Raw genomic sequence first — 288,358 nt, 5'->3', positions numbered from 1 at the left:
CACCCCAATCACCAAAGAGTGCCTCCTGGCTTGTACTTTGCCAATGTTTTGGTGTCAAGGCAAAACATATTTGTTTCCTTGGGCATTTTAATCTGCTGTGATGTTCCATCTTGTCTAAGTAGTGATCCCCAACCTGGATGGCTTTATTTTCTCTATCCCTTTTTCCCCATTGCAAGGTATCCAAGGTAGTGTACGTGTTCTTCCTCCTGTCCCCTTTGCACTTACAACAACCCTGTGAAGTAGGCTAGACTTACAGACCTTAACTGGCCCAAAGGCACCCTTTGTGGCTGAGCCGGGAGTAGAACCCAGCTCTCTGCAACACCACACTAGCTCTCGGTACCCTCTAGGAGGAGTGAAACAGATCCATGGAGGTGAAGGCTATTGATGGCTACTGGTCCTGGTGGCTCTCTGCTACTTCTAGCAGCAGAAGCAGAATGCTGCTGCACACCGACTCCTGGGGAACATGGGCGGGAGGGAGCTGTGGTGCTGCTGTCCTGCTGGTCAGCTTCCCATGGCAGCTGGTTGGCCCCTGCAGGAGCAGAACTCTGGACTGGACGGACTCCTGGTCAGATCCAGCAGGGCTCTTCTTATGTTCCCAGTGCAATCTTCTGAGGGTTTACTCAGAAGCAGGTCCCATTGCATTCAGTGGAACAAACCCCCAAGTCAACATACATAGGAGTCCACCCCAAAGGTACAAGTGCTGGTTTATTACTATTTCATGGTGAAATCATTTTGAGTGATATGCTGCCCGGAGACCCAGGCTGGGGAAGGGCATCACAGCATGTCTGACGGGGATAAACAGACCTAGTGGGCACCCCAGCACAGCATCCCTGTTTCCTGCTGCATCTGCATGCGGAGCATGAAGCGGAGGCATGCCCCAGGCAGCTGTAAAAGCTCCTTCAGCTGAGCTGCTCCAGCAAAGCTTGAGCCCCCATGGCCTGGGGACTCGTCGGTTGTAGCCATTCAGCCTTAGGACAGAGACTTCTCCTACTCAAGCCACTGCGGCTCAAGGGCTGCTGTGTGAGGCAGTGACCCACCTCCTAGCCAGCCAGCAGGCCTTCTGTGGGCCAGAGAAGGTCACGGAGTGGAGTCAGTCCCTGAAATGGGCCGTGCTGTAAGTATGGCCCCAGAGACACCATTCGGAACCTAGCTCGAGGTGGATCACTCCCACCCAGCGCTTCAGTTTGGGCTGGCCTTCTCCTGACCTGTGCCTTGACCCAGTGGGGACAACCCACCATGGGCAAAGCCCCAGACCAAGGTGTTGGCTGGAGGAGAGCTGCTCCACTCACTGCTCTCGTGGGGGATCAGGCTTCACCGTGCCTGAGCTTTTCCCAGCCAGAGAAAACTCTGGCACAGCAAAGCCAGAACAGTGCTGTGGCAGGTGAAGCTCATTGCATGGGCTTGGCTCTCCCAGCATCCAAAAGGAATCCCTGCTGGTATCTCCAATTAATGATGGGAAGCCATAGTGGATAGTCTTCTTGCCATGTGACTAGTCCTCCCTACCGGGAAGGGGAATGGAAAGGAGGGACCAAAGCAGTAGGGGTCTGCAGCCAGGCTGGTGGAACAGATTTGGCCTACAGCCACAGATTCCTCACCCCTGATATTTTGTGCTTGCTTATCACATTTGGAATAATTGACTTCTGCTCTTAACCTGGGCATTCATCAGCATCTAAGCCCAAACAAGCCCGGGTGCATTGTCAATTTATTTTCCTGTGGAGTAACATTTAACATTTGAAGTTAAGCTGCAGACAAAGGGGGTGGGTGGGAGAACACTTGCAACACTTCATTAATTCTCTACTTGGTGCTGAACCGTTCACATTTGAAAACATGTTTTTCCTCTTACCAGTTTCCTCTGGTTTAAATTCCTATGGAGACTTGGGGATTTTTAGTCATGTAATGAGAAAAATATTAACTATTTCTTCAAATTAAATTTTGATTAAAGCGCTGCTATGTCTTGTCCATCTTGCCTACAGTCCCAAATTTCTTCATTCATATATTCCCTTATGTTTTCAAAAACCAGAGATTGAGAAAAATGAGAAAACACAAGATGCAGGGAAGGAAGAGAGGAGATGCAAAGCCCTATTAGGAGAACAGAAAGTGAAATGGGGGGATGGCTGTACCATCTGTTTCCGCTAGTGACATTTTATCCTCATACACATTTTCTATAATTAACTCTGTTTAGTGCTGATTTAGTACCATTATAACACAAACAAAGAACATTTGATCCATTGCCAACCTCTTCACTGAAGTGCCTCAAACCAGATTACTTGCGGCTTTAATGTCTCTAAAAAGAAAAGGGAGGAAATTATGCTCTTTAAACATCTCTATCAATAAGATTTTGTGAAACTCATGTGTCTCTTATTTGCAGCCCCTGAGCTGAGGGCTCTGTCTCTGCAAACAACTGAACTCCATTGACAATTGCATTGTTCTGTAGGTGTAGCTGGACTTCAGCCAACCCATATGTTGCTTGAATTCAACATTAGTCCTGAGAGCTCTTTCTCCAGGAGGCTCGGAACAGTTGGCATATTTTATGGGTGAGCGAAGGAATTATATTTAAGATTTTCAGGATGCATCTCATCCCTGATTCCTGTTCATGTTTCCAATTACTGTGAGCACAAACAAGCCACTATCAAATGCTAGATTTGTGCAAATCCTTCAGCCTACTGGAGGAGCTTGTGCAAATAGGAGATGTCCGCAATTTGTGCAAGTCATATGAGACTTGGGAATGGGACAAATGTGAACCTGTATTCAGCAATTGACTTTTTTTTTCTCAGAAGATGCATGTTCGCCCTCAAAGCACATGCACATGGTTTGTGAACAAAAATGCAACACTCATATATCCTTAGCTTAGCTTCTGTGACTGCCATCTAGAGCTTAGCATGCTAGACATCTCGCCATAAGAGGCTTTGCCTGTAAAGCAAAATGCCTGGAAGCCAGAAGCTTGCTCTAAACCAGAGATATGGAACTGTAGCCACCCACTGGGTTTCGGTTCTCATAATTCTTTCCTGTTAGCCATGCTTGTTGCGGCTGATGAGAGCTGGAGCCTGAGAACATCCGGAGACTTTCTGCACTAAAGGCACTTTGGCACAAATGGAAAAGCTTTGCACATTGCACAAAGTGTATGTGTGAATGCATCTACATGCACTGACAGAGAAACATGTATAGCATATCTCAGGAGAGTTTGCTTGCCTGAACATGAACATGTGTCATTGAGCATGCAAACCATCTCTCCTGTGTTCATCATATATGGACAAGTTGCCATGTGTAAGAATTTTGCTTCTGTTTGCAAAACATGCAAGCATGCCCCTGTGAGGGCAGGACTGTGGGAGGCAGCAAGGAGGGGCAGAACACCGGGTGCAGGGCACAAGCTTGAGCTGAGTCCAGAGATCACTACAGGCCAGAGGCTTGGGGCAAGTCAGTGGGTCCAGGTCAAAGGCACCGATGAAAGCGGTCCAAGTTTGGCATGCACAGAGAGAGACAGAGAGTCACAGCACAGTCCCAAAGTCAGTTTACTGGAGAGACATTGATGCCAGGGTTGTAGCAGGCTGGAGCAAGGCAGGGTCTACTTGGAGGAAAGACGGGAAGAGCAGGAAGGGTGCTGGCTGGAGCAAGGCGGGAACAGACTTGCACGAGGCAGGAACAAACTGGAGCAGGGCCTGAGCAAGGCAAGAGCAAACTGGAACAACACATAGCGAAGCAGGGACCGGAGCACAAGACGTCACCAGGACCCTTGCATTGCAAGGGAAGCCTTTCATGCTGGGCTTCAGGGTCTCCAGCTGCACTGCGTAATTGCTCCACAGGTGCTCCTTGCAAGTGCCGGAAAAGGTGCTCCTGGTTCCGCGAGCACACGCAGAGTTATTCAGGCCCTGATCCTGGCAGCCCCATTTCAAATTCCAACTGAAAGAGCACAAGTGCATGTCCCCCAAAAGTATTTCCAGTTTCCTTACATGGCCTCAGTCCCTGATTCCCAAATCAATCTGTACACATTTCTCAGTCTGCATAAATTTCCTGCCTGGACTTTGCCCTGTGTGTTCTGGCTGGTGTTCTCCCCATCCTTTCAGTCTGATCAGAACAAAGTTTTCCAGCTAAAACTCTTTATTGCATTAAAGTTGTCCAGCTAGACTGGCTTTTACAGAAAGCAGTAACAAAATAAGCAAGTTAGAATATTAACCATTAGGGAGATGTGGCTTAATGATATGACGTGGATTCCAAACTGAAAATGTCTTCTTCCAGACTAAAAAGAGACAATTGCTCCGTCGAGGTGGATCATGCTGCTTAAGAGCCAGTTCCATGGAGCATCTGACACTTCCTGCTCCTTCCGCTCTCTTAACCTAATGCCACATCTCAATTTGCTTTCTAAACTTTCCCACAGAATGTGAAACTGATTACCATAATTTTCCAGGACTATCTCTGCATCTGCTGGCCTTGGCAATTCATCTCTGGATTCTGGCTCCTCCTCCTCTTCTTCTGAATCAGACTCTGGGAAGAACAGGGCCAGTTGGGTAGATGGAAGGCATCTGTCCAATCCATTTGCACAGATCTGTTCAATTGCTGCTTTATTTGCATAGGTTTCCTGTTTGTGAAAACATCAAACCATCACAAATGTGAACCGGGCATGGGACAAGTGGCAAGACAATGTTCTAAACATCCTGTCAATCTTGAGCATGGCTTATTTGCCCATCTCTGCAGGGTGCATTTCATGCAGCCCCACCCAGGCAATCCACGGACAGAGGCAAAGACAGACAGGCTAATGGAAGAGTGTGTGAAAGGCCGAGTGAGTGTGTTGAGTGGGGGGGGGGGGGAACGAAGGGAAGAGTCTTGGAATCCTGAGATGCAAGAGCCAAATCAACCCACAGTGCTTATGTGTGTTCTCTCTGAGAAGGATGAAGCAGGTTCCTTGCAGCTCTTCCTTCTCCAGACCACATAAAGAACCAGGATGGTCTCCTCTTTGTTGCAGTGCTTCTGCTGGGAAGCAAGGAGTGCAACCCCTTAGTGGCTCTCAGTCCCCCCTTCAAAGGATGAGGCCAGGGTGTGCTGCCCCGGTTGTCCTGCTCACAGTCAAAGAAATTTAGTTTGAGGCAGGGGTGGGGTCTTCCAGGCAGACAGAGTTCAGGGGTAATGGGTTGATCAGGTGTCAATTCACAATTAAAGGGCTAGATTCTGTTCAGAAGGTTCTCCTCCTGAATGCCTGTATGATTTATTCTATGGACTGTGGTTTATCCTGGTATATCTAATTGCCCCATGAGAAAAGACAGTTCTTACCGGCCACTGAGAATTTAGCCCTGGGAAGTTGCCAGCTGTTTTAAGGATACAGACTCGCTGAGCTGTGGAAGAGCTACATTATGCAAAGTTGCTTTTAAGTATAGCATGCTACAAAATCCTATCGTTTGCCTCCTCCCAATTTCAGGTTTTCAAGTAACAATCGCAAGGTTTAAAATAAAATGTTCCTTGGCTTGCTCTGGGCTGTGATGGTAAGATATTTTTGATGCATTATTAAACAAGAGATCAAACTTGATGCCAACTTGCTTAAAGCTTTGGCAGGACTTAACTAAGGGGATTACTAAAAATGGAAGCCATCTCCCCCCCCCCACCCCCCAGCAGAAGCAGAGATCGTTCTGATTTGAGCTGAGCTGAAGCAATATGCACAAATTTGGGGATGCAGTGATGGGTGGAGATGTGAAATGCCTCCCTTCTCTCTCCAAAACCCTTACTACTAATGGGAGGTGATGGAGGAATAGTTTCTGCATTAGCACTACCATCAATGTGACAACCCCCCCCCCCTCCGTTTGCATACAAACTTGAAGATGGAGCATTTTGGAGAGGGTGAAAACCTGCATATTTTTTGTGGAAGGTGCTGCTTGGTCTCAAGAAAGTTATTGCCTACCTGTAGCTCATTGAACAAGATGGCTACCTTTGTTTTTGTTTTTTGAAGGCTCTCCATAAATACAAAGAAAAAGCTATCCGTTTAAAACTTTTCTATACCCATTTTAAGAAATGGATATTAGTTCAGGCTGATTAAAGGGAGCCTGTGTTTGTAGGGTGCCTAGTGGTGCAGAGAGGTAGAAATAATTTTCCAGCACTGAGCCACTGGCATGGCTTCTCCTTCTGTAGATTAGAAACAAAACCACAAGAAGTCACATGAGCCTGTGCATGTACTACTCTATACACCAGCGTAGTGTGGCCACAGGTTAGTCCTGCCACATGTTGCAGCATAGAGCGGGACTGTTCAGTGTTCCAGGGAGCCAGGCATGCTTGGTGCTCCATTCCACCTCCCGTCCCCTGGTTTTCCGTCCCTGCTCACCACCCACTGCCTCCTACACTCATCCAGCGTTTGGTGTCCATGTAGCCTATTCAGTTCTCACTTGCCCCAGCCACCGGGCTGCCGCTGCCCCAGCAGTTCCAGCTCTCCCGTTTCTTTATCATTGCCTTTCCCAACGGAAGTGTGTGAGATGGGCAAAGCGTGCAAAGTTGAGAGATGGCACCTCAAGCAGCCTTGAGGAATTCTGGTTCCTTCCCTCTGAAGCAAAGGCAAAAAGCTTCAAGGGCGTGTGTGTGAATGGTTGGATGGAGTGAAGGATTTGTGTGTATGAGAAAAAGAAAAAAGAGTGTCTCTTAACCAAGATCTTGTCACCATCCCTCACTTTCAAGATTTCCTTAAGAGTGATAGCATCCTCTGGAATTATCTTAAGATCTTCTTTCTCCCTTAAGACTGCATGTCTAGGGTGGTTCATGCAGTCCCCTTTGAGGACATTCTGCCCTGAATGGATAAAAGGTTCCCCATTCCTGATGTAAAGCCGGGATCCCCACAGCCAGGCTGCGCCGGTGCCTTCCCTCCCTGCACTACGAAGGCCACCCTGCTGGATGACCTTCTTCCAGGGTGCCATCTGGTGTGATCAGACAGCTTATCGTGGGCCTAAAGCTCAGTCAGCAGACTCCAAGGACCAGGTTACGGAGCCTATGACCACCAAATCCAAACTCTGGTTAGCTCTTGTGGCTAGTAACAGAAATCAGAAACATGATCTCTTTGATTCATTTCTTAATTAGGAATTTCACCAAAGCAAAACAAAATCTAAATTTAAAAAGCAGGAATAGTTGCCACTATGTAAAAACCCATGTTCACAGGAGAAGATAATAATGGTAGGGAAAGTCAAAGGCAGAAGAAGAAAAGGGAGACCAACTAGGAGAAGGATGGATCCCATAAAGGAAGCCACGGCCTTGAGTTCACAAGAGCTTAGCAGGGCTGTGAAGGACAAGACATTTTGGAGGACTTTCTTTCATAAGGTCATCATAATTTAGAGACAACTTGACAGCACATAATAATAACAATATTCATATAACAGCCTGACATATTAATGTTACATAAGCTTTAACCAAGGTAGACCAAATATCTATAAATATGTCCATTTAAGAGTGGCATCTGAATGTCATCTGCTCAGATAGTGAAAGCGTGGTTAGATCTTCGATCTGCTGCATTATAGGAGCTGAGCTTTTATCTTTCAAGTGTTGTTGCAGCTGTCTTTTAGCTTTCAAAAGGGCACAGAAAATCCATTTGAATTGACCATGCTTTAGCTTCCAAGAAATGAGGAGATAATTTAAAAGAACCTGTACATCAGAAAATACTGTTATTCCTAGCCTGAAATCCCAGTCTGTAGGTCCCAGTTAAATCCTAGGATGCAATGGACTGGAGTGACCAAAGGTATCAACACTTTTTTACATGCCAAGGAAGGTTCCCTTAACAAATCTGTGTGATCAAAAGTTCAAATCAATGTATTTCGATGAAATACTAGTTGGAAAAGTTTTTCCCAATTAAAAGACATTGCAGATGTAAGAATAGTTATTCCCCCCTATTAATGGAATGTAAGACATTCATTTGAAATCTGCCTGTGGGTGTGTTGAAGGCACTTTTACATGTAAAGCTGAAAGCAGCTTGTTCTTAAATATAATTTTATAATGCATCTGAAAAATCCAACACGACTGGAGCCTGTCTTTGATTTTCCTTCTGCATCCTGTCCTACATTAACGACATTCTCATCACACAGGCAAAATGGAAAGGCTCAGATATACTGTTCAGTCCAAGATATAACATAAATTTCATGTTCCTCCCTTTGTGAAGCATCCTGTGATGTTAGAAAGTCATTGAAGCAAACATAGTAGGGGATGTTGGAGAAATCTAGAGTTAAAAAAAGAAAGGCAAGTCGCTTGAGTTGGAAAAGACCTCAGTCTAAGCTCCTGGAAAGCTGCTGAGAGTGAGAATAGGCTCTACCAGGCATCAACAACTATTTTATCTTCCGTCCAACCACACAGTAGCCACTTAGGTATCATCAGAAAGAGGATTCGTATTTGCATAAAGTGTGTGTATGCTAACTGAAATGTATAGAGGCAAACCTAGAAAACATTATGTAGCAATACAGCTCATCTTGCCATAGGATGGAAGATTGTGATCGGTTTAGCCGGCTCTCCCTCCTGATGGTTGCTTACCTTTACTTGGATTTGGACTGGGCAGGTCTTCAGAAAGGGGGCACCTTCAACACAGAGGACAGTCCTCTGGCAGCTTTTCATGGAGAGAACTGCCTTTTGTAAAAGAGGGCACTTGGCCACCTTACCCTTGCAAGCCCCCCAAGCTTACTATGGACTTCCCACATGCCCCCTATCCAGAAGGCATTCTCAGGGGCTGCTTCTCCTTAGGTCTGTTTCTGGCCAAACTATTCTGATCGGGTGTGAGGCAGATTGGATGTTCCAGTGAATCTGCCCCACCCTAAGAGAAGTGGGAGCTCCTCTCTGAATTTTCTCCATTACCATACTTAGCTTTAGCAACAGAGTATTGCAAAATCCAGCCCAAGGCTATTCATTACAATCCTAAGCAGGAATGTCAGACAGCTTTACAGGAGATTGCAGTGTTTGGAATTACAAAGTCACATTTGACAGATGTTTAACATCTGCATCAATCATCTCGATGATGTTGTTAGAGGGCTTTCTTGCAAGGGATTGCAAAGTGCTTGACGATGGAGCAGCATCAACCTTTAGTGCAAACCCAATTGCAGATAAGGAGCTTCAGCAGAACCCTTGTCATGATCTGACTTCATTGCTGAGATTCAAAGTTATTGGAGTTGTGAGTTCACTATACCTATCCTATCTCAGTCCTGAAACTTTTCAGAGAATCTGCTATGCATGTAATAATAAAATGTCTTTGAGAAATTGGGATACCAAATGTGGCAAGAGTATTACAGATCTTAAGGTGCACTTGATTTTACGTGCCACATTTATATCCCACATTTCTTCTGCAGAATTCAAGCAGAATCCATGTAATGCCTTATATGAGTAATGAGATATTAGAATGGACTGTACCACTTCAGATGCCAGTTGGAGGGGGGATCACTATTTGAACAGCTCTTATGAAGTAGCAGGGGAAATTTGTAAGTGGGAACCTAGCACAGCATGTCCTATCCTTTTAGAGAATAAAAGGAATATTGTATTTATTTGTTTGTTTATTGAACCAAGAGTACTCAAAAATTATATTCCTCCACCTACTGTCTGAGGTTATGCCCCTTTCATGACTCTATCACCTCCTTCTCCTGCTTGTTCAATCTGGCCAGTCCAAGGAGACGGAAGGTAGACATGATTCCTGAGGATTCTAAAGGTTCAACAAGGGGCCATTTTGCCGGTGCTGACCAATATCGCCTCACTTTATTGCGTGGTTTGAACACTGGCTAGACCAAAGATGGGTAGAAGGTAGGATTGGATCTCCCAGTAGATTTCAAGCCTTGCCAGTCACTGTCCAGCCACCTAACAATCCATGGAGCTGGCCCTACTAGCAGGCCCTTAAAATGCCCCTTATGTCTGGGGTCTCCAGTGTGATGCCCATGAACTCCTCTCTTAATGCCCACCAGGTCTTCTGCCCCTCCTATATATGTGTATACTCATACTCTCTCTCTCTGTGTGTGTGTGTGTGTGTGTGTGTGTGTGTGAAAGATAGGCTAATTTCAACAGTAATTTCAAAATATATTTGGAGCTAGACATGTGAGCTTCAGTGGAAACCAAGAGTGGCTGTTTGGAAAGCTGGGAGAGGAACATTCCTAGGGAGAAAAATTAAAAAGAAGCATGACTGGTACAAAGCACTTGAATTGTCCAGCTCTCTTAAAGCCATTGCTACAACATGTGACAGCAAATGCCACAGTTTAGCCATGTGCTGTGTGAGGAAGCACTTCCTTTTTCTGTCCCGAATCTCCCCCTATTCAGTTCCGTTGCGCAGACCTAGGTTCTAGGGAGGGAATGTGACATGGAGGGAACCCACTCCATCTGTTTCCACCAGAACGATATTATGGCCCCATTCAGTCCTCTTCTCAAGGCTGAACATGCCCAGTTCTCTCAGTCTCTCCTCACAGGGCAGTGTTTCCAAACCATGGATCATTTTTGTTGCCCTCCTCTGGACCCTTTCTAATTTCCCTGCATCTTGCAGGAATAAGATGTCCAGAGAGGGAAGCCTGATGAACTAAAGATCAGACAATGCCAGAAAAATAGAGAACACAATCTCTATTCATGAGCATTAGAATTATAATTTAGCACAGGCTGAATGTGTAATGGGCTAATAACAGACAAAATAGATTCATTGTTACATTCCAGCATTCTCTATAAATGGAATTTTTGGGCATAACTAAATCAGAGCTGGGCAAAAGTGGAGACCACCGTCTTCTGCTGCAAGAATCCTGTGAGCTTTCCCATTAGGATTTCTAGAGAAGAGGCTGCCGGTGGGCTGCTTGGTTTAGCTCTGCCTTTTTGTGCGTGCTTCGAGCAAGCAAGATGAACAAACAAAGATCCTCTTCCACTTCTGATTTATTTATTTGCTGTATGATTAAACTGCCCAATAACTGAAGTTCTCTAAGCACTGTTCAATACATTTAAGACATAAAATGCAGGCATTAAAAACAAAGCAATAAAACTAAGATGAAACCAGGAGCAAAGAATAAAACAACTTCAGCACATCAACCCAAATTAAACCCAGCAGCAGAATAACGTACAGAAAGCAGCTCTCAAATTGCCTGAAGAGTAAAAGGTGCTAGAAAGACCATAATGTAGCTTCCATGTGCCACCACTTGGCTTCTACCGGCCTCAGCTCATCTGGTGGAAGCCCTTGGAGGTGGGTCTCAGACCAGGAAGGTAAATATGGGAAGAAGCTCGTTCATCCAGAGCTTCATCTACTTAACCCTAATAAGTCACCTGGCCCCACAGAATCCCCCCATGTATAGAATTCTTCTTCCTCAGCAGATGTGCCTAAAAATTCCCTCCTTCCACCTTTATAGAAGCAAATAGATTGGCAACTCTCTAGATGGTCACTGTAGGTATAAGGCTGCCACCCAAAGGACAGCTCGCCTTTCCTCTTCCTCCCCTTTGCCCTGGTAACTTTACTCTTCCCAAACGCACATCATGTAACATCTGCACGGTCCGCACATGCAGCAAAATGCAGGGCTGGAGTGGATTGTGCTTGAGAAGAACGCCATGCCTGAATGCTTCCCTCCATAGAAAACCGAACACACAAGCTGCTGGCCTGTGAAATCCAGCAAAACAAGAGGAGCAATTCTAGCTCGAACGTTTCCCCACTATGGGCCTCTCTACCTACAGCTGGACTTTCGTGTTGCTGAGCATTCAGAATCGTGAGCCCTGCAATCTAGAATGAACCATCCATCACATGGTTCACTTAGTGTCTGCAGCTGGGCTGGAGGAAAGAAAGGAGGAGGAGATGCAGTGGAAGGACTGATCCTGGCAGCAGCTATGCACTTGCTATAATGTCCAGTCCTGTTCCAAATGATGTGCCCAATTATTGGTTTCCCTTTTGGGAAAGTAGCCTCGCTTTGTTGTGTGGCAAGTATCCAATTCTCCCTGCACCTTGAGTTACCAGCCTCAGGATATTTCAGTCGCTAGGTGGCCTGATGGCCGTGGTAAACCAAAAGAAAGAAAAAAAAGCTGTGGAAATGCCCTTTGTTTTCTTTAGGCGATGCTGGGGAAGTTGTTGAAGTATTCTTCATTAGCAGTGGCAGAAATCCTCTACCAAAGCAATAAAACAGTGTATTTCTTTATGAGTGAAGCTAGAAAGCTATTAAGATGATGGATGGACTAGTCCATTTTATTATTTCACTCTGACCCACCAGTATTCCCACAACCCTTTTCAAAGGCTTTTATGGAAGGCGAGGCAAGCGGATGCATTAAAATGCGCAGTCCTGATTCAAACCTTCACAAAACATTCATGCTTTGATGGGCATAGCATAGGAGATGCCATCTGAGAAGGTGAGTTAATTTTTCACTGCAGCCCTCTCTCGTGCGTTAGCGCACGGTTTGGGAATCTTGCCTTAGCCAGGAAGAGAATTCGGCATTACCTCATTGTGTCAGTCCCGTGTTTTCTCACTTTCTGTCCCTCAAAAGCAGACTGGACATGCATGAGGCCATCTCCTACAAAGCCACCTTTGGTCTGCCTAGCCCAGTGTTGTCAACACCGAATGGAGCAGTGGCTCCCCAGATTCAAGGCTGAATTTTTTCTTGTCCTACTGCCAGCCATGGGGCTTGAGACCTTCTGCAAAGCAGGGCTAGGCCCTTCCCTCTGCAGCTGAGCTACAGTTTCATCCCCTTTTCATCCCCTCATGCCTCCACCCCATCCCTCCTCCTCTCCATTGGCTGTTGGAGGAGCCAGTAGAAAGGCAGAGAAATGTGATGCTACCTGTCACTACATCTGGTGGAGAACAGAAGGAGAAAGTCGAGGTGGGCTGGTTGTTTGGTGGCATGCTCAGCAGAGCCTCATTCCTGCCAGAAAGTGCACAGCACATAAAGCCAAAAGAACCCCGACGCACACACCCTGTGATCAAAGCGTTAGAGAGTTCAAATAGATCTGAATTATGCAATCCAGCCTAGTTGTGCGACAGCACCTATGGGAATATTTTTCCAGGTAGTTGGCGGTTTTATTATTTATTTTTTTAAGGATCATCTTTATAAGCCTCAAAGCAAAGGTAGCTAGATTTCCATAGGTTTAATCTTAGCCCAGCAAATCCCTCTAGATTCCAAAAAGGAACAATAATGTTGAGATCAAAAGCATTCTGGTGAAATAGTCTAATTAAGAGATACATGAAATCAGCATAGTAGCATTTTTCCCCAACAACAGGATGAAAGAAAACTTTCCTTCTTTGATGGAATTGAGGATAAATATTTACTTCCAGTGTCATTGCCTATGAAGTACTTCCCACTAATTAGTTTCTATAAAACTAGATCCTCTTTTAACATAGTACTGTATGATACAGTGAGCTGGCCAGCAGCGTGGGGGAAAGGACTATTAAAAGCAGAATAAATCTGAATATATTGGTAGGAGCAGAAAGATATTACTGAAGGATTTCACACTGAAAATCCAATGCAAGAAGTAACTGAATTGCCTGGTTACAGGCTGCAGAATGTGTAATAGATCTTTGGGCTATGACCTGGCATATACCTTTCTCTCCCCTGCCCAGCCTATACATTCCCCAGTCTTGCCTGTACTGACTGTACTGTACTGAAACATATATGCACTGTTATTTATTATGTTTCGATCCCCCCTTTCTTCCTGCAAAGGTCCAAGGTGGTGCTTTGGGGCTTCTTCCCTCCAGACCAACATGGACGTGTGCTTCTGATTTACAGGTTTTATTAAGTTAAGGCTGAACTGCAAGCCAGCTTTGTAATACAAGAGAAGGGCACCGCATGGTCTTTAACAGATGCAAGAAGACTGGTTAGAATTGTAGCTGTTAAGAAAATGTGGCTTCATAAATAGACATTGATCCTAAACTGGCTAGCTCTACCCTTTTCAGCAAGCGGAACAGAGTTCAGCCCACCTTCAAGCTGGATCCTGCTGCTTAACAGCCAGTTGCATGGAGCATCTAGTGTCATGCTGAGAATGTTGGATTGCGATCCAGGAGATCCAGGTTCTAGTCCCCACTTGGCCACAGAACTCACTGGGTTTCTTGTCTCTCACTGACTCTCAGCCTCTTGTACCTCACAGGGTCCTTGTGAGGATAAGATTTTGAAGATGAGGAGAATTAGGTAAGCCACCTTGAGTTCCTTGAAGGAAAAAGGGTGGGATATAAATGTCATAATGGGGCCTTCCTCTAACGGCCTCCTCCAAGGGAGACGCAGAGGGTGGCAACAAGGAGAAGGGCCTTTTCAGTGGTGGCTTCCCAGTTAGAGAATGAGCTTCCCACTGAGACCCACCTGTCACCAACTTTACTATTTTTTCAGCATCAGGTGAAGCAAGACTGTCCTCTACTGCAGGGCGTTTAGTTTGTTATTGGGGCCCTCAAGTTGCCATACAAGATTTAACAAGGGTTTTTCTCAATTTATTATATTTTTTCTGTTTTAAGTTTGCTTTTAAATTTTGTATTGTTAAGTTGTATGATGTTTTAATGCTATATATATATATATATATATATATATATATATATATATATATATCTGTCATGAACCACTCAGAATGCTTTGGCTGTTAGGCAGTATAGAAAATACATTTATTTATCATGTATTTACTTACATTTTTTGTATCATGCCCTTTACAGTGTCTCAGGGTGGCAATAACATAAATAAATAAGACACAGCTTCACAATAATATATAAAATCAACATTAAAAAGTGTCTGTGCCAAGCACACCTCTGGGGAGCCCATTCCATTCCATAGCTGGGATGCCACCACAGAGAAGATCCTTCTCTGGGTAGCCACTCTCCTGATTGCCTTCAAAGAGGGCTCCCAAAGAAGGACCTCTGCTCCAGATCTTAGACTGGGCAGGTATATATGAAAGGAGGCACTTCCTTCAAATGCATAATAAACAAAAAAGACAAATAAATAACTGTCAGTGGAGGAAGGAAGTCAGATTCCCCCCACCCATGTCCTCTTGCTCACTCAGCTTGCCTACAGAGTTGGAAACTGTCTGTTTCCCACGGTCTGCCTCTGTTATCCCTGACGCCTCCAATCTGGCAGTTCCACTGCAGATTTGGCGCCCTGCTGCTCCAAGTCAAAATCCAGTCCAACCATGAATGAAGGGTAAGGAGGAGAGGACCCATCGCCACAGGCAATGCACACAATCCTTCTTTCCAATTTTATCCTCACAACAGGATAAAATTGTTGATTGGCAATTGTGATGTTGATTGGCTCAAGAGTGAGTGATTGGCCCAAGGCAACCCAGCAAATTTCAATGTTCTTCAATGTTCGTAGCTGAAACAGGACTAGAAGTTGGATATCCCAAGTTCAGGGCCAACGTGACCTGTTCTGACATGGTGCTTTTAATAACTGTCCCTGCAAAGTTCTTTCTTTGTTCTGGCATGTGAGCTCCTTTGAACTCGGATTAATATTCAGACCTGGAGTTTTGTGGCAGCAGTCTATGATTGACTAAGGCCTCTCTTCATCTTACCTGCATCCTGCTTTCCCCTCCCTTTCTGCCGTACTGAGCAGGGCTCCAGGCGTGTCCCACAGCCAAAGGAGGTTGGGAGGGCGAGCAAGTGCCATCTCCAGTAAAGGAATAAATGAGAGCAGCAGGACCTGCTCAGCACTGCACTGCACCTGCGCCCTGCTTTGCAGGCCGCCGCTCTGCAGAAGCTGCCTGAGGTGTTCCCTCAGCACAAGCAAGTTGGGCAGCCTCTCATCCCCTTTGGTCCATGGGTGGTAAAATTCTGGTACTCGTGTCCAGAACTGGTGTCGAGGAGGAGAGATGCAGCCATGTTCCTGCTGTGGGTTTACGTCCCAGGGAGGCCCGCTTGAAGGAATTCCGTGCCTCCTCTTCAACATTGCAGCTGCTTTCTCTCCCACTGCTTGCTCTGGCCCAGGTGGGCCGGAGGTGGTGGCAGGGAGGTGGGGAGAGATGCCACGGCCTGCTCACACGCTGGTCCTCGTGTCTGCCAGGCAAGGAAGTGGTAGCCATGAGGAGGGTGGACTGGGCAGAAGGGAGGAGGCCTGCTGAGCACCCTCAAGGAAATGGAAGCTGGAAGTGCCTAACAGCCTGCGGCCCGGTCCACACCCATATACACCTGCCTGGCCCTTAATATCAACTCAGGAGGCCCTTCTACAAGAGCTGTCCCTGAGGGAAATAAGAGAGGTGGCAACTAAGCAAAGAGCCTTTTCACCAGGGGAATTCACCTGGTGCCATCTTTGTGTTTTTACGGCACCAGGCAAAGATATATCTTTGCTTAAATAAATATTTAAGCCCTCCCAGGAATGCTGAAGGGCCTTTTTATATTGTTTTATGTTGTAGCTGTATCATTCATCATGTTTTTATGAATTTATTCTTTTCACTGTTTTAAATGCTTCAAGGCGTTGTTTTATGGTGTGAGCCACCTAGGCAGGCCACGTCGGCAGTTATAGGCAGCATATAAATATGCAGATGGATGAGTATCATTGTGGCATGTTGGCAATTATGAACCTGTTGATGCAGCCGTATTGCTGTGAGCTACCCCCACCGCTTCAGCTTTTGGGTGGTACACAAATAAATACAGAGATGGTGGTGGTATCGAGGAGGAGGATAGTTTCTTGTTGCTACCTCTGTGACACATTGGCCTGGCATGAGGGCATTTCCATGAGCTCGTTCGCCCATTTCGCTTTGCACAATGTACCGCAGGATTGCTTAGGCCGCAAGTCTTTTGGCAAAGTTGTAGTTTTCAGACAACAAGCACATTGTCATGAAAGCCATGGAATCCCTGGATTTTGTAGAAGGCCCTGGAAAATGTTCTCCCATGACTTTCCGTAGTCTGCTGTCCTCCCGATGGTTTGGACTACAACTTCCAGCATTCTCGACCGATTCTCATTTTGGCCAGAGCTGTTGGCAATTGTCATTCTAGAGGGCACCTGATTTGTATTGTGTTTTAACTCACTTTTAGAGCTCTTGCAGTTGCAAAGAAGCATATATATCAAGCCTGGGAAACCAAACATCCACCACCAGTTGTTCAATAGACTGAACACCTTCTCCTCCTAAATTTGAATGGATATGCTGATGTCACCAATGCTGCTTGGATGCTTATTTGGATAGATGGGTTTCTTGGAGTTTGCATTCAAAATAGAAGTGTTGGGATTTTTTTTAGTGGATGCTGCAGTGAACTGAAGTTTTTGCATTGCTGGTTTTGTTCTCATTTTCTTTTCTGTTAGATTTGCTAATAATAAAAATAATCTCCCAGCATGCCTGTTAAGGGGTCATGCTGACAAAGACTTCTGGGAATGAGGTGAGCCTGAAGAATTTGGTACCAAATTTGGTACTCTCAAACAAGTGGCGCCAAACACAAACACTGGCAGTAATCAGGATGGTACTTCTGTTCATGCCCTCATCATTAAAAAGCTTCCTTCAGTCTTGTAGCTTTTGTACCAAACAAGTGCACATGAAGATGGGTTCTGATTAGGAAGAGGGGAATATATCTGTTCCAAGATTAAATGTCCAGTCACTGGCAAGCTCTCTACCCCAAGCACAAGCATTTTGTAAAATCCCCTACCCACCCTGATTTTTGCATGGAAGCTTTGGAGCAGATCAAGATCTTTGGGTATTTATTACCACAGAAAACTAAGAGCAAGAGGGATTTGAGGCAGGGTTGATAACTTAAACCGCATTCTCAATATTCTGGCTGATATCAGATTTAGAGATCAATTAGTGTCTAATTACATACAGCCTTGGTTGTCTGACAGGAGTGGAGAGAAGGAAACATTGAGCATATTTTTAGTATTTCTGAAATGGCCTCAAAAAAGAAGCAAAATAAAGTAGAAGCTACTTGCACCCATCTCCTGACTATGCCAGTTTTAGCTGACCCTCTGGTATCTAGCCTGGACTCGCTGGGCTTGGATGCTCTTCCCAAATGGATTGTGTTGGGCTCCTGCAACACTAAAATAGATCATGTCCCCCCTCCATTCGTGGCAGCCAGAGAGCTGTGGCATCTATTTTTACATCAGTTGCAGTCTGACTTATTTTCACATACAAAATTAACTTTATAAAGAAATCCGGATTTAAAGATTGGCAGGACAATGTTTGTTTGGCAGACTTGGTAGATGGGCAGATTCTTATCTTGGCTCAGCTTGTCAGTCCTGATGATAGCTGATTGCCATTTTCCACTTTGCATGCTAATATAGAATTGCCACGTACAGCTGCATGGGAATATATGCAACTGAAACGTTTGGTAGAACCTAGGTTTGGCCCCACAGCTTTTGCAGCTTTAGAGGTGCCAGTGTTCTTGGAAGTAGCGATCGAGGCTGAACAGCTCTATCGGCCTACAACTCATGTGTATCAATATCTATTAACAGGGTCTCAACAAGAATGGAACTGGAGCCCATTTTGCCCAATCACATAGAGTGCTTTGTTGCTGTCCATTATGGAAGTAGTCATGGATCTTAGGCTATATTTAATTCTGCAAAAAACAATGTTTCCAATATACAGGATGCCACCACCTCTCTTGATAAGGGTTTAATTAGATTGGCCAAGTGTTATTGGAGTGGAGGTAATAATTCAGATAATCTTGCAATGGAAAGAGAGGCAATAAGCTTAGGTACACCAGTTGCAGAACAACATGGACATAAAGGTGCTGTAGTCTCCAGAATGCTGGACTAGGAGGCCCTTGGTCTGATCCAGTATGGCTTTTCTTATGACCACCACTCCAGCTTTTCCTTGGAGGCACAAGAGGGCGCAAGTCACAATTAGGGCTGTTTCACACCATGTACCAGTCTCGTCTTGTCTCGTCAGAATCTTTGCTCTGACTTTGGAACAAACCCTGTGCTGGAGTATATATGGAAAAATTGCCAGCATCACGGCCCTATCTGCTACAGGAAGACGAGCAAGGGCTGGAGGGTTAGGGAGATAAATTATTGTCTAAATTATAGTTATTATTGTTGTTTTGTGTGATGATAGATAGAATCCATATGCCAAATATTAGGTCTTAGGTCGAAAGAATAGCCGAGGCAAAGTGCTTGCAATTTTGATAATACAGAGCTCAATGTGTGCATATTAAAGTGTTACTAATGGCTGTAATAACACACTGCAGCACATAAAAACAGGTGGCAGAAGGCGTCAAAGTGAAGGGAGAAGTCCCTCGGCAAGAGAGATGTTCCTGTGGGAGCAACAGAACTGTCACCTCTTCCCACCAGAAGGTCCAGTGGTGGACTGCTACAACGAGGTGACCATCCTCTATGCACTTACCCCAGAGTAAGGCCCTTTGAATTCGAAAGGGCACATTTCTGAGTAGGCATGTAGGACTAGGCACACGCGCCACTGAATTCGCTGGGATTCACTTCTGAACAGAATGCAGAGCACTGCCTGGTTAACCTGAGATCCTGTGCACACCTACCCGAGAGTAAGGCTACTGAATTCCCCGGTGCTTCCTTGTGAGTAGACATGCAGAGGGTGGCACTATTAGGCCGCACTCCTGTGCACACTTACTTGAAGGTAAGGGCATTGAATTTGGCAGGACTTACTTCTGAGTAGACACTAAGAAGACCATATGGTTAAGGTGTAATTCTGTGCACATGTATCTGACAGCAGGCATGCATAGAATGGCACTGTTCTTCTCCTTTGGATGAGAGAGCACACTACAAACTCTAGCATCCTCCTGTTGTGATTGCTTATGTGGTGCCATCGTGCGTGGTGCTTTTTACTGGGTGGTGCTCAACGGGACGCAGAACCCTGCCCTGGCCCACTTCCAAGTTAATATTAAAGGTAGGGGAAACAACATAGAAAGGGAGAAAGAAAATCAGAGGAAAACACTTAAGCAATACAAGGTTGCTTCGGTTATACATGCAGAGGACGTAGCTACAGGTGAAATTGTTTTGTCAGCAAAGAAGATGGTCATGAAGGCAAACAGCATTTCCTACAGGAACTGAAGGTCTGGCAGGGGGAGCTGGTTCATCAGAGGGCCAGTGGTACCCAGCCTCTTGGGTCCGGCTACTCTGAACTGGAAACACCTTTCTTGCTAAACACTGGCTAGTCCCAGGGACTCTGTATCCCCTCCACTGCCCAGGATGGAATGCCTCTTATTCCTTTCACTGAGGGACAACCGCTGCACTTGGGCCTGCTTGTGGGTTTCCCATGAACAGCTGCTTGGCTTGGGAAAACAGATTCCTGGACTAGATGCACCATTTTTCTGATCCAGCAAGGTTCTTCTTTTCCTCTTTATGGCTATAAATATATAAATAACAGAAACAAACTAGCAGAGGGTTAATCACAATAACAAGACATTAAAGCATTAAAATAAAACTCAGTAACACAAGACAAAAATGAATCAAAGGTGAAGAATACAAGCCTTGCTTTGCAGATCAAACCAGAATCCATTTACGGCACAATGCTATGCACAGGTGGGCAGAAGAAAGCCTACAAGTCCCAGCATGCCTCAGCAACCTTAGTCATGGTGTCTGTTACCAACAGCTGCTAGATGGGTGGTTCTGGAAGGTTCTTCAGCAGGGTATGAAGGCAGCAGCCGTCACTCGCAGTTGGTCCTCAGCACCCGTTGTGGGAAGACATGCTGCCACTGAACATGGGAGCACTGATTCGCTCTCGTGGTCAATTGCCCTTGAAAGATCTTTCCTGTGCACATTTGACTTGCCCTTTCAAAGGCTACCAAAGCAAAGGGTCATCAGTGCATCGCGACCCACACCATTTTGCCACCATTGCAACACACCGCATGATTCTGGTAGCACATTTTGGCAGCAGACCATGGCCAAGAGCACCTGGCAGGATCCAGGGGAGGGGCATGAGTGGGAGGGCAAAATGGCGCCGGACATCTTGCTTGGGCCAGTCCATTGTTGTCCCCCAGCTGCCACAGCCATGACTTTTGTCAGGAATGACAGAAGTGGCTTGATGGTGCTCGTGGCCGTTTGTGTCTCTCCTTGCACTAGTCCAAGCTGATTGTCCGGTGCACAGCTTCACTCTTCCGCACTGCTCCTAATCCAGATCCATTCCAAAGCACTCTCTCTTTCTCCCTCTGAATGCTCAGCTGCCTCTTCTCCCCTCACAGCTGGCTGGCAGGCACCAGGAGGCAGTGAAATGGCCACGGTGAGCCTGCACACATTTACAAACAAGGCACGAATATGACCCGTGCACGGAATCAGCCTTGAGGCAAAGATGAAGAGCAAGAGCACATTGGCGCAGCTCTCCGGCAGACACCTCCGTGTCCAGCCATGCAACAGGCTCATAAACAAGCAAGCCCAGTTCTGCTCTGCAGTGGCATAAGGCAGGCTGCAAGGGACACAGTTCTGTAATTACTCTATTCCTTGGCTGATGATTAACTCGGCAGTGAAGACTGAAAGTTATTTAAGAGCACTAGGAGGTGCACACAGGAGAGATCATGAACAAGGAAGAGTCACGTGGAAGCAAGACCGGAGGCCGGCCTGGCTAGTCCAGCAGTCTCACGCAGTGCCCGGTCAGTTGCTTGAGGAAGGCCCACACACCAGTTTGCCCCCAGCCACTCATGTTCCCCAGACATGTTGGCATCAGGGCTAGCAACCACGGGTATCTTCTTCCTCCATGAATTTATTGAATCTTCTTTTAAAACCAAGTGGTCATCACTCCATCCTGTGCAAGTAACTTGCATAGTTAACTATGCATTGTGTAAAAAAAAGTACCTCCTTCTGTCTGCAGCCATCAGCATCATGGAATGACATTCTCATACACTGGGAATGGGAGGTAAGCACCTCACTAGCCCTGCTCTCCAGGCATAATTTTGTACACCTGACCCCACTATGGCATAAAAGAACACCAGATTTCCAGTTTCTCTGTGCATTCAGAGGGCAGCTAGATCATTTTAGTCTCTGGACGTAATGGTCTTTTGTGTGGGGCAGCCCTCTTTAGATGGTAACAGGTGTTATCTCACTTTCAAATGTGGAAAGCCAGCTCTGCACTATCTTCCCTCTTGCCAAAGCCCTGGATTCCTGCCCAACATCTTGCCATGATGGCTTCCATCCCTTATCTCGAGCTTCTGGTATTCAGACTGCACAACCTTTGCATACGATGATGCTGTTTAGATGTAACAGCTGGTAGCTTTGGAGGGATCCATCAACAGTTCGAGGCTGGTGCAGCTACTTGTGCTGCTGGGAGGGGAATCACAGAGTAAACATGCCGTCCTGGATTTTATGAATGCGTCCCCTGCCTTCATTACATGTCATTCAGTCCTAGCATATAAGTAGAAACCAAGCCTAGTCATTTGTGAGGGATGCCAAATGAGAACTTTTTCCAATTCAGCTCTTGGAGTTCTCTCAGTGGCACCCCCTTTAGAAGAAAAATAAATGCATTTCATGTTATTTAGAAGTTTGTGCAGGCGTTCCATTAAGGAAGGCATTTACCAGCTTATACTATTAAAGCAAGCCCTCAGCATACCTCGAGAGGAGATTTTCCTAAACCTTGCAGGCCAAGGCAGATGGGAGTACCTTTATGCCCTGCCTGGCCCTTTTTTGATACCCTGGGGGAGAGGGCATTGAGTCAGATTACTTCTTGGGTTCAGAAGTGGAATGTTCTCGTTTTCAGCTGGCAGATGTTTTACCCCCATGTTAGCCCTCCAGTGGCCATTTTGACCTTGGCCAATTTTAAAATCAGAATATTTTATCTACTATCCCCATTAAATATGCAGCCAAATAACATTTTAGGTTACATGTTTCTGTATATCATATATTTATTGGATCTTTGATTGTTTTAGCTACTTGGTGTTTATAGCTTGGTTGTATTTTGTGCGTATGGCTGGGACTTGATTTTTGCTATGACCTGCAATTACAGCGATAAATCTACTACCTCCTCAGGCAGCTGGAAAGGTCAAGCACCTCAAACCAATGTTGCCGGTATCTTCCTGTTGGCAAATATGTATACTGACTGTGAAATGTGCGTAATTCCCTCTGTCCAGATTACGCGCACCTCTCCCATGTGCACAGTGAGTGTGCGCAATGCATAGTTGTGACGCACATCAATATTCCAAAAATATATTCACAATAAAATGCAGTATTTGAAATATATGTTGTGTTTCAGTTGCAATGAGGTTTTGTTATGACAGTAAATGATCAAATCTAGCGTTTGTGCCATGCGGATAATTTTTTATTTCTCTTCTTTCCTTCATGCATAATCCACGACGTTTGTGATGCATGCCTGACTCTCTTGGTTTTGTCTGTGGAGGGGCTGAATGCAATTGCATGGCACTGGGGGGAGAGGTGTTGGCTCCCCCACCCCTTCCCAATGTAAACCGCCATCACCCCCATTGTTGCTGCTGCTATATGCTGCTGCTGATGATGATCTAAGTGGTGCCACAGGTGTGCCTGGAAAGAAAAGTTTTAGTCAGGCACCTAAAACTCAGCAAAGTAGGTGCCTGATGAATCTCTAATGATAATGCATTCCATACTTGAGGTGCCACCACAGAAAAGGCCTTCCTCCTTGCAAACTCCCCCTAACGTACTTAGGGGAACAAACTTGTAGGAGGGCCTCCACTGATGACCTTAAACAACAGACAGGAATATATGGAGATGGGCAGGAATATATGGAGACGGGCAGCAATATATGGAGTAATGTACTCCCTAAAATTATTGCAGTCATTATCTGAGCATTTGCCTCTGTACCTATAAATTCGCATCTGTAAGCTGGGAGGTGGGGGCAGCATGAATTGCCCCAGGGGCCACAGAGTTGCAGCTTTGCTGTTCATGAAAGGCACCCTGCCAGGATCTTAATCGAGCGGTTTGCCTTTTTCCAGTTTACTAACCATTAGTACGCACCATCCTGGGAGACTGATTACAAGCGACTGGCATCCTAGGAGCATATAAAACAGATATGGAAGCCAAATCTTCTTTTTTCCCAGCTAGCAATTTACATAATGGCCTATTCTCTTTTTAAAGCTTCTATTTTCCATATAAGTTATTTAATATAGTTATTAAACTCAGCTACAAAGGTTTGAATTGACACATTGGCGTTAAAGAGCTATTCAAATTAAAAGGTTAGTGGGGAGGGTGTGATGAAGCAATTCATTATGAATTTTTCGCTTTTTCTTCCTTATGAGGAGTGGAATGTTTGTGGAATTATTATTTTTTCTCTGTATCCTAGGAAGCACAGAGTGGTTGGGGAAACAATCTTAAATAGTATTATCTGAATACAAGCGCTTCAAAAAAGAATAATGAAGGTTTTTGTTATTATTTTTATAAGGCCAAAGAAGATTATTTACATATGAGAGAGAAACACATGGGAACTGGAGATACAGCTTATACCAAAAGCGGCTTGGGGTGGGAATGCACACGAAGACTTGAAACCAAACTGCTGGAATGCTAAAGCAAATCAGAAAGCATTTTATGCTTCTAGCAGTAAAGATCTTTAAGACCCATTCAGGAGGGGTGAGGCATCACATAGATCTTTAAAACCCAAGGATGCGACCCTGTGCATGTTTGAACAGAAAAACGTCCTATGATTCCCAGCATTCCCTAACTACATTTTGGGTTTCCCTTCTTCACTTTTTTATTTTATTTATTTAATTTATTTTTCGATTTATATCCTGCCTTTTTCCTACAAAGGGCTCAAGGCAGCTTACATCATTCTCCTCCTCCATCTTATCCCCACAGCAACCACCCTGTGAGGTGGGCTGGGCTGAGAGTCTGGGACTGGCCCAAAGTCACCCAGTTGGCTCCATGGCTGAGCAGGGACTAGAACCCAGATCGTCTGAGTCCCAGTCCCATGCTCTTAACCACTACACCACATTAGCTTTTATTATTGATCTCATCCCGCCATGTTTTCATCTTGCAAGGCACCCAAGGCAGCAAATAGGATCTTCCTTCTCTGCATTTTATCCCCACAACAGGAGAGTTTAACACTCAGAGATCCTGCAGCAAACAATCCTATGTTTGACTATACTGCTTTCATGTCATTCAAAGGGGAAGGAATGCACGTCTTCGAAGAAAGTGCATCCAAATGCAATTCTCCAGGACAGGGGGTGGGGTTCACATTTTTCAAAGAGCGCACTTTCAAAGTTTTGCATGTTTTACAAACATGAATAGAAGCTCGGGGGGTGGGGGATGCTCATCTGGGTTGCAAACAGGATGGGTTCACATGATTTGCAACCTTAACAAGTTCATGTGTTAGATGCTGCTATCTTTCCTTCCAAAGAACGTATCTAGGTCAAAACTGGGGACATTCTGAAGAACAAAGGTGGCAGGTGGTTGAAGGCCAACACATCCCCCCGAAGTGTCCCAGCAGACCAATTTTATGTATAAATAAAATGTATCACCCACAGGTATCAACAGGGGGAAGATGTCCACCAGCATTATACTCCCTACTCCCTAGTCCTTAAAAAAAATAAAGGTAAAGATAATAGAGAACATTAAGCAAACAGCAGAGAGGATAAAAAGACATGAGAAACACCAATATATCCCCTGAAAAACTAGCCTTGGCTCACAGGCACCCTCCAGAAGAAACCAGTCTTAATGGCCCAAAGACCAGTGCTTGGGAGGCTGGTGGGTCTTCCAGGAATAGAGCATCCCAGAGCCAGAGTGAGATCTCTAAGGACCTCCATGTGCCAGAAATGTTCATCATAATCCGACTGGAAGCCAGTCCATCCTGACTGTCTTTTCTGTTGGCTTTCTAGGAGGTATAAATAACCCAAAGGATGCAGCTATAACAAATGACTGCCATTTTTCACAGTTTAACCTTGGATGCATCTACAAGCTGCTCTTTGGACCTCACTGAATTCCATTCCTCTTCCTACTCAAATGGCACCCCTGATAATGAGGACTAATGAGATTCAAAAATAGTTCACTGAAAAGCACTGCAGATATTATTAATCATAATGACTGAAGGCCTCAACCACTTTAGATGCAGAAGTGCACTTGAGTGAGTTTCCAATGTAGCCCAAATCAACCAGCAGACATCAAAACGTGATAAAATGAATTCTATATATTAATAACAAGAGCAATCAAAGGATAAAGCTAGGGGGAGGGGTGAGAAAATTGAGTTCCTCTGTGTTGATGATAATGCATATGAATCAGCAGGATAATTGTGTGCATTGTCACAAGAAAAAGCAAACAAAACAGGAAAAGACAGACTAAACCAAAGACCCCAACAATTGTTCTGTTTGAGGGAGGGCAAAGCATCAATAGACACCATGACCTCTGGATTAGAGAGTATCCACTATAGATCTGGTTCATCCCAAGGACTTGAGGCAAGTCAGATTCAGCTGGATTTTGACCACACAGAAGTCAGTTTTCCCCAAAAGGCAAGAACGGGAATAGAACAGCCCCATGGAGGGTTCCAAGTTTGCCTATGTGTTGCACCAACAAGCAGCAGATTGTGACTGGGCCTTAAGTCTTCTTTCAAGCTGGTTCATCTCTATAGCTTTAGGCCTCCCTCCTTACAAGAGAAGTTCTATTTCAGCAAGATGCAACCTGAAAGTGGGTAGAGCATGATGTCCTCATAGCCAGAGTCCGCAGAATCTGAGGGTGACCTCCTCGAGAAACAAGAGAGCAAGCCCCCAGAGACTCACTGGAGCAGGAGATACTAAGGATGCGGAACCCTCACGGAACCAAGTCCTCTCTCTGAGTTCACAACCCTAGGCCATGCCACTAATCCAGGATCCTGTTTCCTACAGGGGCTGACGATGCTTTTGGAAAGCCTGCTACCAAAACATTAAAAGAGTTGCCCTCCCATGCTGTTCCTCCCCAACCAACAATATTGAGTTGGTTGGCACTTACAGAATCTGGAGGGTGAATACAGGAATCACAGCTCATGGGCCTTGATGGGCCTATTGATTAATTTGCTTCTGCATCTGCTTCTTCTTACTTGGTTTAATCTAGGTCATCTCCCCCATCGTAGTGACCTCTAAATGTGTTAGGCAAAAGCTCTCAGCCCCTCCAGGCAGCACTGGAGCTGAACTCTGCTACACATAGGAAGTTTCACCTCACCTTTCCACTCAGCTGTGGCTCCAGGTGGCTACTCCTTAATGAATCTTTTGAACCCCCTTTAAAATGAATGGCCGTAACCACACTTGGAGTCAGTCACGTGTTGTGCAGAGAAGCACTGTGTCTTCTTTTGCTGGAAACATCCAACAATGAATTTGCCATTCACTGAGTGCTTTGAGTGTCTTTTTTCTTGATGGAGTGACAGGAGGATGCAAATAAGATATAATAATTGGCTGGCCTATTCCAGTATTGTAAGTGGGAGAAAAGCTTCCGGTTATCTACTGTCTTCATACCATGCTTAGGGAAGGGTGGAAATTTTATTCAATTCCTCTTTGTGATAAGAACCAAATTCAAGAGAAATCGAAACGGACAAATTCGGGTCCAGGCTTGTGAGCCATGTGTTCTTAAAGCTCTGGATCTGAATCCATGTGCATTCGGCCATATATGTTGCACTGAATTAACAGTCTTTTTTCTGACAGTCTTTTAGCAGCTATGTAACTAGCAAATACAAAATTATCTTCTCCCTGCCAGGAATACCTGATTTGGCTAATGCAGATAGGTGGACATTTTTGTTTTAGTTCTTTTGATAAGAATTTACCAAAATTCACACATTTTTTTCATACACAACATGGAAAGAAGTTATTTTTTTAAAAAAATGAAAATAGGAAAAAGCAAAGCTGAAAGATTTGTTGTGTGTGTCCCCCACACACATTCTTTTCTAAATTAAGAAAAAATGCTTTTGCCTTTCTTCTTAGAGAAGACATTTCAAATGTTCTTAATCCTTCAGTTGCACCTTTCAGCTTCTCTCTAGCTCTACAAAACGCTTTTGAAATGAGGTGAACAGGAGTATGCCTGGTGTTCTAAACAGGGTTGCAACATCGATTTGTAAACTTGATTTGCATTATGATGTGAGCGGTTTCCATTCCCTTCTCTCGCATAAAATTTGCTGGTGCACAGCTGCCCCACACCGGCTTGAGGTTTTCATTGCACCAAGAGCTCTTTCCTGGTTGGTCGCTGCCAAGCCAGACCCCACCGGCATATAGTATGTGGAGCTGAGGAAACAAATCCTCCCACCCTACAAGTGTCAATGACAGACGCAATGGCTGCATGCATTGCCCAGTAACTATGCATAATGCCCACTGGAACAGCATGTAATGGCTGGCAGCCCATGAAGTGCTGCTCCTCTTACCAGGTTGCCTACATTCACCCATTTCGTGGGGGGCTATGCAAAGTGGCCAGGCATTGCTAGAACTTAACAAGAGGCAAGCTGGAATGGCCCAAAGGACCTTCTGCTCCAGCTTTCTGTTCCCACAGTGGTCAACCCTTCCTGAGGGAGGCCCACAAGAAACACATCACCTTCTTTTTGCCCTTATTCCCAACAACTGGTACTGATGGCTCACTTTCGCTGATGCCAGAATTTCTACATGGCATCATGATGAATGGCCATGGATTACCTTGTCCTCTAAGAATTTCTCTACCCAAGTTGTTGGCCACCCCCATTTCTTGTGGAAAGGAATTCCATAGTTTAAGCAAGCACCGTCATAAGAGGTACTTCCTTTTATCTTCATGGAATCTAGTGACACAAAGAGAAGCTTTTCTCATTATCCACTTTCTCCACACTGTGTATAATTTTATGTACCTCTGTCATGTTCTCCCCACCTTTATGTGCCATTTTCCTAACCTAAGCATCTCAGAGGTTGTAACCTTCCCCGTAAAGGAGTTGCTTCAGCCCCTTAATCACTCTGGTTGCCCCTTTCTGCATTATATGTAGCGTACTTGGTTCATGACTTTCCTTCGGGCACATTATTGGTGACTGCGCCCAATGGCGGGAGTTGATGCATGTTCTCTGTTCAACACATATTGAAGTAAAAACCTACCTAAGGATCTCACCTGGATTATGTGTCAATGTATTGCTTTTGCAGAGGAAAATGTGTTCTGGAGCAGTCTCCAGCATCTTAGCCACGTGCATTCCCCTGCTTCATGCTTTTGCTTTCTCTCTTCGTGTTGAAGATGCTGGCTTGAAGTACCAATCCACCACAGATTTTTTCTTTTTCCCTTTCAAAGACAGACCCTAAGAAAATAACAAAAATCTTTCTGCCACTTAGAAAACCATCCAACCAAGCAACCTTATTTTCAGATAGCAATTATCCAAGTGTATTTCTTTTCATCTGCCCAGCTCTATTTTTTAAACTCTTTTCTATAAAATGTCAAAAGGTGTCTTAAAAACAGCACACAAAAATCTCACAGTTAATATAGTGAAATGGTTTTTAAAAAAAGAAACAGTTCGGCTCGCAAGTTACATTTATCAAATTAAGAGGGGTTGGGTGTTTATTGTTGAGAATCATAGTTATATATAACCAACAAAATCCAACCCATAGTTAATTAAAAAGGGAAGTTAAGCATTAGAGATTCCACAGAGCTCCATAAGAGAAATCAAAACAAACAGGGGTCAAAATGCAAAAATATAACAGAATTAATTCATGTTATTGCTTGCATTCCCCTTTTCCCTTTGCCAAAACAATTTCCATTCTTTTCTTTCCTTACGAAGCCACCAGAGACAGGGGTGTTTATTGATGTCTTTGCACCATGCATTTGGTGAGAGACAACCTCTGGCCCTGGCCGCATGTCTACAGCCAACTGCAAGTGATCGCTTCTGTCCAGAGGCAAGAGCAGTCTGTCCAGTGCCTGGGGAGGGAGAAGGGAGGAAGCAGGGAGAGAAGGTGCAAGAAAGAGAAAGAGGGGACTGGCTCTGAGAACATGAGAGGAGCCCTGCTGGATCACACAGTGGCCGACCAGCAGGAGATGAGTGCAACGCGATCCTCCCACCCATGTTCTCCAGCAACTGGTGTGCATAGGCATAATCCCCCTGATACTGGGGACAGGACAGAGCCCTCAGGGCTAGTGGCCTGGAAGGGGTTCAGTCCACTTATAAAGCGGTCCAGATTGGTGGCCATCACCATGCCTTGTGGAAGTGAATTCCACGGTTTAACTATGTGACATGAAAAGAAGCACTTCATTTTTTCTGTCCTGAATCTCCCACCAGTAAGATTCATGGGATGATCCTGTGTCCCAGGATTAGAAGAGATAGAGAAAATTACTCCCTATCCACTTTCTCCACCATCATCTCACCTTATACACCTTTTTTTCTAAGCTAAACAATTCCAGATGTTGTAAGCTTTTTTCACAGAGGAATTGATCTGCCCTTGACCCTTTTGGTTGCCCTTTTCAGCACTTTTTCCAATTCTATGATACCATGTTAAGCACTGGAATGAGAACGGTGCACAGCATTCTATTGTGAGAGAAGTATAATGGGTCATCTGACCAGCCTTAGCTCTGTCTGGCCCTCTTCCTGCTGGTGCCACGCCCTGCACCCCATGAGTGCCCAGCCCATCTCCTGGCAAGAGGAAGCCCTCCTTTCCTGTGCTAATCATATCGCATCAACCAGGGCTTCTCTGAGCCTGGCTTCACACTAGCTCATTCTGTCCCCCAAAGAAATTTGGGCTTCCAGAATCCAAAACAAAGAGGGATGTCGGAGGCAAGATTATCAAAATCCATCCAACTATTTTCAGAGCTGTATCAGGTGTCTCCACCTCATTTTCTGAATTACAGATTAAAGAGAAAGCCTTTTTCCCACATAGCAGCTAGCTGTGCCTCCATAAAGCAGATCTATTTGGGAAAACCAGTTTCAAGCAGCGTATTACCACAGGAACATCGATATCTATATGCATTTTTCCAGTAGTTGTCGGAGGAATAAAACTGCCAGCACTGTACTTGTCATACAGGTAGTCCCCAGGTTACAGACAAGTTCCATTTCTGAGAAAGTTCTTAATTTGCATGTAAGTTCGATCATGTATATAAAAACATATAAAACACTGAAGAAACACTTCCATGCATACTAAAACATCTTAAACACAGCACAACATTTGAATAATGATAATGCCATAATGACAGGTACTGAAGAGAGAGAGAGATCTGTATGTGTGTCTGCGGGTATACAATGCAGTTCTTAAAACAGTTTATGCAGAGAGAAAGATGGAAAAAGTAGTTAAATGATTATTGAAGATTAACACTTCTTGAGCTAACATTAAGCCTAACATTAACTGGATGATGATGGAGATGGAACTGGAGTTGGAGAGGATGGACCTGATACTGGAGAGTCAAGGTTTGATTGTGCTGTGTGTGTGTGGGGGGGGGTACACTGGAGTAGCTTTCTAGTTCTGACTTTGCCACTTGCCAGTGCCAGTTTTCCCTCCCCTCCCCTCCCCTCCTTGCTGCCAGGTGCTTTCTCCTTGCCATCCAGCTCACACAGTAACTCACTTGCTGGTCAAGGACGAGGCAGGACTTCCTGGTTTGTTCATTTGTAAGTGCAGGTTGTTCACCTGACTGTTCATAACCCAGAGACGACCTGTACTATGTTTCTGCAAGACCTTCACTCAGATTTGAGGAAGAGAGTCTATAATAAAAATCTAGCCAAGCTGTCTCTCCTTTCTGGTGATTCATCCCCCCCCCCCGTCCCCCAAGAAACAGCTCTCTATTGCAGATGAGCATCCCAAGGTAGCTATAAACATGCAGATCATTCACTTCTTTTCCCTGCTGACTGAGCCAAAATCCGTGTGTTGTGCATTGTGTGTGTTAGCATATTTAATGTTGCAAAATTACTTCTCTGGGCTACAGTCTTGCCTCAGGCTCTGACACAACAAAACTGTAAACCTCTTTAAAGCATATAGTAATCCTTCTTGAAAGAAATGGCATGCATCACTAATGATCCTTGATCAGAACTGTTCCTAAAACCTGGTCAAAATCAAAATGATGAAAACATGCTCAGAACAGGAGGGCTCGAATGCAGCAGATGATTGAAGCAGCAAAACACCAGGGCAAAATTTACAACCAGATAATAGTTTGTTTATAGACTTAGTCATAGTTCACTGTAGCTCTGTTGACTGTGGGCAGTATCCGGCATCACTGGGAGAAACTGGGAGAAACGAGTGCAGTGCATCTGGAAGCGAGCTCCTATCAGAGTTCTCAGAAGGGAGTTCCCTGCTTGTCCCATTCCAGAAGCACTAATTGCGTCTAGTTGCTGGAGTAGTCCTAGCTACATACTATGCCCATACACCTTCCAGCATGTGTGACAGGTTTGGTGTTGCTGGTCTGCCACCACAAGGTTACTTATAACTAGGTTCAGTCCCGCTGCATTTAAGGGATCTTCTCTGAGTTTGACCAACTCTGTCTCCGACCGAATCTGTTTCCTTGTTTTGTGTGAGCTGGGTGAAGCTGACACTTCTCTGTTTGCACTGTTTGGATGTGTTGTAAGGCCACTGAGGGTGGTACAGCTACGTCTAAACCATGTCGATTCCAAAATGCCTGTTCTGAGCAGGGAGCTGCGCTGTGAAATTTGGAGATGTACAAAATTCAGGGACATCCATGTGCCAATCTGCACATGCACCTGGGAGGCAAATTCAGTCCACCATACAGAAAAGTCAAATTCCCCAAGCATCTTTTGCAGTTAGGTTTCCTCCTTCCTTGTGCTTAATTCTCTTCTGGAAACTGAGGAATCGCTTATGCCAGTGTGGTACCCTCCTTATGTGTTGGATATAATCTCTAGCCAGCATGGTTACTGTGTTAGACAACTGGGATTTATGGGTGTTTCAGGAGAACACCAGGTTGAGGAAGGCTGCTGTACCATTCCAGCTAGAAAGGAAACAAATACTTTTGAAGCTTCTACCCTGTATTTCTGTTGTAGGGAAACTTTCTCAGGAATATGCGGCCTCCATCTCCCCATGGCCAAATGTCTGATGAGACCACATGCTGAAAAATGAACCAAATTCATCTTCTTTGCCCGCAGAGCCGCAGCAGGGCTATGGGAGATGGCTAGGTATGCAGCACTGTGATGTCTGTAGCACAGGATTCCTTTTCTCCTTTGCTTTTATCACGGGACTGTTAGAAAACTTTTACAAGTTATAAGTATGGTGCTGATAAATGTGTCTCAAGAGTGATTCCTACATTCGGTGTCACAGCAGTTAATTTTCCAGAGTTATTTAGCCTACTGTATAATGCTAGCAATTTGCTTGCTTTTATTTATCTGTTTCTGCCTTTATATCTCACCTTTCTATTAAAATAATTAATGAAGCATACCATATAAGCAATCATACAGCATGGTAAAACCTTAGAAATAAAATTAAAACAGACTGCCCCAGATTATAGAGCGCACCCCCCCCCAAAAAAAGCCTGTTGGAAAAATTATGTCTTAGGGACCAGTTGAAAATACCTGGAGTGAGCATTCCACTGTCTCCATGCAGCCCTTCACAGGCTGGCCTCCATGTGCAGGCAAGCTTGTTCAGGTTAGCATGTTTTGAGATAGTTTGGTCCCCAAGTGTTTAACAATGAAAATTCATCTTCTTTGCACAGAGCGAGTCAGAAGGGGTCTCCCGAGCCATCTAGTCTGACCCCCAGCTCCAGCCGGCTCTGCTCACAACATGCCCACCATGTGCATGTCCAGCCTATCTTTGAACACCCTCAACGACCTCTCGTGGAAGCCCATTCCACACCCTTAGGGTCCTAACTGTCAGGAAGTGCTTCCTGGCATCTCTGAGCTTTGCTCCATTGGAGCACGTCCTGCCTTCTTTTGCAGGGGAGAACAGTTCTGTACCCATCTCCATGTGACATCCCCTCACATACCTGTATGTCACCAACATATCCCCTCCGAGTCTCCTCTTCTCCAGGCTGAAGAGACCCAGTTCCCTCAGTCTCTCCTCATACCCCATCCCCTGCAAACTGGCCACCAACCTTGTGGCCCTATGCTGCACTGACTCTAACCTGGCTATATCCTTTCTGTAGTGAGGGGCCCAAAACTGAGCACAATACTCCAGTTGCGGGCACACCAGAGTCGTATAGAGTGGTAGTAATACCTCTCTTGATCTAGAAGCCACACTTCTGGCTATGCAACCAAGGGTGGCATTCGCCCTCTTGGCCACCGCATCACACTGCTGACTCATGTTTAGCCTGCAGTCAACCAGCACCCCGAGGTCCCTTTCACAAGTGCTGCTGTCCAGCCACTTGTCCCCTAACCTGTACTTATGACACCTATTCCTATGCCCCAAGTGCAAGACCTTGCACTTATCCACATTGAACGCCATTCTGTTGTCTCTTGCCCACTTCCATAGTCTGTCCAGATCCTTTTGGATCTGGAGTACCTGCTCCTCAGTTGTGGCCACTGCTGCAGTTTTAGTATCGTCTGCGAATTTGATCAGGAGACTGTTCACCCCTTCTTCCATGTCATTGATGAAAAGATTAAACAGGATTGGCCCCAGGACAGAGCCCTGGGGGACCCCGCTTGTCACTGGCCACCATCCTGATGATTCCCCACTAATGGTTACCCTCTGCTTTCGGTCAGTCAACCATGCCCTAATCCATCAGACAGTGCATTGGTCGATCCCAAAACTCCTCAGTTTCTCCACCAGGATATCATGGGGCACTTGGCCAAAGGCCTTGCTGAAATCCAGGTATACCACATCCACTGCATCCCCTACATCTAGCCATCTCGAAACCTCGTCATAAAATTCCACAAGGTTTGTCTGGCAGGACCTGTTTTGCAGAAGTCATGGTGTGTGGCTGCCATCCAAAAAGCATCCAAACCCACAAACAGGGGAGCTGACCCAATCATTCCAATCACAAGGTTGTCCAGAAAGTTCAGCTGGAGCCTAAGAGGCCAGACGGGCTTTGCATTTCCAGGCTCATTTCAAGATCCTTACTGGTGAAGTACCACCTGGCTCAAACCTGGGTACGTGGGCTGTGCCCAGAGGATGGGGTTCTGCCCCACATGCCCTTGCCGGCTGAAGGGCAGTGGAACTCCATCAGGAGCAGGATATTTTGGGTGGTGGCATTTTGTATCTCAGCTCTCTTAACTTCATTCATCACTGACTAATGTACAGAGATGCACACAGCTTGGAATAGCCCTTCTTCTTTGAAGACACTGAAGCCTTCAAGTAGAGTTACCCAGTGGGCAAGCAGGACTCATTTAAGCAATGCCATGGTGCATTGCTATAGATTCCTGAAGGGAGATCTATTGGAAGGATCCCCTAACCCTCTCTCCCCCTCATGCCCCTGAAGTGGGACTGCCATATTACTCTCGTTCAGACAATGCCTTCTTAAGCTTCAAACTATATTGCCTGCAAAGCTATAAAGTGAATAAGGAAATCTGTCTCCTTGCACCTAAAGCTGGTGGTGCAGGCATTAAACACAGACACATATTTAAATTAATGTAAAATAATCAATGCATTTTAAAATCCAAATAATTCTGAGTTGCACATTCTCTGTTGTTATTACAAAGAAGAAAAGTGGGGTGTCACTCTTTACATGTATAGGGTTGGATCTCAATTTAGTCATGCTTAGAGTAAACCTGTTGAAATTAATGGGTCCTAAGTTAGTCGTGAGACTAAGTATGACTGAGTTTGAAGCTAATCCATAATCAATAGTTTTAACTAAGCAACCCTATATCTCTGCATGCAAAAAGAGCTCTGTCTGCCAAATATTCAGAAACAGCTGTCTTGTTTTTGGCTAGACGTATTTTGCTTTTGAACTGATAGACACATGACTTACCTGCGTTTGCTATTAGAGACAACCACGGAATAGTAGAATTGGAACAAGCCTAGAAGGCCATCAAGTCCAACCCCCTGTTCAATGTGGGGCTCTTAGCATCCCTCAGCTGCATCATGAATGCCTCCAACATGGGAGAGCCCACAACCTCCCTAGCTTATTGGTTTCGTTGCTGATCTGCTTGAACCACCAGGAAGTTTTTTCGTAAACTGATGAATTTCCATGGGAAGAGTTCACTGTTCAGTTTTCCCTTTTCTGTGGCATCTGATTGGAGCTGAAGAAGGGGATTGGCCATCATTATAGTATTCTTTTGTTGGGCTTTTCTGCAGACCAGATGACTCACTGAGAGTATTTAGAAGAATGTTATGCATATTTGTTCTACATGCTGAAAAGGCTGCCCTGGGAGAGCTCAGTGGCTAGCAGTGTATTTTGGTGATTCATGCTGTGCCGTTGTTCAGCGCAGAGAAAGAGCTCTCTTCCTAAGTGAGGTGTGGGTTGTGGGACAATGCTCACAAATGAATGGCCCATCAGTGAGCTGGCAGCGATCATCAGGCACCTGGAGAAGATGCTGAATCAAACCTACCCCGTGGGGCATTGAAACTGGTTTGCACAGGCTCAGTCTGGCAAAGCGTGTGGCTGCAGACTTCCAAAGGAAGCAGTGTGTGTTTGGCTTGGGCTTCAGTCAGGATTTGTGATGCTTCTCTGGCGGTCCCTAGCAATATCTGGGTGTGCACCTCAGCAGCTGTTCAAGCCGTCTCTGCGTAAACAGAGGAGAAGTGACACCCAAAGGAAAGTAATGCTATCAGATTAGCCTTTTTCCTGGCCCCAAGGCTGGGAGAATGGAAAGGGCTTATCCCCCATCTGCTGCAGGGAGAAGATGCCGCACGTGGAGAAGGATGCAGCCAAATTAAAACAAGTTCTGAGAAGAGCAACAAAACTGATCAGGAGACTAAAAATAAGTCAAGGATATGTTGAAGGAAATGGATATCTTTAGCATCAATCAGAGAAAATGGAGAGGGATATGATGGCACTTTTTAAATACTTAAAGAGTTGTCACATAGAGGGCCACAACCTCTTCCCTATAATCCAGGAGAAGAGGATTCTAAAATAATGGGTGTAAATTAGAGGAGGGAAGATTTTAGCTGAACTTCAGGAAAAGCTTCCAGATGGCCAGAGCAATCAGACAATGGAACCAACTGCCTAGGGAAATGATGGATTTTCTATCCCTGGAAGTATTCAGAAAGAAACTGGACAGCCGCCTGTCAGGGTTGCTTTAACCTGAATTCCTGCTCGGAGCAGAGTATTGAAATCAAAGGACAAAATGCCTCCTTCCAGCTCTGTGGTTCATCTCTGTGCAGAGACTTGGCAGCAACCTTTGAGGATGTCCTTGTCCTGGCTTTTCCATGTGGCCTTAAACCCTGGGATTCTGGGATTCTATTTGCATGTAGTGAACAGATCCAAGGGGATATTCTCTGTCTCTGGTAAAAGATTTTTAGAGTGCCATTAAAGGGCAGCAAACCACCAATTATTTAGTTTACTGTTATGTTGTGCCTTGAGCCACCCCTGGAATGGATTCGTGTCAAATTGTCTTCAGAATCCTTCTGGCTCAACCATCCTATGCTGTCTTTGACATGTGAAAGCAAAAAGGCAAGACAGAATTGGAATCCAGGGTTAAACTGTGGAAGCTGAGTCCCAGATTGACCCCAATCAATAAAGGTAAAGTCAGGACATCTTACGAAAGAATATTGCTTCAAAACATGAAGCAAGGAAAAATATCAAAAGACACACACATCAGCTCTAAAGCTTTGATGAAAGAAGTGGGCAGTGGTGAACTCTCAAAGCAGGTGTGCTGTTATGTTAATGAGAATAAAAATTCAGGTTGCTTCTATCTGCCAATCAGCTGAGATCACAGCAGTGGAAAGATGTATAGAAAGTCATGGGATCCTTCAGCTGATCTCTGAACATTTGCTTTTTTTGCCAAAGTGGATGTTGGCAGTCTCGTTTCCTTTGTCTCCAGAAATAATGAGCTTATCCTGACAGACATCTCACCTTTGAGTCTCTAACTGAGAGTCCAGTTGCAGTTAGGAACAGGCAGTTCTGCCTTGCACCGAGTCAGGCCCCTAGACAACCTACCACAGTGTTGTCTACCCAAAGTCACAGGAGAACTTGAAGAAACTTTGGAGGCCCTCTGGAGTGTGGAGTCCAGCTCCTTCTTCACTGCCTCCCACCACCTGCAGAGGCAATCTGCTGTCCTACTGTCAAACTACAAGGAAGTTTCTCCAAATGTTCACCCAGAATCTGCTTTCCTGCCATTTCTATCCACTGGTCCTAGCCCTGCCCTCTGGAACAACAAAGGGCAAGTCTGAATGACAGTCCCTCAGATATTTGAAGACCTTTTTCAAGGATCCCCGTGGTCCATTCTTTCCATCATTCTGCCAAGGTCCTGGTTTCCAGACACACAACCATTCTGGAAGCTCTTCTCCAGACACATTCCAGCTTGTTGGTGTCTTAAACTGGGGCACTGCCTGGCAGCAGCTCTCAACCACTTCCCAGCCATGGGTGTAGCATCCAGAGCCCTCTCTGTGCAGAACACGTTCCACGGAGCTAGAGGTCTTCTCCAAGACGATGCCATCACCAAGCTACAGCTCTTCCTTGCCAATCTTTCCACTGTTTCCCTGACCATGATTTTTACAGGACATATTATAGATAGATCTAAACTTTCTACAGATAGATCACAAAACATTTTAAAAAGCCCAAAGCTTGATTAATAATGTCCAGAGTTGGATTAATGGAACACCTTCAAACCAGACTGGTTCTGGCACCTCCTTGAAGTCGCTGCTGCTGGAGGCTTCAGCCCCTGATGGCTCCCTCCCTGGCCCATGATGGGCAGGTGTTGTGCAGTGACAGGGAGCCCAGGTGGGTAGCCTGGATGTTGCTGGTGCCACTGAGCTGCACTTGCACAAATAGAAGGGAACGTGGGATGTAAACGTAGAAGGTGGGATCCAGTGCTGGCCACTGGCAGGAGAGATTTCCCCCTCCCCAAAGTGTCAGACACATCCCCCACATCTGCCTGGGAAGGATGGGGAACCCTTTGGGGCAGAGGTGGGACACGGAAGAGCAAAGCCAGAGGCAGTTCCGCTGCTGAGCAGAAGTCCACTTGTGCGAGGTTGGACTTCAGTAAGTAAGTAAATAAATTCATGGAAATCAGGGGCATCTAATCTGCTCTGTGAGACAAGGAATAACAAAAGCATTCAGCTTAGGGAGAGGAATCAATAGCCTTGCTTTGCCCAAAGAGATTTTTTTAAAGCCGCCGGCACTCTGCGTTATACCTGAGTCTTTCTTCATTGCTTCTCCAGTCTCTCCATGAGCTTTTGCTTAAACCATTACCATGGAAGCAGCGATTGCCAAAAGCCGCTGGATTCGTTGCAATCATCAGAGCAGTCAGGAAGCACGCAGTGCTCTCCATCATTTTGCCAAACTGAAAATAGAGCTCCTTCTATTGAATTAAAAATACAAAAATAGTCACCATTCATTGGAGAAGCTATTTTAGTTGCTATAATCAACTGGGCTCCAATAGAGTGGAGAGGGAAATCATATGATTCCCCCAAGGGTATAAGCACGACTGCCTCTGCCGCATACATAGCTGCTAATTTGCAAGCTATCTTCACAGAGTTTGATCTTGCAACATGTTTTCCAGCTGTATGTGGAGGGGCCCAGAGCTCCCTGGTTAAGACAGGGGGGAAAGACTGGAATCCTTTCTACTTTCCCACGTGGGAGTAAGATCCATTGAACTCAGTTTGCAGCTCACACTCAGAAAGGGTGTGGCTTTGCAGCTCACACTCAGAAAGGGTGTGCCTTTCCATTGATTTTAATGGAACTTTCTTCCAAACAAACTTGAACAAATGTGAGCTGCAAACCATTTTAAATGTGTCAGTTAAAGCACTGTATACCAAGATACACTCACTAGAATCCAGAATATTCATTTTCAAAAAGTCCTTTTACCTCTGAAGCACATCCAAATGCCAGTAGGGAAGCAATGATCAAGTGTTCCCCAACTTTCAAGGTTTTTTTTTCTGTGCAGAGATGGAAGAGTTGGGGAAGAGCTAAAATGTAAGATAAAAGAACATGAGATTTCTCACCTGAAATTATACAGTTCCAAAGGGACGTTTTCTGAACATATAGATCAATGGATGCGTAAAGCGAGCCATGCTGAATTAGACCAAAGGCCTAGCTGAGCCCCCATTGCATTCTCACGGTGGCCAGCCATCTTCCCATGGGAAGTCCACGACAGCAGCTTCCTACATATGTTCAGAGTGACCAGAATTGAATGGCAGACAACCTCTGATTTTAGTTGATACTGAACAGAGTAGTCATCAACAGCCTTATTCTCCATGTATTTGCTTAATCCCTTTTTAAAGCCATCCAGGTTTTATTATTGGTGAGTAAGTGTAATAAGGTCTTTAGCAGGAAGGGAGTAAGAAACTGGCTCGTACCATCAATGGATCCTCACCCTGACATCTGTATCTGATCCATGAATGGTCCGCAAGTTGCACCTTATCCAGTGAAATCTTTGATTTTGCATCAGTTGGACACCACAGTAGCTCTTTCAAATGGCTTGTCTAATTAATGGTGGTGCCATGCGCTAATGCTTCTTTTCAGCAGGTCTTGACAATGTCCAGTAGCTGCCCCTTTTTGCAAGGAGGTCATTATACAGATAGAATGTGCATTAAAATGCTCCTTAATATTTACTGATACACATGCACTTATAAATTGTGTACCTGCTTCTGGGAAATGAATGCACAACAGGTGTGAGTATATTTGAAGGAGCATCTCCTTTCATATATATACCTGCCCACCACCGAACGTCTGGGCCAGAGGTCCTTCCTCGGGAGCCCTCTTTGAAGGAGATCAGAACAGTGTCTACCTGGAGAAGGGCCTTCTCTGTGGTGGTGCCCCAGCCTTAGAACATGATCCCCAGAGAGGTGCACTGGCACCAACACTTGATTCATTTCAGCACCAGGCCAAAACCTTTTTATTTTCTCAATATTTTAAGATCTGATGATTGCTTCAAAAATGGGTTTTTATTTGTTGTTTGATGCTGTGTTTTATTGTTGTACTACCAGGTGAAACTCAGGTGAAGGACAGAATAGAAATGCATTTAATAAATAAAATATAAGAAATAAATAAATGGATTCTCCAGGCCCTTCTGACAATTCAAAAACTGGTATCAGAAGGAGGAAAGATAAGTGCTCACCTCCTTTAATGCAATGGACTGGAGATCTTCCAAAGCTTTCAACATCTGAATGGGTGCTTTATACACACCACCGGACAACGGATGCTTACTTAGATATTCAGTTTGCCCCACACACACACCATATGTATTGAAATCAATATATTCAAATCTACATTTTCCTTGTTTTTTCTGTCTTTTGTATAATCAAATTCATAATAATTTATAATAAAGTATAAGCTACCCAGATAACGAAGCTGTCCAGGTTGGTGGCTTTCACTGCATAGTGTGGATCATGTGGAAATACTCATCCTTGAGTAAAATTGCTGTACTTTTAGATGGGCAACTGGGAAAGCCAGTGTGATGTAGGTGCACATGAAAAGATGTCAGCCATGCATTATTTCCTGGAAAAGGAAAATACCCTGGAAGATATTTTAGCAGGGGATTCTTTGTGATGGAGGGGAAAGCAAGGTAAAAGAGAGGCATGATGCAACCTTGTACATGGCCACCCAAAATCAGGATTGTGGCCACCATGTTTCTGGTTATGGAAGATCTCTATTATTCTTCTTGAGGATGAAAGACAATTCATGCTGGAGAGTTGAACTGTTGGATTCCTGGATGACATGTTTGATACTGCAGAGGTGCAGTGGTAGCCAGTAAGTTGCTTTTCTGAATCAAGGCTGTTAAAGAGCAGTCTGCAATACAACTCGAAGGAGCCACCGTTCAGGAAGGGGTGTGGGTGTGCTGTGTGTTGCTTTGTGCATGCTGTTGTCTGGATTGCAGCGGAAATATTTTAGGATGTTACACTATGCAAAATAAGCCCCACCAGACTCCGTGGCCTTCCATCTGGGGAAACATCCTTAGGCATGGGCTGCTGATCTGGTGTGTGAGTACTCGGACCTTTCAGCTAGAGGGAAGGTTAAGAAATAAAATAAAGACCATCATCATGATATTTAGGATTATACTTTTAAACACCCTACTTGTTTAAAAATAATACATTAATAAGGAAATTGCATATTCTTATCAGGGCATAAGATGGGCAGAAATGATGCCATTTCATACCCGCTCCTAGCCTTTTGTGACCTCTTTGTTTCGCTGAAAAATAGATGGTCATTTTTCTGCCTCTGTCACGGGTGCTGGGAATTTGGGAGGCATTGCTCAGGGTGCAAGGCTTACCTTTCGGTAAGGAGGTGGCTGAGGTGTTAAACCAAACTCCGTAATACTTTTATCCTTGCAGCTTCCCTAACTTCTTGTGCTTTCTAGAAGTCTCCCGTCTTTCAGAATTCACAGTCATATTTGGGGGCTTGCAAGACCACTGTAGGAACCTGTGGACTGGCACTTGGGCAGTCTCCTGTTATGTAATGAAGTACTTTATTGAGTGAAAAGTTTTGTTTCATGTCTATTGGCCAGTGGAACATCTCTTTAATAAGGAATTGTCTAATTTGCTGGCAATGCAAAAGAGCCCATGGTTCTTTTAAACAAATATTTAGGCAGTGCGCAGTAGTTGCCTCTTTTAGGGATGAGGTTATTACACCAATAAATTTTGTACTGGAACAGGCTTTAATATTCATTGATGTACGCAAACTTGTAAGTTATTTACCTGCTTCATGGAAATTAACAGATGGAAGGGAGGATGGATTCTCTGCCCTTTTGACAGCTAAAAGACTGATATTGCCAACAGTGGAATCTTATCAATTTTATAATATTGCTAGGCTTATTATTCTGTACGATTATAAGATAATCCTACCAATCTGGTAACACTAGAATTCCTACCACTCTTATAAGGTAGGCCAGCATGCAACATTCTTATAAAGTAGTCCATTGTAATTTTCTCTATAGTTGCAAATGGTTGAAAAAGATAGGGAATTATTTTCCTAGTAAGTTTGTTATTGAGGCAACAGGATGGAAAAGGAAATATCTGCAATTAGTGCTTAGTTTTGTGTCAAGGAACCACAAGGAAAGGAAGTAGATCTGCCCTCCTATTCTGTTGCTACCTTTCGCAACTCTGTGCTGGGTTTATCTGGGAGTAATCCTTATTGAATCAGTGGGACTTACTTTGCAGTAGACAAGTGCAGAATTGCAGAATAAAAGGCTCTACAACACTGGCAGCCCTGATTAAAGATAAAAAGTGAAAACATTGCTCTTGTTGATTTGTTCTATTTGCTAACATAAATTAATGTGATTAGGGTTTGTTCGGCAATCTCCAATTATTTTACAAAAGTTATGCAAATATTTATGAGGATGTCTTTAAATAGCATGAGCAAATGGAAGAAAACCATTATTCTGCAAATTTGAAATTAGCCATTTAACCTTCTAGTTTATTATGACTACCAGAGCAAATAATGGATCAAACCAAGATTTGAGCACTGCTGGCACTACATAATTGCATTGCCAGATCCAGATGGGTCCAGAAAACCTCCTCATGCTTCCTAACAAGACATTGGCTGAGTTTAGACAACACAACAAGCCATGGTGGGGGGTTTTTTACCATAGTTGGTCTGTTGTGTTGTCTGAACGCAATGGTAGTATTTCACCATGGTAAGTTTAGTTTTTAGAAACCATGTTCATGGTTGTTCTGTGGTTTCTCTGTACCACCATAGCTTGTTGTGGCTGATCATGATTTCCTTGGTTCTGGTATGCACTCACCAGTGTCCTCTGGAAAGAGTGGCAGCTGCAGGAGCACTCGAGTCATCCAGCCCCATATGTGTATACCAATAAGGAAGAGGCAGGAAACATAGACAGGCAGTGATATACCTTGGGACTGAATTTCAGACCCAGTGGCTGATGGGATATGTGCCAACAGTGGGAGGACTGAGGATGGAAACCATGATAAAGTAGAAACCACTTGATTGCCCATCAGGTAAGAGCATTGTAAAAAAAATGCAAACCATGGTAACCATGCAAGATTGCTTGTCACGTGTGAATGCCACCATGGTCTTCCAAGAAAGGAACTATATACCTGCAATAGATAACATGCGTTCATTTTTGGCAGCAGTGTGGAGCCAAAAATGTCCCCTCCTGGTTCATCACAATATTAGTGGTGATTCTGGGGGGAGGAGGAGGAGGAGGAGGAGATCTTGAGTGACACAAATGTCTTAAAAGGTTTGTCCGAAATTCGTGGGGGTTACGTTCCTAAAGCCCCCGTGAATTGTGAAAAACCACAAATTTGGTGCCGGCGAAGGGCGCCAGCTGCCAAGGGGGTGCGGGTGGGAGGCGTGGGCCGGGCCGGGATGGGGGGCAGGGGGACGCACATGGCAAGGCAGGGGCAGGGGCGAGCTCTCTCAGAGATCATTTTCTCTGAGCGAGTCCAAACTCGGAGGAAATGATCTCCTTGCGAGTAAGCCGCCACACGGTGAGGCACCGGCTTACTCACAAGGAGATCAGCTTGGACTCGCTTGGAGAAAAATCCCGCGAAAGATTGAAGCCGCAAACACTGAACCGTGACTTCACAGGGGTATACCATACATCAACAAAAAGTGGTCTGCATAAAATGTGTATATGCTAACTTATAGGTGTATGTGCAGATTTAGAAATAACTATGATATAACTAGTTACGATTATTTTTTTATGTTATCGCCACCCTGAGACACTATAAAGGGCAGGATACAAAAAGTTTTAAATAAATAACTAGACATCCAGTACATCTCACCATAGCAGGGAAGGCTCTGATGCCTCTCCTTTCTGATAGACTGAACGAACCTTCAGAGGATACCGTCAAACAGAGGACTGTCCCCTGCCCAGTGAGATACATGGCCACCCCACAAGAATGCTTTTGGGCTCAGTATCCTTCTGGGGCACAGCTGGTATGGAGGAATGATAGTCACTCTCATGCAAATATAGACACCATACTTACCATTCAACATGCACAGGTCAAGATGCAGTCTCTCCCAAGATCTTAGCTCTTTCTGTGTATGGCCTAGCAAAGTGTCATCCAATCCAGCTTAGTAGAGATGCCTCGTCTATGCCAGGGTGGCCAAGCTGAGGCTCAGCAGCCACAGGCGGCCCTTTTGCAGCTCGCCACCCCTGGGCACTCACGGGACACCCACTTGCTCCTTGCCACCCACAGCCACTGTCCGGAGCTCTCCAACAACTGACATTGACCATACGTGGCTCTTCAGCTGAGCAAGCTGGGCCACCCTGGTCTAAGCCCTGCCCTCTCTCCATCATACCTCTTCTCTGCCCTCCAACTTCGTTGTTATGTTTACCCTTTTCGACATAAAGCTAAAATTGCACCCGTACTGCAGTCTACCAGACAGCTTCACTTACTGGACAGTATAGAAATTAATTAATTAAATTCCTTCATTCAAGCCATGGCCTTTGGGTCCTAACCCACAAGTTGCAGGCAGATGCTTTGAGGCAGAGCTGGGCAGCAGCCCTGTTGGGGTCTCCTGAGGGATTCCTGGGTGCTTCAGAGTAGTTTGTTGAGAATTTCTGTTTCTCAATTCATCACCACAACATTATTTTTCTTTTTCACGTATTAGGCTGCTGAAATGAAGAGAGCTTGAGGGGAAAACCAGTGTCGACTTTTCTTTCAAAGAGCTAGCCTGGTTCCCTGATCACAATGACCCAGGGGTCTAAAGGGAAACATGGCTTTTTTCATGAACAAATCCACGTCGGATTACCTCTCCTGCACGTGGGCATGACTCAAGTCCCATAGTTAGGTCAACCCTGGCTTCCAACTCTGGCTCGTCTCTCCCCATTCACATGACCTGCTGAGCAGAGTCCCTCCAGGTTGCTCAGCTGATTCACTTGGAACTCATCAGCATGCTGCTCCATTCACCAAAACCCAAAAGCCCTCTGCCGCTTGGGTTGTGTTTCTTCAAAATCCCTGTTTTTTTTTTTTTTTTGTTTTTAACCCATGAAAACTGGGCCACTATGAGGTCAATTCTAGTAATGCAAACAAATTTCTGGGATAAAATCCTTCCTTCCTTCCTTCCTTCCTTCCTTCCTTCCTTCCTTCCTTCCTTCCTTCCTTCATTACTTTTAGATCCACACATGTTTTCTCCTCCAAGGAGCCAAAGTTGAATTTCATGATCTTTTCCCCCTCCATTTTATCCTCAGAATAATCCTGTGAGGTAGGTTAGGCTGGGAGTCAGTGACTGGCACAAAGTCACCTAATGACCTTCATGGCTAAGTGGGGAATAAAACCCAGATCCCCAAGTCCTAGTCCAGCACTCTAACCACTATACCGCACTGCCCTCAGAAGTGCCCTGTCCCTTAATTCTAAGTGCATGCCCACCTTCTTTTTAAGCCACAGTTTTGCATTTGGCTCCAGCTGGTTGATTTCCAGGCTCTAGGACAAGGTGCCACAAATGCAACTTTCACCCAGCTCTTCCTTCCCTGCAAACAAGCCACTAAAACAATTTTGTATTACTATCTGGGTCAGTTACTCAGCTCTTGTTAAAGTATACATTGCTGTTTTATTTCTCCTTTGCAGGCTCACTTGTGGCATCCTGTTCTTATAACCTTTTAAAGGCATCTCTGGGGAAGCATTGGGAAGCACTGTTTACTTACCCTGGCCTTTCTACCCTGGACCTGACCTGTTTCAACACCCGCTTCCTTCTAGGCAGAAAATCTCCTGAGCCAGTTTGTCTGTCTAATGTGCTCTCCCCATTTCCCCATGGAACTGAATCACCTGAAACAAGGCAGGGGTGTCTTTTCACGGGGATGAAGTCGAGGCAACCAAACACCCTGCTGTTTTCAACTCGTGCACCTTCAGCTTGTTTGCAAAGAGGAGCAACTTCCTCTGGCACTCCCATAATTGCCCTTCTTCAGTTAATAAGTGCAACATACATTAAATCTGTGCCGAAGGTGTGTACAGCCCCCACTTCTGAGAGCAAAGCATAAACCTGTTTTGTGTATTTTCTCCTGCACTGTAAAATCTTCTATATTTTAAAATCACCCAAGAGCTGCGCAGTGGGAGCTGTTCACCACTTTTCAGTTTTAATAATGCTTTTCTCATTGCCTTTGCTCCGTGCAGGGGGATAATTAACCTTTATATTTGTTCAAGGCCCGCAGGACAAATAGCTCCCAGTGCTGTCAGGTATAAATGATGCAGACTGCACTAATGAAAGACTACACAGTATGGGTGCATGCAAGACCCTGGGAAGAGTGAAGTATGGCCAGCAGATCTCAGAGGTTGGACTCCAGCACCCAGCATCCCTGACCAAAGTCTGGCAAAGTCTCCCGGGAATCTGAGTTCCAAACATCTGCCCTCTTCTGCTGTCCTAAATCCTACAAGTTTCATTTTCATAGCATAGGGTCACTCGGACGACTGCCAGAGATTTGATTCCTGTAGTCACGATGATGTTCTGATTTCAAGATGCAGTCCAGTCCCAGCCATGGCAAATGCTTGGAAGCCTCTGACACCAGGGGCTGAGCCTCCGAGCATCCGGTGGCATGAGCCAGGCAGTGCAGCAGCAATTCCCAGCACCGCCGTGTCTCACACACTGCATTTTATCTAGATGGCCGTTTTCAGCCATCCAGATAAAGCACTGCAAAGGGAGAGAGGGAGGCTGGCCCTCTGCCCCAGTCTTTTCCACCCCCAACCTCCTGGTTTTTGCTTTCTCCAAGGCTCTGCTGCAACGAGGGGGGCAGCCTGCATGGTACTTTCCACAGCAGCTGCAAGAGGCTGGGAGGAATCCAGCCTTCTGAGTCCCATCTCCAAGCGCATAGGGTCACAGAACTGGCTCTCCAAAGAATCCTATGGCTTCCCAGGCAAGATTAGGAGGCCATAGGATTGTGCCTAAGTGTGTTTGAAATGAAAAACAACTCATGCTCAGAGATTTTTCCCCACCCTCTAATTTGGGGTTGACAGAGATAATTTTTATTTGTTTATTAATTTAACATCTAATAGCCAAAACTCTCTGGGCAGTTCACAACAATTAAAGCCATAAAATAACAACACAATGAAATACAAAATAGGCATTTAAAGGTTCAGAACTACTGTATCAAATAAAAATAATAACCCAAGAGATCCTAGCAGCAGTGCAAACATTTTAAAACCAGTTCCAGCTCTAACATGGAAAATGAAGCTTAAGGGCTTCTCCTGGTCCCAAAAAAAGACCACAGTGTAAACAAGCCTCTCTGGGTTGTTCATTTCACAACTGCAGAAGGGTGCAGGGATGTACAAGGAATCCTCTTTGGGTGAAAAATCTGCTGCATTCCCTGGTTTGGGCTTCCCAGACTCCTCCAGAGTCCAAGTTCCTGGCCAGTGTGCCCAGGGTTTGAGCGGGGCTCAGCAGGAACCAAGCCCCACATGCGGTGCATTCTTCTGCATCCACCGCTGCCACTGGCAACAGCAACTTGGAAGGAGGTTGGCCGCCAGAGATGGCAGCTGGTGTGTCCCTTTCCCCTCACGCCACCACCACCATCAGCAGCCAGTGGGGGAGACGATTGGCTGCCAGGAATGGCTGCTGGGGGAGGTTGCTGGGCATCTGAAAATGCTTGCAGGCTTCCTTTGGGCTCAGCTCATTTTCTTAGAGAGCAACAAGCACCGGAAGACGTCCAACGGGTAGGTGCAAACTGGATTCTTGAGAGGCTCAGTACAATGCATCCCTCCTCCTCAGTTGCCACCCACCTTTGGTGAGGGGTGTGCAGAAGGGCTGCTGCAGGCCACCTCAGATTTGGGCAGGTGCTCTCAGGCTCACCTGTCAAGAATGTTGAAGCCCTTTTAAGGAATGGAAGGAGGGAGAAATAGTAGCGGTATGCCTCAGAACTGATTTAATGCAGCTGACACCCTAAAGGAGACCCCCATAAGAATATAGAACTCGCTTGAAAATGGCTTCACTGTACCACTGCCCTTAGCTTTGCTTATCAAAGAGAACACGGACAAAATACATTTCCACAAAGGCAAATATTCATGTCCATTCCAGACAGCTCTCAAAACGCAAGCAAAGCTTCCCGAAAGGGAGACCGGAGTTGCTGCTTGTGGGAGCGCACATTCGGATGAAACAGAAGAGAAAGTGGCAAAACCAACATGCCTGCAGGGAAAGAGCAGGAAAGGCAGAAGGTTTCAGTTCTGATTTTGGAAGGCAGAGGCCTGTGCATTAAAACTAGTTCACCAAAACAACCAGTGCCAGGAGCACTGCCTTTGGGGAAGTGCATTTTACTTTATTGTGCACCTTCCAGTAGGGAATTCTTCATTTGTGGGAAAATGAAAGTAGCTCCTCAGTCCAAATTCTTTAATGTCATTTCATTCCAAAGATTTTTATTAGTCATTGTGTACGTATGTGAAAGAAACAGAGGTTTGCCACCTATGTTCATTTGTGGAATGTAACCCATAGGATATAGCCGGGGCCACTCAGTTGGCTGCTACCAAGGCAAGGTATGGTTGGGCTCCTGCCAAGGGTCTACGCCCCAGCAGGGGTCCACAGGCAGGAAGTCCCTGGACCTGCCCCTCTCCTTCTCCACTGCAGTCTGCTGGATCCCCTGCCTCTCCTTCTGGCCCGGAGAAGGAGATGGGAAACCACTGCCCTCTTGCTCTCAGTCTTCCTGCAAGCAGGTGACTGACAGGATGCAGAGCAATAGGAGCTGGTGGCCAAGGCAGTGAGGAGGTTGCCTTGCTGGAAGAGGGGAGCCATGAAGGTGCCTCACCCAAGGGCCTTCAGGCCCCTGGAGTTCCATGACTTCTTGGCCAGCAAAAACTTGCACATTGGTTGGAACCTGGAACAGACAGAGATGGCTAGCGGGATGTAAGCCACTGGCAGGCAGGGCAGGCAGGCCCCTTTCAGTGGTGGCTCCGTGTTTGTGGAACTCCTTTCACAAGAGACACGCCTTTGGCCCCTACTGAGCTGGCTGTTAAGAAAACCGTGATCATTTTGTTAGTTCAAATGGCTTTTAACAGCTGAAGATCTGTACTGTTCAGACTTCTCCTGTTTTAATGATATGTCTTCATTCTAGAAAGTGGTTTTATGGATGTTTGATATATGATGGAGCACTCTTGAGAAGTCAGCTACCTCGGGGAAGTACAATCAATAAATAAGCAAGGACACCAAGCTGACTTGGTGTGGTGAACAGTGGGCAGCAAATATTTCTGAAGACGAGATGAGGAATTGCACTCCAGGTCTCAAAAGCAAAGGGTTGGAGGGCCTAAACTGGAAAATGGGGTCTTACCCACTGTCCCCACTGTTCTAGATTATAGGTTTATCTATAATATGCACATGCCATTCTCAGGTCTGCTTACACTCACACGCCATAGTCAACTTTTGCTTCAGAAAAGGGGGTGTTATCTGGCATCATTACCATGTCACAGCCATTGAGAGGCATGCAAGTATATAGCATGGTAAACAACCTTAAGGTATACTTCTTGTTGCTATTTAACTATGAATAACTAAGAGCAGGAATTTGGTCCTTGCCGAATGTTGCATGCCCCCTTACTGAAATATTTATTCCTGCCTGCCAAGAAATCTGAAAAATATGCTCTGGACAATTGTGGGGGTGGGGGACACGCAGTGAGGATATTTCTGATCCCAAGACCTTTCAAGATACACAGCCTGTTTTGCAGATGTAGCAAATCCACCCATCCTGAAAGTGATGAGTGGGCTGAATGGATAACCTAATTCGGTCTTTGCAAGCACCCCACATGTGGCAAAACTCTAGCTAGAGAAATCGAGACCAGTCTGCTTTCACTGGCTGAATGCAGATTTAGTCTAACTTCAAGTAGACCCAGTGAAATCATAGCTAACATGACACCCACTAATTTCATTTGGTCTGCTCAAAGTATAGCTAAATTTGTATCTAGCTCAATAAAACTTGCTCCCGCTTTTTAATGGGGGGTGTTATTTGACTGGAAAACAAATTATATTGAAGGGACCCTTAAGCAGTGGACATTTGATCTACATACTCCAACCCAATGCCATCAACTGATAACGGATCACCAAGGCAAATGTTATTAATTCCCAGCCAGTCACGTACCACCAATAGTCCTGCTTCAGTGTAGGAGAGGAGTTGATTTGCACGCATGGATTGGTTTGGTGAGGACTGTGGCCAGACACCCACCTGGCAGCTCCACCAGTGCCTTTCCTTTTGGGTTCTTTGCATAGCAAATTATGATGTCCAGAAGAAGGTGAGCCTCAAAACCCCTTTTTATACAGGAAATGCAGATATAGGTAGATGAAGAGCAGTTCCTTCACATACAGTCTGAACGGAACAGCTGAACTGAGCAAAGGCAGGCTTCCTCTGGTACCTGCTCCAAGGTTATTGGCAGAGACCTTTCTCACCTGTCCTCTATTAAGGGCAGCTGGACTGTTGAGGCCCAAAGGTGGCTCCACACCTTTGGAAGCAGCTTCTCTCCAGGATGCATCAGGCTCCTTATCTGCAAGCCTTCAGGATGTCTCTGAAGCCCCACCTGGTTCTGCTGGCCTTGGCAGTGTCTGCGGACTGCAGATTTTATAGGTCGTATCTATTTTATAGCATTGCATTGAATGTGGACCAATTGATTTTCTATTGTATTTGCTTTGCATCATTTTCATCTTGTATACTGCCTACCCTTAAAAACAGCCAAAGCATCATCCTAAATGAACAAATAAAAAACACCATGTGTTTCTGCAATCATGTGGCTCAGTTCTTTGAGCTTTTCCAGAAAACACCTGTTCCAAGAGTCTTGAATACATCAATCCAGATGTGGCAGGTGTTTCAGAACCATGTTGTATGCTGATAGTTTAGGAAGAAAGGCCCTGTGTCAGTTAAGCAAGCTCCACAGTTGGTTTCCTGCATAGATACTCTCCATGTATCCATCATCCCCAGAGACACTTCCTTTGTTCAACTTGTGCAGTATAATTAGACACTAAAGAAGTCTTGGGGAAAATAACAAAAACCATGTTTGTACATAAACAAGTACTGGAAGTTGTGTAATTGGCTCCCAGATTTCTTTGTAGTCAAGTTGCATTTCTCTACATTTATGGAAACTGCAAACAAGCAAACTTTGCCTCAGGTTACAGACAGTATCCTCTTGCAGTAAAAAGAGACCAAAGTTCCAGAGAGACTTTGCAGAGCACAGTACCTCAGTTCTCTGAGCTGGAACTTCATGACAGAGAGTGGCCACAGAAAGAGCACTGTCTCCTATGGTCCAACCTTCTCACATGGAGCCACCAAGTCCCACCTGAAAGGGGGTCTCTCCACACAGTCAGCTGCTCTGGCTGCAAGTCTCTGTGAGTGCCTTTTGACCCTGCATTGGCCCATTTTCCATCGGACTCCAAACTGCTGGGTCACATCTCCCCATCTTTGTTAGGAGCCTGCATTCACACAGCTTCAGAAGTCACAGCTTAGCTATGCTTTGTAAGAATAGAAGACGGCCTGGTTTTCTCCTCTCTGTCTTTGTTATTCTCACTGGTCAGCTGGTCCCACTTAACAACACCTCCCCCTTCCCCATACGGCTCAGAATCAGTTCCCACAATTTCTTGGGATCTGTCTGCAACATTATTGGGCCCAATCCCTACACTGGGTACCCATAGCCCTGGGGAAAAGATTAGACAGAGTGACAGCATGCACAAGCTGGTGGGAGAAAAGGAAGAGCGAGAAGAGGACCGAATTCTCAGTAGCTTTGAAATCAGTAGTCTGTCTTTCCAAACAGTTCAGCTGGCAATTCTATTCAAAAGCTACTTTCAGATTGGAAACTTAAATATGACCTGCTATATGAATGCCAAGTATGGCCTGAATGAATGAGTGACAAAAGAAGGAAGGAAGGACGGAAGGAAGGAAGGAAAACTGAATATACTTCCCTGCCAGTGAAGGAGAAAGATACATCAGCAAATAGTCCAGGCCAATTTCACATGTCCAACTCTGGAATCTGAATGAACCAATATGTAAAAATAACCCAGACCAAGTCAAGGTTTCCACCTTTTGTAGCATGGGTTTTTTAGTTCTTCAGCATATGTTATTTAATTAGAAAGTGACCCTAATAGAAGAAAGGGAATATTAGGTAGGGAAGAAATGTCATTTCTTATCATTCTTCTTTAGCCTGGAAAAGAACAATCTACAACAGGGTTTGCTTGGAAAAATGGAGGGAAAAGAATGCTCATTGAATTGTTTTTGTACACAGGGTCAACATTATGAAGAAGAAAAAAGAGCTTTAAGCCACGAAATAATAGCCCTCAATAACCATTTGATAGAAGCCAAGGTGACAATCGATAAGTTGTCAGAAGATAATGTAAGTACTTTGAATAGTGTCTGTTACTTGTGATTGTGTATCAAGATAAAAATACGGATTGAGTGATCAGAAAGACTGCAAAGCCAATAGTTGCTCTTCTCCTGTGATTGATTAATTACTCTATTTTTTACTATTCCACTGATCTCTGTTATTTAAAAACCTGTTTCTTCTAATTATGAATGTGTGTCAGATTTGGTGGAAGTCCAAGCAGATTTGGAGCATCTCTGCGGCTTTCTCTGAGGCTAAGTGGAGTTCCACAAGGAGTACAGCAGGACAAGGGTGCATCTGTGAAATACCTGCAAAATGCCAAAGCTGTTTTTGCCCAAAAACTTCTGCACCTTTTCAGTGGAAACTTGTCAGACTCAGTCTTCTGTGGAGGGGCAACTATCCCTGCAAACATCAGCCAGTTCTGCCAAGAAACAAAAAAGGAATTGACTGTTTGCTTTCCTTTTTATCAAAATATAAAGATGCTTATTTGAAACACCACTGCACCTATTGTTCCTATATTTAGCAAGCAAAATGCATGCCTAAGGGGGTGCTATGCCAGCAAAATTCATCTCCTTCCACAGTGTTAGAGCCATTTCTTGAGAGCCACTGGGAGTTCAGAGACCTCACCTTTCCAATTCTTGACCCAGGTTCAGTACCTGAATGAAGTGAACTCAGTCTTTGAACCAGTCTAAAACAAAACACCGTTGGTTTATTTTTGAACCAGTATGGGGAACTCTCCCGGACTCCACTTGGAATTGAAGAATTGCAATTAACGTTGGATAGCTCTTAAGAAAAGAGCTTGTCATTTCCAATTAACCCCTTTGAGCAATCAAACTTTCTTCTCCCTGGCTAATAGGGCATTTCTGCAAATGACCAGGGCCAGTTTCACCACCCCTACCTTACCCATCTCAAGTGATTTAGGGGTACCATCAGAGTTGATGTCTTTCTTCATTGTTACGTGTATAGCCTGCCTGCCTGCCGGCCTTCCTCCTGCGAGGAACCTGGACTGTTTTGCACAGTCTTCCTCCTCTCCAGCTTATCCTCGCAACAAACCTGCGAAGTAGATCAGGCTAAGCATCAGGGACTGGCCCAGCCAATGGCCAAGTGGAGACTGTAACCTGGATCTCCTCAGTCCAGTGCTCCAACCTCTAAACTGGACTTTCTCTAGTTTATCTTTAATATAATACCAGCATGACTAACACTGTTTGGATTGCCTTTCCCACGCACCAAAATGTCTTGGTCTGTTCCTGTAGGACCTTTTGTATCTGCTACTGGGCCAAAAGTACATGTAACCTGCAAGTGTATGGCATGGGAGCTGTTTTGGGGTGGAGGGATCTGGAATGGAGAAATGGCAAGAGAGAGGGAGAGATTCCCACCATATACTAAACACCCAGAAACAATGGCTTTTACACTCCCCAACCACACACACAGAGAGTAAGGCTCATAACATACAGCCATGATGGCAAGCAGATATTTAAATCCATTGAATAAGAGCCAGTGGGATGGCATTGCGTGCCGTGGAGTAGAATGTGTTGCTTAGCCCTGAGTCTGTTCACATCTCCTCCAACTTTTGACCTCCGAATTTAACCGCCTTCTCTCCGACCTTCTGCTGAAAAGTGCTTCTGCAGTCAATGGCTCTTTGGTGCCTTTTGTCCTGGACCGAGTAAATGAACAGTTCAGGGTGTGCTTCTGCTCGAAGATGAAGGTGTTTATGCACAAGGGCAAAGCCACAAGGTCTTGAGTCACGCATGTGACCAAAAATGGGTGGGGCACGGACTATGAATTGCAAGGATGTGGCAGCTTTTCCACCTGGCCAGGCATGTGTATGGATGGTGTGGTGTGGGAACTTGGACTGGGAATCAGGAGATCCAGGTTCTAGGCCCTGCTCAGCCATGGAACTCACTGGGTGTCATCGGCCCAGCTGCAGATTCTCAGCCCAACCTACCTCACAGGTTGTTGTGAGGATAAGATGGAGAGGAGAAGGAGACTTATATAAGCTGCCTTCAGTTCTTGGGAGGAAAAAGAATGGGGTATAATATTATCAATAAATAAAAATTAAACTTCTAGCTGTGAAAGAACACCATTCAAGGGTGAGGTTTTCCATGACAGCCAAGAAAAGAGACTAACCCTGCAGCTGCATTTTCAAGGAGTGATTGCAGTGCTGTTTACATGTGTGAATCAGGCCTGAAGTAATTCTTGATAATAATGATAAACAACAGTCTACTGACTTGAAGAACACAGGTGCCCACGGCACATTCAGCTCAAAATAATCTTTTTTGTTGTCATTCAAGAACACTTCCCGCAAGCTACACTGGTTGAGGTAAACAGCACCCATCTGTCCTTTGCGGGCCCCACAGAACATATTTGATCCTGAGCTTAAGGCTTCCTTTGATTTCTGCTCAACATTCCCTTGGCCTTTTGGCTTGAATCTCAGCTTATGATGCAATCTGACACATATCAACTCTGTAAATCCCATTGTACTGAATGAGGCTTGCTTGCAGGTCAGAAGCTGTAGAGTCACAGCCTTAAGAAAGCTCACAGAAGGCCTGCTTTCCTCCCCTTCTTTGCCCCTGCATCAACTGCACGTCTTGGAGAACCCTTCTGACCAAGGTGGGGTGGACCACAGGGTGGTGGGGGAACTGCTCGGGAGAGGGCAAATTACCCCAGTTCAGGTTTGGATCCTAAGGTGAATTAACTGAAGAGAAGGCACCTTTTCTGCCACTCCTCCACCAGCATAATTCATCCACGTCCCCGGTCTTATATTGTTCAGGAGGAATATCTGACCATCTGGAGAAGCTTCAGGGAAAACATGAGTGACTGTAGGAGGCTGTGAGGCAGCCAGGACAGGGAGAACCTGCCATGAGAGTGCTGGGCTGGGACTCGGGGGATCTGAGTTCTAGTCCTCACTCAGCAAGCCCCTGATTCTTAGCTTAAGCTCACTCACAGGGTTGTTGTGAGGATAAGATGGAGAGGAGGAGGAGGATTATGTAATCCACCTTGGGTTCCCTGCAGGTAAAAAGGCTGGATATAAATATTCTTAATAGTAATGTTAAATATAAACAGAACTGGATCTAGGGTCAACGCTTAGAGGCCTGCATTCCGGGGAAAGGTAGGCATGCAGAGGAACACCTCTGGGAACAAAGGAAGCTGACTCAGCCTGGAATTGGCCAGAACTGTTAACACAGACTGGCAACAGCTCTGCAGGATTGTAGGCAGGATTCTTTTCTGGGTCACCTGGAGATGCCCGGGACTGAGTCAGCTTGCAGAGCAGATGCTCCAAGATGCCTGGCATCAGCACGAGGGCTCCCTGTTGTTGAAATGCGTTATAGACTGCGGGTGGCCAGCTGGGCATTGTTACAGATGCTCATCTCCACAGCACCTCACTATTCATCCCCAACAAGTTTGTTCAGCAATAGGACAGTGGAAGCAAGCACCTTTTATTGCCATGAGCACAATGGGGGTAAGAGTCATTGAGGTAAGAACCTCAGCACCACAGAATGGTAGAGTTGGAAGGGGCCAGAGGGCCTTCAGGTCCAACCCCCTGCGCAGTGCAGGACTCCTAGTTGAAGCATCCCTCGCAGGCGGCTGCCAGCAGCCTCTGCAATGCCTCCGGAGTGGGAGAGCCCACCACCTCCCTGGGTCGTGGCTTCCATTGCAGTCTAACCATCAGGAAGGTTTTCCTGAGGACCAACTGGAATCTCAAGTTCCTGCAGCTTGAGCCCATTTTGCTGTGTCCTGCACCCTGCAATGATTCTGGTGAGTTTGAAAAGTAAAACTCTGCAAGCTCAGAGCATTATTGATGTTTTCCAGAATGGGGAAAACACTCTACCATATCAGGAATCCAGAGGTGACTGTAAAGCACAGTATGCAAAGATCGGAGGGGAGAGGAGCAAGACGTCCAGTGTGTGCTGCACAGCTCAAGCCTCTGCCTAAGGCCAAGAAGCTCCGCCTGCACCACTGGTAGGGAGGTGCCGGGACTGAGAACGTCCCTCTTGTAAGCTCCCTTAACTCCTTTTTGGATCCACACCAGGATTCTCCTGGGGCAAACAGAGGTCCTTTGGTTAATGCAGGCTGTTCAGGTGGCATCTGCAAAGGGTTTCTACATGCAAGGAAGCAGTGCCTTACATCGCTCACGTCCTGGATGGCTGGAGCAGATGCGGTAGCGGTGATGGACAGCCACCTGTGCTGGTTGCTTTAACTGGGGATCCTGCACCAAGCGGGGGTTGGACGCAGTGGCCCTCTGGCCACTCCCAACGCTACTCTTCTGTGATTCTTTGATTTCTTCCACTGCTGCACTTTGTCCTGTGATTTTTACCTAGATGGCCATTTTCAGCCATTGTGATAAAACTCAAGGGAAGGCAGGAAGCTGGGGAGTGGATGTGACTCAGCATAGGCAGACAGACCCAGCCTCTTCCCCTCTCAGTCCTTGGCATGCCCCCTTTCCAAGGTGCATTTCATTCTCGGAGAGGCAGCCAGCATGGCTCTTTTTGCATTGGCTGCAGGGGGAAGGAGTGACTGTTCTATCAAACTCCAGGCAGCAGGGTTGGAGGAGCACCCTATGCCCCATGATGCTAGGAGATGTAGCTTTTCAAGTGCATGGAACTAAATGCATTCAAGTTAAAAGCTGCATGTGAAGGAAAACCCCATATTTAACCATGGTGTACGAGAACAGTCGAGCGGACTATTTTGCTAACGTTCTGTAGCTAAGTAGCTGGGGCAGCGCTATCACAGTTATTACCAGTCAGCCAAATCACAAGAGATGAAAGTTTTGATTTTCCTGGAATTCAGTCTTTGGGGTGAAATGAATGGTAACGACTCTTTCAGCCATCGATGCAAAGCTCACTTGTGTTTTTGGGAAATTGGAAAAAAGAGTCAAGGTCAGAGCAACACTTTCACAGTCGGTAGTCAGTTACCCATTAATTTGAAGGTTTGAGCCTGGGGTAATTTTTGGCTGGGATGAACTGGCTTTCCCCTGGGTGTCATAAGCTCAAAGGGTCATATAAGATCCAATTCCTACATAGTATGCACCAAGTACAGGCCAGACTGGATTTTTTGGCACAGCTGTGCATTCTACAAGTGCTTGTAATTGAGTGCAAATAGCTGATTCCAGCAGAACTCCCTGTGCTCCCAGTCATGACACTGTGGCTTTATGTGGATTTTTTAGTTTGATCAAAACCTGCTGGCCCCGCAGTTACAAGAAATCACGATTAGGGCTGGGGGACAAATTTGTTCAGCTTGCATTCTTCTCTGTGAACTTACCAAATTTGCACTGTCCAAATTCATACACAAACAGGAACAGAGTTAAATGTTATCTGCATTTTTCAAAAGAGTTTCCAGATCAAAAAACCTGCATATAAGAACTTGGCTAGTAATCAAAAATTACACACAAATATATCTTAAGGAAATTGCCTGCATATAATATGACAAAATGTATATGAATGTTGTGCAGAATTTTTAAAAGAAAATCACAAACGGATGCAGAATTGGGACAGAATGCACTTGATACAGGAAAAATGAGAAACAGCAGAATCAAACACGACCGGTTCATCCATACTTAGTGTGACCTAAAGTCCTAACCACAGGCTCAGGAGATCGTGTGAAGTCCTGTCACAGGTGCACAATGCTTCCATGAAGATCTGAATCCAGGGTCTGGAATTTATCATTCATTTGAATGAGCCCTTGAGTTGCATTTCAGCATTTCTCTTCATTCTGGAAGGAAAATAAAAGAGGCTGGTTGGTTTGGTCAGGCATGTCACCCAAAAGGATGTTGAAGGGATGACTAAGAATCTGGCCAGTTCTGACTTGTGCTGCCTGCCACTGCTGGAGCTCCTGCTGCACATTTTGATTTCTTTCCAGGTTGACATCTGTTCATAATTTTTTTAACGCTCTGTCTATAATAAGTAGAAAAAATACTGTGAACTGCATTTGCTCATATTTTCTGTGATGCCCAAATCATGTATCCAAATGACCTTCAATCAGTGTTGCTTTCGGTTTTCCCAAATAAGCATTTGTGGAGAAAAACAAGAGCTTCTGGGGACAGCAAAGAACAATGAAGGTCAAGTGGCTTTCTGGAAACGCAATGTATATTGTTATGTTTGTCATTTTCATTTTGAACACTGAAATTGCTGCATAAGATAATAAGGTCCTATACTGATGTTCAGGCATTAGTGGTCTGTTTTATGACATTATGTTGAGTAACTAAAATAAACAATGTTACAAGATAGCTTTAATTATACACTTGCCATCGACTCAAGGCATCTGTCATTGTTATACTTGGCTGTGATGATAAGAAACCCCTTGATATTCTCCTTGTTTTCCCTTCTGACACGGCCAATATTGGTCTGCCCATCACATGCCAGATTAAATGGGGCAGCCCTAAAGCATACACTGGCCTGCGTATCTCTCTAGAACAGCTTTCCCGCCTGTTGGCCTCCAGACAGCAGCTCCTACCATTCTTGACTGTTGACTGAGCTGCCTGGTGCTGCTGTGCAGTGGAGTCCAAAACATCAAGAGGGCACTGGCGTGTGGAAAGCTCCACTGCAGCATGTGCTCTCCCCCAGCCCATGAAGTTCTTGAGGGCCACGACTAGCTTTCTGCCACTGAGCTATAAAACAATATGTATGTTCTGCACTCTCCCAGAACATGGGCACATAATACCTCCCTCTGTAGACATCAGTCTTCTAAATACCTCTCTCAATGTCATACCTATCATTTTATGTTGTCTTTGCAGGAGCTCTATAGAAAGGATTGCAATTTAGCTGCTCAGCTGCTCCAGTGTAGCAAGAATTACGACAGGGCGCATAAGCTTTCTGAGGTAATGTAAATGAACACATCTCTGCCATTTGCTAAAATGACCTGCCTCTGTTTCTCAAGATCAACGGAAAAGAGAGGGCAGGATGGGCTGCCTGATATAGTGTGTAGGCAAGAAGACCCCCAAAGAGAGCAGGCAGAAAGATGGACAGACTGCACTGGGCAAGGACAAGAAAACCAGTAGGAAACCAGGGTACACTAATTAAGCATCAGTGCTGCACCAGAATATGGGGCCACACACACTAAAAAGAATGGAGAAGGAGTGATCGGCTGGAGTCCTAGATTGGGATGGCTGGGTGACTAAGCAGTGAGGATTGGGTGGAAGTAAAGGAAGTCCTGTGGAAAGCCAGTGGCTGAAAGGCCAAGTCTGAAAGCTGATGAAAGTCCAGCAAGCCCAGTGTGCCCCTGGGTTTGGTGCGGGCAGCAGTATTTTCAGTATTCTCCTACAAGGGGTATTTGAAGTCAACTCTGCCAGATGTTCTTGCCTAGACTGGGGCAGTCCATCTCGTTCTTGTGAGCTTTCCAAATGCTTCTAATTGGCTATTCTGAGGACATAAGAATGGGCTAGAGGAAGTCTTAGTCTTGTACAGCATGGTCAGTTCCTGTGGACGCCCGTTATTTAGATCTTGTAAGAATATGGAAGCCATAAAACCAGCTGCTTGTTTGCTGTACAGATGAAACATTCAAAGAGATGGGTTGGGAACAAATTGAGGTAGAATGTATCTTGGTTGGGTTCTGTGGGCATCTATGAATTTCTAACCTGAGACGGGCAGCAGCCCCCAGGCACTTGATCTGGTTGGAGAAATAACCATGGAATACAACAGTGACAGTTTCCCATGGTTACCGTGTTTCCCCGAAAATAAGACACTGCCTTAGATTTTTTTGGCTCACAAAAACACACTAGGTCTTATTTTCAGGGTAGGTCTTATTTTTTATTTTATTTTTTAATGTGTGCAACAATCCACACTTATTCATGTACAACAGCATTAATATATGTACATTTGGTATCACTCTGCCTGTGACAGGAGCCGGCGCTATAGAGGAAGCATTGGCTCATGCGGCTCTGCTCCCTCCACAGGGAGCAGAGGGAGCAGAGCTGCATAAGCATGTTTCCACCACACAGTGTATTAAGTTAAAGTTAAGTTTAAAAATAAAGTTTAAAAAGGCTCTTTATGTTCCCCTCTGGCCCTGGAAATAAAAACAGCTAGGTCTTATTTTTGGGGTAGGTCTTATATTTTAGCAAGTACCAAAAATAGTACTAGGTCTTATTTTTGGGATAGGTCTTATTTTCAGGGAAACACGGTATATGTCCATGGAGTGACACTGGAAAGCATCCTTGTCAGAACTAGTCCAGAATCAATGAACTTATCAATAATTATGAGCAACCATCAGGTTTGCACCTTGGGGTAGGACATGTCAGACAAGTTTCAAGGTCAAACCTAAGGTTATGGTCTGGCAGGCTGGAGAACCTGGTACACAGTAATGATGGAGAATTCAAAAGGAGCAGCTCTCAGGTTTATATGTTCAAGTAAGAGTGAGTCACAATACCCTTTTTCTTTATTAACTTACTGGAAGAAGGTAGGTAACAGCAGAGGCATAGCTGGAGAATTCTTTAAAAGAACAGAGATGTCTTTGCTGCATTTTCTCATCCAGGGTTTCATGTCATCTTTGTAGTGTTGAGGAAGCCCTTCTGATCTGCAGAACTGGAGCACAACTGAGTTTTATTTGGGTCTGATAGTTTCTGTTCTGCTCTCTGTGTTCCTTCTATTAGCATGTCAGCTGTCAATCAGTTAGATAATTAAGCACTCGTTGAGGTGTTTCAGGACACAGATTAGAAAGGTTGTCAAAGAAAGGCATGTGGAATGCCTGTTCAACAAAGATGGACTTTAATCAGAAGGGGGCTTTCTGGTGGCATCTTTTCTTTGTTCATGTTCTATAGTATGTTTCGACAAGCAGAAGGACAGTTAGAACAGAATAACTTTGCAGACATAGCTCTGGAATCAGCTTGAACTGGCAAGTCAGTGCAGCCTGCACCTTTGCGATGATTCGCCTTCCCATCCAGCTCCATTTCAAAGGACTACGGCAGACCCATGGATCAAATCCAGGATTCTCCAGACAGACACATCTGCTCCCTCGGCCGCATCCCTTTCCCCCAAGCACCAATCCTTTAGCGGTTTCCTGCCTTTTGCGGTTTTTCCCCTGAGCTTTTGTGCATCCTAAAAGTTGACGTGGCTCCCCTAAATTGCTGACAATAGAGATTTTGGCAAAAATATGCTGGTGTGGGCAGTGGGAGGAGACTGGCCCCACCTCTTTGGCCTGCAGGCCTGTCCACTGTTGGAATGCAGGACCTGAGAACTGCTCTAAAATGAAATTCAACCCTCAGTCAAAAGTGGTTCTGCACCCCTGTAGTATAAGGTAGAGACTGGATAGTCTTTTTCATTGTGCAATTGTGCGTGGGAGGGGAGAAGCGGCCGTGCTTATTTACAGCCAGATTTGGGGGGTTCTCAAGGATTGTATGGAGTCGTGGCCTATGATTGCCAGTGCAACTAGACTGACACAACACGTCCACTCTGCTGTGCTCAAGACAGAATCTGGAATGTCTGCATAATCCCATGCATGTCTCTTGTTATGTGTTGCTAGGTTGCCACTGACTTATAGTTTCCTGGCTATTTTGAAACACAGGCCACCTAAGAAGCAAACCCTTGCTCCCCAGTGGGCTCTGCCAGTCCCACTGCATCCACGCCATTTCTATAAAGGCAAAGGGGACACCAAGCAAAGGACCCGTCGTGGTAGGAGCACACGCCGTTCTGGCTCTAAACCGGATTCGCAGTTGTGCCCTTCTCCTGTGTGCACCGCACTTCCATTGGCCCAGGTGGGCGCCCTGATTGGCCAATCACAGGCATCCCCACAGCTGGCTGAGGATGAGAGAATGGCGGTGCCTTAGTATAGCGGCTCCACAGGAAGGTGCTTCTGCTTGCTCCTCTTTAATTGGTCTCAAGCAGAGTCGTGCATTGATGCATTTCGCCACCACTGCGAGCCACAAAGCACATGCAGCTCGCAAGCCACAGTCTGGCCACCCGCGACATATTGTTTCCACCTTCTTTTTATTTTCTCCTGATCAGATAGCATGTTCCCCTTCAGCATTCCTAATCTAGGTGTGAATGTCCTTGGATTTTCTGGAAGAGGTTCCTTGCTTTTCCCCTTTTGTTGTCCTGCTTCTTTGCACCGATCATAGTCATAGCTCTTTTCGCCTCTACCTGATAGTCACTGAAAGGTTGCATTCGGGACTCTGCCCCCCTTTCTTTTGCTTTTGCTTCTCATCTGTCCTTAACAACTGTGTTTCTTCTATCATCCATCTGGGCCTTTATTTTTCTTTCTTGCTACTACAGGAATTGACTTTTGGCATTCTTCCCAAATCATGTCTCTGGGATTATAGAATCATAGAATGGTAGAGTTGGAAGGGGCCAGAGGGCGACTGGATACAACCCCCTGCTCAGTGCAGGGCTCCCAGCTGAACCATCCCTCTCAGATGGATGTTCAGGTGCATCTAGAATGCCTCCAGGGCAGGAGAGCTTACAATTTCCTAGGTCATTGGTTCTAACTGACCAGAAGTTTTTTCCTGATATCCAGCTGGAATCTGGCTTCCCATTATTTCCTGCATCCTGGGATGATTGAGAAGAGATCCTGGCTTTCCTCTCTGTGACAGCCTTTCAGGTATTTGGGAAGTGCTATCCCATCTCCCCTCACTCTTCTCTTGCCAAGGCTCAACATGCCCAGTTCTTTCAGTCTCTCCTCATAGAGCTTTGTTTCCAGTCCCCAGATCAGTCTTTGGGTTTGTCTGACTAGAAATGTCCCATTCCAGTCCCCCTAAGTTAGCTCACACCAAGTGCTCCAGTGTTTAACCATTCCATTTCTCACTTTATGGCTTCCCGTTTGCCTTGATTCATACTTCTCACACTTCATGGTCCAATTGTAAGTGTGCGGCACTGGACTTTCCTTTCACCTCAATACATGCCAGGCATTGCATGTGCATTTGGCTTTGATCTAGTTGCACCATTAGCAACAGCGCTATTCGTATTTGTCGTATGCCCTTTCCGAGTAGCTAGTTGAATGCCTTTGGACTTGGGAATCTCATCTTCTGGCACCACCTCCGGATTGTTTCATCACAGGGTTTTCAAGGAAAGAAAATGCAGCAGGAGCTTACCATTGCAGCCTTCTGTGCAATACTAACCAGAGTTAGCCTGACCATCACTGCAGCTGTCTCTGAAAGATGCTTTGCCAGGGCTACCTTCATCTACGACTGTTGTCCAGTAGCTGCCCTTCTGCAGTTTCTCTGGCCCAATCACTATTAGAGAGCTCCAGTCTCTTCTGCTGATGTGGCCGTCCCTCCCAAAGAGCGGGATGCATCTCAGACAGGTGCCTCCGCTTTGACGTTTCTGCCTGGGGTGACCCTGCTCGGAGGCCAGCCTAGTGAGAGAGTCTGGCCTCCAGGCAGCATGGCTCTCAGCTTCTCTGGCAGTCTAAAACCCCTCCCCACCTTAAGGTCTGCACCCAAGAGAGGGATATTGCATGTCTGCTTGGCAGTAAATCCCAGTCTCTCCAGAGAACATTCTTGGGATCACACTGTTAATTTCTTGGACTTCCTGAAAATCAATGCAAGCCTCTGGACTGGGCAACTGGGCCCCTACCATACTTGGAACTCTCCCCAGTTTAACATCGCTCTACTTAATATTCCTTCCTGCAGGGTATGAAGATAATGAAGAGGGGCCTGTCTCAATCCCTGGGCTGGTTCTTATATTCTGGCTGCTGCAGAAAGCTGAAACCCATGATATGCAGGGCACAAGGCTGACCTTTTCAGGGGCAGGGAGGTGTCCATGGTGAATTACTCCAGAACCAATCTTGGCTGCACCAATGTATTTTAATCCACTTCTTCATTCAAAGGTTTAGTGGCTTGACATTATGTGGACATCGGTTGTTCAGCAACATAAATATGTTCCTAGAATTCTGATCCATTGGCACATTGCTTCTGTAACATGTGCCATTCAAAAAAGTCTTGCCAGTATGGACAGCACCCCTTGTTGTTGTTTGCCATGGTAACAGCATTTTTTACCTGAAAACCATTTTTGGCTTTATTGCTATACAGCGATACCAAAAAAACCCCACTCCACCAATGCTGAAAAAATCCACAAACTGCGTTTCTCTTTTATTCAGTTCAGCCTGTCTCTTCATACCATAATCAGGCCCATTGCTGAGTCCAGCGCTTGGAAATTATTGAGCAGAGGCATGCCCTTGGCATCTGGTCCTAAAGCACGAAAGCTATGCATTTCCACTTAGAGTGGAAATAAATGAACATAGAAACATCCAATTATCAAGATTAATAATTTTCAAGCTGCAAGATTTGCTTCCTTGTTGAACAGCAATTGGTCTGTATGACACATTGGTTTGGAGGCTGGGGTCAACAGGAGGGAAGCAAAGCAAGGAAAGAAGTGTATTTTATTGTGAACTACTGAAACCCATGCAATAAGTTGAGATACACGAATCAATCAATTGCTAAAATCCTTAATCAGCCAAGTTTCATGTTGAAGGAATTTATTTTCTGTTAGAATCTGGTCTAATGTGACTTTCCATGGGCAGTGGTATTGGATGGTCTGTACTGGAAGAATAGTAAGGAGATTACTAGTTTCAACAGGTAGCGTAGTAAACTTTCCCAGCATCCAAAAGCCAGGGTGGTTTCTTGGAGACATGCCAAGGCCTCATGGCTTCAGATGGTTAGGAAGAGCATCAGATATAATTGCCTTGAGGCTGCTTTCCCTGAGTATATTCCTTAGATAAAAGCTGTGAGCACTGAAATGGTTTGCTTTACTGAAGCAGCTTTGCCCTGCCTGCATCTCCCAGGCAGCAGGGTTAGAACTGCTGTTTACTGACAGCTTCTGAGACAGGGAGAGAGAAGAATTCTATACACTGCGTGGCAAGAGACGCTCTTTGTTCTTGGCCTGGGGAGAGGAATCGGTGTCCTGTTCACCCAGGTGCTTTTGGATGCCCATGCAGCATCCCCTGGCCTCTTCGGGGGACCAGTAAGGCCACTGAAAAAGGGAGTGCAAGCTTTCTTTTGCAAGTATATATTCTGCATTCATATTTCAACGGTGCATTCAATAAAGTAGGAAGCATCTTGGACATGGGTGGTTTGGCTTCTTCCTAAGCATCCCCTAATCTGAAGTGCTGGCTGGACAAGGCTCCTAGGCAGCTAAAATCCATAGGGTGGTCCTGAAACCCGCTGTGCCTATTTGGGGTTTTATTTGCTTTCCAGTGTTGTCGAATAATATGGTTGGTTGTTCGTGCAGCTTGACTGAACCAATACAGCAAGCCTTGGCCCCTACCTTCCTTGGTCCAGAATGTATCCCACTAAGGCTTGGCCATCTTTTACATTGAGTGAGGTTTCCAGGACCATGTTGATCTTGGTTAGCTCCTTGAGTGATTCTTTAATTTTCAATCATTTTGGCACCCTCAGTAGCTGCAGTTTCTGGTTCGCAGAGCCTATGGATTAAGAAGTTTCTGTGACAACCGTTTCACTTGTCTTTCTTTCCCCTCCTCCTGTTTGTTACAGCTGCCATCAGACTTTCAGGAACGGGTCAGCATCCACCTGGAGAAGCATGGATGCAGCCTCTCCGTACCTCTGTGTCATACGTCCTTTGCTGACAGCATACCAACATGTGTCATTGCTAAAGTACTGGAAAAGCCTGACCCAAACAGCCTTTCTTCTCATTTGTCAAGCCCATCAGCCAGAGATCTTGCCTTCCAGGACTCCATTGGAAAGCTCAGCCAAAGACCTCAGTACAAGTCAGACATCTATTGCAGTGATACAGCTCTTTACTGCCCAGACGAGAGAAGAAGGGAGAGAAGGCAGAGTGTCGACATGCAAGTAAAAGATGTAGGGTTTCTGAGATCCCAGAATTCTACAGACAGCACAGTGGAAGAAGATGGCTTCCATTCCAGCTTCTCCCATGAAGCTTTCCCAGAATATGTTACCTCTCTGCCTACTTCAAGTTCCTACTCCAGCTTCAGTGTGACCTCCGAGGAGAAGGAGAATGCCCAGGCGAGCACACTGACTGCCTCTCAGCAAGCGATCTACCTGAGCAGCAGGGATGAGATGTTTGAAAGAAAGCCATCTTCAGGTTATGACCCCCAGGGGAGCCCACGGTTTGCCAAGTCCAAATCCATTCAGCACATGGAGCTGGCCGATGACCACGAGAACTCCCCGACCTTCACCAGGACTATGTCACCTTATGCAAGCGAGCCTTACCACTTCTCCGCCATAGCCACTCAGCAAGCTTTAGCTTCGCAACAAATGCGCAGTGAGTGCAGGGATACCCATCTGTCAGAAGAGGACCTCCCGGGACGATGGAGACAGCTGAGCGTGGAAGATATCGGGGCCTATTCTTACAGAAACAGTGGTAGACTCTCGCCCTGCAGCTTTTCAGAGCAGTACTACAGAAGCCCCGTAAAGAAAGCGGACAGTCGGTCGAGCCCTATCTATGCTAGTTACAAAGGAGACAGCTTCTCCGAAGGAGATGATATCTGTCAAAGCAGGCTTGTGGACTCCTGCTTCCTCAGAACAGACAGTGGTCTGAATATTGACATCAGCACCACCTGTAAACAGGACAAGTTGTCCTCTTACAAAACAAAAGAACTGAGAGACAAAAAGAACGAGCGGATCACAGTCCAGGTGTGCACTAGCAAAAGCATGGATGGCAGCCCAGTGTTGAAAAGAGAGTATGTTGACGTGAGTCCAAACAGCTCAGCTGAGTCCCTCAACCAGAGTTCTATGGAGGCATCGGAGATCCATCAGTCTTCCATTGATCAAGGAAGCCATTCAAATCTTCATAGCAAGCAGCAGCAGTTTCAGCGGACTGGAAGTACTGGCTTAAGCCGGAAGGACAGCCTCACAAAAGCACAACTGTACGGAACCCTCCTCAATTAAACATCTTCCAACGTTGCAATAAGGAGAGAGAGAGAGACCACGAGGACAATGGTGACCCTTTGATACTTCTAGCATAGAGCAGGCTTGTGAGACAGAATTATTCTAAAGTATATATATTCATATTGACAATGGTACTGTTTTCAAGGGAGAAAAATAACCCAAATCTGATGAAAAACAAACAAAAACATTACACGGCACTTTTCACACGATGACTTTTCCATCTTGGATACCAACCCTTTGCCCACTTTTATACCCTGAGATATTTTTATAAACAAAAATGGTATTTATTAGACTGTCCTTCGTACTCTTAAGCTCTTTGAGTGACATTTTTTGTCCCCTTCAAGTAGGTTTCTTATTTATTTTTTGTGCATGAGGCCACATGTGCCTAAACTCTTGGAGGAAAAGGGTTTTAAAAAAGAGAGCAGGGGAGAGAGAAAAGAAGGGGGAAACCCTTTATCACAAGGACAAATCAAATCCCTATAAGATTATTTTGAAATGTGCATTGTGTGCGGTGCAAGATGTTTGAGAATGGTGATGTTATAAAGAAGTATATTTTTAAAATGAAATGGAAGCAAAATCACCCACTGAGTTATTTAATACAAAATGTATTTAGGAGTAAAAACAACGGTGGGGGAGAGGCGAGTGCACAAAGTGATACAGATATTTTGGTTCATTTGTCCCATTGTGTTTCCACTTCCGCACCCTGTACACTACCTCAACATTAATTGAGGGTTTCTTTGTCACTTATTTTTCCGTAGGCTTGCATTTATATTGTCTCAAAATGCATGGAGTGTCATAACTAGTACTGTATTTTGCATTACTTAATAAAAGACACCAGTGGAAATGTTCAGCTCTTCCCCCCACTTCTCATTAAAAATTGTCCTAACAGGTTCGTGCTGACATTGTTAGAGTGGTGCATTCAACTGAGTTCGTTTGGAATGGAAAACATGTCCCTAAACCTGTGAACCAGCATGTACTATATTTTATAGGATGAGCTATACATTATCTATACCACACTCCCCAACCTGGTGCCCACCTGTGGCTTCCAGTGTCTCTGACCATGGGCCATGCTAGCCAAGGCTAATGGGAGCTGAAGTTCCAAATTTCTGGAGGGCTTGAGGAACACACGCCATGGTCAGTGCAAGGCTTCTTCCTGAGGCCTCTGCCCTCCCAAATTGATTTCCCAGCACCCCAGTTCTATTGCACAGAGTTGTGAGTACACCAGTGCTAATGGAAAGATTTGCCCCCAGCCACGGCCAAGCACCTCAGTTATCACGCAGGAGGCGATTTTCAGAGGGATTGCAACTGGTGGGGGGGGGGGGGTGCTGCCCTTGCTCAAGTCTTCCCCTATATGGGATCTAACTTGGGGGACAGCAATTCTTCACTTGGGATGCAATGCTGCAAATTCACTGAATATTTTTTTTATTTGAGATAGTGAGAAATGCGTCGGTGGGCACCCTACAAGGAAATTTACATTTCACATGTTTAATTTTTAAAATGTTAAACCTAGTCATTTGCATATATGGATAGAAATTAATTCATGCTGATTCTATGCTGAGGCCCACTTCTTTTGAGTGCCCAGCAATGACCTGATGTGGGCATTTAAAGTTGAAAAGGGAACTAGTGAAGTGGGGAAAACATAAAACAGGGTGGAAAACACAGTTCATCCTGAAGGCTGTATTCGAATTCAGAGGAGCTTGAGAAAGCCGCATTCCAGTAGGGGTGGGCCAAGCACAGATGGAGAACGGCCAAAATACGACAGCTCCTCTTGATTCCTTCTTTTTAAATAAATGTGCAAGGAAAGGCTTGGTCTGGATCTGACCAAAGGCATCATCATCGTTCAGTATCTTGCATCCCACACGGCCAACCAGCCACTTCTTGGAAGCACACAAGTACGACACAAAACCAGCACGTCCCACCGGTAACCGACATTCCCTGGGCAGCCTGCAATAGCTTTAATTTGTAGGCACCATATAACCATCACCCTGTGTTTGTGGAAGTCCTGTCTTTGTGCTTCCATGTTTTAATTTTACCAACGCCATTCAGGCATTTAGATCGGGGGCAGGCAACTCACAGGTGGCAGGTCACGTGTGGCCTCCAGGAGCTTCTGGCGTGGGCCACTGCAGGTTCCCTGCCACCTGGTGGGAGCCCTTCCCCACCAATCCCCCCCACCCACATTCTGCCACCCAGCACTGCAGAGCGCATGCAAGGGAGTCTTCCCCGTGCTCCCAGTGGCGCAGGAAGCTCAGGTCTGGGCTTGGCTGGTGAGAAGCTGATTTTGCCAGGAAAGGGCTGTGCAAAAAGAATTCTCCACCTATGCCTCTTTCCCAGCAGAACTAATTCTGCTGGAAAACAACATTCATTGTGCTAGTACCCCGCTGCTCACCCTGTCCCCAAGCAGAATCAGGCCCAGCACCAGCTCACCAAGCAGGCTCTACTTGGAGGCAGCATTCTTCATGCATCTCTTCACTCGCCAAATCCATTCATACAGAAAAGGGGGGACCTAAGGAGGCTTATCCCTCTGTGCCATCTTTTCCCACCAGATTGCTGGGAAGAGGGTGAAGGAAACCCTCTTCCTCCTCCCAGATACCAGTCAAGGAGGTTTAAACTCCACCCTGCTCCCATCCCAGGAACTTGGATCAAGTTTGCAGGAGGAGGACAAGGATAAAGGCTCTTTCTTGCTCCCAGTAATCACACTTGGAGTGCACATGGAGCATCCCCAGCTGGGCACAAACACAAGAAGCTTTCAATTAAGAGAACAGCTCTCGCTGGCTTAGCCTAGGCAGCATCAGGAGTTGGGTGTTCCGTTATAATAACAAAAGGTGGAAAGAACTGGGTTTGGTGTGCATCGAAACGAGAGGAAGATGAGAAGGTGGAGGAGAAATGTTCAGGTTTAAAGGACTGCTCTAAGCAACATAGAAATCTAATCTTCTCCTCTTAGCCTGAGGCAAGGCGCATTAGATTCAGATAGATGTGGAAATTATCATTGGACAAGCAACACTGGAACATCAACAAGACTCTAATCCTCTTGGTGTCATCTTCTGAGGTACCCAAAGGAGACGATTCTTCACACCAATCTAAAGTGGTTGACAGCTATTCTCATTTTGTGGGACAGAGATGGGACCAAACTGGATCTTAGATGGCATTTAACTCAAAGTCAGATCCATCACAGGCCATCAGAGAAGGATGTTATGCCCTAAATGGCAAAGATACATAAGGATAACATGACAAAGCAAAGGATTTGGTCTGACACTCTAGAGCAGATTTCCTTATAATTGCTGAGTAACTTTATTTGTGAGCAATGTCTCCTTTGTTGTTTTATATAAATGGAGCATGTATTATCTCATGTGCTACCTAAGGGCAGAATTATATGATGTATAGGCGCGCGCCAGGAAAACTTTTCCCTGCCACCATCTTCAGATAAGTGGGAGGAAGAGTTGCTTTGCCCTTTCCCCACCACCAGATGCTCTGTTTCATTTTACCTCCCCAGGGCTCTTTTCTTTCCCAGGTATTCAAATATATGAGAAAAGGATCTTAAAATAATGCGTGGTGTGGTGTGGAGAAAATGGACAGGTAAACTATAGTAAACTGTGGAATTCACTGCCACAGGAAGTGGTGATGGCCACCAATCTGGATGGCTTCGACAGGGTATTGAACTGATTCAGGAGGGAAGAGGCTATCCGTGGCCACTCACCTTGCTGGCTATGTGCTACCTCCTTTACAGAGGTCACACCCCTGCATGCTCCAGGGGCTGAGGAGCTTTGGCAGGAGGCCTTGCACCCGCCCTGCTTGAGGGATCCTGTGGGCAGCTGGTTTGCCACTGTGTGTACACAGTGTTGGACTAGATGGACCCTTGGTCTGATCCAGCAGGGCTTCACTTATGCTTTTATTTCAAATTGCAATAACTTCCCTTCCAAAAGTGGACTTTCCCATCCACCCCAAAATGCTTTAGGGATGGGTTGGATGGTTGGTGGGTTGGTTATATTAAGCAGTGTCCTGTGTTAATGCTACTGATGCTAAGAACATAGAAAGCTGCCCAATTCTCACCAGACACTTGGTCCATCCAGCCCAGTTGTGTCAACACAGACGGGCAGCTTCTCTCCAGGGTTTCAGGCAGGGTTCTTTCCTGGCTCTGGCTGGAGATGCCAAGGAATGAACCAAGAACCTTCTCTGTGAAAAGCAGGTGCCTTCCCATTGAGCAAAAGTTCTCCCAACATTGCACTGGAATAAACACACACTTGTATGATGCCACTAGCACTTGCTGGTGCAACAGAGCAAAGCGGTGATTTGCCTCCCAACTACAGCAGCATGTTGGTGCAGCAAGCAAGCAAGCAGAGAACCCCTTTTTACGACCACACCACCAAAGTTGTCTGGCAAAATCACTGCTTTTCCCTGCTGGGATAGCTAGCATGCTAGCTCTGTTGCTCGGCAGGCATTCCATTGGGTATCGTGGTTCCAAGTCAAATAGGATGTCATAAGTCAAAACCAGCAGCCTGAATTGGGCTCAGAAGCCTATAGGCAGCCCTACCTGGCAGAGATAGGTAAATCAGACATTCAATGTGGCTTCATTTCTTGGTTAGGTAACACCAGCCTCACCCAAGGAGTTGCCAGATGAAGTTTCTCTTGTGGTATCAGTTCCATATGGGCCTCTGGGGACCACTCCACATCTTGCAGTTCCATCAAGCCAAAGATTTTATGCAATATTCCCAGAGATTGGGTTTTTAGCTGCCCTTTTTTGCCTTTGAAAGCCTCCAACTTAAAGAATCTGACAGATGAGAATTGACTGAATTTGTCGAGGTCAATGCTTAATTCCGGGATCAATAAACTTTCAGATTGGCTGCAGTTCCCAAGCCATCTACAGAGGAAGCAGTGAGGCTCAGTAACTTATTTCATGCCAGCTGCCAAGTCTCAGAGGAGTTAATGCTTCTGATTGGAAGCAGAGGAAATACATTTCAATAAGATGTATATATTGGCTAAACCTTCGTATCTAGAATGTTAGAGTATGCACATGAGTGTGTGCTGGGATGAGCACACATCAAATGGGAAAGTAAAATAAACTATGCAGTTTCATCATTCATGCAACCAACCAAATAAAATAATCACTTGAGGTTGGTTGCCTGAGGCTCTGATGAAAAAAACAACTTCCAATGGAAAGCCAATGCAGAATCAAATCAGGATTCCACACTGTATTATCATTCCTTGCCCCTGGAAACAGGAAGCCAGCAAGGAACCGGGTGTGCAAGAATGACTGAACTTTACACACCTCCTTTTGGCACCAAAATTGTACTCTTTTCACTGCAAGGTGAAAGGGTTTTTTTTTTCAATTTTTCCAGTTTTTTAAAAAGTTAAATAGTGTGTGCTTGTATTAAAATCCCCTTTGAGATGGCTTTTTGTACCAGATAGTTTGTACTGGTAATTAGGATATGTGCTGTTCTTACTGCATTCACTATTTATTTATTTTTCTGTGAAGCATCCTGAAATCCTCTTTTGTGAGACAGGAACATGGGGGGAGTGACCTTTGCACTGCTTGTGGCATCTTGAAGGTGGGGCTGGTTGGCCACTGTGTGAACAGAATGCCGAACTAGATGGGCACTTGGCCTGATCCAGCCAGGTTCTTCCTATGGTGCATGAAGCTGCATATTGGTTTCAGAAAACTCAGGAGCTCAAATCATGGGTTTCCCATGTTTGCACATTGCTTGGCTTGACCTGGCTGCATCGTCAGCAATGTCTTGTGGCTGCTGTTCCTCCCAGACTGAACCACTTCAGATCTGGGGGTGAGAGGAGACACTCAAATGTTCTCACCTCTAGGAAAACAGAATCTCAGACGAAAGGACTGCATTCCTACTGGAGCTGCACCATCCATCCTGACAAGGGTGCAGCTCAGCCCTCAACAAAGATATCCCCTCCCTCTCCTTGTTGAGCTAACATGGGCAGGGTAACAACTCAGTGGGAGCTGATCTTGGGCAGCTGCTTATTGCAGGAATCAGTGATCTGGTCATGGCACTCCTTTTTGAGCCGAGCAGGACTTTGCAATGAAACTCACCTAGAGCACGTTTAGAAAGGCGAATGGAATTTTCACTTTTACCAGTTCCTAGAACAGCAGATGTTACTGGTGCTTGGATGCCAGGGAAGGTTGTTAAAAAGCATTTTCAAGCAGAAATAACTACTGGGAGATGGACAGAAGGACGAATGGACAGGGCTCTGTAGCCTTTCCATCAGCACCTCATTTAGTTGAGACAGAATAAATGCCTTGAGGGTTTTTCCATTTGCTTCCTTGGCTTCTAGTCCAAATGCAGCCGAGCAAGTGACAGATTTTGTTTTTTGCGCACTGGCAGTGCAGATTGACAACAAGAAGGGCTCCTCCTGTGCAAAGAGGAGGACAGCATGAAAAATTAAATAAGTGCTTAAGGCGTGTGGGCTGGCATTGTATGAGCAAGAGATCTAACTCTGAAGTCTCTACATGTACTTCCTAAAGTTGCTTCCCCTTTTGCTTGGAAACATCTTCCCTTTTTTGGATAGCAATTTATTTACACACATTATCAATCAATCGATTGATTGATTTCTATACTGCCCAATCTCTGATCAGATCACAATGCAAGATAATGATATCATAATATGCTCTTGGTGGCAGTGAGATAAGCTTTAAAAGGCACAGATAGCGAACACACATTATTGTTAAAACTCAGGAGGGTACCAGGCAGAGCATCTCAAAAGATCAAAGAGGGGCAGTTTCAAGAAAAAGCACCCAAAAGGAGAGCAGTGTGGGACTGGGGACCTGGGAGATCTGGGTTCTAGTCCCCAGTTAGCCATGGAGTCCACTGTGTGGCTTTGGGCCAGTCACTAACTCTCAGCCTAACCTACATCCCTGGGTTGTGGAGAGAACAAAATGGAGGGGAGGAAGACAATGTCAGCCACCTTAGAAGCCTTGCAGGAGGAGAGGAATGGCCAATAAATGCGATAAATCAGCCAAGAAGGACACAGTGCTATCAGCTGGACCCTTGCCACTTGGAAGCCCCTGAATTCTGAGCTGCCCAGGCTGAAACTGTGAGGGTGGGAAGAGAGCAAAGGCATTTTTGCCTCCCTGTCCTCCCAACTCCTGTATGGCTACTAGGCAGCATTTAGGTAGCTGCTGGGCAATTTACAATCTCAGCTTCAATCTGGAAAACTAGCTCTGAGCTTGGAGCTCGGCACATCCACCCCCACTCCTGCAGGCACTGTGGAAAGAACTGCAAACATGACCTCAGAGGAAAGGTTCAGTGGCATCCTGTAGGGCAGGGAGGGGAGATGGTCCCCTCCACGATCTTGCATCCTGGTGGCATCTCAGCCGCTTTCCTCATACCCCAAGGCAGCGCACTTAAACAGCCAAAATGATGAAAGGGGTGCGATTCATTTGCCTTTCATAGGATGCCCATGATCCCCTGAGTTTGGAATACTATGGGGATGGAATATTATGTTGTGCACCTTGCATTTGTTTGTCGGGTGCACAGTTCACACAATCCTGATTTACTTTCTTTGCTGTGAACATCATCATCCTACAGTCCATTTCACCAAAATAAAAATAAGAATGATAGAGTGGATGAGGGGATAAATCCAGGTAGATCTACTTCACATTTGTCCTCGTGATCTACATAAAGGGCGGACAAGTCACTGAGCTGACTTGATGTTTCGCTCCACAAATCAGCTTTGTTTCCTGCTCACACAGCTCAGTGGTTTAAAAATAGAAACAGTAGCAGGTCCTCAACTAATTACTCTCCTCCCTTTCCAACATCAATAGCTGTCTGCACCATTTCATATCCCCCACAGGGTGTTCCATAGCAACACAAAAAACCACTCCATAAGGAGCCAAAACTCAGAGCAGCCATTTCACATCTCATACATGGCTTGAATTTAAAACCCATTGGAGTCGTCCTCTTGTGCGGCATTAGCTGCATCACCCAGGTGGTGCAACAGCAGAACTGTGCTTGTGAAGCCAGGAAAGGGGCCAAAGGCCAGTGTAATTAAACCTGAGGGCTTCTGCTGGGCCAGTTGGACGCTGTCCTGACTAGTGGTTTGTGGGGCTTTGTTTTTGCTGCCTTTTTTAACTCACTAGTTTCCCCAAAATGTTCAGAATCAAGAGTGGGTACGTGGAGATCTTCTTTCAGGGATCATCTTCAAGCTGTTCCCATCTCCTCCTCCATGTTCCCTGAAAGGAAGTGTCTCTAAATCACAATGCTCAATGGGCAACACATCCAGCTACATTAATCGAAACCCAGTTATGATATACTTTCCACAGAGGAGAGGAAGCAAGACGTCACTCTGCAGTGAGTCTTCACTACCCACACCCTTTCTGTCTACCAGTAGCCTTAATAGGTTTCTGTAAGAATCTCATCAGATACTTTGCTCAAGGCAAAGGGCAAGGTAAGTGTGTTTAACTCCATGTCATATTTCTCCCCGGCCTCATCATTTTTCTGTATGCTTCTAAAGAAACAGTATCTCTCAAAGATCTAATTCATTTCAGGTATGTTGCTCAAATGTTAAGATTATTGCACTCAACTTTACCTTTTCTTCTTCTGCTTCTTGGAAATTGTTTTACATTTCTGGCGTTTCCTCTCTCATCACATACCAAAAGATGGATGGTTTTACTTTAGCAGGTTTTTCTGCAGTTCTTACAGCAGCCAAATAAAGTTCAACTCCTTGCCTGAATTGTCTCAATTTCCCTGTAACATTGCCAAGCATCTGTGAGCTGCACCTGACTTGCCAAGCACAGTCGTTGGCTTTCTGTTGCTAAACTGCAGTCCTCAAGCTTTGGGGTGGTCTCTTCTTACAGTTTACAGGTGCCCATATCCCTGCATCCAGATTCTATTTGGCCTCTACTTCTGACACCACAAAGGTTAGGGATACAAACAGATGAAGGACACACCAAACAAGAAGTTACTGTGGTTGTTTATTGCTAGATGGTTCTGTGCCACTGCAGGCCCCTTTTCAGTCTGCTCTGCCCCTTTCCTCCAGGGATCAACTGTGGGGACCTGGCACCCACAGCAGACCCATGGGAGGGGTACAAGGTTTAGTGCAATGGGCCCCACAGGTAAAACAAACCCAGACTCGTTGGTTCCCAAGCATTCCTGGTCCCCTGAGCAACTGGCCAAGAATCCCTCATGTGGGGCTGCTCCACAGCCCTCTTGTATCCTTAGGGGAGCACAGCTAAATCACAGGTTTTGCTCAGTGTGCCATGTGCAACCTGGGCCTTGAAGGAGCATAGCACAACCCCAAATGTGGCATGCTCAATGGAAGCCTCCCTGCTTTCACCCCCAAAGCACATCATCTGTGTGCACCCAAAGCACACAGCCAAAGCTGTGCTTTGGTGAAAACAATGCAGAAGATCTGCTCAGGACTGGCGGGGGCAGGATATACAGAATGGGGAAAAGCCTGGTCAGATCTGAGCACACAGGAAGTGGTTGGAAGTAGCAAATCAGTGGCAAAGTACAAGTGAAAAGGTAAACTATCAGCAGCTGGCACAGCAGTGTGCTGTGAGAAAGACAGCCCTGCACACACAACTCCACTTTTCAGTAGAGTCTTCCTCCTCTGCTCCTCCCTCTTTTGCCTGGGTGGTGATTTTGGAAGAATCTCTTGTTTTACTCTACTGATTGTAATGGCCCATCCCCACTTCTGAGGTGGATCCGGAAAGATTTGTTCAGACTCCTGGACAGCTTACTATAGAACAGATTGACGAAGAGCCTACAAATTTCCACCAGGTCGTGTGAGGTGCGGTGCAAGCTTTGGGTGGCCTGGTCTTCAAGCACTCACCGCAGAGGATTGCAAGATGGAGTCAAGGCAATTCCAGGCTGACCATAACATCATCTTTGAACTCCCATCCTTACCCTCCCTGTGAGGAAGTGTCTCAGGTAAGCCCAGCCACATGGTACCCATGGGCACCACTGTTTCCACAGAAGCCATCCTGGACATCCACCAGGTTTAAGCCTCCCTGATTTTTAATCTATTTCATAAGATACTTTTCCAAATAAAAACATTACCTGGGAGGCTGAGATGCTGCAAAATTAAGAGCTGTCCTCCAGCAACCTCTTTAATGGGGTTCAAAAGAGTGATTTTTGTATTTTGGAGCTCAGAACCCACCATGGCTTTGTTCTTGGACAAGTTACTTTCCTGTAAGAATGGGCAAGCCCCTGAGCAGTGACAGCACCCATAACACCAGCCCAAATGTGTCCACCCCAGAAAAAGCTGAGCACTTGTGGAATGGTTTCCTGCTTCGGGAGTAAAGCATGTGATTTGCATAATTTGAAGTCCCAGGTATGAGCCATGCAATTTTCAGATAATCTCAAGTAGCAGGACTGAGATCTCTGCTTGAGGCCTTTGAAAAATGGTTATAGCAGACAAAGAACAACCTAACACACAGTAAGGGAGTTTCGGTCTTTTATGGCTTCAAAGGAGCACCACTACAAAGCTGAGACATCCATATTAAAAAAGACAACCTGCAGGCTGGCTTATTGGCGATCTCCATCACCTGCAGTCATGTGGCTGATGCTGAAAAACCTCTTCCCTGTCCCATGTGCATCTGTTCAGAGTGCAACCCACACTACTCATTCCAATGGGACGCAGAGATGCACCACCAAAGGGGCTTTGGGGTGTTGTTTTGGTTCGGGTGGCAGCTAAGATGTCTCCAACATCTAGGCATGGTGCCATGGAAGCACACCAGGGTGGAACACACCACAGTCCTTATGTCCTTGCTGCTTCCAGATGGCATTTCAGCCTGCCTCGTCCATGCAACAGAATTATATACCTCAGAAACAATGATCCAATGATTCAGATGCTGCAATTAACACAGGAAGGAAGAGGCAGAAAGAATCAGTAAACTAAGCAGGAGATGGATTCGTGAAATAGCAGGCAGAGACTTTGATGGGTGAACATTAAACCATATAAGAAAAATGTATGATAACACCTGCAATTTTCTCCTGGAACTAGGAACTCGATTTCCCTTGTTTAGGGTGTGCCTGAAGTGGATGAAGGAGCAGCTGGCTGGTAGCAGAAAGAAAAACAATCTCACACTAATTTTTGTGCATGTACACACAGGTGACATGCTCATTTGGATATGCCCATTCTAAAGGATTCTTTCCTCCCACAAAGCCACACTTCGTGTTCTGCATAACAGACTAGTTAATTATGCATGGTGTGGAGAAAGTGGAGAGACATTTTTCCCTCCCTCTCATAATACCAAAAGCCATGAAGCTGATAAGTGGAAAATTCAGGACAGATCAAATACATCTTCCCTTCAAGCTTGGGTTGTAATTAAGCACGTGCTTACCCATATCTCTAAGAAGGATATTCACCAGCCATTCCAGTCCTCACAAAGGAGATTCAGACACTGGAATCAGAAACTGTGGCAGACACAGATGCTAACCCTGTCCTCACATCTATTTTGGCAATGCTATCGTGGGTCTAATAATGCCAATCACAACATCCGGGGTTCATCCAAACTCCATCTTCTAATGTGTTATCATTTGCCAGCAATAGCCTAATGGCATGAGGAAAGCCATGGTGGATCAGACCAATGGCCCATCTGGTCCAGCACTCCATCCACGTGGTGGCCAACAGCCATCCACAGGATTCCTCAAGCAGGATGGGCACAACAATTTTGCTTTTCCAGGCTCCTCAACGGCTGGTGTATTCTGGTGCAGCACCTCTGGGAATGGAGGTGGCACATGGCCAACAAGGCTAGTAGCCATTGCTAGACTTTCATTCCATGGATTTGCCTAACCCCTTTTAAAGCCAATTTGGATGGACACCGTGAAGCCCCAGTGATTTGTTAACTTGCAATTTGTCAGTAAGGTTGAGAATTTCATATTTTGACATAAGGAATGTGAATGTTTAGAAACCAATGGTAGAACATTTTGAGCTCCCAGGATACTTCACGAACGGCCACTTCTGAACAAAGGATTTTCAAATACCTGCAAAACTGCTGAAGGAACAAAGGAATTAATCAAGAGATGTAACCTCATTTCCTGTGATTTGAACAAAGGCAATGGGTTATTGCCATACTACATATGCTAATAAGCTCATCATTAAGTGAAGTCTGTGTTATCAACCAACAAAGCTTTATGAAAGGCAGCTGTCAAGGTAATTATCATTGTACTTTTTGTATTTGACAACACGGTTTATATCTCCCTGTCTCCCTCCTCAGCGTGCATCTATAGATCTGCCAATCTGAGGTTAACACCACATGGATCTGGTGAAGTGGACAGTGTCCACAGAAGGATGTGGTGGAAGATGGCTACCTAAGCTTATGCCAGAATAAATGTGGTGGCCTTCACGTTGCCACAGGACTCTTCCTTTCTTTTGGTGCAACAGACTAACTTGGTATTCTCTCTGGAAACTCTTCAAAGGGTGGATGATATTGGTAGGAAGTAACACAGTTGCTCCTAATGAGGGCTGCAAGCATTGATTAATTAATCAATGCAATTCTGGAAAACCTTCCAAATGATTTTAAACAATGGTCACTAATTAATTGGGTAAAATAGTGTACCTGGTTTCTGAGTAGCCAAACATGTACTTCTTAATCAGAATCATCGGATTTATGCATAACCAGATTTATGTACATTAAATCACTCACTAAAGCAAGTAAAACTGGAGCTCTACTCTTCACAGACAGTCCTGTGTCCAAGCCTAACCCTTTAGCATGGCGTTACACCAACCTGCCTTTTTGGCAGCTCTGCTCTCATGTACAGCCCTGCAAAACCATTTCCCCCACATTTTGGCACACAGACCACTTGGTCTGCCTTGAAGTGTGCATTGAGGGCAAAAATAATTGCTCCCTTAGCTAAGATCTCATAAGTTATTATTCCGAGCCTTCTGGATCATGCAGATTTCCACACTCACCCCTTTCCCATCAATATGTTCCAGCACTTGATAATGGAGATGGCATTCAGCCTTAGCGCACTAAGGCATTTGAGTCAAACCATTTGTTATGTTGTCCTGCGCCAAATCGTGTTCAAGGAACATCACTGGGAGAGAAAGCTTTTAGCAATACAAACACCAAGATCGCCATTATCTCCTTTCATGAACACCACCCTTGGATAGATGCAAGGGGAAGAACATCACGGAACAATACTCTTCTTGAGAATAGCTTCTGCATCTGTTTAAATTATGTAAGGCTTTGCTGTTGGCACTTGAAAATAGTCCCAAAAACGAGCAGCAAAAATGAATGGCAGGACAAGTTGTTACATGAGGAGAAACTGTATAATTCAAAGACTGAGCAGATTTGCACAACTCACAATGGTGCTCTTTGTGTTATTTCACCTACAACAAGTTTTGAATAAGTAGCGCCCTTCTGGCGTTGCGTTGTGCAACCCTCATATAACCTCCATCTTGTTTGCAGGGATGTTTTATTTATTTTGTTTATTTATTAAAACATTTCTATGCCGCCCCATTCGCCAAAGCCTCGGGGCAGCTCACAACATAAGATTAAAATACAAGAAATAACAATATAAATGAGGGTTATTTAACCCTCATTTAACTCCCAGTGGCCTGAGTCAGAGAGCAAGGCACCCCCCATCCCCGATCAAGAGTTGCCTATTCAAAATGGCTGCCGGCATGTACCGTGGCTTGCTGGGTGTTGAATAACCACCTCACTGTTTCTAAGTCACTGCATTCTGCAACAATGGTGTGGGCAGCCTTCCAACTTGGTCCCCTCCAAATGTTTTAGATTACAGCTCCCAGCATTCCTGATCGCTAGCCATGACGGCTGCAGCTGATGGGATTTGAAGTCCAAAAGATTTAGAAGGCATCGGGTTGCTGTGAAACGCAATGAATCAACCTGAAACGTACATCACAAAAGAGCACCAGCCCCTCTTATGCTCAAATCTTCATACGGTGATGATATGCATTAATGGTGGCTCTTTACACACCTGGTTGCACAGGAAAAAGAGATCCATCCAGTCATGCTGTGTACATTAGGTCTGTACAGCTTGGTGTTTTCTTGCTAGGGCTTCTCAATATGTGGGTATCGAATGAGGACATTCGTCTTGATGGTGAGATTCAGAGGGCTGAGCTGGACCTCCAGTCCCTGACACCAGGGCACAGTTACCACTCCAGCCATCAGCCTTTGAAGACCTACTACAATGACTCACATCCCAACGTGTATACAGCTCCCACTGGAAAATGTTGTTTTATGGATCCAATAAGGTGATAACAAAGCTACCTTGTGTTGCTTGATCTTGTGTGAATCAGCAAGTTTGGAAAGCAGCCAAGTGTGAATTCAGTGTAGGGGCATTCAGATCCCCCTCCCCCAAAAACCTGGGTTCTCTCTTGATGGAGCTGCCGAGGGGCAAATTTTGGAAAGACATCTTCTCCGCTCCATGTATGTGCTACTTGGCACTGTTGCCATTGCCTCTGCCTCCTCTGCCCACTGCTGCCTCCATCTCCTCCCACAGGCATGTTCCCATGTCTGTCAGTCTTCCTCTTGGCCAGCCCAGCTCCCACCTCCCTTTGGTGCCGCATCTCCCAAGCCTCTGTGCTAGTCGCAGCTCTTCAGAGACCCAGCTAGGCTCAAATGCCTGGCTCAAGGGGTCTTTCCTCAGAGCCAGGCACTGTGGGAAGGGGATTTGCAGAGCAGAAGCAGCAGGGCTGGAGGGGAAGTGGAGGGGGTGCCACGCAGGATGGGTGGACAGCACACAGTGGTGGCAGGCTTTCTTGGAGCCAGCCCTGGCAAGAAGGGAGGGTGGTGGTGGAGGGCCCGGTCTCCACTCCTTGCAGCATGCCACCTGAGACAGGCACCTCACCCTGCTTCATGGGAAGGCTGGTCCAAGCGCCACAAATAGCACCAATAATTAAAAACTCACGCCCTTGCTTAGGTGCCAAGTTAGCCAATCTGTTTGTTTTCATGCATGTTTGTCCTTGACAAAAGTCTGTTTTCATTAGAGGCAACCCAAAAGCACTCATTATCTTGAAAGGCCTTGAGTCTGGGGGAAGGGAAGGGAAGTTGTAATACTGCTGCGATGGTGTCATTAACACCTGCTGTTTCGATAAACAAAGCACACGACGCTTGGCTGTGTAGGCACGGCAGACAGAAACAGGTGTTCCCAGAGGCATGCCAGAACCTGAAGCACATCAGAGAATTCCAAAATGCATTCATTTTGTGACAAAATCAACATGGATGAAGTATCCTAAAATCATCCACTTGACTATTTGAACCCCAGATCAGGTTCTGAAAAGACAGCTGAGCATCATGCTGAACAGAAAGAACTTCGGGTTGATTAGAGCAATACCACAATGGAACCAATGACCTGGGGAGGCCAGGAACTCTCCCACACTGGAGGCATTCAAGAAGCAGCTGGACAGCCATCTGTTAGGAGTGCTTTAACCTGGAGCCCTGCACTGAGCACGATTGGATGGATCCCACAGCCTTGGTAGCCCTTTCCAATTCTACTATTCTCTTTGATTGCCAGAAAAGACTTCATTCATTCATTCATTCATTCATTCAATATACTTATACTACCTATAGCAATTCCTTATAGTATAGCAATTCCTATACTACCCAATATTACCTTTTGGACTTTATTGAACTGCTGTTCTAGTAATTCTAGTAATTCTTCACATTCATACATTTTAATGCTCATGGAGGACGGGGGGCTGTTCAAGTTCTTGGATTCCTCCATCCGATTGTGTGAGCCATGGCTGTTTAGAGGCAGACAGGCATGATGGCTCTTGATGCAACCACCAGCCCCTTCACAGGCATGCCCTGATCCATACCAGCCCTTCTCCTCATGCTCATGTTAACCAAGCGGTCAGTCATTTGGGTAAATGTGCATCCACAATGGGCACGGAAATGATCTTGGAATACTGAGCACACAGCATCTTGTGCACATGGTGGACCGGTACACGACAGGAGCATAACCTTTGTAAGAGCAAGACCAGTGGGTTGGGAAATCCTCTAATTTAAGGAGCATTTCCTACAAGAAAAGGGTCCATGATGGATAACTGTTGTTGCTTGAACCTAACAGTCTACCTGGAGATGAGGATTGGAGGGCATTTCACACCGGTTGGACAATTTTAGGTTAGCTTTTGAGCTGTTTGGTGATTTGACTATGTGGGATATACCTGGAGATTCTTCATGTACTCACTAACACCAAAGGACAATGCCTACCAGTTGGACCACAGTCTTATTGTCCTCACAATAGATAATTCCAGTGTGAGGTGCAAGCCACAGCAATTGTAACCTCTACCACTGCTATGCCTCCAGCTCCGCTTCTCATATAGTTGGCCATTTTGGCTGTCTAGATTGAGAGTGGCAGGGGGACAGGGAAGGAGACAGAGCCTTCTTTCGGCATCAGGGCAACTGCACAGCCCCAGCCTGCTCCCCTCTCTGCCTCTCTGCCCTTTTCAAGGCCCAGTTGCAACTTCAGGGCTGAGAAAGTTAGTGTGTGTCTTTCTGTGTTGGTTGCAAGGCTGAGGTGGAGACTCAGCTGTCAGAATCCGAGCCCCAAGTGCTCAGACTCTGCAAAATCCTATGGTCTCCCAGGTGATACTGGAGACAATAGGATTGTACTGTGAGGTAGAAGATTCACCGGTGATGAACTTAAGGGTATCTGTTGCTACCAAATCACACACTGCCATCAGGACCCTTTTTTCTCATATGTGCCCTGTGCAGTCTTCTGGAACTTTTATTTATTACATATTAAAATATGTCCAATAATAAAGTTTTCCAGGCAGTGTACAAATTAAAGATAAATAAAAAGTAGCAATAAAAGCAATGAAACAGATCTCATAAAAACTAGATGATGCTTGCAAAAATAGATGAATGCCATCTTGGCTAAGCCGCTCAATAACAGCCATGCATCCAAGTATGTAATCACATACAGGAAGATGCGCAGGCCAGCCTGTAGGCATTCTTCCGTAACCTACATCCCAGATTGTTTGGTTCCATCACCAGAAAGGAGGAACGGAGGAAGGATAGATGGACAGGAGGAAGGATGAAAGGAAGGACAGAAGTTCTCAATGCATGGAGATCATGAAGGAGAACTTCCATTGGTGAAGGTTATGGTTCCCACCTAAGGAGAAGAGAGGACACATTGGAGAAGACTCTGATGCTGGGAAGGATTGAAGGCAAAAGGAGAAGGGGACAGCAGAGGATGGGATGCTTGGATGCCATTGAAGCAGTGAACATGAATGTAAGCGAGCTCTGGGAGACAGTGGAGGACAGGAGGGCTTGGTGTGCTTTGGTCCATGAGGTCATGGAGAGCTGGACATGACTTCACAACTGAACAACAACGGTCCCCAAAAGTTCGACAACTGGGACATAATCTGGGCATAATATGCCTCTGTAGAAGAATTTTATGGGCTATGTGCTCCTGGGCCCAATTTAAGGTATTACCCTATTTCTGGTATTTACTTTGAAACCCTAAAACCTCCTCCCATGGCCACCTGCCCATACTTTGCCATCCTCTGCTGAGGCTTCCCTTCAGGTGCCTCCTTCTCTAGACATACATGACACACCAACGAAGGAAAGGCTTCTTCAGCTGTGGCCCCCTGGCTGTGGAACGTCTTTGCTAAAGAGGCTAGGCTAGCGCCTGCGTCGCTCTCCCCTTGGTGCCATCCCACACATCCTTCTTCACGCAGGCATTTTCTTTGATTTGAATCTTTGTAATGGGTAAGAATTTCATTTGTCATGTCATTGTTGCTCAGCTTAATGGGAAGGATCCAGCACTGCCGTCTTACTACCAGTATTGACATTATGTGAACATAAGCCAGTGCTTGTGCAATACAACTAGTGCAGCGGAAAAAACAGCAGTCTTAATTCTCTCTATACACACACGCACACATGTGCTCGCGCTCTCTCTCTCTCTCTCTCTCTCTCTCTCTCTCTCTCTCTCTCTCTCTCTCTCTTCAGTGGCTTGTTGTCACTCCCCCCCATTGTGTTTTTCCTCATGGCCCATTTCCCCACCAACGTTGTGCTTTGGTTTTTCTTTCAGTGCCTGCTGAAGCCATCTTTATTTCTACCAGCCTTCATTGCCCTTGCTTTCTTGATACTGTTTTTAAGTATGTTTTTTTCTAGTTTATTGTTTACTGCTCTGGAATCTGTTTAGACATGGAGTGAGAAATAAACTTTGTACAAGAAATTAGCATTAGTGTTCAGACAGCTTTGGATATCACCCTTTCATCACCTGGAAATCCTGACATGATCACAGCCAGGGCATAAAGGAGGCAAGTGTTTGGGCCCAGTGGCTCGTCTGACATTTTCAAAAGACGTCCTGGACACCACTGCAATTAGTGGAGGGGCAGGGAGGAAAACTGTGGGACTGCCCTCCTTTTCTGAGATCTCGCTTTTCTCCCCTCCCCTCCACACCTACTTCTTGCCCCTTTCTCTGCATTTTCCTTCTCTTGCCCCCGTCCCAGCTGTTTTTTGACAGGAGACTTCGGTCACCACACCTATTCAGGTCAATGGTGTGCCATGCATTAGTAGGAAAACAATCCATAACGAACAGGCCTTCAGCTACAGCATCCAAATGGAATCTCCATGTGCAAACACTTGGCACCATGCAGTACTAGATGCCCGGGGACTGGCTTGGTAAAGACTACCATGCTCTCTTTGTGCCCTGCCTGCCTGTGAGCTGCCTGGCATGGGAAATGGCACTGGACTAGAATCCACTGAGGAGTGCAGAGCTATGGTCCCAGGGGCAAAATCTGGACCTCCTAAGATACCAACCTGACCGTTTGGGGTTCCCAAACCACCATACCCTTCCCAATACTCCATTCCCTTTCTCCCAGCCATAGATCAGGTGGTAGCTTCTCATTTGCTCACGCAGTACTCCCTCATTTCTAAAAGGAGGAAATAGCCCCTTTGAAGCTTCGCTACTAGCAATAAGAACATTACTATAAAATAGGCAGGTGTTGCTGCCTCCAAGGGGTGCCTTTGCCCCGGCCCCACCCACCAGTGGAGTATGGCCCTCGAGTGCATCTCCAGCATTGCATTCGGCCCTCAAGTTGAAAGAGACTCAACAGACAGACTGTGGGTTGATCCATAACGGGAGTACTTACAATCTGCATTTCAGACTAGCATAAGTGAAACATCTTGAGAAGATTCCAATGCTTATATCATTTCAGCCCCAGACATTAGATATAAATGGTGTTTCAGTGCTGAGTGTCATCAACAATATACCATTCAAATATTCACTATTGTGTAGTGTAAGAGCACTAATAATTATTTTCAAGGACACTGTACCGCAGCAGTACGAAGAAAAGGAAAGGAAGAAACTCTGCTATTGAAAGAAGGTCAAAATGTGAATTCCACTGAGTATCTGAATTCCAAGAGGTATCCAAGTATTGCTTCATAAATTAGCATAAATGATGACACTTACCAGGCTGCATTGCCTTCTAGTAGCAGCTGCCAAAATGCTTTGCAAACATGAGTGACTGAAATCCCTCATGTGAACATGGAGCGAATGGGATGGAGTCACAGGGAAGTGTGGATGTTTTCGTCAAAATGGAAGACCAGCTCATCCTCAATGGCTCTTCATCCTCACAGAAGCAACATGGTGGAAGAAAACTGCCAGTTGGCTGTACAAGCAACACACACACACACACTCCTCAAGGATTGAACAGGCAACCAAGCCCAGGTGCTACTTCACCCCAGCACTAAACAGCTTTCTCCCACTTAAAATATTTTGGCTTATATCAGAGTTTAGTAAACTATTATAAAACAAGATTAGGAAACTTTTTCAAGCCAGTGAGCATATTATTCTTGAGCACCACCACAAAATAGGGGTGCAATAGGGGTGCAATGGGGTGCAATGGGAGGGGTGGCTAGGCACAAAGGGCAAATAACTGAGTACATGGCATGGTCTCCTAAGAATGTTGCTAAGCACCACAAATATTCTGGAAGCATTCATGGGAAACAAGGAAGGAGCCCTATACAGTGGTACCTTGGCTCACGAACGCCTCAGTTCACAACCAAATTGGGTCACAAACAAAAATTTCATAAAAATTTTGACTCAGGTGGTCAACTCCGCATTGGGTGGCGACCATGACTGCGGCCATCTCCCCCCCCCCCGCCCGAGCGGGGAGATGGCCACAATCATGCTGGGGGCGGGGGGGCAGGAGATGGCCAAGATCATGCCTGTCTTTCCTGCACAAGCACGCGCGTGATTACGCCCGTCTTTCTTGCACGAGCGCAACCACCATCTTGGCCATCTCTCCCCCCCGCAGCACACTGGGATGACAGATGCATGCAGGGGTGACTGGTGCGATCACGGTCATGCTGGTGCGGGGGGGAGGCGGGGAGATGGCCACGATCTTTGTTGTTCTTTGTCACTTTGCTTCACATTTTTCTGATTAAACAAAATAGTTACAGAACAGACTAACCTTATTTACATTGAACCTTATGGGGAAATTTAACTTGGCTCACGACCAACTTGGTTCACAACCAGAGTCCCGGAATGGATTAAGTTCATGAGCCAAGGTACCACTGTAATTGAGAATTCTCTCTTGACCCCACATTCTTCAATTACAACATAAACCTGTTTCACAGAAGCCAAACTCCAGCCTCCATTTCCCTGCCACACACACACACACTGTATGATGGATACATGCCGTTGTGCATGGATGTCCCTCCCTTTTCTGCCCTGCAATCATACAGAAGACCAAACTCACTCTTTTCAGGAACCCTCCAGGATCCCTGCAAATTCCTCCAGAACCTGCTCTTTCTCAGACACACACAACCCCATCCTTTCAGGCATACAAAGACACAACCCACACCAACCCCCCCCCCCACTGCTTCCAGCCGAGTTCCAAGGCTCTCCTTACCCTGTCCATGGGAGTTAACTTGTGGCCATCCCAAACCCTGCACCAGCTGGGTTACCCCCACCCTCCTCAGCCTGCCTTGCCAGAACTCTCCCCCCACCCACACCACCCAAAGTTACCGCACAGCTTCCCAGAGAGACAGGAGTCCCTCTATTTTCATTGCCTCTTCTGGGTGGCCGGATGTGTCATTCTTCATGTTTCAAGAATGTCCATGAGCTCCATGTGTATTTCTCACAGGCGTTTGTGGAAGATAAGGATGGCAGGAGCTGGAGATCCGAATTCTGCCTTGAAGCAATCCCAGATGCCCACTGATCAACCTATTTATTTGTTTGAAACAGAGAGCAAGACACATTGACATTTGTTCAGGGCGCTGCATTGGTGCCTTCACTTCTTATAAACTTTTGCCAACTTTGCCCAGCATTATTTAAACCGCAACGAATTTAAATAACATTTAAATAATTCACCAGATGTTTTGCAGAGTCACTCTCTTTTTTCTTGATTTGTTATCCCTTGTTATTGTCTGTGTTTATTATCTGTTTTTAGCTGTTTAAAACTTTTTTTCTTATTTTATGACATTTTCGTTGTACTTTTATCTTCTGTTTTTAAGGACTGTGTATACTGCCCAGAGAGCTTTGACAAGATTGGTATATAAATTAACGAATGAACGAACAAACCTGGCCCTGGGGAACACTGAGCAACATAATTGCTCAGTTATTTCCTTTCATAAATTACAGCCATTTTAGTACTGTAAGAATTGGTTTAATATTTCAGCCTTTTAGATATTTGCCTCCATATTCCTCTGCCTCAGCATAGGATGCCCACGATCTTCCAAATACAGGGCCTCACTGACCTCCCCACCAGATTGCAGCCTTAGCTGATTAATCCAAACTGGGCATGAGCTACCTCCAGTCTATTGGCCGGCCATATATCATAGGATCCTACGTAGAACAGTAGGGCTGGAAAGGGCCAGAAGGCCATTGGGTCCAGTCCCCTGCAATGGAAGGACCGGGCTGCCCATCTCATTCAGAGGACTGCTTTCTGAACGCCTCCCATGAGGGAGAGCCCACAGCTTCCCCAGGTAACAGGTCCCATTGCAGGACTGCTCCGACAGTGAGGAAATTCTTCCTGGTCTCTGGTCTAAATCTGGTTTCTTTTAACTTAGGTCTGGAAGGAAAGAGAAGAGATCCTGTCCTTCCTCTTTGTGACAGCCTTTCAGGTACCTGTAGAGGGCTAAGATATGACCCCTCAGTCTTCTTGAGGCTGAACACGACCAGTTCTCTCAATCTTCCCTCATAGGGTTTTGCCTGCAGTCCCTGAATTATCCTTACTGCCCTCCTCTGCAACCCTTCTAGCTTTTCTGCATCTTTTTAAAACTCAGGTGCCCAGAACTGGACACAGCACTCCAGGTGAGGTCTGACTAGTGCTGAGTATAGGGGACTATATGACCAGTGTTCTCTTCATCCAGGCTAAAAGCTTCTTACCCAGGCCATGGCAGGCACTACAGAAATTCAGTGGTCAGTCACCACTTTTTAGCACAGTTGCACAAGTGTTGGTTTATGCTAGTGCCGCATCATGAGTGTCAGTGCTGAGACACCACTGGATGCTATCCAGAGGCAAGCGAAGACCAACGACTGAGATGAAAAATCCTCAGTAGCTCCTTCTTCCTGCCTTCTAGTTCCCCTACGTTCCGCTGGGAGAGGTAAGCAGCAGGTTCTGTCTCGGTCTCCAGGCCTACACAAAATGCTCAGCGGCAGGCAATCTCTAACATGAGCCTTTCAAATGAAGACTGTATCAACATCATCACTCTGTTAACCTGCAGGTGGGCTGAAATGACTACTTGGGAACTTCAAGCACATTTTCAACCTCCAAAACCCTAAAATACAAGAAGAGCCAAATTAATCTGAAGCCTGCCAGCAGATATTTGCCACAGCAGAGTCCATGAGACAAATCTGAAAGGAAGAAAAACTGGAAGAGATGATCAAACATGACTTCTGTGCAATAAAATGTTCAGAGCAACAGATTCCTTTCTATCTAAAATGGTCTCTCCTGCTTCAGCCAACTGAACCAAAAGTTGATAGAAGGAACAACCACTCAAATTGGGAGGCCATGTTGGACAGGCATCTTCAAGGGCAACTCATTCTGGGCCTAGGCACGGATGGAACAGCCAGGATAGAGTTGGCACTCTGTGGGAACAGATGGAATCCTATGGGAGCCAGTGGGACATGGTTGGACTGGAGACCCAGGAGGTCCAGGTTCTATTCCTTGCTCAGCCATGGGGCTCACTGGGTGACTTTGGGCCAGTCACCGAACCTCGTAACTGCTTTGCGTTCCTTGCAAAAGGAAGAAAGGTGGGTATAAATTTAATGTGGTAATGATGATTCTGATGGTGGTAATGATGGACCATTGCATCACCTATGCTTTGTTGAGCTGGTTGCTGCAATACCCAACCTCTGAACTTCTGCAGCAGTGGCAATACTGCACAACAAAGAAAAGTCACCAGAGTGGCAGAGAGATTAAAGTTGTTGTTGTTGTTGTTGTTAGTTGCAAAGTTGTGTCCGACCCATCACGACCCCATGGACAACACTCCTCCAGGCCTTCCTGTCCTCCACCATCCCCCGAAGTCCACTCAAGCTCACACCAACTGTTTCAATGACTCCATCCAGCCACCTCATTCTCTGCCGCCCCCTTCTTCTTTTGCCATCTATTGTTCCCAGCATTAGACTCTTCTCCAGGGACTCCTTCCTTCTCATTAGGTGGCCAAAGTATTTGAGTTTCATCTTCAGCATCTGGCCTTCTAAAGAGCAGTCAGGGTTGAACTCCTCTAGGACTGACCAGTTTGATCGCCTTGCTGTCCAAGGGACTTGCAGGAGTCTCCGTCAGCTTAAAGTAGATTAAAGTAGCTGGTTGCAAATCTCTGATTCAAGGCCCATGGCATCCTGTGGCCACTCTCCTTTCCTCAGCGTAACAAACAAGCCGATCCACTCACTTCTAAGGACACTCACTCACATAGTCATGGGAGTGTTTGAACTAAACGTCAGAACTCAGCATCTTAGCAGCTGCTCTTTGCAAAGTCAAGCATTCTTTGGTGTGATGGAAACCAACCCTTGGAGCTGTTTGGTACAAATATAAATGATCAGGTAATGGTGTAATGAACACATCTGGGATCCCAATTTACAAAACTTTCATGTATCCATGACATGCAAATAAGTCAAACACATTTAGTGTGCCAGAACTCTGGTTTCAAGATGTTGTGATTATCGGATAGATCCACAAAGACAGCAACATTCCATTGTTTCAAAATTGCTTGAGATGTTATAAGCGGAGTACCATTACCAACAGGAATGAAGTGCTGCTGCTTGGTCAAGGGCAAGTAAATCAGCTGAGCTGGTGCAGGAAAGGAAACGTCTCAAAGATCAGCCATCATTACATATGAAGCATGATTTACCGTTCGGTACCTTCCTGGATATAATCTGTTACATAAATCAGACCATCTTTACAAGGTCAGATAATTTATTTTTAAGTGTTGTGTCCAATGCTTGCACAGCTGATTTTTCTCTTCCTCTGCAGCCCCCTCTACTTCCTGAAAACCTACTCAAGACAGTTGAAGGCCCTCCTTAGCAGTAGGGGCTGCATTGTATGGGGCAGCAATCAGAGAGGAGAATCGCTCAAAATCAGGTGGGGAAATCTTGCAAGGAAATTTGTGTACCTTTAAATTAAGTGTAAGTTGAGAGAGAAATCCATTTTATTTATAAGCCTGAATGGTGTAATATATAACATTATGCAACATATAAATCACATAGAATGAGTATTCTCATTACAACTGGGAGGTGTGTATGCATGACTGTTTCCTCCTGTAGTTCCATGTGGTATTCCATCCCCTATACCCTGAGAGCCAGTGTGGTGCTGTGGTTAAGTGCATGGGACTGGGACTCAGGCAACCTGGGTTCTAGATCCCGCTCAGCCAGGGAGCCAGCTGGGTGACTTCAGGCCAGTCAGACTCTCAGCCCAACCTCTCTTGCAGGGTTGTTGTTGCAGGGAGAATGAGAATGAGAATGGAGAAGAACACAGGAGAAGGAGAATGATGTGAGCTGCTCTGAGTTTCTTTGTAAGGAAAAAGGTGGGATGATGATGATGATGATGATGATGATGATGATGATGATATCCTCCCCTGTACTGCTACTAAGCTCCTCATCTACTCAGTGCCCCTTTTCCTGGGGATGAAGGAAGCAAAGCTATAGTATTGTTAGCCACAACAGGAATGGAGAAGGAACAAGGAGGGAGATGCAGGGCCTGCATCTCCAGTATACATCTAAAGTTAGAAGCACTGAGCTGCATCTGGCCAAGAACCCAGAACCTGTAATGATGGTTGATTTACCTGGGCACAGTTGATGCTGTATTCACGGCAGGAAGACTCTGCATGTACAAACCTGCTCTGAGATTTTGGAAACTGGTAAACTATCTGAAATGCAGCAGAATCACAACCTGAACCTCAGGAGCGTAAAAACGACCAATGGTCTTTCTGGTCCAGCAGTCTGTTCATGTGGTAGCAAGGCAGCTGCCCACAGGATGGTACAAGAGTTTTGCTGTCCAATCATCTCAGCAACTTGCATTGCAGCTTTCATATAAACCCTTTGGCTGATTGTTGTGCTAAACAAAAAATTATTATAATGTTGCAAATGTACAAAGTCAAACAAAAATAAATTCTTACACAGATCTAAGCTCTTTACACCCCTGTGCTAGTGGAACAGCTTGTCTCCACCTGCCCCTGCAGAGCCCTCTACACCTCCAAAACTGCTCCAGGGTGCTGGGTGAGACTCTGCAACAGATCTCAGGGATACGGAAGGGAAGGAGACACAGGGGAGAAGACAAGATGAGGATGTCCTCTTGCAGTGGCAGAAGTCCCTTATCAATTAATCTGAGTCTCAGTAATTACTTCTAGAAGTAGGTCTTCCACATTCCTTGGCACCAAAGCCATATCAAGGGATAGGAAATCAGGGATGCTTGGACTTGCCTGGATTCTCTGAACTCCACTTCAAAACTCAGTTTGTCTCACTTCCATCTTGTTTGTGGCCTGTTCTCTTCATCTGCATAGAAAAGTACACATTTCTAAAGGGAAAGGATGCACTACCCGGTACATTTCTCAAAGTGCTTTCCCCCAATTGACTAAAGCACAGAAATGCATACATTTGTTTAAAATGTCCATGTTCTGATGTTCATTTTGTTGGAAAAAATATGCATGTTTCTTATGAGAATGCCAATGAAGAAAAGTGTGAGTTTTTCTGGGAAAACACGTTCACATTTGTGAATGAGGCAAGTTCTGCTGATTAGTAAACTGTCCTAGTCATTTGATTTTGTCTAGTTGGATGATCTGAGAATTAATCAGAGCAACTTGACTGTACAGACTTGGGTTTGCAAGCTAATTCACTGACAGTGTGAGAACCTAGGCCATCTTTCCCTAATTTCCTATGAGAGAAATGGAGTAAGATACATATTTTGGGGACGTGTATAAGGAAGACACAGATCTTTGAGCATCAGCAAGCCCCAGTGGAGAACAGTCACGAATCCAGTAGAGAACAATGTGGGGGGGGGGGGGAATCCAGGTGAGTTAGGCACCTGTTTGCTGAGACCAGGAAGTCATGCTCTCTCTCCTTACACATATATACTCTCAGAGTTTGCTTGAAACTGAACCTCAGAGCACAGGACGTTAAAACGTCAAACACAAAAGGAAAAAAATACAGACACGAAGTTAGAAAGAGAGTGGGCTGACCACACCCTATGTAGGAATAACGTTCTTCAAAAATGTTGTTACTGCCAGATCTTGATTACTCCATCCCAGTCACAGGTAGCAAGGACTGATGGAAGGACTGGATGAAATGTTGCGCTCACACAGGCCTGACTATGCGCAGACAAGGTGTGAATGATGCGAGCGGTACGATAGTTATAGAAAAAGACTTTTCCATCCGAACTCCCGGTAACAAGAAGCATTCCATCAGGGGAAAATTCACAGCCAACTGCAAATCCTTCAACCTGCAAGAGTAAAAAAATTAAGAGTGTTTCAATAAATCAAGATGCTAATTAAGGAAATGCAATATGATCTATAACCTCCTGAAATTTCATAGTGCAATAAACATGTCAATTTTTACCATAATGGCCTAATTGCTTCCCCAGGTGTTTATTATAACAGCCCCATTAAGGACTTTACATTGTTAGCAGCACTCAGTGCATACGTGACAAGGCTATTAGGAACTAATAACACTTTCAGTTATTTTCAGCTCTACCCACAATTCAGTTTAATTTTGAATTAACTAAAATACAGAGAACAGGGTTGAAGTCTATTAATTTTTATTTGTGCAATAAATCCACAGCACAAGCAGACACGCTTAAAAGGGGCAGGATTCGTCAGGGGCCCGGATGAGACTACCTTGTGCCCTTCGTATCTCTTCCTTTTGTTGATTCTGTACGGTCTCAGGCTAGAGAACAAGGCCATGTAGTTGCCATTGGTCTGGGCGACGAAGACAGACTCCTTAGGATGAGGTGCAAGAATGGGACACGTATAACGCTCCTGCAGAGAGATTTTAGGAAGAATCAAACACAGAGAAAGGCTTCCCATGCTTTTCTGCAACTTTCCTAAGTGAATACTAGAAAGCAGCACTGTAGGTAAGAGTTGTCTAACTCTGTCCAGAAGTGCTGAACAACGCCTACCATCCCAAGGCAGCATGGCCAAGCCCAAGCCTAAGCATGGTGTAGCTGTAACAAAACCACCCCTCTGTTTTCCCCACCTTCTCAGTGCCTCTTCTCCAATCCTATGTTCAACCTTGGCAGGCTGGGGACTTTTTCTTTTGCACACTGTAAAATGGCATGTGCATTGATGACATCACAGAAAATAGAACTAACCTGAAATTTATCCAAAGTACACTCCCAGGCAACATTCTTAGAAACTGATTCCTGCTCCCATTTGAACTGTGGCCAAATCCCCCCCCCCCCACCTGCTCCTTTCTGGAAAATATTTGGTGAGATCACCAGTAAGCACAAACGGCACAGTTCCATCCATGGATAATGAGGGTGAATTTCGCAGAACAGAAATATTTCTTTTCCAGACCTGCTCCAAGCAGCACACACACAAATACAGAAATATTTCATGATTCCCATTTTCTAGCCATGAAAAGGGTAGATAATTTCAGAAGGCCCTGACATATTTACTCAGCCATAAAAGTAAACAAACAAAACAAAAATCATGATAATAGTTTTAAATATATCTATATATAGATATATCTGCAATACATTAATTTAGGAGTTGCTACAAAAAAGCATACAGCAGTCCCACATCTGTCAGAACAATTAAAATAATTTCTATAGCATGCTTTAACAGCAACAAAACTGTGCGACTCTCTCCTCCTGCTTTGCTGCACAATTACACTGGAATGCATTTGATGCTCACTGATGCTCATGTTGCTTCGGGGGGATGGAGTCCCATGTGTTGCCAGCTATTCCTTTTTAATGATAAAAGCAGCAAATGCTTGTGGAAGGATTGGGAAGCGCTTGTTTAAAAAGCTGTGCTCTTGCAAAATGGACTTCAAACACCCCGTTCAACACACAAAGAGCCCGACTTCATTTCCTTTGGACTGCTCCTTCAAGACAGAACATAGCATCCTCTTTTGTGTTGTTTCCCACTACTCTGCAGGCCTCTTTGTAGGCACAGGATACAGATCTTTCCAGGTGCTGATCAGACAGAAGTTATTCTACATTTACAAAAGAAGAGTGGGGAGTAAGGGAACCCATAAGAAATCCTCATTATGAGTTTTCTTATGCTCAACATACACTTGCACAGGTGAATGCAAGGAAATTCACCTCAAGTGGTGCAGAGAGAAGCAGGGAAAATGATCCATGACTTTGCACAGATCATTAATGGTACAAGGGATAGCAAAGGGAAGCAGCCAACTGAATAGGCAACTAATAATAAACCAGGAGAACAGTCAGCCAGCCACATTAGTGACACTATTGTACCCTCAGTTCATGGTCCACTGGCAAAGTCAGAGAGCAAAACCTGCAGTAAGTCTTGTTCACATATTACTGACGAGATATATATGACTGCTGCCAACCCCAGCACTACCATCTTAGATCATTATTAATATGAAGAGATCTGGTTTTGCATGGGCTGTAATAGCCCTAAGTTGGATACCGTGAAGTCCTCAAGCAAAGTTACACAGTGGTTAGAGCTGGACACATTAACCTGATTCACGTGACACGACATGACATAACATGACAACCGTGGTGAGAGCCATCACCCTCGTTCATTTCAGAATGGCTTGTCATGTTCTCTGAACCGAGCACAATGGTTGAAGTAGGGTTGTTTATCGCGCAGAAGACCCACGGTTTGCTGGCTGTTCAAGGTAAATTGATGTGTAAACCTGGCAGCGTGGGTTATGCGTGCCTTGTTTTCAAGGGCTACAAAGATGCCCTTTGCAGGTGATGGAATGCAAAGGTGATGAAACACGCAGCCTCTCCTAACAGTGCCTCTGCTTCATCTGACGTGACCACATCTATCCCCTTGTAAGCCAAGGCACTATGGTCATGAGTGACTTTGTGATTGACTTCGCTCTGGATAAGCACGCCAGGGTTCCAATTTGGGTCTATGGTAATTCGGGAGAGGGGTTTTTAACCCTATTTGTTGTCATGTGCTGTCAAGTCATCCCTGACTTATGGCAACCCCAGGACTGCCCTCCAACATGTCCTCTTCATGACAACCTTGCTCAGCGCCTGTAACCACGATGTTGTGGCTCTCTTTCTGGAGCCAAGCCATCTCTTATCTGGTCTTCCTTTCCTTTTTCTGCCTTCAGCTTTCCCTAGCATGAGTGCCTTCTCTAGTGAGGCCTGCCTTCTCATGATGTGCCCAAAGTACGGCCGCCTCAGTGCTGTTATTTGTGCTTCTAGGGAAAGCTTCGGCTTGATTTGATCCAGGACCCACTTCGTCTTTCTGTTCGAAAAGGGTATTCATAATGTTCTCCTCTGGAACCATGTTTATAGGCAGTTATAGGTGGCCTATAAATACATGTATGTATGTATGAATGAATGAATGAATGGATAAATAAATATGTTTCAAGCTCATCAATTTTCTTCCTGTCAGTTTTCTTCACTATCCTATTTTCATACCCATACACAATGGTCAGGAATAAAATAGTGTGGATGATCTTGCCCTTGGTGTCCAGTGAAACATCCTTGCATTTGATTATCTTTTCTAGTTCCTTCACTGCTGCTCTTCCAGGTCTCAGTCTTCCTCTAATTTCTTCACTACACCTTCATTTTAATTGATGACTGATGCATAAAGTCTTGCACAATTTCAATTCCTTCACTGTTAATTGTAAAGTTCTGCAATTCTTCTGCTGTTGTGGTTCTTGTTTTCTTAATATTCAGTTACATTCCTGCTTTTCCACTTTCTTCTTTCACTTTCATCAGGAGGTATATCAATTCATTTTAACCCCATAGGAAGGTTAAAAGGTGGCCGGGGGGGAGGGGGGAGTCTCAACATCTTTCTTTTAAAAAAAATCCCCACCTAAGGATGAGATTTCAACCTGAGAATAGGAATGGGGGAAAGCTTAAATCCTCCCCTCCAAAGCTGCCAGAATCTTGAATTGGGGCCATGCGTGCTTATCAGGATTGAGCCACTCGACATACATTCGTAGCTGTACTAGGAAGAGCAAGCAGCTGTAAGGAGCAACCAGTGGCGTTTTTAAGTAGTAAACAAACAGAATCCGTAAAACCAACAGTCAACTCAGCTTAAAAAAGTGAGGTAAGTACCTCCTCTCTGGTCCAAAAATTAATACCATCAACTTTTTTGTGCTGCACTGGAGATATAGATGACATGAATATGTCAGAGCAGGTTCTCTGCAAGGCCATAAAGAAGATGGGAGAATCTCATGACAGCACGAGTATAGATGGATTGTGCTGCAAAGGCCTTTGGGATGCATTCTGGGAGCAACTGTGAGGATGAAGGGGGAAACCAATCATGGCAAGCCAGAGAGATCATCTGTCGGCAGCAGCATGGCAAAGTGAGCAATTTCCCAGTCTATCAGGGTTTGTTTTCAGCATGATTTATCATGACAGGCAAACTCGTCCATTATCTTCACCCCAGCTTAGTGAAGCACAGCCTGAGGCACCCGCAGGCACAGACCTTGCCACGTGCACTCCGGTTGCCCCTTAAGGGAGGTGTCCTGGATGGGCTCTAGCAGAAGGATGATCAGGAGGTTATTAAAGTTCAACAGGTAAGTACAGTGAACTTTCTTAGCATCTAGAAGAGAGGATATTTTCTTGGAACCAGGCCAGGATCTTACGTATAGCTTCAGCTTCTACTAGCTAGAAACAGCACCTGAGATCATTCTCTTGAAGTTGCCTTACCCAATATTATTATTTAGATAAGGGCTGCTTTTGCTATGAGCAATGAAATCATTTGCTTTACTGAAGCAGCTTCACCCCACCCCTTTGTCTCTGAGAAGTGGGGTTTAGTGACAATTTCTGAAACAGAGGAAAAGAGACCTTATAAAATCAGAATAGCTTGCTAGCTTGGGGTTTGCCACTCAGCTTGGGGCAAGGAGCACACTAGTGCCCAAGCAACCACTGCCCTGGAGTAACATCCATCATATTAAGAGAAGCTGTGTGACCAAAGGGTGTGTGCAAATTTATCTTTGCCTGATCATTTATCATCTGCATCCACTTTCCATATTGTACTCAATAAACACAATGTTTTTGTCTCTTCCTGTTGTTGTTGTTGTCGCGAAGTCATGTCCAACCCATCGTGACCCAATGGACAACATTCCTCCAGGCCTTCCTGTCCTCCACCATCACCCGGAGTCCATCTAAGCTCACACCGACTGCTTCAGTGACTCCATCTAGCCACCTCATCCTCTGTTGTCCCCTTCTTCTTTTGCCATCAATTGTTCCCAGCATTAGGCTCTTCTCCAGGGAGTCCTTCCTTCTCATTAGGTGGCCGAAGTATTTGAGTGTCATCTTCAGTACCTGGCCTTTTAAAGAGCAGTCAGGGTTGATCTCCTCTAGGACTGACCGGTTTGATCCAAGGGACTCACAGGAGTCTCCTCCAGCATCACAATTCAAAGGCATCAATTCTTCGGCGCTCAGCCTTCCTTATGGTCCAGCTTTCACAGCCATACATTGCAATTGGGAAAACCATAGCCTTGACTGTATGCGCTTTTGTCGGCAGGGTGATGTCTCTGCTTTTTAGTAAGCTATGGCAAATCTATGTCTAGATTTGCCATAGCTTTCCTCCCCAGGAGCAAGCGTCTTTTAATTTCTTGGCTGCAGTTCCCGTTTGCGGTGCTCTTGGAACCCAGGAAAATAAAATCTGTCACTACCTCCATTTCTTTCCCATCTATTTGCCAGGAAGTGTCTCTTCCTAATTAACATCAAAACTAAAGTGAGTGATCTTGGATGAACTAAGCCCCTGGAATAATAGAGGAGGGTTCTGTCCTTTATGAGTTTCTGAGGAGGACTGTCCCACCGCAGGGAGGAGGAGACAACTCTTCAATTCTCTCCCTCCCAGCTTTGCAGTGTATCAGCTGCACATCTGGGGATGAAGCAAATCTGCCACCTGGTGACTGAAGACAGCACAGCAGCCTTCAAGCACAGAGCCATTAAATGCAATTAAAATTAACTGATGCCTTTAGAAAAGCAAATCAGTCCAAGGGCTTCTTTAATAATCATGCCAAGTTTCAGGTGTTCAAAATTCATTGTCCTGAAATTGCAGTGCTCATACACAAATGGCTTATTTTTATTTTTCACATGATCAGGAATCCACATCTTTCAAACAGTCGGGTGTTCAAGAGTGAATGACCACAAGAATTTAGCTATGCCTGTTTTCATGCTTATATAAAGTGAGATATAAAGATGGGCAACAGGAAACAGGCACTTTCTTCCCTGTTGTGCCCATGCCATCGGTCGTATATAAATGGACTGTTATTATAAAAATAACTGTACCTCCTTCAAAACAAGTTTCATCTCAATTCTTCTGCTAGAAATCTAAGCTACAGATGATTCAGAAGTAAGGATAGACAAATTACTATCTTGCCAGAGATTACTTTTTCTACAGCTGGCTTCTTTGTGAGGGTCACTTCTAGTTCCTAACACTAACTGCCAAAAAGCATTGTGCAGCTATTTTGGCTTTTTTATTCAATGCACTTTCTGCAATAAAAACATGAAAGTATTTGGGAAAACACGGGAGGATTACAATAGAAAGATCACGTCATCTGAATTCCCTATCACATTCTGCCAATGACACATGGTAATGGCACAGTAAAAGCCTCATGTTAAGGACTCCAAGTCATCCATTAAGGAAGAAGAAAGGTCTCAGTAGCAAGAAAATGTCCACTGTTTTAGACACACAGAGAAAGAGAAAAAAGCAGAACTTGTTTTGGTTCAGTAAATGGTGTTTATTCCTGCTGAAAGTGAAAAATCAACTTTTCAGTGTTCTAGTCTCCCAGCTGAAAGATTAGAAATGGAAATTTATGAAACTGAAGGCAATTTTTTGTAATTGTTTACACACACACACATATTATCACCCTAAATTCCATGCTTGCTCTAGAGAGAGCAGTGAACTGCCCCATTCAGTAGTACTTTTCTTCTCTCCCAAGGAAATCATTTTGTATATAAGCTGCTGAATATATAAAAATTGAGCACTCGGCAGTTTCTTATTCACTGAAGTGCGCTGCTTTTGAAGTGCAAATGACTAGCCTACTATCACAATTTATGCACAGAATTCTGCATCTGCAAATCTGGACAAAGGCAATCATGGAAGCTGGGGAGAGGAAAGTCCTATTCAATCAGCCACTCCATCTCTTGGTCAGAACAGAATTGCTCTTCTCAGAGATAAATGGAAATAGACTGACCTTACTCTCTATATTTTCAAAAGAGACTAAATTCACACTGAGTTTCTGCAGAAGTTCAGCCATGTTTGAAACTGACATCCTTACCTAACAAACACCTTAAAAAAAAACCAGACAAAAGGAAAACGTCATGCTGCACATAACAGTAGGGCATCATCAAAATCGGCTTCTTCACACTTCAGGAAGGTGCAAGAAACTCCAGCAGGGAGGTAGGTAACAACACACTCATGCCAAAACCATGAGTCTAAAAGCTTAGATTCGTTTCATATTTTATCTTACAGAAACGAGTCTTGCACACCTTGCCCCATGTCGCACAGGGCACCAAGCAGTACACACATGCAGCCAGCTGAAACCCAAACACTGATTAGCTGATTACTGTTATGAAATATGATTCTCTTTGCTTACAGAGTGGGATAGGGAAAGTTATGCGAAACTAGTGCCCTGTTGTTTGGAAGCACAGGGACTATGGCCGGGGTTCTGAAGGTAAATTAAAGCTACATCTGAGGCCAGTTCCAAGCATATTCAAACACTTGAAATGGTCTGTGATTGCAATAGATTAGTTGACTGAAACACACGCAGCCCATTTGCACTAGCCATCCTCCCTGTTTCTGTAGCCCCAGGTCCCACGGGACTTTTCTGTGCCTTGGGAGGGGCACACTAGCTTGCTGCTGTGCCACACTGTGCGTAGAGCCCAGGCAGCAAGGGCAAACTATGTGCCACTCTTAATATAGTAGGCATGTGGAGGGCAGCTTTTGATGCCTTGTACCAGCTCAGACAATTTATTTATTTAATTTATTTAAAACATTTATATGCTGTCCTTTACGACAACATCTCAGGAAGGCTTACAACATTAAAAGCGATTACCAATCAAAACAGTCTATAAACAATAACAATAAATAAGAATGATAGATAATTAGTAAAAATACAGAGAGATAAAATTAGATAAAAGAAGCAGCTGTTCTTTAACCTTTTAAAATGAATGGTTCTTAAAATAGCATTCGAAACAATGGCATGGTTCACATGATCACTGCAGCTCACTACGGCTTGGTTAAGCCTCAGTGGGTTGTGTTGTGCACTGGGAGTTTTTTCTTTTAAGACTGCAGCTTGTGGTGCCATCCAAACTCAGGCAACAGAGGCTGTGCAAAGCTTAATCAACCCTTCCATAACCCACGACAGGCTGAAGCTATGTGAGCATCATTTAACCTTTACATAAGCTTTCACAGCTTCTTTGACCATGTGAACTGGCTGGGGTGGCCTGAGACCTTTTGCTGCCTGGACCTCCTTGAACGAAGCCAACTAGACTGGAAGAAGGTTCTGTCTTTTATGCTGATGTTATGACAACAGTGCCTCAGAGCGCCTGGATGCAGCAGGCTAGCTAAGGAGGCACAGGGCAGCCTGCAAGTCACTTTTTAGCAAAGCACTCTCAGTATGGCATTACTTATCAATTTAGTAAAAATTCAAAGAAAATGGGTTGCAAAACCAAAAAAGTTATAAAAAGAAAATCGAAATAGAGAGCAAATAGAATCTCCAACATTAACTGCTTAAGTAATTATAAAAGTTAACTTGCCACCAAAAAGGAAGTGGGGTTTTGTCACATGAGACTGCACACAGTTCCTCAACCAATCTGATTCCAAAGGATAAAGACCTTAGAGGACAAAATTCATACGCAGGTAGTTTGATATGGGATTAAAGATCAACAGCTTTAAGAAATCTTCCATTTCCTAGCAGCATGGTGATCCTGAACTCAAGATATCACAGCTATTGATTCAAGCACAATAACACCTTAAAGTTAAGTAATTGTATTATATGTACTTGAATCCCACTGAATTTAACAGGACCTACTTCCAGGTAAACATGCAGAGGATCAGGATGTAATGCTGCACTGCTCTTTCTACAGAGACCAAACTGGCATGGGAAGCAACAGAGTCTTGACTGAATAATAATGCAAAGCACCATGTTCTGTGCCATGTAGCCAGTTTAACATGAAATTCTTTCAGCTATTTCTGGAGAAAATTGCTGTGAGTGTTAACTGTTGTTGTTGCTGCTGCTGCTGTTGTTTTTGGCAGAAAGTCAATCCAGACATCTTAAAAAGAAATCAAATAGTAAATAAGCATCTCACATGAAAAATCTGATTGGAGATCTTTGCAGCTGTGTGGAAGTCCCATGCAATGATGGTACGGTCAGCTGAATCTTGGCTTACTGCATCGGTGCTGCTAAGGAATTCTTGTCCTTCAGGGAGGAACATGATATCCAAAGTTTGCTGTATGGCAGCTTTGTAGACTTTTATTACCTATAATACAAAAACAGCATAAACCCATCAATGTTCCTCAAAAGTATTGCCTTTCCTTCTAGAACTAGACTACTCTAACACAAAATAGTAGTGGCAAACACAGAGAAATGGAGGAAGAAAGAAAGACCATTGTGAACTGTGAACTGGTGCAAACCGCCCAGAGAGCATCAATTACTGGGCAATAAAGAAACAAAAATAATCATCGTAATCATCCAGGGGGATGTGGAAGGATGATTTAGACTGCAGTTCCTATTGGTCCAATTCATGGCTAATGTTTAGGGGTTGGAAGTTCTTGCCCAAAACATCTGGGTTGCCCTATGCTTTGGCATCTTTCCCTTGCAAACACCAGTGGTCCCAACCATTGCCGGATAGCTCTCTGCCACCCTGTCTGGCTGATTCTGAGCTGAAGGCAAGACACCAGACCTCTTGCCTGCTTGGCCTGGGTGGAACCAACTGCAACTTGACTCTTTCCTTCCAAGAACCACCTCCATTGGCAGCAATTCTGCCCAGCTGTGACCCAGCTTCTGGGCTTATAAACCACACCAACAGGCCATAGCTCATTGCAAGGCTTTGCACTCACCTCTGGGTTTGCAATGTTGTCTAAATCTGGACCACATGACATGTCCAGGGGTAACCTAAACTGCTATGGGTTCAGCCACTGGGTGGTTGCTGGGCAAGCATGTCTGAGAGCTGCCCCCAAAGTGCACAACTAGGACGTGGGAGTGGCTGTCAGAAACTTTCCCTCACACGATCCCACTGCTGCCTGGGGCCCTGCCTAGCTTGGCTGACTTGAGAGGAAGCTGGGCCAGTCACAGTTGCTCCCACCCACAGTAGCCAGCCCTTTTGGCTGATGGCAGTAGTGTGGGGCCCAGATCAGTCTGACTGACATGCAAGTCAGCTGATTTGATCACAGCTGGCCCCGTTCAGTCTGCCGATGGAAGAGGGAGCAGCTGTGCTCTTCTTGGCCTCCTAAGGGGAACACAGGAAGTCACCTTACACTGAATCAGTCCACTGGGATATCTACCTCAGTATTTTTGATACCTAGCAATTGCGGCTCTCCAGGATTTTAGACAGGAATTTTTTCCAGTTCTACTTGGAGATACTGGTGACTGAACCTTGGACCATCTGTATGCAAATCAGGTGAGCTGCCATGGAGCCATGGCCCCTTCCATTAGGAAGAAATATGTATGTAATAAATAAATAAACAGTTTTACAGGATAGAAGCAGGAAGGAGACACATCTATCCCCAAAAGCAAACAAACGCACGTGCAGCCCATTTAACATATCAGGCGTGTTAACATTTTAATGTTCATGCTACAAAGTGCCTTGTTACCTTGTAGGGTTCGGCAAAATTAATGGAGCTTTTTATACCAAGGATGTATTTTATATTGCACTATTGCTGTGGCTTAACAGGTTCCTCACTGGACTGCTGATCCCAAAATTATTTCTTGCTAAGCAGGACATGCCAGCGCACTATGAGCAGGTTGCAAAAGTAAGACAAAGGAAGCCACTCTGAAAAAGTGGCTTGGGCTTGCATGAAAGGACATGTGCTGTGGTGGTGGTTATATCATGCGCCAGGTCACAGACACAGATAGGACTATTCTGCTTTTCTGTTGTTTATACTCCAAGGGGTTAACACTCTGGTTTAAAAACTCAGATCTTAAAACACAGACACAAACAAACGAACAGACCACTAATAAAATCACATTTATGGGGCATACCTTCAATGTTATCCTGAATGCCCAAACAGGGCTACAGATAGCTAGGAGTCAGCACCATTGCACTCAGTGATGCTTTTTTATGACTGCACAGGTTCAAGTTATGAAACTCACTGAGCTTGAACAAAAGATCTTTTGGGTAGCTGGAATGCATTCTTTAGCTTTTAATTAGAACTGCAATCAATCTTGCAAAGAAAGGTTACCATTTCAATTCTAGCATGAATTAGGAACCCCATCAAGGAAAAGGAAAAAGTATCTGACCTCTGCTTGATTCTTTTCCTCGTTCTTTAACTTCCTTGATGATAATCTATTTCAAGCAGTAGAGAACCATGAAAGCCTTGTTATCACCTCACCCCCCCCCCCCCCCCCAAAAGCAAAGAGAAACCATCAATTATCTTGTGTTCTGGCCATCTGGCAACTAGTTACACCAAAAAAAAGCTTTTCAAATGGAATATTATTCTAATGAAGAGACTCTTTCTACTGCAATGGATGCCAGGATTCTTGTATAGCATATGAATAAAGACTCTCCCCACCCCCCAATACTTGCACGCTAACAGAAAACTGCTAAGAAAGAATTGTCCGTGGACTACTCAATAGGAAAGGAAGGAGATATTATCGGGGCACTGGCTGAGAGAAACCTCTGGCTGAGAGAACAGTAATAAAAATAAATAATATTTTACGCATCAAAAAGGCCCCTGCTGCTAGGAGCAGCTGCCATCAGAATGAAAATGTTGGTTAGAAGCTGGAGGAGGAAGGAGGAGGGCTGATATCAGCACTGTGAAACAAATTTTTTGAATGATTTAAAGTTGCACAAAGAATGTGTGGGCTTCCAATGGGAAGGGTCCTCCAAACTGCGTACAGGAAATGGTTGCCTGGCAACAGGAATCTTCGGAAAGGAGAGAAGTTAATGTTGACAGTTGGAAAGATCAGAAGGGAGAAAAAGCACAAAAGTGCAAAGAACGCTAGACAAGCTAGCAGAGGGACAGAAGCTAATTAGCTGTAGATGGGGACATAAAAGCGAGAAGAGAAGCAGCAAAAAGATAGTAACCAGCAGTCCCAGGGCAAGCATTTATATTCTAATCACTGATTAAGATGGTCCAAAAATAATAAAATACATAATTAGGGCCCTCAAAACCCAATGTTTGTTTGAAAGCCTTGCAAAGTGTGGGTATGTATATAAATATGCATGTATGTTATGCTTGTACCCAAGGGATGCCCCTGGATTGTTTTCTTCTTCCATGCCTGCATCCAAGGATTTTGGCAATGCATCATTAAAAACAAAACTGCAGAAGAATTTTAAAAACCAAAGGGATACAAATACATTAGATACTAAGGTGATTTTAGTTATTTTCTTGAATCTTGTCTCCAGCCCACCTGACTTCATACCTACATTTTTTCACCCTTATTTTGTGAGTGAGGTATAATCTGACGCTAGGATCATATCCCATGCTATCCCACAAATGATCCATTTAGCTCAATGCTATCTACACCAGAGCTATGACAGTTGGGGCCTTCCAGATATTTCGGCCTACTCTTCCCAGCAGCCCTAACCAGAAAAGCCAGTGCTGAGGGGGATTGTGGGAGTCCTGGCCTTCCCAATGTTTTGGCCTGCAAATTGCCCGCTCCTGGTTTTAGACCAGCAGCAGCTCCCCAGGGATTCAGATAGGAAACTTCCCAGTCCTCCAGGGAGAGGCTGCAGGCTGCACTCGGTGATATTTACCTTCAACACCTGTTGCCTACTACCGACTACAGCTCTTCTCCAAGAGCTCTGAAGCAATGAGAGACAGTTTGAAATCATCTTGCGACAGCTCTACTGTGCACAACTCAGAGCACATGGCAACAGCATTGAAACAAGGAACACTTACACAGATACAAGTCTCCCATCAAGATTCACTGCTTCAAGGAAAAGATTCTGTGTTCCACAATGCCAATGCAGCATCTTGAAAAACGGGCCGTCTCCATGTTGGGGACAGGATGATTGCAACCTGATCTGGACTAATAATCAGGCACAAGGGCCAGCCTTGTATGAGCTTCCAGGATGCAATGATGCTTCACTGGCCTTAGCAGGATAACCATAGCAAAGCGAAAAAGCAGGAAGGACAACAAGGAAAAGGCATTGTGTTGCTGGGGTGACACATGTTTTCCCTCTCCTGCCAGGAAAACTGAATGTGCCAGTGCTGGGGTGGATGGAAGCAGCTCTCCAGCTGTTCAGGACTTCCTGACTGTGTGAGGAATCCAGTTTGGCATCACACCAGGCAATTGCATGGGAGTCCAGCAGGAAGCAAATCCAAGCAAGCCCACTAGGCTGGCTTGAGCAAACCCAGCCCATCGCTCTTCGGCCTGCTGTGAAATTGGAGCTCTGCTTCTGCACACATGAGCTGCATGCTGAGCATACTGTGTGTACTTTGCACAAAGAATGGTGTATTTTGCACACTTTGTGCAAAGAAGGGAGCCACTAACATTCCCAAGTGTTTGTGCATTTGATTCTGCCTTGACTCACTTCCTGGCCAGAGTCAAGTGCAGGAAAGAACCCCAGCAAGTGCATGAGAGCTGGATTCCAGCAAGATCCTCTCATTCCTGCCCCTGACCACTGGCCATGCTGGCATGCGCTTCTAGATGCAGAAGTCCCAAACATCTGGAAATCTATACTAGCTCCTAGGAGCCAGGATCCGGGAGGCAAGGTTCCTCTTACACCTGTGGCTTGCTCTTGCAAGCCAGCCAGGCACTGGCTAAGGAGGTTCAGTCACTGACTTTGGCAGCCACAGAAGGAAAGAATTTAAGGTGGAAGGGAGCTCATGAGGACACTGTTAACCAGCATGCTTAATCACCTTCCTGCTCACATCAGAAGCCTAAGCTAAGGCAAAAGCAGCACATGGAAAGCAAGGTGACCTCCCCCCCCCCCCCCAACCCCGGCACAGAATCTGCCTACAAAGCAAAGCAATCAGGCCACTGCCAGGAACAATAGCCCATTAAAATGTTGAGAAGTGTTGCTTTAGTGCTAAAAAGTTTTATTAAATTTGTGCTCTCATAGGTTTCTCAAGTCAAAACTGATATTTAAACCCTGCAGATTTAAATCCTGACACACTTCAGCAAGGCCACCCTTCCATTTCTTTCCTTCTTTTCTTTCTTTCCTTTTTTAAGGAGAGGTTTTTGCTTCTTTTTATGACTAGGTTTATTTCACAAAAGCCTCTGGTGTGCTTGCTGAAGCTCAGTATCCCTAGACACTCGTAAACGGCTTCCAGAAAGAGGCACAATAGTGTCTGATGTTAGCAAAATCCAGTATCATGCTAGAATTTTTTCTCAGTAAAGCCAAGAGAGGTTACGGCTAAAGGCTTACTTCATGAAAGATCATTCGGGCACATGAAAGGCGCTTGAGAGACTCATCCACTTTCAGTATTGTGAATGGCATACGGGAAGCTGCATTCAAAGCACTATTTCTGTACCCATGTTCTGGCAACCTCAGTTCGCAGCTGGAAACTCCACCAGTGCAAGAAATCTAGACTTCATTTGCACAGCATGGACTCCTTCCCTCAGCCAATTTTCACTTGATCATAAAGGCAGCCTGAAGTTGTCTGATACTGCAGAACAGCCTTTCTCCACTTGGACCCTTCTAGATGTGCTGGACTACAACTCCCATCATGCCCAAGCAGCATCGATTCAGCCACAAAGATGGGGAAGGCTGCTACAGCATTTTGCAGTGGAAATGGAGGAAATCCTTCTAGTAATCATTGGCTCTCAAGTTTGTTTGCTTGTTTGTTTATTGGAAATACTTATAACCCGCTACATATTCATAAATAATTCATGAGACCCAAGATCTGTTCAGGTAACTTTGTTACTATTATCTTGTATGCCATTTTGGGTGTGCATTAGTGAAGAATAAGGCATAATGCCACAGAATTAGCTGAATATTAATAGTCAATGGAACATGTCTAGAGCACCCAAGAATTAAAGCTTTCTGGGCCATTAAAAACCCTAAAATGCCACAGAGGATACACTATCAAAGTTCAAAAAGTGGACTTATTTATTCACTGGAAGAAAAAAAAAAAGAGCTTATGAGGGGAGGGAATCACCATATGAAGCATACTCAAGAGTAAAAGAAGCACACGTGCTACAACTGATCCTAACCTCAGGTCACGTGGGTAGTACAACCAGATAATGTGTGACAAAAGGGCTTAAACTAGGGAGAGGGCGAGCGTGCACCTTAGCCCGCCCCTGCTCCTGGGGGCACTAACCCTTGGTGGGTGCCATTCCTGGTCTTGCTGGACCCTGCAGCCAGCTGTGAAGAGGCATTCCCTTCGGTTCACTTGGATGTGAGTAGAGTTCTCCATAGAATCCAAGACCCAACTCGATCAGGGTCTCTGTTCGTGCACAGAGTTTGAAACACATTCAGACAAACCCGAGCAGATCTGTTGCGTCAGATCTCCCTGTGGTGAGTTTAGAAACCCACCCTGGGGCCTGGAGCACACAGCTGTGTAGGGAGTGGCCAGGATGTGCAAGCCCATTCCCCTAACCAGTTTAAGCCCCCAGGGGCTCAAGTGAACACCTGAGTATGTGTATCATTAACATGCATATTGCCTTGCAGGGGGATTCACTCCTCTTTCACTTTTTGTTGTGCTACAAACTGGAGCGGAGACAGATTTAACAGGCTTTGTCACTTGATACTCAACACTGTGAAGGTGGAAACTAATTTTATGGTGGCACAAAAGTTAACAGAAACAAACTGGCACTTGTCGGTTGTATATGTTTTTACTCTCTTTGCTGCCGTGTGCTTAAATGAGCTCTGGTGCAGCCCACTGCCTCTAGAAATCACATACTGTAAGACGCTGGATGGGGTTCACCTCTGTGCAATTCCACTGTGACTCAGATGAAATACACCTGCCCATGCAGGTCTTTCCAGACAGGTGTGATATGTTATCAGGCATTTGTTAGCACCCACCTGCCACATTTTCTATCCATCCAAACTCCCTGACACTCTTTAGGGGTTGCCCAACATATAGCACTCGTCCACACATGATGTACCCAATAGGGCTGCAGACAGGCTCAGACCAATCCACCACCTTCTCCCTCACATGCAACCGTCAGAGTGGTTGTCTCACTTATTTTCCGTTCTTCGATTCTAAGAAGCCTCAATGGGTAGCACCTCAGGTCAGGCAAGCAAACCTGCCCAACCACTTAGCTGTGCATAAATGGATCTGCACATGACTTCAGCTCTGCTACTGAAAAACAAACTCCTGCGCTGTGCACATGCTCAGAAGAGACACCTTATTCTGCAAATCCGTGCTTGCTTTCCTGAGGACATTTTTGGTTCTAGCTCCTCTTGGGGAATCTCGGGACACCAGTAAAAAAAAAAAAAAAAAACCCCAGAGTTCCCACAGACCTAAATTCTGCCCATTCGGACTTACACTATTCTGTCAGGAGCTATGTACATTGTCAACACTGCATAAGAGACATTAAGCAGTATTAACATTTCAATAGTTTATGTGCAAAATTGCTACTAGTCAGGCTGGTCCTTAAAGTGCTCTGCAGATGAAAAAGATAACCCAAGCCTGCCAATTCTTTCAAGTTCATCTCTTTTGAATGGCAGGAACTTTGGAACTATTTGAGGAACTGAATGTTCTGAGTGCTGCTGCAGCTGCAGCCTTGTTCATATGCAACCAGGTATCTTTTACACATCTCAAAGAAGATTTAATTTCAGTATCAGCTGAGCTTGGGATAAAGCTCACTCTGACAAACTAAAATGATTCTTGGTGAAGAGCCAAAAAAAGCATTCAAATGTTTTACGTTTTATTCTGTGAAAGCATTTTCAGCCTCCGAGAAGCAATTTGATTATGATATCATGTTTTTGTACCTTTCAAATGGGGCAAAAACCAGAAAGATAAGTAATTGGAAGAAGATTTGCAGGGAAACTGGGCTTTATCTGCCATTATTCTTCATAAAGCAGATGATCTCTAAATTGGCTTTTGTAGCCCTAAACTCTCCTATAAATGACAAATCTGATGTGCTGAAAGGGAACCCAATTTACTTCCATTTCCTATATATCCGTCTACTGGGTCTTCATTGGGGGTACATCTCTGACAATGGATACATCAAGGTAGAAATGAGATTTCCTAAGGCCACATCTAATCACTGTGATTTCTTCTTTTGAGTTGGCATAGTGTCAAATACTGGAATGCTTCAGACACCAGAGTTCACTTTGCAGTATGGTTCACCATAGGAAAAAATGAAAAGAAAGGGGAGCTTATACATATTTTAAGTTTCCATATGAAATTCATGTCACTTAATCCATTTTCCACATTTTGGACTTGACTTTCATTTGCCTTATAGTAGAAGACCAAGTACATGCTAAAGAAATATTCCCAAGATGATGTCCCACCCAGAAAGGTACTGCTACTTCTTTAACATCCCACAACAATACAAAACCAAGCTTTGGTTGCATCTGGGGGCATTTTGTGACCCCAAACAAAAGTGCCTTTGGCAAGACAAATGCTGCATATGAATGGCCTTTGTTGTGGCTGAATGCTTTACCCCAGAAGGTTTCGGTCAACATAAGAAGGGTTTTCAACTTTCAGTAAGCACAGATAATTCCTGAGGCTATGCACAACAATAAAAATGTGCAAAACAATGCTTAACCTATTGTTATCAATACATATTGTTAACAATATGGTTACCAATTACCTGCATAACAATAGTTTGGCCTATGAACTTTAAATAAACAAAAAACACCCTTTCCCTCAATGGAATTTAATTCTGCAGGATCATAGATTTCAAGAGATTAAGATGATCTGTACATAATCATTTTGTGTCATCATTTGTAGACCCACAAAAGGTATTCATAAGCAGATCTGGGGGTGGGGGAGCTTTTGTTACCCGTTTTAAAGGAACAGTCTATGGGGTAGGGGGAGAACCTATAAAAGGCAGGAGGCTAAAAGTTGGTGATTTGTTTTGACTAGGCAGTATCGGACAATGTTGCTGAAGGACAAGAGTACACATCTTTGTGGTTATGTGCTATCAATTCATCTCTGACAGATGAAGACCCTATGAATAAATGCCTTTCAAAATATCCTGAACCTGATTGTCCTGCTTAGCTCCCATAAACTCAAGACTGTGGCTTCCTAAGGAATCGATCCACCCCATAGCTAGTCTTCCTCCTCTTCTTCTGCCTTCAGCATTCCCTAGCATGATTGTCTACTCCAGGGAGTCTTGCCTTCTCAGCATGGGCCCAAAGCATGAGAACTTCAGTTTTGTCAGTTTTGCTTCCATGTTTGGGTTGATTTGATTGAGGATACTGGGGGTCTATTTATGTATAAATTACACAACAGAATGTGAGCTCAGGGTCTTCAGAGCCTTCATAATGTGGGATGAAGAAAGCTCTGTCAAGATCTGCAGAACAGCATGGCTCCCCCTGGTGGTTTGACAGAGCAGGCAGCCTGATTCACTTTGCAAGTACTTGCAGGACTCACGCCTGTAAGCACTTACAGGGATTAGAACCACTGCAGTCATGGGAACCAGGCAGAAGCCCCAGGAAATGCTATAAAGGGCTGTCCTACCTCATCTTCCACAGCAACATAATGTGTGTGTGTGTTCCTGATCTGGTAGACACCGGTCCCCAGTGCTGCAATGTCTTTATCAATGCTTTGACTCCTGCCTGTCCCTGACTCTGCCTTTCTCTCTGGTCTGACCACATGTTTGCCAGGATCTGATCCTTACCTGTTGCTGAATTAGCCTTTACCTCTGGCTCTGCTATGCCTTAATAGCATCTGACCTACACAAAACTCAGAACAGGACATGAGTGCGCCAACAGCCTGCCACCATGATCCATGGTAATTGGTGTACTTGGGCATTCTGCCTCTGTTATTGGAAGTAGCATATAACTATCAGAATTAGTACCCACTGATGGCTTTAGCCTCCATGGATTTCTTTAATCCCCAAAGCTATCCAAACTGGTGTCCATCACTACATATTGCAGAAGTGAATTCCACACTTTAATTATGCAATATGTGCCATAATTCCTTTCATCTGTCCTTAGACTCCATTCATCATTAGGGAATGGTCAAATTTGCCCAAGATGTGAGCTTTGAAGAAAGCTTGCAATTTCACTTAATTTCAACTCTTAAATAACTTTGGACTGCACTGCACAGGAGAAACCAGTTTCAGAAATCGCCCTCAGAATTTCCTTAGTAATTTGAACTAGCTGTAAATGAATCTTCTGAGAAAAAACTGGTACATCAACATGCAGAAATATATGACACTGAAGCCTGCTTGCAGGTAGCATACTTCCGAATATTGTACACTTACACTGCATATAAATATGTGTGTTGCATTGCAGCCTGGTATTTTGAGTCTTTAAGGGATATGTTATATGGGACAACTTCAGATCCATGTGTTTAAAGACAAATTGAATAAGGGCAGTTGAGGACCAATGTTTATTGATTATTTTATATCCTGCCCTTTTTCCTTTCAAGGAACTCAGAGAGGCTTACATAATTCTCACTCTCTTCTCAATCTTAACCTCACAACAACCCTGTGAGGTGGGTTGGGCTGAGAGTCTGTAACTGGCCCAAAGTCACCCACTGAGTGCAGAGTGGGCGCAAGGGAGATGAGAATGATAGCCTCTTCATCCCCAGTATTCCACCTGCAGTCTTCCCTCCTGCTACCATTCTTTCTCCCAGGGAGACTGGCTGAGAGAAGAGTGCTTAGGAATAAAGACTGTGGGTTGTTGTTTTGTGAGTAAGTACCAAAGAGCCAGGGAGAGTTTGGCCTATTTTGCTAAACAGAACTGAAACATACCCGCTATCTTTCCCACATCACTGAAACAGATTCATATTTAATCCTACAGATCTGCTAACACCACCTCTAGTTTGGTTCAAACTTTGAATAGGATGCTTTGCAAATGTAAATTGATCAAAAGGGGCTGAAATGAAAATCCTGTAAGAATGCAGAAAGAAAGGCTTGGAAGAAAATGGGCTTAAAGTTAAATTTTACATATGCTGATACGACAAAAGGAGCGCTGGGGTTGTGCAGAACAGGTTTTGAAGCTTCCAGGGCTAATGGATTCAGCAAATCTAATAGTAGTGGCATTGTGGATGCTATTTATTCTTTAATTTATTCTTTACAAGTCTAGCCCCACCCCTTGATAGAAATTCAGATAACAGACGCACACTTCCTTTTTATTAGACTGTGTGAGTACAAGAGAGCTAGATCTTTAGTTCTTAAAATACCTTAAAATAACAGACATCTCTTAATTAGTTGTCTGTTGCAACCAGCTCTCACATTTTGCCTGCTTTCTCAAGGTCATGCACATCTTGCAATACGATTACTACTCTTTTTTAAAAAATAAACCTGCAGCCTCTAACATTTCTCTCATAACTGATGTGGTCTGATGCTTTGGGCTGCATTAACAGAAGAATCATTTCCAAACCATGTGAAGTACTCAGCACTGATTAGACCTCATCTTGAGTACTGTGTCCACTTCCAGGCACCACAGTTTAATGAAGATGCAAACAAACCGGAAAAAGTTCAGAAGAGAGGAATTAAAATGATCAGGAGACTAGAAACAAAGCCCCGTGAGGAGAAACTGAAGAATTGGGCATGTTTAGCTTTGAGAAGGTTGTCACACAGTGGAGGGCCAGGATCTTTTTTCTTCTTGACCATCCCAGAGCACAGGACATGGAATGTTGGGCTCAATTTACAGGAAGACAGATTCTAGCAACATCAGGAAAACCTTCCTGATTGCTAGAGCAATATAACAGTGGAACCGATTACCTGAGGGGGGCATGGGCTCTTCCACACTGGAGGCATTCAAGATGCAGCTAGACAGCCTTCTCTGAGGAATGATTTAACTTGGAGTCCTGCACTGAGGAGGGGGTTGGACCCAATGACCTGACTGGCCCCTGCCAACTCGACTAGTGTATGATTCCGTGACTTTAAACGTGGGGTCGGCAACCGGTGGCCCTCCAGATTTTTGGGCCTACAGCTCCCATCCACCTGCACAGCCAATGGTGAGCAAGCACAGAAGTTGTAGGCCAAGCCATCTGAAGGGCCACAAGTTGCCCTCCTCACCTTGAAGTTAGTCATCAAGTAGCTTCCTCTCTACTAGCAGTTTGAGCCATATCCCAACCATGCAGTACTGTACATGTCTTCTTGAAAGTCCCACTATGCTCAATGAAGATGACTTTCAAAGAGGCAGAGAGGTATTTCAATGCACAAACTCTCTGATATAAGATCCAGACACAAACATTATTAAGAACTTATAAAATATCCTTACAAGTAAACATAAAAACAGCAAACACACAAACACAACTGATGATTGTGGCAGATGATTTCTTACTTATAAACCCATCTCTGCTTGCAAAAATAAATTCTTTTAATAACTTATGACAACACCCTGACTGCTCCCAGCAGTAGGATGACACTACGAATTAAAAGCAACATAAACTTTTCTAGTGTAGTCACACTCTTTCTTTTTTCATTACCCTTTTGTTTTAGAGAGAGAATACATCAAAACCAGTAGCTGTCTGTTTACTTTTATAAGACAGGACAAGAGTGATTGACAAAACCACACTTCCATGCTGCTTCAACAGCGAACACCAATTATCCTCTTCAAAACAGCATCATTACCTACCCACATGCATTCTCTCTCCCTGGGACGCTTATCAAGCAAGAGCAAGTAATTTTTGTTCCAATTTTGTGTTTACCTTGGAAGACCTTATATCCCAGGCTTTAACTTCTGGACTGAATCCTCCACAAACAAAAACATTGGGATCCAGAGGGTAAAACTTCAGGGCACTTATCCGAAATTCGCTCTTACTGCTAAAAATCTGTGCTCCTAAAATGATGACAGAAGAGAGGAAGGAGTTATTTCTCTAGAAGAAAGGATTTACAGGATTTACAGAAATATAATTTCCATACTGTAGGCCCAACAGAAATGTATGGAAGCAAAACTGATATGGAAATGATAAGGCAAACACCTGTTTACCTTGACTTTTCTCTATATGAGTAAAATTCAGAGGATGCATTCCTGCTGAAATGTAGTTGTTATGGTACCAGTAAATATTATTACTTGTCATTATTTATTATTCAATGTATATCCTGCCTTTCTACCAAAAAATCTATATAGTGCCATATAAAAAGGAAGGTTTCTTTCCAAAGGACCTCTCCATCTCTCCCCAGTCAGCCCCCAAGTAGTAATTTTTTAACAGGATAGTAACATTTACAAGGCTGGGTTCCTGTTCTATAGGTTTATCGGTTTTATTGTTTATGATTTTTTAAAAGCTGCTTGTAAGCAGCTTTTCGTCTTGAAGGATACCAAAAGCTTAACACACACACACACACACACACACACACACACACACAGGCAACTCAAACTAGTCTGAGAATAACATTTGACTAAAACATTCACAAGTGCTACCCTAAAATCAAAATATTTATCATGGGGTAGGCAGCCTGATCTATCAGCTCTGAAATATTTTTAGCTTCAGCCTGGTACCTTCTCCAACCTGGTACCTTCCAGATGTGTTGCACTGCAACTCCCATAATTCCCAGTTAACATGACCAATGACTGGGAATTATGGAAGTTGCAATGAAACATATCTAAAAGGCACAAGGTTGGAGAAAACCTTTCTAACAAGTTCCCTCTATCTTTCTACCAGAACCTGCACAAATGGAAAGCCGGAATGCATAGTGGGCCATAGTTAAGGCTACCAGCTGTTGATTTGAGTCACACAATTGTGGGGGGACGGGGGGAAATAGGCCACAGTGATTTATTTTCCCTCATCACATGTTTCTGTCACAAGCTGCCTGATTAGTATAATTATTTTCACCATATTCTGGTTGCCATAATGTCTCCTTCCAATGAGGGTGGACGGCTGAGCTGTATTACAAACCACTCCCAAACCATGGCTTATTCTGGGGTTTCAGGGTGGTATGAAAGCCACCCCAGCCAGCCACCTTCTTCAGGTTCTGATGTCATGACAACCCTTGCCCAGTGACAGTAATTGTGCTAATAAGATGGCTCCAGACTGGCACACATGAGGAGAAGGAATTCACTATGGCTTATTTTCTCTTTGAGTGTGAAAAACTTACCACTGTCTTAATGCAGTTTGAGAGGATTAAGTTAAGTGAATTATGCAAATCACCATAATGCACAACATCACTAGGGAAGATTTCAGCAACGTCTCGCACAAAAGTCAGAAGCTGTCTCGTTAAACAGAAACCATTGGACTTCTTTGCTCCAACTGTTAGGGCTTTAAGAAAATGATAAGCTGCGCAATACATTTGTTAGCATACCTCCATGGCTTAGAACACATCTTCTTGCTGATTGAGAATACAGTACGGGTAGGTCAGTGAATTTTACTCTTAATGCAAACAAGGATTTGCATATCCTCTCAAGTAAGGTACTGGTTGTTCCCATGGATACACGCTTTTCTAAATTTAATTGTATGTGGTAATCTTCACAGAATCCTGTGGCTTAATACCAATCGTCTTTGTAAACAACCCTTCTAGAGCCGTAAAGTAATGCCACAGGAAATTCAGCTACAAGAATTTGAATTTTATCTCCTGCTCATTGCTGTTATAGTTATCAAAGTAATGATGTTAATAAACAGTTCACTCCAAGGTGTGAAACTTAATGCATTTTCACAATTTTCAATGCTTTTATATTCTGATGAATAATATACATTATGAGTTTATAATGTGCATAAGAAAACCTTGTTTTTCTATAAATCTATGCCAGAGGGCTAGGGTGGGAAACATTTCCTAATTTAAGGCAATGTGAGCTAGCGCTTCGTACATATTTCTACCTCCTCGTCTTTTCTTAATATGCCCAAGGAATTCTTGACTAGTTAAGGGAAAAGATTATGCCTCTTCATTCAGCAGTAATTACTTCTAGAATAACCACCAAACCTCATTTTCAACTAAAACGGATTAGTCTCTCTTCTGGTCTTTGAGCAGAGACCCTAAGCTCAGTGGGCCCTGTTGAAATTTTGAGATTGTTGCGCGAGCCCTCAGCACATGGCTGCCACCAAGTGGCTTGGCCACTCCTAAATATGGGTCACAAATCATCCATTTCCAAGGAGGCTAACTGGTGAGGTTAAAAGAAAAATAACTTACTGAAGAACCTAAGTATAAAACAGAGGGAGACCCATGCCCCAAAGCACAAAATCATTCATTCAAAAATAAATAAAAATGGCACTGGAAGGTAGGCCCTTGTAGTGTGCCAGCTCCCTTGTTAAAAAATGGTTTCTGCTTAATCAGGAGGGACAGGGAGCCTGGTGGGCACCAAGGGAGATATCGGCAGGCCCAAGAGTACTAACTGGCAGCATCTTGGGGACCCCAGTCTTAGAGTCTTTGAAACTGAAGTCAAAAGATGTCCATAATGTCACAGGCCCATCTAGGAATACCAAAAGCATGATTCAAAGCAAGTTCAGGATTGTTTAATCGTTTAACTCATTTTAAATAAATTATTTTTCAGTGTTTCCAGTCCTGGTCTCTCAGACATGTTCCTGTGACACTATACCGGGTTGTCAGGAAGCATTCTGCTTATAGTTTGCTCCAAGAACACCTCCTACCATTGTTCTTGTGGGGGGACAGTGTCCAAGCAGCTGCCTGTGGGAAGGTCACAAGCAAAACTGAATGCTATACGTAGCACCACCTCACTCATAAGAACATAAGAAAAGTCATGCTGGATCAGACCAAGGTTCCATCTAGTACAACACTCTGTACACACAGTGGCAAACCAGCTGCCCACAGGATGCTGTGTTTTAATTTTTTACATTATGTACTGTTAAACCATCCCGAGACTTCAGGAATGGGTTGGACTAGAAAAGTTTTAAATAAAAAAAATAAACAAAATCCCTCAAGGAGAAAGGGTATAAGACTCCTCTTACCCAAGCCCCTCAGCAACTGGGGTAAGCAGGCAGGCCACCTCTGGTGATGGAGCTGGCACACAGTCAGCAAGGCTAGTAGCCACCAATAGCCTCTTCCTCCATGAATCTGTCCAGTCCCCTTTTAAAGTCATCCAGATTGGTGGCCATCACCACTTCCAGTGGCAACTAGTTCCATTGTTTAACTATACCTTATGTGAAGGTCTTCCTTTTATCAATCCTAAACCTTCCCACTAATCAGCATCACATGATGACTCCAGATTCAAGTGTTTAACGAGAAAGACAAAAATGTCTCCTTCTCCAATTTCTCCATACCAAGCATTATTTTAAACACTACTATCATGTCTCCTTATTCACATTTTTATGAGCTCAGTCCCAGTTTTGTAGCCACTCCTCATAGGGGAGTTGCTCCAGTCACCTGATCATTTTGGTTGCCCTTTTCTGTAATCTGTACAGATCCCATCAGCATATACCCAATATCCCCTTTTTGCTTTATCACTGCTAGCTCAGATCCCATCAGTGTATACTTGAAATTGGGAATTTTTGCCCCTACATGCATCATGTTTGCCCGCTTATCTCTCTTGCTAGAAGGGATAGAGGATCTCAGCATTCTGCATTTCAGATTGATACGAGATGCTAAACATGAAGTATGAATTTAAAAACAAACAAACAGTGCTTGCTGTGAGATTTCCCATATTCCCACACCACTGCCCACCATGGTTTGCAATGAAAGATACATTCCATCTGATACCGGATGTAACAAATAGCTATCAGTGTGGAACAGTGGTTAGAATATTGGACTAGGAGTCAGAAGACCCAGGATACAGTCCTCACTCAGTCATGGGAAGAGTCTTGGAGCTGTTGTAGATGACAAGCTAAACAGGAGCCAACAATGTGATGCAGCTGCAAAAAAAGGGCAAATACTATTTTGGGCAGTATTAACAGAAGCATCACTTCCAAAACACATGAAGCACTAGTTCCCCTATACTCAGCACTAGTCAGACCTCACTAGAGTTCTATGTCCAGTTCTGGACACCTTACTTTTAAAAAGAGTCAGAAAAGCTAGAAAGCGTACAAAGGGGGCAACAAGGACCGCAGGCAAAGCCCTATGAGGAAATATTGAGAGAACTGGCCTTGTTTAGCCTCAAGAAGAGAAGACTGAGGGGTGATATGATTGCACTCTACAAGTACCTGAAAAGCTGCCACAAAGGAGAACAAGATCTAATTCCATCCATTCCAAAGTGCAGGCCACAGAATAACAGAGATAAGTTAAAAGAAACCAGATTTAGACTAGATACCTGGAAGAATTTCTTCACTCTCAGAGAAGCATGACAGAGAGGAGTACAAACAATCTGACAATCTATTACCTGGGGAAGTTGTGGGCTCTCCCACTCTGGAGACATTCAAAAAGCATCTGCACAGTCATCTGAGTGGGATGGTGTTAACTTAGTGTCCTATAACAGCAGGGGGTTGGACCTGATGGCCTTCTGGCCCCTTCCAGATCTTCTATTCTATGAGTCCATGATGCTCACTATATGACTTCAGGCTACTGTATCATGGACTCTCAGCTAATTTCCCTCACAGAATCATTGTGAAGATAAAATGGAGAGAGGAGGAAGACCATGGTAGCCACCGTGGGTCACTTGCAAGAGGAAAATGGGTGAGGAATCATCTTCATTATCATGACTAGCAGCCTTTGATAGTCTTGTCTTTTATGATTTTTTCCCAATCCTCTTACAAAGTTACCCAAATTGGTGGCCATGGTCCTCGAAGAAGAAAGACAAGGAAGAACAATGGTAGAGAGATATTACTATCCTAACGTGCTTATGGACATTCAGAAGCAACTGGCTGGCCACTGTATGAACCAGGATGCTGGACTAGATATGCCTTTGGTCTGATTTAGCAGAATGCTTCATATGGTCTTAGGAACTTATACTAGAACAATAACAAACCTATTCTGCCAGTCTCTGTGAGCATCTGCAGTTTTACACTTTAAGCACACTTAAATCATAGCACCAGCATGACTGCAGGAATTAAATGGTGTTGGCTCCTCCTGCCCTCATCAGCTGACACTCGGGGCAGGGGGTCATCTGGTGGGTTCCTGGAAAGCAGAGCCCCAGATGCTGGCCCAAGGACCATCTCTAGCTGCTCCAATGTGTATGTGAAGAAGCAGATGCTGAAGTGAAGTAGTGCGTAGACTAAAACAATGTTTGTATGCAAGAGTCTTTAAAATACATGAATATGCTGTTCTGAACACAGAAGAGGAGCAGAGAAGAATATGGGCAAGCTTTAATAACCTGTTCTTAAAAGATGAGCAACTGCAAACCGAAACAAAATACCCTTCTATAGATCTGAAAGTTTATTTCCACGTGTCTTACACCAGGAGCCATCTTGAACATTGCTGTAATAAGTTAAAAGCTTTTTTAGCACCATCACCAGCCCATCCAATAAAACATCATACACTCATTTAACAAATGTTTCTGCAAGTGATACTATTTTAGGGAGTAAAATGTTGCAACTGTTTTAAATTGAGGGATCACACAATATTATACTAGCCCACAACCAAGAGGGTTAGCAGCAGCATGAAAATCAAGCCCCATCCATTTTCCTTCTCCTCCTTTTAGGATTCTTGGCTCATAGGGTTCCAGATGTCAAGCCGCTCTTAGCTGGCCATTTCTTCCCTGCTAACAATAGCATGAAGACACCTTTCTCTGTCACTAGCATTTTGTGCAGTTTCATCCTGGTCTTTCTTTTTACTTGTACTCTCTTGCCGGCATGCTGTCAGCATTTCACAGCGGCAAAGAAAAAAATGTTCAGATCCAAAGGGAGCATACAATCAAGCATTCAACAGTTTATTGACGGCAAAGGGATATACCTAAATTACAACAGCACTGAAGGGTAGCTAGTTTAAGATCATCTACAAAGGAAATGAGCATATACAGAGTGTTTTCTGGAGCTGTTGTCATGTACAGGAAGGAAATGAGGCATTATGACACACTGAATGCTTGAGTAACAGATTAAAAATAGAACAGTCAAAAGTTATAGAATTTAACAGGTTTCAATGTTTGACTTTACAGTATGAGATAGGAAATTCTAAAAGACAAAGAGTATACCAGGTTAGTAGTTAGATAGGAAACAGAAAAGCAGCTGGCGGCTATTTCCAAAGTTCTGGCAGGATTACTGTTGCAACAGTATCCATTGCTGGAAGGTGCTGACAAGGTGCATTGAGTTGATACATTTTGTAGATTCAAACTGGTTACCCTGTAACTTCCCCCTGCTGGCAGTGCTGTGCATTTGAGGAACTGATCAGCAGGCTCTGCCTACATTCCCATAGACAGTGCCTGGATGGAAAAACCCTGGACATTTCGGGGGTGTAGAAAGGGAGGCAAAGGTTTCTTCAATACAAAATATAAAACTATAACTTTTATTAGGATGACCCCAACAATACCAATTCCTCCTCCAACTTATACAGAATTGCTAACTAAACAAAATGTGATTGATACTAGGACACAATAGTGTCCAGAAAAGCTCAAAGGAAATCTGGTACAGGCATGTTAGGATTCCTAAGCAATGTATCTAAAATACAACCCAGGGCAGTAAAGGAATGGAAAAACTGGGTGTTTAGACACCAGAGCCCAATTCGGGTTTCAGAAGGTGCAGCCTTCTTGAGAGACAGGCAATAAATGGACCTCAGATCAGTAGAGTCAGGTCAAAACATCAGGGGCTTAGCCTTCAGTACCTGTCTTGCCAACCAGACTGAATACAGCTTTTTGCACTCTCTGCTCAAGCAAAACCTAAGCCAATTCCAGGTACCATCACCCTCATCCATGTTTCTGACCTGGCTTAGGGAAACGGACTGATAGGCCGATGGTACTACATTTATTGGAGAGGCTGTACTTGGTGTCATACACATACGTTCTGGCAAGATTCCCAGGGATGCACAAGAAGCAGACTGTTTTGGTGAGGCTGACAGCTCAGACTCTAATGATGAGATGTATGAAGGGGAGTTGGCTGACCCTGGCAGGCCTGACAGTGTGGACTCCGATAACAAAATGGCTGTTGTAACAGACGAGGTCCCAGCTGCAGTCTCAGTTTCTCTATACCCATTTATACCTGCTCAGGATGAGATTGCTTCAAGGACAGCCAAGAAGCCCAGTCAACTGGGATCTCAGAATGAAGAACGCAGGCATGCCCAGGTCCACAGCATCCCTCCTTCCCAAGGCAGGCAAAGAATGGTTCATAAGCAAAGCTATGGGTGAAGGGGGGCAGAGAGGGTCAACATGTCGCTTTGTGCATTCTCAGAGACCTCTATGTAGAATAAAGACGTTTACAAGAAGTGCTGGAGAATCTGTTACAGCTGGGTGGGGGGGCACCTAGCTTACAATACCTGGGTGGCAGAAGGCCCCAGGTTCATCCCTAGCAACTCCAGAGAACTCCAGGAAAACTCCTGCATGAAGCCCTGGAGAGCGGCTCTCAGTCAGTGTCAGAACACTGAGCTGGATGGACTAATGGCCTAACTCAGTACAAAGCAGCTTTCCATGTTCCTGCTTATTCCATGAAAGGAAGATTCTGACCCCATTTATTTGTTAGATGTTCCATGGCAGAATGTCTGCATTATGAAAGCCATTTCCATTCCTAAAGTGAACCAATGTTCCTACTGATGATTTATAACATTTTCCAGATAAGGGTCCTTTTAGCAACCAATATATTTTTCACATTTTACACAATGACCATCCCTTTCCTTCCCAAAGGGTTTAATAAGTTATAGTTACAGAAACAAGCGGGCACAGTTGCTTTTTCATGTAGTCTATACAGTGTTTCATATGATGTGTAGTGACAAGTTTAAAAAAAAAAGTTAAAAGCATCCAGCCAATTCTTACTGCCTTTGAAGTCAGATTAGAACTTACAGGTTGTCTTCCACAGTATCTCCTGTGGAATTTAATAAAAATATTAAAACTAAAATGGCATCAGGTTACATCTCTGGCTTAGCATAAGGCAACTTCCCCATTAAAAACACATATAAATCAAGTGCAAGAGTTGCTGCTTACATGTAGCCAAAAAAGGACTGCACCACCAAAAAAGAGGACAAAAGAGGTATGTGTGATATAGAAATATGTCTCCTACAACCCCATTTCAGTTGGTCTCCAGGCCTTGTTTTGGCAAAGAAATAGCTTTGGTTGCCCTGTACGATAACCTGTGAGTGTGTGTGTGTGGGGGGGGTGCAACTCCCACTGGCTGTCAAATTATTTTTTTTCAATACCAGCAGTCATGGTATCCTTCTGGGGTGACTGCCTGAGTTGAGAGTGGGCAGTACCGCATTACAGTGGCTCCATTCTTCTTTTGACGGATGGTGGCACGTGAGGAAGACTGCTCAGCCCCATGGATTCTCTGATATGGGGTTCCTCAGGGGCTGGTCTTATCCCCCGCACTATTTAACATCTACATGAGTGGGACTTCTGGTGTTCTGGTGTGCTCTAGCTCTCCTTCACATCTTCATCGGGTGAAGCTGGGGATGTGCTAAATTGGTGTCTGGCTGTAATAATGGACTGGATGAGGGCTAATACACCACAGCTCAGGGCAGGCAAGACTGAGATGCCAGTGGTGGGTGTTCAACCTGTTCTGAATGGGGCTATGCTCCCACTAAGGGAGTGGACAGGGCTCCTTGATCCATCTTTGCCACTTGAGGTTCAGGTCGCCTCAGCAGCATGGAGTGCTTTCTACAAGCTTTAGCTGGTGTCTCAGCTACGCACTTATCTGGACAGGGATAACCTTGCTTCAGTAAGCTATGCTCTGGTAACTTCCAAATTAAATTCCAGCAATGCACTGTCTGTAGGGCTGCCCTTGAAGTCTGTTTGGAAGCTACAACTTGTGCAAAATGTGGCAGCCTGATTAATAATTGCAACCAGAACATCTGAACATACAGTGGTACTTTGGCTCACGAACTTAATCTGTTCCAGGATCTGGTTGTGACCCAAATTGGTTGTGACTCAAGTTAAATTTCCCCATAAGATTCAATGTAAATAAGGTTAATCTGTTCTGTGACCATTTTTTTTAAATCAGAAAAATGTGAAGCAAGGTGACAAAGAACAACAAAGATTGTGGCCATCCCCCCCCCCCCACCCTGAGCATGGCCCTCTCCCCTGCCCCGTCGAGCACAAGTGAGGCCATCTCCCTGCCCCCCCCCCCACCATGACCGAGATCGCGCCCGTCATCCCTGCATGCGCCCATCATCCCTGCACGCTGGGCGGGGGAAGAGACGGGGACAATCATGGGCACACTGGGGGAGGGAGAGATGGGCGCGAACGGGACACGCTGAGGAGGGAGAGACGGGCACAATCTTGGCCATCTCCCCACTTTGGGGGTGGGGGGAGATGGCTGCGATTGCGCCTGTCTTTCCTGCAGGAGCACGCCTGTGATCACACACGTCTTCCCTGCACAAAGGCAACTGCGATCGTGGCCATCTCCCCACTTGTGGGGTGTGGGGGGGAGATGGCTGCAATCTTGGTCGCCACCCGATGCAGAGTTCACGACCCACATCAAAATTTTCATGAAATTTTTGTTTGTGATCCAGTTTGGTTGTCCGAGGTACCACTGTATAACACCAATTATGGCCCACTTGCATTGGCTGTGTCTATGCTTCCAAGCACAAGTCAAGGTGCTGATTTTAACCCATAAAGTTCTACATGGGTTAGGACTTCAGTACCTGCCTCTCCCAACTTCAGTCTACCCAAACCCTACATCTGGAGCCTTCTTCCAACTGCCACCTCCAAGGGAAGTCCAGAAAGGGGCAAGAAGAAGGAGTAGCCCCCAATTGTGGAATGGTCTTCCTGCTGAGGCCCACCTGGTGTCTACATTGTACTTTTTCAATGTCAGATCAAAACTGCCCTCTGTTCCCAGGCTTTTAATGGCACTTAATGGCATATGCTGGTCTTCAATAGAAATGCTTTAGATGGATAAATGTTTTCTCTTTTTGTATATTGGAATCTTCAGCTCCTTTAAATGTGCACACTGGAATTTTATACTTTGCTTTACTGTGTTTGTATTTTTATTGTATTTTTTTGTGAACCGCCTAGAGAGCTTCAGTTCCTGAATGGTACAGAATGAGTGGATGTAAATGAATTATTCTCATCACAGTGTACAGGACTGACCCCAGTTGATCTGTGTACCTGTCAGTCTTTGCTGTGAGTGCTAACTGTTGAAGGCCCCTTCAAGCCCCCTCCTCTCCTTCCTTCTGATTCCTCTGACTTTAAACCAGCCATGGACTGGACAGTCTCTAAAACAGACATCACCTTCAGATATTGGAATGTCCTTTTCTAGCTCTCCAAAATAGAGAACTGTCCTTTTTGCAATAAAACATCTAGATACCCTACCATATACCCAAACTAGAAGACAAATCAAATCCAATATTTTAAAACCAGAATGCAGCAGAGTTTCATTTTTATTGTTTGTACAAACAAAAGTTGAGAAGGAAGGATTCACTGGAGAAGACCCTGATGCTGGGAACAATTGCTGGCAAAAGGAGAAGGGGATGGCAGAGGATGAGGTGGCTGGATGGAGTCACTGAAGCAGTCAGTGTGAGCTTAAGTGGACTCTGGGGGATGATGGAGGACAGGAAGGCCTGGAGGAATGTTGTCCATGGGGTTGTGATAGGTTGGATGCAACTTCACAACAAACAACAACAAAAACAAACAAAAGTGCAACCAGTTCATTGGCTGGGGAACTTCTTAAATGGAACAAAATCTATGGAATTAGAATTACTGGAATTACATAGCAGAAAGTAGTAAAGTGATGCCTCTAAACTTTTTTGGGTGGTTAAAACCAAAAGGGATTGTCAGAAACTCTAACCAAGCTCATCAAGAAAATGGGCATCAAAATGGCAAATGCAGTTCAATATAAACAAGTGTTGAGGAATGTGTGTGGGGGCAAAAAATCCCAACTTCAAGTATATACTGATGGGAACTGAACTAGCAGTAACTGAGCAAGAAAGTGACCTTGTGGTAGTGGTGGACAGCTCAGTGAAAATGTCAGCTCAATGCTCAGCTGCTGTGAAGAAGCAGGAATGGAAAAGAAAATAGAACATCCAAAATCTCATTTCCAGAAGGAAGGAAGAAGGGAAAGGGAAGGAGGAGGGAAAAAGTGGAGAGCAGCAAACCTGGAACTAGCTCCACAGCAGCAGTGGAACTACAGTAGTTTTTCATGCTCATGCCCATACTCATGCTAAAGTAGCGTATCTTAGGAATGTGTGTTGCCTTCTGTAACTCTGTACTGTATTTGATTTGTAACCATGCCTCCAAAGTGTAAATCCAATGCAACTGTAGGTGATGCATTGAAGAATAAAAGCAATCACAATTGAAACTTAAGTGGAAATAATAAAGCAATCGGAGAAAGGTGAGACACCATCAGTCTCGCTCTCTCTTCGGTATGTGTAGTTACTTCATTACTTCATTATTATCATTATTACAGTGCTGTACTGTGTTTAAGATGTTTTAGTGTAATATGGAAGTGTTTTAAAGTAGTATATATATTTATATATGTTATCTAACTTACAAATTCAACTTAAAGACAATCTCAGGAACAGAACTCGTTCTTAACCCTGGGACCAGGTGTATTTATTACATTTTTATACTTCCTGTAGCCAAAGCTCTCTGAGCAGTTTATACAACAAAGTAAATTAATTTTAGGCATCTAAGACTCTGTATGAATTTTCAACACTACAAGGATCACAAATACATGGATTTTTCAGATTTTTGATAACTAGGCATTCATTTTACTTATTTGGGCATTTGCAAACCTTGCATTCCCTGTTTTCAGATGACATTTAGAGGCATACCCAGATAGGTCAGCAAATGAAATAGAATCATAAAGCAAGCTTTAGGTAACCTACATTTCCCACTCAAAACTCATCTAAACATACTTATGATGGATAGGCATTTAAATTATATTTAATTCATGAACTCTAATGTAACTATAATGTTGGGCACTCTCCAGTGCACCAGATAAAGTGCATTCAATCATCCCAGAACGGCATTTCATTTCAGTTGTGCTAATACGACCAACATGGCATTCATGGCATGCCTAGAGCATGATCTCCTCTCCCCAAACCCCAATCTGCAGGTGCAACAGCATTGTTTTATTTGTGACAAAGTGCTGGCAGTTTAATTAAAATGTTCCCTTTTATGCAAATGCTGCAGCACATAAATTTTAAAACATTAGTGTTCCAGATTTGGTGAGCTTTAGTAACTAGCAGCAATTGCAACATACTCTAAAAATCCTCTATTGTTATTTAAATAATAATAATAATTTTAAATAGTATGGCAAGACAGAGAATGCCCAAAAAATCATGCAGCAGCTCTAACGTTGGCCAGATTCCAGGCATATGTAACTGCACCCAGCAAAGTCTTCTGCTTAGTTTGAAAAGGGCCTGCTTTCAATGATTTTGTGGGGGGGGGGGGTTGTAGTATACATGCAATATACAATACAGAGCTAGAATTGACTACAGCAGACTTCCGAGCCTGGTGCCCTGCCTATGTGCCAGATTACAGCTCCTATTATTACTGCCCTGCTGGCTGGGGATGATGGGTGTTACAGTCCAGTATGCTGAAAGGGCACAAAGCTATGAAACTGATGGAAGCATTGACTTAGGATGGGAGGGGAGAAATCTTAAAACTAGATTTCCTTAAAATCTTAAAACTAGTTTTGCACTCAGTCATTCAGGCACTGGGTACATTTCTCTGAGTCCATTTGTGAGCCTGTCTGTGAACCTTCATTGTTAGGATAAAATGGCCATCCAGAAGAGAACCATCCATGTCACCTTGCATGTCACCTTGGCCTCCTTGAAGGAAGGCTGGGAGAAAAATGCATGCTGATTTTTATTTTAGAGGTTGCTCTTTCGTTGTTGTTTTTGGCCTGAACACACATAGGACTGCATGCTTAGACATCTTCGGGCTCTGAGGGGTGCCCCATCCGTCAAGGGAGACACATCTGCCCTCAACTCAAATAAATGCTATGACCACATAGATGCAGCAGCTACAGACTTAACATTTGTTACAACCAGGATCGTTCAAGGCAGATCAGGTTCACTTCTTTGAGAAGTGGCTGCAGAATGAGGCAAAAATTCCCCGGAGCGATTTTGGGAAGTGGCTGCAGGACCAGATGGCTATTGTGCAGGACAGAAATTTATTTATTTAATTATTAAATCAATCAATATTCATAAGTTAATGCAGGTAAATATCTGTATCAGAAATAACACTCACAGAGCAAGATAATGATCGGGCTGGATGCCTACAGGGCAATACAGATAAGAACTGACAGATTTGGGATGAAGGTACATGGTGCAGGAACGTAGCAGCAGAAACAGACACAATGCTTAAATAATTACACTTGCCAGAGATAAGTTACTGTAGAATCAGAATGATGTCATTACTGAGCTTGCTGCAGAAGTGACCTGATTGCACTAGAAGGCCTCCCCTGCCTTTCCAAGGAGCCATTTCTCTGCATCTGGAATTCTAATAAGACAGTGGCTCTTTTCCCTTCCTACTGTATGTTTGTACCTTCCGTTGTTTATTCCTTTCCATAGCTCTTTCCAGCCACTCCTGAGCTTCTTCGCTCTAATACAGACTTTTTTTTTCCTGCCCAGAGCCTCATGCATTCAAGGTTTTATCCTGTGCTTCTGCCCCATTTACAAAATCTAGAGTTAAAAGGGACCAGTAAGGCCACTGGGTCCAATCCACTGCTCAGTGCAGGACTCCAGCTGACTCCCTAACAGATGGCTGTCCAGCTGTATCTTGAATGCCTCTGGCATAGGAGAGTCCATGACATCTCAAGGTAATTGGTTCCATTGCTATATTGATCAAACTGCTGGGAAGCTTTTCCTGATGTTCACCTGGAACCTGGCTTCCTCTAACCTGAGCCCATTATTCCATGTCCTGCACTCAGAGATGATCAAGAAGAGAACTTGGCCCTCTTCTCCATGACAAGCTTTCAAATACTTGAACAGTACTGCCATATCTCCCCTCAGTCTTCTTTTCCCAAGGATAAACATGCTCAGTTTTTTCAGTCCCCCCTCATAGGGCTTTGTTGCCCTTCTCTGAGCACTTCCCAGTTTGTCTGCATCTTTCTTAAACTGCAATGTCCAGAACCGGCACATTACTCAAGATGTGGTCTGACCAGTGCTGAGTAGAAGAGAGCTAGCACTTCATGTGATTTTGTAGTGATACTTCTCCTAATAAAGCCCAAAATAACACTTACCTTTTTATGCAACCACATCACATTGTTGACTCATGTTCAGCTTGTAATCTACAACAATTCTGGAATTGTTCTCACTTGTGATATTGTTGAGCCAAGTACTACCAACTATGTATTTGGTTCCGTTTCCCTAGGTGCTGAACTTGGCATTTCTCCCTACTACAATTCATTCTGTTTTGTTCAGGCCAGCACTCTATCAAGATCACTTTGAATTTTCTTTCTGTCCTCCAGAAAGCAATCTCTGCACCCTCTGATGCGAAATTAACAAAAATTTTGAGGAGCACTGGGCCCAGAACTCAACACTGCCGTATGTCACTTGCTACCTCTCCCTGTTAGAGAAGGTGCCATTGCCAACTGCAGATCAACTTGACAGTTGTTCTATCTAGCCTACTTTTAGCTAGTTTGCAAATCAGAATATTATGGGGCAGTCTGTCAAAAGTTCTGCTGAAGTCAAGATACATTATGTCGACAGCATTCCCAAAATCCACCAGGAGGTTACCAGATCAAAAAATGCTATCAGATTAGCCCGACGGGATTTTTTCTTGACAAATCTTAGTAATCACTGCATTGTTTTCAGGGTGTTTTCAGGGGATTTCTGGATTTCCCCAAGGGTCTTCAAATAACCAATCACAGAATCCTTCCAGAGAAGAGGGCCACAATCAAGTCCAGGGGCTGGCACTGTACAGGCAGTTCTTTTGGAGGCAGGAACAATCTTTCCAAGCTTGCACAAAAGAATTAATTAAGAGAGAACAAGTTCTCTCCCAGTCCCCTGGCTGGAGGATATCTAACTGAAGTTAATCAATGACAAAATAAGTTCTGTGCCAATGAAGAGCAATGGAAAGAGGTGAATAAATGTTTCTGTAAAATAACACAGTCCTAATCCATCCAGCTGGCTTCATGTTTTTCAAGTGAGAAGGTATCCACTTTCGATTCCCAGAACAAGTTGTTTCTTTGCTTAAAGCATTACTGACCATCTGTGAGAAATGTCAGGTAATAATAAAGAAGAACAAACTGGGAATTGGCCACGTTGTTTATTTTGAGCCCACCCTTTCATCACACACACACAAATACACACACACACACACACACACACACACACACACACAAATACCACAGGGAAAAATCCCCGAAACATGCAACATAGCAGCACAGAATGCTTTAATTTGGAGACCTGTATTAAGTGAGGGGTTGGACCCAATGGCCTTACTGGCCCCTTCCAACTCCACAATTCCAATCATTCTATGTTGCCAAAGGCAGTCAAAAACCAAGGAAAATTGAATGGGGTCACGGAAGCCATTTATGTCATCTAGCCCAACAATCCAGGAATAGATTGGACTGAATGGGACTGGACTGGATTTGAACCTCACCTTTTCACCAAAAAACGGTACTCTGGGAAACTAATTATGAGAGCATGACCTAAAGAATGAGCTGCCCTTAGAGTCCTCCAGTGAGGAGAGTGCCCCTTCCTAAGGAAATGGGTTCTATTGACAAACTACTTTTACTATTAAAAAGCTTTTTCTGATGATTAGTTAAAATCTACTCTTCCATAGCTTAAGTCCTTTAGATCAAGCCCTTCTTTGCCCTTAAGGAAAGTTATAGTTCCGCTCTCTTTTGCAATGGTCACACCTCACCTCAAGTATTCAGCAGGTTTGTATAAAACAACCCATTTTGGAGAATTACAGAGTTGTCATCCATGGGGCCAGGCTGAGAGTTCATCTGTCAAGTGGGTGGCATTGGACTGCTCCATCACGCTGCTCTGCACTCAGTACCAATACAGAACTGAACCGTAGAATGGCTCAGCTGCATTGATCAGCTGCATTGACAGATAATGAATAACCTAGCCCAGGGATTGACACCAGCATGGCCATGCCCTTCAAACAATTTGCTAATTTACAGTGCTACTTTAAGGACACAATTCTGTGAAGACATGGATTGAAAAAAGTCCTACAACTGCCAGCATAGCTGACTAGAGCATGCTGAGAGTTGTAGGACTTTTTTCTGTCTGAACACACATAGGAATGTGTCCTACTTCATTCGTTTGTTTGTTTGATTGATGTCCTGCCTTTTTTCTTACAATGAAGTCAAAGCAGCTTACATAATGCCCTTCCTCCTGCTCTCAATCTTATTCCAACAGCAACAACCCTGTGGGGTAGGTTGGACTGAGAGTCTGTAACTGGTCCAAAGTCACCCAGTTTGTTTGTTTGTTTGTTTGTTTGTTTGTTTATTTATTTAGAATATTTTTATCCCATCCTATACAATTTAATTGTCTCAGGATGGCTTACAACAAATATAAACAAACAATTATACAGTTGGCTCCATAGCTGAATGGGGACTGGAACCTAGATTGTCTGAATCCCAGTTCTGTGCTTTTAACCACTACACTGGACTGGCTCTCAATTAGCTTATTAGTTGAAATAATAAAATACAATGTTCAGGGCACACCCAAGATAATTTGCTGCCTCAATCAAAGAACAAGATGGTGCTTCCCCTCCCACCCTACCCTGCCCCACACACATGAGCCAATGGGCCCAGCTGCTGAATATTGCTTCCACGTTGATAGGAGAAAAGCATCGTTCACCTCTGAGAAGAGCAAAATAATTTGGGGAGGTTCAGAGAAGAGGCTGTGCAGCACACATAGCTTTGTTTTCTGAGAACCGGGGGGGGGGGGGGCTCAAGAGGACCAGCCAGGCTGGTATCCTCCCAAGCATCTGTCACCTGAGGTATTTGTCTCACTGTGTCCAATAGCAGGGCCAGGAGAGCATTATATGTCATTTATGTTGGGCACTACACACTTGCCAACTGCACAAACAGACCAGAATTGGATATTTGCCACTTCTTAATTCATAGACTCTGAACATACTGATTTAGAAAAACAGAAACATTTACTTAGCTTTAAAAATGCAGTAATGATGTTGTATCACCAGGCACTGCAGTCACAGCACCAAGAATTTAGTTCATTAGCTTCTGTTAAGATCAGCATCAAGATATAATAATGGGGAACAGGGGAGAAGAACCACCACAGAAGTATAGCTATGAAAAGGAAATTGACCTGAAGACACCATGCAGAAATGAATTATCTGCAAAATAATGCCAGTGCATTGATCCTTTTCCTATCTGACTACAAGCAAAAAAGACCCATAAAACTCACATACAGGAATGGAAACGCTTTATAAAACCAGAATTGTGAATATTCCAAGGTAATGGATAGATTACCTTGATGGATTTTATATTCCATATATGAAGCAATTCCTTATAGCCACAACTGAGGTTTTAAAAAGATGAACAATAATCATGTCATGGCAAACCTGAAGGAACTGATTATAACCGCATATACCAACATGGTGTCTAATTGTCTGTATAAATAGTCGTCTTCTTGGCTTACTTCCTGCTCGGTCCTGAAGGAAGTCAGGTAACTTCCTCCATATTTGGGGATAATTCTCTCTTGCTTTTGTCTCAAATACCCCAACCTGGTACCTCCGACGACTAGCCTGGGAAAGTTGTAGTTCGACATATGAGAGGGCATCAGGTTGGGGAAAGCTGACCTACACACAAAACTATTACAAAATACTGGCCTGGGAAATGAGCCAGTGAAAACATCCATGCATTGTTAGATGGTCCACCTAATGGGCCAATAATAAGAACTTAAGGAGAGTCCTGCTGGATCTGGGAAAAGCCCTATCTTGTCCAGCATTGAGGTGCTACAGGGGCAAACCAGGTGACCACAGAATATGCAACTGCATTGTCTCACTCATGTTCCCCAGGATCTATTCCATCCCCATCTCCAAACACATAATAGCAATAGTATTTACCTGTTTCAATGTCTGTTAAATGAAGCATGTAATCGAAGCCTCCAGTGAGAACAGTTCTTCCACATGGGGACCACTGGAAAGCTCGAACAGCACATGAGTGGCAAGAATATGTCTTTAAACAACAGCCCCGATCAACAGCATCCCAAAGCTGAAAGGAAAATATAATGAGGTTTACTAATATGAATTAATCAACCACAGCTATTTCAGGTCTGTAGGGAACATTAATGACCTCTGATGGATCAGTTCAAGCTTCCCTTCAGAATATCATTAAGAACTAACATATGCGTATGTTATAGCAGAAACGTCTAAAATGACCCACAGCAGCTCTCTGTTCAGACGAAAAGAAAGCATGTCTGTCAAAGATGCTGGAACAAAAATGATTAACAGTTAGAAAAATACGAATCAAAAGGTAGGTAGCTTTCCATTTCAGTTCATCATCTGCCATGTGAGAAGATTTTGAAGCCCTGGTGCTTCATTTAGTTACAGCTAAAAATGATTGCAACAGACAAAAAGAGAGATCCGTGTACAACTGTTTACAAGGGAAGATCACTTCAGTTGAATTTCTACAGGACTCAGGACTCATGTGTGATGCCCTCCAAGAGTTACAGAAACTGAACCTAGATTGTGTGACATAGATTTGCACAAAGCTAGTAAAAAGATTTTAAAAAACCTGTTAAAATACTGAGGACAGAAAGGAATGTCACAGACCATATTATGAAAATGCCATTGGTGTATCAGAAAATCTGGCCTTCAAAGGCATTACCTTCCACAGAACAAGAAATATATGATCCTTCATTCTGTCCAAAGGCTTTCCATGAAAATCCAAATTAGCTCAAATACTAGATCATAAGCAGTTGTCAGAAGAGGTACATTGCTGTTTATCATTTGGTGATTTCAAAATCTGTGTAAGAGATTTTGATTGACTGAGAGACAAAACAATTTGTGGATTCTGAAAATACCTGGTTGAGAAAAAAGTCCCAAAAGAATTACTGCCATTTATTTATTTCATTTTTATACTGCCCAATAGCCAAAGGCTCTCTGGGTGGTTAACAGAAGTTAAAAACATATAACAAGGAAAACAAAAACAGCATATAAACTGAGAGCGGGGGGGGGGGGGGGGCACAAGGCATATCTCTTTGGAGAACTTGTTCCATAAATGGGATGCCACAACCAATGAGGTCCTTCTCCTGGTAGCCACCCTCTTTACTTCTTTTGGAGGGGGCTCAAGGATAAAGACCCCAGAATATGACCTTAGGGCCCAGGTAGGTACATAAGGGATGAGGCATTCCTTCAGATAACCTGGCTGCAAGCTGTTTAGGGTTTTAAATGTTAATTTTAGCAGTTTGAATTGGGCCCAGACTTCAACGGTGAGCCAGAGCAGCTGAAAGATTGGAATAATGTCTCTATCAGATCTTCAGGCTTCTGTTTAAGCAATGCCTTCTCCCCGCACCACTGACCCAAATCTCTTATATCACATTTCACCTGAAAGTACCTGATCTCTAGTTTCATTAGTTGCTCCTCGTGCCAATTCAATATTTTTGAAAAAATTGCAGCATGGGAGTAATTACTGGGGACATTTGCTGCTAAGAAAGAAACAGTTTGTTTTCTCTACCCTAATATTTGCACTCTTGCACTCTAAATTATCACCTCTTCCTCAATGTAATCAGATGTTAATTACAACATGAAGGACATGTGCATGGAGCTTGCTGCTGAGGAAAAACAAACTACCTCTCTCATTCCTAACACTATGACCCACCCCTTGGAAAATGCATTCTTCCTGTTCAATATGGTATTTACAAAGCTTCCATTGGTGAAAATGAAGGCTTAAAAAAACTAGGTTGTGGAATGTATATGCTGTGAGTAAAGTTCTGTTACAGAAAATATGTGCCAGGAGCTGATGTCCCTCCCCACTTTCTCCTTCTAAGCCGATCAAGACAAGAGGCTTCTTACTACAGTCTTTATTTTGTTGAAGTAGGCCTGCTAGGCTGCCTTTGAGGTACAAATGGACTATTGCAGAGGTCCTTAGCAAAAGACATCCATTAAGTTAGAAAGCCAGCTAATTAGGGAGATTATTGCTTATGCCAAGAAGTTGATTCCAAGCTGAACCCCCCCCCTTCCCAACCAAACAGAATTAGCTACACCCTCAGGGAGGTTCCTGCCTTTTGTGAGCCAGACAGCAGGATTGCCAGACATTACTCATTTGGCCTGCTCTCTTATGCTGGCACTGGACAATGGGATAATATGCTATATCTCCTCCTCTCTAGCCCTGCTTGTGCAACACTGCCTTTTTCCCAGAAGCAGAGGTAGACTGGTTCTCACCAGTCACTTGGCTTATCTCAGAGCTCTCTGCCCATTGGCACATCAGCTAAGAATTCCAACCTCTTTTTCCAGTTCAGATTTGGACTCTGAGATATCAACTTGGAATGCTGTATGCATCCATGAATGGGATCTAGGCTAGGGCTAGGGCAGGATGAACCCTTTCAGAATCTACCCCTCTAGCACCCACAGGCTTCCTTTTGTGCTCACTCTGATCCCGCAAAGCAAGCTAAGCTAAGAGGAAGTCCACAAATGTTTGTGAACCCATGGCTGTGCAACCAGCAATTGTCAGGAGAGGCTACAAGACATGGGAGAGGGGTGCTGCAAGTGGGCACACCAGGTGCCCCCAGTTGCAGAATTACTACCCCAATCAACTGCAGGGCTCTCATGAGCTCCACCTGGGGGCCCTGGGAGAAAAGCTATATAAGAACTGGCTCTTCACCCCAGAAGTTGTGTCAGCAATAAAGGTCTCTTGAGGTTCTGAAGTGCTTCTGGTTTGTGGACTCTCCCTGTGGCCCTGCCCTGCCCTGCCCTGCCCTGCCTGATCGTGCTCATGATCATGATCCTGTGCCTTCTCTTAGACCCTGCCTAGTTTCCTGGCCCTTCCTTCTGCCTTCTCCTGCTCCAGCCCTCAAGGTACCTGCTTCTCTTAGCTTATCTTCTGTTTTGTGAGCCCTGGTTTGTCTGACCAGGCTTGCCTCTTGAACGGATTCTGCCTTGTGCTTCAATTCCCAGCTCTGACCTTTGGACTGTTTGACCATGCTTCTGGACAGGCCCTTGTGCCACAGCCCGTTTGCCCAGGTCCTGGTGCTCCTGTCTGCTAGTCAACCACCCACACCCCAAACGCTGACAGCAACCAACCTTCTTACCCACCCACTGCTGGCACTGGGAAGAAGGGTTCCACTTGCAGGGCACATGAGGCTCAATTCCTGGAAAGCACCCAATGATGCAGGGCTGCCACAAAGCAGAATGGAGCCCAGAGAGCCAAGCCCAGAAAATCAGACAGATTCCCATTCCCAAATGGATTTCTCACACAGTTCTAGTCTAAGCAATCATCATGGAGGCCATAAGTTGGTTCCGTATTCCTGCCTGAGAACAAGTCCAGTAACACTCTGTTCATTTCAAAATTCAGATTGTCAAGAGGACAACCAAATGTAGCCTCTGTACTGAATCCTGCTCCCCAAATGATATGGTCCAGAAAATCCATCCCATGCAAGAATGCATGGATCTGTCCTACCACTGCCCACTGAATTCAAAAACGTTGGGGGAAAGGGAATGACAACTTTTCTTTAGGTAGCCCAGCTATATGCAGGGCCATTTTCAGAAACAGATGAAATGCAACCTCCTTCAGCACCTTAGGAAGCAGCCATCCTCCAGAAATGTATGGCTGTCAAGAGCAAAATTAACCTGGACCTGGGAGATTTCTCTATCCAGGATGCAGATAGTGAAAATTCGCTGGCCTCAGACCTTCAAGAATCTCCTCTACCACCTTGAGTGACAACAGTTGAAACACTGAACAAACAAATGCTTCAGACACCTCATTTGTTCACAATACTGAATTTAAACTAAACTCAGAGAACCTTGCATTCTGAAGCTATGGCAGCTATTATGGACAATAAATTAGTAGATGGCAAATACAACTTCCTTAAAATGCTGCAACTAAACATGAAAGCTTTCTGCCTGATCCAGTGATTTTACCTCCACAACCCATTCAGAACCAGTCATTACATAGAAACCACCTCATCTTCATATTTTCATTAAAATAGCAACCTCTCAACAACAACAAAACAACAACATAATCTTAGTTGTGGTCTGCTATTCTCAATATTGGACAACTCTGAGTACAGAATTCCAACAATGGCTCTGTTTCCAGTCATTATAAGTGAAATGTAATATATTTACATCTCAGCAAAGCATTTGATTTTCATAAAAGGTAATGGGAAGATACAGCTGAGCCTTGGATTTTGGAAACTAGATTCTGATGTATGATGGTAGTCAGGGCAAAGTAACTGGTGTGCCTAGCTTCCCATTTGATTGCAGGCAGAAGGCCAAGCACAAAGAATTCTTTAAATATATTAGAAACAGAAAATCAACTAGGCAGGCATTTGAACCACTGTACAACAATAGAATTAAAGGAATGTTTTTTGTTTGGTTGTTTATTATACTGCCCAATAGCCACAGCTCTCTGGGAGACTAACAAAAGTTAAAAACACAAAACAAGAAAGAAAGAGAAAAAAATTAACATAAGACAATAAAACCACAGCAATTGCAACTGAATCCACAGAAGAGGAGGACAAAAAGATTGTGAAGGATCTAATGAATTCTTTTCATCTGTCTTCACTGCAAAAGTTATAAATGTTATTTGTGCGCGCTCCGGCAAGATTCCCAAGCGTGTATAAGAAGCGGCCTGTTTTGGTAGGACTGATAGCTCAGACACTGAGGATGATGTGGAGTTGCATGAACCAGACCAGGCTCAGAGCTCAAACTCTGATAACAGAATGGTTGTAACAGACAGGCCTGTACCTGCAGACTCAGTCTCGCAGTACCTGTCCGAGCTGTGATGGATGCAAGTAGCTCAAGGACACCCATGGGGCCTAGTCTCCCTCTCGCCTGTGGGAATGAAGCAGATGAAGGATGGGAGGAAAGAGATTTGGAAATGGGTAGTTTCTCAGATGGAGAACGACAGCCTCCTGAAGACATGGACCACAGGCTGGCTCAATTAGGGGCTCAGAGTACAGAACACAGGTGTGCCTGGTTCCACAGCACCCCTCCTTCCAGACACAGGCCCCGAAGGGTTCATAAGCAAAGCTTTGGGTAAAGAGAGGCAGAGCAGGTTCAACATCTCTTTGCATAAGCTCAGAGATTTCTGAATGCTTAGAGTCTTCTATGTAGAATAAACACACTTACAAGAAGTGCTGGAGAGACTGTCTTGCTTGGGAGGGAACACCTCATGACAATAGAATGGATAACCCATGCCTGGAGTGCTGTTTTCAGAAAGGGAGTCTGACGAGTAGAGGCAAATAATACTGAAAAAGGATTAAGTTCTCAGCCTTATTGACAAATTGAAAGTTAATAAACCACTGGTCCCAGACGGTATCAACCAGGTGTCAACCTGGTTTAGGCACCAAATCACAGGGGCAGAAAAGAGTTGTCCTCTTAGACATACTGCTCATATCCAGGCCAGATACCACTGTTAGAAAAGTTCCCGGAAGGGAAGCTCTATCAGCCCCTTCCTTGTATTTAACCTAGTTCAGAGACTGAAGAACTTTTTCTGGGAGTAGTGTCTTCACTGCCCAAATTAATTGCTCACTTAGACTTTCAATGAATCCTGCACCATTAAGATTCTGACTAAACTTGCTAAAGACTCTATTGCTAAACTTGAAGTCTATGTAAATTCTAGTCATGAAACTTTCTCTTGAACAAAGCAACATGCCAATAGCCTCTGCCTAGGCTATTTGACTTCACAGGGTTTATTCATCCTGGAAACTTTTCTACAAACTCTGTAAAGCTGGACTGTGTAACCTATCCCCAGGAAAAAAAAGTTTAGTTGCATGTTTTGTTCTGTGTTCAAGTTTCCAGCATGCCACAATGTCAAGCCTAACAGCTGATACCTTTGCATGTTCTTTGGGTTCCATACTAGGCTGTGCATAGATTAACAACAGATATCAAATCCAGCCAAGAGAGAGGTGCTTTTAGTCAATGGAAAATCTGACTCAGGCATTAGAATTCAACTTGTTCTGGAGGAGATGCATTCCCCTTGAAAGAAGAGCTTGGTAGCTTGTGAATGTGCCTTCATCTTACGGTGTCCCTGCATCTTCAGCGGGTAGAGGGAGAGGTGAAAACAAGTGTGCTTATATATGTGCTTATATATTTATGTATTATATATTATGTAGTAATTGACTCAAATTATATTGTTTTTATATTGTGTTTATTTATTATTGTGAGCCGCCCCGAGGCTTCGGCGAATGGGGCGGCATAGAAGCTTCCTAAATAAATAAATATCAGAACCTCTCCTGAGTTGGTCTGATTGTCCAACACTGATTCTTTACCTGCTTATGTCACACTTGGACTACTGCAACATGTCCTGTGTAGGACTAACCAAGAAGAATGAATAAGCTTAGTGGGTGCAAAGTATGGGAGTTGGACTGTTACATGGTACATAGCACCAAGATCATATTACAGCAGTACTGCACTGAAAAATATTGCACGGATGGCCAATTGTTTTCTGGCGGCAATCCAAGGTGTTGGTTTTAACCTTTAAAGACTGAGATGACTTAGAGTACAGCTATATAAGGGACTGCCTGCCTCTTCTTGAACCTGTCCAGTTATTAAGATCTTCAGGATACCAGGATATCTTCAGGCCCTTTCACTGGGCATGTGAGAAGAGCTCTCTTCTGTGTTGTTCTCAAATTGTGGAACGTACTCCCTCCAGAAATGCAATTGTTCCCAATCTCTTGGTTTTCAGAAGCAGTGTTATTTTTCTTTCACCTAGCATTTTAAATTAGCTGTAATGTATTATTGTTTAAAGGTTTTTAAATGGTTTCACTGTTTTATATTGTACCCATCATGGTGGATTTTGGACAGAAAGGTGAGCAGAGAAATATTAATAATAGGCAATAAATAATAGCTCATTCAAGAGAACAAATATAATCTGTTTAAGAAAAGGGGAGTATTAGACCAGATTTAATTTCTACAACATTTGAATACATAATGCAAATTATAACTTGTAATTGTACTATCAGTTTCAGGATAATCAAGGCCTCTCATTAATCAAAAGCTTCTTGACTTTCGATTCACTGCCTTTATCACATTTTTATAAGGAATTTATCTACAAAATTTATCAGAAAAAGTAATATCCTGCTAGCATGCTAATGGGTCTCTTTATGAGTCATTATGTTGATTTATTTATTTTTTGTATTAGAGCATAATGCTAATATCTCATGGCAATAAAAATATGGGTATAACATTCCAGATTACTATCTTCCACTCGGCTTTATCACTTTTGGCTATTTATGTTTCAAACTGCATACTACAATTAGATTTTCAGGCCACCTTAATCTTGATAGCAGAATTTAAACTGCTAATAAATTAGTGCAGACAAGTATGTCATGTGGTCCAGAAACTCACATGTGTCAACTAGCAGCAATTTCTGTGATGCTGGTAGCTGGGCAAGGGATGCAGATTTGGTGAAGTTGATGCCAGTCAACTCTGAATGCCCAGATCATGCCTCCTTTTTGAACATGCAAGCACCTCTAAGGGGAAGACCAAGGATATATACGTGTTGGGAAGAGATAAGAAACATGAACTGGTCTTTACTTGCCTGCCGTCTCCGTGAAAAAAATGCAATGACTATATGAGTTCCTGCATTTTTTCTTAAAATAAAAGTGTCATTATTTGATATGCTGAATGATAGAGTTTTTAACACTATCATTAAAGTGCCTGAAAAAAATTTGGTTGGACTATCAGTTACTGTAAAGTCTTTCAGACTGTACTTAAGGCAACTTTTATTGCCAATATAGCTTAGTTTATCCAATTTTCTGGCAAGAGTTAAAAATGCTCTTGGTAATAACTCTTCAGAAAGACTTGATGATCCTGTCACATTTTACTAGACTAATAAACAGTAAATCATATCCAGGTGGAATCTGGAAAGTAGAATATTGAGAAAGCTGCTGCTTGAGTAAAACTGAAAGGACAGGTTGTAAATTACTTAGAAATCCCTTCTCTGTCATCCTAAAGGATCAACTATGAAAAGGTAATTTCCACACAAAAGCATGAAAGAGAGAGAGAAAAGAGGAAATGCTGTATTGCAGACTTATCTTCATTAAAACAGGAATGGGAACATCTGGGGACCAGGGATACATTTCTTTGGAGCCCACTAGGGTGCATACTGTACACCTAAAATTGCTGCTGAACATGCTGCAGCAACAAGTGGAATTCTTCAAGGAAAGCCTGTGTCCTTTTTGCAAGTAGAATCATGCTCCTGGAAGCCTCCGATCAACATGATTCTGCTTGCAAACACTGGGTGCATTCCCAGTGAACTTTTCTTCCCTGTTTTTGACACCGCAACACCAGCAAATTCAGCCAAGAAAAACAAAAACAGCTGCAGGGGCTGCTTGAGGCCCATCCCTGCAAAATATAATTTTATTAGAAAGTAACAACTTTTCCTCTTTTTTGCCAACACCTAGCCCTTGCGAATGCAACACCAATCCACACACAGGTATTGAATGCCATTTCTTATAGCCTACAGCAGGGGTCTTCAAACTTTTTCAAGAGGGGGCCAATTGAAAGGTGCCAGCGATGGGCGTGGGCCGCCAAGGCGGTGTGGGCGGGGGGGGCAGGCTGGGGGGGGGGCGCCTGATGATCTCCTTGCGAGCAAGCCTGCACCTCACCACACATGTGCATGCATAGCGTGTCCAAAACCATTATGGTGGGCAGGATAAATGGGCATGGCAGGCCAGATCTGGCCTACGGGCCGTAGTTTGAGGACCCATGGCCTACAGCATATAGATCATGCATGAAATATTTGTGGAGCATGTGAGACAGCTCCAAGGTTCAAAAAATACTCCGACCACAGAAATGGGCATCCATGCTCTGCTTCTCTCCCACACACAGCCAGTATAGAAAGAACTACATTGGTTGCTTCTCCGAGGTGACAAGGGACGCAAGGAGGAGAGGAGACCAGTGCCCCAAAAGTACGATGAATCCTGCCAGTGCATCAGCCCCCTCCCCCACAAATCATCACACTTAGTGGGCCAAAATTGGATGTAAAGCTGCTTACCAGAGTCCACAGTCCTCCTGCTCTGCATAGGATGCTGACTTCAGAGGGTTACAGGCTTCCATGATGAACTGCGCCCTTATACTCTTAATGTGTATACTCTTAATAGAGAGGAGAGGGTGCTCTTTAGATGGTGATGAGCATTACTTTGTGTACTTCAAAATGTGGTAAAAGAGCCCTGCTGCATTTGGGATCTGAACATCCACTGCAAAGTCCACCCCCCAAAAAGACCTTTTTCCATTGTTACATGCGTAAGATGATGCATCAACACATCTCTGCTACAGGCCCTTGAAAAAGTTTTACAGTAATTTACCCAAGACAAATACAATTTGAAGAGGGTTTGGCTATTATGCCCTATTCTGTGTGCTCACAGAAGAGTTTGCAATGCATTAGTAGCAGGGAGAATGGAACAATCAAATGCAAGTTGCTTTTTCACCACATTAAAGATAATTAATACTGTTCGCAATTGTCACAGTGATGATATGAATGTGAACCCCAATGAAGCCAATTACAATAGAGCAAGAAATATATAAGGATAATCTGTTGATATTTAAGGGATCAGGGCCAGACAAAACTGGAGAACATCCAAAATAACCTAATGAAAATGAAAGAAAAACTCTCAGGATGTAGAAAAATAACTCTTTATTTTTCAAAGTAGCCCAACACATTTTGGCCTAGTAGCATTTATTTCTAGGTTTTGTTTTAAAAAAAGGACAATGCAACACATTCATACACATTTATATACATAACCATTTAAAACTATCATAACATTCTATTATGTCTCTATGTCTCAGATGCCAAGAGGCAAACATGGTGCTCCAGGTCAAAGTCTGACCAAGAGCCACACTGATGAATGTACCACACTAGAGGTTTCTGGAAGAAAAGGATAATGAACATAAATTACTAACCCAGGCTGCAAGTATGCACACAGTGCCTAAGTTCCATTTATAATTAGGCAATATATGCATGACCTTATGCAGAATGTTGATAAGAAACTGAAAGGGATAGAAAATAAAGCAATGGCCCAGACCACAACTGTTCAATATACAAGGGGTCCTGAAAAAGTTTCTGCACTTTTTTAACTCTTTTTATTAAGAATTTCAAAAACAAATTACTTTTCTACATAGTCACCTTCCTTTGCAATCCATTTTTCCCAGCATCATACCAACTTTTAATGCTATCAGCAAAAAATATATAAAATATATTTATAAAATGTAAAAGTGCGGAAACTTTTTCAAGACCCCTCACACATTCCAATCTCTAAGAAAGGAAATATTAAGGAGTGCAGCAACTATAGGACTGTCACACTAATTTCCCATGCAAGTGATGTGACGCTGAACATGCTTTATCCTAGAAGGAGTTAAGAATGCTGGACATTCAAGCTGGGTTCTAAAAAGGAATTGGCATTCAAGATCATATCATAAATATATATTGGCTATTGAGCACACCAAAGACTTTCAAAAGAAGATTGCTCTGTGCTTTATAGACTTCAGTAAAGCCTTTGGCAGCAAAGGCTAAACCATTTGGATCATGAGTAGCTGCAGATGGTTCTGAAAGCAATGGTTCTGTCTCAGCATCTGATTGTAACTGGTATCATGAAGCTTCTGTTAGGACAGAAGATGGAGAAACAGAATGGTTTTCTTTTTCTTTTTAAGAGTTTTCAGCTTTTTTTTTTTTTTGGCCTGCCAGTGTCCACTTCTGCAAATTACAACTAAGAATTCTAAGGAATCAGAAGCATGGGCTAACATCATACTGTGTACATACAGCACAGGAATCACCTTGTATGCAAGAGGGCTTTTGCAGTTCAAAGAACCACCCAAAACCAGCTGAATGAAGGAAGCTTTGCTTACCTACTTCAACCCAGACGCAAACATTTCCATTTATTTCTGGGATTATTTTTAAATGTGGAAAAGTGTGATTGTAGGTCCCATGAGCACAAGAGAGCCAGAGGAAGTAAAATGGTCCAACTAGATATTGCTCATGGTTTGCAAACCAACATAAGATAATGGTTTCAAACTATCATTCTGTCTGATTTAAGAAAGATTCTGATTTGTATTAACGTAACACAAAATCATGGCTAAGTCCAGGAACTGAAAGTGCAGTGAGAAATCAATCCAGACACATCAGGTTTGGCTCCTGATTTGCAAACCATGATGCGTAGGAGGGTAGCGCTAAGATTGCACCACCCGAAGTTTAGGCACATGGTACTTAAGGGTTCTTGGAAGAAAAGTAAGGAAAAATGTCTGGAGTGCTCAAATAGTGAGGTCACCTGAACACTGGCTATTGGGAAAAGTATCTCTGCTTTAGCAACAAGTTCATTCATTCTGCATATCATTTCAAAACAATAATGCATCCAAAGACAAAAACATTACAGCTGCTTTTGGTTCCTGACAAGTTTACTTGATCCTGCTGATAAGTTAGTTTTAGTTGTTGTATTGTTTCTAGATGTATTGCAATTTTAATAAATATAATGAACCTTCCAGGTTCAAAAGGCAGGATAAAAACACTTTAATAATATTTGTCAGCAAAGGAGTTTTTTCTTTATTTAATCCTCAATGGACATTGAAGCACATGCAACAAATCTTACCAGAGTATCTACACAGGGATAGTTTTAAGAACAGTACCTTAGCAAAACACAAAACATGACAAATTGTTGGTTCATGCTAGACAATTTATCTGCAGATCTCTTGCAAGAAACTAAAGTCTTTTCAAATAATCAATACGGTTTCCTGAACAAACAGAACTGTATTGTGTCAACCACAGGGCATTATAATGAAAAAGCACAGATTAGTAAAACATGCACATTAAAAATATGACTGTCAGTGCAATATATTAATGTATCTATCTACTATAATGCTTTAACCCAAGAGTCACTTTTTATGTAAATGTGAGATTCTTTTAATAAGCATAGAGGTACAAAGCAGGCCGGAAAGCTATAATTGGATAAAATAAAGAGACAAGACTTCTAACTTTTCTTTAAACAGGACAGGAAATAATTCACTAGATCCTCAATTATATTCTCATGTTGTTTTCTATCATCACAGTAACTAACATAGCAGACAGTACTGTCTGAAACTTGAAACTGAGCATTTTTTAAGGGACACAGCAGTCTAACTTATCAAGGCAGGCTTTATTAGAACGCAAAATTTTAAGGTAAGGTTAAGATAAGGTTAAAATGTACTAGATAAATCAGCAGTTAGATTCCCCCTCATTTCTAGATTACAAATCCTTGTTTAGATTTGTAATTTGTCAGCACCTGTTCCAGCTGAAGTCAGCTTAATTAATACTGCAGTAAACAGAAGAGAATGGTCTTAGTCTAAAACTATACAAGGAAAATACAAAGAAATGAACTTTTGTTGGACTAGTTTCTACTAAGTACAAATGCAGCATTCCTCGATTCACAAAGGCTTGGATCATACATTTCCCCCTCCACTAAGAACATGATCCTGTGAGAACTCCGTGCTGATGGACAACCTTATGAGCACCTGATCTATGACTTCTCCTTGCACATTCTTGAGGGCAAAGAATGGGAATTAAGTGACCTAGCTAGCCATCAACATGGACTGACCATAGTACAACGAGTGTCATCTGCGCAGTAATCAAGCAGGTCTTTGTGCAAACAGAGCCTACAACAGGGATTTAGTACTTCCTCTAGGAACCAGAAAGAAAATGCTTTTTTCTGGAATGAGGCATAGCGGCAGAACTCTACTCTGGGAATTACACCAGCCTGTCCCAATCTAGCAATGAGCAACCCCATAACACTAATAATGTATCACCTTTTACATAATATCACTATATTGCAATGAAAGATCAGGGTGTCAGACGAGGAAAACACAACCTTTCCAGTGCTAGGAAGAAAGTGTCAACAGGATGACATGTGCACCCACATTCTCTAACACTCCCTTGCCTATCCACATACAACTCACACACAAAAACACCCCTCCCTCACACTGTGCTGTCTTGCATTCTAATATTTAAAAGACAGAATGGAAACAACACTGGGGAAATTGACACAGTCACACCCAAGTACCATTTCCCTCTGAACAGAACCTAAATAAGCTCTTTAGTAATACATCTGAAAGGATGAAGCAAAATGGAAAATGGTTAAAATGTAGGTGAAGGACAACTCATGTTAAGCCTGCTGAAATGCAAGGTAGAGTCGCTATCAACTCTACATTAAAGAAAAATCAGGTTTTTAACATTTAAATAGATTTTTCCCTCAAAAAACAGTTTATCTAAAGATATCTTTCTATTTAAGATATATTATAGTTCAAAGGTTATTCATCATTAAGTAGAGATTTGTTTTTAATTATATAGATGAGACTGCATATTTATACACTGTTTAATTTTTTTTGACAAATGAATTCTATTAATCAATTCTCAATGTCATGCTCTTCCAAAGGGTTCTGTAAGATTATTGGGCAATTTTTCTATCTAGAAGATATTATCACAGATGCTTGGTTTTACAGTTCTCAAAACTGTTAATTTGTGTCTACAAGGATCACATGTTTCTTCTTCACAGCAATAACGTTAAGAAATAAACATACAAAGTTGAGAAAAAGACCTTAATCCCAATGTTCCTTTACAAATATTTATACACAGAATCAACCCTTACCTCTTAAGTTTCAAAACATTTCATGAATAGAAGAAGATATTTGTAAGTGGCGCAGATCTGCACAAAAAGCGACGTTTGAGGAGGGAGGAGCAAGCAGTAAAAGTGAAAGTGAAACCTTTTGAGCAGAATACTCCACAAATCTTTGCATTTTTTTAGTGTATACCCTGAGATTCATCCTATTATTCTTTCCCTGCAGGAGAAAACCTATAATGGCAGCAGGCCATAAAAGAGACCAGTATGGGAGTATTTTAATGAAGTTTCTCTACCGATGAGTAAGGCACACATGCAGGCAAATTATGTGGAAAACCATGATTTAAATCTCATCTTACTGACTAGTGATTCAAATAAGGATTTAAATCATATCCACCCTGATTGTGGCAGAGATGGGGACAAGAGGAGTTCTTTTCCATCAATGCTGCACATCCTGAATGGTATCCAGGAATGGTTTCTTCAAGTGTTTCATATCCTTCTGCAACCTGGGCTGGATGAGAGATGGTGGAAACCATCAGTGGCATGGTGCAATTAATTTGCACAACACACTCAAGATAAAGTCACTTACATTCATCATAACTTGAAAGCCGGAATTAAGGTAGTTCAATGAATGGCAGTATGCAGAGCAGTATAAGTAGTAACAACACTTAATTTTCAGGTAGCACAGGAAAATTTTCAGGTAGCACTATGCAGCCTAGGTGTAAAACCTTTGATAGCAGAATCTAGCACCTTCTAAGAGACAAATTTGCTTCATCATCTCTATACAGTCCTTCAAGTATGTATTATTTTACAGTAAGGAATACTTACATTTTATTTATTGTACATTTGATTCTACCTTTCTACCAAAAATCACTAACTTCTTTATATTTTAGTCTTTGCCTCAGTGAGTCATTCCATTTTTCAAAGGACCTAGCCTTCTCTTACACAAAAAACCCACCTGTATTTCATGAAGAGTAACAACATCTCTATGATTTTTATTGATTTCAGTCCTGAAAAGCCAAAATGCTTTGCTGGCATTAACTCTTGAAAACACCTTATTATAAAAGCAGCAGAAATACCTGCCTTAAATATTCTAATCACCAAATCATCACATTGTCTATTTATTGAAATATTTAAACAGGATGCAGTTCTATATAGATATAAGAATTATTCTCAACATACACTGCATTATTTCACTTAAAAACTCATGGTATTTTAAAATTACTTTAACTGTGATATTCTGTCTTTTTCCTCTTACAGTGAGTCCAGAGTAGTTTACATAGTCCTCCTGTTAGAACTTCATGGCCAAGGAACTAGAACCTGCATCCAGTCCAGTCCAAGCCTCAGATGATCACTGACTCTCTAGTGATAGCCTAACAATATAATTTCAACTGCTGAAACCTCATTGATTCATATACAATTATTGATTAAACCCTTTCAAAACCCCTGGCTCAGCTTTTGCTAAAACTGCACTCTCTGAAGTTGCTGCTGTTATGTGAGGTCAAGTCATCTCCGACTTCTGGCAACCCTACGAATGGAAGCCCTCCAAAATGTCCTGTCCTTGACAGCCCTGCTCAACTGTTATATCCCCAAGGCAGAGGCTTCCTTTATGGAATCAATCCATTTCATATTTGATCTTCCTCTTTGTCTGTCTTCAACTTTCCACAGAATTATTGTCTTCCCCAGTGTGTCTTCCTTTCTCATGATGTGCCCAAAGTACAGCAGCTTCTCTGAATTCACTGACGTTATATCCAATCACAGACGTTATATCTATCTGATGTTCAGATAGAGAGCTAGGTGCTGATGTTTTCTGTTATCTATGTTTAGTTCTATCATTATTATCTTGCATTCTAGATCAGTTTAAGCTCCATACAGTTTTCAACCGCAGCTCCTCACAGAATACACTGCAGCCATCCAGTCATAATAGAACGTGTCACAATGGTTATATTTGCTCTAAGAATGGACATAGCCATGGCATCAATCAAAGTTTTCCAAAGGCACTCCTAGACATAGCCATCACCTGAAGATCCAGGTGGAAAAGTAGATCCAGAATGGCTTGCTGATTAAACCATCCTAAATTTAAGACATAGTAGGAAGGTTCACACATCATGACAACCCAGAGATTAAAAAAAAAATAATCTGCTTAGCCATGACTGAGCCACAGCAAAATCACTCCTACTTGGCTCCTTCTACCAGTGGCAGTGGCTCTCCATCCCTAGCTTGATTAGAATGTCATCTGAACCTGGAAATTTGGCTGGGATCTTCCCCAGCAGTCCAGAGTTGTAAGCTATGATTTGTTCTTGACTTATCACACCAGGCTATTATAACCAGTTATTTAAATGCCCTATTTAGTTCATCAGAACTTACTTTGCAGTAACTGTACATAAGGTCACCATGTTAAGCTGTTCCCCTAGTCCCAAAAATGAAGCTATATAGTTCTTAAAGGGAAGGTGTTTATTTATATAGCATTTCATATGCAATCCCACATTTTCTAGTCAAAAGGAAATTTTTTCCAGAAGATCTTGGGGATGTGTCAAGAATATCAGATAAACAAGGATTCCATAAAGAACCCCAGTACAGAACATACTGTGCTTCCGGTTTCATGAGACAACTGCAACATTTGCACTGAAGCTTTAATTAGTATAACTATTACACTTAAATTAAGATGCTTGCTGCTGGCCATCTGTCTGGGAGGAATGAAATATCCAGTAATTCAGGAGACTAAACACTAACCTGAAACTTAAAGAAAAAACAAGTTCTCGGTAAACTTAAATTGAAATCACAAATCAACTTCAAACGTATAAACTGGGAGTCTTTCCACTGCTAAAAATCATTAGTGCTTCATAATGGACCACACATTTATATAGTGTCTGTTTCTTTCTACTGAGGCACAGGAAACAGTGTTGCGGAATGATTTTGCCTACTTCAGGCAAGTACAGAGTGGGCATAAAAAATTATGGCATTCTTATATAGACTAGGCTTTAGCTAGTACATATAGCATTTGTAACTTACATCCTGGCCTTCCTCATACTGAAACACTTGTTAACAAGGCACAATGGATTGCTTTCAGAAGAAACACCAAGGTAATTGCAAATAAAATTAATCTACTCTGCAAGCGTGGCTTGGTTTGGAATCACTTTGAAGTAGAATCTTAAAGGAAAAGGCTTTGGCTTTGTTGCAGCCAAAGAATTTCTGCTTACATCTCCAAACCTTTACAATGGGAGGTTCTCTCCATGATTATCGATGTGCCCACTGATCCCACTCTGCTGCCTTCCAGGATCCCTGTCCTGCCCATTTTTTATTTCTTAGGATTTTTTAATTAATACACTTTTCAACTGGAAGGCCAACATGAATAAAGCACCATGCTCATTTGCATTCAAAATAGTGACTGTGCTTTGGAGCCCAGACTCCAATTCTGCCTTTTACATAGGTTCTTCAGCAATTTGCTTTTCCTTTAGTCCTGTCAGTTTTAAGCCACCCCACCATGGAAGGGCCCATGACACTCTCAAAATTCCAAATATGCCCACTGACTCAAAGCAGTTGGCAACCTCTTGATTAGCATATGTAACAGCAGTCTAATTATTCTACCTAGACACCTAAAGTCAGTTTAAGACAGCAACTAAACCCATTCAAGAGCTGGTGAAACACTGAAAATACTGACATTACCATTCATTACATTCATTCATTATGAAACACTCTCTTAATGGTAAAATTATTTTAACGTCATCTCAGTGGATCTGTTTAAGACTCCATTACATGACCATTAGTGTAAGAGATTCTAGTGGGAAAGGCACTTCATTACATTCTTGGATACTTCAGTGAGCTATCCCAATCAATACAAAGCCTGAAACAGGTCTAAGAGAGCTCAATCCAATACACATTTTCTCAGATTTAAATTCTACTAGGTTGAAAGGAGATTAAACAAAAAAGGACAGAAATAAGTGTTATTTTGGCAATGCATGTGGCTACAAGCCTGTTTGCCAAAATACAGTGAAAGCCTAAGCAGAGAGAATTTGCGGAAAAGAACTGGCTACCCATCCAATATCTTAGGCAAATACACCATAGGTCTCTTCTCTCTCAACTGAGCTTATTTCCAGATGTGATGAAAAACAAACAGGAGGCCACATTCAAAACAGCCTACAAGACACTTACATGGAAGACTCAATTGCCAGGGAAGAATAGAGCACCACCATCTAACTCTCCACTGAAAATGTCTCCACATCCCCACCAAATACAGAAAGAACATGGAAGCCCTGAGCATTTACTCTGAAACTGCAGATCTGTCCTAAGTGTGCACAGGATTGCAGCCTGCATCACTGAACTTTCAGAAAACTGGGATATTTTTTTTCCTTTGGAGTCAGTAGGAATCCACATTCATCGAGTACTGACAATCAAATTCCAATCTGATACAGTAAAAAAAAATGTTTGTTTGTTTGTTTGTTTAAAGTTTGTATATGCCGTCCCCTTGCTACATAGCCTCGGGACAGCTCACAAAAATAAATAAATACAAAACAATTACAATTACAATTAAAACCCGGAAACACACTGGCTGCACAATTAAAATCTATAAATATTAAACATTATTAAAATACTGTTTGAATAAAAAGGTCTTGGCCTGGCGCCAAAAAACAAATAACGACGATGCCAGGCGGACCTCTCTGGGGAGCGCATTCCATAGATGGGGCGCCACCGCAGAGAAAGCCCTCTTCCGGGTACTTTGCTTCTTGATATCTCTCACGGAAGGCTCCCGGAGGATAGCCTCTGCTGCTGATCTCAAGGGGAGGGAGGGCAAATATGTTATTCATTTAAATATATACCTTACTTTAACAGGCAGGCTCAGGGAGCCTACAACATTCAAAGGTTCGTCCACTTGAGCCCTATTCAGAAATTAAGCTCTAAACCAAGCATTCAAAAGCAGAGGCTGGGGAACTGGTCCTGCAGTCAGCATCACTGCCCTTGCTATCCACTGCTGGGCTCACCAGAGGTAGCAGGCAGGGCAAGTCCACAGCCCCTCCCTTTCATCTAACAAACCATTTCCTAATCAGCCCAAAGCCATTGCAATCATTACTCTGACTGCTCAACTGTGCACAGTCACAGGAATGAAGCTGTTAAGTCAGGAAGTTTATGCACAGAGGGTTAAGACAGCAAATCCTGTTGTGAAATTGAGCCATCTCAGAAGGCTGTATATATTTATCATGGCTGCTTAACATAAATCGGCATTCATTTTAGATTCAATATCCTAGCCATCAAATCTGCCAAGAATATTCCTTTGGGAGATACATACAGTGGACAAGGTAAAACATAATCTACTACTTTCAGACTCTGTGTATGCAGTTGATGACTTACTGGTGACTTGCCAGCACAGTGAAGGTGCAGTATTTTAAATCAGGAAAATACATTTCAGGATTGTGCATCTGTTTAACATTCTAGTATAATGTAGGAAAAGTCACCCACAACTGGCAATCTCTTGCTTAAACAGAGTTTGCAGAAGGACTTAAAGAGAGAAATACTCCATACATATTCCCCATTAATTATAGAACAGCTTCTATTTATGACACACTGATTTATATACAGATCAATCACAGATTTAAATTCTAACACCGCCAACCCCCCTGCCAACATAACGTATAAATCTCCAACACGGATCCAAGCACAAAAAAATGTTAGTTGTCTTAAACAAGCCAGAAGCTTGTGTCAGCACAATGTATCCAGAAGGGCAGACGACTACTGCTTTTTAACACCAAACTGTGGGCACCCTCACCCACTAATGGGCAGCTTTATTAAAATATAATAAAAACGAGAAATATAATGAAAAGGGAGCTTTATCTGCAGAAGTTTTTTTGCCATTGTCAACACAGTTTTATAGCCATTGTTTGCAACACAGTCTACTGCATAGCCCAGAGCAAACCTGGCTTATTTATATCTTTTTTGCATAAATAAAATTAGCAACATTAAATCACCACTCCAAGATCTACCCACAGCCAGAAGTGAAATGACAGCCCTCAACACTGAGAGTTTCTGCAGGTCAGGATGAGCTAGACTGACAGTCTGGTTGGGTATGAGGTAGCTTCCTATGTGAGCTAAAAGGGCAGGGTCATTTTTCCGTTGAGGCTACAGCCTCTCTAGAGGGATCTGTCGCAGGCTGCAGGCTGGTAAGCAGAGGGAGCTGAAGCCAGCTTGGGGTAGCCCCGCTTCTCTATTTTTTCCTTCTCCTCTGTCTCCACCCCCATCTGACAGGCTTTTGGGGGAGGGACACATTGCTTCTGCAAGAAGTTTCAACTAGAGAGGGCTTGCCCTGCTCTCTTTGCAACATTTACCTCCCTTTCCTGGGCTCTTTTTCTCTCCCTCTGGGCTCTCCCACTGACCTGTATGAAGCTAGGCTCAGGGCTACCAATAGCCCTTGGATGCAAGTTGCTAATCCTGCACTAGAATATCAGATTACCATTTTGTGTTAGAGTATCAGACAAGCAAAGCCTTTGTGTATCAAAGCAACAGCAAAAACAGCAGATCAATTTAGGATGTGATCCTATGCATATTTGAACAGAGAAACTCTTTAGTGTAGTTTAGTTTGTCTAAACATGCACATATTCTCACTCTTATTAAATTTCTGAACAATAAGAAGCTCACATCTATATGACCTCTTTTCCTTGCATGTTATATCAGTAAGCAATTTGCATTCAGTGCAGATATAACCTTGGTGTAGCTTATTCAGTTTCCTTCCCTGAAAATGAATTGAAAATTATTGAGTTGTCACACCCGATTCATCCCAAGCATAAACCAATTTAAAAACAAAAACAACAAACACAACTTTTTATAAATGCATATTTCTTTGTTGCTTGGTTTAGCACCTTCATAATCCTCTGTGCTACTACCAGGTAACTGCTTTGGAACCAAGCAAATAATAACTTTAATTCTGGTGAGTTCTTGATGATCAAACATATCCACCAGCATGCTCAGAAGCTGTACAAGCCCCACAAAGCAACATTAGTTAGTGAGCCCCTAGTGTTGCCTTAAGAACCAGATTAAAAGAGCTTGCTTGGCAAATTCCTTTAAACTTAAATAAGGGAGCTGAACCGTATCTAACTTGCTTTCCTTTCCCCCCATACAGTGAGCAAACCTAACCAACAGTGAAAAAGTACAGCATATACCCTTTAACTAAAATAGGTTATAGGGGATGCAAGGCAACAGGCATATTCATCCACTGGAAAAAGAGAAAAAGAAAATGAAAACCAAGGTCAGTAAAGCAAAACTCAAGACTTTGGGCGCAATGAAGAAAGTTCTGAACTGAATTTAAATGCTCTATTTCATTATGCTGTGAGTGGCTACGAACTGTTCCACCCCTAAGTAATTCAAGCCTTAGGGAATAGCTGCTAATGCATACAATGAACAAGATGCTTTAATAAATAATCCCTCTGCAGCTCTTATTCAGTTTATATTACTTTCGATTTGACTTAAAGTAAAGCTAATAAGAGAAAGCCCTGCCACCTTGTTTAAAGGCTGGGATGCAAACTGCCTGCAATTAATGGTGTACTTATATTTTTGTCTCTTAATGTTCTTAGGAACAGTTTCTACACTGATTTAATAGTTTTAATGGTTGCTAATTTAGGGTTTCACACATGAACTATATCCTACTGTTGCTAAAATATCAAGCAGCTTAATGGGGGACAGGGGAAGCGGGGGTTATCACCCTATCTTTCCAGTCACACTCTTACTTCTGCAGTGCTGGTCCCAATACCGTCATCAGACCAACATGAATTGCAGTATTTCTCACATGGGCAGAAGATTAACCATCCACGCTCTCAACAGCCCTCTGCATATCGGAAAATATCCTGTATCAGCCAGATAGGCTCTATCCACTTTCTTAATAGGATAACATGCTATCTTAAGGGAAGTGCCAGAAAATGTCCCACACTTCCTGGTTTAAAATTACACACACAAGTGCAGTGAACTCTCATTCGAAAGTCTATGCACCCCAGCCCTCATAATAATAGCAATGTACAGTTTGGGTAACAAAAGTGTGTATAGTCAAAGCTAGGGTTTTCCCAGTTGTAATGTATGGCTGTGAAAGCTGGACCATAAGGAAGGCTGAATGCCCAAGAACTGAGGCCTTTGAATTGTAGTGCTGGAGGAGACTCCTGTGAGTCCCTTGGACAGCAAGGCGAACCGGTCAGTCCTAGAGGAGATCAACCCTGACTGCTCCTTAGAAGGCCAGATCCTGAAGATGAAACTCAAATACTTTGGCCACCTAATGAAAAGGAAGGACTCACTGGAAAAGACCCTGATGCTGGGAATGATTGATGGCAAAAGGAGAAGGGGACGGCAGAGCATTAGGTGGCTAGATGGAGTAACTGAGGCAGTGAGTGTAGGATTGGGTGGACTCTGAGGCATGGTGAAGGACAGAAGAACCTGGAGGAATGTTGTCCATGGGATCGTGATGGGTCGGGCATGACTTTGTGACTAAAAAAACCAACAAAAGTTTGGGTCTGGCACTTCTGCAAGCATGCCCCAAGAAGAGATGAGAACTGATTGCAAGCTAGCCATGAAGCAGGAGATAGATGGTGTTAGTGAGATAGCAATGGTGAAGGAGCTGCAAACTGGGCAGAAAACAAGGGAAGAGAGGAGGGAATCCAGCGGTCATCAATCTTCCAGAGAACAGCCAAGCTAGGTCTTCTGAGCCCATGGGAATGCAGGCTCCTAACAAAGAAGAGGAAGGGGTCAGAGTATGAGACTAGGAGTTAAGATTGAGATGAAAAGAGAGGAACAACTCAGCATCATCAGTTGCTCAAAAAGACTTGCAGTGAGGGAACTGATGACATGGGCAGCCCTGACTGAAAGGCAGGAGTTGGTAGCCCATTCTGTTTTAGGAAAATGGTCCACAGGAAGCACAGTTAGTTCTTTAATAACTCTAGGAAGCTAACTAAGACTCATGAGGTCCTGGGCTATGTAAAGCTTGTCAGAAACACCTTTTGATAGTATGGAGAAGCTGCCCCCATAATAATGGCACTGTTTGCTTTTTTGTAGTTAGGATAGACAAGAATTGAGTAGAAATATGCATAATTGCTTGAAGACAAAGGGTGTGATGGGTCCAGCACTCAACAGCAAATCACTTCCTCATCAGTCCCAAATCTTAACATATCAGACTACACAGTCTTTATATTTAATGGGAGAAGATGCCAGCAATGACAAACTAACTGTGTTGAGGAGCCCCAAATACAACTACAAGGAGCCACAGATGCCAAGAGATCATGGCAAGACATCAAATGGGTACAGTTCCTCTACACAAGTCTACAGTATGAACATTTCCAGGGTTCAGCCAACTGGCTACCAACCTGATTTCAACTGCAACATCTTTAGAGTTTTCATGTAGAGATGCCCAGGGAAAACAAAAGACAATTCTCTATCTGTGGAGAATTGTGGCCAATAAGGTTTTCCTTTTTAATACTGGAGGCTTAGATAGTGTGCACAGACCTAGGCTTTTCCTGTAATTCTGGTGAACTCACTCAATACATTAAAAAGATTCCCTGATAAATTAACAGCTTTTTAAATGTATGTTTTTGTTTATGTTTTTGAACACAAGAATAAACGGCTACATGTGGATTAAAATGACAAATCCTTATGGAGGATACAATTATTCATATAAGACCCTCTTCATGGATACTACTTCAGCAAAGTTACAGAGATAAATTACCCATGATCCTTTCCCATGCAGGCACCCAGGAAATGCCTTTTGCAAGAAATATGTCTTGGTTCTTCTACAGCAAGAAGTTCACAGAGCTATTGTAGATCACAGCTACTGAATCTGCATTGGAGCATCAATGGTCCAAGCCGCAGGAAGAAGGGGCAGGTGACAGGAGGGGTAGGAGCCTTTCCCCCATCTACAGTCATGCCTTACCATTCTCTCCCATGGCTGTTTTCTCCCCAGAGAAGGTCCCAGACCTGCTCTTCCATGTCAACATGGTTCTACAGTTGAAAAACACTTCTGTTGATAACCAACACCGGCTACTTTTAATTCAAAGCCTTTGGCAAAGCTTCCTTTCCATTCATTTCTACATTTGGTTCATTTCTGCATTCAGCATGGAGCCATGACTTGCAAGGTCAGTGCTTTCAGCATCCAGCCACATTGGTTACTTTCCACTCTGCTTAAGAGCAGTACCCATTTTAATTTGAACTGAGGTCAATGTACTCAACAGAAAGCACTTCAATCTGTTAGGGATTTTTTTAGTTCAGAAAAAAAGATAATCAGTGAACAGAACTATGCTAGCAGAACTATGCATGGTTGGGGAAAAGGAATGTTTGTGTGTGTATTCTTTCTCTCCCATAATATTAGCACTTGGGTTCACCCACTGGTGTTAGATTCGGGAAGTCCAACAAAGAAATGCTTTCACAAAACCCATAAGTGATTTTAAAAAATCCCTGTCACAAGATAAAATGATAGCCAATAGCTTAGATAGAATCACAGATCTGTAGAGTTGGAAGGGGCCAAGAAGGCCATCAGATCCAACCCCCTGCCCACTGCAGGACTCCAAGCAAACCTTCAGTAATGATGGTTGTGCAGCTGCATCTTGAATGCCTTCAGTGTGGAAGGGCCCTGACCTCATTGCGAAACTGGTTCTATGGTTGTATTACTCTAACTGTCAAGATTTTTTCCCTGATCTTCAGCAAGAATCTGGCTTCCTGTAACTACATTATTGTTCTGCACTCTGGAATGATTGAGAAGTGATCCTGGCCCTCCTCTGTGTGACAACCTTCACAACCTTCAAGTTCTTGTCTTCTCTTCTCAAGGCTAAACATGCCCATTTCTACCAATTTCTCCTCATGGACAGTCTAAGTGCCACAGTGAGGATCACCTGCACATCCAGTTGAAGAGCTGTGTCTCAGTTTAATGCTGATCCTCCATACTGTGAGGTGCAGAATAGTGACATCACTAGAAGATCATCCCTCAGTTCTGTGAGATGACATCAGGTTCAAGAGAAAGCCGATGGACATCCTGTTCAACAGCTGGAACAGGTGTGCAAACTACAACTTCCAGGACCACCACAGAGTGATGAAGATGCAGGTGGTTCTGGCTTGCAGTTCTTTGCCAATACCTGGTGATGAGCATAAGAGATAAAAAAGAGTCCCATTCCAGTGAAGGATGAACATGTCTCCTTCTATTGAACCCTTGCCAGTCCCAGACTGGGAGCAAAAGTTGTAACACACTGTGTGGGTCTCAGTGGTGAAGGGATTGATGGATGACATCCCCCAGGCCCAGAAGATATCTGCAAGGATCATGAGATCCATCTCTTATTCATGAATTCCACCCCTCTGCCTGTTCAAGCAGTTTGCTCTCAGACTGACTGCTCCAGCCACATGAACAGCAATGAGTATGATGCCCTTATCAATGCACCAATCCCACATGTTCATACGGAGATGTACTAGGAAGAGGGACCCGATGCTTCCCTGTTTCTTCAAGCAGAACACCACAGTAGCATTGGCTATGGCAATCTCCATGTGCTGGTTCCAAAAACAGGCTAGAAGACAATGAGAGCCTTCTGAACTGCCAGGAGTTCCAGATAATGGATATGTTCATGACATATCAAGTAGTCCATGCCTCCTGGGTCTGGTTGATGCTACAGTGCACTCCTCATCCCTGGGAGAAGGCATCTGTTGTCACTGGTTCTGGTGGTGTGATACTGTCTGGGGAACACATAGCTAAGGAACAGAAGTGGGCAGGCAGCTAGCATTGCTACAGAACATATAAACTAGGAAAGGAATTGAGGGATTGTCTTTGATCATGGAGACCTGGTGAGAGATGTGGAGGGGAGGACTGAAGAAGAAAAGCCTGTAGTACAACATTTGTCTTGGAAAGGGAGTGCTGACTATGATGGAATAAGATGTAATAAACAAGATGGAACAAACAAAAAGAAACTCAGCACCTGGCTGGCTAATATAATAATAATTCTGGGAACCTTTATGAATTTCTGCAGAAGTGCAGCCTTAGGCTTCTACTAGCTATGGGGCTCAGGGTTAAATAAAATATATTTATGTTCCCTGTTATGAAACTTCTTTCTGAATTCCTTCTGTGGGGAAGCAGAACAAGTGATGAAGTGGCTTTACTGCTTATTACCCTTCTAAGTCTTTTAGCAACAATTCCCCTAGCAGTACACTTATCTGTCAAACAGAACATCAAGATTTAGTGAACTTGTAAACACATTTCCAAGCAGAGCATCCTAAAATAAAGCAGAAAAGCACTCTTAAAATAAAAGATAAAAGGACAATATAATAGGAAAATGGATATGAATGTATCTGAACTTCCAAAGAAGCAGGGTTTACTGACTTTACTTTCAAATTTGGTAAGTGTATATTCCTATCCATTACCCAAGTGTTAGGGGTATAGTCTATGTACTTTCAAGCATAAGAACACTTCTCACTAAACAGCTAATATGTTACTATGCCTCCATCTTTGGGCACAACTTTCCATTTAGAAAGGGACCAACCCTTTCAGTGCAATCATCTATTTCTCTTTTTTCCCCAGTTTTTTTTAATAAGAATGCCATATGGAAAACATGGAAGCTCCGAGATGGACTCAGCAAATGGGGTACTGTACCTATTTTCTCACTGCAAGGAAATACGATCATACCAACCAGCAATGGGTATTCTGCTTGAAGGAAATCAGTTCTGCTGCCTTAAGTCCAGCTTACATAACATGTAGTCCACCAAGCCAAAGGCAGTCTAGCAGCAACATAGTGTGAGCTGCCCGGTGCTTGACCATCTCTCTGGAGTATCTGCAGTCCCAGGAAAGCAAAAGATTCGGGTCAGGCTGCCAAATACGCTCGTACAGCTGTTGCACTGTTCTGCATTTTCTCAATGGCTGCTCCCAAGCTTTGGAATTCCCTCTCAAGGGTGGCTGGGCTAGCTGCCTTATTGCTGTCCTTCCACCAGCGAGCAAAAAATGATTTTACTTAAGCTTGACTTTGGAATATAAGCTGGTCTGTTGGCGAGGTACTAGTAGCATGCTGGGGGACCCCTACCTCCTGTCTCTGTCTTTAGCCCTCAGAGCCATAAATGGATGGAGGGTGGGTAAGAGTGGTTTAAGAGAACAAAGTTAAGGAATGCTGATGTGTTGAAAGGGGCAACACAGAAAGGCCTTGAGGAGGAGGGCAGACTCAATAAGATGCAAAGGAGAAAACTGGGATACTATAGTGGCTATTGCCTTTCCAATAGACTGCACAGAGAGAGGTGAAAGGGGAAGTAGAGCCATTCCACACCACTGTGGAAAAAGGGTTGCTTAGTTTTTTCCTCGTCCTTCCCATTGCATGCCTTTTTCCTTTGTGTGCTGTACCTCTTTAGGTCATAGGTCTGTGGGCCTGGATTGCCTTGTTTTTCTGATTGCATGTAAACTGCTTAGGATGTCTTTCTGGCCAAGAAGCAGGTAACAAAATACCCTAATTAATTAAGAAAATATACTTCTCTAACTGTTTTCTGAAGAGTCAAGAAATCCAAATGAGGCCATCCTTAATTGCCCCTGGAGACCACTGCTGAAAGCCAAAGGTGTGAGTAGTATAGGACAGTGGCACAGAGGTATAAAGAGAGGGCAGATCTGTGGGGGCAGCAAAGGGAAATCAGCAAACATGGTCTTCCCTCCTGCTTCCATCCATAGGAGCCAAAACCAGCTCGTTGTATAGAGAAACTCTGCCCATGGAGCTCTGGATCCAAAACCATATTTCCCCATTTAACCTAACTCAATTTACTGTTTGCTTTAAAATTTGCACATGAACGCCACTGTCAGTCTTTGCTGTATTTTCAGAGCTCTTTCATAGTGATAGAATCTATACACTTAACCCATCTCTTCATATTTATTTGATCGCGTCTGTTCTCCTTCCCTGAATTTAGTGCTTTGAATTCCCAGGCGTTTTATGAATTCGTCCCCAGCTCTCAAAGTGCAAATACTGCCATCAATTTCAAAAAGCTTTCTGTAAATAAAAGCCTTTTTCATGTTTCTAAAAGAGGTACTGATTATTTTTTATCCTTTATGTAAATAAATTAATAACACTTTGGATAAAATTACTCACTGAAGCCATATAATGAAGAGGGGAAACAACTTTTTACTAGCCCCACCCCACTTCCTGCTTGTAAGCTCTTCAGAACAAGAATCTGGCCACTTTTTTTGGCATGTAGACAGACTTACCTTTCTTGAGAAGAAGAAATAAAATTGTTTGCAGGAAAAGCAGGCAAGAGAATAAATGGGAACCCTTTCCTGCCTATCACTTTTTCTCTGCAAGCTCATTTCCAGGCTGTTTTCCCCAGCCAGTGCCACAATCAGATTTCACAATCAAATGGAAAAAAGCGAATCAAGACAAAGATCACAGACAAAAAGCAGTAAGAATGGAAGAAGTTAAAAGTACATCTGTGACCTCACTGGTATAATCTCTAGTTTTATTAGTTGTGAATTATGCATTTCCTGGTTTATGGGGTTATTACTTGGCTGTGTGATTGTAGTGCCATGACTCTTAAATGCTTTTGGGCAACCTGTCTGGTCTAGTTCTGGCCTATGTAACCCTACCAATTGTGGGGAAAGAGTTAAAAAAATCTTATCACTGAAACTCAATACTTATGAAACATGAAATGCATAAGTACAGTCTTTAGTAATTGCTGATAATTAACAAGCAATATGACAGCATTTCTAAATGTGACATTTAAAAAACTTTAATGTGATTGTGAACAGTCACAGGGATAATTCAGTTCATCTGCTACAAGACCTTGATTCCTCACATCTGAAAACACTACTTAAGCTATCATTAAAACTGTAATCAAGTATTTTCATGCCCTAGGAAATTAGGCGTACTTGCTTACCTGGAAATACAGCAATGTGAACTCAAATTTTCAGCAAAGCTCTAGCTAACCAACTTTTTCTGAATGCTTACTACTCAACCAAAACCTGCTTACAAAAACAGGGTCCCACACTTCACTGAATCTTAGTTTTTGTCCTGAAACAATAGCTTATGCTTACTAAACCCACACAAGTATTTCCCTGTATGATTTTCCTGCAAAAATAAAAACCTAAAGTATTTTTAGATAAAGTATCTTTTATTTATTATAAAACCTTCATCTGCAGGAAGGCAAGATTTTAAGAGAGAATATTCAATGCAATTTTTACATGATCATCTCAAGCGTCTTTGACCATTAGCTCATTAGTATAAATGACCTTTAAAATTAATAGTAACTTATTCCTTGGTTTAATGACACTAATGTAAGAAAAAGAAAAGAACACCAATTCATTGACAGCATTACCAGCAACTGAAGAATATGTTCAGAGGATCTAGAGGCATAATTATAGCAGTGCAAAGCAGCAGATATCCCCACTGCCTAAAAACTGGAATGTACTTGATAACTCACCACCAGACATCAAGGCAGTCTTACCAGTAGAAAAGGCGTTAGAGAACTGCAAGCAGTAATTAGCTACTGAATAACTTATTAAAACAATATGCTCCTTTCCATTCATGTACAAGTTTTAGGGGCACTGCTAGAAACCTCTTCTTAAAGTTTAAGAATGTTTAACATTTCATTCTTTTTGTTCATGATGCTAACAAACTCTAGGTTGCTGTGCCAATCATACTGCTTATTTGATTCCATAAATATGCCTCACCAAGTATAACTTTTTATGATGCTAGGTAATTCCCTCAAGGCAGTCCTAGCGGCCACCTGCTGTCAACCCAGGATATGGACCTGGAAAGACTCCAAATGGAGGGGGATCAGTTCTCCTTGCTCTGACATGTCTACTGTCAAAAGGTAAGCTGCCAAGTCAGCAAAGCTGAGAGACCTCTTTGCTCCTGAAAAGGGGTGTATGCCCTTTTTCAGCAAACAAGGAAAAAGAGCAGGGGGTCAGCAGGCCAAGAAATGGCTTGCAATCATGAAAGGGACAGGAGGCACAGCAGCTTCAGCTGCAAAATCCCCTGAGATATCAGCTGAAGAACCAGAGGGGAAGGAAAGGGCAAATGACCCATGATGAAACCAAGTCCTTGTTGGGCACATTGTGGATTGTTCTTGCAAAAGAATCAAACCTTGCTTGACACTGACATATTGCCAGGATGGGCTGGCACTACATGTGAACCCAGCCTCTTACTATACCAAATTGGCTTGCATTTTTAAGGGAGGGCATAACCCCATTTAAAACAGTCTGTACACTTGACTCTGATCAATACAGGGAGACAATTTTGAGTTCTGATTGGGTATAAAGAAAGGGGAATATTTTCTGACTCAAGATTAAAATTTGGGTTAATAACATTCATGTCACATTTCAGGTGAACATTAAATGCCCTCTAGACTTGTGTTTCCAAGCTCAAAGGTACAAGGTTTGTTTGTTTTTTAAAATCCACTAATTCTTACCTAGTTTCATTGCTAAAACTGTAAAAAACACATGAATACATGACCTGCCATGAAGATGCAGAGTAAATAAACAGATTGATGCTCTGGAATGATTTTGTGGCTTTCTGCTTATTATTCAGTGAGCACAGAAACAGAAAATTATGAACAAACTTTGACAACCCAACTCCCACAAGGGAATGAGGCACAAGAATTACAAGCTATCCTGGTTTGCCATGCATTTAGTCATCACCAGCTCTAGAATGGTAACATAAAGAGCAATATATTTACACAATACATTTCTCAGTCTACCAAGTGGCAAACAACCTTCCAATTTTCAGTCATGCCTACCTTCTGAAAGAAAAGAAGCCATAATAATAAATGGCCTGGTTTGGGCTTCATACTTTGACACCCAAATTGTCGGCAACGATTGTATCTGGCTCCCTGCACATATTATTATAGCACAATGTTGACTGAAGGAACACTCAGAATAGAAAAGTCAGTTCTGGTTAGAACCCAATCGCTGTAGCCTTCTATTTAACCTAACAAATTAGGCTTTTGGGAGACATTAAAATTAGTACTGATTGGCAAGAAACATTGAAAGCTCTTTAAAAATGAATGTTCCAATAAGGACAATCACTTACCCACTCTGAGATTTCAAAGGATCCTTGTAAAATTTGGTGAAGGAACTTATAGCAAAGGAAGACCCTCCCCCATCAGTTTCCACCCTGAACAACAGGGCCCCCTGATTACTGGGGGAGTCTCTTTAGGATGTGGTGCGGCTTCCAGAGAAAGGAATTTGCAGACAGCTCAACACCCAAATGGTCTGAAAGGTTTGTAGTTTAAAGAAACAGAACATAGAAAACTACAAGCAAAATTTCTTTTAAAAAGAATAAAATGATGCTGAATTGGATGGATCTTTGGTCTGCTCCACCAGAACTCTTTTGATGTTCTTAATTTAGGAGATTCACTAAACCTCCAACACTTAGAGGTGACCTCTAAACAAATGATAGTGACCACAAAGACCAAGCAAATTGCTCTTTTTCATTAAAAAATTGCAGACAGCAAATCTGGGGAAATAAAATAAATAAACATTATTTAAACAGAAATAAAATGAAAGGACCTTTTATAAAGTGTTACCACAAATGAACAGACAAGTGCATGCTATTAACAAGCCTCTGATAAATGCATGAGAGACTAAGGATAAAGGAATGACACTTAGCTGAGATCTCATTCGATACAGCCAGGCTCTAACACAAGTGAACCTGCATTAATACAGTGTCTTAGGGCACAATCTTATGAATGTTTAGACAGAAAGAGCCCTATAGCTCCAAACATCTCAAAGTCTCAATCTCTTTCTCAAAAACTGAAAATCAATCCTTGTTTACTCATGTATTACATTTCAATATTGTCCAACAGTCCAAGCTCTCCAAGGAGTTCCAACTATCATGCAATATCATATGGTGCTATATAGTGCAATATACATAACATAATGTCAACATTTAAACTCTGTATGAAGCCAAAATAAAAATTAAACCTAGAAGCAGTGCAAGGATTTAAAATACCGAAACCTATTTAAACACAGAATGACTGAAATGACTGGGTTCTGTATTACCAATGCAACAAAAGCATGAAAAAACCTTGTATTTCTAAATTGTAAAAATTTAAATCAGAAATAAATGGTTTAACCTCATGTGGACATAAAGATTTCTCATTCCATTATTTATGGCTTTTTTAAAAAAAGCAACATAATCTCAACAACATTTGCAGATGTTTATCCGTCTAACATTCACATTACTGCCAATGTACCCAGGATTATCACAAGATCCAGAGCTTGATCCACAGAAAAACTTGGGAGTCATTGAATTATCAGATCAAGTTAAGGGGTGCCACTAGTTAGCTACAATGAAATAGGCAACACTCACATGGGTGCCAGCCAAGACAGCATTAGCCTTTGGGCTCACACAGTTGCAAGACTGACAGCTGCTGGTTATTTTAATCAGATACTGAAGGTATTTAATTATTTCCCAGCCCCTTCCCAAACAAACCAATAAGAATAGACCAGAACCAGCTAAAGGGACTTATTTCTGAGTATGTATGACTGAAGCCTTTGCAGCAATCTCTGCTGAAAATACTTGGCTACTGTTTACTTGAATGTGGCTCTTCTTCTTTAGGCCAATGAATGGGACCAGAGTGTTCTTTCCTCTTAGTGCAGCAGTCCTAAGGAAACATATTATTCCCACCAAAGGGGAAGATCCTCCATCAAACAGTGTCTTAAAACAGGAGAAAATACCATAGCACAAAGTAAGAAGGGCAGAGGTGTTCCTGCCCAACCCATATGCTAAGAATTGCCTCTTTGTGGCCGTATAAATGAACGGGGGTTTTGGAACTACAAAGAATCCATAAACATTTTATTTTAAGCAATAGAAAGGTTATAAGTTTTTAAGTGGCATGGTGCCCTATATTCCAGGTAAAGATCCACTGATGTTAGTTATAAATACAAACTTGAAAGCTTCTTCAGAAAGAAAACATTTTGAGGCAAGAAAGTGTATTATTAACACTCAGTACTGAATACTATGATACTATGATGAGTACAGTCACAAAGGAAGCTATTCCGCCCAGGGATGCTGAAAAATACAGAAGCACACTTTGCAGTGACTACTTTTAGTTTCCTTGGAAACAGCATGCCTAGAAACAAAATGTTTAAACCCCTTCACAAGAAATATGAGCAAGAATTGCTTCCACAGTAGCCCCATTGATTTCAATAGGGCCTTCATAGAAAATGTGTTCAACTGTTTTCCACACAATATTGCCTCCCAAGCCCTTACCTGTCCATGTTACATTCCGGAAATACCTCTAAAATGCCCACAAAGGAGCATCTTTGGTGGATCGAAATTTATTTATTGTCCAAGATTATGCAAACAAAATAAATCTAGAGAAGTACTATTACATATGTATGTTCTACAGGACAACATAGTAAAATATAAATTCAGCTCCCTTCTTCCAGAGCAATGTAATACATAAACTTCAGGCAAAGAAGACAGATTCTTAATAGCACAATCCTAAATGTGTCCACTAAGTGGTAACTTCCACTGACTTCAACAGGGTTTACTAGCACATAAGTGGGTGCAGGAAGCACCTAGATTTGGAAAAGTGAATGTCCCAGACACATACATCTATATAATATTCCTTCTCGTGCTGGTAAAAATGTAGTTACCTGGATGAGATTAAGGTGCACAATCTACTATTGTCAGCTGCAGCTTCTCTTCTGTTCTAATACTAGCAATTTTACTGCATTTTTATTCTTCCACTGAAAGTGGTTTGTGGTTAAAAAAAATGGCCAGCAATTTAATAAACACACTACAGAAAGAAAAAGAGGTAGGGAAGTTAAAAGAAAAACTAACACATGGCCACTGCATGACAGTGTTTGGGGAAGGCATGATCCAAATGGTAGCTGGTTCTGACCAAGCCAGTGGGAGAAAGGGCACTGTAAGGAACAGCTGAATCAAAGCTGTGAATGGGTGCTGCATACACGCACTGTGCATGCACGCACCATCCACTGACTTCTCCAACCCAGTGCCCTCCAGCCCTGTTGTCAGGCCAGCATTTGCGCTGAAAACTAGACAGACTTGGAATGGCAGTGACCAATACAAGAAATAAGGTGTCCATCAAAATGACCGGGATGAAAGTGGAAGATCTGCTATATTCAGAGTCAGGAAGAGATATTTCAATTATGAAATGCTGTCTCTCTCTCAAAGATGCTTGCCCAGCACTTGTTTTATTGACCTTTCAGTGCCAAGCAAAGATCTTCCCCAGGTCCCATAATTTTAGGCCTCTTGATTGTTTTAATTTGGCTTTTCAGCACTTACTGCATTTTAGTTGTTGTGTTAGTAAAACAGTATTGTTAGCATTGTGATACTTGGGGGTTAGTATAAACATCACTTTATTTTTTCTGAAAGGCAGTATAAAAATATCTGCAACGTATAATAAACAATACAAGTTATAAATTGCAGCAATTAAGAGAATCACAGCTAAGACAGAACATGCTGATTATGTAGGGAAAAGAGAAAAATCCACAAAAGTATCCAGGAGTTAATCTGAAAGTTCTGAGCAATGAGAGTGAAAAGGAAAAGCCTGAGACAAGGGGTTTTTAAACATGGCTCCTACTTAGGTGCCACAATGATACCATTGGATAGCCACTGGTGTTTCTCAAGTGTAGCAAACTACAGGAGCCAGCATCTTTGCAGCAGATGGAAAGCGATCTCCCTTCTCCCTGCACTGTGTGCATGCATGCATGGTTCTATTGCTCAGGAACATCAGGGGCTAAGTAAAACAAAGCACTGAGCACAATCTGGAAAATCAAAAGCCAGGAGATCTTGGAGGTGGCAGTGGAGCACAGTAGCCCAGTCAGCCCTTGGATCAATGAGAAGAAGACAGAGCAAGTTTCTGATAACCATGAGAAAGGAGGGGGAGGGGGAAGGAGAGGGAGAGGGGGAAGAATGCACAGAAAGTTTTGATACAGCTCAACACATGAACAAGAAGGATGGATTAGGAATGCCTTTAAGAATCGAGAATTGTAATGCTTTTTCCTGGGCAACAAAGCCTGGCCCTTCTTCATTATATGCACATTTTTCCTCTGTGAAGAGTCCAACTTTCAAAACCTCATAAACCTACTACTTTTCATTTTCTTTCTGAAGGCTTTCTTCAACATTTAATTGCACACTGTAAAAATGGGAACATGGGATCCTCTTCACCTGTAAAATGGGTGGTTATATTTCCCGCTTCTAAGAGGTAGCTCCACTGTATGTAACTCTCCATGGTCCTGAACAGCCTCACCTGCTGAGAGTGAAGGATAAAACAGGAAGCATAACCCTGGAGCTATCAATGTATTATTCATCCCTTTCCTAGCACTTTTTAGTGTGCAAAGTGCTTTACAGGAGCAGCTCATTCATAAATCATGGCTTACTAGTAAGTTTCAATCACACACACATTTTCTCCTTCGACCAGTTACTCAGTCGGGAGGAAAACCCTGCTAAGAGAATGTGCCCTTTGAGCATGCATCAAACCAAGTTTTTAATGGAAAAAGAAATATTGGGAACAATGTAGCATTGATGCGGGGAAATGGATTATAAGTAGAATCAAGATTGATTAGTACAAGGGTGCATTCATGCACAATGAGGTTTGATTTAATTTCTCGGAGTGGTGGCGGGAGGGAGGCCTTCTCGGAAAATGCTCTCATGAGGAGCTTAGTTCTCTTGCCATTAATTTACTTTGTGTCAAGGAGGGGATGAAGAGATTAGGGTCTCTAATGTAAAGCATGTATATTGGGGTACAGGGGCTCAGGCCCACAGCCCAAATCCAATGCTGGCCTTCTGGAGTTCCCCAGTAGACCTCATGTCCATCTCTTGGCTCTACTTCTCCTCAGCCACTGATTGCTTGGTGGTTCCCAAGTTTTTGTGCAATTTCCCCCCATTCTAAAAGGCTTGAATGCCTCTCCTAAGCCCCAGTTAGAGCTTCAAGCTACGATATGCTACTATTGGGGGGGGGGGGTCTGCATCTCCTTCTGCCTTCAGCCCTGCCCACTGCATATGGCCTAAGAGCATCTCCAAAATGGAATTTGGCTCTTAGGCTGAGAATTTTCCACCCCTGATGAATATACAATTAATCAAGAAAAATACAGGGAAATATGTCACTGTTCTTCCAAGGAGTCCTTTTTATCCACACAATAACCCTGCAAGGTAGGCTGCATGGAGTGAGAACAACTGGCCTATGATCATCCAGGCACAATTCCAAGTGTTAGTGCCTAAAACAGCTTGGGAACAAAAGGCCTGAAGGGCTGTCTCCTTCCATATAAGCCTTTCCAGCAACTGTGACCACCATGAGCAGACTCTTTCTGATGCTGGTTAGGCTGGTGACAACTAGAACAAAGGTCTTTTCCTTTGGTTATGCCTAAGTTATAGAATAACCTCCCAAAAAGGAGCCACCTGGTGCCTCTGCCATTACCTTCAGGATTTTAATACAACTTTTGATGTGCTGTGAATATGAGTGCTAGAGTACAGTTTTTTGCTTTGCTTCTTTTCTGCTGCTACTTTTTTGTGCTGTTTTAACTGTTTGAGGGCCAGTGTAATGCACTAGTTAGAGTTTTCTCTAACTCTAGTGCAAATCCGAGTACTGGTCCCCATTCAGTCATGAAGTTCACTGGGTACCTTTGGGCCAGTCACTCAGTCAGTCTAACCTACATCATCAAGCAGTTATGGTGAGAATAAAACAGAACTATGTAAGCTGCCTTGAGTTCCTCACATGATAATTATGATGAACAATTATAAAAATATTTTATTAACTAGAATTTATTCCTATATCCAAGTATCGGGGAACTCTAGTTCATTCAAACCAGCCTTCTTCAATGCAGTGCCTTCCAGCTGTTTTGAACTACAACTCCCAAGAATGCTAGTACCAGGTTTGGGAGAACCCTTGGCCAAGGCACCCCCTCAATGAGCTCCCACCCTCAGGATGCCTCCCCTTTGTACCACCACTGTCACCAATGGATTATTTCTTATCCTTTTCCCCATCACTGTCACCACTTGTTGCTTGCCAGGCAGAGAGCCAGTGAACAAGGAGGCTGTGGCATCTCCCACTGTTCCACCTCACCAAGGGCCTGGGCCAAAGCAAGGAACAGGTGAACGAGCAGAAACACTGGGGTGAAGAAGGGGAGCAATTCTGGGGAGTTCCTGTAAGCAGGCCCTTGCTGGGATGCAAGCCCTCAGCAGGAGTCTGCTCATACATATTCCAGATGCCTAGATTTCCTAACCATTGGCTATGCTGGCCAGGGCTAGAAGGCACCAGGATTGTAAGTCTGGTTTGAACAAGCCAGGATCATAAGCCACAGTTTGAGCCTGGCAAGCAATTTGAACTGATCAGAGTTCTCCCCCAGTTCAGATATGATAACAACTTGGCTTTAAGCAGTTTGCTCTTATCTGTATTACAAAGCAGCCTTTCTGCAATGACTGACCAAACAGAGCTTAATTGCAGCTGGTATCCCATCCCCACCTTTGCAGCTTTCATATTTAATCTAACTGTGCCCTCTACTGGCTTGAAAGTTACACCAAAGCGGACAGGAGAAAACAGTACAAATCATTCTGTTTAGAAAAACAATCTATAATAGTTATTCCATCAAACAATGTTTTGCATGCAAGACAACTTGAACTCTAATGAATAGTGGTTTTTAAAGACTTCACCATACTGTAAACATTGTTCCTACCTAACCTTATTCATTTTAACCAACAATTCACATGCTTTGCCTTCTCAGCAGCCAGCTCATTGTAAGCACCGACCTGTCCTTAGAGCAAATTAATTTTGTGTTCTGTTCCTCCGAATTTATCAGATCCTTGTTTTAAAAGTAGGCTGAGGCTAAAAGAGCACAAATGAAACAATGCAGCTACAAATACTTGCCTGGGACATTTAATAAAAATATTTTAAATTACAAACATGCTTGTTAGTAACACAGAAAGAGGCTATATTTTTGGCTCATTGAGGCAAACTGGCAAGGATGTGTGGCTATTACCAGCTTAGAATTTCTGAAATCAGGAGACAGTGCAGCAGTTGAAGGTGGCCACCTGAGTGCTCCCAGAAGACTCTAGAGATCTTGGGATTTTGATGTTCAAGCACAACAGTGAATGACAAAAATTAAACTAGGTTGCCAACAAGTCATGGATTTCAAAAGATGATTTGCAGTGCAAGTTTTCTTTTAATGGATTTCAGAATGTAATTGTAAACTATCATCAGTCACATCCAACATCATACATATCTACTCAAAAAGTGTAAGCAAGTCACTCCCCTAAAGGAAGTACAAGTCCCACCAAATGAAGTACAAGTCAGTTGGATCTGACCACCTGTCCGATTCCCTCTAATATAGGAGCTTGTGGGTCTTAAGTCAGAAGACTGCAAGAGGAATGGAGAGCAGTTAGGCTAGAAGGCTAGCTCTGAAACCAGGATCTCAGTAGCTGCAAGAGCTACAAACAGCTGGATAAGCTAGGTGCTACACCAGCACCAGCCAGCAGCAACTGAGGGTCCTTATAGTACAGGGATATGCAACATCCAGGGGTCAGGGGACCACATTTCCTTCCCCCAAAGCACAGAAGGGCTGCCCCATCCCTGCTGCAATTACCACTACCACAGTGGCAAAAATCACTGTGACTTTACAAGGAAGCATGCATACTGCAAGTTATTGCAAAACCACCTCAATTTTTTCCAGTGACACCTGGGATTCAGCAAGCATTTAGAAAGAGGCTCATCTTCCAAGAAAATTGCACCTGATTCAGACTCTGGGACCTGGCAGGTCCTATTAACACCAATCCCACTAGTGGTTTGGAAACACTAATCAGACCATGACGATTATCCCCACTAAGACTAGACACTGTGTATCCTGTAAAGGAAAGAGACATTTTAGGAATGATGCTGATGAAATATCCTGTGCGTCTCCTCCTGGAGTCCCTTCTCCCCTGCTGAACGCAACTAAAAGGAGGCTGTCTTGGGCTGAAATTAAGAGCACATGGTGGGCTAAATTTGGACTATGTGCTGTCTGTTGTTCAAGAACCAGGAAGGACCTATATTGCAGGAATGTCACAACTTCTTTCTGTGTAATTATGGATTTAATACAGACATAATACCAGGAGAAAAACAGGGAAAACTGGGTCCATCCCTTCACTGTTAACAAGTAAAGCCAGAGAGAAGTTATTTGCAGGAGCTGTGTGAGTTAAAAACATGTAGAGTTTGATTTAGACCCCACCCAGAGAGCCATTTTGGATAAAGGGGTGGGATATAACTCTACTAATTATACATATAAATAAATTGATCTCCAGGAAGTGGGACCTGTCCAAGTAGCATGTTGGCAACACACATGGCAAAAGCCAGAAGAGTGCAGGATACCACTTCATTCTTGCATTTTCTGTCACCTCCTTTCGCCTCCCCCCCTTTTTTACCAGCTGTCTGCCAGGGAAGGGACAGACCGATAGAAGTCTGAAGGTATCACTTACCAAGGGGTTTTGAAATTAGGCTAAGAATTAGTGAATTTAGGACAGAAATCACAGCTTCACTGTTCAGAGGCATGCTTCTTGCTGCCTTTTGCTTTTAAAACAAATTTACCAGCTACCAAAGGACAAGGAATTTGAAATAATTATTCCACATGTCCCAACTATGGGAGGAAACATAATTTTGCTACTAAGACCACTACAAAAAAAAAAAGTCGCTCATGCCAGGATTTCAGAAACAGTATCATTTCTTAGAAATCTATCATTACACTGAGAAGCTGGTGTTTGTGGCTTCTGTTCTCACTATTTCCTCTCTCCAGTTAATTGACTAACTGAAAAGTAGAAAGGGAAAGCAAAGTCTTACTTTGATCAAACAAAAAAGTGATACTTATATCCTTTTGCAAAAACCTCTTAGGCTTTCACAAAAGTTACAAATGAGACATTAGGGAGTGGAAAACACATCATACTCACCTGAACATGTGAAGAACTAGAATTAGCAGCAGGATACCATAGAAGTCTTCCACGAAAACCTTGTATTGCATAGCAAACATCATTACATTAAACCTAAGAAGCATTTAAGTGGTCTAATTACAAGGCTAATGTATGAGCAGTCATTTAAAATCAATGCAAAGAAAGGTGCTTTCATGAAAATTACAGCCTATAATAGGTCACAAAAAGTCAGAGCCAAATTAGGACTTGTGTATTACTCCGTATGGTGAGATCTTTTCTTTTCTCTTTTAGTAATTCCTTCAGTCCTCAATTTTGAGGAGCAGCTGTTTCAACACATGAGTGAGCACAGCAAGTCTTTCAGTGGGCTATGTTTACTCCCACATTTACAATGCAGGGACAGGGGATTTGGGAGAAGCAACGGGGATGGAAAAAGGTGTGCTAGGTGCCTGTGAGGGCTATGAACTACAATATGAAATGACTGCAGCATGCAGGATGGTAGAAATTAGAAATTGCTTCAGCAACTTGGGAAAGCTACTGCCAATCAGAATAGAAATTAATTTGGCTGGATGGAAAAGAGATAGGAGAATTAGGGATGCCCAAGTTCCCCAAGGTTGTCCAAATCCCTCAAAGCTCAGTTTCAAAGGTATGTATTTTTTTCCCATTGACTAAAGTATGGAAGTGTGCATTTTTCTTTAAAAGGAACATTTTAAAGAACATTTTTAAAAACTTTCAAATCATTTTCATATATAACACAAGTTCAAAAGTGTCCCCTCTCAAAAATGCAATCCCATTCACATTCAAAAATACAAATGGGGCAAGCTCTGATCGTTTTCAAACAGAAATAATATTTTCGTAATCCCTAATCAGAATAGAAACTACTGGGCCAGATGGAACAAAGATGTAACTCATTATAAAGCACCTCTTTACTTTTATAACCAACCACAGCTACAGAGCTTAGATAGAAATAATGTAGACTTAAAGATTGCAATAAATGTCTCCTCAGGATGGTACAAGGGCTATCAAGATCTACCTTAATATGAACTGAGAAACTTTGATGATCTGATTCCTTGTGTCATTTCATGCTATGGTTTTAAGTTGCAAGGCTTCCCTTATCACCTTTACCTGGTGGCTCAAGGCATGTAGTGTTGTGCTGATAAGGATTATTTTAAAACATTACGGAACAGTCCACAAGGAATATGGGTGCATTACTCTGCCCTAGTAAAAGCAGCAAAACAGTCACAAATACTGTCTGCAGTGTCAGGGCTGACTTGCCCTGTGCAACTTCTTGTAAGAAAACAGAATCCATATTTAAGAACTAAACCTCATTCAAGGTAAAGGCTAGAAGGCATTAGCTAATCAGTATCACAGGGAATATATTCTCTTACTAAAGAGGCCTCTGAGTTTACCATGGCATTAATGCATACTTGATATCTTGCCCTTTGGTGGCTTCATGAGACCTTACAAGATGAACTATTTACCACTTTCTCTCACCAACAGGTCTTTCCCCACCCTACCCCTTCCAAGCAGATAAAATCTTTATTATGCTAAAGCCAGCCTAGCTTAGTGGCACAAAAGAAGAGTACTACAAAAGTCATTAGCAAAAGACACCAGCAAAATTAGAATACTAGAAAAATGCTGCCTAATAAAAAGTTGATTCGAAGCTGAATACTTCTTCTCCCTTCCCATTCAAAAGGAGTTGACTCCACTTTCAGAATGGTTCACTTGTACTTGTAGACCAGTCAGCTAGAATATCTGGCACTACTCTGTTGGTCTGCCTTTTTCATTTGATGTCCTCATTTGACTCAGACTAATACATTTAAGTCTGCCCCTCATCCAACTCCATGTGTTTAAATGAAACAGATATGGTCTGTTGCTCACCAGTCTCTTGGTTTATCTGTGGGCCTGTTGCACCAGGCATTTCAGCTACAAATTCCAATCCCCTTTTAAAATAGTCTCAGGTTGTTAATTCATCTACATTGATGGTTCCAGGTTCAAATCCTGCCATAATCAATTAAAAGTTACCAAGTAGCAGAGCTAGGAAAAAGCTTTGCACTGGCTAGACACTGCTGCGGCTTGAAGAAGAAACAAAACACCCCTTTCAGTGTAAAGACACTTCTGTAATTTAATTAGGTAATAATAACTGCATGCTTACATGATGCCTGCCCCACTGTGCTCCCATGAAATTTACAGCTGAGTAACCATGCCTCAGCTTGAGCTCTAAGTGTATTTTAATCACAGCCACCAGCTAAAGTCTATTCAGGTAACCATTTAAAACAGACCCTAAACAACCATTTAAAACTCAACTCCATCCCAATCATAGTAATCTGTGAACTATTGCTGTTGTGCCCATTTTACAGTTGAGGAATGGAGACTACACAAGGTCATTCCTCCAGGGTATACACAACTTGAGAGACAAGTTAAACTCAGGTCTCGGGAGTCTGAGTTCCCCATTTTTCCCCCTTAAAGGGTCAAGGGACCCCTCTCAAGCTCCTTCCCACCCAATTCTGAAATGTCTCCCTTCTTTTTCAAAGTGGGCTGGTTCTGATGCTCTGAGTATCCTCTTTTGGTAACCTTGAAACTGCAAAGCCCTCCTCTGCTTCTCCATCTGTACCTCCAAATCAGACAAGTTTATCTGAGGAGACTAACATGCAAGAGCTGAGCCCTCTCTTGTGTCAGCTTTGGGCAAGGGTGTACTTAGGGAACTGTGTTTCCTCTGTCAGCGATAACACAGATGTTACATTCAATCCCTCTGAACCCTGACTTGATACTTTGCAAATTCAAAACTGTTTCTGGATTCCCCCAGAAAAAGTGCAAAAAGTACACTGGGAAAAAATGTTTTTCAAAGCAAGGATGGAAAGGAGCTGTACTGCCCCACAATTCCCGTCTCTAGCCCCATCAACACTTTCCTTCTGAACTACTATTACTGGTGTCAGATATCAGCAGAGTCAGTCACCCTTCCCTCCTCTCAATTTCAGGAGCTCACTTCCATAGACAAGGACAGGAGTTCATAGTATTCATCAATACTGAGCCAAATGCAAGCAGTCACGGCTCATAGGGGCACATTATGGATTTCAGAAGCACTTGTTTTCCTCCATTAAAAGTATTAAATCATTTTTATTCAGAGGGCATGACACACACCGCATTCATTCTCTAGCGCATTACCTTGACAGTGCTATCCATAGATGCAGAGAGCAGCATGTGGCTCCAGCTCTCCACTGGGCACCATCGGACGACATTGACTGGACCGCTGTGATCAGACATTTGAAACACCAAGTTCCTAGGAATTTCAGTAACTCCATACTTGGATCCTATGTATGGCATAATATACTGGGAATGTTTAATGGCTATTTGATCATCTGCTGTACCAAGCTTGGTTGTACAACTTGTGCTCCCTTCACAGGCCTTTGCTTCATGAACTGACTTATTTTCCTGTCGCAGTCTCTTAGGAACATATGGTCTTAGTCCTTGTATGGTAACATCGGTGCCACCACAAGCTCTCTTCTGTGAGCTACCCTCTTTTTCAGAAGTTATTTTAGGTTTCGGCACAGGGCTCAATAACTGGTTAGGATGACTGCTTGCTATTTTCAAAGTAACAGGGTATAACTCTTTGGGATGTGTTACCATTGACTTTTTATAAGCCTTAGAGTGCTGAAGAGGGAGAACTTCATGAAACACATTTCTTCTGAAATTACCCATGCATTCCACAGGTTGGATTTTGCTATCAGAAACTAATTCTGATCCACCATAAGGCTGAACAGCACCCACAGCGGAATATGTTAGATTCTTTTCGCTGCTAGTAACATCTTCAGACTTTCCATCCTCTGTCTCAGAGTCCGAGTCATCATAAGCAACAAGCGAGTTCATTGAACCAGCTATAATAAAAATTCTCTAACTTCTGTCTTTAGATCCTTATGAGCAGCAACAAGTTTCTGCAATGAAAGGAACTGACATTGTAAGAAAATTCACTTTAAATAACTCAATTTTAAATCAAAGAAACCTAATAGGCTTTCTTATTTAGGCATATCTTCATCATTCAACATCAGTGTTCAAAAGTAAACACTTAAATTACCTCTGGTAAGCATTACTCAGTTAACAGTAACAAGCTTTGTACATTACAATGACCTACAATGCTGTTCCCAAGATAACTGATAATTATACAGCATTTTATGCAAAAAAAAATGCAAGCCCTTGTAGTGCCAATAGTGAATCACAGAACCTCTGAGCTGTCAAGTTCTAATGGATTACCCAGTCACAAGCTTGTGTCTATGTGCTGACACTACATTTAGTTTTCCATGCTTGCATCCAAATGTCACTAACTTAAGCTCCATTCATTTAAGTTGGAGAAACATTAAATACAACCCCTGAAAGCGGATATAAAGCTAGGGAAGAGGTATAAACAGACTCAAGCGAATTGATTGCATACACGCTGGATTTAGAAAGGTAAATTCAAGAATCGATCTGTTCATTTTATTTAAACGTATTAATTTGTCCTGCAAGCTCCATGTGATGGACGCCCCTCCTCTACACAGCTATTGTGTAGTTTAATTTTAAAAAAATAAAAAATAAACAGCTATTGAAAGTGCTGGAACCCTGTGTTCTTCGGTATCTGGCCGCCCTTATACCTATGAAAAAGGGACAGGTGGAGAATGTGCTTAAGGAAACCTCTGTCCACCTCGCACGGGCGGGGGCAGCTCTTGCGCTCGAAATTCACCGGGCCAAGAAAACAGGGCCCTCAGGAGCAGCTCTTACCTCTCACCCAATAAAGCTTTACAAGAAACAAGGGAGAAGGACCTAAACCGGGGTGCCTGCTGGGGGACCCATTTCACAGAAACACTTCCCCACGCCGCCTCCGCTCGCGCTGCTTCAGCGCTGCCTGCGTCGTAGGCGAGTCACGCTGGGACACTGCCTCCCCGGGAAATGCGAGCCAGCCACCGCCGTTCCTACCCTAAGCTGCCTTGACCTGCGCAGCGCCACCGCTGCCCCCTCCCACCACCCTCATCACCTTCGCCTGACGACACGCGGCTCTCCTGCCAGGCCTTCCCCCGCGTAGCCGTGCGATTGGCTTTCTCTCCTTGGTCTCCACCTCTCCGTAGTCGTCGGTTCCGGCCCGGGAGCGCGTTCCTGATCGGAAGGCGATGAGTGACGCACCGGCTTCGGCTTGCTGATGCAAGGCTGGCTCGTCGGAGAGGCGCAGAAAGAAGCGGCCGGTTCCGCAGACAAGTAAGGAGCTCTGGCGGGGAGTGGAAGGAAGGAAGGACTGAGGGCAGGGTAGGTCGGGAGGTCCCCCGTCCCCAGATCAGTTCAGCCTGCTTCCTCTCTTTGAGATGCCGCTTGTCGGCATGAGAGAAGCAGCCTGCCCGGCTATGGTGGTGAGTCCCAGTGGAGGATTCTCTTGCACAAGCCTTGTTAATCCAGCGCCTTCTACGCGTGTCGGGACTACAGATCCCATCATCCCCAACCAGCCTTGGAAATGATACCTTTCCGGCACACATGGAAGGCTGACTTACACGGAGGGGAAGAAGGCTGGTTTCATATGAAACTGTCGGTTTCCGCACACCCCGCCTAGAGGAACATGGTCACCTCTTTTGCCTGTGTCAAACATTGTACTGATTTCTTTATCCCTCCGTGAGGCTTATGGCCATCCACGCACGCATGCACAGACCACTGTAATCCACGCTGATGATGCCTGATACCTGCATAGAATTTTCAGAATGTTCAAACCACTTCGCATGTGTTACCTGGGTGTCCTTACAATAGCCCTATAGGTAAGTCAGTCTTATGATTGCAGATGTGTCTCGTGTGGGGCTGGGGAGACTGAATTTGACAGAAGTAAAAAGGTTTGCCTGGTGATGTCATGGCAGAAGCAAAATTCACATCAGATGCTTCCTGATCAGTAGGTAAATTAACTGCCATGATTTCACATTAGAATTTTACTGCCTTGTTGTTTTTTCCCTTCACTTTTCAACCTTCTAATAGATGGTGATAAAGATCAAGTTCCAGTCTCGCCTTCCAGAGGGAGAGGGAACAGGAGGGACTGTCATGGACTCAAGGAACATAGGAAGCATAGTTTGTCTGTCTACCTCAGTGCTGTCTATTGGAACTTACAGGATTTCTCTAGGATCTCTTTCCCATCACCTGTTAGTTGGAAGAGGACAATGCAAAGAACTGAATTTAGGGCTTTCTTCATGAAAGCACCTTCTTGGTGGTCAAAGCTCCTGCATCCAGGCTGGGAAAGAGTTTCCTCCCTCAGATCCTGGAAAGCTTCTGAAAGTCAGTGTAGACAATACTGAGCCAATTAGATTGATGGTCTGACTCACAATAAGGCAGTGTCTCATTTTCATTACCCTTATTTTATAATGAAGGGTCATCAGGCAGCAAACTATTTCTTCTGGGTGTGCTGACTCAGAACATCTGGGTTGAGGTGTATCATCCTTCCTCCAGCATGGGTTCCCAGTTCTTAGGTTTTTAATAACATACACGTGTCAAACAGACTTTACATGTTTGCTGAAGGAAATAACAGTATACACTAGTCATTTTTGTTGAGGAAAGAATGAAGCATCCCTTACAGACTGAGTTGTGTGCTACAAAATCCTAGGTTTAAAATGTGCCTCTTCCATAAAATCACTAAAAGCACAGTCCTATGCATATTTGGATATAAAAAGGGTCTACAACATTGGATGCTGAGAGATGTAGGACTTTTTTCTGTCTAAACATGCAGAGGATTGCACTCTAAGTAGGCTTAGCCAGCTCATTACCTCTGACCCTTGGTCCTTCCCCGCTCAACTGAAATAAGGGGATGGTAATACTGACCTTTAAGATAATGTATGAAAGTTGCTAATAGTTAGCAGTATGAACACTCAGTCTTATTATAACTTGTATTTCCCATGTCCAAGCTTTTCTTCTTATCTACTGGACAGCATTGGCTGGCTATGTATGTTAAACCTTGAGAGACTGATCTGCTTTTTGCTTTCCTCCTTGCCTTTCTGGCAGGGAGTGGTTGGTGATGAAAATTGGCCTCAGCAATCACAACAGACCTCTGAAGATATATGGTAGATGGCTATCTGTGTGAGCACTGTAGGTTTCTGATACTGAGGCCACCAGGAACCCTTTTAACAACAATTTATTTGCTAACACACATTTGCATAAACCCTACACCAGGGGTCTCAAACTCAACTTACCTGGGGGCCGCTGGAAGTAGAGTCTGGGTGAGGCTGGGCCGCATCAAGTATTCCACCGCCGCAGTGGTGGTGGGCCGCTCATCCCACGGCCGGCCCGGGCGCCGCCAGCACTTTGAAGGCCACAGAGCCCCTCCCCCATGCCCTGCCCGTCCCGGCAATTGGCCTGCAGGCCACGAGTTTGAGACCCCTGCCCTACACACTTGCCATGAGCCTCACAGAAGATTCTGAGAGTTCTAGGGTTTGTATCACATAAACTGGAAAGATCCCCAGTCCCCTACTATTGTTACATATTGCAGGGAATGATAACAGGGGAAGTTGTATTTTTGGGGCGCTTCTTGACTTTTATTGATTTTTCAAATTGAGTTTCTGATAAGCTTCAAAAGAGCCCCAGGGCTACCCAGCACACTGCATGAAAAATACTGCTACTTTTGTCTCCCTATAGAAGAATGGAGGATTATCTTTTGTTCCCAATTTAATTATACCTTGTAATACTTTGTCAACTCAGCATTTATTGATTTATCTAATGAACTGATGTACAAAGCTAATGCAAATCTCTTTATCTTATAAGCTTTAAAAAGTCAATTTTTTGTTCTGTAAAGAATAATCTAAGGTACTATTTTGTTTAAAGAGGAGCAAGAGAATGTGAACATCTGTGCAGTTAAATTGCTTCCTTTATAGATAAGCTTTCAGTTTTCCAGATTATCAACTTGTATGTGTTAAAAATTAATTTTCAGTCAGTTCAGGGATAGAGCAAGTTGCTTACGGAGAGGAAGAATACCCTTCCCCAATATGGAATTCTCCAGAATTGTTGGATGACAATTTTCACTACACACAACTAGCTTATCCAATGAGAATAGGTATATGGAAAGCATGTTGTGAGCTGGTCTCTGTTCCCCCAAACTCTCTCCTTCCCTTCCCAGCAGATCAAGAAGAGATGTTTCTAACTACAGTATTTAATTATGTTAACTACAGTATTTAATTACGTAAGGCCAGCCAGGATTGGCTTTGTGAAACACGGTAATGTTAAAGTTATTAGCAAGATACATCCATCAAGTTAATGAGCCTGCTAATTGTGGATTGAGTTCTGTCCATGTTAGAAGTTCATTCCAAACTGAATCTCACTCCTCCCTTCCCTACCAAACAGAGTGAGCGCCACTGTCAGGGAGGTTCAGACAGTAAGAATACTGGACATTACTTAGTTAGTTGCCTCTCTTGGCCTGGCATCAGGCATCTGGACTGATCAAGTCACACCCCTCCCCTTCTGACCTTCCCTGTTTACAGTGTCTCCTCCTGAACCAGAAGGAATCTGGTTCTCACTAGCAGCTTGGCTTAGCTCAAGGCTTCCTGGGCTTGGCATTTCTAACTATTCTTACATTGCCTCCTCTTCCAGGTCAGATTCAGAGTCTGAGATATCTGCCTTGGAATGCTGTATTTTGGGAGAAATGAGCCTAATCCCTATAAAGCTGCCTTACAGTGACTTGGACCACTTACCCACCTAGCCCACTATTGTCAACACTGACTGGCAGCAGCTTTCCAAGGTTTCAGGAAGACTTTTTTCTAGACTTGCCCAGAGATGCCAGGGATCGAACCTGGGATGTCTACATACAATGAATGTGCTATACCCCTGAGCAAAGTCCCTCTTATAGATGGTGGGAATTGTAGTGCAACACATCTGGAGGATGTCTTGAGGAAGACAACTGTAGACTCTCTGTTTGTAAAATTTCAGGGAATCAAGTATAAGGTATCTGCAAATGATACTTCAGAGTTAGTTGTATTTAATGCTCTGTCTTGCTTTAGAATAAGATGTGTGTTTTAAGAAGGGGATCCACATTTGGTTCTTTTCAGCAGTGTAATCAACCTTAATCACATTACCCATTGGAAGAAACAGGCAGTGAAAGGAGAAAGAAATAAAAGCGTCCAAAAGCTAACGTACCATCTGAGCTTGGCAGAAATATTAGTGATAGTGATCAGCATTTTTCATCAGTTTAGTGAGCCCATCTGAAAGACAAAATAGGGCTAAAAATTGCAAATGTACCTTCTCTTTTCTTCATTCCAGAAGTAGGCATAGTATAGGTAAGTTTTCTGTTTCTCTGATTTCTTGAACAGGTAAAATGGCATCAAAATGACTGGCAGAAAAATTCTAGCAGTGATTGGAACTGAAAATAGATGTTGTGAGAATAGATTTTTAGTGCATTGGTGGTGATGGTGGAAGAGGAAGAGCCATTACATAAATTTTTGCTTAAACTCAGTTGGCTACTGCAAAGCATTTAGTGCCATAAAGATGGCATATTGATGACTAAAACTGAATTCTCAAGAAAACAATAGACCCCTGTGAATTTTTGAATATTCAGCAGAAATCAGTAATGAAAGCTTACTAGGGAAGAATACAGTTCCAATATCTGAGCTCTGTAGAAAAGTCAGAATTTGAGGAAGTATGATCATGAATATGGATACAATTTCTACCCCATAATATGCCAAGCTTATTTCTTTATTACATTTTGATTCTGTCCAATAGCCAAAGCTCTTTGGATTGTTCATAACAATTAAACTATAAAACGCAACCTGAATTTATATCCATTCCATGTGTTTGTGCATAAGAATAATGTTTGAACAATGCAGTGTTGATAAGAATAGAAAATGAAAACTGGCAACATCTCTTATCTTCCAGAGTCCTCCAACCTGTTTTGATATTTCTGGATAAAAGGAAGTTAAAAGACGCACTTTAAAACTGTGAATACAAAAGATCCTCCACACTCCTGAGAATGGCTGATGTTCAGAATGATGGCTTTTGCTCTCTCAGTCCACTTCAACTCTTTGAAGAAGTAACTGCACAGGGAGAAAAAGTTAGGTCATTAAAAGCTGAAAAAGCACCAAAGGTAAAATTTCATTTGCTGCACTTTTATCAATGTTTTTTTAATATCCCAGTAAGAGCATTCCTTCTGTAGAATCCAGTTATACGAACTTCTTTTAAAAACATAATAATAGTAATAATAATAATAATAATAATAATAATAATAATAATAATAAAACTAAAGCTCTGCAGTCTCATATATTACCTACCACGGCCTTCCTAAGCCAAGTCTCCTTCAACTCTTGTCAGCCCCACCTACCATGGCAAGTGATCAAGAAATCTGGGAGTTGAACTTCAAAATATCTGAAGGGTAGAAGGTTAAAGAAAACCAATCTACAGGCTTCTTACATTTTTAGTGTACTGATCCAACACAAATTATATTTACTACATTCCCCAGTTGGGAATTATACATAGGAGGTTGGAGCTAGAATGTTGCTTCCACAAATGGAAAAACTCCATTCTTGGACGGGATTGAGAGTCAACAGTTTCCCACTAGAGCAGGAGTCGGCAGCCTGCGGCTCCAGAGCCACACGTGGATCTTGAACCCCTCTGCTGTGGCTCCGTTGCTCAAAACACACCCCGCCGGCACAGCCGCTGATCTGCTCGAAGCTCCACTCAGGAACTCAGTGCTAGCTAGTTAAGTAAATCAGCTAGTTAAGTAAATCGCTACATTCCTCTGCTAAACAAGCTTCCTGCAGGCTCTCATGTTACACGAAACAAAATGCTACTGAAAAGATTCTCTTTTCATCTCCGGCACAGCCACTGATATGCAGACCCTCCCCGATTTACTGAGCTCCCCCCCGCCCATAAGCCAACCATGAATAAATCAAAGAAAAGAAGTTTCTGAAGAAAACCAAAAGTTTAATGATACGTGGGTAGATTCATTTGCTTTTACTGCTGGCGAACTTACGGGGTTTGCTGTTTAATGCATGCAGCCCTTTAGCACTGACTTTGACTCTTCAGGAAGCTGTTCTCCTATTCAAAATATATGAAAGGAGTCCTCCTAGTTTATAATGTAAGATTAAAAATAACCGTTTTTAGTGACTGAACAAGAGCTGCAGCTAAATCATAATGAAGATATACATAGCATTAAGGTAAAAAATATATGCAGTGTATTCTTCATTTTAGATGTCAAAAGGGTTTTGCAGCTCCCGGTGTTTTCTTTTGGGTGGGAAACAGGTCCAAATGGCTCTTTGAGTGTTAAAGGTTGCCGACCCCTGCAATAGAGGAAGGCAGACAAGGCAGTTTTCATTTACTTCCCCCTGCGATTCCCACACCACCTCCCAAACTGTTCTAGAAGTTCCACTAAGCCACAAGACCAGCTTTGCAGTGGAAATCATCTCCATCCCTGTTTTTCCAGCAGGAGTGTCTTTTCACCAGAATTCCTTTCACAAGAATTTTGGATCCAACCCAATGTTTTGTTCGCCCATTGATTTTCTCCCTTATCTATATCTGTTTGCCTTCTCATACTTTAGAGAAGTATGTTATTTTAATACTACCAGTTCTACACATAGATTGAATGAAATAGAAATGAATCAAATTAAGAATCTTCAGGAAATTTGCTCAGGATGCCATCTGGTGGGATGTACACGTGATTTCTTGCAGGAAGATTCAGGAAAAGAGATCCATATGCCAAAGCATTTATATGGCCAAGACCTGCCATGAATTACCACCTTTCTCCCCAGTCCTGGCCAATGTTGCTTTCCCTTTTTCTGTTCTAGAGTTTATTTCCAGAGTTTGCAGTGTTTACATTATTGATGGATTCAGTTAATTGAATTTGAAAGAGCAGTCCAGTGGCCCCTAGAAAGCATGGGGGATCAGGAAGTTTGAATTTCCAGCTTTGAGGCCAGAGATAGTGCTCCAAACTTAGAAGAAAGAATTGGAGATCTAATCCCCCTTCCCACTCACAGCTGTTGTGGCAGGAAGCACACTGGCTATGCTGCAGTGGTTAGAGAAATTACCTCAAAGAGGAAGAAAAGCAATATTTTTGGTGGACCTGGATGGAGAGGCAAGGGTGTGAGTTTTCCTGAGCCTCTGCCAATATACTTTTCTACCCTCTAACATACCTTCTCTAGATGGGAAAGAACCCTTTCTAGTGAAGAATGCCAGATGGGAACATGGGGAGGCAAAGATCACCTTTGCCTCTTGTGAATTGGGCAACATCATTATCATATTTTATTGCTTTTAGCCAATGGCCTTTGCATAAAATTAATACAAACCCATTAAAATACCAAAGGTAGACATAATGCATATAGCAAATAGACTTGAAAAATCTAAGAAATACCATTAATCCATATATAGTAAATAAAATCATCTTTTTTCAAATTGATCAGTATGTCTGCTATATATTTATTCCTAAACTTCTTGGCAACAGTTTCAAGGAGAGCTACATGCCAGGTCATATATTTATCTATGCCTATTAAAAGATTTTAAAAAATCATATCCAAGAGACTGACTAGAAAAATTTAAAGTTAAGTGTCTCTTTGTATAGGGGTCAGCATAAAATGAAACAAACAAGATCCTCTGGCTCAGGGCAAGCACCAATACAGGTACACTCATGTACCTGGATACCTCTGTGCTTTCCATCTCTATAAATGATTCCTGTCATATTTAATCATAACACTATCATAACTCAGTTGTGCAGATGTTAATTAATCCATGTGTTCTTGAGCCTCTTTGCATTTACAGTATAATGTGGTTTTTAGAAGCAACCTCCTTTGTTTATCCCTGAAGGACATTTTTCCATATGTCTAATGAAATTTCTGTATGATGAATCAGTAAGAGACCATATTTAACCTGAGGTTGAGCAGCATGATATACCCAGTCATTAACAGGAAATTCATAGGTCATTTCAATCAGACATTTTAGGTGCTCTAATGTTGTCTATCTGTTGCACCTTAAACTAGTAACATAAACTTCTTTCATCTATTTGACTCTGCCTATTCAATATATAGGTCTTTAATGTAGCCATAGCAGATAGAACATCTTTAGGTAAATCTCTCAGATCTTTTAAGAAGTAATTCTGCATGGATTCTGAATCTGAAATCTTTGAGATCCCTCAGACCTCTGCCCCACATAGAGTTTGAGCCATTGTTTTGGCATTAGAAAGAGAGAAAGCTAGATTTACCGATTTTCTACTTTTAAGGATAGCAAACTGCAGAATGGCTTTGGCTGGTTTAAAAGCTTGAAAGTTAATATTTGATAAGTGTACATTCCAAGAGGTTGTTTCTGAATAAACCACTCTCGAATACTTAAATACTTTCACTTATTTTGTGTTCATCCAGTGGCCAGATCACCTCTGCTACTCCTTCCACCCTGCCTAGGAGGGCCTTACAATCTTTGATGGTGCAACCTATAGGACCGCACCCTAAAACAATATAATTCATTAAAAGCATACCCCCAGTGGATTGGACAACACTGTTTTTAATGGACTATATCAAACAGTGCCCACGTGCTGGAAAAATGTACACTGCTTGCAAGCAGATTCCCTGCAGCCCCCCATATGCCTCCCAAAGTTGTTCTGGAAGGGTTTATTTATATTTATTTAAAACTTTTGTATCCCGCCCTTCACAGCGTCTCAGGGCAGAGATAGCATAAATAAATAAGACACAGCATCACAATAATATATAAAATCAATGTTAAAAACATTTAAAATACTGGGAAAATAAAAAGGGTTTGGTCTGGCACCAAAATGAAAAAAAGCGTTGGCGCCAGATATACCTCTCTGGGGAGCCCATGCCATAGCCAGGCCGCCACCACAGAGATGGCTCCTCTCTGGGTAGGCACTCTTCTGATCTCCCCCAAAGAGGGCTCCTGAAGAAGGACCTCTCCTCCAGATCATACAGGCCAGGAGGCACTCCTTCAAACATCCAGGTCCTAAGCTGTTTATTCAAGTAAGGGTATAGTTGATGGATCAGCCGAAGCTGAAGGAAAACTCTCCTCACCACAGAAGTCACTTGGAACTCCAGGGATAACTCTGCATCGAGGAGCATTCCTAAACTATGCACCCTGCCGCTTAGGAGGAGCGCAAGTATCCAGAACAGGCCAATGATCACTTGCCTGAAGAGTTGAACCAGCTACCCACAGGACCTCCATCTTGTCTGGATTAAGTCTCAATGTATTGGCCCTCATCCAGCCCATCACTCCAGCCAGACACTGGTTAAGGACATCCACTGCCTCACCTCGATCAGATGTAAAAGAGATAGAGCTGGATGTCATTAGCATATTGATGACTCCTCAGCCCAAAACCCCAGATGACCTCTCCCAGTGGTTTCATGTAGATATTGAACAGCATGGGGGATAAAATGGAACCATGTGAAACTCCATGGCATAACTGTCATGGCACAGAGCCATAATCCCCCCAACACCACCTTCTGGAATTGGGCCACCAAGTAGGAGCAGAACCACTGTAGAGCAGTGCCTCCAACCCCCAATTCTGCCAGTCTATTCAGGATACCATGGTCGATGGTATTGAAAGTCACTGAGATGTCCAGGAGAACCAAGAGGGACACACTCCCCCTGTCCCTCTCCCTGCACAGTTCATCATACACGGCAACCAAGGCAATTTCAGTCCCATAGCCAGGTCTGAATCTAGTCTGAAATCGGTCCAGATTATCAGTTTCCTCCAAGAGAGCTTGGAGTTGCCTGGCCACCACCCGCTCAGGCACCTTGCCTAAGAACGGGATGTTAGCCACTGGTCTATAGTTGGAGGCAATCTCTGGGTCCAGGGTTGCCCGTTTCAGGATGGGTCTGATCACCACTTCTTCAAGGGTGTGGGGACCTGACCCTTCCTTAGAGAGGCATTAACTACTTCCTGGACCCAAGGAACACATCCTGTCCTTGACTGTGGTGAGCAGCCATGAAGGACAAGGGTCAAGTAAACAGGTGGTGGGTTGGACTTGTCCACATCTTCAGGCCACAATAATTAAAACCTACCCAGCAAAGGCAGACCAGATGGCACTTTGGACACCTCCCATTCCAGGATCATATCAACTGTGGAGTCCAATTCATGGCTTGGAGGAGCCTTCAGAGCAGATTTGGGAAGTGCAGGAAGGGGACATAAGGGGAAGCTCCCTGCACAAGTCAAGTTCCCTTGTACCATATGGGTTGTAGCCCGATGTTAGAACCTAGAAAAGCCACAGTGTGGTGGCACCATCTTGAACAAGGCACTCCTCCTCCTCTCTTGTGACAGGAAGGAATACCATATTTTTCCATCTATAAGACGCCCCATGTATAGAATGCCCTGCACTTTTCCTCTGAGCAAGCAAGCTGCTGCCATGCGCACACGTGCCGCCTCGCCACCCCCCCAGCTCACCTGAGATCACGCCAGTCTCCCCGCCCCCCGAGCACGCCTGCGGTTCTGCTTTAAAGCAAAAATGTTCTTAAAGGCATTCAGATTAAAGATGTGGTGAAAGTATTAATCTTAAGTGCCTGTCTCATTCATCAAATCCCTCCTCAAAACTCAATTTTCCCACAAAGGCTTTGTCCTTTGGTTTTCCTCTGCTACAGAATTAAACCCAAATACATGCAGCTACACCTATTCTCTACTCCTCTGTTGTAGCTACCTTTGCGAAAATGGAGATTAGAAGCTCACTGGGGCACGTACCTGTCTTTTTGCTAACATTACTCTGTATTGTGTAATATGTACCAACAGCACTAAATACATAATAGTTTAAAAACTTTTATATTTGGAAGTCAGCATCACTAATTTTAATTCAACTTATTTTCAAACATATATGCTTAGGACTACAGCCTTGGGCTACTAGTTGCTGAACCTCTCTTATAACCATTGGGTACTGCTCCTTGAAAGCAATCCACGTATTTTCAGGTTACTGGCATCCAACGCTCCACTTAATGATAATGGACTTACTAGAATATTTGAATTTGAAAAAATTATGGAAAATGTACATAGAGTAAAATGCCTCAGGGGTGGTGGGAATTTGCACTGGAAAATTTTCTGATGCACTAGAGTGTGTGATTTAGTTTAGTGTGCTTGTTTGTCTTGCATTTGGTAAATACAGCTAAAAGAAGTACCCCAGGTTATTTTTCCTCCAAAAGGCATCTTAAGCCATGGGTCCTCAAACTCCCTGGAGATGGTCTCTGAGCGAGCAAGCCGCCGCCATGCATGCCTGATGCCGCCTCATGCGCACCCGATGGCACCTCACCAGCCTGCACCCCAGGCACCCCCACCTCAGTCTTTCAACTGGCTCCCTATTCAAAAAGTTTGAGGACCCCCATCTTAAGCTTTTGTCCTGAAATGTCTGAAGGGGAACTATAAAGCACACATAATGTGATGTAAATTGCGTATACACTCATAGAATAGTAGAGCTGGAAGGGGCCAATAATGCCAGTAGAGATAGGTAAATATTTGTACTCGTTTTGCAAGTGGAAAAGGGAAACCGAGACCTTGAATGACGTGCTCAAGGTTACACAAGCAGGTTGTTTGGCCTGTTTACAAGGTATTTTGGTAACCAGCTACTTCATCACCCCCTCCCTTCCCCTCCAGCATATAATTCATGAATACTAATATGCACACTTCTCTTCAGGCATATTAAATAGTTCTTATTCTGTTTAACTGTACATAAGTAGCTAGAAGGCCAGATCTCTAAATTTTATTAACATGAGCACTGTTTTGTTTTTTTCATATTTTATTCTAGGATGAAATTGATGCAGCAGTTAAGTTATTATTATCATTAAAACTGAGCTACAAAGCAGCAACAGGCCAAGAGTATAAAGCAGGTTCTCCTCCAAGTGATTTCACTCCAGTTGGTAATGGTCCAGGCAGTGCTGAGGAAGAAGATGTTGTAGACCCTTGGACAGTACAGACCTCCAATGAAAAGGGGGTGGATTATGATAAGCTCATAGGTATGTGATGCTTTGGCCGCATTTTAAGCAATGATTTTATCAAAAAAGTGCAATTTACATATGTGGGGAGCTTACAGTTTACTTAGATGTTGTTGATCATGCTAATGGGAGTTGAAATCCAGTGAACATGACATATAAAATTATGCAGTGTGTGGGGAAATACTAGACCCCATAGAGGGCATCCCATGAAGCTGAATGTTGGGAGATCCAGAACAAGTAAAACACAGTGCTTTTTTCATACAGCACATGAGCTGTGGAATTTATGCCACAAGGTGTAGTGATGGCCACCAACACAGACGGCTTGGGGGAGGTTATCTATTTAATTATTTTATTTACAACATTTAGATACTGCTCCACACCTAAATAGATTCCCATGAAATACACAATAAAATAAAACACTATATTAAAACAGAATTATCAATAAAAACCATGACTGGTCAGTCAGAAAAGACTTCTTGGAGCAAGGAAGTTTTCAGGAAGTGCTGAAAACAATACAGGGCTAGTCCCTGCCTGACCTCCAGAGTCAGCGAGTTCCACAGATAAATGTGTGCAAGATGAGGCTATCAGTGGCCGCTCCCTCTGCCAGCTATATATTGCCTACAGGATCTGTGTGCCAGCTGTAGGGGCACCAAAGCAGAAGGGTACTTTTGTGTTCAAGCCCTACATGTGGGCTCCCTATCGGTGCCTCTGGTTGTCCACAGTCCAAGCAGAATACTGAGTAAATTGGCCTTTGATCCAGCATGACTCTTCTTCAGGTGTCTGGTCCCCTTCGTAAGGTTTGCTTGAAGGCTCTGTTCATTTGCTGTCTGCTACATTTTTGTCATCAATTAAAAGCACTCAGAATGGCAGAGTTCTGGGCTCAAGGAGCCCTTTTCAGTACCCAGTTTCATGAGACCGTGAGTTGCAGAATACCAGTAGAATATTGGAAAGATGAATGTCTTCAAACTGTGCTTACGGTGATTTCTAAAGGCATCCCATTAGCCACTTTGGAAAGCAGGATTTGATCCATATGTCCTTAAAAAAGAAAGTTTGGTAACCCCTGTAAAGCCTGTCCAACCGGGCACTATAGCTGCCTGGGGCATGCTGGGAGTTGTAGTCCAACTCATCTGGAGGACACCAGGTTCAAGAAAGGTGGCAAGGAACAAAGATCTTAGTGAGAAAAAGGTGATATAATGAGAAGCATTTGTGGAAGATTTTTTGTTTCTAGGGCTGCAGTTGTAAACATGCTAGCTCAAGAATGTGGCCTTATTGACCTAAGCAGGGCTTGCTCCTGAATAAGCATCCTAAAGGTCCAAATATACATTGAAAAGCTTTTACTAAAATATGAAGATGAAGTAGCTTTGTTTGAAAGGAGGATCTGGGTATAAAGAAGAGTATAAATTTTGTGCTTGTGCACATGCAGGCATTTCAGCATCTATAACACATGACTAGCCAAGATATTTTGAACAATTTTCCCCACTTTAATCTTCTGTCCAGATGTGTGTGTTTTGTGTATGCACATATGATTCTAAGCTGTATTGTTAATTCTATGATAAATACAATTTGTTACCCATTGTTGGTTGTCTTCAGTTCGATTTGGTAGCAGCAAAATTGATAAAGACCTCATCAATCGAATAGAGAGAGTTACAGGCCATAAACCACATCACTTCCTACGCAGAGGCATCTTCTTTTCTCACAGGTGCGTAATTTTATTGATTTGTGTATTTGCTTGTCTTTGCAAATAAGAAAGAGCTATTCTGTGTACTCTTTCACACATTCTCCTCTTGTGCTATGTGGTGCTCAATGCTAGAGCAAAATCTAGCTTTCGTGAGGAAAATGTAGAGAAGCATCCGATATAGTGATTTATATTACAAACCTGAAATGCCTTTCTTTTTCCCACACCTTTGTACAACTATCATGATAAAAGCTATCCTTTGTATTTTAAGGGAAATGTTAGAGTTACAAAAAATGTCATCCCTATTTCTCTTGACTCTTGTTCTCTTTTTGTTCTTCACATGATCAGGCTCTTTTTTCAAAAGGTATACCATACATCTTTTCTTTTCTCCAGAGATATGCACCAAATACTTGATTCGTATGAAAATAAGAAGCCGTTTTACCTTTACACAGGCAGAGGTCCCTCATCTGAGGCAATGCATGTTGGCCACCTTATCCCATTTATTTTTACAAAGTAAGTATGTCTGGTCTGCAGACAGTTCATTACAGTTCTTCTTTGAGAAGAGGTTAATGTCAATGACAAATACTTAGTAAACCAGGCTTTATATTAATGTATAGCTGGAAACAATTTGTGCACTTGTTGAAACAATGTGCATGGAGTTTCTGAGTTGGGAATATCAGCTTCTATGTTGTTACTGTTTTCCTTTAGAATAATTCTGGGAGATGTTTGTGCATTGGGAATTCATTTGCAGCTGAAAATGATGCTTAAAATAACCTCTGCAGTAGAGAATCAGTGGTTGTAATTTAGAGATCTGAGCTTTGAAATCTGAGATCCTTGAAAAGAAAGTTTACAAAAGGAGCCTTTTTTCTCTCTTTTTTATTCTCTTAAGAGAAATTTGTTATAAAATCACAAATATACAAAAACAGACAAAAGTGAATTCCTTCTGAAATAAAACCAAACTTGTCATTTCATATTAATAAGAAAGGGAGATACAGATAAACATTAGCTTGAAATTTACCTTTCGGGAAACATCAACTGTTACCTGTTTTTTCCGCAAACGTGTTTTCTCATACTTGATTTTCTTTTGCGCAAATATAAGTCAGTTCCATTGCCATGGTAATATCCCACATTCTGAAACTAAACAGTGCAAAAATATAATAGGGGGAGCCTGCATTTCTTTCAGTAAACAGCTTTTGCTTCCAGTCAGGGGCCATTTACTGCTATCTGTCTGCCGCTATTCTGTTGTCTTCTTTTTTTCCTTAATGGATTTTCAGCAGTAAGCAAAAAGGCAGAAGAAATGGTGACAAATGCAGGAGGATTATGAGTGGAAGGCAATGCTGTCTAGACCCTCTGTAAAATTCCATGGTGGAGGCAGAACAATACCAAGATAAAAGCCTTATCTGCAAGCGTCCTTGTCAATACTCAAGCCACAATGGATCAATATGACAAGAGTGTAATGGAAAAAGCATTTTTTCAATGATGCTGTGATATATCTAGATCACAGTGTGACTGCAGTGCTTTTCAAAAGGAAAAATTAATACTATTTCTCCAGACTTCGTTGTTTGTCTGGAGGAGGAAAAAGAGGGGTGGCACATTTTTTATGAAAGATGTGGCCCTCTCACCAGAACTCACCAAATAAATTCTCCCTGCAAAACAGGCCCATGCATCTTACCATATTATGGTTGCCTACCTGTTAACACGCATCTTTGCCACTGAGAAAATAATTCCGTAAAGAGTATCCAGGGAATCGTGAATAATTTAACCCTCGTCATACATTCCTGTGGAGATGACCTTGTTCACTTGTGATTGGATTAGAATCCACCCACTCCATGCACTTACTACATTTGTTTCTGTTTTTACTAGGTGGTTACAAGAAGTATTTAATGTCCCCTTGGTCATACAGTTGACTGATGATGAGAAGTACCTCTGGAAAGATTTGACAATTGAGAAGACTTACCAGTATGCTGTGGAGAACATCAAGGACATCATAGCCTGTGGATTTGACATCAACAAAACGTTCATCTTTTCTGATTTCAGTTATTTAGGGTACAGTTCTAAAATATTTTTGAAATGACATGATCAAAAGTCTTCTCATTAAGCTGCCCAACAACCATACCAAAATTTTGGGTGATGGGGACAGGGAGGGGGAGTTAATCCACTTTGTTTCAGATAACACTGTTCACACCAAGATACGTATCAGTTGCAAATATGACATTGTACAATGAACTCCTTGAGTTAAGAAGAGAGCAAAAAAGCTAATTATTTTTATTGTGGATGCCATGAAAAGTTTCTTTGTCACACAGTTGAACCATAGGGAAGTATTATATGTGCAGTTTTCATTTTAGTTCCAGTAGGGGGCACAATACGACCCCTTGAGGTTGTTTCAGCTTTGGAGGAAACAGCAATTCATTCAAAATGAAAACAGATCTTGAACTCTGTTGTGTTTCAGTATTTGGCTAGTCTCTGAGGAAGCTTCCTGTGGTCTTCCATAGAATTTTAACATTCTGGCATTCCAGGCCCAGGGGACATAAAATGTAATACACTTTGAGTCAACCTGTCTCTGCTTCTTGACAGTGTTATTTTTCTAAGGGCATTGGCCTGACATGAGGGTAAACCTCGCAAATAGAATAGCCTCAGTCACTGCCTGTCTTTGTTCTGACTTAATTATCTTCAGAGAAAAGGGCCTGAAAATTAAGACAATTTGTTTACAAGGGCCTGCTATGAAGCAACATCTAAGGTATGAGAAAGGAGTGATGTAGTGTATGCTTTGCATGTAGAGGATCACAAGCTGACTGCCTGGCATCTCCAGTGAGGGCTCGGAGCCCTTTTTGCTGCAAGCTTTGGAGAACCAGTGCCGGTCAGCATGGACCATGGAGTGGCTGAGAGGCTAAACCCAGCCCCCCCTGGCCCCCAGCCTAGCTCTTTAGGGCTCCCCTCTGCCCCAAACAAGATTTTTTTCAGTGGTTTCTTGGTTTTTGTGCAGATCTCTCCCATTCTGAAAGGCTCAGGTACTTCTGATAAAGATTGGTTAGCTTCAAGCCAAGATCTGCTGGTATTTTAGACTTGGCTTTTTTCATGTCAGCTGCACCTACTTCTAGAGTGGACCTTCCCTCTCAGGCAGAAGGACATCTTCCTGCACCCCTGTTGTAAACGGTACCAAGCTAGAGGATCCGGCTGTCTGCCTCCATATGAATTGAACTTCCTGTGTTCTGTGGCAGAGGCAGGTGGCAAGTCATACAGTTACGCTTTGCTAGACCTACACATGTTCTGTCTCTATACAGGCAGCAAGTGCCTCGTGAGCTGCAAAAGCGGCTGTGTAATAAGCATTCTGACTGTGTAGCAACAGGTTGTTTTGCCATTTGCTTGCAACTAATTTCTTAGCTGTTGTCAGCAGATGCCACACTGTATCACAGGGATCTTTATGGATGTTCTTATTAGGCCCATGTAGTGGAACAAATCGATGATCATTTATGCCAAAGTCAGACAGTAAGAAAATTGTTTGCAGAAATATGGCATTGCTCTAGCATGAGGGGGGTTTTTTAGTATGCTCCCACTTTGAGGCAAAGTGACAGTTTTCTATAAATATTACTTTATGAATTTGCTTTGAATAGAAATCATTTCTATCTTTACTTCTTCATGCAGTAGGTCAACAGTTCACACTTCTTAGAAAATCAGTCACAGTGTTGGCCTGAGAGTATTCTTCAGAAAGCTTTCTTTTACCTGTCCAAATTTTAAGTTCTAATCTCTCTCCCTTCCCACCCTTTGTTCCCAGGATGAGCCCAGAATTCTACAAGAATATTGTTAAAGTTCAAAAACATGTTACATTCAATCAAGTAAAAGGCATCTTTGGTTTTACAGACAGTGATTGCATAGGTAAGTTCCTTATAGGTTTCAAGTAATTCATGAATACAAATTACTGGAACTAAGAGCACAGTGGGCTTCTATATCAAACTGTATCAAAGAATGAAATATTTGGTATAGCAGGCAGAGTGTTGGAGAAAGGTCCAGAAGATTCAGATTAGGGTCTCAGATCAGAATCTCACTTGGGGAGGAACCTCACTGACTGACCTTTGGCTGACCATGATCGTTTTGCAAAGTGGTTCCTTCCAGATGTTTTAGGCTACAGTTATGATGGCCAGCCCCAGCTTTGATGGCCATTAATCAGACTATGTGGGCTCTGCGATCTGAAACATCTGAAAGGTTCTTGGTGTTGGCAGGCTGGTCCAGTCTTGCAGGCTTATTGGTAGAATAACACTGGTGATGAAGTCATCTTAAGCCTCTTAGAAGAAGTGTGGGATAAAAATGTCTTATGCAAATAAAGTGAAGGCAGTATTTTTTTTTTTTTTTTTGTAAATAGATGAGCATTTGAAATACCTGCTGCTGATTTTCAAGTACTGTCATCCCAATCCTAGTTGTGCTTTTGTTGCATTTATACTCTACTGCATGTTCCTGAAAGTCCACCAGAGCAACTTCCAACATTAAGTAATGCATGCACAAATAAAACATCAAATAAAACTTCACTGAATTTTAATGTCTATATTAGGCTACATTTCTAGCCTGTGGTAAAATACATTTATTACTCAATAAAGTGAACATTGTGCATAGATTGTGCATACTTTTCTGGTTGCTCCATCTCAGAAATAATATTGTTGAACTACGAAAGAACTTTTGATCAGATCCACCATTGTTCTTTTTCTGATGATATTATTTTAAGATTTTGTTTAATCTAAAGAAAAACCCAATTATAAGAACTGTGTGTACAGATAAAATAAATAAATGCGGGCAGTGTCCAGTTTGCTAATGCAAATTAACCGTTGTGCATAGTGTAACTGACATTGGTGCTACCGTCAAGGTACATAATGCTTTGTGTGCTTCTTACTTTCACTGGCACCCTTTACCCTCTAGAACAGACCTGGGCATTGTACGGCCTGCGGGCCACATCCGGCTCGATGGCTGACCCTGACTGGCCCGCATGAGGTCACTGGCAAATTAAAAGTCAATGCAAATATATATCGTCGTAATATAGATGCAAGCAATACAACTGCACTGCTTTTATTTTGAAGGATCTGCTAAATTGAATTGAATTTATTGCTTATCATGTAATGTTAATGTTAATGTTTTTGTGAATATTCATTAAATAGTGTTGTTCTGTGCTCCACATTTTCATTGTATCATTGTAATGTTTCATTTACTGTTTTTATAGAGATACATATTGAGCAGAGCTGTAAGTGTATTGGTCCGGCCCTTAGGAAAATTATTTGCCCACCCCTGCTCTAGAACAAGTCTTACCAGCACCACCACTATTTCAGCTGTGGTTAAGAGAACCATTGCCAGCAATGTTAACTGTGGTTCATACGAACTATGATCTCTGCTTTTAAGCAGGACTGTTTCCCATGCAAGTGTATATTGGAAATTCGCAACCATACATGGGGAAGGTGGGGTGGCAGCACATTAAGCTAATAGAGAATTCTCTCCTAGAGGGCACCCATATTCCCAGGGCTGATTCTTGTTCTTAACTAGGAAAAGAAGCTTGATTGGATCCACCAAGGTTGTTCTGATGATGATGTTGTCTTAAGCATTTGTTTGCTTTCAGAAAGAATATATAAGCCCTATTCAGGTGTTCTGGGGTCGCGATGGGTCGGTCACGACTTCGCGACTAGCAACAACAATTCAGGTGTTCAGTAGCTCTGGGTGCTGAATGCTTCAGCAAGGTTATCAAGTTAATTTGTTTTTCTCTCTTGTTGTTTTGCTTTCTGGTGCAGGAATGGAAATTTAAGGATAGCATGCTTGCAAGATTAGCCATGCCTGCCTTATATACGACATGTAAATGTGTCTAACCACAGAGAGACTATATTTATATTAATATAAATAATATGAACAATATTCTTTGAAGCTGTTTGCAGAGAGTATTCAGATTATGGCAGGCATGTTACATGGTACTATAACGCAAGAACAGACAACTGGTTCACTGGTAAAAACAAGATCACAATTCTGTTTTGTGCCTTTCTAGGAAAAATCAGTTTTCCTGCCATACAAGCAGCTCCATCCTTTAGTTCTTCATTTCCACAGCTCTTCAACAATAAGAAGGACATTCAGTGTCTGATCCCATGTGCAATTGATCAGGTATGCAGCTTACTTCTTACAGTTTTTTAAACCATTTCCATCATAGTTCACGAAGGAATACCAGTGATGGGTGTACTCTGCAGATCTCTAATTGCACCCTGAATTAGCATCTAATAGCATCTAAGGCTATATATTTTGCATGCAATTAGAGATATGCAAGATGTAATCCAATATAAGTTTGGCTGAAGGACATGCACAGGTATAGGAATGCTTCCTCCCCTGAAATTCTTTACAATGATTTGCCTTAAAATTTGAATCCGATTTTGGACAATTTCTTTTCCTGCACAGTATGGTGTCCCACCTCATTTAGTTCAGGAGGACTCCCAACCTCCAGGGGCTTTTAAGGTGCTATGATGGAGGAGGAAGCAAAAAACCCTCTCCCTTAAAATCACAATCCTATGCTTGTTTAGAAAGAAAATAACAAGTCTAAACATGCATAGGATTTTGCCTTAGCTTTGGGTCAATGCCACAGGCTCCACCCATCAGCATCCTTAAAATTATTAGAATTATTCAGCATCCTGAGAATTATTAGAGTGTAAGATTCTGCTTCATGAGCACGCTAACAAGAGGTTTTAGATCTTGTAGTGGAAGGAGAATATTTAGAAATGTGAGTGTAGTGCTTCCAACACTACTTGCCAGGTTTTGTGTAGTTCTGATGCAGCGCTTCATATTGAGACACTGCAGCGTCCCTTTGCACATTTTCTTTCATCAGCAAGGCCACCGCTTCACATGGGAATCTGTTTTGCTGTTGCTTGGTCTGATGTTTGCTGTTGCTGTTTGCTGTTGCTTAGTCTGATCTTTCAAAGACCGGGGCTTGCCACTGGTGCCGCATGTTGGCTTGTGTAGAGAGTCAGGCCATTGGGGATAATCACCATCTTGGAGGGCATGTGCATTAGATTGCTTTATAGCTTCGGAATGCGATAGTTCTAGCTCTTCTATTCCAGGTGGCTCTAATTCACTTAGAAACTGTCCTAGTTTTGAGCGTGGAGCGTTCCTTAATGGGTTACTGAAAGTTTTTCAGTTTCTGGAGCAGATTCAGGCTCTGTCCAGGGTTTACCTATTTCTCCTTTTGGTGGTCTAAAGCCTCAGGAATTCCTTTTTGAAATTCAGTGCCTTTTTCCTTGGAACACCTGTACTTACCTGCATATATCAATACCCATTGATCATTGTTCAGACAAGTGGTAACAGTTGACATTCATGTTAAAATTTCATCATGCTCCACTCTATATTTAACTTCCCCCTTAATAGAGAGGGGAGCAGTTTATTTTTACACCAATTTCTTTTACACCAATTTCCTAATGGCCATTACTTTGGCTGACGGGGTCTTGGAACTGCCTACCAGTCTTTTCCATTGCATGGAAAAGGACAGGGCCAAGTTTTGCTTCCATTTGTCCTCTACATATAAAATTAATGCATCTTTTAACAGAAGAGTTGAGCCTTGCCCAGTTTTGATCTCCAAGCTATGCTAGGCACTGTCTTGACATTTGGAGAACTCCTAAGGTTCATCTTCAGGAGACAAGATCATTCCATGGGGAAAGACAGAAAGGTGACATGTGCTGAGAGCGTGTATTATAGACACCTGTGAGGAGCACATACCTCTTGAACTTCATCTCAGGTGGTCAGGTACTTTTGAGGGGTTCAGCTTAAAGCTATGGATGAGGAAGTATCTGTGACAGCTGTGTCTCTGTGCCAAGGGTGGAAAACATGTGGCCCTACAGAAGATGCTCTACTCCAGCTTCCTCACAGCTCCAGCCCACATGGCCAGTGATTGAGGATGATGGAAATAACTGGGCAGCTTCACTTTGTTATAGAACCCTTGTATTAGTTCGTCAGAGAGCTCCTCCCATCAGAGGATGTTTCAGTGAATACTGAAGCATGAAAGCTACTCGCCAACCTTGCAGTGATGCCTAAGAAAGCAAATTACATTCAGTTTCGGGATTTGGCAGTGGAAATCCATGTAAAAGGTAGCAGATAGATGGAGGCTGAAGGGACTCTAATCCAGGGCATTGCTCTGTCCTTGATGGGGTTGCACTCTCCTAAGGGACAGGCTTCTCAGTCTGGGGGTGCTCCTGTACCCAGGTTTGTCCCTGGAATATCAGGTGAACTCAGTGTCCAGTTGTGCTTTCCTGCAGCTGTGCCAGATATACCAGCTTCATCCCTCCCTGGATAAACAGAGCCTGAAAACAGTTACCCATGCACTAGTAACATCCAGATTGGATTACTGCAACGCCCTCTGTGTGGGGCTGCCCTTGAAGATGGTCCAGCAATTACAGTTGATACAGAACAGGGCGGTTCGGTTAGTGACGCAAGCCGCTAGAGCGGCCCACACAACACCTATACTGAAAGATCTTCATTGGTTACCAGTTGTGGCCCAGACCCAATTCAAGGTGCTTGTGTTGACAAATACAGCCATAAACAGCTTAGGCTCCAGTTATCTTAAGGAGTTCCTGCAGCCATATATGCCTGCCGGCCTTTGAGATCTAAGTAGGGGGCCCTCCTGTGTGAGCCATCCCCTAAGGGAGTGAGAGGGATGGCTGCTAGGAGAAGGGCCTTTTCTGCAGCTGCTCCCATATCTGGAATGCTCTCCCCAAGGAGATCCCCCTGGCACCTTCTTTATACTCTTTGGCACCAGGCAAGGACCTTCCTTTTAAAAAATATTTTAATAGTTGATGCCACTAAACTTTTGTATTTTCATCTGTATTTTCATTTTATTAGTATTGTTTGGTGGGGGGGGGAGACAGGAGAGCCTGGAGGAATGTTGTCCATGGGGTCATGAGGAGTCGGACATGACTTTGCAACTAAACAACAACACCTTTTTTTATAGTGTTGTAATTAGTGGTTTTTTTAATTGTGTTTTTTTCTTAGGATTGTGAGCCCACCCAGAGGTGCAGTGGCACAATAGGCAGCATACAAATGTTTTAAAGTAAATAAAAAATTGCCTTCCCCTTCACTGTTCCTGCTCATTGTTTCTAGGATCCCTATTTCCGAATGACAAGAGACGTGGCCCCTCGCATTGGCTATCCCAAGCCGGCACTGCTGCATTCAGTTTTCTTTCCAGCCTTGCAGGGAGCACAAACAAAAATGAGTGCCAGTGACCCCAACACCTCCATCTTTCTCACAGATACACCGAAGCAAATAAAAACAAAGGTAAGAGAGTAACACAATCTGCAGTTTTTAATTGGAGTGAGTTCCTTCTTAATTTCAGCAGCCACTCATTGAAACATGCCGCTCTAGAACTCTCCCTGTTCCCTTGCACAAATATTATAAAAATGATAAAACGGGCTGGAGGGCCCACATGGTTTTCTGACTGCATTACCCTTGCAGTGGGAGCTAAACTAACAGTAATATTTAATGTACTAAGCATCCTGTTTGTTCTGCTGGCAGAAGTCATGAGCTGACGTAAATGTTGGCCCAGTGATGTCACTTTTTCTAAAAATACACAGTAGGTTTCCATGGCTTTCAGGATTGACACACCTTGTGATGTAAATCAGGCTAATAGATCTGGTTTCTTATTGACTGCCTTTCTGCCGCACCAAAACTCACCTGCTGCATGGTGACCGTTGCCAGGCAAACTACTGTTGCCTGAGATCCACTTGGTGGCAAATAAATGAGTACATTAAGCCCTTCCCATGAACCGTGCTTTTGGAGGGGCATGTTCCAACACAAACTCTGCATGCCCTGAAGGGGATCGAGTATGCCAGGATGCTGCACTGGGTGTGTTGCGCTGTGGCATGTGGACAATGAATGAATCACGAAACAGAAGGCTTGGACAGCATCTAACGTGATTCTGAGGCATCTCGTGAAATACCTTCAGTTTAGTTCCCATGCTGCTGTCCAGACACTAAATGTATTGTCTCTTATTAAAAGTTGACACAAATAATTTAAGATACTTCCCAACATCATGACAGATTTTATTATAATGATACTCAGCTTTGTTTGTAATAACAGAAGAAAGTGCATTACATGACTGTGTAGAGGTATAAAAGCTGATTCCTAAGAATAATACATTTCTGACACAATTTGCAAGCCAAACTGTTGATGACGGAGGAAAATTGATGATTCAGTGGTTTGATTAGAGCTAGAATCAGCTGTGTTGCTTTCTTATTTGGCGGGGCTTCCTTGTTGGGAGATGCAAAACTTTTGCAGAACTCCAATGTTTATCTAATACTTATCAGTACCCTTTTAAATATATACATGCATGTACATACGCATTGTTTATCATATTGTCTTTGGACTTGATTCAGTTTGAAAGAAGTATGCCTCAGCAGGTTCTGAGGTCAGTTTACTAATAGTTCAAATTGTTATAAAAGAAATGTTAAAACACAGCAGTATAAAACAGCATTACAAAAGCAGTAAAAATCCGCCTTTAAAAGCCATTGCATGTTTGTGCTTGGTTTTATTTATTCTGTTCATGACATACTCTGAGATTAAGATGTCTTCAGCTCGATGACATGGCATTTCACTCCATGGGTGAGTTGGCACGATGTGGCCATGCAGCATGGATTATTCATGGAACAAGTCAGAGTGCGCTCAGCAGATGACTGGGGTCACCGTCGCTTGCTCCCTCGCTGGTGCTGGTGCTGGTGTGCCAGGAGACTCGGCAGCTTAAACTCTCTTGTCTCTTCTGCCCTCTGCCCTGTCAAAACAAAACATTTATCCCTGTAAGAAAAATCCTGTTTTAAACGGAAAGCCTGTCCTTTTATGATCACCACAGCTTCCTCCCCACTTTTTTTTCTGAGGTTGCCTTGATTGAACTGTCAGTTACAGCCAGTGCCTGCCCCTCTCATGGATCCAAAGGACACACTGGCAAGGCCATCCCTTGCTTACCACCTATTTTTTTCCATCATTTCCCTGTGTGTACAAATGTGTTTGGCAATTTAAAAAAATAATGGGGAGGCTAGTAGTTCAGAGTTTGCATGACTGCACAATTTCAGATACCCAAAATCTGTACCCTTCCTTCATCAGTGTCTTGGTCAGTGCCGACTGTAAGGGCAGGCACTATCCATGGACACTGATAAAGCCCACTTTCAAATACATTAACTTGGCTTTCTTTTCACAGCGATAAAAAAGCACACTGCCAAATGAAAGCAAAAACATGAGATCTTTGCTTGAGAAAGGGGGTGGTGAGTAGATCACACGCTTCACAGCAAGACCCTCCTGGATTTAAGGTTGTACCACGCAGTTTTGCGCACCCTCCAACTTCTTCACCTCTCCTGTGACTCTGTTCTCAGGAAGCTGGAAAAATGCATCATGCCTCATTTTCAGGAGCAATTAATTTGAGGGCTGCCAGAACTAATGCTTTCTTTTAAACCGGGTTTCTGATGGGGCTGAGCAACGTTTTTTGATGGGGAGATAGACATGTATGTCCCTTTAAATGGCTTCATCAGTGCCTATGGATGGTGTCTCCACTGACAACAGGCACTTCCCAGGATATTGTCCAGGCAAGCCTTCAGATTTTGGATAGTTAGAATTGGACAGCTGCACAACTCCAAACTCTCAAACAAAAGAAAAAGAACCAAACACATTTGTGGCACAATTAAAAAAAAGATGGTGGTAGACCAGTGACACCCCTCCAGTGTGCCATTTCGGCGCTTCAGAGAGGCTGCTGCCGTCAATTTGAAGATCACAAAAAGCAATCCCTAAGCACGGCAGGGACAGCACGCCTCTCGTGGTTGCACCAAAGCTCCACCTGGGCATGTGGTAGAGTTGTAGTCACTGTCAGTGGTCCAGGCAACTCAGGAAGTGTTGCCCCCTTTGTGGACACCTTTCCCTCTTGCCAAACAGCTCACTCGCCACTTTCTTGGACCCGTTGGTGTGCTAGGTTTGGATCACATACCAACTCATTGTAGGTCCTACGACTAGCCATGGGTTGGCAGCGTGGTTTGGTGCCCAAAAGCGAACCACCCTGGGGGAGGTGGTCCTGATTCATACAATGCAAGAGCCACCGTGGATTGCCATGATGGGCAAACCCAGTCAGTGACTCCAAGCCCTTTGATGCTATGTCCCAGTCCATGACAGTCACATCTGGCTGATTCTGCAGAATGTTCTGCAGTCCTGTGGTTCCTCAAAGGGTGTTGTGGTGACATTAAAGGAGAGACTGTGAATCTGCAGGTTCCAAAGCTTCACATTCCCCTGGCTCACACCTGCAATGAAGGTGAATCCATGCCAGCTGTAGGACTGGTGTTGATTCCCATTCCAAAGAAAGAGAAACTGTATTTTTTAAAATCTGCTGGAAAAAGAAGATAATATGCACAGCTATCTTCCATTCTGTCAGCTTAGTCCTAAGACCAAGAAACTCAGTTGTTCTGCCTCAAATTCTCGTTCTGTTCAAATTCCTGTTCTGTAGGATTGCTCTGTTTTACTTCATGCATTTTAGCAACTTTCTGTTCAAAGCCCCTTACAATCAGGAGTTGCAAAAAAGCTCTGATATTACACTGAAAAGTGCTACAGACGTTGTTTATAAAATGCTTGAAGCCCTTGTCTCTTCTTTCAGATCAATAAGCATGCATTTTCTGGTGGCAAAGACACAGTTGAAGAGCACCGGAAGTATGGGGGCAACTGTGATGTTGATGTGTCTTACATGTACCTCACCTTCTTCCTTGAAGATGATGACAAACTGGAAAAAATCAAGCAGGTAATTGCTGCTTCCTACCTTTGGGGCTGCTTTACCACCCTGATGAAAATCCACAGGCAATTTCCAATTTGCAGTTTTCATTCAATCGTATTATTTCCTCTTTCTGATCCTTTCTGTCTCTTTCTCTCTCGGGTCCAGCTCCACTAGGACACTCTCATATGCAAGCTCCTACAGAAGCAGAATGCAAGCTCTACGTTGAGCATAGCAGTCAGTAGCTATGAATGTGCAAACGCAACAGATGGAAGCATCTCACTCGTTCCTTATAATCAGCTTGAACTGATGAATTTCAGGAGCAAAGTTTTATTCATTCTCTGTTTCACTCACTCACGACACAAAGTCCCTCTCTGCATTTCTGTCTCTGTCATGCACATGCGCACACAAACATACACAGATTCTAACCATTCCAATCCATTTTTCTGTATGACAGAAGAGAGCATTACCATTAACCCAGCAAAATATAGTCATCCACAAAAGTATTTCTGAAGGAGCTACAGAACTTGCTGGGTAGGAAAAGATTAGGCAACATTCTGCTCAGTGATCTTCCTTGGGTTTTCTGACTGCTATCCCTCCATAGCTCTCTGCTTTTCTCTCCTGCCACCAATCTTCTAAACCTCTTCCTTGCTCCTGATCCCTAACTGTAAGGGTATGAGGTTGCCTCTAGTCTGAAGATCCCTTGTTTCACTCCCAGGTTGCAGCTCCTTTAAACATTTGCATTCTCTACCCACCCTAAGCCACTGCTGCTACTCATTCTCTACCCACCCTAAGCCACTGCTGCTACCATTAAACCTGGCCCAGGAACATAAAAATAAAGCAAGTCAGAAGGGGCCTCCTGGGCCATCTGGTCTGACCCCCTGCTCCAGCCGGCTCCACTCACAACATGCCCGCCATGTGCATGTCCAGCCTATCTTTGAACACCCTCACCAATGGGGCCTCAATGACCTCTTGTGGAAGCCCATTCCACACCCTCGGGGTCCTAACTGTCAGGAAATGCTTCCTGGCATCTAAATGGAACCACAGCAGCTATTCAGAGGGTGCTCTTTGTAGCTCTTCCTCCAGGATTGCAGTATCTCCATTTAAATACAGTATCTTCACTGACAGGGAAATGATACTGAAATGCAAGATTTGGGCCTTCGTAAGAAAATGTGAGCTTTGTTGACCCCAGGCCTCTGCAGCAAGGGGCAGCTTGGAGCAGTGCTACCTGGTGCTTTGACCACACCTGGCACAACTGCAAAGCAAGGGCTGAGGATGGCCGCGATGCAGTCCCATTCCAGTGCCGTTTGATCTGCAGTGTACAACCAGTAAACTTGCAATCCTTTCATGAAGACTGGTCACTTCTAAGCTGCATGAAAAGGTTGAGAACATTCTTCCTTTGTATATTCTGAACATGCTACTGTGGGTTAAAATGCACAGTATCTAATCTATGCTAAGTTCTTTTCAGGATGTGCCTTTCAGCTCTCTGTGAGTCATGCAGTCAAGGTTCTTACCTTATACACTGGGCCTTAAAACATCTCTTTCTATGTCAATGAGACAGAGGGAATAAGGTTTCTAATTAACAAGAGAAGAATGCTTTGCATGCCAGCTGCTGCTTTCCCCTGAATGTTATTTGATACAACCATTACTAAATCTGACTGTAATGTTCTCGCAACAGGCATATTCAAGTGGAGCACTGCTGACTGGAGAACTCAAGAAGTTGCTGATTGAAACCCTTCAGCCTTTGGTTGCAGCTCACCAGCAAAAGCGAAAGCAGATCACAGATGAAATGGTGAAGGAATTCATGACTCCACGAAAGCTGGCATTTGATGATTAATTCTAGGCGTGCATGTTAATTTATCAGTAGGTGTAGACACAGTGGATTGATACTATCCTGGTCTCTTGTTGTATGTCCCCTCTCCCTATGCTGTAAAGGGTGCAGCCAGTGTTGCTTCTAACCTTGCAAAGTTATCCATGGTTAACTTCAGTGATTCTTTGGGGGAAATTGTACTTCTAGTTGGAAGAAGCCGGCCTCAGCTGCAGACTTAATTGCACTTTTATAGGTGAGAAGATCACCTGGAAATAATTGTTTGTCAACAGAGTACCTTGTTCCACAGAACATGTTATAACAAAAAACACGAACATCACATTAATAAAGGTTCTTGTGTAACGCCAAATTCTACTTGGATGAAACATGTTTTTATAATTAGTATGAATTCCTGCTCCAAAGATAAGCATAGTTATTTGGGCTAGAATGTTTCATCTTTTCAGATGTCTAATTACAGTGGATAATTGTAGTGCTGCCTTCTAAAAGTCACACCATATTTGTGAGTTTCACAAGGAAACTCAAAAATACACTTATGTCTACAGATAAAAGTATTGGACAGGTTGTGGATTTTTGACTCCCTGATTAATAGAGTTACATGGCTAAGGTTCATGCTGGACTGAGGTTTTTTGGAAGAGGTTTGCTTTTGACAAATCACGCTCTGTATATTCTGCACCATGCAATAGGAAAGTCGTCATACCTATTATTTCTCACACATGGTACAGAATGCTAGGAGATTATCACAATAAAAGCAGTGCAAATAAGTACAAAATATTCTTATGAAAACTATTAATCAAGCTATGCTTTGATGTCAAGTGACTTCCAGACCAACAAAGGACATCTTTATGTCTATTTTGCTGCATTCACATTGTTTTGTGTTTATCTTGTTTTTCATATAAGCTTGCAGTAAGCAATAGTCCACACAATATAGTACCCATTGAATATTTCCTATACCACAGGTTCCCAGGTATGTGATGAACATAGAAATAAAGTTGCCAGATGTGTTCATGTTTAAATAATGGGGATTAGACACAACCTGAATCTGCAAATCATCAAGAAGCCTCTTGCACAACTCTTACATATTGAATGGAAGTTGCTAGATGCATACTTAACCTGAGGAGGTGCGGCAGCTATTTTTGCAATGGGGCTTTAATACCAAATGTTGTTTGTGTTACAATAATCTTCTGTGCCCATGTGTAACAAATTCTGAGTGGCTGAAAATTGTATATGTCACGTGTATGTATTTACATTTTTTAAAATTTTAACTTAAAATACATTCTAATCCAAGCCAACTGAAAATCACTTGGGACTTCTGTATTACTTTTAGTACTTTTGAGGGTCCAGATTACTAGTACTCATGAACTGGAGGAAAATGTTGATCCATTAGCTCAACAGAAGACAGTAAGTTTGATCTCTGCTCAAAGCTGTCCTGGACCATGCAGCTGAATTTTGCCTCCGGTTTTATTTCTGTCTTGGAGATTGGTAGTTCCACTAAATCTTTGTATATATTTGACGACAGCAAATGCTTTCTTAAGACACCAAGATGAATCCCTAAACTTTGTAACATGAAAGGGATGTGAAAATTCAATTTCAGCTGTTAATAGGCGCTAGCTTTGAGGATTTCTTCTGCATTCAACAAAAATAAGTCACTTCCTTCCAAAGAATACAAGTGCATCTCTAGGCACCAAACAGCTCTCCTCTGCCAAGTACATTAGTGCACCGATTTGAGTCTGCTGTAGAGGTGGAGACTCCACATGTGTGACTATGGAGACGTGTTGTTTGTGTCTGCTCTGTCTTCATTTGCCATAGCAGTTCTGCAGCATCTACTAGGCTAGGTGCTGCCTAGGCGTCATATGAGTGATCGGCAGGCCACAATAAAATAGGCTTCATGGTCACATGGACTGTCTGTGTGTCTGTCCTTTGGAGCCACATGCACCTGGCCAGGGCAAGCAAGGACCATGCACAGTTTGAACCTCTACCAGTGTCTCTGTTTCTGCCAATTTTCCCTGTCCCTTGTGCTGAGGGGGATGAAAGGCCTGTACCTCTTTGTTGAACCCTGAAGATGCGGCTCCGTGCAGGACTATGGTGCTCAGAACTATGCTGGGGAGAGGGGATGAATTGCCCCCAGGTTCACTCTAAGCTGGATCATGTCACCTGGTCGTGTTTGTCACCCATTTTAGCTTTTCTCTGTGCTAAGAGGAGCACAGAGTTCTGTATCTCCCTCAGCATGGAAAATGTATTTCCTCCTAGTACAATGCACACCACATGAACCAGTGGCCAACCCCTGGAAGAGGGGCCAATCTTCCTAGCACCCACCAAGTCTCGAGCTTCACGTGGTGCTCCTGGGGATGGCGCCAAATGATTTGGCCAACTCCAGGAAGAGTGAATGCTCTTTCCACTGATGCTTGCACCTCGCCTGTTATCACTGATCTTATATTCAGATTGCTGCAGGGGTAAGGCACTCTGCTGTAGACTCTTGTACTCTTGCTAGTTTGGTGTCCACGGAGTTGTGGATTCAGATTCTGTAGGGCCTCAGATCAAGAGGGAGCTGTCAGCCCTGAGGTTTATGACCCTTGATTGCATCCCTGGAGGCTGCAGCTCTGCTCTCATAAGATAGAACAGGAGAAAGCCTGGCTCTGCGGCACTCAGAGCCATCTAGCTAGCTGCTGTGGGGACAAATAAACTTTGGTCTGATGAAGCATTGCAATGCTTGGTACAGATTTGAACATGGGCAATGTGTGTCTAGTTTCCATTATGTTCTGGCATGAGTATACTACCAACATCTATATTTCCATACTTAAAAACATACTAACTCAAAGATAGTGTGCAACAAAGATCTTTAATGTGCATTGTTCTGAAGTTCCCCTATGGGGATACCAAGCATGTATAAATCCCCTGATACAAATATTGTGACTGCTTGTTCCTACCATCCCTGCTGCGTGTCTGTACCATTTCACACTCCCACCATGCAATGAACTCACTGGAAGGCCAGGGCCTGCAAGCAGAGAGGTCAGGGAGGCCTTGGTGGGAATGGCTGGACCTGGGAATGTGTTCCAGCAGCCCCTGCTTGCTGAATTCCCCCAGGGGTTACAAAAGCCACAATTATCCTTGCAGAGCTTGTAAAAGAGGCATCTGGGAATGAGTGAAAGCTTGAAATAGCATAAATGGGAACAGAGTTCAAAGTGCCAAGCACCAAAGGATTCCTTTTCAAATAATGTATGGATCGAAGGCACATAAGTTCTTATGCAAAATATTTATGTTTGTATTTGTACCCTGCCTTTCTGACAAAAACTGGCACTTCAAGGCAGCTTGCAATCACTAATAATATTTGATAAAATACATTAAACACAATCAAGGCACAATTCTGTACAAGTTTAGATAGGGGGGAAAGGCCTACAATTCCCAGCATGCTGCAACCAGCTATGGGAATTTAGGTAGGGGGGAAAGGCCTACAATTCCCAGCATGCTGCAACCAGCTATGGGCCTTTTCTCTCCAAACTGGCATAGGATAGCACCCTGAAACATAGTTAAGAGCATAACGATAACAAAATTAAATAAACAGCTTGTTCCCACAACAAGTGCAGTTTTTCTAGCAAAGTCAGCATCAGTCTGTGCAGCAGCCTTGAGCGTTTAGTACTTATCAGAAGAACAGCCCTGCTGTTTTAGTAACAATGGCAATGCTTGAGAACACCGAATTCCTGCAGATCCAAACCTTTGTTTGGAGGAATTCCTCCTTCCGTATCTTTGCTCACAGAAGTTCTGTATTCAGCTTGAGGTAAGCAGATTGCACAGTGCTCCTTGAGGGTGGAATGTACATGCAAAGTGGGAATATAGGGCAAAGTTGCTACTGCAGGTTGGCCATGTGTCAGAGGACAGGTGTCAGAGAAGGGCTGACCTGTCCACCTTCAGCTGAAAAATAAGCATGAGAAGCATTGGTCATCACTGCTTAGCCACTGAACTTGTAGGGATCCTGGTTGTCTGGTCACAGTTCCCTCTAGAGAGCTTCGGCAAACCCCAGCAGCAGCTCTGAAACAGCACCAAGTGGCTGGGAGCTGCCATTTTCCTTTCCCACAATGCCCCCGGACATAGCACAGCTTCATGGCATTGTGGGAAAGGAAAATAGCAGCTCCTAGCCACAAAGACCTTTTTAAGGCAAGTGCAGAACAGTAACTCTAACATGGAAATAAAAGCCGCTGAATTTCTCCTCGCAGAATACCCACCCACTGCAAAAGCAGCAGAAAATACTGTGGGAGTATTAAAACTTTTGACACACGTTTTCACTCTCAAAAACATCCTTGAAAGAAAGTTACTAGAGGTTTTGAGAAGTACCTTCTAAACAAAAATAGGATGAAGTTGCACAAACCATTTATCTCATCGAGCATTCTCCAAGCCTAAGTACAGCTTCATAAATAAAGAAGACCACCATGTTGGCAGGAAACGCACGGATTGAGTTGAGTCCAAGGCCTTTGAAAAGGACTCTCACACCCTCCTCTCTGATGCTGTCCCTAGCACAGTGGATCAGTCCGGAGTATTTCCGCTGTCCCTCGCCGTCAGCTTGCATCCGGGACTTAATGACATCCATGGGTGTCGCTGTGGCCCAACCCAGTACTCCAGCGCATCCTCCAGAAAGCAGCACAGCCCAAAGATCTGCACAAACAATTATGAGCAAGGTTAATTGACATTATTCTTCAGTGGCACAGTGGTTAGAGTGTTGGACCCGGGACTAGAAGATCCAGGTTCTAGTCCCCACTCAGCCATGAAGCACATGGGGCGATTTTATGCCAGTCACTCAGTCTCAGTCTAACCTACTTCGCAGGGATGTTGTGGTCAGGACAAAATAGGAAGATTTTGCAAGTTGCCTTGTGCTCCTTACAGGAGAGATAGGCACTGATCAATTAAAATAAATAAAAGCTTGATGATTGCCAGAGCAAATGGCCCAAACTCACTGACTACATTGTGATACAATAGAAAAATAACAGATGCGTTGAATGCAGTCCTTAGGAAAGCAGTTCTGGAGAAACCGGGTCACTGATGAAGTCAAATGCGGGGCTATTCAAGGTAAATGAAAGGAAAGCTCCTTCACTCAGCAAGCAGTTAAGCTATGGGATTTGCTGCAGCAGGGCATGGTGACAGCCATCAACATAGGTAATTTAGAGGGGATCCTAAAAGGTTTAAGAGGGGACCAGTTCTGGGAGGGAATGACCTGGAGGTCATCAAAGGCTGTTGGTCAAGATGGCTACCTCCAGGATCGGTGGTAGGATCCCTCTGTTTATTATTCCCTATGGAACAAGAACAGATATGTGCTCCTGGGCACATGTCTCGGACATTATGGGCCTTTGGAATGACCCAGCAAGACTCTTCTTAACATAAATACATTTCACAGAAATGGTTTCACACAGTGGCTGCTTGTGATCAACTCTGAATTGCAGAAAGGAGAATCTAAGCAGATACTTTGCTAAGCAATGCGGAAAACCCCAACATACAAGAGTGGGGACAGAAGGAGAGGGAGGATTATTTTAAAAGCTACTAATGAACTAGACTAGAGAAAACACACGCTCTGCAAAATGATACATGCCTGGCTGCTTCTGACCTGTGCTCCGTCGTTCATACCCAAGATTTCTGGCATTCTTTTGGTGAAATATTAGATAGGCCATCCTAGGAGGTTTCTTCTTCTTTCAGTAGTCCTGCTAAGGATGGGCCACAGGACTCTGCAAACTGCGATATGGGCGCAAGTGACCGACCAGCCAGAGATGTTGGAAGCTGTGGCAAGCAGGCCCAGTGTTGGCATCTGGGCCAGCATGAGCTTCCTGGGAGCCGCTGGGGCAGATGCTCTTTGCCACAGCATCCTTTCTTCATGTGTTTAAAAGAATGTTTTACAGGCAAGGAGGGGCTGGCTATGCATGCACATATCTGGAGGTGCAGTGTTTACACTTACGTTTTTATTTTCCCTTTCCTGGTGTCATTGTTTGGATTTTGGTTTTGATTTTGAAACTCACAATGAAAATAAGTTTGAAAACTGTTAGAGTGGTTCATTTTGTTACTTTTATTTTAAAATAAATATTATCCATTTCTATAAGAAAATAGTGCTTCTTCCCAAAGAAATCTTTTTTGCATCAGGGCAGCAAAAGCAAGCCCTGTTGTAGTTTTGTAGGCATGATGGCACTATAATTTAAGTGAGTTTATAAATGCAAAAATGCAAGTGCTCGGGGGGGGGGTTAATTGCTTTTCTTTTAAAGGTTGTCTGTTCAAACATATCTTTTCTTTCCTTTTAAAGGTTGTTGTCTGTTCAAACATATCAGGACTACAGCAGAAGTTGTAAAGTGTGCACTGCATGGCACTACACAACCTCCTTAAGACCATTAAATCCAAGTCCAAAATGACCCCCCCCCTTCTCCAATGTTTAAGCATGATGTCAGAGCCCTCTCCAAATCCTAGTTGAATTGAATTGTCATCTTCTGGCTGGTTGCTGTAAGATTCCAAATATACTTATCTCCCTTCTTCTCTTCCTCCTCTTGATCTTCACAGGTTTGTTCAATCAGGCTCCATAATTGCATCAGACCATTGCGCAATATGCACACAAGGTTCCAACTTCACCTTCACAGTGTGAAATGCATGACTGCATTCTCCAAGGCAATGCTTCTATTATGGGAAAGCTGTTATTTTCCTCTGGGCTTAAACAGCAATTATTTGATTGCTAAGAAAATTGTTATTTCCCAAGAAACATGCTAATGGCAGCTCAGTCTGGAATGTGGTTCCCCTCCCTTTGCCTTGTGCCTGTAATAGCACTAAAGGTATTTATTCTTTCTCTAAAAGCTGAGCACCCTCTAGCTGACCTACTCAAGCAAGGAGGCACTTTAAAACAAAAGCAAAATCAAGGATTCAATCCTGCTTAAAGGTGACCCCTTGAGATGATTGGAACTTGTTTGTCATTGCTACTTGAAATCCCATGCATTTCATGGGTCTACTCTAAGTAGGAAGAACATAAGCGTCAACCCAAAACTCTCTACCTCAACAACTTCTAATCAGCATTTTGCAAAGTTTTTGCTTCCACCTTCCAATGCTTCTTTATTTCTTCTATCTTTTTCACAACTAAGCACTTTCTTCTTATCACATCTTTTAAATGAGTTACTCTTTGAACAATGAATGCAATGAACAGGATATCTATCACCTCTGGACCCAGGCTAATTTCTCCCATGGCTCCCAGATATGGAGGGTGCGCACAAATGTGCGCATGCACACACATACACACCCCTTCCAAGATCCCTGATCTCCTGCTCTCTTCCCTGCATCCTGAGGCACTGCTAAAAAGAAAATCCATTTGATTTCATCATTCTGAAAGTTGCACCTCCAGCAATTCCAGTGTAGGTGGCAGGGTGTCCTGACACTGCTCTCTGACTTGGAGTGCCATGAGGTGTGGCTGGTCACACCACAGGGAGTGCGTGTGTGCATGCAAGCTTTGCCCCGTGTGGGATTGCATGTGCTTCCTGTACCTGCTGTGCATATGCGCCCAGACACTTCCTCTAGTCTGTCTGAGCATCGAGATCATACCTCATACTGATGCTCTTCCAGCACTTGGCAATTCCTCTGCAGGACGTGCCTTTATTTAATAATGCATTTTAAAGATCAGTTAAGCAGCATGGCTTTGGTTAATGTGAATCCAGGAGAACAGAATCTGTTTTAACAATTCCTGCTGTTGGGTGACTTCAGAGAACATGACCTCTTAGTTAACCAGTTTCACAAGAAAAGCTCAAACAGAATTTTGTAAGAAGTGCTCCAATCGCATTGCACAACCTGTGCCACCTGTGCCAATTGACATCAAGCCCCAAATGAGGCACCGTTCTGTATTATTGCCCTTAGTCTTCAGGACAGCTTTCATCAAGCAAGGGGTTGGAATAGATGGCCTCGAAGTTCCCAGCCCTAAAATTCTACTCCTGATCAATCTGTGTTTTTTCCCAGAAATAAGTGATTTGGAAGGCTAAAACATACTGTATTTTTCTGTGTATAAGGCACTGCTTTTTCTTCAAAGCATTTAGCCAAAAATGGAGGTGCGTCTTATTCACGGGGGGGGGGGGGGGCCCAGGGGGGCGAAGTGGCGTGCGCACACGGCAGCAGCTTGCTTGCTGTAAATCGTTAGGAAAAGTGGGGACATCCTATACATGAGGGCGTGTTATAGACGGAAAAATACAGTATATGGATTCCATGAATGGTGTCATAATTCTGTTTCAGCCCTGATCTTTATTATCTTCCATATTTTCATTTGTAAACAGCTTGCAGAACATCGGCTGCACCCAAAAATCAACTGATCCGTAAGTGATCCATGCCCCGATCCAGCAAGGGCGATCCGTATACAAAAGCAAGCATGGCATGTTTGTTCCTTTCTGAGGTGGCACTTTGCTTGAACGGTGCGCTAGGCGTGCATCAGGAACTGGCGTCTGTGCACCGTGGCAGTTTCTCGGCAAAGTTCGTCCAGGACCTGCAGGGATTCTGTCCAACCAAGACAGCCATTGCATCTTCCTGGACAGGAAGGCACAGAAGATGTTTCCTGTTCCAGTGAAGCCCTGCTTGAGCAGCAAGGACTTCCTGAGGTGCGTATTCCTTGATCTTGTTCTTGCTTGTCAAAAGGCCCCTGCTGCCAGTGGTTCACTCTTCCTAGACCACCTTGGCTACACCTGTGCATTTTCCCCAGGGACTGCCATCAGTTTTAAAGGCATCCTCTGTTTAAAGGGCTGTCCCTTCGTCCAATACAAAGCCATCTGTCAGTGGACCAAACAGGCACACAGGTCACCAGGTCACAATCTTCCGCACTGGTAAAAAGGGAAATGGTCTGTATTCTTATCTGAATCATAATAATTTCTAAATTGCATTTGCAAGATACAGTGTACAAACATTTTATGCAATTCATTCTTCTCTTTTGTCCTCTTTTTTGCTGATGCATTTTCTCTTTGGAGGGTTGTAAGTGGCCAGCCCTGATCACGGGAGGCTTCTACCTGCAATGCCCGTGGCTCTCTGAACAGCTTCACCTGGCTGGCAGCATTCTCAGCAGAATCACAGAATCACTGGGAAAGAAATCTCCAGCTTTAATTTTAGGGCCTTGACGATTATTATTATTACACTGCATGTATCCCCCACCTTTCTTCTTCTTGCAGGGAATCCAGTACGGCTTACAAGAGTCTCCTCCTCTCCATTTTATTCTCACAACAACTGTGTGAGGTTGATTAAGCTGAGTATCTGCAACCATCCCGACAATACTCAGTGAGCTTCACAGCCAAGTGGGGACTAGCACCCCGATCTCCTGAGTCCCAGTCCAACACGCTAACCACTATGCCACGCTGGCTCCCATCAGTAATTACTGATGCCCCTCAATGAGCAGTTGGATCCTGAAGAACAGACTTAGCAGGTACACAGATCAGCTGGTCATGATCTTCCTGCTCTGGGTGGTTCCCACTATCTGCCTATTTTAAGTACTGCAATTATTTCTAATGCTGCTTCTGTGCTTATGAATTAGCATCAGCGTGTTTTATGCGAGTCTGCATTTTCTTCGTTCCTCTTTGTTGGCAATGCATTTCCTCTCATTTTTGCTTTTATGTTTGTTTATATCCAGCCTTCACTATGTCCCAGGGCAGCCTTTTCGCATCAGTGCCAAGTGGCGGCACACTTAGCAGGCAGGGCATTGTGCACGGGAGGATTCCTTCTGTTACTCAGTGAGGAAAGCAATGTCTCGTCTCTTTGAACTGGCACCATACTGCAAAGATAACTGGGGGGCAGGGGAGATGTAGGGGGGGGGGGGCAACAGGAATGGGATGCATCTTACTTTTTTGTAAGATGCTATTTTTCAGCTTCTTCACATATGCCAAACTACCCCAGTCAGTTCACAAGTAAAATTAGGACTGTTTCTGGTTACAATTGCCCGTCACCTGGAATGTAATCAAGGTGGTTTTATCCCAAGGAGCTAACCCGAGCTGCCCCTTGCACAGCTGAAGAGCAGCATGTGACCCAGACCCGATGCGGAGCCTGCCCGTGCCTGCAAGGGAGCCCCTAAGCCAGAGGCCCGAGTAAACTGTCTCCTCCTCGCATTTTTAATAGGTCTTGCCTTATATTTTTGCAGCTACCAGGAAGGCCAATAAATACTGCAAGTCTGCTGCAGAGCAGGAGAGAAACGAATGTCCACCCACCTGCCGGGCAGGGGGCAAAGCGGGTCCGTTCTGCATGGGCCGCTCCCACTCAAAGCACATACCTGGTTTCTCCTTCCCGGCTGGAGTCAGCCAGTCACACAGGGCAGAATAGCTGAGGAAATAGGTCGCAACGGAGTGGCAGTCGCGACACAGGAGGGCCAAGGACCCCTTGTACAGGCCCCTGAGCCCCTCTTCCTTCGCAATCATCTGCAGGCAGTGCACGGCGCCTCGGTACTTCGGCCTGGTGAAGAGGACGCACGATGGCTCTTTCTGGGTCTGCAGCCTCACCTTGGCGATCTCCGCAGGGGATATCAGCACGACCTGGGAGAAACCGTGGGGAATCTGGAGTCAGGCCTCCACAGTCCTAGGCATGAAAGAGCCTGCAACTCCCAGCATCCCCAGCCTGCATAGGTGGAGCTGTAGACCTTTTTCTGTCTAGGCATTTAGTTTATGAACTCACCTCCCCATGTGTTGTCACCCTTCCCTCAATCCCTCAGTCCTGTGCCCAGCAATTATTATTACGTTGCTGTCATTACAATTATGTCTTTATTTTTTCCCTCTAGCAGTGGCCCTTAGGCAATTTGCCTAGTCCTCCTCTTGTGCCCTTCCTAACAACCCTGTGAGGTAGGTAGGCCAAGAGTCTGTGACTTGCCCAACTCAGGAATCCAGTGAGCTTCATGGCTGAGTGGGGACTTGAACCTGGATCTCCTGAGTCCAGGTGCAACGCTCTAACCACTATGCCACTTGAGTTTTCGGGTTCTGAACGTGACAAAAGCACCAATGGGCTTGGGGGTTTTTCTCACTGCTTTTATGAAGTAGTGATGAGCAGTAGCTTTCAAACACCCGATGGGTTGATTGGTTGAGGGGGTGTCACACAGAGGTGGGTAGAGGCCTGTTTTCCCCTGCAGAAGAGGGCAGGATGCGCTTCAATGGAGCCAAGCTCAGGGAACCAAGGTCCAATTTGGATGCACTTCCTGACAGTTAGGACCCCGAGGGTATGGAATGGGCTTCCACAGGAGGTGGTTGAAGCCCCATTGGTGAGGGTGTTCAAGGATAGGCTAGACCTGCACAGGATGGGCATGTCGTGAGCGGAGTCGGCTGAAGCCGAGGGTCAGACTAGATGGCCCGGGAGACCCCTTCTGACTTGCTCTGTTTCTATGTTTCAGTATTGATATTGATATTGTTACCCGAGCAGCTCCAGTAGCACATCCAGCAAGAGATATATCCACTCTTGACGGCTTTCTCTCTGCAGACCCATATCGTAATCTGCAGATGTTATAAAGGATGTTTTTGTAGACGCCAAATGAAAATGATGAAATAAAGGATGTCATTACGATAGTCATTGATACACCTCGGTAGAAACCTGGCACCTGTTTGAATAGAAAAGTGAGGGAAATGCCTTTTTAAAGCAGAATAAGAAGCTTGAAGTTTTTAATTATACACAATATGGAACCAAAGTCAGTCTACTTTTCTATGGGTTTATTATATTACATATTTACTTGTTCTTATATATTTATTATTTAATATATCAGTGAGCTAATTAACGGTGACTCCTTACCAACCCTGGTGCCCATGTGGTGATAACATGGGGAACCAGCTCTCTGTGTTCCTCACCAAAGTAGGAGGAGAATTTTCCACACTTCCACACACAAATCAGAAAACCAGGAAAACTGGGGTGCTAATTTTTTCCTGACTGTGGTAGTGGGACACTTTTCCATTACAGGTTCCCTGTGTGGTAATACATACACCACAGCGAAGAGCCACTTGGTGAATGCAGGTGTGTTGACCCACAGAACTGGTGAAATGAGAAAAATACTTTATTTGAACCATCTTGTCCTCAGTGTGAGCTGTTTGACCACATCCCAAATGGCAGGTTCTCCTTGTGGTTTCTGCTTATCCTGGGCACAAACAGCATTGACGTTCACAGACCACAGGAGGCAAGTGAACCAGATACAACGTGTGGAATTGTGCCGGGTGTTGGCCTTTGGTCGGCTGATATCTGGCCATACGTACCCTTTCCATTCTGTATGTGTCTGTGATACAGTGCCATATTCCACGGTAGCTTGCTTCTGTCTGAATTCTCACCTGTTGAAACAGTCCATCATATTCAGCAACTTTTGGGGGGGGAAATAACTGCTGGCATTTTATTTTAAAATCGTATTATGCTTATAGAGAATGAGAAAATGAATTATTATTATTATTATTATTATTATTATTATTATTATTATTATAACATTTCTATGCCGCCCCTTGCCGAAACCTCGGGGCGGCTTACAACATGAATATTGGGGTACAATGTAAATTAGGGAGAAAACTTTGTAAAAGGAGAAGGAAAAAGAGGACCTTCTTTTCCTATGAATCTGCACATAATTTGTATGCATCATGGAAGACCTTGTTATAGACATTCCACTCTGCAGAGAGGCTTGGTCAATGGCTACTTGAAACAGGGCCTTTTCGGTAGTAGCTCTCTGACCATGGTGCCCTCTCCAAGGGAGGCAGCAGTGCTGTTGGTGCTGTCCATTTGTCTCTGACTTATGGATACTCTTTGAATAGAAGCCCCCCCTGAGATGTCCTGGCCTGGCCAACCCTGTTCACCTTTTGTCAACTGAAGGCTGTGGCTTCATTTTTGGAGTCAATCCATCTCCAAACTGGTCTTGGATCATTCTTTCTTTTGCAGTAAAGCCATAGAGACTGTTCCGCTCTGTCAGGCTAATGCTGCACAACTACATAAAGCTACTTTATGGAGTTTTTCAGTGTTTAATTTTAATGGCACTCTCAAATTTTATTGCATGGTATGGTCATATAATATATTGCATAATACATTTTAGCCCTTCCAAAGGAAGTGAGGTGGCTGGCTGCCAGTGGGAGGGCCTTCTTGGTTGTGGCACCCCAATTGTGGAAAAAGTTCCCAAAGAAGTATGCCTGGCACCTACTTTGTATTCTTTTCAGCACCGGGTGAAGATCTTTTTATTCCCCCAGCATTGTAGCAGTTTTATCTTTTCCTTCATTTTGTAATATTGCATTTTATTCTGTACTGCTGCTATGCTTCTGTGCTGATTCAACTGCAGTCGCTAGGTGTGTTTGTGTATGTGTTTTTTACATTTCTCAGCCACCCAGAGAGTCTTAGCTATTGAACAGTATAAAAATGAAATATATAAATATGGATATTTGGTTTGCCTTTGTTCAAATCTTCTCTAATTCTTAGAAACCAGTATTTTCATACACACACCCCATATGCATGTTTTGACACCAGTATATTCTAATCTATGTAGCTACGTTTTGCTTTTGTTTCCCTTGCCATGGTTTTTCTTGGTTGACATTCTATAATAAAAACATTGTAAAAATAGTAATGGGCTAAATGGGGGAAGCAGCAGGTCCTGGAAAACTGTCTGGCAAACTAGATCTCTCCTAGTTTAAAAGCCATTTGCTTGGGGCACCATTGCAGCAATTAGACCCTTCCGCCACTCCACATACACTCATCCGAAGCCAGGAGAAAACAGGGCTCTCCAGTTTTCCCTGAGATGCGGTTGGATTGTTCTGATAGTGCTGTAAAGACATAAACCTTTACATACCTTTATTGTGTCTAGTGGATAACCTACAGCAGCACTCACGCCACCTGAAACAGATAATTGCATGCAAACTTGTTCTGAAAGTGTTATAATTACACTTTTTAAACACACAGAAGAGAGAACAAGTTCTTCAAGATAGCCCCAATAAAGTTTCTCAAACAATTGGCATGTGTGCTCCATGCTTTCCGTTTCCCTTCTCATGGTTCTGCGATCAGTGTTCATATAAAGAGATGATGAGGCACCCCATGATCTTCATAGTTCATCTCCCCAGGTCAGAGGACCCCAAAAGTACAATGCAGAGCGTTCAAGGGTGTGCTTGCCCATCTAGCGCTTCAAGTGGTTGAAAGCAAGTTCTCATAACAGTGTTGCGTTATGTTTGTTGTCTATTGACATGGGCCATGGAAGGAAGCAATTGGAACGACAGCAGCAAAAACAGTAAAATGCTCACAAATTGTACTGTGTTGGGGCAATGTAATCACTTAACAAATATATCTAATATTATATGTTCATGTATATAAACCTATGAGGGGAGAGGACTGGGCATTTTGTAATTGTTCAGTGGGAACAGTGTTTGACTGTTCAGCAGTTTAAAAGATTCCAAAATATAAGAAAGACCTGCAGCCAGTGAGAGCCGGCAGGGTGCACTGGATCGAGTGCCCGACTGGGCGCCAGGGAAGCTGAGGGCTGAACCCCACTTGGCCATGTGAACTGGAGCCAGTCATGGACTCTCAGCTACCTACCTTACGGGATTATTTTGAAGAGAAAATGGAGAAGATTAAGAGGAAGAAAGGTGGAGCTTAGATATAATAGAAGAATTCAGATACAGAAACAAAAAGAGGAGAGTCTGAAATGCATGCTTTTCACGGGGAAGGAAAGGCATGCTGTGTTTCAAATCTATTGCGACAAGCTGCAGCACCCCCCCCCCCGGCCTCGCCATGGCTTGCTTATGCAAAACAGCAGCTGGCATGCAGCACAAGATCCCCCAGTGGAATTTGCTGCGGTTTGCCAGTGACGTGTGAACAGGCCCACTGGCCACAAAGAGGATAGATCTTCATTCATTAGAAGCCAGGGACACTGTACCAGCAATTCCATCCTCAGAGGGTTCAACTAGATTGTCTTTATGCTGCCTCCCAGGCCTGTGGTTCTCAAAGTGCGGGCACAGTGTGATGGGTGCACTCTGGATGTGCAAGGGATAGATAACAACATTTGTGCACCTGCATGTGTTCGACAAGGATGGCCAGTGCAAACTGCCACACCCCCACCAACAGACACATGCATGTACACAGAAAATTACCATAAGGATAAGACTACCGCATCAGTCAGTACATGTTTCCATTTCTCTTTTCCAACTGATGTTCAAAATGCCAAGGCTCTTGGTAACTGCTGAGCACTCTTGGGAGCAGTTGTACTACTCCCGTAAAACTCGGGATGTATCCACACGGGTTGGTGCTCGCCTCTTGTTTCTCCATGATCCTGTCAAATGCTGCTGACAGAGGCACTGAGTTCACTTCTAGAGGGAAGGACAAGACCCGGTCTCAACATAACACCGAAGAAAGCGGAGGGGGCATGGATGCCCTAGTCAGCCCCACCGGCAGTGCTGCTCTGGATATCAGTTGGTCTTTCCTGGTGCACTAAGAGTGACAGTAAAGACGTGGCTTTTTAACATTCTCCAGGGATTTCCACACTCCAGATATAGAAACCTGTAGATATTTCTGGGGCCTAAAATAGACTCAGGGGGAGGAAATTAACACTGCAGCTGCAAGAAAAACACAGAGCCACACTGTGGGACTTGCTTGGTCCTAATGAATGGACATTCACTTCTGTTAACAAACGTGTCTATGTTTAGCGTGACCCCGGGCATGCTGACGCTGAAGCCAGGCCTCCCTCCCTGGGTTCCATGGGGACCTGCCCCCTGGTTGCGGCCCTTGCTTTCCCATGCTGCCCAGATGCCCTCCATGGTTGAACCCCTGTGTGTAAGAAGCCCCAGCTATGAGGTTCTTGGCAGGCTGAACTAAGACCTGGATCGCATCTCGTACTTTGGCATTTTATAACCAAGAGGAGGATATCATGGGAATCAGGACGTTCTGACTTTATAATCTGCAGATTCTCCCAGGCACCCACATGTTAGATCCATGTGGCCGCTGTGTGGTAGGTTCCCCTTGGCCAACAGATGACATTCTGGATCGTGCCACTTGCTAACGCAGAGAGAACAAAGGAACGTGACTTCAGTCCCTTCAGCAGTGTGGGTGGGCCTGTGTCCTACTTTAGAAAGGGGAGTCCTCCATGTGAAGGGCCGTCCAGCCCAGTTCCAGCCTAACAAAGCATTGTAAGAGGGGAGAGCCAGCAGGGGCTTTGAAGTGGTCCAGCAGCAAAAAATAAAAAATAAATAGGCACACCATTCAGCTGGTCACAATTGTCCTCACTAAGAAGCAATGTATTGTGTTTCTCTTGAAATTATAGCAGTTCTTTCTAAATCTGCATCTTGCAAATGTTGTACAAATCTGTATCCTCATATTTGCTGATGATTTCCGATTCTGTGGGACTGACCAGGTCCAGGTGCCAGTTTGCGGATACAACCCTCAACTGGGGCTTGTCCTGTTGTGTAAACCCAGCAAATATGGACTATGTGCAGGTTAAAGGACCGTCACATAAGCCTCAAACGGACCATGGGTTTGCATGACTCAACAATGCCACAGTGGGACTTGCACGCTCAGTCCTGCATCCCACTGAAATTCAGCCCGGAGTTTCTCAGGAATGGCCTTTGGTTCTCAGGGTGAAAAAAATCTCTACCTTAGAATATATCGCCATTGTGCTTGTGCCACCCAGTCTGTATGTCACCCTGCAGTGGAGATGCAGAAGACTGTTGTAATCTTGAGGACTTAGTGGTGTTCCTTTGATACTTTTTTTGGACTTGGGGTATTTAAGTACCCAGCTTTGCTTTTTCTTTTTATTCTTGTTTGAGTAAGAGTTAGCTTCTGCCGGAGTCTTCGAATTCCAGTTGTGAGGAATGAACACTGAGATCCGCAGGGAAGGCCTAATTGTCTTGAACTTCAGCAGTTTATTGGAGAGACAACCCAGTCCCCTGCAGTAACTGACAAGAGCATGCTCCCAGGCAGCAGCCCTCACAGCCAGCTACAAAGTTTTAGAACATATACAGAGTGTTTTATAGGTTCTTTGTCATGTACACAGCAGCAGGGCAGATGGTGAGCAAATAATGGTTACATACTAGCCCATTCATGAACAAAATAATGTGAAGAGGCTGCAGAAGGAACTCAATACAATAGCGTTGATTACAGGAAATTTCTTATGTCAATCAGGAAGAGAGGATTATTGTTGGTCTTGGCTGTGCGTTTGAACATGTAAATTAGGGTGGTTGTAATACTGCTAGGAAAACCTGGCTGGCCACCTTATCAGTTTTGTTGCTGTTAGCACAAGAATAGACAAGGGTTAACTTTCCTTGGGAGTCCCCCTTAGGCAAACACTTTTGCAATTAAATGTAGCAGGCTCTCAGGAGAGCTGAGAGTTCCAGTCTCTTAATGTAGCAGAAGCCTGGCTTGGAATTCTGGTTCTTTCTGAGAGAGAGAGAGAGAGAGAGAGAGAGGCAGGGACATTGCAGGTTTGATTTTTTAACACAAAGGCACATATAACCAACCTTTTTCTATAAAGATTTATCTGAATTTTCCCAACACTATCTGTCTGAGATGGTATGACATGGGACTTTATCATTTATCTTAAGATAGTCCTTTGTGGAATCTCAAGGACTCCTTTGTGACCACCTGTTAAGGAAGAATCTGAGATGATCTCATAATTATCTGTGCTGGTTGCTTGCTACATGCTAAGACTATCGATACATCTTCACCTTTTCCGTGACTCTTCAAGGATAGATAAATATTGTCAAAGTCACTGAATGCTAATCAAAACACGAGTGGAATTATATGTGAGCAGTATGGTATCCATAAACCCAGGAATATTCCCAGTGGCGAACCTCAGCATAGACCTAGTCCACGGAAGGTGCTCCGTGTTTGGCCATTTATAGGAGTCTATCCACGGTCATTTTCGATGGGGTTCCAGCAACGGGAAGATTGTAAGTGTATTATTGTCATTTTGCTCTGTAGTTTATTGATGAACTAAAACAACCTCACAGATTAATGAGCTCATTGTCTCTACGAGGACCATTGCTGACTGAATTTATAATTATATCTAAATCCAGGAACTTTGTTGAAAGGTGGACTATAAATGCTTTATGAATGGATGGGTGGGTGGGTGGATGAATTTGGAATGGCAGAAAGGTTGAGTCACAGAGAAACATTTCCTAGCTCTGCACCGTGGATTATGCTAATAGCTGCTCTCAGTTGTTGTTTGGGTTTGGCATGATGGTTAGAAGACAGACTGGAAGGTAAAGAGTGGAGAAAATCCCTACAGCCACAAACTCAAGGAGATTCTGAGGGGCTCCTGTGCCCCTCTCGTGAGAGGTGAGGAATTTTAAGGGCTCTCTTGAGAAGGAGGATCCTGGAGGCCTGTGGTATTTCCTTCCCTCCTTCCTTCCTTGTTTACACTGAGTCCAAAATGAAGCAGAACTCTGGCTTCCACTTGACTGCCTAGGAATTTTTTCTAGGGGGACTCTAAATCCACTCTCTTCTTCCTCATCTAGTCAAATTCTCTAGCCTGATTTCCTGCTACACCTCAGGCCTGGTAGAACAAAAGCCACTAATCCAGGCAGAACAAGAACTACCAAGTCAAGAGCTACAGGATGTAGGGGAAAGGTGGAAACCTGAATCTCTTGGTGATCAAAGGCACTGAGTTACAAGGGATCCTTGAAAAGGCATCTAGACTCACTCTGAGCACACAACAACAACAACAAACAAACAATTCTAGGACTTTTCATCAGCCAGTAGTAGGCCTTTCACAAAAGCAATGGGATTAATTATCTGTTAAAGACCAGAATACATTATAATCCCAAATACATTACAGCAAGAAATAATATATTGTTGCCAGGGAAATTACAGTCCGCTTGGGTATGGTAAGGTATGCAGCTAAACTCTGAGGGAATAAGAAATTCTGAGTAGGGAAGTGGCCGGTGACAGCAGCATCTCTAAAATGCTCATGTGACGTCCCTGCTTATTTCCCGTTAAAACCACCAGTACCTTCATCTCCCATGAAGTGGTCTAATCCAGGCTGGTGGCCAGCATGAATGACACAGCTGAACTATAATCTCACCACAGCCATCCTCAGAACAATTTTCCAGATCCCATCATCATCTGGTAGGATAAAGTTGCTGACCCAAAACAGATCCCTTTCAGTACTTCCAATGGATTGCTTTCAGTGTCCCATCAATATACAGTGGTACCTCAGCTCACGAACGTCTCTGTTCACAACCAAATTGGGTCGCAAACAGAAATTTCTGAAAAATTTTGCCTCAGACACGAGACCCCCCCCCCAGCACACCCACAATTGCGCCTGTCTTCCCCCCAAGCATGCCTGTGATTGCGCCCACCTCCCCTTGAGTGCACCACAATCCCCCTGTCTCCCCACCCCAGCGCACCCACTTCAAATTTTTGTGATTTAAAAAAAAATAGTTACAGAACGGATTAACCTTATTTACATGGAACCTTATGGGGAAATTTGACTTGGCTCATGATCAATTTGGGTCACAACCAGAGTCCTGGAACAGATTAAGTTCAAGAGCCAAGGTACCACTGTAATTCTTTCCCACATGAGACTCTCCAGGTTCTGAACTTGTTAGCTTTTTGGCACCAGGTTAAATACATTTGATTTGCCTAAGTCTATTAGAACTGTTGATCTTTGTTGATATGGAGTTTGAACATCTGCCCCATGAATGCCAATGCTCTGCCTTTTCATTGCTTCTCAGTTCAATCATCTACAAGTCCTCTCAGAAGAGCAGTCTTCTTAGTTCAACTACACTTCTCCTAGGAATGTTCATGTACAGATTACAGCTGTTAGGAATTCCATGTGATGGCCGAAGTTTTAAATTCTTGCACTTAATTGTTAACCCACTCTGAAAACCCTCTAGGATTGAAGAACAGAGTATAAATCAACACGAGTAAAATAATTAAATACCATCTCCACTTAACCACTTGATTAAAAATACATTGACTGCCCTAACGTACACATTGTATTTCAAGATGACATTTCTGCAGGGAACATCTAGAACATCTTCAGGGACTGCTACATTACAGCAGTTTCCATTATCATCACTGTTTATTTGTTTATTTATTCATTCATTCAGTCACATATTTATATGCTGCCTGTAACTGCCAAAGGCCTTCCTAGGTGGCTTACAACTGTTGCCAGTTCTCAGTCCATAATGTGATTATATTTATTTGCACACTGAAGAACACCCAAGTTCACTATACTTCAAGTCTGAAAGGTTGCACTGGTTGTTGTTATTGCTGTTGTGTAGATGTGTGCTTAAAAAACACAAAGCAAAAACCACCAATTAGGGATGGATGAGAATTTAGTTTTGGTTCATGTTTTAGAAGACTTCAGAGATTCAGGAAATCCTTCATCTCTGAGATGGAAAAAACTTTAATTTAAAAAAACAGATCTAGAAGGAAGCAAAACTGAGAGATTTGTTCCATCCACACAATAAATAAGAGGTTAGATCCACCCCTCAAGGTCAATGGATGAAATCCTCCTGGGCCCATATGAACGAATTACTGTGCGTAGCTGTTCCAGGGAAGCCCCTGGAGCGCCTTCCTCACCTTCTCCATGCCGGGTCGTCACCATGCCGAGCCACCACCGAACGGTCAGGTGCTCAGCATCACCTGTCCTCTAAGCATCCCTAAGTGTGTTCCTTGCCTCTCCCCCACTCCTCCTCCCCCACTCTTTTTCCTGTTTTCTTGGAAGTAGCCAGCACATCAGGAACCTGGAGGGAAATGTGTGTGTGGACTGAAAAATGGCCTGGTCATAACACCGTGTGCTTGCGGTTGCCCAGGACTAGAGGTCTATTAAGTCATACATTCTGCCTCCACGATGCCATGCTGTGCTTGCTGCCCACTAATTGACAGAGTGGCCTGAAGTTACAGTATTTTGGTACTACTGAATGCTGAAATGCAGAAAGCGGGCATTGAGGCAGGTATGTGGCTCCCCATAATGTTTATGGAAATGAAAATAATTTATTTTCCTGAGAGGTAGCCATGTTTGTCTGTTGCAGCAAAACCAACAAAGGATCTCTTGGCATTTTAAAAACAAACAAATTTATTCTGGCATAAGCTCTCATAGACACTGTCCGCTTCATCAGATGCATAGAGTATTAACCTCAACTCGGCAGATGCTCATAGACCTACTGAGGGCTGGCTAGAAAGACACAGACTGTGCTGTTGGAGGGAAAAGAAATGCAAGAGGTGTGGACAGTAATAATTACCTTAGTAGTCACATTATTGTTATTATGAGCCAATTTACAAATGTCATATGATTGGAAAAAACAAAACATGTTTTTGTCCTTATGCAAACCACAGGAAATAAAGTTGAATGTCATCATGGATTATACTTCAGCAATTTCATGTTGACACACGCTTCTTGCACTATAGTAAAGATGACAGATTGCATATTTCACTATTTTCCTCAGAATCTTGGTCATGGAATATTTCTGCCTTGCGCAATTTTCTAGGTGCTCAGACCAGAACTTGGCTCATCACCGAAGTATTGCATGCGAGCCAGACTTCACTGAGTCGAGCCAGAGCAAATCTCAGTCCATTTGCTAAATGTGCACTTGCACTGCATGAGCATACACTTAAAATTTAGTGTGTAGAACAGAACTTCTAGCCTAACATTGATCAATCACATGGCTACATTAGATAAGAAAATATAAATTCATGCATACTGACTAGGCTGAAACCCTGTATATGCTACACTGGCTTAAGCCCTTCTTGCTATCTGCTTCATCCCGAGGTGCATTGATTAAGTTTCTGTATGTTTAAACCCATGATGTTCATTCTGCAGGTATGCTGACTCAAGCCACAGGCTTCAACGTATGTGCATGATTTCACCATAGATCAGGGGTCTCAAACTCAACTTACCTGGGGGCCGCTGGAAGTAGAGTCTGGGTGAGGCTGGGCCGCATCAAGTATTTCACCTCCGCGGTGGTGGTGGCCGCTCATCCCGCGTCGCTCCCAGAGCTGGCCTGGGCGCCGCTGGCGCTTTGAAGGCCGCAGGGCCCCTCCCCCTCCCCCGTGCCCCACCTGTCCCGGCAATTGGCCCGTGGGCCGTGAGTCTGAGACCCCTGCCATAGATGAACTGGAGCTGGACAAATGCATCCTGCTTCTTGAACACATAAAGCAATGCAATTTCAGGTATGTGCATGGACATTCTTGGTTTTATTCCAAGCCTGGCTTCTGCTCTGAAACTGATGCCAGCGCTTGTGCAGGAAGAGAAAAATGCAAAGTGTAATGAGAAATGTGCTCCAAATGCCATAGATTTGTACTGCACAAATCTTGTCCTTAGGCCATCTTGAGAATGCTGTCCTTGCAGCAAGCTGTTCCAGCACTCTTCATCCACGGAGGCCAAACATGCATGGGGAGACTATACTGGGGGACTACCCATCTGGACCACACCAGCCCACAGCGGCCTCTCTCAGGGAGGTGTTCCCTGTGCCCGTCTCCAGCCCAGGCTTCCTCAACCTGGTGTCCCATGGTTGTGTTGGGCCACCATTATTCCCAGCACAGCCATAGCAGTCCAGCACTTCCGAATGCTGAGGAAGGGCAGCCTTGCTCTAGACTGTGTTGCTGTGAAGTTCAGATCTGAATGAGCCTCCAGAAATGGCTTCCTCCCGAGTCACTGCTGCCGTCTAATATTGTTACATTGGTAGTCCTGCATACCTTGGCAACCTGTCACTGCAAATGGTTGACACTTCCAGATGGTTGCTCTATCCCATGGCAATGCCAGTCATTCATCCCGTCCAGTTCCCTTCTCCCCAAAGACTCACCTGCTTCCTCTCTACATTATGCCAACTACCCTACCGCTGACAGATAAACAACCCCCACTAGCCTGACAAAAGGAAGATCCAGCAGAGCCAGCAAGTCTGGAGTGGACTGGCGTAAACAGCTTCCACTGCCCACTGCATGCCTGCCTCTCGAGACTCTGCATGGGGGCCCAGAAATAGTTCCCAGTTCTCACCTCGTGGGATTCCCCCTCTCTCGCCTTCATCTTTCTGTGAGATGCCTTTAGAATGGTCACCATGCAGCCATATGAAGAACTCCGATTTGGATAGGATCCTGGCACTAGTACCAACCCAGCTATTACAGCCTTGGCTAACATCGTGCTTGCAAGTTCCTTTTAATCAATCTCCTTCTCGTAAAGGCGTTTAATTGACAATGACTGTTTTCTGGCCTCCAGATCTCCCTAAAAGATAGTTCCAAAGCAATAACACCTGTCTCTCCTCATCAAGATGCTCCTGGTAGGTTTATTTTTTAATTTATTACCTCCAATGGCCCCAGCAATGAAATCCATCTGCGGAGAGCCAGCTGTCTTTGTTCGTCCTGATCAGGATGTTCAAGCCGCACAGCAGAAGGGGAGGCACAACCTGCTTTTCCAGGAATGAGCAGCCCTCCCGAAGGGATGGAGAGGGATTGAGCAACAGCCTGAAGCTAGCGGTGCCTGCTTCCTACACCACTCTTGGAGCCGCGCTTCGCAGCACACGGAACTCAAGCCTGGGACTTTGAATCGGCTTCAGGAATATTGTCAATGCATAACTCCATGGGGCAGTGCTAAATCATTGCAAGGAACAAAATCATCTCTTGCATGCCTTTTGCCCTACAAATCACTAGCATCAAATGTGTGCAAAGGTTGAGCTGGACTAGGGTGACATCACACTTAAAAGATGGTGAAGCCCCATTACCTCATTGACCCAGTCTCTCGGCTCAAGAGGGAGAGGTGGCCGTAGGTCATCCAAGAGAGGGCTGTTGGGACCTCCTTCACAGCAAAGGAGCCAGAGTTCATTGGTCCATGTGTATGGGGTCCCAGCAGGAGCAGCCCAAGACCTTGTGCTGCCTGCAGCAACAAACAAGACAGCACCCATCTCTGTTCCATCTGAGAAATCCAGAGGGGTTGGCAAATGGATCTCTCTTCAACACTTACAGTGGAAGATTGTCCTCCAGTGCCCCTGCAGGTTGTGGGCTACCCCAATAAGCACAGACCCCATGGCTCTGCATTCCTCAGTTAGCTCAGGCCTCTCCTGCAACAACTTGCCGCCACATCACAACATGTGTGCATGCCTGTGAGTGTCCTGAGCTCAGCCTTCCACTTCTTGCCCTTCAGCTCCAAAACTCTAGTCAAGCTCTTTGCAATGCAGTTCTTCACTGGCACTTTGCAGCCGAAAGACCAATCAAGGCTAAACCCCCCAATGGGTCTTGGAAACTAGCCTCTGCACATGTCAGGAATGATAGCTGAACGAAGCTAGGGGCATCTCCAGAAAGCAAGTCTACTGCCCTGCCTTGCTGAAGCAAGACCCCGTGGCCAGTTGGCTTCTGTAACTGGAACGGGGATGGCAACATCTTGTCCTTTGCCTTGGGCAGCAAAATATCCTAACCTGGCCCTGCCAGATAACATAATTGGTCAGGTGGACAACCCAAGATGTGAATACCTGAACTTTTGGAGCAGGAGAAGTGCTGTTCACATAGGCAAAGCTTTCTCTGTACATGGGTCTGTGTACACAGGGCAGATGTGCTGGGCAGGAGGCTCAGAGCATTCCCACTAATTTAATGACTGCCCTGCAGGGAGGAAATAGGGGGAACGGGATGCATGCAGAAGGGCTGTCTATGGATGGGCAACCAGACCAGGCTCATGTGGCAATCAGCAGGGGAGTGCAGCTGGAAGAGATGAAAAAGGTTAACAATGCTGAGTTATCCAGTAGCTTTCCCTAGTTAACGCTTAACAGCCCATGTGGCTTATTAACAAGAGTGTGTCTCTCCTGTCTGTGTGATCCTGCAGGTGTTGCCAAGGCTGACAAGGGTCGGAGGTGGCTCGTGACACCGACAGATGTCTGGCTGGGCTGACGGGCCATGGGGGGCGGGGGGGGGGGGCTTTGCACTTAGCGACACCTCTGGCCTGGTGCACGGTGTCAGTTCCTGCTCTTCAACTATGACCCACTGAGGCCTGGGTCATTTGGGCTGACACATCATGTGCACCTCTCCCCATGCTGAAAGCAGGAAAGAGTATCAATGGGGCCTCATCGGGACTCGGTTGGAGGGCACAAGTGGCCACATGTGATCCCAGCTCTTTAAGATTTAGCGATGGCCCCATTTTAAAAGTAGACGGACAACTTCTTGGAGGAGAGGTCTATCCAGGGCTATTAGTCTTGATGGCTCTGTGCCATCAGTACCAGAGGCAGTGCAATATGTACACCCATTGCTGGCGAACATGGACGGAAGGGGGCTGCTGCATTCATGCCCTCTTTCTGGATTTCACATGGGCAGCTGCTTGGCCACTGTGAGAACAGAATGCTCTTGAGCTGACCCAGCATGGCTCTTCTAATGTTCCTAGTCCTCAAGGCTGGAGCTAGGAGTTGGAAGAACTTGAACTGCAGTGGTGGAGTAGAGGCAGAGCTTGCAGCAATAACTCTTTGTATTAACATGCATATTGACATCCTCTGCCACCCCTCTCCTGCCCAAGCGTAATTGTAATCCTCGCAGTGGCTGGAGTAGGGGTGGAAAGCACCTACTTTCCCTTCTGAACTGCAAAGCATTTGGGGCTTGCTGGTCTCCGTGGCAATTGAGACCTTGCTAATAGTGCGGATGCACCTTCCCTTTCCACTGTGACAAGACCACTCCAATGTCTGGATTGGTCCACATAAAGATATTGACCAACTGTGGATTTCAAAGTTTTGTTTTGCTTTTTTTCTCATGGACCAACACAGCTATTTTTCTTTCTTTTGAGAAGGAAATAATATTCTTTTGTTTTTGAGGATGGTCGAGCTCGTCAACAACTAAGGTCATACTCTGCCATCCTTTTGAGATCTTGGCATTCAAGGACAAATCATAAGGAAGCCACAGAAAACAGGGCCTGTCCCTTTATTTTAATGTATTAATCTCATTTTGGAATCCTAGTTGTTTGGCTTGGAACAGAAACACCAGGTCATATTCTGTCCAATTTATTGCAACCAAAGTACCTTGACAAGAAAGAGTTCAAACAGAATCCTTGATTTTGTGTCACTGTTTTGTTTGCAAATTGCAGCATTAAAGTGTCCGTGCTGAACTGAAAGAGTTTAAACTTGGCGTGCAACAGGTGGGTGGTGAAGTGGGTGGAATATCTGGCTCCGTGTGTATGTAGCAGGATATTCCCACCAGACAATGAGCGTGTGGAAAAGAATGTGACAAAAGATGATCATAAGCTGATAAATTTGCACCAAAACCATAAGGCACCTGGGACTTTCCTAAAAGCCAAAACATAATTAGGAGAATACACTAAATTCTAAATACACTACATTCTTTTACATAAGTTTATGACACGCAGAAAAAAGTAGAGCAACGACCCTGTAGAGCAATGACAAGCAGAGCAACAAATGAAATCCATGTTTTTCAGCCTTTAATATTTGGAACCATGAGATACTGATCTAAGAGAGCCTTTCTAAACCTGTAGCCCTCTGGCTGTGCTGGACTGTATGTCCCATCATTCCCAGCCAGCATGGCCACTGGCCAGACATGATGAAAGTTGCAGTCCCACACACTTGGAAGGCACCAACTTGGGGAAGGCTGACCCAAAAGATGAGACTGGGCTTCAGCCACTGTGCATTCAGTTTTGCGATTGTCCTTAGCTGATGAGACAGGATCAGGATGAATGAAAGCGGCACATGAAAGTTTCCCTGAGTGCAGGATGAGCGAACATATATGCTTCTCCTGCTGAGATCCAATGGGATGTAAACGTCCTATATTTTGGTAGGATTGTACCAAAGGGATATTCACCTGCATATTCACTCCAGTTAGGCTTATTCCCAGGTAAGGATGTGACCAGCAGGATCAGTGATGTAGGAGAACCAGGGCCCATGGGGATGAATTACCTGAACTTTTTGATCAGCAGGGGGTCATTACCTGCCACCACCAGGACCTCCGTGTTCCCTCTGAGATTTGCTGAAATTCTCATTTCTAGGCAACACTGTATTGTTACAAGCTATCCCTTGTTACAGTGCCAAGTATGCAGCAGGCGCGGGAGGGCGGAGCGGGGGGGGGGGGGCGGCTTGGTTTCCAATGTGCAATGGTGACCCATCAGCTTTGCAGAAGACCAGCTCCAGGTAGAGACTATCTGGTTTGCTGATACGTATCAACACAGCTGCCCAGATTTTTGGACTTCCCTTGGGTGTGTCTTTGGGGAATATCCTGATGAGTATCTGCCTGCCTCTCAAAGAGTATCACTGCACCACTGTGTGAGATTGAGTGTGATTGTTTAAAATAAACATACTGTTCTTTTGTCTTCGGAATTAATGTGGAATATAAAAGGCTATAGTGACATATTTTATTTTCCTGGGCTCCAAGATCACCGCAGTTGGGGACTGCAGCCAAGAAATTAAAAGATGCTTACTCCTGGGGAGGAAAGCTATGGAAATCTAGACAGCATACTAAAAAGCAGAGACATCACCCTGCCAACAAAAGTGCGTATAGTCAAGGCCATGGTTTTCCCAGTTGCAATGTATGGCTGTGAAAGCTGGACCATAAGTAAGGCTGAGCGCTGAAGAATTGAGGCCTTTGAATTGTGGTGCTGGAGGAGACTCCTGCGAGTCCCTTGGAGCGCAAGGTGATCAAACCGGTCAGTCCTAGAGGAGATCAACCCTGACTGCTCTTTAGAAGGCCAGATCCTGAAGATGAAGCTCAAATACTTTGGCCACCTAATGAGAAGGAAGGACTCCCTGGAGAAGAGCCTAATGCTGGGAACAATAGATGGCAAAAGAAGGGGACAGCAGAGAATGAGGTGGCTAGATGGACTCGCTGAAGCAATTGGTGTGAGCTTAAATGGACTCCAGGGGATGGTGGAGGACAGGAAGGCCTGGAGGAATGTTGTCCATGGGGTCGCGATAGGTCAGACACGACTTCGCAACTAACAACAACATAAGCAGCTAATGGTCACCAAGAAAGGAAGTTGTGGATAGGGACTGCAAAAGCAGAGGAGGGAGGGCCAGGCTTAGCATCAGCTATTTTAGTTTGGATTGCAATTTAGAACTACCATTTCATCACTGGTAATTTCATTATCAGGCTGCAACTATGTGGGGGCTATTTAGGGTTGCAAGCTTAATGGACAATAAGGATCTATCCTCTGTCAATAAGCAGGTACACAATAGGAAGAAAACTACTTGGAAATAAGGGTTCCCTTTTCTTTTTTCTTTCCTTCCTCCATTTCACTACCCCCTTTTCTGCAGAAGAAAGAGCTTCTTTAGCAGTGCAAAGCTTGAAAGAGATTATAGATGTTACTGGAAGATTTGAAGAATGCTAGAAATATTTGCAAAATTTTAATTTTAAAAGCTGTTTTTCAACATCTTGCCCATTTCTGTTACATTATTTTTTAAATGGCAGCATAGGAGAGACTAAAGATTAAATACTTAACTAAAAGGATTCTTGCAAGTTTCTTGCCCACAAGCTTAAAACATTTCAAAATGAGAAAGTTCCAAATGAGAAAGCTGATAAAAATACATTTCAGAGATTTTACTTTCAATGTAGCATTTTTGTTTTGGTTTGTTTTTAAAGAAGGTGGAATGCTTGGGCTTAGCAAAACTAAGTCATAACACTTTTTATGGTCCCCCTGGAGGCTTTTTAAAAACCTAATTATAGCATGGGGATATTTGGGGGCCAGGAGTGTCACTGCTAGGAAGGGAAGGGCTAATCCTCCATTCATCAACATGGTAACCTCTCACCAAACTCAACCTCCTACACTGGAACCTGGCTTTTGAAAAGCCTCTATTGCTGCTAATGGAAGTTTTGAAAAGCTTGATTTCAGTGCAGGGAAAAGTGAAGCGTGTGTTTGCATGTATGTACATGTAACTGTGTATGTCTACTTTCACATATGTAATGGTATCTGGGTAAACATACTCGAGTGGCATAACAAGTAGAAGGCCCTGCTCACTTTGGGGTATAGTGAGACTGTACCCCACATGCTTGCCCAAAACCAACTCAGCCCTTAGAATGGAAAAAGTGCCCCGACTCTGTACGAAGGGGCAAGAGGGGGCGTTTTCCTTCGTCGTCCTCCTTCACACACCCCCAGTGCTTTTGAAAGGAATGCTTTTATTACATACTAGTGTTTGCTTATTGCAAGCTGCTTGGGAGAACAGATGTCTCTTTATTTATAGATACATAAATAAGATAGATATATATAAACAAAGGGTGCTGCTCATGTGTGTAATGTGAAATTGAAACAAATGAGAAAGATGTTTTATAAAGACAGTAACCATGCTTTGCTGGCCATGAAGCTCACTGGGTGACTTTGGGCGAGTCACCTACTCTCAGCCTAACCTACCTCACAGGATTGTTGTTGAGGATACAATGGAGCTCTGGCAGGGGCTCTGGGTTCCTCACAAGAGGAAAAAAGGTGGACTAGAAATGCAATTAATTTATTTATCAATTTATATCCTGCCTTTTTCCTACAAAGGGCTCAAGGCAGCTTACATCATTCTCCTCTTCCATCTTATCCCCACAGCAACAACCCTGTGAGGTAGGTTGGGCTGAGTGTCTGTGACTGACCCAAAGTCACCCAGTTGGTTCCATGGCCGAGCGGGGTCTCTAACCCAGTTTGTCTGAGTCCCAGTCCCACGCTCTTAACCACTACACCACACTGGCTCTGTTTAATAATAAATTTAATAGTAATAACGTAAGAGCTGTAAACAAGCAACTCAATATGGAAAGGGACATGAGCAGTACGGCTGATGGGTCTCCCTGTAAACGAATGGTCCCAGAATAGGATCCCGTTTTATCACAGGGCCCTTTCTGTTCAGAGGCAGCATCACGTGGGTCACAATTCTGGGAATGAACGTGGGAGGGGGGTTGGCGATCTCTACCGTGTCTGGCCTGCCTGTTCATCCCTGCTGGAAAACCTGGCATCTTATTTATAGAACAAGACTCTGCATGGATGGAAGGAGCGACTCCTGTGCGCGTTGAGTGCAGCTGACCTTCCATTTATCCAGGGCAGATAAAAGGAAGGGCCTTCTTCCCACGGCGCAGAGTTCATGGAATTCACTTCCACAAGATGCAGTGATGGCCACCAATTTGGAAGGCTTTGAAAGGGGCTGGAGGCGAAGGTTATCAATGGCTGCTAGTCCTGATGTCTCCATACAGCGGAGCGTGGGTGGAAGGGGGCTGCTGCCCGCAACCTCATCTGCAGCAGGGAAAGGCTCGCTCCACGCGCGCCCCTCCCGCCCTCCGTCTTCATCTTCCAGGGGCCCAGCCGAGCAGGGCCACGCAGGGCGAGAGGACACGCTTCCCCTAAAGGAGGCCTTAACGCCGCCCCCTCGCCGGGCTTCCGCCAGAGGCACCAGCGGCACAAAGCGGCCGTTTGTGCGCTCCTGCGCCTGCGAGCGGAGCGAGACGCCCCTTCCCGCCGCGCTGCTTCTGTTCCAGCGCCCTGCTCGGCGAGGCCTCCCCGCCGCCGCCGCCTCCCCGCCTCCCAGCCAATGAGCAGCCCGGCCGGAGGGCCGGCTTGGAAGGGTGTTGCCTTGCAGGCCGCCTGCCATTGGAGGCCGCCGTTTCCCCATAAGGCTCGCTCGCCCCCCTCCTCTCGCGGGCGTCAGAAATAGAAACGTCGAGGCTCGCTTTGGCAGCCAGCGGCCGGGGAGCGGGTGAGGATCGCGCCGGCTCGGGAAGGCGCCCCTCAGCTGGTGGCAGGGCGCGGCAGCCAGAAGCGCAAGCGGAAGGGAGGGCGGAAGGCTCCTCGCAAGCAGCCGGTCGGTCCCCGATTTTTCTCTCCCTGTCCTCGCCACATCCCTCCTTCCGGATCAGAGGGAGTCGATCCCTCTTCCCCTGCCTGGAACCCCGAGAGAAGTTCGCCATCACGACGCACGCGAGCAAGGAGGTGCATTCACAGGACAGACGAGCGGGACGAGGCGCGCACGAGGAAAGGGGGCGGCTTTGCGTGGCAAGCTGCGCGTTTGGAGACGGCGAACATGGCGCTGGATTTCCTCGCAGGCTGCGTAGGAGGTAAAAGCGCCCGGCGGAAGAAGCGGGGCTGGCCGGCGCCGCTGGGCTGCGGCCGATGGTGCGCGGTCTGTTTGCGAAACCGGTGGGGTGGAGGTGGAGGTGGGGGTGGAGGTGGCGGGGCGGCAGCGGCTCCGCCGGCTTAGGCTTGAGGAGACTGCATGCGTGGCTTGGCGCACTGCAGCGGGGATGCGTTGCCTGCTCATCTGCCCGGTTGGAGGGCGGAGACGCGTTGCAAGCATGGAAAGCAGGGCGGGGGAGATGCACAGCCGAGAGCGTAACGTGGAAGAGGATTTGTACCTCTCCTTCTTCCCCCTTCCCCTCCGCTTCATTCACTGCTTGTGCGGGTCTTTCACTGGGGTGCCTTGCCGCAGGCGCGCTTTCCGCGGTCCCCATTGTTCCTGCAGCGCAGGGGGACGCTTTCTGCCTCCTCACCTCCGATGAGGCGCCCCCTGATCAGCAGAATCGGCGAGCCAGCGCGCGGGAGTCGGCATTCTCGTCTCGTCCCCTGCGGGAGTCCTGCGAGGGCCGCCACTGAGTTTTAAACAAAGCAGGGCGCGCTAACGGTGGGCGAGGAAGAAGCGAGCGGTCTTGGCTGGAAGGCCGAGCCTTCATCTTGCGCTTCCTCCAGGCTTCGCCCCTCTAAATTTCCCTCTTTATGCCAAACAATGTGGGGCAAGCCTTCGTCTCTTTGACAGCCTGCCCTCAAAGGTAGCAGATGCTGTTGCATTCGTTATAGCTTGATCGCTGCCTAAACCAGGGCCTGCTGCTCGGGCTCAGTTGAAGAATTTGTTATGATGAAAGGTATGTCTCTGAGCATGTACAAAGTGCATCCTCCTTGCCACTGTATATGCAGTCAGTCCAGGGTGGGAACACAGTGGAGATGATGGAAGAAAGCCTCTCCACTACCCAGGTACATTTATTTCCCCTTCTCCCATTGTAGAACACGAGGTGGATAAGATCATAGAGTGGAGGAGGAATTTAATCCAACAATGCACCTCTCCACCTGAGATGTATTCTTCTGATAACGTTGCCAGTGAGTAGGCAACGGACCGCTTGAGGCACCATCTCTTCCATGCCCGATTTGCCCCAGTAAGCATAGTTCAGGGTTGCATAGAACACTTTGTTCTTCTGATCTTCATCTGCAGCATTTAAGCTACTTAACATATTCCTCAAAACCTTGCCAAATAGTTTTTAATAAGATTAACACTCAGCAGCACTTAATTGCTTGATGCTTAGCAACACTTAACAGCAAGAAGTTGAGAAGACTTACAACTGTTCAGCTCTCAAACCTCTTCTACTCCTGAAGACCAGGGACAGATGGGAATCACAGTTGGAGTACATGGGTTAAAGCAGTCACCTCCCAAGCAGTGAAATGCTAGTTCAAAACCCCCGCAATGTACCTCGTGCATCACTTCCCAAGACAATCACATGCTGAGTCCCTGTTGCGTGCCATAATCTGACTAGAACACTTGTTCTTGACGGAAGGTTTTGTCTTCTTCTTTGGCATATGTTGAAACTGTTCCTGTGATGCAGGGGTGACCACTGTCTTCCAGGGTTGGTGGACCACCCACCTCCTTTGCCTTGGAACAGCTTGCACCATGAGAGGAACTGAAATTGGGAGTTTCTCACCCATGAATGCGAAGTGCAGAGTATGTGGGGCTTTCCTACTTGCTGCCCCCGTTCCAGAGAGTTTTGTGTTGTCCACAGGTTCCACATAATGAACCCCTCCCTTAGGGGCTACAGGGTTGCATCACAGCAGGAGCTGTGTCCTCACCATGCCTGCCCTCTGACAGAGCGGGCACAGTGTCCAACTCTGGCAGCTGGCAAGTCTGCTTGAAGGCATTGCTCTCGTGCTTAGCACTGTTCCAGCGTGTGTGAAACCAGGTTCTTGCATTAGTTCTTTCATGGAGGCCTTCTGTTGTTATTCCTACTTTGCATTTATATGTTGCCTTTTTTCCTCTTGTGAGAAACCCAAGCAGGCCAAGAAACCCAAGAGCACTTAGAGTGTCCCCCATTACTTATTTATTAGATTTATACACCTTTTGTTTTTTTGAAAGAACTCAAAGCTGCTTACATTATTCTTCTGCTGCTTTCAGTCTTATCCCCACAACAACAACCCTGTGAGGTCAGTTGGGCTGAGAGTCTGTGACTGGCCCATCCATCTGTCATTTTGGCCGAGCGGGGACTAGAACCCGGATCCCCTGAGTCCCAGTCCCACACTCTTAACCACTGTACTACATTGGCTCTTCACTTATGGTTAGCCCTGGAACTCTTGCCATACCATCTACCATAAGACCCATGAACAGGAACTGCATGAGATCTGAAATTTGTACAGCAAATTGCAAACTTTGTATGTTAAATGGCTGGCTTAAATAGGCTTATACTGTATTGTACTTCTGTTTCAGGTGCTGCCGGTGTGTTGGTAGGACATCCATTCGATACTGTTAAGGTGGGTTGACTTTCCACAGGCTTTCTTACATTAAACACTTAGACTGAAGGTAGCACTAGTCCTTATGAATAAAAGGGGGGAATCTAGATACTTCAGACCCTTTAAAATAAAAATCCTCGTAGAGACTTTGAATTAGTTTACAGTCATACCACACTATTGCAATATCCCACACTTCAGTCAAACTTTCAACACAGAAAGAGGCAGCATTCCAGATCTTCAGTTGATGCTCTTAAATACGTTCTGAGGATTGGGTCTTCCGCCACATTTTAGGTAGCAATCCCACAGCATTTAATAACAGTTCCTACAAATTCTTCCCAAGAATATGTTGCTCTTTAGCACTAACATAACAGAATACAAACATGCACTCCACTTAACCCTGCTCTCTGGTGCCTTTTCCTTCCTGTTTGCTTTGGAAAATCATTAATTTGTTAATTATATTGCCCAGATGACTGTTTGCTGCATGATGAAACAGTCTTGCTGATTAATGTGCTTCTTCCCACCCAAAGAAGGTTTGTGTGAGTTTTCAAGTGACAACTTCTTTCTTTCTTGTTTGAGACTTTTGATGTATGTTGGCTTGACTCCTAAACGGCAGTGGTAGGTTGCTGTAGGAATTATTCGGGTTCCAGACAATTCAATTAGTTAAACTCTGTGCCTGCATAAAAGCAAAAAGAAACTCTAAAACAGTTTCCTGGCTTATAGACTAGCCCACAGGCAATGCAAATAGCTGTACTGGGTGCAGTCATATACCTCACTCAGGGGTAAGCCTCATTAAACTCTGTGGGCCTTACTTCCAAGTATACATGTACAAAATTAAACTGTGGCACTTGAGAGTACAAACCAAAATAAATGGGCTTAAATCCAATTATTTTGTCTTGTCTGTGGATTGGAATAAGATTTGAAGTCGTCTTTTAGAGAGGATGTGCCAATAGCACTCAGTAACCTTAAAGGACTTACTGCTTTAAAACAAGTGCAGGCCTTGTGGATGAGATGCAAAGTGTGTGTAAGGCTCGTAGCTGTATTTTTTCAGTCATTTCATGCCAAGTTGTTTTTGTTTTGTTGCTTTTATTTATTTATTTTTGCTGTGAAATCATTTCAAATTCCATTGAATTCTTCCAACATACTGTTTTCTATCAGAATAAAAGCTCCAAATCCTTTCATGTATTTTGTGGACACGTTTGCAGAATGCGGGCCAAAATATCACAGCTTTGTTTTCTTTTTCCAACTTAATGGAAATGAACTTAACTGACAGGATGAAAGTAGTGTGGCATGCTGCACTGAATTTTATTTTGTAGTACATTTATATTTCTCTCTTGTCATCATGGAACTCTATGGGATTTCTTATTGGTCTCCCATTCAGATATTGGCCAAGTTTGAACCTGCATAGCTTTAAAAAAGGGGATTAAAGCATGTGCCCCCAGGCTGCACTGTAGGACCAGCAAATGTATTTACTTAGAAGCAAGTTGGATTTGATCATCCTTGCAATGCAAATATGTTCGGAGTTGCAACATTATTTAATTGCTTTCATGATGGCAATAGCCTTATAATCCTGTTGTCTTAAATGTTTAGCTTCTTATGATGTTGTTGAAGGCACAATACTGAGAGGGAGAGATCTGTTTTAAGCGTCTTGCAGCCCAATCCTATACATGATTATTTGGAAGTCCGTTCCAGTGTGGAACTTTTCCCCAAAACACTGTGCATAGGATTGCTGCTTGATGCTAATTTATTGTAAAAGGACATGCTGAGTCGAATCTTGTTAAAGGGCATTTTATGTAGAGCTACGTTTCATTGCTGCATTTAACATTATAATCCATTCCTGCAAGTTTGGTAGACTTACCTGGATGGCTGAATGGCTGAAACGCTGTCAAGCAAGCCTTCTTTTTAAGCAAATTTCCCGAAGGCTGCTCTGACCCTTAATTTAAGACCACATTCTTGGGATCCAAAGAAAAGCTTAATTTTCCCGCTCTGAAATGCTCCAGGCATTGTACGGATGGGGCCAGGAGTGATGCTTGGGGGACTGCTGGGCCATGTTAAGACGTGAAAAGATGATGCACTGATTCTGAACCAGAGCTTCGAGTGGCACCTCCTCTTTTTCCCCCCCAATTTGTTGATGTGATGTGTACAATTGCTTTGTTGCTTAACTGCCTTTACTTTCTGAGCTAGGGGCTGTCTTCATTAACAGCAAAAGTGTTACTTTGTTGTAGATGACAGATAAGCCTCATCACGGGAGAGTTACCTAGTAAGTATAGACCAGGTGAACATTCTGTTTCTCTCGGTCTTAATTTATTCCAACATGTATGATTAGTTCCAAGTTTTATAAACCAACAGCAACAACAACACGCCAGGAAAACCTATAGAGTGTATTCCCTTCTTTTTTTAAACATGATTTTAGTTTTAAAAATGTTTCTAGTGTTCTGAACTGGAGGGAATGGGGAATGCAAGATTGCTTTTGAATAAGAGCATTTTAAAAAACCTAACTTTTGCCATTCATTCACTGGTGTGCATATTTTTATCCCCTTTGTGCTTTAAAGTTTATATACATATGCTGTGGAACAAACTCGCTTGCATTATGAAGTCTGTTTTCAGCTATGCCTTTAAATTAGGATCCCTTTATTTCCCAAAACACCCATCACTATGTTTGTATTGATGAATTTTAGGTATTCCCATGGGTTGGTTTGTGGGTTCTTTATCAATGTGCTTGAGTTCGGTTTTTTAGCATTTTTAATTGTTAGCGTTTCATTGCTGTTCAGCTTCATATAGATTGGAGGGGAATGAAAAGAACTGGCATCCCTTAATGGAAATTTTATTCAGAAATGATATTGGGGAGGTGGGAAATGTAACAGACAATTGCTCTATAGATGCTTTTAAGGTTTCAAACAGGAACTTTTTTAGAGATACTGACATACATTTGATAAATGGTTATCCAGCTTTAAAAAAATGGTTGTTTCTAAACAGCTCTTCAAAATAAGCATTTATGAACTCTGCAATCCAATAGTCAGACTGCTAGAATACTTGGACTTACAAATATGTAAACTTGATACTGAATGGGTTTATAATAGCCAGATTAGGTAGTTGTGGTCTAAAAAGAAAACAACCCCATGCCTGATTGCTTGGAGACATTCTCACCCATAGACAGCTTGGAAACTGTTATTTTAATAAATTTCAACAAGCATATTCTAAACTTACTCATTCATAACCTTATAGGTATTCTTGCTGGCATATCTTGTGCACTGGAAGTATTAGATGTATTTGCAAATAGCCAAATATTTCACAAAGATTGTGGAATTAAAGGGCCTAGATCCCAAAAAAGGGTTTGTCTCACTTAATTTAGAGCCCTAGTAACCACTCCCATGTCATCCAAATTTTAACATAAAATGGAGTGATTCCCAAAATGTAAACCATTCCCTTTAATTACCTACTGTGGTGTCAAAGCTCTGTACTCATAGCTACATGATACGTACCCAGACAAGGGTACTGTGTCACACTACCTGTTGATTTATGTTTAATTTTTATGTTTGGCCATGTCAATAAATTCTCGCTATATTTTATAGGTACGCCTTCAAGTTCAAAATGTGGAAAAGCCCCTCTACCGTGGAACCTTTCACTGTTTTCAGTCCATCATAAAGCAAGAATCGGTGGGTAACGCACTAGATTTGTGTCTGCTGTTGGGATTTCATTTGTGTTAAGGGGAGATGGATCTTTCATGTATAAAGAACTGGGGCTGCTTTCCATGTGGCATTGGCTGTGGAAGTCTGGGATTTGCTGCAGGACGCTGCTCATCTTTGAGCAAATCCCCAGGAGGAGCTGGCGCTGCGGGATCTCCCGCCTGCCTGTGTTCCTCCTGGAAGCAAGGGCAAGCTATTTATTTATTTATTTAGATTGTCTTATTTATTTATTTATTTATTTATTTATTTATTTATTTATTTATTTAGATTGTATTCTGCCTAATTGTGTCGCAGCACTTTTGAGCAGCTCACAGTCACAAGATAAAACACAATAAAAACCAACTAAAACACAGTAAAATACAATATTAATGAAATACAGACAAAAATACAAAACAAAGGTTTAGTGGTGTCACCTATTAAAATATTTTTTAAAAAGGAAGGTCTTTGCCTGGTCCCGAAAAGAATATAAGGAAGGTGCCAGGCAAATCTCCTTGGGGAGAGCACTCCAGGTATGGGGAGCAGCTGCAGAAGAGGCCCTCCTCCTAGCGGCCATCCCTCTCGTCTCCCTAAGGGACGGCTCACACAGGAGGGCCCCCTGCATTGATCTCAAATCAACAGGCACGTATGGCTGCAGGCGCTCCCTAAGATAACTGGGGCCTAAGCCGTTTAGGGCTTTGTATGTCAGCACGAGCACCTTGATTTGGGTCCGGGCCACAATTGGTAACCAATGGAGATCTTTCAGTATGGGCGCTATGTGAGCCATTCTAGAGGCTCCCATCAACAACCACATGATCCCATTTTGTACCAGTTGTAATTGCCAGAGCATCTTCAAGGGCAGCCCCATGTAGACCTCATTGCAGTAATCTATTACCAGTGCACATAGTAAAACTATTACCAGTGTACATGTGACTGCTTTCAGGCTCTGTCTTCCAGGTAGGGGCGAAGCTGGTATATCCTTCATAACTGGAGGAAAGATGCCCCAGTCTGAGATACCATTATCATTAGTAGTATAGCATTGCATTCCATTTCTGTACCGCCTATAGCTGAACCTCTCTGGGCAGTTCACAACATTCCAAGTCACCCATCCGTTTCAACCGTATGTCATCTTGCATTAGCCAAGTAGCATAGGAATGCTGCTGCCGTACAAGTTCCACACTACACATGGGATATGAGAAGGACTGCCAGGAGCACCTGACCCTGATTAGAGTCATTACTTGGTGACAGTGGCAGCCAGAAGTGCCTTCTGCTGATTTCGTCTTATGCGCCAGCTGGACTCTCTCATGGAGAAAACATGCCAGCCTCTCGTCAGGTCCAGGGTCACATTCTTATCACCTAGATTACCATGTAATGCTCTCTATGGGGGGCTGCCCTTGATAACAATATTGTTTAATTTGTTCCGTTCAGTTGTATTGTTTACAGTCCTAGCACCATCACAATACAACAGAGAAAAAATATCCAGTGAAAGAGACAAGGGGACAAATAGTATTTAGGTCCAGTGGGCAAATCATACATAGATTAGATAAAATGACTAATAATACAAATAGAGAAACTTCACCTAAAGATAAAATTCCATAATACTGATTTGCAGTGTTAATAAAAGTGTCTGTTATCCAAAAGTTAACGATCAAATTTCTCTGGTGCAAGCTTTTATATCTGCCTTATAAAGTCTGCTTTATCATCACAATCACCACTAATTTTATTGTTGTTACATTTATATCCTGTTTTTTTTTTTTTTTTTACTTGCAAAGTACCAGGGTGGCTACCTTGGTCCTCCTCCTCTCCATTTTATCCTCACACAGCTGTGAGGTAGTTGGGCTGGGAGTCCATGAGTGGCCCAGGCACTGAGGGAGCCCCATGACCAAGTGGGGACTAGAACCCAGATCTCCCCAGTCCCGCACTCAAACCACTACTCCACACGGGCTCTCCCACACTGGTTCTGTTGACTAGTAGCCAACGGAGTCAGTGAAAACCAGGAAGTGGTATACCGAGGAGGACACTGAGATTGATAAAAGTACAAAATCTGTTTTTCTTTAAAAAAAAAAATACTAAGGGAATGAAAAACACCCACAGCAGCCCAGGGGTGACTGAATTTTGCCACTTGGAAAAGAAAATTGGGAGTCAGGTGATGTTCTTAAGGCTTATCTTTTAATATCAAGGACTGGTCAGTTATACAGGAGTCTTTAGGCCTAATTCACTCTGTTGGTTAACTAAGGGTGTAACCTGTGCCCACTTGTCTAGGAGAGGGCCTTACTGAGCTCACCTGGGCTTGCTTCTAAGTGGCCATGCATAGAATTGTGCTGTTAACCCAAGACAGATGGGGGACGTGTGGCTGTCCAGATGTACTTGGACTGTAACTTCCATCAGCCCTAACCAGCATAGGCGATTCTTGAGGGATTATGGGAGTCATGGGCTCACAACAACCCTGCTCTAAGACAACACCCTGTTGTGTTACCATAGTGGAGCTGAAGAAATGAAAACTCATCTGCTTCTGTGCCTTTCTTTAAAAAATAAAATAAAGTAGAGCTGTGAAGTCATTAGAGTGACCTGTCATAATACCCAGTTATCTGGGTGAGCAACTCCGAAGAGGTCCAAGTGCCCCTAAGATCTGGTTGTTGCTCATTTTAAGAGAACATTCCAAAAGACAGTTCTTGGAAGTCTGGAATTTTACAAGATAGGAAAGAAAAAGATGGACCACAGAAGAGTTTGGAGTGCATGCAGCAAATGTCTCGCACTAATTGCGGAGTATGTACTTCATCTTTGTATCATGCAGTTTTGGGCCAGGATCTGCCTTCCATGGACAAGAGGTTCTGCTCACAGAACCTGCCTGTGCCCAGTTTTCAGTGGTTCCACACCTTTTCTTTGCATCACAATTTCCCCTATTTTCCTGGGTCCCCCAAATCTCTGAACAACACTTCCAAGAGGCTGGAAGGTCTCATGGGAAGTGGGCAGGGGAGGCTGCTTCCAGCTCAGTTGCATATGCCTAAACCTGGATCCAGCCTTGTAGATTCAGTTCAGGTTAACATCAGTTTCTCCCCTGTGTACGCAAAGGAGCTTATACTCTTAACTATTAAACTTGCAGAGCTTGTGGAAATGGAGAACACCACCAAAATAATAACTTATTTCCACTCATCCTGACTGTTGACTCTGCTCACCCTAATTTTAAGCTGATTCATAGCACACACCTTGCTCTTCTACTGTTCATTTCATCTCCCCAGTTTGAAACTGCAATTATGTACCTTGGATAAAAAGAAAAAAAACTCTTAGAACATCTCTACTCCCAGATCTTTTTTTTCCTTTTGTTAAGCTGCTGAGAAAGGAAAGGAGCCCAAGGTGATGAAAGCAATGGCTTATATTCTGGGCAGCTCATATCAGTATTAGCTAGTTGCTGCCAAACTGATGAATAATATTTATTTTATGGAAGGGGTTTAATCTGTGGCTGTTATTGTGCTGTGGCTGTTCACCCCAACTGTTAGCCATGCTGGTTGGGCTGATAGGGTTTGGAGTCAGCAAGTTGCAGGTCTGTAAGCACAACTTTCAGAGTTCATGGATTTGAAGAGACAAGAGTGTAACGCAAACAGGTTGTGGGTCCAGAATTCTTGCTAGCCCATCGGGAAGATGCTACTGCAGAACTTACTGTTTTATTGGAAGCAATAATTGTATGAAAATAATTGCTTAATTTTAAGCAGTTTCTTAAAATGTGCTTTTTTCTGTCTGTTCCCCCCAACAGACCTTTGGACTTTATAAAGGCATTGGGTCACCTATGATGGGACTTACCTTCATCAATGCCCTTGTGTTTGGTGTGCAAGGGAACACGCTTCGTGCTCTGGGAAAGGACACGCCGCTAAACCAGTTCCTTGCAGGGTCAGCAGCTGGCGCCATTCAGTGTATCATTTGTTGCCCCATGGAACTGGCAAAGACACGGATGCAGCTGCAAGGAACGGGGGAATACAAGCTCAAGTCGAAGAACTACAAAAACTCTCTGGACTGCTTGGTTAAGATCTACCGAAAGGAAGGTTTGAAAGGGATCAACAGAGGGATGGTGTCCACATTCCTGAGAGAGACGCCCAGCTTTGGCTTCTACTTTTTGACGTACGACTGCCTAACCAGGTACCTAGGATGTGACGCAGAGGACGGGTACATCATTCCCAAACTGCTTTTGGCGGGAGGCATGTCTGGAATTGTCTCCTGGCTGTCAACATACCCCGTGGACGTGATCAAGTCCCGTCTTCAGGCAGACGGAGTGGGTGGCGTGGCACGATACCAGGGCATTCTGGACTGTGTGAAGAAGAGCTACCAGGAGGAAGGCTTAAGGGTGTTCACGAGAGGGCTGACATCCACTCTCCTTCGGGCTTTCCCTGTTAACGCTGCTACCTTTGCCACTGTGACTGTGTTCCTCATGTACATGAGGTCAGAAGATAACCAGATCAGAGGTGATTTAACTGGCTGTGAGGCTGGCCCAGCGATCCAGCAACCTTCAAGCTTGTAGGTTCACATTGGGTGACCGAACGTACCTTTGAAAGCTCTCTTTAAAAAAAGAGTCTGGATATCAAAACTGTAAATTTCTGTCCATATAAAGCATATTTTAAGGTTATCAAGGGTTTTACCCTCTTCTAAAAGCAATTTTCTTTCCCTGTTTAGGTGTCCATTCTAGTCTAGAAGCCCAGGTAAAACAAGGACTTGCTGGGGAGGTGTGTGTGCTTGTTTGTTTTTTAAGAAACATGCTCTTTTTAAAAATACACCTTAACCCTGTTTCCAAATACGCACAAGGGTTTAGTGCATGACACTACCACCTCCAAAAGACTCCAGTTTACTAACCTACGTACACTGAGGTTCAAAAGAAGCTCTTTTCAGACTTCATTCATATGAATATGAATAGGGGAGGAGGATGGGGGTCTGGAGCACACCTACCTGTACAGGTGCTCCAGGTAGGCACCTTTGGGCAGGTGTTACTGTAGCTACATGTACGCCCAGCAGGTGGAGTGCAGGGCTGCTGTGCATTGCCACTGCCTCTTCTTCATGCTGAAGGTCTGAACAGAGCCATAATATTGCAGGAGATCTGGATTATTCCCGGAACTAACTGGTGTTCTTCCACTGGAGGTGTTCATTTTGCAGGGAAAGCCTTACCCTGTTTCCTTCTCGTTAAACCAGGAAAGTCCATGGGCCTCTCGATCTTAACTGGGCAGTGGTTGTAAGGAGCCGTTGCTTGTAGGGAGTCAGGGCCAGCACTTGTGGATTCCTGGAGGTGCCACATCTTCCACCCTTTTTTCTGCAGAATTCCCTCTGCACGTGGCTGCAATCCTTAGCAGTTGCTGATGGTTGGGAATGTGTTTTTCCAAGAACAATATGCTGTTCCCTGTCTTAATGCAATGGCTGGTGGCTGATGAAGGGGAACTTCCGGATTCTCACAGACAATGACATGGATGATCTGCCACCCCCATCGTAAAACCCTTCCTGTTCCTTCGGAGATCAGCTGAAATCCTTGCAGTAGCTGGGGGAATGGGGTAGATTTTCCCAGCAAGAATGCAATGTTGTGGGCTGACCCTTTCCTATTACACAGTATTTGGGGGTGGCTTAGTCCTGACCCTTAGCTGAACCCTAAGTGAGGCTCATTAGCCTTTCAAAAGAGCCTCTTCTGGGGTGATGATGAAAAGTGGTGGTTTGTCAGTGTGGATCGATACACCTCCCTGCACGTTTGAACTCTCAGGGTACCAGCACCAGGGCTGGGTAACATGCGACCTTCCAGATGCTAATGAGCTCCTCTCGTTCCTCACCATTGGCCAGGCTTGCTGGGACTGATAGACATTGGAGTTGAAGTACTGCGGGGGCACATATTCCCCCTTAAATGGTGTTACTTAAGCTGGCAGGATTTTACTCTCAGTGGTAATGGACTAGGCATAGTAACCCCATGTCCTTCGCCTTCTTGCTGTAAACATTTCAATACAGCATGTATGAGAATCCTGCTTTTTATCTCAATCAGTTTCCTAGCTCTGCAGATTTGTGTGTGTTTTTATTTTTGTTTTGTGGTGCTTGGAAGGCAAGCATCAGACTCCCACCTGTGCACTTCAATGCACTTAGGTGAGCAAGGGGTGCTGCTGTTTGCATTTACCTGTATATATATATTTTCTTAAATGTATTGCGTGCAGTTGCATTTTGAAATGGTTTTAGAACATGGGAAATGCCTCCCACGTTCCTCTAGAAAAACTTTACGTCATACCTTGCTGCAAAGCTTAGAGTCACACATCCGGAAACCTGTTACAGCTCAAACTGTAGAATGTCTCGGGGAATGCAGGAGGGGACAACTAATCGTTTTTCCAGATTAGGATGTATCGGCACAACGACAAATTCATACCTCTCTGGAATGAGAAGGGGCTAAAGGATGCAAGTCTGTCTGGATGGGTTCAGCTGAAGGATTGCAGATACAGGCTCCCTATCAGTATCATTTGTTTGGTTACCGTACTGTCTGGAAAACAAGCTCAGCTGGACTTCTGGCAAACTTTCAACCCATTCCAGTCTTGTTAAACAGAAATCTGAAAACATAGGTTGATCTGGTCCCTTTGATATCAAGCATTCATTTGAATCCAAAGATCGTTAATTGGACCTATGCAACAAAGGTATCAGTTACAATCCTGCAGGCCCTTACCAGGCCATACATCTCAAACAGGGCTGCTTCTGGGTAATCATACCTAGTGGTCACACTTAAAAGGCTAATAGCCAAGAGCTAACTTTTTACAAGATGTGCTTATAACCTCTTCACAGGCCTGTCACCTGTTTTGCCTGACCAAATGCAGGGGGAAATCTTAACACACTTGTCTGGCCCCCGCCAGGCCTGAATAGCCCCCATGCCACCTTGCCAGGTGCTTGCATAGGAAACAAGACATGGGGTGCTCGTGCTGGGAAGGCTTGTGTGATGGGGGCATGTTAACCAAGGCCAGCATAATATGCTTTGCTGCCTGAGGTGGAACAGCAGCAGATGGAAGCTGGGAACCAGCAATCCGTCTTGGCGGGAAAATCCAACAAGCACCGTCTGCTGCTGGAGCAGTAAGCATGCCTCCAGGAGGCCAAAACATGTAATGTCAGTATGGCGTTTCCCCACTACACTTTCGGGACTTGTCATCCCTACTGAAACAGACGGTTTTTACCACTGTGTGCAGCCTTGACTAACATAGACCCTGCTGAGGAATAGTATTCGCCTCATTTTGTGGCAGGACTTCGACAAACCTAGGCAAGAGGAAAAGGAGATTTTCTCCCTAGGCTTGGCTTCTCTGCAGTTTGTACTGTGGCTGGACTTCCGTTCTCAAGCCGTGTGCCTTGTCAGCCTATTAAAAGCATCGCATTTGTCTGCACAGAGGGAGGTCATAGCACATGTGGCGTTCCCGAGGTGGAAGGCAGCCATTGGTGGTACATGCTGCAAAGACATCACGTGAACCTGTCAGTTGGTGTGAGGAGAGAACAACCTTTAGGCCTGGCCTGATTAGAAAAAGCTGGGAAGAGGCAGAGTGATAGATTTCTGCTGCTTAGCAGGACAGTGCTGAGAACCAGCCTACAAAGCAATTGTAGGAACACCCTAAAGAAACACATGTGCCCCCCCCCCCCCAGATACAATGACTCCTGTAGAGATGTTTTCATGAATTGTTTTAGGCCGAGACACCCTTTCAAGCACGTCCTGCAATTTGGAACCTACTCCTTGATGTAAGCATCTTCTTGGCGTACTTTTTCTTGCTCTCCCTCTCTTCCTAAGGATGTGTACTGGTGGTTCCCACTACCTTATCCAGTCTTTAGGCCCAGGCCTAACCCTGCCATGGGTGCTAGTGCATCAGTTGAAGACTTTTAAGAGTTCAGTAATTTAAATTAGAAGAAAGAAAAGCACCCAATTGGGAGTAAGGAACAGAAACTTACATACAGCATGTACCACAAACTCAAGCCCAGGGGATATGTTACTTATTATTTGGGTCAGGTGCAATATTGCTGGTTAATACTTTTTAAAAATAAATTCTAGCCAGCTAACAGCATTTTAAAGATAGTAGGCTGGAGAAACCTGTAAAACTGATTTGCTGGTTCTGTATCATGCAGCTGCACTGGATGTTCTGGTATCTACATGCAGGGGCATTTAAATTGAATGTGAAATCTTTCTAAGCTGTTTATGCACAACAATACAGAGCAATGACAGTTATCCATTTTTTGTACAGAATTCTGTAACTATTGTACATAAACCCAGAAGAAATAAATCTTTTTTTATGAAAATCATGCTTGTACCTCATATATGAATAATTTGATGCTTTACACTAGAACTACAGAATCAAGAAGCAAAATAATACCTTTTATTTTATAATAAAATATAATTAAAATGTAATATAGTTTTAATTATAGATCTAGCTCACATAATTATATATTAACTATATGTTATAAATAATTATAGAATGTATAATTTTATAATCAGCTTTAGTCCCCCATGTGGCAAAACAAGAGATTTTCCAATGGCCGCCTTCCACAGGTAATATACTGCATAGTCTATGTAATACAGAGAGGTGCAGTACAAATATTTTGCAGAAACAGAGATGGTACTTATAGAAGCGAAATGCATCTTTTAATCAATGAATTAATCAGATTTTTAGCCTGCCCCATTAGCCACACATGGGACATAAGCACAACAATTGATGTTGATCACTTTTTAGAGTCCTGAGCAAAGAATCAAAATGTGGGTAGATTATAATTTTAAAAAATTGCTGGCAAGGTGGAATAGTTAGGATTTCAGGGCCTATCCTACCTCGCAGGGTTGTTGTGAAGATAAAAAGTGGAGAACTATGGAAGGTATAGGGGGAAAAACCCCAGTGTATTGGAGACTAAATTTTTTAAAGCTATCCTACCATTCTCCACCCATTCAGAGTTGGCAAAGTGGGGTTCTGTTTGGGATACTGTATCAATTATTTTTAGGAACTTCACGTTGCCAGGAGGAGGAGGAGGAGGTTTCTTAAGACACTGGATTGATGCCATTAGGAAGGGTGCAGTGTTCCCAGCAGCCGACTCCTCTGCTGCATTACTGCCAAACACTTTATCGATCTGGATCCCGGGGTTTTTATTATGCAAATGGAAAAGTTGAGGTCACAGGATTCCCTCTTACTCATAAGCAAGAATAGTCAATGCGATCTTCCTATTTAAAAAAGCACACAAAGCTGAGAAAGTGAAGCAAGCAAGCTGATGCTGAATGAAATTGCACCTGCCTCTTCAATGCCTTAAGCTGCACCTATCATGCTCTCCACCAACAGCACAGAACAGTGTGACAGGCCAATAGAGCATTGTGGTTGCCTCCAAGGAACTTTATGAATCTTGGCCACATGTGCCCAGCTGCTAACACTAACCAACTCCATGTTTTATCCTGAATGCATGCACACCCTTCTATAACCAATCTATCCTACTGAATATATTTTTTTTTCTTGTAGCCTTCACTGCCAAATAATTTGAGCAAAATAAAGCATGTTTTTGGAGCATGCCTCTCCAGGTATTAACAGAACCTGCATACACAGGTAGATGTCATTTAGATATCCTAATGTTAACACTGGTGGTTGACCTAACTGAAGATCCTATGCCAGATGAAAGTCATTCAATTAACAGCCTCAGAGAGTGGAATCTTTTGTTAAGATCCAAGCCTGTAGGGCAGAATGTCTTTCAGGCAGAGGGTTGAAGTCTCCAGACAGAGAGGGAAGAGTTGCATTCCCGTGGTGGGCAGAGCTGAAGGCAAAAGGGACAGGGCCAATATTTTCATTTAGAAGTTCATAGGGTTTGTAACCAAGCTCAGAGAAAAGCATTTTGACCTTTCCAAGTGGGTAAGATTGCGCAAAGGTTGAGAAACAACCCAATGACAGATGGTTGCAGGAAACGGGTCATGGACACCTGGGGACCCTGAATTGGGACTCTTGGTAGGCTGGATTCAGTCTCCTGTTAGGTTTGGCATTACTGCTCTGAGATAATGATGGGGATATGGTTGTCCTCCAGCTGTTGCAGCATTGCAACCTATGTTTCTTTCCATTTGTTAAGCTGGCTCAGACAGAGGAAAGTAACCATCATGGGAGCATAGACAGCTGCCTCCCATTGCCTTGGGCCATGGTCTGTGTGGCTCAGTAGAGTCAACACGGAGCGGAAGCAACTCTCCAGATATTTTCCAAGCCCTACTGGAGAGTGAATCTGTGAGCACCAAGATACTGAGATACACAGAGAACTGAGCTGCATCCCTTTCCCTAAACAGTCCAACATCATCTGGAAGGCCACAAGTTCTCCACCCCTGCGATAAAATCTGCAAGGTATTACACCACTAGTATTTCACTCTATTCCCCTTATCTTTCACATCACTATGTATGGGTGTGAAAGCTGACAGGAAGAAAATTGCTGAGTTTGAAACATGGTGCAGAAGGAGAACTTTGTGACTGCCAGGATTAAGAGATCAATTGGCTCTAGATCAAATCAAACCAGAGCTTTCTCTAGAAAAAAAAAATAACAAAGTGGAGGCTATATGTTGGGCACATAGTGAGAAGGCAAAACTTCCAGGAGAAAATCATGCAAGGTGGAAGAAAAAAAGACCAAATACAGGATGGGTTGACTTCATAGAGGAAACCACAAGCCTGAATTTACAAGAGCTGAGCAGGGCTGTCCTGGACATAACATTTTGGATGGAAACTCCACTTCATAGGTCACCTTACATTGAAATCAACTTAAGGGTAACCACAAATCTCCCACTGGCCTCCCATGTCCCACCCCTCTAGTATATCAAGTTAAAAGAAATCCTTTGGCTTCGATATATTTTATTGCATTTGAATGCAGGACCATAGCATGCTTTCTGGGCAGCTCACAAAATACTGGTATCTGACAGAATCCTGCAGAACACAAACCCTTGGAAGCAGGGATGGGGAACCTAAGGCTGTCACAAGCTCCCCTTATGTCCAACTAACTTCTTCCGCAGGTCTTGCCCACTCTCCTGGTAGTGAAAAGCTCAATAAGCAACCTATAAGGAGATAGCTTTCCCAGGTCATGGAGAGCAGGCTGGTCAGGGGAGGAAGCTACTGAATAAATTTATTTACTTCTGAGCCTTGCTGGTTTACTTGGGAGCATACGGGTCAAGCTTTTTGAGTGGACTCAAAGAAAGAATCACAGCTTTGCTCCTCCCTGTGGTCTTTGGCCTTGCCTACACAATGTAGCCTTCAAGATTTTGTCCAGACCAGAATTTGGCCCTTGCACTGAAAAAGGTTCCCTGTCCCTGCTCTGAATCTTAGGAAAGACCTGTGATATAACCACTGTTCTCTAAACTCTCCAGAAACGCAACATGCCAAAGCAAAACAAAGCAAGGAGGAATCAAGGTCAGCCACACTCTCCATTGTCTTCCATTTTCTTCATGCCTTCCTTTAAAAAAATTAAATTTAATCACTTTAACAAGCTTGGAAGTACTTTTCACATGAAATGATCAGTTGCTATATACAGTTATGCAATACAAGATGTGTAAAATACATGAATTCATCATTAAATATGGCTCTCTGGAGAAACTTGCAGTTTCATGGACATATAAGTGATACTATAGAGCAAAGCATATGGGACAAAAAAGCAATGCCAAGCTCATAAAATGGGAATAAACACTTGCATACAACATCTGGCTTGCAATTAAGATTTTCAACTCAGCATGGGGAACAGATCCTTTAAAACATTTATAAAATCACCTGAAAAGTTGATCTTTCCCCTTCAAATTCTGAGATGACTTGAGATTGGGCATTTTACAGCACAGTAAATCAAGCTATCCTCCACTAAGTGCATAGATACATCCCATTCTTAAGTTACATGCTTCCCGACCCTCATTCCATGCCCAGGAGCTGTGTGGGCATTCACACACAATGACATTTCCTTTCAGGCTATGTAGCACAAGGCACTCATTAAAGTAATCAAAGGGCAGCATTCCACTTGTTTTTCTCAGTCACTTTGCAGGCTAGATCATAAAAATCACAGATCCAGTATAGCAAGGATGGCAATTTAAGACCACTCGTTCACTGTAACAGAAATTCTGCCAAGCATCCTGAGAAATGTAGCTTTGGATTTAAAAACAAATTATTTTCCCTGGCCTTTATGCATGCAAAAATGTTTGTGAGCGCTGTTTAGTGAAGGCTGAGAAGCCACAAACAGTGGGGTGGGGATTTGGTTCCCTGCATAAGCTTTCCTTTATGCAGAATTATGCATAACAGTAAGACATTGCAAAATTCTACCAAATTTAATTGTATATAACTCAGGACATAATTTGGTTTTTCCTGAGCCAGAAGCTGAATTTGCTGGTTGCACTTTTACTCCTTTTAAGGGCACATGTAGATCCCCTAGGACACCTTTATAACTGTAAAAGCACAAGTAACTACTGTAAACAGAAATAGCCTCCCAGGACCATCTGCAAAATAATATTCCAGAAATATCTATGGATAATGATCACCGTGCTTGGTGATGCCTGAGTTCCTCATTCAAGGATAGAACTGCTAAAGTGGCTTTTGGTATTCTAATATTAGGATTCACACACTCAACTTGCTACTTTTAATATTAATTAGTGCACCTGTTATCACCTTACCTTATCAGGCCAAGGCAGTGGAGTTGCATACATTCTCCTGTTCCACCATTCAAACGCTGCAAAGAATGGATTACATCCAATGGCGCCTACACAACAGTAGAACTGACACTGCTGGTACAATAATTTCCCTTTTCCACCTCCACTCCCCAAATCTGCTCCAGATGGTTAGCAGACAGATTTCAGGGGTGTGGAGGGAATCCCACTGCATGAGCAGAAATTTGCTCGTGTGATACCGGATGGCCCCAGATTAAAATTCAAACTTCAACACAGGTTTTCCAGTGAGAGGAGCCATATCATCAGCAGAGACCAGCATTCTGACATCTACTTAACTGATATTTTTGTGGGGAGTAGGGGATTAGAGCTGTATTACAGATATATCATTTACATTTTTAAAAAAAAAATCTAACTGAAAGCCAAAAAAAGGAAAGGTAACTTGAATTTTATTTATCTTCCAATTCCTGGGAGGTTAAAGAACTATAATTTGTTCTGGACAACAGAAGAAAATAGGCTGTGCTTACAGATAATTTTCTGCCATATTCTTTCTTCAGGACCACCGTTTTATTGTTGCCCACTCTATTACACGGGATGTACATATCAGGTGTCGTTAAAAAGTCAGTGCCTGTACATTACATTCTACAACTGAGCACCACTTTCCTTAACTGAACAGGCAAAGAGAAAGTACACGGAACATCAGCATCTGGCAGTATTTTTCCCAAAAAAAGTGACTAAAATGGGTTTAAGTTGATTAACACTATTAAATCACATCTAATATTTGTTACTACATGATTTCATTACAGCTATACGATACAATTATACAAAATGTGTTAACATCAAAGAATACAACCCAAAAAAAATTAAGATAGCAAACAAAACCTATATAACTTTTTTTTCTCTTTACAGGAAAATACTTTTGAAGTATGCATGTAACTGCCCATTCTTTTAAAGAAAATCTACTGCAAGCAAAGTTATCAACCTCCAGAAAAAAATCACACATAGCATTACTAAGCATATCCCCAAAAAGTGTACAATATGCACACTTGGAAAATACAAAATTAAAAAATTGTAAGCAACAGGTGAGCTTCATATTTATAACAATGTGAAAAGTCCAATTTTAGCACTGTTGTATAAAGAACTGTCTTTGATGCAAGTCCATGAACTGTCTGCCTCCTCCAGATGGGGCCACGCTTTACAAAAACACCATGCTCTTGAAACCAAATTACAGAGCAAAATCGAGCATTGCCACAACGCTGCTTTACAGTTTATTTTGCTATGTTATCAAAAACCAGTCCTTTAGGTGTGTAGGATTCTTTTTTTGTTTTTTTTTTTTAATTCTTTCCTAGAAACAATATACAAAGGGGGAGGCTTATTTAATTTCAACCATTCTCCTGTAAGATAAGATGCTTTGAGTTCAAGAGCTTTCTCCTTGCAGAGTTTCACTGGTTGTTTTTGGCCTTAGCATGTGTTAAGATGTGAGATTTCAGGTTAGTTGACTGAGCAAACTTCTTATTACAGCCATCGAAAGGGCACACATAGGGCCTGTCTCCAGTATGAATTCGCACGTGTGTGCGTAAATTGAAGTCCAGTGAAAAGCGTTTGCCACAGCCTTCAAACGTGCACTGTTGGGGGAAAAAACAAGATATTAGAAATACAACTCAGAAAACAATGCTCTCAACAAAGCTAAGACCTTCACTTCATTACTAGACTTCTGTGGAAATGATTTTTATTTCCGTAATGCCATACTGGGTCCCTAATTACTCAAAAGTAAATGCTGTTGAAACTAGGCCATCTTCACCCATGGCAAACTCGCCATTTTTTCACACTCACTCCCAAGCACAATCATATGGGAAACCCCTGTATAGCCCCCTGTATTCAACAGCTGTTTCTGTAAAAGGAGCCAATACTTCTTAGCACTGCAGTTGCAAAAAACACTCCTGCCCACTGGGGGCTGCATCTGCATACATCCAGCCTCCCATAGTAGCCCCTTCACTGAACTGCATGTGTAGAACGGATTACAGTCAGAAATAGGTGGCTAATTCACCCATGAGAATTGGCTACACTAGAATTTGTACATCTATTTGGGATTACAGGTTGCAAAATTTACTGTCTGGGCAAGAACCACACAAATCTGCCACCTTTGTAGGGATTTCTACAGAGATTTACAGGGATTTCTCTATTGTGGAAATCACTTGGTCAGATTTAAGGGGAGAATCCCAAGAGGAAATCCACTTTACCAACTTCCTTTAATTCTCGTTAAAACCTGCTCTTTATGTCATAACATTTTTTCCTGAAGCCTGATGACTGTAGGCTTCCATGGGAGTGGGTGTGATTACTGAACATTGATTTTTCCTTTCAGCTATGCGGCACTGGATCTAAATTCAACTTAAAATCAATGAGACAAAGTGAGCTAATTCAAGAATAGATCCAATTGTGATCAGAGGTTGTTTTTATGTAGTCACACTTCTCCATCAAGCAAAGGCTAGCTTTACATCTGACTCACATTCTAAGGCACCAAGACATTGATCACAACCATCCAAAGCAAGAACCTTCCAAGTCTCTGACCTGATTAGCAAGATCTAGTAACTCATCATGAATAACTAGCCATTGGGGGGGGGGGGGTTGTTGTACTGTTCAAGCCCAGACTATTTTCCAAAGAGTGTTTTATTTTTCAGCAACAAGCCAATCTGATAATCATTGTTTATTTTAGGGTGTATTTTTATCCATTGTGGTCTAATTTATCAGTTGGATTTTACAAAACTAAAGACTCCCCAGAAAATTGCACAAATGTTTTTTGCTATTTATTTGTCAGTCTTTCAAAAGCGCACCCTTGGGGTGTTGGGCACGTGTAATCTTGGCTGGCTAATTTAACTGTATGTCATCTGCCAAAGGAAGCCCCCAGGAGGAGGCAGTAACCTACCAGGCAAGGCTGCATTACAGACTAATTTGGGCAGAGTTGCCAGGAAGCAAATGCCAAGTTGTCAACTAAAAAGCGGTTGGGGGGTGGGGGGGGGGGATGACTGAAAAAGGTGAACCAAAAATAGGAACTCTCCCACTTCCTGCCTCAGCAGCTACTCCAGAAAAGGTAGATATTTGCTTCCCACCGTTTTGTGGGTTCCTTGCAATTCTAATAAAAAGCTTGAAGAAAATGTCTGAATGGGACACAGTAAATGGGGTCCCATGGGGGTGTGGGTGTTAAGTACAACAGGTGCTAGCACTCCATTTGCTCTGTCCTATTATGCAACTGTAAGGGGTTTTAAAATTATTTTAACTGTTAATAATAATATTATTTAACATATTTTACTGTCTGTACATTTTTTTTGAATTGGGAATAACCAAATTTAATGGCTGGCAGGTAAATATAGAGGAAACGTGTGTATTTCTGAGAGCTTAAAAAAAAAAAAAAAAAAGAACCAGCACTTAGGTACTCTGGACAAGCCTACAAAAAGAGCTATTATTTCCCCCTTCTGGAGTAGCTGGCAACCCAGCTAAGTGTTGAAAAGGTGGTGTCATTTTAACACTTAACACTGAGAGGATTATTTGCTAAGTGGGAGATGGAGCTCCCTCCTTTTGGTATACCTTCTTTTGTTACTTCCCCCCACCCTTTTTGAAGCAATCTTTCATCTGTCGACTCAGCAACTGACACGAGGCAACTGTGTGAAACTCAGCGTATATGTAGTCTCACCCTGTTGATTTCCATATAAGTTACCTAACCTAGCTAGTGACAAAAGTGGCTCAATGTAATGGACAATGAACTCACAGAGGAAGTTCTTAACAATGCTGCTGTAGCTGCCAAGAGAAGCAGAGCAGGAAGATGCATATCCCACCCCGAACAAGAAATAAGGGAAAGGCCTCATCACTGCTTGAAAGGAGCCTCTTTCTTAACTGAGAACTCCCAAATGATCCCCAAGGCCTTTCAGGGAAAATTCCCAATTGTGGAAATGCACTGAGACCAGCAAGGAGACCCCTGTTTTGCAGCCCAGAGAAGCTGGTGAGGTGGGCTCACTTTACTTGGAGCAGGCCAAATTCAAACTGGCAGGAAAGATGGTGTACAGGCCTTGTTTTAGAAAACTGTTACCTGGACTCTGACATGGGGACTTTAGAGCACTCTAAATAGGTAAAACTAGTTCCTACAAACCTGACATAAATTAACAGCCAGTTGTATCAACATGAAGTCACATTTTCAGGAAAGGAAAAGGTTATGCACATACCTAATGTATTATGCACTTAAGCAGGTCTGTGTGCTCTTTAGATATTACTCCCTGAACCAAATTTTGCTGAGGAAAGGTATTTTACATTTATACCATTTCATCAGAACTTTACAGTTAAAAAAAATTATACAAATGTCTTGTAAACAGGAGTCTTTCTAGCCAGGTTATGGAAAAATGTTTTATTTACTGATGACAACAGTAGAACAGCATGGAGAATGAGAGAAATGGACAAAAGCCAAAGCAATACACGAGGAACAGAAAGCTGTGCCGGCTGCTGAAACCCCCTTTCCCACAGAAATAGTGGTCCCTGATTTCATCTGTATCAAGTAAGCACATTTAAGCGGCTCTTCATGACTTTAAGGGCTAGAAATATGCTGTTTTCAAAATAAACCAAAGTCTTCAGGATGCTCAGTTCTACTAAGGTTTCTACACTTAAACAGCTATCCTGCAGACATGAAGAATCTACAGCTCTGCCTACAAATGCTGCAATGCAATGTTTGGGTGGGGGGCTATTTAAATAGTTCATCGCATGTAAACAAATTGTTTTATCCACTGAAATCCAAGTGGTGGGCATTGTTGATTACTTGCTTCTCTATTCACTGTCCTCCTGGGTAATCTTTGAAAACTGAAAGTGCAGGGAGTTCTGATGGTAAATGCAAGGTGGAAAAAAGACAATGACTAAGTCTTTTATATACCTGACAGTTAATTCTGAACATGGAAAATTAATCCTCTGAGCAAGCAGTGGTAGAACAGCAATTTTAAAAGTGTCAACAGGATGACTGGAATGCAGATAAAGTATTTTAAAAAGTTACCTGAAAGGGTTTCTCTCCAGTATGAACTAGCTGGTGCCGTTTTAGCTTTGAGCTCTCTACAAAGGCCTTGCCACATTCTGCACAAACATGTACTCGAGGCCCGTGAGTATGCAGATGCTTCCTCATGGCTGAGTTGTCCCTGAACATCTTTGTGCATCCCTTCAAAATAATATCATAGTTCAATTAGCTGTCAGATAAGACCCGAATTATCACCTAATTATTTAACAGAAATTACCTTTATACAGTGAATCTCTTTCCAGATACAGAAAGAAAGAAAACTAGTGTTACCTATATACTAAAGTTACAGGAGCAGCTTATTTCACAAGGTATAGACAATGAAAGAAGTCCACCAAAATGAAGAACTGAAAAATGCCAGGTCCAAAAGAATCATTTCTAGAAAAGGTAAAGAAGTTGCTGGTAGATCACAAAGCAAATTGTCTTCCAATCAAATATACATGATAATAAAGTCCAAGTATTGTCTCATGCAGCCTCGTCACTGGGAAATGACTGAGCCATGGGCTTTCAATGCATCTCAGTCTAAATATACTAGAGCTATTTCTAAAGAGCATATATCACTATAGTAAATTTCCTCCTCCTCACTATCTGTACCTGAAGCTCTCTGGGCAGTTTACACAACAATAATCATAGAATCATACACTCCAGTCACAAAACCAGATTTTAGCCAGCCTGTACCAGCTCAGCTTCCAATATTAGGCAGGATCCTCAGGCTACAAGGAAGCTATAGCTAAATACATATATACATTCAATAGCCATCAAATTCTTGATACCCTAAATCATTGCCCAGCATATTGTATTGCAACAAAAAGTGCTGTAGCTATTGTAGTGGCATTGCAAATAGAAGTAATAAATAATAAATGTGGCATTTAAACCAGTTCTGAATCCTAAGGGGGCCACCAGTCATGGTATTTCCAGTTCTTATTTCTAGAAATATTAACTTCTCCTACACATCAATTTATGTAAGTAGTCATTGCAATGCAACCAAGCCTCCTACATGAATTAAGTGTTGCAATGGAATGCATAAGAATGTTGCTTCTATTTAGTTATAAGGAGATAGCTAAACTGAAGCTCAACAAATTAGTTTAAATATAATCATACTGTGAATTGACTTTTTCAAGATTTGCCCTACAAGTCATTCAGCAATCATAACTTTTCACTCACTTTGTGGGGACATGCTATCGTTCTTGGAGCATCATCTTCTTTGATTTTTCTTGGCTTCATTCTTACAGGGAAAAAGATCAGAAGCAATTAGTAAACAGCAAATATCCTTTCTTCTTTCTGTCAGTAACTACACTTCTGGCATAAACCATTTATACTGTATAACTATATTGTGGCAATACAGAACTAGTACAGTGGCATCAACTATTCATTTGTTCAAGCAACTAAAAAGTTTATAGTTCAGCTTCTGTGAGCAGAGAGGAAGCTGTCACTTAAGCCAGGACTAAAACTTCAACAACATGCTGAGGTCCTAAAAATTACCCTGTCTCTACAAGTTTAAACACAGAAAGCCCAGAGGTAAAGAGGCTAAAGGAACAGAGCAGAGCAAAGAGTGAAATTAGAACAAGAAACCTAAAGATAGAGTAGGTGACTGGAAAAATATGTCAGGGGAGATAGGGAAGTAATTCTAACTGGGAAGTAACCAAAGAATGAGAAGTGACCTCAGGGTCTAGCCCCTGACAGGGAAATTCTGCCCACTGTGGCTCCTGTAGCCATAGAAGCATTGTTACTTGGAAACCTTAAGAGGAAATGAAAGTCAAAAGGCCACTACAGGATGGAAGCCACATCCTGATTTGAACCAATCAGCCCATCCTTTGTCTGGAGCCATCTACTCCACAGTATTGGCTTTTAAACTGAGGGTCACAAGAGGTTCTGTTTGCATTGTTTTGTTTTACTATTAACAGGCCTATATCAAAATACAGCCGCCAAAACATTCATTTTTACTGCTTGTAAGTAATTTCAATTTCTTGACAGCAAAATGCATTACAGAAAGTGCTTACCAATTACATCATGAGAATGTTGTACATAACCCTCAATAAATTACTTCTTCATACCTACACAAATTGTATTCCAGTTTTTTGGCTAAACCCAAGAGACCAGAAAAATGTCTTGCTATCTGAGAAATATGAAGGAATATAATGAAATGATGTAGTTACTTAAGTAACAGAGCTTACTACTTACCTTGCAAATTCAGCCAACTGTTTAGGGTCTGAAAGGTCTATGCCAGGTATTCCTCCAGGAGGCAGTTTCTTTCCCGTCATGTATTCAGAGTAGTCAGGAGGGGAGTTCTCGCCAATGATCTGCTCTTCCACCACAGTCTCATGGTCAATGTCTTTTTTGTCATCTGAAATGATTAGAGAAAACTGAATTTTGATTTAACATCCACGAAGGACGCCACTACTAGCTTGGGAAATGTTTACTAGAAATGGGGTGCAATCCTGCTGGATTGCTGCCTACTAGATAAAAACCTCTGAGACAGGTGACTTCCTAGCACCCTATGCCCTACCGCCCTCCTTTAAAGTGTTTTTCCACCCACTAGATAGGCCTCTAAGTGCTATGCTGGGGCATGCCCCTTTCTGTGTCCTTCCTGCAGTTGACTGGGGGGGGGGATCAACATCTGGATCTCCTCCGAGACTAGAGTTCTGCCTCCAGCTTTGGAGAAGGGTATATACAGCATACTATTGCTGCCCAGATGCTGCCTAGGGACCAAACGATTGCTCTGCCTATAACTACCAAGGTGCCAACCTATCTCTTTCTGTGTGCACATACAAAAATCTTGAACTAGTTATCTAGGAAGGTGCCAAAAGGTATAGTAAGTGAAGTTCATTTGTACAAAATCACCTATTTATGAATGTTCTCCCCTTGTAACATCCAAGTACAAAACAATTTTTTAAATGAACCAAGTGCCCAAGGGTAAGCAACCTCAACTAGTACATTCCTCATGTGACCTATTATGCCCATCATGTGTACTCTGGCTTCTCTGCCACATGCAACTTAATCCAGCAACTTAATCCTGAAACAATATGAATATTCAAGTGGAAGTTAAAATATTTCTTCCATCTTAATCTGAAAAATGATTTCAAATACTGGGTTCTTGTTATAGAAATAAAAATTCACAGCCAGACAAAGATATGAACAGCAGACATGACACATATGCTAACTGTAAATTTTGGGTAATCAAAATCTGTTTCCATATCTTGCTATATTTGAAATCATACCATTTTGAAATAAATTGCCCAGTTATTGTTTACTTGCTGACAAAGGGTTCAGATGGACTGCCTATTTCTCAGCACAATTTTTTCTAGGCCTTGTAAGAACTAGGCAACCAGCCTACTACCAGACACATCCACATTTTAAGACTGACCTTTGAATTGTATGGGTACTTGTTTTCCTGCCTCTTCAACCATTTTTGTTTAAACCTGGCAGTTATGAACACTTTTTTAAAAATCTTCAAAGCATAGCTGTGTAATCGAGGTCTGAAAAATCTCAAGTGTGTAGCCACCCTAGAAACTTGAAGCTTAGCCCTAGAACTCAACTTTCCTATCCCAAGCAAATCTGTATAGATAATTTAAAAGTTTAACTTCTCTGTGTAAAGTTAAACCACTACTGCAAAAGATAGCACATTTGCTAAACATGTTTTCAATAGAAATTACACACTGTCATGCTGGTTCCATGTCAGGGAACTAAAACTAGGTTCCAACATACTTGATGGGTATGCTTGAAGAAGAACATTAACTTTGCTGTGCTAAGTTCATTCTCTTCAGTGGACAGAAGGTATCCTTGCAAGGTGACTTCCAATCACTTGAGAAAAAACATCTACTAGGACACTGGGGAAGAGTCCCCATCAAACCATCCTCAGCTACAGAAGCTTCTTGAAATGGGGCTCCATGTGTCATGCACTCAGACAATGAAGAATGTATCCATGCTAACCTCCAACCACTTGAGGAAGCCTTGGCTGAACAAAGGTGTCCAATCTGAAGTGTCTAATGGGTGTGGAGACTGATAACCTTCAGATGTCCCAGGCAGAGTGATTAGTACCAGCTGCTAACATATAAATGCTGGATGTTGAGGGAGTCAACCTTTCTCTATAGCGGACAGCCTCCAATTCACATGGAAACCATCACCAAATTTGATACAAGAGTAGTAACAACAAAAGGCAGCAGGTTTTGCAAGGAAACAAGGCACATGGGGACCATGTATCCTGTTTGTGCTCTGGGACTTGCAGAAGTGTGTTTCTACTTGCAGGCAAGGCACATACTCCCTGCACACCTTGTCATCTTGCAAAACCGCCATTTTGCAGCCACAGCTGCAAATCTGGGAGGGTTGGAGAGGGGAGCCTACCCCAGCCCTAGTGTTTTGCAAGGATACACAGGCCCAAATGGGGTTATTTTATTTTTAAATTTCACTGATATACCACTCAACTGTCTGGGTGATTTAAAAGTTATACAATTTCTGAAAAGTTGAAAAATATTCAATATTTTTCAGTGGCCTTAGGTCTAAAGTCACCTTGCTGCTTTAGTACAACCTTATCCAACATGCTGCCCTCCAAATTTTTGGGCTTCCATTCCCATCAGCACCATACAACATAGTCAATGGTAAGGAATGCTAGAAATTGTAGTTCAAAACATCTAGGGAGAACCAGACTGCTTAAGGAATATAAAACTTGCAAACATATTATTTACAAAATATAGGTTTACAAAAGCCTGTAAATTTAGGCTTTTATTTTATGTCTAATCAAAGGGAGCTATATCAAAAAGTCCTTGGAATATCTGAATCATCCTGTAAGACAAAGGAAGCAGGAAGAACTTGGGGCAGAGAAAAACTAGTATATAACATCTGTTCCTGTTTGTATGGAAATTTACAAAAATTCCTCAACCTGTTCCTGAGGTGGAATATAGGAAATTTGGTGTGAAGGAAATGCTTTTGAGATTTTATTTAGCTGGGAAAAACTAACCTATGAGGAATATTAAGCACCCATGTTCAATTTAAGAACTTTTAAGCAGTCTCAACCTATAATTTGAAGAATGAAAATTTATTTTCATTTAGTAAACAATTCTGGTTACCTAACATCTTACCTAAAGTTCTTTTGAAAGGTGATCTAGCATGGCGGTGTTAATCCTATGCCTATACCATAGGAATCAGGCTACTGATTATTTTTTGATGCAAGAGGTGTATACTAGTGGCAGCATGTGAACTTTGTATAACTGAAACAGAATTCCTTAGCAGTAATGTTTGCCAAGCTTCAATTTAAAAATCCCCTCAATCTGATGGGTTAACCCACATACTACACTGGTAAAAAAAACCCTATTTATTTCACATGTTGATTTCATGTCAAAATTATATTGACTGTTGCAGCATATAAGCAGAACAAGTCCAGAAAGACAGAACTCTATAAAACAAAATCCAAAGAATGCACTTTCTTCCATATTATAATGGAGTGAGTCAACATGCATGGTGAGAAACTGAACATTGCTCTGAGCAACGATAGACATTTATCAGTAAAAGATACGTGATAATCTACAATTTTAATAAGGAATAGTAGAAATAACTATTTTTGGGAAGTCCCATGGTGGTATTACTTTCAGAAATTTTAGCTCTCTAATTTTTATTAAAGTTGTATTACACAATTTTTATAAATTGATTTAGGAATGTAAAAGCTGGGTAGCAACATTATATACTTCAATACCATATTCAGCATTCTAAGCCAAAAGAAATTAGAAAAAGGAACTAGAAAAACATTTCCCCCAACTTCTTCCTGGCCTTAACATCTCTAGGCCTGAAGAAATAATGTTTTCTTCCCCAAATAAGAGACATGAAAACAAAAAGCAGGTTATCTGAGTGTGCCATGCATACTCTGGAAGGCTGGGATATAGACAGAAAGAAGGAAGGACAAACTAATGCTCCCTTGTGGAAGAGCAAATGTACTTCCATTTTAAATTTAACATCCAAATTATTTTCCATACTAAAATGTACCTGACCTTGACTTCCTATTGTTTTCTCATCTTATTCCCTTCCTACTCTTTAAGGAACTACAATGGCTTAGTAACTACGCATTTATCTTGACCTTAATGGTAAAGTTCTATCTAGCTCAGAAGAACTATGAAAATCAGGAAGATTTTAAGATAAACTGGATGACATTTTAGTGGGAAGATGCAGAGTAGAGCCTGACAATAAAGACATATTATTGTTTCTATCAGTTGCTTAATGTTGTGCCCCTTTGCAATTATTAGAATTCATTTATTCACATTGCTACAATGTTATTCTTTTGTTTATTCACTGGTCCTCTATCATATGGACTATTACATTTTGCTTCCTAGATGGATTTTACTGGGATTGCCAGGAGCCTCTTTCCTTCCTTCCTTCCTACTCAGGGTGAATATTTTTAAAGGGATTTTTTGGATTTAAATCAGTGGGTTTTTTTTTTATTTAAATTGGATTTTTATAAGTAAAACCTTTTTTGAGGAAAAATCTTTCTAAAGATAGCATTTAAGATACATTATAGTCCAAAGGAAATTACCACAAAATAAGGATTAGTTTTTAATTATGTTGCATGAGACAGTATATTCATGCAATGTTTAAATCTGTTGGTAAACAAATTCCATTAATCCATTCCCAATGTCATACTTTTCCAGAGGTTTCTGCATTTTTTCTATCTAGAACAATTATAACACATGCTTGATTTTACAGTTCTCAAAACTGTGAATTTGTGTCTGCAGAGATCACATGCCTCTTCTTCATAGCAAAAATGTTATAAAATAAACATACAGAGTTGAGAAAAAGACCTTAATCCCACTGTTCCTTTGCAAATATATGTACATAGAATTGACCCCTTACCTTTTAAGTACCAAGTTTCAAAAAATTCAATGAACAGAAGACTGCTGGGAATGGAATAGAGCTGTACAAGAATCTAAGCGTGAGGAGGGAGGTGCAAGTAGCAAAAATGAAAGTGAAGTCTTTTGATCAGAATAATCTACAAGTCTTTGGATCTTTTAGTGTATAGTCTGAGGTTTTGCATATCATTCTTTCCCTGGAGAAGAAAACCTATAATGGCAGCAGACTATAAAAGAGACCCAGTTTGGGAATAGTTTAATGAAGTTCCTCTACCTAAAGGTAAGGCAGGCATGCATGCAAATTTTGTAGAACACCATGATTTAAATCTCATCTTACTGACTAGTGATTTAAATCAAATCCACCCTGTTCCTACTCCAAAGCATCTCAGCTAAATGGATGGCCAAAATCCATTTCGCTAAAGTGCAGAGTGAAAGGTACATACAGATAGCTAGGTATCACTTCCACCACTCCTCCAGTTCTGCACTGAATACTTGAATGCTTGTAAGCCTTCTAATTAAGAGTCTGAGAGCATCCTGGGTGCAATCAACAGAACTGACTTTTCCATCCCCAGGTTCTCCACTGAGTGGGGAATTCCTGCAGTGCAGGAAAGGGGAACAGTACTGGGTAGAGGCACTTTCTGGTCCATTCACAGAAAATGTTTCCACCTTGTTTTCTTAAAACTCCTCCAATATCACTGTCAGCTTTGAACAGGGTAGTAACTGGGTGCTAGGATCCAGTGTGAAAATGCAGTTTTTGCCAGCCCACTTCTGTGGGTGGAACTGTGGATCTAACCCTATATTGCTATTGGTGATTTGTTAGTAAGTCATCACAGGCACTTGAAGTAAACCCCTGACTCTGAAGGATGACATCATGGATACACAACTAGGCACAGCATCCGCTGTGGCTACATTCATGACCTTGTATGCTATTTTTTTAATGAAAATAAACTTCTCTGTTCAGCAACTTTACTTGCCCTTGCTTTTGAAAATCTGTGTCATTAGTTATCTACAAACAAGGAAACACATAAAACAAGCAAACTACTGATTAGTTTGCACAATCACAGAAAAGAAGCCATGGAAATAAATCCTACAGTGCAAGCCAGTTGCATGGCAGAGAGGGGATTTGCAATTACTCTCACCAGCACAGCTTGGCATGTCATGTGAATCTGGTGAGGATAGCTTGTTATGGTGGTTGTTCCAAGTCACTGTGGAATTCCAGTGTGGCCTGGAGTGTTATGCAAAAGGTGCCTAAATGAAACAGAAAACAGCCATCAGCAGTGTAAGGAAGCACCCATATAGTGTGAATTGTCTATTTCCTAGCAAATTAGCAGGTTTGGGTGAATAACCAATTTTCCGGAAGCCCCAGGGGAAAAAGAGGATCTTTCCTAATCTGCAATCCAAACCTTTAGGTGAACTGGATGCTCCCTCTTAAGGGACCACCACTGATCCACAATTAGATTAAGGGGAGTCAGGGCACCGGTCTACAATCACCTAAGAAGTGAATTTTAAAGGCTGATGCTTTGTCCTCCTATGGCTCTTGGAGGAAAGTGTTCTTTCAAAGTTGCTGCTTCTGTTTCCAGAAGCCAGACTGTCTACAACTGGAGGCACTCATATTTGCACACTCATTGGCAGAACAGATGATTGGTGAGAGCTTGTGGAATGGGCAAAAAGTAAAGTTTAAAAAACCAACCCCCCAAGTTCAATTCATTTAGGGAACTAATTAAAGTAGTTCCATATTTAACCAGGTATCCTTCAAATGCATTGAACTGCAAGTATAGTGTAGTGGTTAAGGACTGGGACTCAAGCAACCAGGGTCCTAGTTCCCACTTGACCATGGAGCCAACTGGGTGACTTTGGGCCAGTCAGACTCTCAGCCTAACCTGCCTCACAGGTTTGCTGTTGTGAGGATAAGACAGAGAGCAGAAGGAAGAGAATGATGCAAGCTGCATTGAGTTTGTAAGAAAAAAGTGGGATAGAAATCAAACAAACAATTTGTATTATGATCAGTGGCACAAACATCTGGAGAGTACCAGGTTGGAAAAGACCATTTCATGGTACTCCTTGTTGACACAGCCTTCCCCATGCAATCATCAATTATGATTAAGTAGGTAAAATCTGAAAGCTCCAGTATGGTCAACTTTCAGATACACAGTACAAGGCATCAAGGTGGATTGCCTTGAAAATCATGACAAAGAAATGCAACACTAGGTAAGATGTGGTTGTGTAGAAAGCACTGCTGAACAACAGCACTCCACACTCAGAAGAGGAAATATTAATATTTTACCACATGTTCAAGATGCCTTGCTGAATAGTTCTAATTATCTATAAACAGTTATTCCAATATTTGACTGTGTAAAGCATGAGTAGGCAACTTGTTACCTTTCATATGTTTTGGACTGTAGCTGCTACAATCTCTGACCACTGGCCATGGTGGCCAGTAAGTAGTGCAGTAGCCGCCCTGGTCTTTGGTATAAAGTACAGACTACCTAGCAATACTACTGATGCTAGGTACTCCCTGAATTAGAAACCTGTAACATGGAATCACCCACCAAAGCAGGTGCAACAAGCCGATCCCAATAGAACAGGTACAGGGTTAATGTATTTAACCAGCTGACTATTTATACAGATCAACCCAATGAGTTATGAACATCAATACATACTACATTTCTGTATGGAAGGCTATGGTAACTGCTTATGAAGGATCTAAGAACCATGGTGTGAAAGTTAAATAGAATCAGGCCCATTAGCCAGAGCAGTTCATGGGAGCCAGCATGAGCAGCACTAGTTATAGGAAAACACCTTACCGGACACCTGAAATTGCAAACACAGGCTAGTACCTGGTTGCAGACTTTGTATTTGCACAAACTCTAGTTACTTTTATGTTCAACAGTTTCTTGATAGTAGAAAAACCTACTTCGATAATGCTTTTGGTACAGACTAACCATATAGAGCCAGGCCACCTAGGCATACATTCTTAATACCCCAAACTCCCCCAGTCTAATGCCCTCCAGATTCAGCAATTTAGCCTCTGGGGGGATTTTTTTTTTTTGAAAAAGTAAGAAATTGGATGCACTTCAATTGGACTGTCAAAAATTCTATTGCTGAAAAGATGAGATGCTTCCTGTAGCTTTATAGGTTAAAGTCTTACATTTATTTGAAGAGATTCAATTAATGATAAACTTGTTCCACTGATTTCAATGAGACTTAAGTCCAACAATGCAATCCTGTCCATGTTGACTCAGAGGTAAGTACATAATAGTTAATGGAACTTACTGACAGGAAAACCTGCCTACATAGTCAGGACCTAACCTACTCAGTTAAAAGTTCTCCATATAATACAGAGGAAGTACCTGGTAAACTCAGTCTTAAATATAATTCGAAAGTGCTGAAGGAGATTTTGGCTGTATTGCCAAATATTCTGGATTATGCTCATGACTTGTATGCATGTTTTTAATTATTTGATGAAGGTACATATGCGCTAATTTTGAATAAGTAGGTTTAAATCAATATGTAGTCTTGTTCAGGAAATGTATAAATTCCAAGATAAATTCAAGCATTAAGTCCAACACTGTACAAGCTTATCTCTGCTCCCGCAATTAGACTTTTTCTTTTCTACAGTCCTTCCACATCTGTACCAGAAAGAAACAGGAATTCTTCCTCTCCATTCTATTATCAGAAGCCATTCCAGCAGCAGAAAGGGTTAACTGGATACTATTCAAATTTTTTTAAAAAATGATTTAAGTCACTTTGATTAAAACTAAATTACTCTGTCCTAAAATTGCATCACAGTGCTTTTAAAAATACTTCAAACACTTAATTTTTCCTAGGTTGTTTTGAAAAATTTGGAGGGGAACAGTTTCCCCAGAATTTTTTTCAGGCCCTCCCCCCATAAGGTTTCACATCTCTAACTAGGAAGCATAAAATTTCAACTTTCTAAAATCATATTATTCATATAGCTTGGGTTCATTGAATGAACACTTATGTTACTACTGCTGAACACAATGAACTGTATTCAAATGCTGTGATCAGTCTTATTACTAAGAGAGTGCACAGAAAAGAGTTTTTGTGCTAGATGTGCCAAATAAAGCTCATTGTTTATGGCTGTGGACAATTAAGGCAATATCCAGCCTATCAACAATAACAATAATTTTAAAAGAATAGTGGTCAATTATACAAACACTACTGTTCTTGGCAATTTGCAAACATCTACAGAAAACTATTTAAGATCTACAATTCTACAGAATGTTATACAGCTTGTTACACTTAACCATTAACCTCAAGACAGGCAGCAACCACTAATGCCTTTTAGTTGGCAATAAATCCTTTAAAATCGCAAAAACTTATTTTCGGTGTTTTCTTGATCTAGGGCAGTGGGTGCCCACCTGCTATGTAATGAGTGCAAGGAGGCCCAGCCTGATTCATGGACAGAAGCTCTGAAGTCAAAGACTCCTTGATTTCTTGCCAGAAACCCAACCTCCAAGGTTGGAGGATCCACCTCTTTTCCCCAGAGCTGATGTCAGTGTTGTATTTTAAGCATCTTTCAAGCCCCTTAGCTATTTGAGCACCCACCAGATGTCAGCTAAAGAGATGTTTAAGAAGCTAGAAGTACGTGCCTTTCCTCAGTAGGTTTGGCACAGCCTATCAACTTTATTTCTCCTAAACAGAGTATTTATTACATTTCCATGCTGTCCAAGGGCAAAAACTTATTCTTCGGGGAACGAGGCAGCAAACCGGAGTGGTGCCAGTACTATCTAATATCGACAGCCAGACTACAACCCTTCCCAAACAGAAAAGCACCGCAGTGCCCCAGGCAGCAGCAGCTGCCAGCCCGTTCGCTCCACACGACAGCCTCGCCTGCTCGTTCCCCGCCTGGCCAGGAAAGCTGGCCAACTCAAGGGGAGAAGGTGCCAGGAGGAAAAGGAAATGAGGAGGAATTCGGGAGGCAAGCGCTGCGAAGGCGAGGAGGCCGGCGGGAGAGGAAAGAGGCACGAGGCGGGGCGCGAGAAGGAAGGAGAGCGGAGTGGAAGGGAAAAACCACGCGCGCTTGGGCAAAGAGCGGGGCGGGGGCCGTGCTGAAGCCGGGGGCGCCAAGCGGGAGAGGGCAGGGAAAGTCCGCGCCGGTGCCACGAGGCCCGAGGGGTGCGGCGGGCTGAGGGGCACGGCGCTGGCCGGGCGGGGCGGAGGCGGCCGGGGCACGGCGCGAGGCAGCGGGGAAACGGCAAGCGGGCCGGACGCGGAGCTCTCCCCGCGCCGCGCGCCTGGCCGCCCCGCCTCCTCCTCCTCCCGCTTCCCCTCCTCCTCCTCCCCCTGCTGCAGAAACTACGCCATTGCGGCCTAGTCCAGGACTTAGTCAGGGAAGGAGGAGGGGAGGGGAAGCGCGCGCGCTGCCTCCCCTCCCCTCTCTTCTCTCTCGCCGCCATCTTGGCGGGGCCGCCGCCATCTTTCTTTCCCTTTTCCCCCCCGCCGGAGGGAGCCGGGCAATCAGGCAGGAGCAGCGCAGACCCCGCCATCTTTTCGGGGGAAGCCGCCATACTTGCCCTGGCGAGATGAACATGGCGGCGCCCATCACACACATCCAAACATGGCCTCCCTTCAAAACAAAACGGGGCGAAGAGCCCACCGGGCCAAGTTGGAGGCTTCCCGGACCCTCCCCAGTCGCCGCCGCAACGTGCCGGCCCCGGCCCGGCCGCTCCACTTACCCGAAGCCCACATGGTGACCGAGAACTCCCCCTCCAGGGTCTTGATCTGCACCTGCTTCTGCTCCCATTTCCTGGCGCCGCCGCCCCCTTCGGCCCCTCCGCCGCCACCGCCGCCGCCCCCCGTCAGATAACTCTTCTTGCTGCTCTTCTTGCCGCTGCCTCCGCCTTTCTTCACCCGGCTGCCGCCTGAGGAGGAGCCCCCGCCGGAGCCGCCCTTGCTGCCGGCGGCCGCGACGGTGACCAACGTCTGCTCGATGTACTCGTCCTCACCGGCCGGAGCCGGCACCGGGATGAGGATCTGGTCCTCGAAGCCGTCGTCCGCTCGCAAGCCGTCCGAGTCGTCGCCGCCCACCACCTCCTCGCGGGTCTGCACCAGGATCACCTCCTGGTGGTGCGGGTGGTGGTGCAGGTGGAGCTGGCCCCCGCCGGCCCCGACTCCGCCGCCACTGGGGTCGCCGTCGGTGACGAGCGGCTGCAGGGCGATCATGGGCGGGTGGTGGTGGTGGTGGTGGTGATGGTGGTGGTGGCGGCGGTGGGGCGGATGGTGCGGGCCGCAGTCCTCGCAGCACTCGTCGTCCTCGTCGTCGTCCTCGTCCTCCTCGCCGCCCACCACGGTGGTCTCGATGGTCTCCACCGGAATGGTCTCCACCTCGATCTCGTGCAGCTCCACGATCTCGGCCGGCATCTCGGAGCCGTCCGTGGCGATGTACAAGGTATCTCCCGAGGCCATGGTGGCGAAGCAGGGAGCCGCCGACGGCGGGCCAAAGCCTAGCAGGGGGCCTCCGCCTCGGCTCCGCGCCTCTGTCCGACGCCGGCGGGGCTCAGGCTCCTCTCCCTTCTCTTCCTCCTCCTCCTCCGCCGCCGCCTCCTCCCCCTTCCACACAAACACCACCAGCTCCTCGTTGGGAGGGAGGGAGGAAGGCAAGCAGGCAGCAGCCTCAGACGCCGCCAAATCCCGCCCGCGCCGCCTCGCGAGACTACCGCCGAGAGAGACAGACACCCCAATCCTCCCTCACCCGCCATCCAGACCCGCGGAGGCCGCGGCAGCCGTCGAGACACGCCCCTCTCGCACTCGACGGCCAATTGCGGGGCGCAGCTCGACTTGAAGGCGCCTCCCCCCATCAAACTCTGCGGGTCGACCAACGGCCAAAGAGGCCGGTTAGGCTTGGACCACCCCTTTTCCCGCTGCGAGCAGCCTATCGGGAAGAAACTTCGCCCTGAAGTCACGCCTCTTTCCTTCCCGCCCCCCCGCCGGCTTCTAGTCAGCATGTCATTGGCGTTTGAGGAGGTCGGTCGCTCGCTCGCTCTGGGCAGCCGTTGCTTGCCGGGCTCCTCCCACTTCGCTCGATGGGCCCTGCGGGAAAGGTCTTCGCGGCCGCGGTGGGCTGGCTTCTTTGGCCCGCTGACGCGGCAGCGACGGTGGCTGCTTGGACGCCGCTCCGGGCAGGTGGATGCTGAGATTTTGGGGCTCGGGGTCGCTATTCCGAGGTGTTGGTGCGGCTCCAGGAAGTCTCAAATAGGCAGGGGACCATCTGTGTCCTCCTTTCTTGCTCGTTCGTGTATTTATTTATTGTCATTAAATATTTAACATGTACTTATTTTTCTTTAGCCAGGGCAGACAAGGGCTCAGCGCAGTTTTACGCGGCCGCTCTTGCTTCTGTGCTTCGATCCCCAAATCCCGTTAATCCGAATGGCTTCTGCAGAACCTTCCTGAGTGCCTTCCGCATTTCTCCTCAGGATAGCCTTTGCGCCGCTCCTCAGCATACGCAGAGCTAGGAGCCTCCGTTTGTTTTGGAAGTGCGGAAACCGGAGGCTCCCTTCCCTGAAGCCGCGGCGGAGGGCTTGTCTCGTCTCCCCAGTCGGTCCTTCGCCGTCGGGACTTCGCGTGCAGGATCGCCGGCCGGGCAGGCTACGGAGGCCTAAGCCGTAGGCCTAAGGCGGTGTTATTCCGCGGTGTCTCTGGTGAAGTCTCTTGCAGCTGCGCAGAAAACGTACAACGTCTTAATCCTTCCTTACTCGGAAGCAAGCCCCTCTGGTTTGAAGGGTCCTGAATCCGGGATAGATCTGCATGAAATTGCAACATGACTCGGGAGAATGGATGCCTAGGGTGCTGCTTAGGGTCTCTAATAGCTAGGAGGACTGCAACTGTAACGGTTATGGGTGACTGCAGTTGTCTGATAGCAGATAGTTTATAAACTGGGCAGGAACATTCCTAGGGTGTCTCACCAAAACTTGAAGTAATCAGACCTAATATTGGGCTGTACTCCAAAAATATTGTTACTTTCTAGAAAGTCCTATTGGACTTGATGAAAATAATGTATAAAATTAGGTCATTGCTTTAGCTAATAATCTTACTGCCTGTCACGCTTCCCTGTCAATGTTGGGAAGTGACTGGATGAGTAATCTGACAATTTAAGGTTTTTTTTTTTTTTAATTATGTGGCAGGAAACTGGATTAAATTATGATTAACAGTCTTCCTTCCAGGGTTTTAAATGCTGCTGTGGAATGTAATTGATTTATTTCATGAGATGTTTTTACAAAAATAGCTCCCCAAGTGGCTTAGAAATATCAGTACTAAGATAGATGCTGTCCTCAGGCTTAGAATTTGTAAATCAAGACACCTAAGGAGAAGGGGATGAAGAAAGAGGAGGAAAAAGGGAAGTTCAGGTACCAGTTCTTAAAGATGTAGTTAAGGATCTCTGGTGGAATGGCTGCTGTAGCCATTCTGCTCCAATTTTCCTCCTCTAATTGCAGCATGATTGATAGTTAAGCCTGCTTTTCTTCTCTTTCTTGCTAAGGGGTATGGCTTGTCATCAACTGAGCTAGGAATAGAAATACTCTTTCTATGGAACCCCTTTAATTTTGTGCTAGCTAGATAAATAAATGTGAGACTATAACTGCAGAACAGTGTCAGGCACAGCCTAGCACCAAACTAAACACAGGAAATGAATGACCTAGAGGATTTTTTTTAAAGCAAACCACTGGTCTGTGTGTAGAAGCACTCCAACTGTTGCTAGGACAGCTGTGATGTAAAGTGGTGTTCAGGACAAGAGACTTTAGGTGTATATTATCAAATATGGAGTGACTAAATATGAAGGTCACTGGTTAAGAGACAATGTTCTACTCTGGTCAGTAGTGAAGGGAAATTGGGCTCAGATTCTCGATACAGAAAGCTTCCAGTTCAATACAAGACAGAGTTGGACTTAAGATACTTACATGTGCTTCAGAACAATAGAAATGGCCAGGTTATTTTAGAAATGCTTAGGATGTTTTTCAAAAACAGATCTCACTGGCAGGTGTAAAAGTTTTTTTCTTTGGGTATGCAGAAAGCAGTAAAATGTAAAGGCATAAATGAAAAACAAGGCATTAGAGATTTTGACAACTGTTGACTGGGATTTCCTTCTGGGGTTTCCTACTTTTTGTAGGCTGCCTAGACTACTTGTACAAAATTCAAGAGATGCAAAACATAGACTATAAAATATTACAGTGGAATAGACAAAATGAGTTTTAAAAAGTAGAGGAATAGGGCAGTACAGTTCAATTGGGTTGGATAGGTATGTTGACTACAAGGGAAACTGGTGTGCAAAGCATCCTTAAGCTGTGACTCCCACTCTTCCTTCCTTTTTCTTTGTAAGCGCCCTTTCAATCCCTTGATTTTAAGGGTGAGAGACAAGCTTAACGACATAGGTCCTTGTGTTGCCCTAAAGCTAAGAAATTGATTATAGTAGATTTTGATCTTGAAGTGAATGTCTGTGCAAAATTGAGGGCATTATCAAGATTAAAACCTCTGAAAAATTAGGAAGCAAAGAATTCCTTGGGGAGAACAAAACTAGTTGGTTGGTTTGGAACAAATAGTTGGTTTGACTCTCACGGTGCAACTTACCATGGTTGTAAGTAAATATGCAAACAAACAATCTCAAGACTAGTCTATGCATTCATTTTCTCCATGTTTACATAGAACTAAGTCCCACTGATTTCTATAAGGAACTGAGGTTTTACCCATAAAGAGGATATTACTTAGATAAGTACATGTATTACATTTTTTTAATCGACATCTTTGTTTGGTAACTAGAGATTTATCACAAGACACAGTCCTGGAACTTATATGCTCTTAAAGCAGGGATGCAGAATCTCTTGAACTACAAGCCAGATTTCGGTCATCTGGCATTTCCAGGGAGTCTTCAAATTGAAGATGATAATGGGAGTTCAGCACAGCCTGACTCTATTTTGCCCTCCCTTCTCTGATAGGGACTAGGCCACACTTCATTGCATGCAAGGTTTTCCAAACCAGAAACCTTGCATTCCTGGCCAAAGTACTGCATGAAAAGATTCACTGGCATTTGGGCCAGGAAACAGACGATGATAGGTGGGATTGACCACACTTACTGGATGTTATATGGCAGGTGAGGGGCATTTGGCTCCTAACCTGAAAATAGTTTTGAATCTCAATCTTAGAATTTTGCTGTAGGGTTTTCTTAAGATTGTGGTATATTAGATTCACACATCTTTTGCTACATCATTGGCCAGTTAAATTTTCCCACCACATACAATTATGTATGTTTTACTTTGATGCCCTACTTCTCTGCTTGTTATGAACACAGAATCTCAGGCCAAGCACAGATGCTTCCAGTTTAAAGTTGAGGACAGAATCAATGGAATGTGCTTGGAGGCGTGGAAAAGCATAAGAGATTTCCACGTGAAACATGTCTTTTACCTTCTGCTGTAATTCATGGATATGGGAGTGGACAATCCTCCCTGTGTGATCTTCAGCTCATACATTTTATTTGAAATGTTAAAGCATTGGCCAGAGCTTCAATTGTTCTTGGAGGCAAATGGCTGTATTGCTTGCAGCAGGCTGTGAATGCCTCCAGATGGAGTACTACTAGAACTATTATCTGCGGTAAAAGATGATGATGTAAGAAGCAGTGGGAAAATGAGGGGTTTATGAATGGAAGACTATGGCATCTGGAAATGCATGTGTACACTCAAATTTTGTGAATGAGGCAAACTAATGGCACTGTAAAAAAAAAAAAACTTGACTGAAAGCACCCATTGGGATTGATCCAGCCTTTTGCTAGTCTTCTAGATTTTGTCACTATTTCAGCAAAAGAGTAAACAGAATACTGTTATGAAAACCATGTTTAGGTTCTGGTATACCCTGCTCCTCCAGACAGATAGTGAAAGTTTCAAACTTCCAAATTGTCTTTATGTGTTGAGCTATCTACTTTATTAGGCTTCACTGAGAAAATGATATAAAATGTCTCGCATTAAATACTTCCTGGGAAATGTGTGTCTTTGAAGCATGTCAAAGACTGTTCTTCCTTTAACCCCTGAGATCTCTAACACAAATTGACATAGCCAAGAATAGAAGCTTGAGACTACAATGTCTACTTTCATAGCCACTGTTCTCATCTATCACTCCTTTAAAGACTAGTTTTTAATGCACTGGAAACAAAGGTACAGCAGGACCGCCATATCTTCGTGGATCAGTTCCAAGCCCCCCAGCAGATGCCTTTAAACTGGAAATAATAGCAAACACTATACAATACACTATACAGTAGCAAGTGGGCACCCCTGGATGGTGGGGCAAGTGGGTGCCTACAGCCGCTAAGCCACAAAATAAACTCAAACTATATACTCAAGATAAGCTATATAAATTTCCCCAGTTTAGTTCATTCTTCAGCACTTTACAACTTCCTTTGGCATTTCATGACTCTGTGGCACTTTACGGTACTCTACAACTTTTTAGGACCAAGGTCTGTGATTAACTGTAAACATGGTAACCAACCCAGTGGATATGGGGGTTCTGCTATACATGAAAGCTGCTTTTTTATTTTTGTGTGTTTGTTGCAATCAGGAAATAGATGCTTAATCTTAGAACTTTACAAAATGGAATCATAAAGTGAGCCTTGGCAAATGCCTTCTCATAATTTTTTCATTTAAAATTTACCTGGTAGGAGATGCCAGAGTCACAGAAGAAAGCTGCTTGTTTTGCTAAAGAATTCTTCCAGTTAGGAAAAATTTCTCTTAAATATAGCATGAGAATTTTGTTCTGTAACTTAAATGCCCCACTGGAATGTTCCAACAGCTAGGTTCTAGTTGAAATGCTGAAGTTCTGACAGATTTATCCAGAAGTTTATTCGATCAGAGCCACATTCTGTGGTTTTGATAGATCTGGTATATATTCACCCTGGACTAGAAAGCCTGGTCACATTTGGACCAGTTAGGGTCCAAATGCACGCATGCAACACATGCATACTCATGATTTAACTGTTTCATCCCAAATCTTCAATAAACTCCAAATCCCAGGATGCTAGGTGTGACCTAGAACAAAAGCTATGTCACATGACGGTGCGCTTACGCAAATTTAAGACTATAAACTCTGTGATACTATGTGACCGTGAAATGTTTATGTTGAAGACTGACATGCATGCTTGGAATACAATGTTCTGATCCTATGCATGTTTACTGGAAGTTTAACTGCTTTCAGTGGAGTGTGCTTTTTGTGTTGTTCAGGACCGCAGTGTTGAAGACATTGCATTTCTGTGTTGCCCCATATTCAAAGCCCTTTTAGTTTTAATGTAATAAAGCATTATTAGTTTTATGTTGGATTGTGGCCACTATGTTTAGAAGTAGGCTGCTGCAGTGCACTGGAACACACGTGAACACACATGAAGGTATCTGAAGTCTTAAAGCAGATCACACTGGAGGATTAACAAGCAGAACTAGACCAGTATAATAGGTCTTTCCATGACAATCTGCTGCTTCAGGATGGAAAATCTGAAATGAAATATTTCATTCTATAGATTTTACTGAATTGCTTATATTTTAGATTTCCCAGTAAGCACCTTAGGAGCAGGTTTGAAAATTAGCTAACAAAGAATGTGTAAACTTTAATCTATAATTATCTCAGAGTTAAACAGTGATGGTCTCACCTACTTTTCTCAGTATGAACATCAGAGGCAATTAAAAATGTATATTGTAAGGGAGATGCAATTAGCTGAACTGATTCCTATTAACTTCTTATATTGGAAATGTAGGGCTACAGTACTTGAATGTATGTGGGCTTTGCTTCAGTCTGATGGTGATCCTAAACATATTTAGTCAAATGTAAGCCTTATCAAAACAAACAGACCTGAGTAGTGGCCAGTACATCAGTTGGATTTCAAATGCACCCTGGGCTTAACTGGCAAGGAGACTGTATGAAGTTATTGTCTAGAAGGTAATTTCTGCGGATTAGGTGCTTGCTATTAATACCAGTGACCAGCAGATGTCAGAGTACCATACATCAAATACCTTGCCCTGGGAGAAATTTTTCACATGGTAATCTAGAAAGCCATTCCCTATTGGGGTTGTCTTGTAGCAAGCAGTTGATTCTAGAATGAAGTTTAACAAACAGCCATGGAAGTAGGTGACTTCCTTTACCAAAGAGGGAACATTATGGCGCAGCACATGGTAAACGTGTCATGAGTGGAGCCAACTGGAGGCAGGGGTCAGACTAGATGGCCCAGGATGTCCCTTCTGATTTGCTCTGTTTCTGAGTTTCTAACACCATTTGGACTAGCCTGCACCCAGCAGGGCTGATGTCAGCTGCCCATGAGAAGGAACATCAGGTGTAGTGATGCAGGTTGCGTTTGGGGAGGGGAATGGGGTTAATACGTAATTCATACTATTGTGTTGTATTAATATTGAAAGACGCTTTGATGACTTGAGTAGAAAAGTGTGATAAAAATGTGCTAAATGAATACCATAAATCCAAGTTCACAAACAAGTGAATATAGCTTCTTCCAGTAAGAATAGTTTAAAGGGTGTACAGTGGTGCCTCGGCTCACAAACGCCTTGGTTCACAACCAAATCAGGTCACGAACAAAAATTTCATGAAAACTTTGACTTGGGTCGCGAGCTCCTCATTGGGTGGCAACCAAGATGGTGGTCCAAATGGGGGGATGGCCACGATCGCAGTTGTGTTCATGCAGGGAAGACGTGTGTGATCACGGGTGCGCTCCTGCAGGAAAGACGGGCGCAATCTCGGCCATCTCCCCCTCCCCTAACCAGCACGATCGTGGCCATCTCCCCACCCCCACCCTGAGTGGGGAGATGGCCATGATCGCTGTTGTGTTTGTGCAGGGAAGACATAGAGGAGCTGACAACAGAAGAACTTGCTGAACTCCAGAGTGAGCAGCAGAAGGCACTCGCTGAGGAGGATTCTACTGAGGAAGAGCGAGACAGGGAGGAGGTTAGCAGTGATGTGATACAATCCATTACGAAAAAATGGAATGAGTGCCAGGATTTCTTTGAGAAGCACCACCCCAACATAACTGTAATGAACAGAGTGTTGAATCTGATGAACGATAACGTGGTCTCTCATTTCTGGAGGATTATGCAGTGCAGGAACAAACAAGTGACTATAAACAGATTTTTCACCAAAACTGACCCTACAGCTAAGAGACAAAGAAGAGAGAAACCCCTGAAAGAGATTTTCCTAATGTCCTTATAGAGGGGGACTCTCCCTCAAAACAATAACCCCCCCACCTAGGTTAGTGTTCTTCACTGTACTGTATGGTACTTTGTCGTTCTTTGTCACTGTTTTCTTTGTCACTTTGTTTCCATTTTTTCTGATAAAATAGTTACAGAATGGATTAACCTTATTTACATTGAACCTTATGGGGAAATTTGACTTGGGTCACAACCAGAGTCATGGAACAGATTAAGTTCATGAGCCAAGGCTCCACTGTATAACGTGTGATCTTCCAGATGTTGGACTGCAGGTCCCATCATTCCTAATAATTGGGCATGCTAAGGCCAATAAAAGTTGGGGATCATCCAGCAGTATCTGCAGGGTCACCATTTGCCTGATTAGTTGTGGCATACCTCATTTAGTTGGAAGAGCCACTGCAGTGTAGTGGTTAGAGCGCTGGACTGGATCTGGTTCACACTCATCCATGAAGTTCACTGGCCGACTGGCGCTCAGCCTAACCAACCTCACAAGGTGGTTGTGGATTAGAGGGCAGGGGAGGGGGAGGAGGTAATCCACCACAGGCTCCTTGCAGGATGAAAGGTGGGATATAAATATAACAAATGGAGAAAATGGGTTGCTGCTGTTTGCTCTACATTCCTACAACTTTCATTTTGATGCTTTTCTATATGTGCAAAGGCCTTTTCAGCCAAGTCTGTTTGAGAATCCTGGCCCAATACGATTAGAACAATAACATTTTAGGCTACAATCTTCCATCCAGAGCTGGAATATTTATTAGTTTGTTTAAAACATTCATATGCCACCCAAGCCACAGCACCTCTGGGCAGCTCACAGTCACAAGATAAAAACAATAAAAACTAACTACAACATACTAAAATATAAGGTCAATAAAATATGGACAAAAATACAAAACAGAAGGTCGAGTGGCATTAACTATTAATATATATATATTTTTTAAAGGAAGGTCTTCGCCTGCCCCCAAACATGGACCACTGAACTCAGTGGAACTTGCTTCAGCATAGGCATGCTTAGGATTCCACTCTCAATCACTTCCTAGGATTAAACACCAGAGCTTGATCTTTAGAGTTACAGGTTGACATCAGTTCCACCCCATTCCCCATTACTGGACATAAGTGGCATCTAAGTTTTTCCTTTCAGTGTTTGTGTGGGATAATATTTCAAATAAGAAATCCAGTGTGAAATCTGAGATGTTAAGACCTGAAATAAATCATGCCTTATCAACTAAAGCATCCTGAAGTACCATGCAGCTTAAGCACAGAAAGAAGCGTAGTGGTTAAGAGCATGGGACTGGGACTCAGACGATCTGGGTTCTAGTCCCCGCTCGGCCAGGGAGCCAACTGGGTGACTTTGGGCCAGTCACAGACTCTCAGCCCAACCTACCTCACAGGGTTGTTCTTGTGGGGATAAGATGGAGGAGGAGAGATGTAAGCTGCCTTGAGCCCTTTGTAGGAAAAAGGCAGGATATAAATCGAAAATAAAAAAAAAGTAAGTTGATAAGAAGGGCAGAGCACAAATGAATCTGAGGAATTTCTTGCTTTAAAAACAATAAAATGACTCTAAATAAATCAAAGTCTTTGTCATTTATCTGGGGAGGCATATTTGTTTTCTGCTGCTTCAGAACAGGTGTGTGGAATGAGTCCAAGGACCCCTTTGCATTTCACGCAAATGGGGGACTGCAGTCCACTGGGGATCAGGGACATGCGCTAAGGGAAGAGGAAAAATGGGGAAAGGGGCAGGACCAACCACCCTCCCCTAAGTATCTCCGTATTTTTACTTAAGTCCTTGCTACTCATAACTAAGCCTTAGGAGAGGTATTTCAGCATTTTAGAATGGGGAAAAGTGACATAAAAACTGGGAAACAACAGCATGATCAGCAGTCAGGAGAAAGGAAATGTGGCTTGAGCATGTGGTTTGTGCCCCTGCTCCAGCAGGTAGGAGTCAAAGCTATTTGTCCAATTACAAGAAAGATTCTGAGGAGTCCTTTGGAAAAATCATCTTGGTGGTGTGAGCCTTAAATGACAGGAATGAAAGGATTCCTACAAGACAGTAGGGAGAATGCAGGGAACCAGAAATACTTGTGCCAGGCTTCAGTGTAGAAATTTCAGACGTGTTCAAAGGTGTTCCACTCCTAGGCACCTGTCAAACCTCTATCTCGCCCCAGTTTAGAGGTTTTCTTGCCAGTGTCCCTCTACCACAGCCAAGTGGAAGGTGGATTTTCCCACCCCTTGACTATGCCAAAAAGGCTCTGTGGGTGCTGCAGTTCCACTCTGAACATGTGCAGAGGTAGACAGAATACAACTCAAATGATTCCTCCCTCAGGTACCCATCAAGTATTGCATGGCTTTCCTGTGCCTGTTGCCAAGGAGCAAGCTCCAGAGACGGGAGAAGTGGCACGAAACATGGGGAATGGCATGAAGCAAAGGCTCTGAACTGTGTTCTCCGGCGTTATTCTTTGGCAGGGTTGTATCCAATTTATTTTAGTGGGTCAACTCAGCTCAGCCATCAATTAAATAGAAAGCTGCAGTAAAGAAATCTGAGTAAGATTGAGACTTGTAAGGGCAGTAATGAAGGAACTAGAAAAGATCATCAAGAGTTAGGATGTTTCACTGAAGTCAAAGGCTAAGATCATCTGTCTGATTGTATTCCTGATCACCATGCATGGGTGTGAAAGCTGGACAGTGAAGAAAGCTGACAGAAAGAACATGGATATGTTCAAAACATGATGCTGGAGGAGAGCTTCGCAAATACTGTAGACCAACAGAAATCCAAATATGTGGATCCTAGTTCAAATCAAGCCAGAATGGAAGCAAAAATGACAAAATAGGCTGTCATACTTCAGACACATGATGAGAAGGCAAGGCTCACTGGAGAAGACAATCATACTAGGGCAAGTGAAAGGCAGAAGAAGAAATAAACAAATATGAGATAGATTGACTCCATAAAGGAAGCCACGTTCTTGAACTAAGAACTGTCATGGACAGGACATTTTGGAGGGCTTTCCTTTATAGGGTCAAAATAAGTGAGAGACAACTTGACAGGACATTAACTCAAAGTTAAGAATAAAATTAGATACAATTCAGGAATACCTGTGCACTTTTAAAGGAGTATTTCCCACAGACAAACAGAAAACGTTTAAAAGCCAAAACTCGATTACACAAACAGCTGAAGCAAAGCACAAAGGACGGGTAGTCAAGCTCTAAGGTGGGACAAGTCACTGGTGGTAACAGACTCTCCACACGGGGACGCACGTTAGTAGCTTTGCAAAGAAAAAATACTGGGATTTTCCAATGAGAATTCAACTTCGAGTAGATTTATTTATTTAAAACATTTTTATGCCGCCCCCATCGCAACAAAGCCTCAGGGCGGCTCGCTATCTTGAAAGAAACAAGATGTAAGTTGGATAAAACCTGCTGTTTAGTTTAGCCGCAAAAAGATGGACAGGCCAAGTTCGCTCAGGAACGAATGGAGGATTTAAAAAAAAAAATCCTATAACCACCTCTTCCTGCGGACACAGAGTTAGGAAAGCAAAAGACCAGGAGGAGAAGGGCGACACCTCCCTTATCCCCGTGTAATGGTCCTGACCCATTAGGCAAATCGTCCTGCACAGCTGGCATGGAGGGAAGCGAGAGCAGCCGCCCCAGCCTCACCGCCTCTGAATCCGTTTTTCGTTTTGTGGTTTCTGCTAAGTCCGGAGAAAGCCTGGGGAGAGGGCGCCTTTAGCCCTCAAGCAAGTGAGAAGAGCCCCGCAGGATCGGACCAGGATCTATCTAGTCCAGAACTCCGTTCACACTGCGGTCAACCAGCTGCTAACACACCTTCGCAAGCCGCAGCTTCTTGCCCAAGTTCCCCAGCAAGTGCTGCACCTGGGCACAGTGCCGCTGATCCTGGAGGGAGTGCAGAGCCATCAGGACTAGTAGCCACTGATCGTCTTCTCCTCCTCGAAGTCGTCCAATCTTCCTTCAGAGCCATGCAAACAGGTGGCCTCGCCTCATCTCAAGGAAGTGCATTCCAGGGTTCAGCCCCGCGCTCTGCGAAGTCCGTCCTTTCACCAGCCTGGAATCTGCCACCAAGCCGCTTCACGGGGGGACCCCTTTGGGTTTGCGTATTACCCGAGCGGGGAAACGGCCTCCCCGCCGAGTCGCCCTCTGCGTGGGCGAGGCCGCCGGGGCGGGGCCAGAGGGGCGCGCCAGCGCGCCGGTGAAGGGCGCCGATATAAGCCCCTGCGCGGGGCGAGCGTCTCTCTTTCCGAGTCCCGCTGCGGAGGGCGTTGCGCGGCACGCGGTCGCAGGCGCAAGGCAGGAATGGGCAACCGCGTTGCCCGCAGCGACTTCGAGTGGGTTTACACGGACCAGCCTCACACGCAGCGGCGGAAAGAAATTCTAGGTAAGGTGGCCTCGCTCCAGGCGCAAGCAAAGCGGTTGCGCCGCGGAGGCGCAGCTGCGTCGGCGCTGGGTCGAGGCGCCCGCCTGCCCCCTTCGCCCTTGCGGCTTGACCGTGCAGCGCTTTTCTCCTCTTGTAGGGAAGCCGCATCTCCCTCACTCCGCTTCCCCAAGGGGGCGCGCCCCTTCGGAAGAAATCAGACGGCGGTTCCCATCACCCAGTCTCTTGTGCTGGCTGGGAAGGATGGGAACTGTAGTCAGACGCCTCCCGGAGGGGCGCCAGCTCAGTCTTTTCTGCTCAGTTAGCCTTTGATCGCCGACCCGGGCCGGATGAGTTAGGCGCTCGTGCGGTCGGAAAAGCCTTACTCGAGAGCCGTTCCCCTCGGGCTTCCCTTCCTTTTGCCTGACGGGGCGCTGGCGCCGACACAGGGCTGTGCGGGCCCATCTCCGCCCTGCCCGCCACCTATGGGATTCTGCCTGTGCTCCCCGTCATCGGTCATCCGAGCCACACCCGTGGCTGCAGCTGCCCTGGAAGCGGCGTTTCCCTGCTGCGCGCCTGTTCCCCCATCTCCTCCCAGGTGCCTTTTCCCTCGCGTCAGCGCAGCTTCTCTTCTAGCGCGGCCGCGGTGCGGGCGCGGGCGCGCTCTCCGTCGTGTTTGCCCGCAGAAGGAACTTCACGTGGCGGAACTTAATTGCAGCGATCGCAGGCCAAGAAACCCTGGCCGGGGGCGGAGGGGCAGGTGCCGACAGGGCAGGCCTGTGCGGCAGAAGTCCGGGGCTTCGTTCCGAGGGCGAGAGGCCTTCAAAAGCAGCACTTCGAAGTCAGCGACTTTGCCGCCCATTGCAATGCATGGATTGCAGAGCGTTTTGATGACGCTGTTCAAAGACAAAGCAAAACCGGGGGTGAGGTCTAAGGATAAGGAATAAAGAATTTCCTGCCCAAAGGCTTGCGGTCTAGAAGACACGACACAAAGGGAAAGTGGATTGGGAGGGCCAAAAATCGAGTTTGCTTGCCCTTAAAACCATTATCTGGAGCCTTCGCATTGCCTGACTGCACCATTGCAAGCCAGGGAGCATCCCGTTCCCTCCTGCATGCCCCATGTTTCCTTTCCCATAATGAGTCAATGGCTTTCTGGGGGGCACTCCTCTCCATGCTCAGGGAAATATCGCTATGCAGTCAGGACTGAGTCTTAATTTTGATCCTGCTGTAGTTGTTGCAGGAGGTTTAGGACATGGCTGTGACCCTGCCCCATCTTAATGCAGACACAGCAACCCGGATAGGTGGGTTATGCTGATAGTTTGTGACATGGGAGATTTGAACCCAGGTCCTAATCTGAGTGCATCACAGCACAGTGAGATCTTTAGCACGGGAGGCTGGTTATCTGACTAAGCACTGCTGCAGTCAAAGTCCATCTCCACACCCTAATGTTCAATACCTGGAACATGTTTTTTTAATAGGCTGGGAAAGGACTATGCAAATGCCGCTCACTCACTTTTATCCAGGTTTTTATTTGTTCTGAAATCAGTTCCTGTTTATTATCCATAATG

The 288,358-nt window shown here is 43.8% G+C and overlaps 7 protein-coding genes across 15 annotated transcripts in view; 4 read left to right on the top strand and 3 right to left on the bottom strand.

Annotated features, from left to right (window-relative positions):
• Positions 1 to 67,712, top strand: part of BEGAIN (brain enriched guanylate kinase associated) — a 178,302-nt gene extending 110,590 nt beyond the window's left edge. The window contains exons 4-6 of the mRNA XM_044436868.1: positions 52,722 to 52,829; positions 59,548 to 59,631; positions 66,232 to 67,712. Coding sequence (XP_044292803.1) covers positions 52,722 to 52,829; positions 59,548 to 59,631; positions 66,232 to 67,605 — 1,566 coding nt within the window. The 3' untranslated portion in view covers positions 67,606 to 67,712. The remainder of the gene's footprint in view (positions 1 to 52,721; positions 52,830 to 59,547; positions 59,632 to 66,231) is intronic.
• A 25,316-nt stretch (positions 67,713 to 93,028) lies between these two features.
• WDR25 (WD repeat domain 25) lies at positions 93,029 to 178,833 on the bottom strand. 2 transcript variants are annotated; one of them, XM_044436186.1, is made up of 7 exons: positions 178,716 to 178,833; positions 176,876 to 177,642; positions 134,221 to 134,368; positions 115,982 to 116,112; positions 103,399 to 103,569; positions 94,811 to 94,951; positions 93,029 to 94,416 (listed from the first exon to the last, which is right to left on the bottom strand). In XM_044436186.1, exons 2-7 carry the CDS (start codon positions 177,575 to 177,577, stop codon positions 94,195 to 94,197), a joined length of 1,515 nt encoding a protein of 504 aa, XP_044292121.1. In that variant the 5' UTR covers positions 177,578 to 177,642; positions 178,716 to 178,833; the 3' UTR covers positions 93,029 to 94,194. The 2 variants fall into 2 exon arrangements, with proteins under 2 accessions (XP_044292121.1, XP_044292120.1); XM_044436185.1 differs by lacking the exon at positions 178,716 to 178,833 and adding an exon at positions 178,463 to 178,533.
• On the top strand, positions 178,801 to 208,114 carry WARS1 (tryptophanyl-tRNA synthetase 1). Of its 4 annotated transcripts, XM_044436187.1 has the most exons (12): positions 178,869 to 178,933; positions 179,344 to 179,478; positions 183,560 to 183,767; positions 190,399 to 190,606; positions 192,176 to 192,284; positions 192,654 to 192,773; positions 194,124 to 194,306; positions 196,033 to 196,133; positions 198,271 to 198,383; positions 201,357 to 201,530; positions 204,877 to 205,017; positions 206,666 to 208,114. In XM_044436187.1, exons 3-12 carry the CDS (start codon positions 183,654 to 183,656, stop codon positions 206,822 to 206,824), a joined length of 1,422 nt encoding a protein of 473 aa, XP_044292122.1. In that variant the 5' UTR covers positions 178,869 to 178,933; positions 179,344 to 179,478; positions 183,560 to 183,653; the 3' UTR covers positions 206,825 to 208,114. The 4 variants fall into 4 exon arrangements, with proteins under 4 accessions (XP_044292123.1, XP_044292122.1, XP_044292125.1 ...); XM_044436188.1 differs by lacking the exon at positions 179,344 to 179,478 and having other exon boundaries at positions 178,801 to 178,933; XM_044436190.1 differs by lacking the exons at positions 178,869 to 178,933; positions 206,666 to 208,114 and adding an exon at positions 205,156 to 205,867 and having other exon boundaries at positions 178,989 to 179,478.
• Positions 208,115 to 211,178: 3,064 nt separating this feature from the next.
• On the bottom strand, positions 211,179 to 220,619 carry SLC25A47 (solute carrier family 25 member 47). Its single transcript, XM_044435851.1, has 5 exons — positions 220,557 to 220,619; positions 218,998 to 219,069; positions 218,172 to 218,354; positions 217,047 to 217,305; positions 211,179 to 211,459 (listed from the first exon to the last, which is right to left on the bottom strand). The coding sequence occupies exons 1-5, from the start codon at positions 220,617 to 220,619 to the stop codon at positions 211,179 to 211,181; spliced, it is 858 nt and encodes a 285-aa protein (XP_044291786.1).
• A 16,627-nt stretch (positions 220,620 to 237,246) lies between these two features.
• Positions 237,247 to 257,443, top strand: SLC25A29 (solute carrier family 25 member 29). 4 transcript variants are annotated; one of them, XM_044437219.1, is made up of 6 exons: positions 237,247 to 237,679; positions 240,085 to 240,128; positions 243,677 to 243,760; positions 247,518 to 248,272; positions 248,429 to 248,454; positions 257,274 to 257,443. In XM_044437219.1, the coding sequence occupies exons 1-5, from the start codon at positions 237,646 to 237,648 to the stop codon at positions 248,439 to 248,441; spliced, it is 930 nt and encodes a 309-aa protein (XP_044293154.1). In that variant the 5' UTR covers positions 237,247 to 237,645; the 3' UTR covers positions 248,442 to 248,454; positions 257,274 to 257,443. The 4 variants fall into 4 exon arrangements, with proteins under 4 accessions (XP_044293154.1, XP_044293152.1, XP_044293151.1 ...); XM_044437217.1 differs by having other exon boundaries at positions 248,429 to 248,478; XM_044437216.1 differs by lacking the exon at positions 257,274 to 257,443 and having other exon boundaries at positions 248,429 to 252,034.
• YY1 (YY1 transcription factor) lies at positions 256,793 to 274,960 on the bottom strand. 2 transcript variants are annotated; one of them, XM_044437214.1, is made up of 5 exons: positions 273,935 to 274,960; positions 263,587 to 263,749; positions 262,570 to 262,630; positions 261,391 to 261,549; positions 256,793 to 257,989 (listed from the first exon to the last, which is right to left on the bottom strand). In XM_044437214.1, the coding sequence occupies exons 1-5, from the start codon at positions 274,662 to 274,664 to the stop codon at positions 257,807 to 257,809; spliced, it is 1,296 nt and encodes a 431-aa protein (XP_044293149.1). In that variant the 5' UTR covers positions 274,665 to 274,960; the 3' UTR covers positions 256,793 to 257,806. The 2 variants fall into 2 exon arrangements, with proteins under 2 accessions (XP_044293149.1, XP_044293150.1); XM_044437215.1 differs by having other exon boundaries at positions 263,587 to 263,737.
• Positions 274,961 to 286,689: 11,729 nt separating this feature from the next.
• Positions 286,690 to 288,358, top strand: part of DEGS2 (delta 4-desaturase, sphingolipid 2) — a 17,971-nt gene continuing 16,302 nt past the window's right edge. The window contains exon 1 of the mRNA XM_044436458.1: positions 286,690 to 286,814. Within this exon, the coding sequence (XP_044292393.1) occupies positions 286,733 to 286,814 (82 nt within the window). The 5' untranslated portion in view covers positions 286,690 to 286,732. The remainder of the gene's footprint in view (positions 286,815 to 288,358) is intronic.

This window comes from Varanus komodoensis, unplaced genomic scaffold (genome assembly GCF_004798865.1).
Source record: "Varanus komodoensis strain SLA01 unplaced genomic scaffold, ASM479886v1 scaffold3, whole genome shotgun sequence".
Taxonomy (NCBI): Eukaryota; Metazoa; Chordata; class Lepidosauria; order Squamata; family Varanidae; genus Varanus; species Varanus komodoensis.
The sequence above is the reverse complement of the archived record's forward strand: the minus strand, read 5'-3'. Positions and strand labels throughout refer to the sequence as shown.

What these genes read in the sequence shown, in the direction of transcription:
- YY1 (XM_044437214.1), bottom strand. Translation starts at nt 274,664, where the DNA reads ATGGCCTCGGGAGATACCTTGTACATCGCCACGGACGGCTCCGAGATG. An exon ending in CAGTTGGCTGAATTTGCAAG is followed by an intron (nt 262,631 to 263,586) that starts GTAAGTAGTAAG and finishes TTTCCCTGTAAG; the next exon opens with AATGAAGCCAAGAAAAATCA. An exon ending in CTGGAGAGAAACCCTTTCAG is followed by an intron (nt 257,990 to 261,390) that starts GTAACTTTTTAA and finishes TTCCCCCAACAG; the next exon opens with TGCACGTTTGAAGGCTGTGG.
- WARS1 (XM_044436188.1), top strand. Translation starts at nt 183,654, where the DNA reads ATGGCTGATGTTCAGAATGATGGCTTTTGCTCTCTCAGTCCACTTCAA. An exon ending in GGATTATGATAAGCTCATAG is followed by an intron (nt 190,607 to 192,175) that starts GTATGTGATGCT and finishes GGTTGTCTTCAG; the next exon opens with TTCGATTTGGTAGCAGCAAA. An exon ending in GGCATCTTCTTTTCTCACAG is followed by an intron (nt 192,285 to 192,653) that starts GTGCGTAATTTT and finishes TCTTTTCTCCAG; the next exon opens with AGATATGCACCAAATACTTG.
- SLC25A47 (XM_044435851.1), bottom strand. Translation starts at nt 220,619, where the DNA reads ATGCAATTATCTGTTTCAGGTGGCGTGAGTGCTGCTGTAGGTTATCCA. An exon ending in GTGCTACTGGAGCTGCTCGG is followed by an intron (nt 217,306 to 218,171) that starts GTAACAATATCA and finishes GGTTTCTCCCAG; the next exon opens with GTCGTGCTGATATCCCCTGC. An exon ending in AGCCGGGAAGGAGAAACCAG is followed by an intron (nt 211,460 to 217,046) that starts GTATGTGCTTTG and finishes TTGTTTGTGCAG; the next exon opens with ATCTTTGGGCTGTGCTGCTT.
- WDR25 (XM_044436186.1), bottom strand. Translation starts at nt 177,577, where the DNA reads ATGAACTCGCTTGTTGCTTATGATGACTCGGACTCTGAGACAGAGGAT. An exon ending in CTATGGATAGCACTGTCAAG is followed by an intron (nt 134,369 to 176,875) that starts GTAATGCGCTAG and finishes TTTTCCTTTCAG; the next exon opens with CTTTGGGATGCTGTTGATCG. An exon ending in TTTAACAGACATTGAAACAG is followed by an intron (nt 116,113 to 134,220) that starts GTAAATACTATT and finishes TCATCATTTTAG; the next exon opens with GAGCACAGATTTTTAGCAGT.
- SLC25A29 (XM_044437219.1), top strand. Translation starts at nt 237,646, where the DNA reads ATGGCGCTGGATTTCCTCGCAGGCTGCGTAGGAG. An exon ending in ATCCATTCGATACTGTTAAG is followed by an intron (nt 240,129 to 243,676) that starts GTGGGTTGACTT and finishes TATATTTTATAG; the next exon opens with GTACGCCTTCAAGTTCAAAA. An exon ending in CCATCATAAAGCAAGAATCG is followed by an intron (nt 243,761 to 247,517) that starts GTGGGTAACGCA and finishes TCCCCCCAACAG; the next exon opens with ACCTTTGGACTTTATAAAGG.